Below are 270,443 nucleotides of genomic sequence, written 5' to 3'. Positions count from 1 at the left end.
CTTTGTACAGGCTGTACAGTGTAAAGTCAATGACTGCTTTGACTATATTATGCCATTCTTAATAGATGGCTAGTAGATGAAACCAAATGGAAATTTTAAAAATCCCATATAGAACAGTATTTTGTCACAGCTCAAGAGAACTTATCTTGACAACTTGATAGCAAATTCACAAACTTCATAAACATGAAAAAGGAGGATTGTATTTAATTTGTTTGTGTGTAGCTCCTAAAATCGATGACACATTGAAGGCAAAATCCCAATGAGATCTCAATTTAGGACAGAAGCTTACTTTTATTGTTAATTTGGGCTTAACAATGTGCATAATTATTGCTGTGGCAAGGAATGTGAAATGACTTTAAATTAAATGTATTTCTTTGAGAGGAACAAAAAGACTGATCTACAGGCATGGGGAGATTATGCCTAGATTCCTGCATGAGGAGGGGGTTGGATTAAATGGTCTCCAAGGTCTCTCTTTTCTGTGATCTGATTTCTTTCTCCCATTAACATTTTACCATATTCTATCTGACCTTGTTCTTGAGGAGTCCCTGTTTTGAAGGTCTATATTTGAGGGAACACAAGGGCTGCAGCATAAGAAGAAAGTGGGAATGTCTTCCTTTGTGAACAGAGGTCTCTGATTGACCTGACAAATATACCAGGCATAAAAGGTCAAATTGTAGGAATTTACAATAAGGAGAATATATTGGCCTAGCATCAAAGTCGTTTTAAAATTATACAGGGTAAACATTAAAGTTTTCATTCAAGTACTTTATATTTTTCATTTGGATTGTTTTTTGGCCATTACTTTATTTATTTTGCTAATTTTAATTTTTGCTACATTCTGCCTAGAAAATATTTATTCTAAAAGACAATTTATCTTTAAAAATAAACTATGTATTTTCTTTCTTATTCTGCCCTTTTCCCTCCTATGGGTGGGCATCACACATTATGTTAGATTAAAGTGGGTTAGAGATGGATTGTAGTTTCCATCTAAGTATTTCTGTACTATCTTTTCCCCTCGGTATAAATAATCAAATATTATTCTATTCTGAAAATAAGTTTACAGCTTAAGGAGAAAAGGAGACTTAGTATAATGAGCCAAAGTATTCCTTGTGCCATAGCAAATTAAAACATTGCACATACTCAGTCTCATCATTCCAAACAATTTAGAGCCATAGTCTCTTTGGTGTCTTAGGACAATGAATATTAAAGACAGGCAAGCAAGTGGGCAAACCTGAGATTTCAGAGCGACTGGAATCTTAGAAGCATTTTTATCTTGAAAGTGCAAACTTTTCATATCTCAAACAAGAATGTACATAGCAAACCTATTACATTCCTTTGGGAATAGGTGGGGAATTATATAAATGCTCTCTAGTACAGGTTTTTTTTTTTCTGTTTCTCCCCTTAAATTAAACACACAAAAGCTAATAATTTCTCCAATGGTGTTTCATTGTGACAGTCAAACTTAAATGATTGACTTACAAGGGAGAGGTTACTGGGTGTTAACAATCTGCTATGGGGGACAATTAGAATTACTTTCCTACAAAGTTTACTGGGTCTGTATTCTGAGAAACCTCAAAAATGAAGTGGTGTCAATAATGGGAATATTCAGAGTTAACGTGTTTAGAATTATTCAATTTTATTAACTTCACATACCATCTATCCCCATGCAACCCCACACATGTCTGCACATGTGCACCCAACAGGCACATAATCAGTTTTTAAAAATATATAATGCTTTCTTTTGGAACAGGGTCTAAAAGCTCAATTTCACGTTGCTTGCTTTTTCTATGATTGTTTTGCTAATATCACCAGTTTAAAACTTGATACTTTTAACTGTAAAAAAGAAATAGATTACCACAATTATGATACTGTCATACCTCTAGCAAGTGTCACTATATATGAGGAAGTCAGTGGCAGACTCATTTTTCAAAAAGCTATGAATAATAATATATAGATCTTATCCTTTTGATCTAATGTACATTTTTATGCAGCTGTCAATTTCTCTATTTAATCCCTTTATTTCTCTAAATGTTTTTACTCTCTGTTTGAATGCTGGGCACCGTTTGTAACGTATGTACACAATGGTATTTTTTTCTATCGATGTTGACTCTTTTGCACATTTTTTGAAAATGTTTAATTTGTACACTGATTTAATACTCTGACCAACTGTTATGGAGTGTATGCAAAAAATGTATGTGTGCAATGTACTACTGTCTTGAATGTATGAGGTTTTTCTAATTCAGTATAAATGTATGTCAACTTCTGGCTTTATCTTGGTTGAGGAACTCAGGACATTAACGTTGCTTACTAGTTCCCCATTGTAAATCTAATCCAGCAACTTGGTTGCATCTAAGCAGCTTATTCTCTCTCTTTTCCACACATGCACGCATACCCACATGCACACAAATCATTCCATTTGTGAACAGGAATTTTCCAGCTCACTTCATACTGTTGGAATATACCAATCAAATATTGGCAATAGATTGCAACATAATTGGTTTAAAATAGCAGTTAACTGAGTTTTCTCTTTCCTGTCTTTAATGTAAGTCTTTTCACATTCAGTTTTGAGTATTTGACCATTATTTGAGTGGAAAATTGGCCAAATGCCAAATAGTTTCACCTATGTGTGATGAGAGTGCATGCAAACTTTTCAGAAGTATGAAGCAACTAAGGAAACACTGCTTACATGAAACTTCATGCACTCATCAAAGCCTCGGTAAACTTTCTGTTGTGGCAAAGATATCTAACTTTCAAAAATAAGGTATACAAAAATACCTTCAATGTACTGTGTTTTCTCTTTCCAACAGACTCCACAGATTCATTTCTACATTTTTAAATAATTCTTTTTTTAAAGGTACTGCATTTAGTTAGATAAATATATAAAAGCTTTGAAAGATAATTTACTAGATAAATATATTTTCAGCTGGCTGATGTTCAGAAAATATTTTTTTAATTTTTGTTTTTAACCATTCAAAATGTATTTGTATTTCCAGAATTGGACATGAATTGTATATTAAAACACTCTGGCTGGACAATGGTTTGGTTTGTCTTGTAAGGATTGTATCTCTCTTTCTCTCTCTTTTTTTTTTTTAAAAAAAAACCCTGAAAAGTGTTTCCTTGATACAGAGAATAGTAATACTGCTCTGCAAAGCTGAAAGCAATCTTTGAATTTATAGCTGCTTGAAAAAATTGAGACACATAACCAGTCTTAGAAAAGTCAGATGATGTTTTTATTGCCTGTTCCCTTTTGTTACAATGAATGTTATGTCTCCCTCTGGATTTTAAATCTTTCCTTGTTTTCTGGTACTGGGAAAATTAAAGCATATTGAGGGTACTAGCAGAATACCAATGTTTAAATTTAAGTTGACAACCTAGTTTGAAAGAATCTTTGTATTAATGATCAAGACGTACCAACTATAAGGTTGGGAAATAGAGCACTGGGGATCTCAAGAATCAACATAAAACTGGTATTCTTTTTTTTAAAGAGTGTACTAATGGCCTGGTATGGTGTGGTTTATTCCATTGTTCATGCACATTAGGACTTCGTTATAGTGCTTGTACAAAATGTATAATTTTTAATTTTTTTTAAAAAAGTATGTATTTATCCATTATTTTCCTGCTGGTAAATGGCTTTTTGTTTTATTTTGGGGTTTTTATCAAATATAAAGTAAGCCATGCTTTTATTATCTTGTGTTTGACCAAATGACTTTGTTTTATGAAATGTGTATTGCTGGTACACATCTTCGTTCAGAACGATTGTGCATGACAACCTGCAAGAATTAATACAAGAAAGATTTTTTTTCCTTCCATGTTATTTCATTCTGGAAAGGTTATGGTGCAAAGGTATACTGGATGTAACCTTATGAGCTTATGGAATGACTATAGATAATGGCACTTTTAAGTGTTAATAAAACAAATATTTATTTCCAATGTGTGTGTTCTATTTCAAAAAGTATGTGTTGATAATATTTAGAATTTATATAATGCTTTCATATACTGTGTCTACATATTTCAAGAATTTTTATAAGTCTTGCAGATTAGTTTGCCTGCAGGTAAAAATGACAATTCAGAATGGATTATGAACATTAAGTGGATTTTGAATAATATTGTTTCTAAAGTGAGGTCCTATATAAATTGACTTGGCAATAAATTTCACTGATTCCTATTTGCCATACTTGGGTTTTAAATTAGTCTCAATAAATATGCTATACTATTCATTTAATATAGCACTTCTATATAAGGTGGTTTGCTGATATTATTAAAGTAACTATTTATGCAGGTAGTCCTAGACTTACAATTACTGCTTTTACAACCATTTGGAGTTATGAAGGCCTTTGAATGGGTGCTTTACTGTCTAAAATACAACATTATAAAATGTCACAACACACACACGTTCCTGTAGTTACATAACTGCATATCAAGTGCTTAGCTGCTTGAAACATCCTGCAGTCACATGACTGTAAATTGTGACTTTTTTTGCTGGTTTCTAGCAAAAAATGCCCATTCAGAAAAATGGGCTCACCTAACAACTGCATGGTTCAGTTAATGACAGTTGTGAAAAATATTGAAAAAACAGGCCAATCCTCGACTTTATGACTCACAATCGGATTTCTGCTCTCAGCTGTCATAAATTAAGGGTTATCTACCGCACTTCTCTAAGCAACATACAAAAACAGTCTGATATACTTGGCTCTAACTGAAATGGTAGACCACTATTTTAAACTAAATTGCTAATTTCTGCTTTGTGTTAATAAAACGATTTTTATTCCTAGGCTAGCAGTCAATAATTCAAGATAAATGGTAGAGCAGCTTTTGAATTTGGTATTTAAGATGATTTAAAATAGAATTCTTTATTGGCCAAGTGTGATTGGACACACAAGGAATTTGTCTTGGTGCATATGCTCTCAGTGTACATAAAAGAAAAGATACATTCATCAAGAATCATAAGGTACAACACTTAATGATAGTCATAGGGTACAAATAAGCAATCAAATCATATTAGGAAACAGTCAATATAAATTGTAAGGATACCAGCAACAAGGTTACAGTCATACAGTCATAAGTGGGAGGAGATGGGTGAGAGGAACGATGAGACGATTAATAGTAGTGCAGACTTAGTAAATAGTTTGACAGTGTTGAGGGAATTATTTGTTTAGCAGAGTGATGGCGTTCAGGAAAAAACTGTTCTTGTGCCTAGTAGTTCTGGTGCAGTGCTTTATAGCGTCGTTTTGAGGGTAGGAGTTGAATTAGTTTATGTCCATGATATGAGGGGTCTGTAAATATTTTCACAACCATCTTTTTGACTCGTGCAGTATACAGGTCCTCAATGGAAGGCAGGTTGGTAGTAACTTTTTTCTGCAGTTCTAATTATCCTCTGAAGTCTGTGTCTGTCTTGTTGGGTTGCAGAACCAAACCAGACGGTTATAGAGGTGCAGATGACCGACTCAATAATTCCTCTGTAGAACTGGATCAGCAGCTCCTTGGGCAGTTTGAGCTTTCTGAGTTGGCGCAGAAAGAACATTCTTTGTTGTGCTTTTTTGATGACGTTTTTGATGTTAGGTGTCCATTTTAGGTCTTGAGATATGGTAGAACCTAGAAATTTGAAGGGCTCTACTGTTGTCTAGGTGGTAATAAAGTCCACCACCATTTCTACGGTTTTGAGTGTGTTCAGTTCCAGATTGTCCTGGTCGCACCACGAGGCTAGTTGTTCAAGCTCCCGTCTAAAACATATTTCAAATTGTCTCCATATATTTGGGCTTGTGCAGACTTGAAGACTTGCACTCACACAATTCAGTAAGTGTAAATTTAACCTTAGTTTGCTTTGTGTCTCAGTCTTATAGGCAAACCTATCTATTTATGGTTCAGTAAGTTTTGTGAATTCAGGTAAAGCATGCTGTATGAACTTGGGCTGTTCGGTGCCCAAGCAATACTGTGTATCCAATCTTTCTCCATTGTACTGTTGTTACTGTTAAATATATCACTTTGAAGCAAGCAACATCAAGCCAAATAAGCAAGACAGAAGAAACATGGTCTGAAGAATTCCAAGCGTCTTTGGGTAAATTTCATTTTTTTAAAAACTTCATCTGGCAGCTGATGAGTGTAGCCTGGGACAGATCAATCCAAAGACCAGCTGAAGATGAGCTTCCCACTAAGTACCCCCATATTTCAGACACTACCTACTTTTCTGACCTGTTATTTTTGGTGAGGGATTTGGACTAGCAGGCACATTTACAAATTGGAGGTACAGCCAACTTTTAAAGAATTTTTACAGGGTCAAATGTATTCTTGGGACTAAGATTTTGTTTTGGATTAAACCAGATTCTCCTTTAAATTTTTAAAAACAAACATAAAATAGTCTGAGAAATATCCTCAGCCACTAGAGACTTATACACCACAGATCTTATCATATGTGTTCCCTGCTCTGAATTCAGCCTCATTCTCATGATTCTCTTTTAACGTGATTTTTTTTTATTGTGGAAGGTCATTCTCTTTATTGGTGATGGTGGGGGGGCTGGAGGAGAAAGAATAGACCACCTGCCCCAAGTCAACATTGTTAAGAGGAGATATTTCAACTCTTCAGTGAAGAGACCCTAAATTCCTGATCTAAAAATAGCTTGTAGTAGTTTCATAATTGGTATTTGTTCTTCAAGAAGCAAAAAATCTCACCGAGCTGCTGGAGGCAGGAGTTGCTTCTTCTCCCCTCTTCTCCAGTTTCATGGCTCTTAAGTGTTGATTGTGAAAAGGTGAAGGAGCAAAACAAAAACAAAAAACCCCACTCACAACCATTAATTATGGTTGCAGTCCTACATCCATTTCCCACACAGCAATAGATCTCACTTAATTAAAAAAAAAAAAAAAAAGACCTTGCTGGAATGCGTCGACATTGCCAAGATTAAAAACGTTTCTACTGGAAGAAGGTTCCTGCAGACCTGCCCTTGAGGCTGTTGTTCTACAATAATACGGAAGCTATGCGGACACGTCTTCCGTCGTTTGGGGTTTTTCAACCTTCCGTCTTCAGTCCTGCTGACAAGCCCTGAGATCTCCTGGAGGTCTCCCATCCCCGGTTCGCAAAGTTTTTGCTCTGCCTCCTGGGAGGATTTGTTCCGTCAGGTCCACCCGGAGCGAGAAAGCGACCCAATCACTGACTTCTGCAAATTCGTCAGTCTCCTCCTCCTACAGTTCTTCCCCGATGACGTCACAGAGGAGGAGCAATCGGATTCGCTCTCTTCTGCTCCGGAAGCGGTGGGGCTAACCGGGAGACGCTCACGGCGGAGGGGGCTGGGCCTGCGTCGCCGGAGCTCCTTAGAGATGGGCAAGAAAGAGCGAGGTAAGCCGTTGGCGCTTTTGTCGGGAGGCTCCTCGGCTTCGTCTCCCTAGAATTGGAAGCTGCTTTTGCTACTGTCCGGGATGCCAGTCTCGTCTTCGGGACGTTGTTTCTTCGACGGGGAAAGTTCTTCAAGACCTGGGGCCATTGGGTTTCCCTTCCATGCCTTCCTCATGCCCTAAACGCCGGTTCTCTTATGCTTACAAAACGTAACGCCCAGCTGGTAGCTTTGTGGCGGTGATGCCTTTGACCCCAATCACCACGACCTGGTTGGTGATAAATCGGTGCTTCACCTAGTCGCCTTATTTATTCTCTCTTTAAAGCAAGATGTTGTTTTTGCTTGCAAAGTCGTCTCTCCCCCCCCTCCTTTTGCTATAACCAAGAATAAGCTGTTCTGTAAGTCCATTGAAAATTTTCATATGCAGAATGTATATATAGCTCTGTGAATCATGGCAAGCCCTTTAATAAGATTTAAGATGCAGTTATCTCTCGGGATGTTTTTTATTTCCTCTATTTAGAAAAAAAATGTCGGATTAGTAAATCTAACATTGCCTTAATCTAAAGGAAAGCTGGTAATTTGCATAGCTGTCTGCTTTCTCCTTGAATATTGGAAGTGGGAAGAAGACTTGGAACAGCTAAAGCAATCTTTGCCAGCCTGTTTACTTTAAATGATCGCTATATACTCATAGGAACAACGATTTCTGAAACCAGTAAAAAACTGTGCTGACATTCATGGTTCCCTCAAAGTTTTGCATTAAGAAACGGCTCCATTTGTATTATCATGGACTGAAGGGAAAACAGTTGTGGAACTGCATGTGTGTTTAACTACCGTTGGGTTTTCAGATAAGAAGAAATCGAAAAAACGCCACCATGAGGAAGAAGAGGAGGAAGAATATGACCTTACAGGCAAAGAGTCCCAAGAAGCAGTTCCGTCAGCTGCAGGGAAGCAAGTGGAAGATTCTGGGACCAAACTTGATGAATATGGTGCAAAAGACTACAGGAACCAGATGCCACTCAAAGCTGACCATTCCTCCCGCCCATTGTGGGTGGTAAGTTCTTTTAGATGCACTGCTTTTCAAAACAGTTTTGTTCAAAGAAAGGAAACATATAGCTTATTGTTTCCTAGTCTGCTAACTTCTACATGTGAACCTATAAATAGTATCTCCATACCTGTTTGATTCATGTGATGAATGAGACTCTCTGTATTTCACATTATACATATTCATCTATTTTAAAGGAGCTGGAAGGAATATTTGCTGTAAGTTATGTCCTTCTATTATGATAAGGTTTTTGATTTTTTTTGTGATTTGTATGGTGGGGAGAAAGAGGATTAATAACAAAAAGTCACCCATGCAGGCAGAAGGACTAGTTTTGCTCTGTGGATGAATTTTCTAGGACAGTGATGGCTAAACATTTCCGGACCGAGTGCTCAAAGCGGATGCAAACCCCCAAAATGCAATGTGCGTGGGCCTCCTGTGTATGCGCCCCACCCCCGCACATGCATCCTGGCCCTGTGCATGGCCACACACACAGCCCACCTCCCCACGCATCCCCCATATGCGCCCCGTGTATGTGCGCACCCCTGCCATGCATGCATGGCAGAGACCCAAAGAGCAGCTGGCCAGCGGGAGGTGTGCACGCATGCATAGTGGAGCTGAACTGGGGCAACGGCTCGCGTGCCCACAGAGAGGGCACTGTGTTCCACCTCTGGCACGCATACCATAAGTTCACCATCACGTGTCGAGCCCCCCGCTGGGACTCGCCATTCCTGGGGCCTCGGGAACAATTGGAGCGCCCACCTGAATGCCTAGGACAGTGGGGACGGCTCCGCGCAGCAGCCAGCTGGATTCAGCCTCGAACGACACTCAGCCTTGACAAGCCGACGCAGCTTCCTGACTCTTGAGTTGCCGGCACTGTCCTATGACGCTAAGGCTGCGCCAATACCATTGACGGGCGGGGTTGTCAACCTGCTGAACAGCTGGTGTGGGGAGTTGGGATTTGAGTGCCGGATGATAGTTTAGGAACCGGGGAGGAAATAAATAGCGCTGCACAGCAGTTGCGTGCAGTGCTGACTTAAACCCCGTGATCCAGCTTGTTCTGTTCTTCTTGCTGTGCTGCTGCTAAACCTTGATTAAACTATTGCCACTTGACATCGTTTCCTGTTCTTTTTGATGGCCATGGACTGGATGAGAGACAGAGCCAAGATCACAATTCTAGGATGTTACATCAAACTTTTTATTCATTCTTTGGGTAATTTTATGAAAAATATCACTCTCTTCTCCGATTGTTTGGAGATGCACCTTTTGAATGACTTGGTTCAAGAACTTGCAGTCCTTGCCTCCTCAGCCAGCATAACCAATACTGTGAGATGCTGGAAGCTGTAGCTCAATAACATCTAAAAGGCCATGTCCCCTCACCCCTCCACTAAAGCAGAAATACAAATACATTCACAACATTGAATTGATCAGGGTGAAATTCTTTTCCTTGCCTCGTACTTAACAACTTTGGTACATGTAGTTATTTTGGTTATCTTCACAGTTTTTGTCTCTTCTCTAGGCTCCTGATGGCCATGTTTTCTTAGAAGCCTTTTCACCTGTCTACAAGTATGCTCAGGATTTTCTTGTGGCTATTGCTGAGCCAGTTTGCCGACCTACTCACGTCCATGAATATAAACTGACTGCTTATTCCCTCTATGCTGCTGTTAGTGTGGGTTTGCAAACCAGCGATATCACTGAATATCTACAAAAGCTGAGTAAGACTGGTGTGCCCGATGGGATCATTCAGTTCATTAAGGTACACTGTCATTCATTATCTAATTGCACGTTCAGGATATAAAGGGCTAGATGCTAGGAGGGGGAGAATAAAACATCACAAGAGATACTGCATCTTCTCTTGTGGTTGGCTTTGGCACAGAGCTTCATGGCAAGAATTATTTTGGAAATCAAAAGAGAAATATGGCATATACTTTAGTATTTACATTTGATCATTTACTTCATAATTAAGGGAGACAAAAAACGGGTGCAACTAGAGAAAGATAGATATAAATGTCTTGTTTTTTTCATGGTAATAAACCAATGCTCCCACTTGCTGTTATGGAACATGGCCAGGATTTTACAAGGATACAGTGATCATGTTATGAAAGCAAACTTTTGGCCATTTATGACCTCCCTATTATTCCCTTCATCCCTGATAATAACTTCTAGAATGGGCGTCAAACTCGGTTTCATTGAGGGCCACATCAGGGTTGTGTTTGACCTCAGAGGGGGTGGGAAGGCATGGCCAGGTTGGGCATGGCCAGCTCAATGCCACTCGTGTCAGGGTTGCCTGTGGTGGCCTGAGTGCTCTGCCAGCAAAAACGGGTTCCTGAGCTCTGTTTTCGGTTGCAACAGCCTGCAACCCTCTGCCAGCAAAAATGGAGCTTGGGAGGCCTCCCAAGCTCCATTTTTCGCTGGCAGAGGCATCTCAGGCTGGTCCTTCGCTGTTTCCAGGGCAGCCCCATGGGCCAGATCTAAGCACTCCACAGTCTGAATCTAGCCCCAGGGCCTTGAGTTTGACACCCCTGCTCTAGAAGAACACAGTGTGAATCCTGTCCATTGCATAGTAAATGTTCTTTTACTTTGCCAGTAGATGCTAAATTATGGGCACAGGTGGCAAAACCTGCTTTAGAGAATTGTTATGATGAGTTTTGCTAAATCATTCTTTCCAAATTTCTGGGTCTCCAGAAGTATTATAGCACCAATTGTCTCCATCTGGGTGATAGGCATTTTGGTATAATGAATTTAAAGAATGCTAAGTTGGGATAAGTATATGAAATCATGGTCTAAATCAATATTCAGGGCATTTTTTTATGAATTGTAGCCAAACGTTTAGTTTTGATTTTCCTTTCTTCTGGAATAGTTTGCTGAAAGTTTTCTGTTGTCACCTAATTCTATCTGTAATACAAATAGATTTTATGCATCTGTTTCTAATTAATATTATTATTTTGTAGCTATGTACTGTTAGTTATGGAAAGGTGAAGCTGGTCCTGAAGCATAACAGGTAAAGAGTTATTTGCATGATTTTTTTTTTTCTGAGTTAGGAGTATGGCATTTTCAAATGTGTGTCCTGATATTAGTTTTGGCTTTGATACTATTTCAGTTAACAATCTTGGTTTTTCATAAGGTGTTTACTGAATAAAATATGATTGGATCAGAAATATATGCAAATATAACTTGTTAAAGTAAGAGCAACTTTTTGAGGGCCTATGTCTACACAAATAGGAGTAAAATAGAATCAGATATACTGTAGGTCCAAACAAACAAATACATGATGTGGCTGCAGAAAAAACAAAGGAACTAAAACCAAAATGGAACAAACACCCAAATTCAAATAACAGAATAACCAGAGCTAACCAGTGTATGTTCATTCAAATTGTGACTTGTTAACCCAAGATTTGTGGTTTTCTTATGTATCAATGTGGCCATTGCCCCTTTAAGGATTATACTCAGATATAAATTCTTTGTGTTTCTCCAACTGAATAGCACATTACTTGAAGAAAGTGCAAAAACCTACAGGAACACATGTTTCTATAGAGGAAAATGTTTAAATGATAAAAAGTTATAACATTTGTGGAATTAATTATTTTATAATCTCCCCCCCCCCTTTTTTTTTTTTAAATATTTGCTAGGTATTTTGTAGAAAGCACCCACCCTGAAGTCATTCAGCAACTTCTTCAGGACCAAGTTATTAGGGAATGTCGCCTGAGAAATGCAGAGGGGGAAGAAACTGAACTCATAACAGAAACGTTCAAGAGCAAATCTGCAGTATGTTGAGATTATGGTCCATGCCTTTATATAGTGTGGGACCTATTTGCTTTACTCTGTAACCATAGCTGAACAATTATGTCAAATCTTTATAAGAATTCCTTTTCAATATGGTGAATATGCCACATATTTTTGTGTCTGTTGTCACTACTATTAATCCTTAGGGAAGGGTTCTTTATTCTTTAAGTGTTGTTTGCCTATCCCAGTGATAAAACGAGTGTCTTATCTGGCCTTATTTTTCTCTGCTTAATTGAGAAATTATCTATTTTAGATTTCAAAGTCTGGTGAAAATAGCGGGCCATCGACTTCTCAAGGGGCAGATGGTCAGAATAAACCAGATGTTCCTGCTGACTTATTTGAATTTTATGAACAAATGGATAAAGATGAAGAAGAGGAAGAGGAAACTCAAACTGTTTCTTTTGAAGTGAAGCAGGTAAATATATGAATTTACTTATATTTTACTATCCTAATAAAAACATATGGGATATGAACTATTTATAAAATAATAACATCTTATTTTTGATGAGATGAGATGTCAGATGATTTAAATCTTTTTTCCCCAAGAACTTTTGTGTCTCTGTGCCTAGTCTTTTTTTAAATTTGTAGCACTTCAGGCTATAACTAAAACCAGTCTTAGTAGTGCTGCATAACTCCAACATATGTTCGTTAAAAGAATCAATCCCAAACACTCTAGTTTCTGTGGTGATGTGAAAATTGAAGGCTGATCAATGGAATAGAGTGAAAGCATGTTTACATAATTTGTTTCTGTTTAACAAAATAAAGTATATTTATTCCTAATATTATTATGTGGTTTTTGTATGCTGACTCTAAGCAGCTTAGAAAAGACAGTATGGCTAGGCGAGATTCCATGGCAAAGTACGGTAGTTATCCCTGAAGGTGTGTGGATAGCATTGTGGCAGAAATTGGCAGAGTCCTCCAGACAAGGAAAGACTATGAGAATTCCTTCTGTACTCCTCCAACTGCTCTTTGTCAGTAGAAAGCAGGAACTGAGGTTTTTGTGGTCAACTTGTTTGTTGAGCAGCTGGAAGTGAGGGATTTCAATTAGGCTCACAACTGCATTGCAGTCTGTGAAAGGACATAAAGTCCACAAAAGCTTCATTTTGTTAAACACTATTGGATGTAGTCAATTTATAGTTAGTTCTTCTGATCGGCAAGATAGGACAAAACCACTTGGTGAGTCAACATTCTTTCTGAATTAAATAAGGAGGAAAAAACTTTTAAAGGAATTAAATCTCTAGCAAAAAGCTTAACAATGATTGAATGCAAGATAGTTTAAATCAATAAAGGGAGCAGTAAATTTTGAAAGATTTCAGGCAAAAGTGGTTTTCAGATATTGGAACTCAGACAAATGGATTGGGCTTTTGTGCGAATTTTGTTTAATATTAAAGAATGTAGATGGTGGATTTTACAAAAAAAAAAATACTGGTAGCCCTCGACTAATGACCCCTTGCATAGTAAACAGAAGTTCTTCTGACCCAGTTTCAAAATTCTAATTTCCACCCCCACACTCCCTGTGGTCACATGATCACATTTGATCACGTTTGGGGCACTCAACAACCAGTCTGTATTTACAGCTATTTGCAACGTCCCACAGACAGGTGACTGTGATTTACACATTTTTAACAGGAACTGGTGTTTATTTAGTTTCCAGCAACAAATGTCCCATAGCAAACAATGTGTTTGCTTAATGACTATGGCATTTGCTTTATGACTGCCGTCTTTGTCACTCTTGGTGAGAATTTCTGTGTTAAAGGTAAATATTTTATTTGGAATGATGCCTGTGTTTCTGCGATCCCCAACATTTGGGGCTTGACGCCCTGGCTTGGGGGAGCGGAGAACTGGACCATGCGAGCAACAGGAAGCATGCACGCATGTGCACAGCTCCACTCACATGAGTGGCAGGCTGGCACGCACACGCATGTGCCCTGCCTCACTGGCTCACCTCTCACTCGGCCTGGTTCCAAATAGGCCACGGCCTGGTAGTGGGTCACAGCTTGGGGGTTGGGGACCCCTGTTGTGTTTCAGTTAGTACCTGTTTTGGCAATTGATGTGCCATTTAAACAGTGACAAAAGGATATATCTAAACTCTGCCAATTTCTGCTAAAGTCCAGGTTTACCTGATTTGAAATTGTATTTCACAGTTTATTGTTTGGTTTGGATGAAAGAGTAAATGCTGCTGAGAAATAAAATACTTTTAGAGTTAGAAGATGATCCAAGATTTCGATGACATCAATATTTATGATATTATAAAGTCAAGATTTATGTACAGTAGTTTTCAAAAATCATTGTGTTGGACATTCCATATTGAGAATATGAAATAGATACAATCCCAGGCTACAACCTTTTTGGCTTTCAGCACAAGAGACATTCTATAGATGAAAATTAATAGGCAAACACAAATGTTTAAAATATGATATACTGGAATTGTCAAGAGAACATATGAAGGTAGAGGAATATAGCTGTCAGTGGTTTTCTTATTTTCAGCTATGCGAAAGATTTAAAGTAGATAAGAAATTTTTGATGTTGAACATTGTATGTGATTTTTGAAACAGAATTCTGTACAAATGACAAATGTGATTGCCAAAATGTGTAATTACTTACTGAAACTAAAACAAGTCAAAGAATGTATGATAAAGTGGGTTAAAAATTTTGGTTATAATATGCAGATGGGAAATATGTGATTGAAAGAATTGAAATTTATACTGTTATATTGAGTTATAATCTTAAAGATATTTTTTATAAAATACTATTGACATATAACATCAGAAAAATTAGTTAGAATGCATAAAAGCACTTTAAATTTATGTTGGTAATGTGAACAAGAAATGTCATTTTATTATACTTTCGATGGATGTGCAAAAAGGCTTGAAAATTTTGAGTTCAAATGCATATATTAATTAAGAGTATTTTAAAGATGAATGTACAACTAAAACCAAAAGTTTTCTCCTTGGGACTGATGAATAAACAGTTGGAAAAAAGTCATGGAATATTGTTTTTAAATTTGATAACTGCAGCAAGGTTATTGTACAAAAATGGACAGATTTGGCAATATCTATGACGGGAATTGTTGGTGAAGATAATAGAATGATCAAATTGACTTGTTTGGAAATCCCTTATGGACTTTTTGCATAAAAAAGAAAAAAATAAACTTATGATTTATGGTTCTGATGATTAGATAGGATGGAATAGAGAAAGAAGAGAGTCACAATGTAAATAGAGGGAAAGGTAAATTTATAATTGTGTTTAAAATTACTATAAAGAAGATTGGAAACCACTTTATATCTTTTTTCTTTCATATTTTTGTATTATTTTTGCATCTTTTGTTTTCTTTTTCTTTTTTGCTCTACTTTTAGTTTGTATTAATCTTATTCTTATCTTTAAAAATTTCAATAAAATTTACACACACACAAAATACAATGTGGCTGTTACATACATAATTTATAGGTAATTTTAATAGGAAATTAAAGGAAAAAATCCTTGGCTTTTTCTGTGATACTAGTCTCCTTCCTGATTGCTTCTATGTGCTTCCATCAAAACATCACAGAAAATTCATGGTTATCTGCTCCACCAGGACTATTTCTATAGGACTTCAACAGATACTACCTTGCATTGCATCAAGGCACTTCTATGTACTTAAGATGTGAAGTCATAATAATAAAGTGTTTCTTCCCACATAGCCAGTCTAGGAACATTTATTATATGTATAAGCACCGAACATGATAGACACTAGTATGGCAATTCAACCAAATCAACAATTTCAAAATAAGATGATGTAGAACTTTTTATATCAATCTTGCTAGAATACAAAACATAAATATATTTGCTTAAATATTTTGTAAAGCATTGCTTTTCTGACTCATGAAACCTTTTCAGATTATGGGAAATTTTTCTGGGTTTGTGACTGATGATCCATTGCTCTAATGTGTGTATGTTTTAAAAGAGAGTACAAGTGCAACTTGACACCTCAAACTTTATGGAAAAATTTCAGCATTTTCCTATAGCCTTAAATGAATAACAGAATAGAGGAACTGTAAAAGACCCTCCTACCTTTCTGTTTCCGTTTTTAGGAAATGATTGAAGAGCTTCAGAAGCGTTGCATTCATCTGGAGTACCCTCTGCTTGCTGAATATGATTTCAGAAATGATTCTGTAAATCCAGATATTAACATAGATTTGAAACCCACAGCTGTTCTCCGACCATACCAGGAGAAGAGTTTGAGAAAAATGTTTGGGAATGGTCGTGCTAGATCTGGGGTTATCGTCTTGCCTTGTGGTGAGTGCACTCTGCTGAAATTGAATGTTCTTTAAAATTACCTGATTGAGATTAGATTCTGAGAGAATACTGGTAAAAATAACATTTTTTCACAGGATGTCCATATTTATTTCTTCTTCCTGCAGATTACTCATTTCAATATCTCTGAGCATCTCATACAGAATTCTCATCTGATTTCTGTATAGTTTATATATATTTTATAATTAGTTTCAGCAACAGAGGACATGAGTTGCTTTCAGACGACGTTGGTTTCTTTTTTAATAGGGACTAGGATAGAGATTTCAAAGCTCTTTTCGAAGGGACATATCAAGCTCAATATTATATTATTATTTTTCTGGATAGTAATACATTCCATGCAAAGTCTGATAAATTTTTGTTTCATTTACTACAGGTGCTGGCAAGTCGCTTGTAGGCGTAACAGCTGCTTGCACCGTCCGTAAGCGATGCCTAATATTGGGCAATTCTGCTGTCTCAGTAGAGCAATGGAAAGCCCAGTTCAAGATGTGGTCTACCATTGACGATAGCCAAATCTGCCGATTTACTTCTGATGCCAAAGACAAGCCAATTGGCTGTTCTATAGCTATCAGCACGTACTCCATGTTGGGACACACAACAAAGAGGTCATGGGAGGCAGAGAGAGTGATGGAATGGTTGAAGAGCCAAGAATGGGGTCTGATGATCCTTGATGAAGTGCATACCATACCTGGTAAAGCCCCTCTTAATGAGTATTGCTTTTGTCCCAGCCCAGGTTTCATTACTGAATTATAGGAGCCCTGATCATTCTGAAATACGTTGACAATACTGCTTTGTAAAAAGTAGTATATGTTTATAATGATAATATGTAAAATGAAATAACAATAGCATGAATGCTGCAGTTTGATGCACTTTTAAGCATCAAAAATATACCTTTTATTGTACTTATAGCTTAATGATAATTGCTGCAGTTTTTTATTTTTTAGTGGAGCATAAAAAAAAACTCCCAGTATGGTTTAAACCTAGTGCATGGCTTTTGGATTTAGATATTAGCCAATTTAGCAATGATTTGCCCAAATTGATACTACTGTATTTAATTTAATTTCTGTAGATTTAATTTGTGAAATGAGTTGGATGAGAAATACTGTTAAGTTGTTGCTACAAAACTGATCATGTAGATCAGAGGTGTCAAACTCAATTTCATTGAAAGCCGCATCAGGTTTGCATTTGACCGCAGGGTGGCCTGGTGAGCGTGGCCAGCTCGACATCTGTTTTCAATCACGATGGCCTCCTGCAGCCCTCTGCCAGTGTGGGCCCCCTGAGCTCCATTTTCGCTGGCAGAAGCATCTTGGGCCAGTCCTTCGTTGTTTCCAGGGTAGGCCTGTGGGCCAAATCTAAGTACCCAATGGGCCGGATCCAGCCCGTAGGCCTTGAGTTTGACACCCCTGACGTAGATATATGCGTGGAAGTCAACTAAACACATCTAATTTTAACATAAGTTTCTCTAATGGTTCTTCATTTAATATCACTCATGGCACTCATTAACACAGTTCTATATTTTTTAAATACTCCTCAGACAGGATCTCACTTCTTTTTACACAATTCTTTCAGCAAAAATGTTCAGGCGTGTGCTCACTATTGTTCAGGCCCATTGCAAGCTTGGATTAACAGCTACTCTTGTCCGAGAAGATGACAAAATTGTAGACCTGAATTTCCTGATTGGGCCTAAACTCTATGAAGCCAATTGGATGGAATTGCAAAACAGTGGTTATATTGCTAAAGTCCAGTGTGCTGAGGTAAGGAATATTTTGCTCAGTGCTAGCTGTGCTACAGCAACTTCAGCAAATACATTCTGTAGCAGCAATATTTTTCCTTAGCTAACTTACAATTGGGGTATAAAACTCTGGACCATTTGATACTGGAGGTAAAATTTCTATATGTGTCTTGTTTTAGAGATCCTGGCTTGATTTTCCAGTTGCAGCACATTATTCCATAACTTATGCTTTTCCTGAGTCTTCTGTCTGAGGGAAAAATCTTCAACAGGGAAGAGAAACAGCTTCTCTTTAGTCAATTGCTGCTAGGGATAGAATCAGAAGTTGATAATAGTTCTATATTGGTTTTTAAATAATCAGAAATGTTTAATAAGGCTGAAAATATCTGCCCTTGTCTTATCATTTCTGCTAGCATACTTTTTTTTTCCTTTTTATCATATAGTGTAATCTTGTAAACTTTTATCCCTTGTCACATTTCTACTGTAAACTCATTGAGCTATTCTTACTAAAGTCTCTACTTTATTGGATATAATTGTAGGTTTGGTGTCCAATGTCTCCTGAATTCTACAGAGAATATGTAGCTATTAAAACAAAGAAGCGGATATTGCTCTATACCATGAACCCAAACAAATTTAGGGCTTGCCAGTTCCTGATTAAATTCCATGAACGAAGGAATGATAAGATCATAGTCTTTGCTGACAATGTGTTTGCTTTGAAGGAGTATGCTGTTAGATTGGGCAAGTAAGTATTCATGAATTACAGATATTCGTGTGTTTCATAAATGTTAGAAGCAAAAAAAGACTTCTTCCAGGTTTGTGACTTTGCATATTAAATTCTTAAAATCAATAGTACTATTTACTACTTTTTATATATTTATATATATTTGTAATTTGCATGAAATTACAGGAGTTAATTATCAACCAGGGACAAAAAGATTTAAGTTAGAAAGAATTCTTGGCAAGTTACAGTACTTCTTGAGGTTGCTTCAGAAATGATAAAATTTTCTCATTGGTAGAATTGCTCAATAAAAAAATAATGGATGCAAGTTACACAACGCTCTTGCACTTGATTATCAACAATCTATTATCCTACATGTACAGTTATGAGTACATACAAGTACAAAAAAATAATTTTTTGCAAGCAGAGGGATATACAGGGCCTTTGAAGTATTGAGGACTGCATTCCAGAAAAGGGCAATAATTGGACAAATCTATATTTAATTGAATTTGATCTTAAAGCTACATCATTCCTCAGGCCAATTTCCTCTTGTCCCAATAAGTAATGAGAATGAGTAATGAGAATTCTGTAGCTGCTTTTGGAAAGTCTCCAGAGGTTATAACTAAGGGATCCATATACCTCATATGCTTTCCTGATCTTCAAAGTTGTAATGTATAATAACTTGCATTATATATGCAGTATGAATATTTTGCTGTTGGGAAATTTATGAAAAGGTCCCTAAAGCTGTTTTATGATAATGTAATCTAAATTCAATCTAAATTCATAGGACAGTTACATTGTAATTATTTGATAATGGGGACGTTAACTTAAATCACTGCAATATGAATACGGCTTTTAAGAGTATCTTGGTTTTGTTGTTGTGTAAGGGGACAGCAGAGGATGAGATCGTTAGATAGTATCATCAACATAGTAAACAAAAATTTGGGCCCATTGCAGGAGATAGTGGAGGACAGAGCATGCTATTTGTCCATGGGATCACAAAAAGTCAAACACGACTTAGTGACTGAAGAACAAACAAATTATTTTCTGATTGAGAAGAACATTAAATAATATGTTTCCAGTTAGCCATCTGTTTCCTGTGTACAAGAAAAAATATAGTTGACGCAATAATTTGCCATGTGAGGCATCCTTGGTGTTCTCTGACCTTGCTTGTTTTCTTTCAAGACGTTCTATTACCCAAATTAGGTAACATCATGAGTGCTGGTCACAATTTGCCATGTGTTTTTCAGCACTGTAAAGATCAATTCTACATATTCAGTTTAATTAGTTAGCATTTGAAAAACCTATGCAGAAGAGCAAGGTACCTTCACTGCCAGAATAGCTTGCAGAAGCAGTATTTAAATACATTGTTCAAGTCTAGCATCAGAGGCAGAATATAAATTCAAGATAGAAACTTGAAGGAAAATGGTTGCAGTGTGTTTTATGTAGTAATGTGTTTTTTGTTACATTTAAATAGTAGTTGCTGTTGTAGCTTGATCATTTTGGTAGTTAGATTTATTTTCTGTGCTTCCTCCAGTACCAGAGGCAGCATATATATTTCCCCTGTCAGTTTTCTCTTCCAAATTTTTCTGCAACAATCTATGTGAAGTGGGTTGGAATAAAAGAGAATCACCAACCCAAACTCAGTTAATGAACTTTTATCTGTCAGCTAAAATTTGAACCTAAGTCTCCTAAAGTGGCTTTGTAATCCGGAATAATTTTCAAAGCCTTCTTTGAGGATATTTTAAATTATTTCATTAATACTGTAGCATATTTACTTGGTCCTTGAAAGCTTTAGAGAGACCATCAGTTCTCAGCTTATGATTTATTTTCAAGCTTATTTTCATGTATATTAAGTTTTCTTTGTCTTTCTGTCTCTTTCTTTCTTTCTTTCTTTCTTTCTTTCTTTCTTTCTTTCTTTCTCTCTCTCTCTCTCTCTCTCTCTCTCTCTCTCTCTCCCTCCCTCCCCCCCTCTCTCTCTGAGATATTGAGTATATATTTCAAATTTGATGCATGTTCTTATTTTATTTCAGTATGTCATGTGAATTTAGCAGACACCTTAGATTGTATCTTTGAATACTTCCACCATGCTCTGGCAGCATCTGTTTATTTTGCCACAAAACATATGTTGATTGTTAATTTTCACTGTAGCTCTCAGTGAAAATCAGAATAATTTAATTCCAAAGTGCAGTTTAGATGTGATCAGATATAAGTGGAAAGGAGAAAGAAGAACACAGCTGTTAAGTACAAATTCATTGGTTCAGCTGAAGAAAATACCTTTTTTATTTTAACAGCTGCTTCTCTCCTTTCATGTAGGATTAGTAGATATATTCTGCCCACTGATCTGTTGAGTCATGAGGCACACATCAAGCACATAACATTTTACAACTCTCAGGATTTATTTCTGTCACGGGAGGGGTGTCTGACAGAATGAATTTGTCTCCAAATGAGTGGGAACGCAATCTAGTGAACTAAAAATAAACAAGAGAGAAAAATGCTACAAAAAAAGAAAGTTCTTCTATAAAAGTATAGCTTAATTACATAGTGAAAGCATATTGCTGTGATTTTTTTCATCTTCTTAATCATAACATATTTATAATAGATTGTATAATCTACCTGAATCCAGGAAGTAAAATATTATAACTATTTGATCCTTTATATGTATGCATATTGTCTCTTTTAGACCTTATATTTATGGGCCTACAGCACAGGGGGAGAGAATGCAAATTCTGCAGAATTTCAAACACAATCCCAAAATCAATACCATCTTTATCTCCAAGGTAATGCATTTTGCTCTGCTTGATATTGGACTAAATTAGAAAGGTTCAGCACTTATTTTGAATAATCTGTAAATTATTTTTATTTATTTTTTCATATTCATATGTTTTTCATTGTTGGCCACAAGCTAATATGTTTTACTAAGATTTGGTAATTTATGTTAATATGAGAATATAGTTTGTTTCCTAAAGGGCGCTTATGCATTTACAGGTTGGTGATACATCTTTTGATCTGCCAGAAGCCAATGTTCTCATTCAGATTTCATCTCATGGGGGCTCTCGAAGACAGGAGGCTCAGAGGCTGGGTCGAGTCTTAAGAGCCAAAAAAGGTGAATTGAGTCTTGTGTTGCAAGATTCTGTAATTTTAATGGAACACTGAAGCATGAAAGTAATATGTTATTTAGCTGACTAAGCACATGCAATTTGCTATTGTCCTGTTTTGTCACTGTCAGCTCAAGGTTGCAGGTTATGACAAAATTCAAAAGTGATTATAAAAAGTACTTCAATAGGGGGACATCTTTTTCTCTTTCCTGCCTAATCATTCCTCAAACACTTAATATTTTTCGGTTTTTAAAGATACAGTTTAGTAGATCTTAGATTAAAGAGACTTTGGTTATTCTGATTGAACTTTGATGGCAGCCAAAATTCTAATACCACTGTAGTATTATTTTACAATGGGATTAGGGCTTGGAGAAATATTCTTTCATGCCACACTACCCCAAAGGAAACAGAGTGATTGAGGTATTCCATTACCAGCTCAATCAGACAAAGTATAAAGTTAGCAATAATGACATTTGACGTGAGTATGAGGTGTGTTTTTAAGACTAATGCATATAAGCACTTTCTGGCTGAGTGCTAAAGGATTCCCAGATGTTTTAGTGCAAAGTACTCCTTCCTCTAGACCCAAAACTAAGCCTCTGTCAGCAGTTAAATTACAACAAAGGGTAATTGTAAAAAAAATACTAGAACTTATAAAATGCATTTTTTGTATTCCACAAATTTCCAAATTAAGAACATTAAAATTATGTTAGCAAATTGTATTTGATAAATTACATCTTTTCTATTCTTTAAAAATGCTCCCCCCCCCCATTTGACATGTGAGTGTCTGCTTTATATATAAATATCTGGTTTGCTATCTTGGGGGCTTCCTTTTCCATCTAACTTTTTGTAATTTTAAAGCATTCTTTTAATATATATAAAAAAGTGAGATAATGTCTTCTATATCTTTATTTTCAAGGAGGCCTCCAGGATTCAGATGAACACCTAACATTTTCTTAAAAAAAAAAGTTGGAGGGAATGGGAGGCTGAAAAATGCTTTGTTTGAAAGTATGTCCACTTTACTAGAGAAAGGATAGGATTTTCTGCTCAGGGTGAAGACTTGCTCCTCTTCAGAGGGCAAAATTGCTGCAATACATTATGCTATAGGTCATGTGCCAGATCAGCTGGATTTTGCATTAACAGGAAAAAAAAAGCACTTACTAGAAATTTCCTGGAAGAAATCGTGATTTTTCAGCTGAGACAAAAGCTTGGGGTTTTCTTTTGCTAATCTATAAATTTAAATTTGGAAGAATATTGTTATCAGTATACTTAATTATAGGATGCTAGGAAATAACTTTTGTAGACAAGAGAAAACCAACAAAACTTGATTTTTCTTGAAAGTTTTGACATGCTTGATGTGAACTAATCTTCCATTGCTATTTTTTCTTCTTCAGGAATGATTGCAGAGGAATACAATGCCTTTTTTTATTCTTTGGTCTCTCAGGACACTCAAGAAATGGCATATTCTACGAAACGTCAAAGGTTTCTAGTAGATCAAGGCTACAGCTTTAAGGTAATTCTGTTATTTGTAATGTTCAGATATTCAGTGTTGAAACTGTGTTCAAACTTGAGACTGTGGGCAGAGTTTCTGCAGTCTAACCAATGTGCCACTAGATGTCCAATATTTTTATTATGTTGTGGCAGCTGAAAACCAGTCCATTTTAAATTTATTATTTTAAATGAAACAGCTGTTGCATTGTAATTATGTTTCTGCCCCTAGGACAAATTGTATATAGGTAGTCCTCGACTTACAACTGCTTGTTTAGTATGTTCAAAGTTATACCAGCACTGAAAAATGTGACTTATGACTGTTTTTCACAGTTACAACCTTTGTTGCAGCACCATAATCATGTGATCAAAATTCAGATATTTGGCAATTGGTTCATATTTATGACAGCTGCTGTGTCCCAAGGTTATATTTTGTGACCTTCTCACAACAAAGTCAATGGGGAAGGCAGATTTATTTATTTTATTATTTATTTATAACATTTATTGGCCACCCATCTTACCACAGAGTATCTCTGGGTGGCTTATAGTTACATATACTATTAAAACATAAAAAGTTAAAATCAGACATTCAAACCAAGGACACATGGGGAGGGCAGGAGCAGAGTTGGGGGGGGATCTGTTATTACTCAACTACTTCCATTGTGTTGTTCCCCCACTGGGCCCCCAAGCAGACTGGCAGAGCCACATCTTTAGGCCTTTATGTCTTCTTTGCCAGCATGAGTGGTATGGGTCGATCCTAGTGGGGTGAGATGGTCCCTCAAGTAAAATGGACCCATGCCATGAAGGGCTTTAAAAGTGATCATCAACACCTTGATAATAGTCCAACCGTGAAATGACTAGGGACTAAACGATTTCCTGGTCCAGGAAAGACTGCAACTGGTGCACTATAGAAAGTTGTGCAAAGGCTCTCCTAGCCACGACTGCCACCTGTTCCTCGAACAGAAGTTGCAAGTCCAGGAGAATCCCCAAGTTGTGGACTGGGTCTTTCTGGGGCAGTGCCACCCCATCCAGAGTCAAAGATGACAAAATCCTGAATCCTGGAGCCCTGTGTATGCAAAGCCATTCGACCTTACCAGCGTTCAGTGGAAGCCAGATGTTACCCATCCAGGCCTCCACAGCCTCCAGGTACCGTGAGAGGGCGGCCACAGCATCAACTTGGGTCACCAAGAGTGGAAATATAGAGTTGGGTGTCATCAGCACACAGATTCACTTAACAACTGGATTATTAATTTATCAACTGCATTGATTTACTTAACAATTGTAACAAGAAAGGATGTAAAATGGGGCAAAACTCACTTAACAAATGTCTCACTTAACAACAGAAATTTTGGGCTCAACTGTGGTCGTAAGTCGAAAAGTACCTGCATTTATATGCCAAAATTCTTTAGCTGTATTAAGATGCTTGTTCCAAAAGAATTAAGAGATACACTTTATTAGTTTGTCATTTTATGTTATAGTTTTGGAATTGTTTATTTATTTATTGCTTCGATTTATATGCCGCCCTTCTCCGGAGACTCAGGGCGGCTTACAATGGGTTAAGCAATAGCCTTCATACTTTTGTATATACCTGCTTAGTAGGGCTCCCCCCCCCCCCCCAAGCAGTGTTCTTTTTTATACAAAGTCAGCTTATTGCCCCCACAATCCGGGTCCTCATTTTACCTACATCGGAAGGATGGAAGGCTGAGTCAACCTTGAGTTTAGGAGTTTGATCCAAATAAGGAGGTAATACAGAAGGGCTGCATATTTAGATTACACTTAGATTCTTAGTATAAACCAATACTGTGTTTTGGAGTACTCATGCCTCCTTTTTTAGGTGGTAAGATAATTAAATAAAAAAAACTGTGCCTAAACTCCAAAGAGCACTAAGGTTAGTGCATTTTAATGTCTTTGCAACAGCTGTTTTTTAGGGCAAATGAATTAGATGCTAAGGTTATACCCTTGTGGAAAAGTATAAAACACTCTTGTGGTTTCTATTAGGACGCAAGGGCGTCCTATTCATAATTTTGCATCTGGTGGATTACCCAAACAGTTTTATTTTATGCATAGTTAATTATTATCATGCCAAAACCTGGAAGTCTGTACCATCTTTTCAAACTAACAAATATTAAAAGAAAATGTTCTTTTGAACTATAGCTCACTTCATCAGATGCCAAATATTTATTGTCTGTAAAACTAGACATGCTCTGATAAAAATTGTATTATGGTAAAAAATAGAATCTTTGATTATTTTGTATTTCTGCTAAAAATTTGGACCTATAATATAATACACAATCAGTAACATCAACATATTGAACACTTTTTTTCATCATTAGTGTTGCCATTATATAATCTAAAATCATGATGCTCCTTATTAGGTGCTTATTAAAATGTATATTTACTGTGTGAAAACTTTAAATTATAAAACACCTATAGGAAGAAAGAAAGTTTACAGATAAATTTATTGTACTTACGCATGTTAGATGGGCATTTTACAGCTCCTTGAATCATTGATCCATTGGCAAAAGGGGATTTTCCCAGAGTAACTGCCTGATATTACATATGCTGTTCTACGTTTTTCAGAATATGAAGGCAGTATGTGCAAGAAATAATAATATGCATTCCCATAAGGAAATATAAAATGGTCACCGTAGGGGTAAATCTTCCTTTCACACTTAAATGTACTTGCAGAAAGGCCCTTAGGTTGTCCATAAATCCATAAAATCTGGTGACAGAGGATGATGTAGGGAAAGTGGAGTGATGTAGTGTAGTCTTTCATTTTTTTCCTTCATTTTAATGAATGAAATAATGTGACAATAAATCAAGGAAAAAATAACAAAATGATTAGTGTGTTGCAGCATTTGAAAAGCTGATACTATGTGCCATGCCCTAGAAGCATATGCAGTATGAGCTACTTTGCCACTAAAATGTTTCTCAACTTTTAAAATTTCCCAAATAAGACTCAGTATAGGCCCGTGATGGTGAACCTATGGCACACGTGCCAGAGGTGGCACACAGCGACCTCTCTGATGGCACACGAGCCGTTGCCCCAGTTCAGCTCCGCTGCACATGCATGCATGCCTCCTGACAGCCAGCTGGTCTTTGAGTGTCTGCCGCATATGCAGGGGGCGGGCCGCGTGCATGGGTCTGCGTGCATGTGGCGGGGTGCATGCAAGGGGCACGCACTGGGGTGGGGCGCACACGGGGGTCTGCACGCGCATGCATGGGAGTGGAGCGGATGCGAGGGGCGCACAGGCATTACATTTTGGGGGTTCAGGCCCACACACGCACGTTTTGGGCACTTGGTCCAGAAAAGGTTAGCCATCACTGGTATAGGCACTTTGCCCTTGAGACCAAACAATGGTAAAGAAAATAATAGGAATAGGAATAGGAATAGGTAGGAATAGAAATAGAATAATACTATCTCTTCCTGTTTCCAGGTAATTACTAAACTTGCTGGTATGGAAGAGGAAGAACTTATGTTTTCATCCAAAGAAGAGCAGCAGCAGCTCCTCCAAAAAGTTTTACAAGCTTCTGACCTGGATGCTGAGGAAGAGGTGGTTGCAGGAGAATATGGCTCAAAGTCATCTCAGGCAAGTAGTTATTATGTCAAGACCCCAGTCACTTTTATAAGTTGGGTGCCATTTAAATCACACAATTAAGAACATTTTATATAACTGGAAAATGAAATATAGCGTTCCAATAATCTTTTTACAATTTTACATTTATCACTCAAGGGAATGTTTTGGCTTGTAGCCTAGGACTTTTCCCTGTCTGCTACAATGGTATTAATCCCCATGGTCGTTCAGGTTTTCTGACAGTATACCCAACACCACTGTACAGGTGATCCTTGACTTATGACAGCCTTGGAATGGGTGCTTTACAGCCCATGAAGCACTTCTGGACATTATAAAATGTCTCCCCACCCCCAGGTGGTTACATGACTACATTTCAGGTGCTTGGCCTCTGGCTCACATTTACAACTGATTGCTAAGTGCCCTACAATCCTATGAATGCTACTTGCAGCCTTCCCTGCCTGTTTCCCCAGAAAGCCAACAGTGGAAGCCATCAGGGAAGGTTACAAGCAGAGACGATAAAAGGGAACTGAAAGAATTCTAAGGGCTGCAGGAAAGAAGCTAAAATCTTCAGAATTTCAGTTCTATTTCTGCAGCTCACTGAAGGATTTCCCCTCTGCATGGAGGGGACGGAAAATCCTTTGGCAGGCTGCAGGAACATTTGAAAATGAGAGGATTACCTGCCTCAACTCCATGCAGAGCTAAAATCCTTCCACAAGCAGTTCTTTCCCTTGATCTGCTTAACCACCTCACTCAGTGGCTGAGGGTTAGAGTGTTTCTTTTAAAATCCAACTTTTGCTTCTGTAGAGCGTCACAGATAATACCATAGTTTGTAAGATTCTGATCTTTGTAGGTATAGGTACATCACAGAATCTGAATATCTTTTCCAAGAGCTAGTCTATGACATATTTCTTGACTGGTTAGTTCTTTACTATTGATTGAGTCTATATGACAAAAGCTGTCTGCCATTTCAACTTCTTTCGTCAGTTGTTGTACCTGATGGCATTAGTTTGGTTTTCTTAATCTTAGTCCCATTTTTTTTCATTGTGCTCCTTAATTATCACTACTACAGTTTACAGATTCTTGCTTTTTCAGTTATCAGAATGGTGTCATCAGCATAGCACAGCAATAAACATCGTTTCTCCAAATATGTTTGTTTTACACATTGCAATTTATGGAAGGTCTTTCAGTTAATAGGAGAATGTAAAAAGGTACACTTGGAGGACAGCATTGAGTAGAAATGCTGCCAGCCCATAGAAGCTTAAATTCAGCTTAATTTCATTTTTGTAACCTGAATTGTTTCATAATTATTGTAGACCATACAAACATTTTCCCTTGAAGTCTTCCAAAACAACATGGAAAGCAGCATATTAAGAAAAAATGTGTAGAATTCTTTCCCTTTCTTTCAGCCTCTGTTTATCACTAGCCCTTTCTTGCACTGAAGGAACTTTTCCATTTCATTACTTAAATTTTGCTGTCTATACTAATTTGGTTGTTTATGCAAAAGTATTTAGCTGTGAACGGCTGTTTAAATGTAAATACTCAGTGTCACCTGAATTTTTGCATGAAAAAGGCTGTAGTGTTATTTATTTATAAAGGTATAATGTCCTTTAAAATGTCCTTTAAAATGATTCTAAATGTCTTCTTATATGTCTTTTAATTCTTTTTATATGTATTTTAATTTTGGATTGGGAGTAGCCCAGAGTTGGTTGAGTTGGTTGAAAAATGGATGGCTATATAAATGCTTTAAATGAGTAAATAAAATTAATTTTTTATGTTCTTTTCTAGATATCCCGACACTACGGCACAATGAGTTCCATGTCTGGAGCAGATGATACAGTTTACATGGAATATCAATCCTCACGAAGCAAGGCATCTTCAAATAAACATATTCACCCACTTTTTAAACGCTTTAGGAAATAATATAAGGAAAATGCATTATCTCTCTTCCTATAAAAAGAAAAGTTAAAATTTCATATTTCATAATTAAGGAAATAGTAATTTGCTCACAACTGAAGATAATTATTTCAGTATTCTATATTCTTGGAATACTATTAACTTTATTTTTATTTAACAGTTTCAGAATTGTTCAGAATTGTTAAGAATATTTGTGAATGTGTTTTATATTTATATTTTTAGTAAGATCATAAGGGTGCAAATACCTGAAAGCACTGAATAAAAATACTCTATATTAAAAGATTCTCATCTCCCTATCCCTGATTTTATTCTGGTGTCTTAAATTATACTGTATAGTGGTTTAGCCGGGCTGTTGGGGCTGGGATGTGGGAAAAGTATAAAGCTGAGAAAATGTTATTGGAAAGAGTTGTTGGAAGGACTAGGGATGAAAAAAGGGTAGAAATATTTAACCATATGCAGACTTCTGCTAAGGATACTTGACTGTTATTCTTCATCCTTCGGAAAAATTTCAGATAGTTGTACTAGGATTAGGATTCATTTATTCTTACTATTTATGTTCTTATACTGCAGTAATAGATAAAAAATTATGCAATGCACTACATACTATACATGTTGTATAAATTTTAGCATTCCAGCTTACTTTAAACTTCTAAATTCATCACTGCATAACTCCCATGATCTCATATTAAAAATGTGTACTTCCTTTTCTTAATTAGAAAATGCCAAAGGACAAGATGTCATTTTGACATGACTGCTGAGTTCATTTGACATATTCTCCCTAGGTGGTGTTTGATAAATATGTATACAACAGAAGTAATTAAATTGAAAGTTACCCAGCTGTCAGAAAAAGGCACAAAGACAAACATGAAGAATGACTGTCACTATGACTCAAGCTAACATCATCAAGTAAAACAAATTAAATTTTCTTTTCCCTTTTGCTTTAGTGGGAGGCAGCTTGGGATGTGATCAGTCTTAGTAAAGTAAAACCCTATAATAACAATTGCCAATCTTTAAAAAAAAACTTGATAAGTGTTGAGTTCAAAGAGTGAGAAAACAATTACAAAAGTTGCTGTCCAACAATCATTACTCACACATAACTCCTGTTGATTTCAAAGAGTTCTGCCTTAATAGTGATTGAAAGGGTGAGACCTAAACTGAGGGACCATTATGAGATTACAGAGAAAAAGAAACTATATCTTCTGGATTTATCTCTAATACAAATCTATTACAAGTAAAATGACTTCCAGCAATTTATTATGAGCATGGCCATATTGTTAATGTTCTGGTAATTATCTTCAGTATATCTAGATATGTTTCAACAAACAGGTCTGAAAACAGTAATCGCAACGACTAAAATAATTACTGCAATCTGTTTTAGATGAGGCTACCTTTGAAAACTTCAGAATCTGCAGTTGGTACAGAATAGATTCATTTCAGTCATAAATAAAAGTGGGCAGAGCAGTACTGTATATCCTTTTAAGTGGAACTCAAAATTGCTGGTTTGTAACTCTTCAAGTCCTACATATTTTGCTGGTAAATAAATTCAGGATGATCTCCAAATGGTGCTAACTCCTTCCAGTACACATTGTCCTAGGTAAGGAGGCATAGTATGTCCAACATTTATGAGGCGAAGAGAGGAGGCACCTGAAGCAGTCTTTTACCTTGTAATTTGCATCTATCCATCCAGAAAGACCTTGAAAATGGGATTTCTGCAGAACATTTAAAACCTAATGGCTTTAATTATCAACTGGTACAATGGTTCTATAGCTTAACTGATTTGCTGGTTTTGCTGATTCTCTGATAACAAAATAGAATTGTGGATAGTGGCATTGGCTATTCCTCCCATTTTGAAGTCTAGGCCAATTATTTGGTTTTTTTCCTTTGGATATGGGATTGAAATACTTTGGTAACTGCTGTAGATATATATATACAAAACTAGGCATAAGAGTAAAGCCCAATTCTAATGGAGCTAAAATTCTATTGACAATTTTTGGAGGTACTGTAGCTGAATGATTCATCTTTCCTGTTATCCCACATCTAGAATGTAATCTCAGGAAATGAACGTTACTCATCAATTTATGTCACACAGTATTCCAATTTGTCCTGTGTGATTTAATAACTACTTGAAATATCAAAGTGAATATACTCTTGAAATTTGAGCTCAATACATTTCCTGAATTAGAATAAATTTAGAATGAACTTCACTTACGATTAATGCTGAGTAATAAATTAACAAAAAGTCTATAGTTAGTCTTCCACTTACAACCATTTGTTTAGTAATCATTTGAAGTTGCAACAGCATTGAAAAAAAATGACTTAACTGTATTTGCAAGGTATTCTCTTATGAAATCCTTAATGTTTGCAGGATTTTGCAGGATAGAGTCCCTTTATTAGCAAATGGGATTGCAATCAAGCAATAGATCCCATTCGAGGATGATAGCTTTTTACCTTTGGGGTCAAATTGCCCATTTAAAGGAAATTATAATGGAGTCAAGATTAGAATTATATTTCTACATGTCAGAATTCATTCTGAGAATGGAGTGATAATCTTGGCGAGTTTTCTCAGAAATGCATGCAAACAGATTGTGACAGGATAAAACTGTCTTTTCCTTCTTCATAGTTATTTTTTATTTAATCTTTTAAATAGCCAGCTATAATAAAGATTAAAACATGGCATGAACAAAATCAAAATTACATAAAAAATTAGTTGTGTTTCAGAGGACAAGGCACGTTAGCTTCAAGATACAGTATTGTCTATTTAATATGAAACATGAAATATGAAATTACTTAAGCACTGATGAATATCACTGAAAGATGTCTTTGTGTGCCTTTTCTGTAATGCAGTTACACATTAAATAATTTTGAAATGTTCTATTTTAGTATTAACTGACACATAAAAACCAAGTAAACTGCAAAAAATAGACACGTAACTCAATTTCTTTTGCCAAACCAATGTAAAGTAGAAGCCCCAAAATTGGCAATGTAAGATAATGTATTTAAGTATGGCACTTATCCGACCTAAATGAAACAAAATACATCATCGGCTTTTTCTCTTGAAGTCTCAGACCACCCCGCCTTTTTCAGCCTCCGGGGAGGGAGTCTTTAATAATGGCCTGTGTAAACTGATGCTCAGGCAGTGAGTTTGGAGAAGCGCTGCTTGACTAGCAATCAAACAGAGAAGCTCGGTTTAAATGAAAATCAGTTTGTGAGGGCTAGCAAGTTTTGTCTAACTTAAAAGAAAATGTCGTTTCTCTCCAAAGCTTTGAAAATGGATTGCAAACAGGTGATTGAAGCTCAAAGGAACTGTATTTATAGTGTTGTTTTTGGCAATACGTTTCACCAGCTGCCCAAACTTTCAGGCAGCACTTCCTTGGAGATGCAAAATAATGCAGCTGCAGCAAGAGAGGACAAAGAAGAGGAGATGGTGGAAACTTCAGAGGAAGCCAAGGGACTTCTCAAACCCAGCCAGCATCCAAGTCGCCGAAGAGTGAAAAGCCTGAAAGAAATGCCAGGACCCAAGACTTTCTCCAATCTCATGGAATTTTTCTGTAAGGATGGTTTTGCCCGCATTCATGAAATCCAGGTACAATTTAATGAAAAACAATCGTTGAGATTGATTATATTTGCTTTTTGTTGCACAAAGCAATTCTTAAAGCTTAACTTAGTTTTCTCTTTACGCCAATGGAATCTTAATGCTAGTTTTGCTACTAAGAATAAGTATTTCCTACTTTCCATCTATCAGCTATTCTGGGTTTTATATTGTCTGCTTGTGATGAAAGATGGTTTTTTTTTTCATTCTGAAGGAATATTTTAGGTTCTGATTTTATTAACTAAAAACATATACTGCAGTGGAGTGGCATAAATTGTGGTGGAGGATTAGGAGGAGACTGTTAATCCCTATACTTAAACTATCTGCAGCCTTTAAATTGTAGTCAGAGTAACATTAGCATGTTTACATGTGCATATTCCCTTACTTACAGCCGGGCTGCAAAAAAAAGGAGTGGGGAAATGATTCAATGTATGCTTGGATTAGTTTAAAGCTGCTGCACCCATTTCAGTGGGAGTTTGTTCCAAGTAAGATATACGCTTGGATTTTTTTATTTTAGTTGCCTCAAGAGTATTTCTGCACCAAGATATATTTTCCGCTTGAGACTGAACAGAATTGACCAAAATACTCTCCGTTGGTTTTCCAATCTGGTTGCAAGAGCGTCCGGATACAAGTCGCATTGCTGGGCTTTGCCCACAAAGCCAACAGCAACCTATTTCCACAGACTTTTCATCCATTCACCCCCCTCTTTCTCTCAGGGCAAGAGACCATTTTGTCCTTTTAAGCTTATTCTGGCCCCTACCCACGTTCTTCGGTATACCACGCTATTAAAATCTGCTGCTCGTCGTTATACCTGCTTGGACGATTTATATAGAGGGAAAGGGAGAGGGAGAGAGAGAGCAAGCAGCAGCAGCATGAGCTGCCGGCTAAGCAGTTAACAACCCCATTAGCAGAAGGCCGGCATTGTGAAGCCCTCCCATTTTTCAGCCGGCTTGTCTCCCTCCACGGAGCCGCTTCGCGCGCGCCCGCGAGGTTCTAACGGTGCCGAACCCCCAGCAACGGCACATTCCCCTCACGCGGCGCTTCCAAGGCGGGGGGCGGGGGGGAGCGCGCTAGGACCACCAAGCCCCCTACTATCTTTTCCGCTCCTCCTTCCAATTTCCCTTCCTCATATTGTATTCCCTACAATCATACTGTAGTCAATCGCTGGCGTGCGCGCGTGCGTACACGCGCGCTTTCGTAGGGATGGGTCGAATTTCGGGAGAACGGGTTAGGATTCCCCGACCGTCCTCTTTCCCCATTGGCTCCTTGATTACTATTATTTTTTTTCCCACATTTGGCTCTATAGTCCCGCCCTCATTCCATGACAATATGGTTGCCATGGAGCCGCGGGTGTTTTCACTCATCTAGCATTTGCGTACATAGATTCCTCCTCCCCCGCCCCCCCGAATCTTTGTTGTTTTTGACATCCCCATTGCTGGCAATGATAGCCTTAATGTTTCATAACTCTTGCTAAAGATCTCATATTTCTCAACAAGTATAATTATCCCATTTATGCTTTACAGAGGTCTATAAAATAGAGGTTAGCCACTGAGGAAAAAAAAATTGCATTTGATAAACAAGAATGGAATGTAATTAGGTAAAATTGTATAAAACCATTTCTAATTGCATCCTTACATGCCAATAATAATCACCCTTCCAGCAGGGACCATCTTTTGAATACGGGGCTTCTTTGGTGAAGGGAGACACTGGCCACCACATAAGAGAAGTCCAGCTGCATCATGGAGAAAGAAAGGTTGTAAGAAGGCCTAGGCTGGTACATTAATGGCACATGGTGCTGCAAGTAGGACTGGGCAGGGGGCATCTGGCAGCATTGGGTAGCCAAAATAATGGAGATGGTGGGGGAATTTAAGAGGAAGCAGTCCTGTACGATAACAAGGCTTGTGGCTGGGTAGGATCAAGGTAGGAATGGCTTGGATTGGGCTGGGATGTCAACTATTGACTGGTAAAATTTGGTAAATGACAGCAATTTGGGCTGCCAAGGATTGCAATAGCTAAGTGATGTGGTCACATGACATTGGGGACAAAAATTTCAACCTTAGTTAATATTAACTGAGGACGACCTCAGAAACACTACTGTGAGATGGATGGCTCCATAAGTCATAAATATGATTTTACAATGTCTCAATCACCTAGTCTTCCTTTCACTACCCACTGAGGGACTCCTCTCCAAGGAGAGGGGGTCAAAGTATTCTCCAAAGCACCAGAGGGCAGGACAAGAAATCATGGATGGAAACTAATCAAAGAGAGAAGCAACCTGGAATTAAGGAGAAGCTTCCTAACAGTGAGAACAATTAACCAGTGGAACAGCTTGCCTTCAGACATTGTGGGTGCTTCATCATTGGAGTTTTTTAAGATGAGACTGGACAGTCACTTGTCTGAAATGGTATAGGATCTCCTGCTTAGGCAGGGGGCTGGACTAGAAGATCTCCAAGGTCCCTTCCAGCTCTATTCTGTTCTTACTCTTCCAATTTGCTTTCTTTTCAGCTCAAACAAGAGCAGGTATTTTGAGATTGCTGGAGATGCATCTGTGGTCAGCAATTGGGAGTTTATTCATCTCTCATAGATAACTATAGGGATTGTGGATGAGTGAATAATTCACACTAAATGACAAGACAGTACACAAAAGAATCCATTGTTAACCTAGATAGTTTTGCTTCACCATTTTTATGCACATACCTTTCACTCTCATATACCAAATCCTCAAAAGGCAATTGCCCAAGGAGAGAAAATGGCAAAAACTGCAGCTTCAGATGGTAAATATAAACAGTATTTCCAATCAACTTCTGGTCCAGCCTTTTATAACAGTCCTTCTTCTAATTCAGCTGTTGATGTTGATTAAGTCCATTATAGCTAAGTTTTGTTTTCTACTTGATAAACAATTTCTTACTTTGGGTTGATTTCTAGTTCTATCTGTTTTACCTCAGGTTACTATAGGTCTTGCATGTCCATATTATTTAGAGAACTTTGTTCTTTGTTAGCTTTCTTGCTCCAGTTGCTTCCTCCCTCCCTCCAATATTCCCAATATTCTTCCCTCATTGTTAAAGACAGTCCACAATATTATCCATAACAATATCCTTATTCAAGAAGCTGCTTGTGATTCAGTAGGATATCTTGCAACGATAGGTAGAAACTTCTTCAAAGACTACAATAACCAAACATATTGAATCCATTTGTTTAATATGTAGGTGATGATAGTTGAGCACCACACTCAAAGTAACAAAATTTAATCAGATATGAATTGGTCCATATTTTAACTATATTGTCCACATTTCACTTCACATAACTTTGAAAAACTGTTAGCAAGCTGGGTTTTTTTTTTACTACTTAACCATATCCAAAAAATATTTTGAGCAATTGCTAATTGGAAAAGCTACAAAGATGCCAAACCACCTTTCCTCCACTGCATTTAACTGCTCGCAGGAACTAATGGTGAAGGATAGCATGTCAGCATTTTGAGCTACAGTAATTAGATGCTGCAGCAATTGGGATAAAGGCAATAATCAAACAAATCGGCTGTTGAGCTTCAAGTGGGGGAAATTGTCAAATTCAGGAGCTAGAAGGCAAGATGAGACAGTAGTTCCTGGGAAAATAGGCTGGCCAGAGGTCTACAGAGATACAATTCTGCAAAGGAAACAACAGCTTTCCTCTTACGTCTAAAAACTGCAATAGAACAAAAAGAGAAAAAATGACTCAGTTTTTTCAAAACTAGGAAGTGTTATATGATGAAATAGACCAAAGCTATTTTTGAATTAGCAGACAACTCTGCTTGGTTGTATATTTGTGATTTTAAAAGATGCCTAATCAAATGTAACCAATCTTTTCAAATTTGTTAGTACAACTTTACATCTAAATAGAGAAACTGTTGTTCAACTGTTTATTAGAAGCTGCTGAAAGTGGTATTAAGCAAGAACGACTCTGCGCAATAATGTTTAGCTTTTCCCCCCTGAAAAGTCATTTCATAAATTAGTATGCTTAACTTTTAATATAATTCTATTTGTGTACAGTGGATAAAAGAAAAATCTGAACCCTGCACTTAAATGATAGTTTGATATACAAAATGTACTCTGCATTATGACATACGTGAAAGGTAGAGGGAATTTAGTGGTTTCACAATGAAAGTTCTGTTCGTAGTAACCTGACTCCAACATTAAGTTAGGGTGTAACATCTATGACTGGAACTTTGTCGGTTAAAGTGGCACAACATTGCTTCAGAGGAGCTGTATTCTTCATTGATTGGATTATGAAAACATAATGGTTTTCCTTGCTTCTACCCACCCAAGTCTGTATATCTGTGTCCAAAATATTATGTAATGCCAAAAAGGAAAGCTTATGTTTTAAAAAAAACAGTTTCTAAACTAACAGATTCTGCAGCCTGAATAAATTTGAAAGAGTCTGATCTAAGCTGACAGGCTATAAAAAAACCAAAGCTCATATTAAAGTCTTAAAGGGCAGAGCAGGAATGCCCTCTGAAGCTACAGTCTGATTGATCTGCAGATGTCACAATCTTGTTAACTAATTTATCAATATGGCCCAACACTCACAATTTTACAGTCTGGTATTCAATGCCCAGGAAAGTCCACAGATGTTTGTGGTTAATGAAGCAGGCAAAAGACAGTCCTACAAGTATACTGTCAGTTTTTGTGGCGTCCAGCCCAAGATTTGGGGCCAAGAAATACTAGTTTCAAAAAATCATCCCCTCTCAGGCCAATAGAAGGCTATATTATTTATCTCATCAAACCACTAATGGCATCCTCCCACATAATACAGCCTTTTTGCATCTATCAACCTGTTGATTTCAGTAAATAGCCGTGACTCAAACCCTAGTGCCTAGGTCTCATGCAGCATACATGAGACACTTTTTGGATGGCCGCCATTTGAATTATGGTAAAAGGAAATTGGGGACAGTATAACTTTAAAGATAGTCCTCAACTTACAACAATTCATTTAATGACCTTTCAATTTATGATGGTGCTGAAAATAATGATTTATGACCAGTCCTCACACTTAAGACTGTCACAGTGTCCCCATGGTCACATGATAAAAATCTGGCTACTTGGCAACTAGCATGTATTTACAATAGTTGCAGCATCTGGTGTATGTGTGTGTGACATGAGCACCATTTGCAACCTTCTCAGGGAGCAACAAGCAAAGTCAATGTGGGAAGCCAGATTTTCTTAATGATGATGGCAAAAAAGTTCCTAAAATCAGGTGTGTCTCACTTAACTGTATCGCTTAGCAATAGGTTCCAGTCCCAATTGTGGTCATAAATTGAGAGCAACCTGTACAGTAGTTGGATTTGCACACTTCAATAGTTAGTGGTTCAGTGTATTGTGTGAACCTAGCCTGTGAAATTAATTTATATTTAATGTTTTGTGAGTTCCTTTATGGATTTCAAGTTGATATGTATTCCGACATCTCAAAGATTGAGTTTGTTCAGTATAAATTCCTAAGAAATATTGTTCAAATGCTTTGGTGTGTGCTTGGTGTTTTTCATATGGAACATTATATATATATATATATATAGTGTTTGTGTGCGTGCGCACATTGGTTACTGCACGGATTAATCCCTGCAGTTTACTTGGAAAAGTTTTTTTTCTGAAATAGTTTGTCATTACCTCCTTCCAATGGCTGAAAGAGAGTGACAGGTCCAAAGTTACCCAGGCCCAAAGGCTGGTTTTATGCCTAAGGCAGGACCAAACTCATGGTCTGCTGATTTCTGGACTGATGTCATAACCATATAACTGGCTATCTTCATATTTTTGGTTAAGTCTTGATATTTTCCTTGTCTATATGCATTAGTTAATCTTTTTATCTCAAAATGGAAAAAAGGACTGGAGAAGAAGTTATATACCATTACGGCTTCTCTCCTGGTACACTAATGACAGCGATGTACTTAATCAGGAAGAACCTCAGATAACAAATATTTGATATTTAAATTGAGCATAGCTTAATTTAAATTTACCAGTGTCTCCAAAGAGATGTCTCTAGATGGAAGGCTGCAGAAAATCCCATATCATAAATACCTTGGCCACTGTAACGTATTCATGTATTTCACATATTTGCTGTATAAGTAGTCCTCAACTTATTACCATTTGTTCAGTGACCGTTCGAAGTTAGGACAATGCTGGAAAATAGACATGACCCTTAACCATATTTATAGCAATTGCAGTGCCCTCATGATCAAATAAATATAATTACTCTGAAAATTATTGCTGTTATTTTTAATTGCAGTTTGATATCATAATGCACATTAGAATTCAGTGCTGTATGAAAATGTCACTATTGCCAGGAATAATTTATGAGTAATGAGTAATTTATTCTTTTTTTTTTCCTCATAGCAGAAGCATGTACAGGAATATGGAAAAATTTTCAAGTCTCACTTTGGTCCCAAACTAGTTGTGTCCATTGCAGATAAAGACATGGTGGCTCAGGTTCTACGGGAAGAAGGTTGCATGCCACAAAGAGCTGACATGGATTCCTGGCAAGAATATAGAGCTTTACGGGCACGAGCTACAGGACTTATATCGGCGTAAGTGCACTCACATTTTTGGGGGGTGTTGTCAAACAATATTTTAACTTTATATTCTTCTTAAGCCTAGTGATGCAACTGTTCTCAATTAAAGTATTTTATTAAAGAATCTATTTATAATGGGATTATATCCCCAGGGACTGGGTATTTGTAAATACCTATAGGGAATAATTAATCAAAATAAGAATTTTTGATGCAGTGTGGTTTTTCAAAAGAAAGCCAGTCTCTTTATGAGTCATAGTATTATTCTGTTTTCATAGGATAAAATTGTGGCAGCTAAGTATTTTATAGAGTAAGAACCAGAATGTGCTTTAGAAAACGTCAGCAAAATTTTAATGGAACAATAAGTAGTAACACAAAGATTCCAATTCTGTAATTCCAGAAATGGAACATTCAGTTTATTTTGGTTAACCACAGAGTCATTTGTTGTTAGAACTGCAGTTATAGTCTATTCACCCTACAGACATTTAAGACATATTAAAATCAGTAGCATATAAACACAGATAACTTCTAGGATTATTCATAATAAACAGGCAAATTTAGTTAAATTTAAAAGATCAGCATTTCCTATTTTATTATTATTATAAAAAAGAATTCTGGTCAAATTAACTTTCAGTGATTTTAGTCAAAAGAAGACTAAAAGAAAACTAAAAAATGTTCTTCTCTCTCCCCCCACTTCCCCCCTCCCCAAATATGTGAATGGGAAATCGCAGGGATCAGCACAGTTGAAGTGCAATGGATGAGCCTTTCCAAGAAAACCTTAATTACTCTTCCTTACTCTTCTAAAGCTCTGTACTTCTTTTATGATTGATTAAATAGTTTAAAAAACATTTTATTACTTTTATTCTCAATCTACTTTTTATAATTTTCTATTGTGGATTTCAATCCAAACCTTTGACAGTTTTTTCCCATCTGCTACAGTTTTTAGTAACATAGAGTCAATGATACTTCGCACAATGATCAGATGGCAGCTTCCCATTTTCCAAACCAAAAAAGAGCTAGTGATATTGCCCCTTATCTTTCTCTCAGAAAAAAAAAAAAAATGATCAGACCCTGAACTCAGATGAAGATTTTGCAGATTATCTAGTAAGGTAGCATTACTCCCAAGAATATATATGTCATTATCAGCTTCTGGATCAACTTGTGGTTTTGCAGGCTACACGCAGTTTTCAGAAAGATTTATCTGGATATAATACTTCACGAGGATAAGAACATCTAAAAGAAATTATTGAACTGTTTAAAAAAAATGATTCTGGATTGTGTTTAGAAAAGTATTAGAATGGAAAAAACTTGATTTAAAAAAACAAATCCTCTGGCATATGCCTTCCAAATGTCATTTCATTACTAGTATAAGAGGAAGAGATGTGTTTCTTTACCTGACAAAATTCATAACTTTACACACATTCCAATAAAATGACAATAATAAGATTTAACGTTTAACATAAATGTTTAATAAAGCATTTATACATTAGTTTAATAATTTTTGTACAAATATTACCCTCCAGAAACAATTTACAGTATGGTTATATTTCCATTTACTGAAAATTTACTGATTTTGTTTTTGACAGAAAAAAGTGATCTAGATTATCCTTACCTGTTATTTCTTCTAGAGAAGGGGAACAATGGCTAAAAATGAGACGTGTACTAAGACAAAAAATGGTAAAGCCCAGTGATGTTGCAATTTTCTCCAGTGGAATTAATGAAGTTATTTCAGATTTAATTAAGAGAATCCATATTCTTAGAAATGAAGACGAAGATGGGGAAACTGTGACAGATGTTAATAGTCTTTTTTTTAAATATTCAATGGAAGGTAAGAGTCATCATTTTTAAATAAGGAATAACAGCTTAAACCATGTGATTATATCAGTGATTATTACCAATTGAAATCATTGCTACAACAATCAAACAAGAGATGGAATATTCTACAAATCAAGGGTAGGCAATCTAGAGGTTGTTAGAGGTTGTCATTTCCATAAACCCTTGCCAATAGCCATAGTTATGAGAGATTCTAGAGAAAAATAATTAACAGATGGCAGAATCAACGAGTTATCTAACAAATGGCAGTTCAGTATGGGTTGCAAAAAGCTCAAGATGGAGAGACCCAAACCTTTCAAAGAGAATCCACCTTAATAATAAAGTCACTAAGAAAAGAATGTTGGGGATATACAGGTCCTTGACTTACGACTGATCATGCAACAACAATTCAAAGTCATGACAGACTCTGTCCCCCCCAAAAGCTACATACGATTTGGTCGTGTTAAAAGTGCCGCAGTGTCCCTGTGGTTTTCGCCTTTACAACTGACTACAGAGATGTTGCAGCATCCCATCTAACTCTTTGGGTCTGTTTCCCACCCTACTGGGCCCCACATTCTTCTCACTTGCCTTTTGTAGATCTCCAAAACTCTGGAGTTTGGGTTAGGGTAGGAGGACTGGGTCCTGCATTGCTGGTCCACGTGGCGCAATCCTGGAAGTGGCTGTCATTTTCCAAGTAACCACATTGCATTCTGGTCGCTTGGAAAGTGGTGAGCGCCATGCTACACTTCCCTAACCTGAGCTCTGCAGCATACCACAGCCTTTCACAGTGTTCCACAACACTGTGGGAGGCTGTGGCACTCGGGTTAGAGAAGCATAACAAACTGTTATGCCACCATTTTCTGAGCAACTACACTGGAAGTACCAGAACTCACCCTTATCTATTCCTGTTGCATGGTATTGTTTTGTACATTATTTTGCAAAGAAAAACAATACATTCTGCATTATTTTGCCCTTAAAGGAGTTGCAACTGTTTTGTATGAGTGTCGATTGGGGTGCCTGGAAAATCACATTCCCAAGAGTACACTGGAATATATTGAAGCATTGGAGTTGATGTTTAGCAGTTTCAAATCTACTATGTATGCAGGAGCTATTCCCAAGTGGCTTCGTCCAATTATTCCAAAGCCTTGGAGAGAATTCTGTAAATCGTGGGATGGACTCTTTAAATTTAGTAAGTGTTCTTGTTTTTTTAAGATTGAAATTCAATTATCATTTATGTTAGCTAAAGGAAGTCAAAGTGTAACTATACAAGAACCTGAAATACTGCATCTAATTATGAATATTAATTTTCTTAAATTATGTCTAAAATTGAAATTAAAGTAGCTAGATGTTTTGCCCTAATTGTAAACATATTTACTGCAGCAACAATCAAAAGAGCCTTGGTAGTACAGTGGTCTAAACCACCCTTTTATTAAGAACAGCTGCCTGCAATTACTGCAGGTTCGAATCTCACCAGGCTCAAGGTTGAATCAAATTAAAAAAAAAACAAAAAAAACCCCCATATTCTAATCTATGCTGAAAAAAGTCAGAATCTGACTAACAAACATGAACATATTATTATTTGTATAGTTATGATTGTAAAGTTGTTATTTACCATTCTCAGCCTTTCTTGTAATGTAAGTAACCTTTATCCTTGTTTTTTTTTAACAAGCAGAAAATAATTTCCCAATATTTCTCCAGTATTCATTTTTTTTTCTATTCGGACCTCATGCTGTGACCCTCCAAATTCTTTCATGGTTTCTTCTTTCCTGCATACTGATTCTTTTTTTTTTTTTTCGGTGTGTGTTTCAAGTCAGTTGGACAAATTATATTTAGTATTAATGTTTAAATAATCTGAAGTGGCTTTTTTCAATGTCACAGCAAACTCTGTAGAGGGAGTTGAAAATGGAAGCGCAATGCATACTCGAATAGGCAAAACCTTTCTTCATACAGTATTTTAAAACACAGAAGTAAAAAACATCTCTCCTTTTTTGGCCTTCATAGAGTGTGTGGCACTTTTTTTTGAGAGCGGGTGATTGGATTTACTTTAGGTCTTAAGGAACCCTTTACTTTTTAAAATTCCTTTCATGTTTCTTTGCTAATGTTCAGAGTATGGATGTTGCCATATCACATAATGCCTGTTGAAGTGCAATGTTGCAACAATGTCAACGATTAAGTTACTAATATGCTAAAAATGGGAGGAATAAAACTGTTTAATCCACTAAAAATGCAATAATTTAAAATGGCTGGGTAATATAAAAATACAATTAGGCATTTGAAGGAATATACAACATCTGTGCTGAGTAGCTCTCTATTCCAAATTGGGAAATGCTTGCCAAAGAATATTTCTTTTGTTCATGCATAAAGCATGTCATCTTTATACGAAAAGACCTTTTATGGTCAAGTTGACATGGGAAAATAGACATTTGAGTTTTAGGGTTCCAAACTATTTTGGTCTTTAAAGATAAGTTCCAGAATTTTGAATTAAGTTCAGCATCACAGTTAGTCAGCTGGCACAGCTTAGTTTAGATAGAGTGATAATAGTAATCCACATTCTGGTACCTTTAGAATGGATTACTATCATGATATTTTGATTTTAAATAATATCATTGGACTCATTTGCTAGTATCAATTGCATAGTCTTCAACTTCCAACTACAATTGAATCCAAAATTTCTGTTGCTAAGCAAGACAGTATTGAGTTTTGCCCCATTTTATGATATTTCTTGTCAGAATTAAGTGAATCACTGCAGTTGTTAAATTTGTTACATGGTTGTTAAGTGAATCTGGCTTCTCCACTGACTATTAAGTACATGTATAATTTTGCAAGTTCTTGAATCTTATCATAATAGAAAGTATCTCAAAGGTGCTATTCCAAAAAGCAACTGAAATTTCTTGGGTTTTTTTCCTTGAAAATGTTTCACATCTTATCCAATAGACTTTTTCAGTTCTGGATAATTGAGAATCTCCCTAAACAGAAAATAAATTACTTTCCAGCATTGAAGATAGTAAGACATTTAACATTTTTAAAGCAATTGAAGGTAAATATATTTTTTTAAAAACCCTACTTTATAAACAAGCGATAACAGCATAAGACGTTAGTTTTCAAATTTTGATAAACATTCTTTGTTTTTTCTTCTCTTTTAATCATTAAGGTCAAATTCATGTTGACAATAAAATAAATGAAATAAAGTCCCTTTTAGATCAAGGAAAAAAGATAGAAGGTGGATTACTCACAACTCTGCTTAGGAGAAAAGAGCTTACAATAGAAGAAATTTATGCCAATGTGACTGAAATGCTTTTGGCAGGTGTTGACACAGTAAGTTCATTATTTATATCCTATGTTTCTGGATATCCATGCCCAAAGTGTCTTATAAAATACAATAAAATTATTTTAAAAGATATATTTTACCTTTTAATATTAAATTTCTTTTATACTTATGTAAGTGGATAAACTAGGACAGTATTTTACATAGTAAAGTTTGGGTTTTCTATTTTCATTATTTTTGCTTTTTAATGCACACATGAATGGATTGTAATAAATAATTTTCACTGACATGGCACATTTTGGGTAGCTTGTTTCTCTGAAGTTCAAGGTACACACACACACACACACACACACACACACACGTCATATGTATGTAGAAAGAGATCCTTAAAAATTCAACTGTATATGGGAGGTTTCCATGCAAGCCAGGATTTAACAGTAGACTGTTTTTTATCAGAATGTTTCTACTAACAATTATAGGCACAAAAGCATTTTAGTCTATTTTTATTTTAATGAAAGAAAGTTAAAATACAAAGCTCCAAAAAAATATTTTTAAGAAAAAAGAAAAATACAATCCAAACAACTGCATTAAAACTGCATTAAAAAAAGAAACTACACATAAACACATATTATCACCCCTAGCTGAATACTAATTAAAATATATTACAATAATATTAATTTCCCATCCGTTGAGAAATGGGGTGCCCAAATTTTAATCTACTAATTCTATTTGCAAATTATTAATCTGTCATTTATATACTATATTAATGACAAAATAGTTAACAGGAAGAACAATAATAATAATAAAAAGACAACATTAGAGTTTCAAACCCATCCGTTAACAAATTATTGTTATAATCAATTCATGGAAAATTTACCATGGCTTCTTATATATCCCAAATCACCCAAAAGTTAACACTGATTCATCCTGGATGTTTCTTAATACCATCTCTTATCAATTGTTGTCTGGTTAAATATAATGTCCAATCTCCAAAATTGGTCTAACTTCCCAAAAAAATCTAGATGAAATTGTTTTCCAGTTAAATGTAATAAATTCTTCCCCAATTTCTCTTCTATCCTCTTAAGGAATATCAATATTTATCACTTATTTTCTCAGTCAGTTTTCTGCTGCTTTAAAAGATACAGGCTTGGACTTCAGGGAGGCATGTACAATAAATTCTAAGTCTGTAAAATCCATATTTCTTTAGGATGGTGCCAATTTTGAAGGGGTGAAGGATCTGAGAAGAAATATTATTTAGATCACAGTAAATTGTTACATAGTTAGTGCAAAATTGAATTTTTGTGAGAGAATATTGTAAAATGCTGTGAAAAGATGTCTTTTTTTTTCCCTTTCATGAGATGGAAAAAAAATAATTAAAATGCCATTGTAAACTTCATCCTATGAATATGACATGTGTTTTGATAGCTATTAAAAGCATACACAGAACTTGAAATACAAGTCAATATTTGTGGGGCTGAATTAAAACTCAAAACTGAAAGCACTTAATTGTATTATAAACATTAAGAGAAATGGAAATTGGAACAATGAATGGAAGATGGAAGAATGGAAAAAGAGAAATGTCAATAAATAAGGGGGCAAGACAGGGGTGAAATTCAGCAGGTTCTGACAGGTTCTGGAGAACTGGTAGTGGAAATTTTGAGTAGTTCGGAGAACCGGCAAATACCACCTCTGGCTGGCCCCAGAGTGGGATGGGAATGGAGATTTTGCAGTATCCTTCCCCTGGAGTGGGGTGGGAATGGAGATTGTGCAGTATCCTTCCCCTGCCATGCCCACCAAGCCACGCCCACAGAACCAGCAGGGAAAAATTTTGTATTTCACCCCTGGGGCAAGATGTGTTGGGTATGTTCTCTGCCTTGAGTAATTTGTAAAATAATAAAGGTAGGAAACAAACAAGCATGAAGCAAGCAAGCAAGCTAGCTTTCCATAAAGCTGCCCCTTAAGGCTATTCAAAAACTATAGATGGTGTAGAGTTCAGTCATGCAGGTACTTATTGCTATTCCTCAATAGAACAATGTAATACTTCTACTCCAGGATCTGCACTGGCTTCCCATAGGATTTTGTATGCAATTGAAGGTGCTGTTATCATCTATAAAGCCTACATAGCATAGGAGCACATGTTGAGCCTCAGTGGCACAGTGGTTAGAATGCAGTACTGAGGGCTACTTCTGACTGCTGGCTGCCTGCAATTTGGCAGTTCAAATCCCACTAGGCTCAAGGTTGACTCAGCCTTCCATCCTTCCAAGGTTGGTAAAATGAGGATCCAGATTATTGGGGGCAATATGCTGACTCTGTAAACTGCCTAGAGAGGACTGTAAAGCACTGTAAAGCGGTATCTAAGTCTAAGTGCTATTGCTATATTTGTGGACTGGTTTTTCCCATTGTATCTGCCCAATGCTTGTATTAGGGAGGGTACGTTTCAGGTCCTTTACTTCAAATAAAGTCATTTCATGGGTTCTAGGAAGTGAGCTTTCATTGTGGTGGTACTTGCTCTTGATGCCCAACCCTGCAGGCTATTATAAAGCAGATTTGATTCTTTCATGAGGAGCTTGGGACAAGATGAACAGAGTACCCATCTGATGGAATATAAACAAAATTCTGATCTCCAGTTATTTCATTTGTTTTAATTATAATTGCCTGGGGTGGAATATTTTTGTATACAGTTTTTGTACACCTTTTGTACACTTTTGTTCAGTCATATAAATGCTATAAAACAAGCAATTTTAAAAGCTACAATTCTATGCAAAGGGAATTATAGTCTCTGAAAAGCCAACGTCCAAAAGATCGGCAAAACAAACAAAGGCTGTGTTGTCTGATAATTATTTGATACCATGTTTGATATACAGCTTGATTTGTCCAAATGTATATGATTGGTTAAAAATGAAAAATGCTCTTATTTAATGATTAATATCACTCACCCCTTCTTTCCCCACTTCTCTTCTCTTCCCACCCCAATTCCCTCCAAGACTTCATTCACTTTATCCTGGGCAACATATCTTTTAGCAAAGCATCCAGAAGTGCAGGATTCTATCTATAAAGAGATAGTTCATAATTTAGGAAAATATAAAGTTCCTGATGCACACCATATTCCCAACTTGCCAATGACTAGAGCTCTTCTCAAAGAAACCTTAAGGTAAGAGTATAAAAATGTAAGGTGATAATTATAAACGTTCTCATTACAATAGATTGAATCTAGACTGCATGCCTATAAGAAAAGATGTATCGATTAAATATATATATATACATTTTTATTTAAATCAAATTCAATTGATCCCATTGTCATATTTTCGTTGCATTTTTCTTTATTCTTCATATTGGAATAGTTTGTGTTACACTAATAGTTTTTTTTTAAATGATAAATGTGATAAATAATTTATGATTGGACTGCTATTCATACTTTTAATTGTAAATGGAAAACAGCTTAATTTTGGGAGGGGGGTTCTTTTTAATGAATATAGATGTTAATGAGAAATAGACACCAATTCTGATAAATACTACAAACAATTTTACATATTCATGTGTGCAAGTGTTAAACTCAAAGGCCACCAAATACTATATTTCTTTAATATATTCATAATCTTAACTAAATATTATATGCATCAGAATCAAAGTACTAGATCAACAGAGTATCATACTTGCTAAAGTAAAGTAAAGCATTAAAAGACCCTTTCATAGAAGAACTTTGTTCTACTGAGTCCTTCTGAGTCCTTCGGGAGTAGGGCGGTATAGAAATTTGATTAATAAATAAATAAATAAATAAGATTCTGTTAATATGTAGCCTTACAATAAAGTTGAATTAGCTCATCTGGTCAAGTTACTTGTCTGGTTTACCTTGGATTACTGATCACATTGCATTTGTTTGTTTGTTTTACATTTATTGTTACCAGATAGGATGATATGTTTAATGGTTAAACTATGAGCACTAGTTTTAGAAGAATGACATTAAAGCTAAAAATATTCAGACATATCTTTAAAAGCTGTTTCTTACATTTGTTTCAACCAATTTATATTCTGTGAAATCAGGATTTTATTATTTCTTGTTGAATTATTCAACATTTTTAATATTTTATCTCATTCTATTAACAATTATACAATCTGAAACTCTTCACAATTTCTCTAAGATTTTTTGTGATCCTGAATAATGTAATGTATCATCAAAATATTCCGAATAGAATGATACAGACACTAAATATTTAATTGACACTTACTTGTAGATTATTTCCAGTATTACCAGGAAATGGCAGAGTTACACAGAAAGATATGATTGTTGGAGGCTACCTGATACCTAAAGGGGTAAGTAGGGCAATTAATTCTATCAAAAGACTGGGGAAAAATAAGCTGCAGCTTTATTTTGGGTACAGTGGTACCTTGGTATTGATTGTTAATTGGTTTGAGGAGGCGAGCTGAGTATCAAAAACTCTTGAGTACCAGACAGATTTTTCCCATAAGGAATAATATAGTGAATTACAAGGCAGCCAACAATGACAAATTCTAGCTTGGGCATTGATTACCAAAGAAATGATGAGTACCAGGACAAAATTTTTGTGTCAGAATGCGTTGAATACCAAATTCTATGAGTTTAAAAGCAATTGAGTACCAAGGTACCACTGTATATAAAAGTATGAGCTAAGAAATTGTCTCAGATTTGATTCATTTAGTTTTAATATGAGATTATTAATTTAAGAACTGAAAAAAATGTATACCTCTTAACTGCCTATCCTTGAATTATGATTTATTAATAGTATTCTTATGTGAGAACTCTAGAAGAGGAATTTGAATTTTTTTCAGGCTTTTGAACCTGTTAATGGAATTCCTAATCAAGAATCAAAGCTCTAGGAATTTGGCTGAAAAACTATAGAAGAATGTCTGCATATTGAATATAAATTCATTTTACATCAATGAGTTAGAACATAGCATTTTATCTGGATGAGCATATTTTTCTTGTTTCACTTTTCCTAACTGTTTGTTTCCCTGCTCAGTAATGAAAACATCCTGATTCTTGTACTCTGCTGTTCAGGTCTTTTTTCTCCCTTCAAATCCCATAAAGCTTTCCTCAGATTGAACCAGTATGCTACTAGATTTTGGTTTAAATCCTGCTCAGTGATTGGTGGAAAACCTCTCCTGAATTTCAGTAGAATTAAAAATGTACACAGTTCTGTGGAAATACAGTTTCTTGAAAAAATATCAATTCAGCAACTTTCACAACTTATCCTTTGTGGTCAGATACGTTACATCACATTACCTTCACAATAATGGATATGCTGTTGAAATAACCATTGATGACAGTTGAACAATATCTGTCCAGACCCAACAAAGGACTTAAACATTCCTCAAATTATGACACTGAATAATGTGGAAAAAAACAGATCGACCAAGTCAGACCAGGAATAGTGTACCACCATATTAGAGAAAGCAATAAAACACACTCCTTATCTTTTATTCCTAATTCTTTGCCACATGGGTGGACTAGTGGCATTCCTTCATATTATGGAACTGCCATGGGATTTGGGAAACTAAGTTAATAATCAAGATTGCTTTGCAATCTGATTCTGAGTTGCTGGGGAAAGAGTTTCCCACTAATGATAATTCACATTTTATTCCACCTTCAAAATCCAATTCTACCATCAAATCTGCTTTGCCATTTCTGACCAATTGGATTTTGTTTTTTAAAAAATGTTTTCTTCATAGTTGTGCTGATGGAAGAACAAAAAAAAAAAAGAAGTAGACGCTTGGCCATGTGTCTTTTTTGTACTCTCTGATTAATTGGAGTGAATAGTACTCAATACTGACCTTGCTCAAGGAAAGGAAAACTAGGTTATTTGCCAGCAAATGCACAAGTGTAAAAATGCTGCTTATGTTGGGGTAAGCAGCCATATGAAAAGGACCCAAAGTATGTTAATAGTGATTTATAATCCATTGTGGACAGCAACACATTTTGAAAACAGATATTGAATTGCTAATTTGTATTGCTAATTTATTAAATCTAATTAAGGTGGATCTGATGAGATAGACTTTGGTTATAAATTCCCCCTCCCATAAAATACTGAGTAAATTTTAAAATAATGTTTTTATGAGGTTAAAACATACTGGCAGGTTTAAATACTAACTTGATAAATACAATTATTATTCTAATTGTTGCCATAATTACAACCGTGACTATTATAGTAATAGCTTACTCAAGGCTATTGTGATTTTATTCAAAATAATTTTCGAAGCAATATAGAACATGGTAAACATATTTGTCATACTGTTTTGATATTTGTGAAATTATAAAAAAGTACATGCACTTGGGGATTGATATATATATGTTACAATATATTTACTTTATTAGACACAATTGGCACTCTGTCATTATGCTACTTCATATCAGGAAGAGAATTTTGCCTCAGCAAAGGAGTTCCAACCTGAACGCTGGCTAAGGAAAAACAATATGGATAGGGTAGATAATTTTGGATCCATCCCTTTTGGTTATGGTATTCGAAGTTGCATAGGCAAGCGAATTGCTGAATTGGAAATTCATCTTGCACTAATACAGGTAAGCAAGTTATACCTACTAAAGCTGCTTTTGTTGAAAAAAAAAATTAAAATGTTATGGTAAAAGGAAAAACATACAATGAGCAAGCAACTACTTTTTTAAAAAATCCTTTAACTGCTTATATTCCCTGAAAAGCACCACTCCAACCATTTGAATCAGAGCTGAAGATGTTGGACTTCTAGCACCTTCTCTCTGTTTTCCTCCAAGCTAGGTGGAAGAGGCTTATGGGCTGTTTTAAATGGTGACAGGGCTTGCAGATAACAAGGGTGAATAGCCACTCTATTCAGAACTACTGCTAGGTCTCTTTTGGCTTCTTTCCTTCCATTCCTCAAGATTGAGGGAAATGACTTCCCTCTTCCCCCTTCCACTTATTGGTTGTTGTTATCTAGAATAACCTAAGAGCTATTAAACAAACATTCTCCTTGAATCTTCTGAGTCAGGAAGGTTAGGATTTAGTGCTAAAGCCAGAGGAAAAAATACTCTCGACCTTGTCTTCTTAAAGGCTAGGCAGGCATGGTAATTCAGAGGACAACTATTTGAAGTTTTTTCTGCCCTGGTTTCTTTTTACAGTCCAAACACTTCGTGTGGAAAAAGAAAAACTGAGTTTTCTTTGCTACCAACTCCAGAGAATAACTAGGCATTCCAGATGCCCTGTAGATTCCTTAGAAAAACTGGTGCTTTATGTGAAGCTGCTCCTTTTAATTCTATTTGAATTTGAATGAGGATGTGGAGGAAGAATCAACTGCATCACAATTATTATTAGCAATATGGTTAAGAACATTGTAGCTGAAGAGATGACAGGTGCTATCACAGATTAGAAAAGGAAAGAAGGATCTCCTGCATCTTCCATTCACTTTCTTCATAAGTAATGAGATAAAACTATATAAAACGAAGGGCCAGCAGGTCCTTTCGGTAAATCTAGCACAACAAAAGCTACTTTCCTCTCTGAATCCTTGTACTGAAACTGTGCATCAATCTTCTCAGAAGCATGCCAAAAGAATGTGAGTTTCTAGGCAACCTTCCATTAAGTGTCTGAACATCAGGTACTTGATTCTCCCCTATCCAAGAATACAGGTAATGCTTGCTATCCATAGTTTCATTATTCAAGGTTTTACATATCTATGATAAAAAGAGACATGACTTTGGTATATGTGTAATTTATCTGCTACTTAACTGCAGTTTTGGCCTTCGGGTGGGTTTTTTATTATTTGATGTATATAGAAAATGGATAATGGGCTTCCATGCACCTAGAATGTAGTTTGTTAAGGATTAGGGTTAGGCTATCTAAGAGCTGTGGTGGCACAGTGGTTAGAATGCAGTACTGCAGGCTACTTCTGCTGACTGCTGGCTGCCTGCAATTTGGCAGTTCGAGTCTCACCACCTCAAGGTTGACTCAGCCTTCCATTCTTCCAAGGTTGGTAAAAATGAGGACCCAGATTGTTGGGGGCAATATGCTGAGTCTGTAAACCTCTTAGAGAGGGCTGAAAAGCATTGTGAAGCAGTATATAAGTGCTATTCCCATTGCTATTCAGTGTACTAATATTGCCCCTCCTTGCTTGGTCAAAAGAGTGAAAATGGCTTCCTTGTACCAGCTGACCTTTTTTTCCTATTTGCTGAGCTGGCAGTGCCATTTATGGTTCATGCTAGCTTTCCACATGCATGTTTCATGTTATTTAACAATCTCATTGGAGGGGATCTCTTAGTTTTATTGCTGCATCCTGACATGCCCTGCAATCTCTATCATGCCTCTGGATGCTCCCACTGCTTGCAAACTGCTTATGATTCATTTCAGATGTCATGATTGGTTTGTATTAACATTTATGCTCACTATCACGATCAAGAAATCCCTCTACTGAGACTGTGAAAGAAGCCAGCTTGAGCCTCTGTGACACAAGTGGGGCAACTCCTTCAGTTCCCAGCAAATTAAGTCAATGCATAGAAGAAGACAGAGTCAGTTTGATTAAAGCGTCAGGCTAGAAGCAGGAGACTGTAGCTCTAATTCCACCTCAGGTACGAAGCCAGATGGGGGACCCTGTACCAGTCAGTCTGTCTTAGCCCTAGGAAGCTAGCAATGCCATGCCACTTCTGAAAAACCTTGCCAAGAAAACTGCAGGGACTTATCCAGGGAGTTGCTAGGGTTCAAAAACAGACCCAAAGGCACATAAATAGAACCAAAAATAGAAGAAGACAGCAAGCTGCTGTGAGGAAGTCATAGAGCCCTTGAACCTAGGCTGATCCAGTGAGATCTGCTTTGATCAAGGGAGAAAGAAGAAAGAATAAATGTAGATAAATTGCATAGAGCAATTCAATTCAGATTAATTACATCCTAAGGCAGATACAATCTAAATATCTGTATGTATGTGTGTCTGAATAAGAGAAAAACATTAATAATGGAGTCTAAAAATAATTAAGAACAAAGTTACTAAAATAAATCCAAATAAAATACTATTAGAAGAAGTTCCAATCTTAAGTAATGGCACCATGTATCTTACAAATGACAGAACAGAACTATGCAACTTGAGATGTTATTTTTACCTGGAAATGTCTTCAAGGCAGAATATATATATAAGAGTCTGTCTAGTCCTTATGTAGGAAACACTATACTAGCATATGGCCTACAATTTCTATTGAATCATCACCACATGAACATAACCAAAAATGAATAGGATAGGATAGGATATTTTAATAGCCCTTAAAATATCCAAAAAAGGACTGCTGAGGGCATAGTATCCAACCTGGCTAAAGTGAAGGCTAAATGTAATTGTAAAATTTTAAAATAAGACCCTTTGGGGAGCAAATGATAAATAATGGGATGTCACTCCTTACTTAAGCTTGTTTGAAAATCTATATCCAGTTTTATTGCTTAAGGGCAGCTCTAGCATTATCAAAGTCTAATGTGCACAGGATTTCCATAGAAAAGCCCAGCAACTGAATTTATCTAGGACTTTTTAATGCTATGATCATTTAAAGCAATCTCTAAATACTAATGGGGTCAGACCTACAGAGAGTAGAATTAACTATCCAGAAGGTAAGAAAAAGAAGCCATGCTCTGGCATTCATCGAAACTTTACTTGTTTCTCATTGTAAAGTGACATTTTTGACACTATTGGGACTATCATCTATGGGATGAGAAGGGGATGAGTACTATAGACTTTGGAAAGTAATCTGACTCTCAGCATGTTCTCATTTGAGGTTTCATTATCGGTGATTTTATACTGGAATGAAATCTTGCACTACAACAGCAAACAGTTTTTCATGTGCTTTGTCTTGTCCTTCCTAGATGGCACTGTGAGTCAATCTAATACCATAATGCCTTTTTTAAACCCCTTCCTATTCTCCTCTTAGCTCACTGGTCATCATATAGCTCTAGAAGAGTCACTACATTTGTTTCCATCACCCTCTTTCTCAGACAGTTAACTGCACTTTTTTAATTTTTGAAAGTATTCTATATACATTTCTGCATATAGCTTTTTTTTTTAATAATAGATTTTTTCCTTGGTCACTTGGTCTTTGTATAATTAAATAAATACAATGTATAGTATATCTTATAAGATTTTGACTTCTAAAACTATTAACTGTTATTGCTGCCTTTCTGATATTTCATTTTTATTAATCCTGATATTATTCCATTTTTCCTATTAGCTACTTCAGCACTTTGAAATAAAAAGATCTCCAAAAACTAAATCAGTTTTTGCCAAAACTCATGGATTATTGACGCCTGCTGATTCCATCAATGTGAAATTTGCTGACAGGAAATGAAAGCAGTAATGTTAAGAAGATCTCCAGTTTTAGCTTTGATGCAAAGTTCTTGAAGATTCTCTTAGCCATTATAGGATTTTCCTTCTAAGCTTTAGATGCTTTCACAGAAGCATATCTGTTTCCTGAAAAGTATTATACATAACACAAAATGTTATGTAAGTATCAAAATAATCCTTTTATATGCTCAGAATTTTGTTTATCTCTGAGAGATACAGTAAAGGCAACTAATGCATCAATTCACCATCCAGCATTTGGGCTGTGCATGCTTCAAAAATTATTTGGACCTCCCATAAGTACCTCTCTGTTATTCATTAAAGCTTGAAAAAGGAGGGTCTGCTTTAATGAACAGAAGAGGGATGTTGTTAAACTCATACCAATTATTCCTGAACTGTTTATGTAGAGCTCATACACAGCCTTGTTAGAATCCTTAAGCACAATATTCATTGTATTGCTTTCCTAGGAAACTTTACAAGAATCAACACATTTATTTTAGTTGCCTCAAATATATTCAAGTTAGTTACCCATCACTAAATCCTTCTCCTCAGTTTAAAAATCCCCCTGTTAAAATAAGAGTTAATGGTTTATCTATACATGGTTAAATGGTAACCAATTTACATTTTAGAATAGCTTCAGTTATTACATACCTCATGTCAAATCTATGAAACAAGAACATTCCTTTATCCGATGGAATATATAGTATTTATCATTTTTGCGTCTTTTCTTCAGTGTAATCTCAGAAATTTCTTTCTTGACTATGCTTTCTTTCCAAACAATGCTTTCTTTCCAAATATAAAGACATTTTAAAGAAAATTCTGAAATCTAAGCTTGTGCCTATTCAGAGGTCTGATCTTTATTTCCTGAAAAACTTTGGAGATAACATATACAATTTTGTAGAATTAAATCAGTGAGCAATAGAAATGATAAAAGAATCAATTTTTATATTTGTCCATTGACTGAAAATACAAATGTTTTTTTTTAAATTTAGTTTTCTTTTAAAAATAAAAATTGACTTTAGTATCCTTGCATTCTTTTTTTAATTGCTTTCTTTTATGTTACTCTTTGTGGGGACTACTGCCCTCTCTAGGATAGAAAGATAATAACATAGTTTTTGCATATTCAAAAGATAGACACTTTCTAATTGTTTGCACAATTTATATAGCTAGTAATTACCAGAGGGTTGTATTTGAGTGTTCTTATTGTGATAAGACAGACTTCAGCAAGATGATATTTATATAGTAAGTTTCATTAAATTAAACATTTTGTACTAAACCATTTTATGTCTTTTAACAAAACATTTTGCTACCAAAATGGAGCACACCTATTTAATGACACATTGATTACAGTATAGATTTAATAGGTAAAGCTTATTTAGTTCAAAATATTTATATTACTAATTTTGGACACACTTGATACTATTTTATTTGTTATCACTAATCTCAGCTTTGTACTTATTTTTCAAATGTATAAGAATATGCCCAACTTTGTCTTTATATCACTGGTTGGTCTCCAGTGAGACAGAATGGGACAATTGGTGTCCGCCAGATTACCATGCCCACTTCTATGCAGGCCCCTCCAACACAGCCAACCCACCACCAACATTTATGTTTGGCAGGCCCTCTTCTCCTAGTTGAGTCACCGAGGGACACTTCTTACTGGGTGTTTTGCTGCACAAGACACTTAAATGAGCCTCCCAGGGCCAGGCTGGGAGGTAGGAGAGTCCCGTGTAGTGAAATGCCTGGGAAGAATAATCAGCTGGGAGAAGGGGCCGGGGAAGGACTGGCAGTAGACTATTGCTGGAGTGCCAGCAGAGAGTTCACTGAACATAAATGCTGATGGTGGGTTGGCTGCAGTGGGGGCCCATGGAGAAGTGAGCATGGTAATCTGGCCAATGCCAATTGTTTTAGACCCAAGAGAGAGAAGTGCAACAAAAAATTCACTTAGCTTCATTATATAAATTTGCTTTCAGCAGATTCTTTGCTTGAGGGGGAATGAAAGAACAAGTTCTGATCTCAGTTTGGATATCATATGGACCTGAATTTAGGCTTTTGTATTAGCTTTTTAAAGACTGTAATATTTACTGGTAAAATTGTAAATTTACTGGTATTTTGTAAATTAATTCGTATTATGTAAGAGTTTTAGGAGGGCATATGTTAACAATACAATAAAATTAATAATTTTGATAACATTCTATGTGTCCCTTAAATATTATCGCAACAAAAAAATAGGACTGAGTAGTTGTTATATCAGGGTCAACAAATGTCTACAGGTCCATAAAAAAACACGATACCCATATAACTCCTGTCTGTTTCAAGTAATATATTTCCATTTTGTTTCATTGATCATTTCATTATTCAGCATTGTAATTCAATTAACTAATTGATCAATAGCATTTTATAATAGGGTATTGTATTCAGTAGTGGGTTTCAATTTCAGCTGCTACTGGTTCGCTTATGGGTGCGCGCTTGCTCACTCGTGTGATGCATGCGCAGAGACGTCTGGGTGGAGCCTCCAGCCACCGCTGCTACCAGTTCGCCCAATCCGGGGCGAACCGGTAGCAACCCACCACTGATTGTATTCATCCATCTTCAGACATGAAATGTGGCTCAGCCAATCACTTATTCTCCTCCCAACTTACATTATAGGATTGTTATCCTAGTGATACAAGTTGAGGAGGATTAAAGACTCCTCCTCCTGTTCTTGGAGAAAAGGTAAAATTTATTTGTTCAGGAGCAGCTTCCTAGTTGTCCAGTCTCATCATGCTAACTGTGTCAAGGAGCCAAATGATTTGTTAATGTCTCTGCTGTGGTGTATCCAAAACTGAAACAAAGCTGGTCTTTTCAGTTGAAAGGCTACAGCTCTGTAGAACATGTAAGTGGACCATTCTGCCTTTAGTGAGAACTTCATCATCCAACTCCTATTTGTTTTACACGAGGGATTCCGTTTTCGTAGCAGCATTCTCTGTCTTTTGAGTTTTGCAGATAGTGAGACAAATGCCAGCCTAGATCAAGTTTCTTTTGAAGATTTGGGTATTGGAAATGATAGGTCTGTTTTTGAGAGAAACTCCTATACTACAATGGTAAATGTAAGTATATATTTACATTAAATGAAACAGAATATATTCTAATACATCACTGCCTAAATTAAATTCATGAAGAGGTTCTTTAAATAGATAACCCAAATACCACCAGGTGGGGCTATTGTTTATTTTGCTTATTCATCTTCATTCCTAAATTTATTTTGTGTTCAAAGTGGCCTCTCTCTCTCTCTTTGTATGTTTATATATAATGATCTGAATCATTCATATAGTCCTGGCCAGTCACTAGTGCTAAAAACCAGGATTTCTGGTCCTTAGGCATGAAATCTGGTTGGATGACTTTGAGTCATTTACTTTCTCTCAGCCCAACCCACCTTACAGAATGAGTATTGTTGCAAAAATAGATAGGGGCATTATGTGTATCACCTTGAATTGTGCAAAATAAAAGTAATCTAAATAAATAATAATTAATAATAAAAAATAAAATGTAATCTAAATGAAAAAATTGTAAAGTGGATGGATAACAAAAACTAAAGAGAAAATCCAGACACTAATTTTTAAAGCAGTTTCCAGAAGGATGCTGCTTATATAAATAGCTAAAATAGATGGATAAATGGGTAGCTCAGGGACAAAAAAAGACCAGTGAATGTTAGCAGAGCAGCTGGAGCTAATTTTACTCTTTACTGTAATTAGGTGAGTACACGAAAACTTTACTTCAGAGAAAACAATTTGATCAGCTTTAATTTGAAAGAAAATATATCAAGTTAGCTTTTTAAACTGCAATTTAAATATATGGTTCCTCATGTATTCTAAAGCTATGCAGAAAATTAAAATTAAAAAATCAGTTTTTATTGCCTCTGAACCATTTGTGTTATAAAGTCCTATTTTTTTCTCTATTGATAAACTGTACATTCTTTTCCACATTAAAGATCTGCCAGAGTGTTTTTTCCCCCTATTTTCGAAAGAAAAAGAAATTTCTACTTAAGAAAAATGTTTCAGTTGATGCTTTTGCTTATCCTTTCCAACTTAATGGGAACTCTTTTTTGGGGATGGAATGGAATAAACAGTCAACCAAATGTCTTAATATACCTAATTGTTCATTAAATGATCAGATATGATTCTGTTTTTAGAGTTGACTGAATGGGGCGGTTTTTCATAACACAAAGATTTTTTTTTTAAATTTGAAAAAGAGTACTCTCACACACATATTTGATAGAAGCTAAAATACAATGTAGTTATTGAAGAAGTAAAAAAGGCTGTCTATGGTTTCGCAAATATATAATTGCCTTTAGCTAAGTATAATTGTTAGTATCCTTTCTTCTTTTTGTATGTTTACATATATTTGTAGAAAGATTGTTGCATCCCTAGTAACAATGTATCCAAATGGAAATTAAATTTTTCTACCTTGCTTCTGGAGCTTCTGATCAATTGAATAAATCAAGCATGGATCAATATTATTGAATGGAATGAAAGAACTACTTCATTTACATATTTATTGTATGAAAGATTAGTTACTTTAAAAGACTTATCTAATAGCAGGGACTCATTTGTTACTGGAAGAAGGCAATATACATTCCTTGGAGATGACCAGGGAGAGCCTATCTAGTCACAGAATTAGATTTCATATGAAGGATACTGTCTCCAGCTATACATTTTTTCCATCTTCACTCATGTTACTATATATAAATAATTTATTAGATGTGTTCTTTTATTTTTTGAAGGATTTTTTTAGTCTCTGTGAAGTCTCTTGTAAATAACATTGATATTCCCATTTAGATAAGTACAGTATTCTTTAAACGTGTTCTCTGCTACCACACGTGATTCCAAACCAAAGAGAGTATATCAAATTTGCTTGATACTGCTTTTTTGTTTCTCTTCTTATTTCTGTGTACAAAGAGATATTTGCTTTCAATTGCTTCCCTTTACTCCTCCTCACTGTTTGGTCTGATTGTTGGTTGTAATCATGTGAAAGGGTAAACTACAGCACCAACTACACTACAAATGCAGAATCTTACTTTATGCTTTTCATCATACTACTAGAGTTCAGATGCTGAGTTAGAAGAACTCTGAGGAAGATGTAGTCATTGTTATGAGATGGGTGCAGAGGTGGGTTTCAGCAGGTTCTGACCAGTTCTGGAGAACCGGTAGCGGAAATTTTGAGTAGTTTGGAGAACCGGTAGTAAAAATTCTGACTGGCTCCACCCCTATCTATTCTCTGCCTCCCAAATCCCAGCTGATTGGGAGGAAATAGGGAAATGCAGTATCCTTCCCCTGGAGTAGGGAGGGAATGGAGATTTTACAGTATCTTTCCCCTGCCACACCCACCAAGCCACACCCACCAAGCCATGCCACGCCCACCAAGCCACGCCCACAGAACCGGTAGTAAAAAAAATTGAAACCCACCACTGGATGGGTGGCTCTGTAAATTATTTAAATAAATAAAGTTCATAAAAACTTTAGAAGCTTGCTTCCTGGAGCTAGACTGTTAACTAAAGTCTGGATACGAATTTGTATTAAAATTAGTTGTCAGATCCACAAAGGAGTTTTGACCTAACATTAAAATGTATTTTGGGATCTCCCTAAGGATTGTTCTCCATTTAGATATAAAGTATCTGACTAGATTCTTATTGAGTAGCAAGTTAAAAACAAAACCTGCTCTACATAGTTTTTGAAACATGTATATCTCTGTTCACATATTTAGTTGTTTCCAACTCTGATGGACAACAGTTTGCCAGGATTGCCTGTGAACTACTTTGCATTCTTGTAAGGATATCAGTGATAGCATCTTGTCTTATTAGCCAATGATACCTTTATATAATACTTGAAGTATATGCTTGCTTTTAATTATTTATTGGATAATTCATTGTAGGAAAAGATTCGTTACAGATCATCAGATCTCTTGTATAGTTTAAAAGGGGGGATCCTGCATTTTAGAAAAAAATATTGTGGGAAGTTTTTCCATCCTTTGGAGCTAGATATATCTTTCTTAGATGGAAAGATAATGTAAACAGATTTTGGAGGACAGGCTTCCTCAATTCTGCTAATAAAAGCAAACAAGAATCTTTGATTATATGAGTGCTTTAACCTAGTTTATTGCAACCACTGTAGTCAGAATTTAGTTTTTGTAAGTGTGCTTTATACAAGGTTTCTGCAGTGCTTGCTCCCTATAGCAGTTTCTAGATAGTGATTTATCTATTAATATTTATGGCAAGAAAAGAGAGAAGGATGTTGTGATATGCTTTTATCATCATCCGTTGGTTAAACTTCCTGTATGCAATTGCCTTATTCCCACAACGATTCTGTATTCATTTATCTAATAAATCCAATGTTGTACAGTGAGTCTTATTTCTGAATGAAGAAGTTTAGGATGATTGAATTTTAATTTCATGCAGTGCTAAAGTCTGTGTATTTATGAAAGAATCTGAGAGTCGGTAAGTTTTTCACATATTTACACAAAGGAGCAAACTGAAACTTCTGGAGTTCAAACAAAAGAAAAGACCTTTTTATTAGCATTCTGACTTTGAGTAAATAACATCAAAGACAGCCTTAGATAGCGGAACTTCACTGATAGCCTTGGGGGAATCAGAAGAGGAACAGAAGATTAAGCTGGTATTTTAATTTATCTTAGTGAACCACGAAGGGCTTTAGTATCTGGAGAATGATTAGTAGTTGGTAAGATCCAGCTCTTCATGGTGATAATATGCAGCCTTTTTCTTGACCAGTGTTGGTTGTTTTATGTTATACTTTAGGTTATCATTTAAGCCCTGAAGTACAGCTTCTTTACAACGATACTATTTTGAGTGATCTAAACATTAAAGTTGCCACAAGGAAGTCACAGAAAGAGTATTTTATTTTTTTAAATATGATTTCTAAAATTTATTTTACCTTCTTTTGCCAATTACTACGGTAATTTATTCTAAAAATATTTAGGGCATATCTGAAAGGCTCTGGGTTATAGGGCATTAGAAAATAGCAGTAACTTAACACACCAGAGTTAACTCACTAATAAACAGCTTGTTCAGAAGGAGAAAGGAAATGCCAGTTTTGCAGAGATGGCGAAGATTTCAGCATATCTAAAAGATCGCTCACAAGAGACTTATGAATGGGAGTGGAAAATGTGGATAGATTATGTGCAGAACAAATATCAAACTAGGAAGTATCAAATAGCTTTTAACTGAAAGTATTATATAAAGATAGAAATATTTGAATTTTGTGAAGATGAAAAAATATATTGGGGGTGGAGGGGTTCAAGTTTTATAAAAAGGGGATTTTGATTTGGATTATATTCTGTGGAAGTCCGGAGGGGAGGGGTGGGTTAGGGAGGGTTGGGGAGGGTTAGGGAGGTTAGGGAGGTTAGGGAGGGATGGGGGGGGGAAATGGGGAGAAAATGTAATTGTAAAACTTTTCCAATAAAAAAAAAAAAGAAAAAAGAAAAAAAAAAGAAGGAGAAAGGAAATGAGGTTAAAAATTGGTCTGTGCACCTTTACTTCAATCATCTTTTCACACAACTGTTTTTTCCCTGTATTCTGCAGCTGCAATGTTGTATGCTACAATAAGCAGGAAAAGTTAGGCAAAGAAATAATTGGAGCAGAAAGATAGGAATGTTATGGCCGCAGAGACTATTTTTCATTGCCTCTCAACTTTAACACAGCTATCATTCTGCTGGTCTTAACACCCTCAGAAAACACCTGAGTTGTTTTCAGATTTCATCTCAGGATCTTTTTCCAGAGCATCATCATTTGACATCAGGGAGATGCTATATATAATATACAGTACTTGTCCCAAAATTTCTACTCCCATATGTTTAATATGGACAATGCAAAATAGGATTGCAGAAAACATATCTTGTGTCCACAGTTATTATTGTCTCTGGTATTATAGGGGGAAACACGGTCTTTTCAGTTCCAATGAAACTTGCACATGTTTTTCTAAAGATTTCACATCTTTAGGCATCTTCATTTACACCCAGAATTCAGAAAGGTGCTTATTTCTATTTAAAACAAAGCGTGCCTATTTGTTTATAATTTTAAAAATCCTATAAAACGTATGTTTAGACAAAGCATGGGTGTCTATCTTTGCAACTGAATTTTTAGGAAAAGTGGAAACATATTTCTGTAAAACAAGTGAATGATATAGAGATAGCCATCAACTTATTACCATTCATTCAGCAACTTGTCAACCCTGAATGAATAGTGGTTACAACTGGTTCTGAATCCTGGCTGTCCCAGCACCCCTGTGGTCATAAGATCACAATTCGGGTGCTTGGCAATTGGCTTGCACTTAGTCTGGCTGCATCATCCTGTGGTCACATGATTGCTATTTGTCACATGCCCTGAGGATCACAAATTGCTAGGGTGAGTCTCCCTCACCTGCGCACCCTTCCCCAGACCCTCTGCACTCTCTGCACCACACCAGTGACTTGCACACTTCAACATACCATATCCAAGCCTCATTGCGCCCCTCACACATTCCTTCACACCCTCTCTGAGCCTTGCCATTCTTCACACTGACATGTCCCCATGCACCTGGCTGAGCCTTGTGCTATTCCCCTCCTCATTCCCACCCCTGTCCAGCAGCAACCATCTCAAGCCTTGTTGTGCTCATGACATACAGGCCCCTCATGAACTCTCTCCTGCCTGCCAGATTGCAGGGGTGGGTGGGTAACAGCAGATAGGGAAAGGAAAAAGAGTATTCCATTCAGTGATTGCTTAGGCAGCTTCCAGAGCAGAGTAACCCAACAATAAGACCATCACTCGTCACCCGAATCAAAGCATCTTGTATGTGGGTAGATGTGTATGAAGACAACTCCTTAATTATACCATTTGTTCTACCTCAATGTTTTAGGCTGTCAGATGAATTGTGTGCCAGAACTTTTGGATTGCTTTAGTTAAACTGATTTTCCTACAGTAAATAGTAAAGGTGAATTAATTCTTTATGGATCCATTTCAATACCTGATAATCAGCTCACAATCAAACTACTATTTCCAAAACCCAACACCACATAATTCTCTTTCCCATCTTGTGATTAACAAGCCAGAAGAGCTTTCAAGAATCTTCTCAAGAGAAAGAGATAAGTTGATAAGTTAGCTGGAGGATTCTGGCCCAGCTTAAATCTGGAAGGAATCATGAATCAGAAAATTATCAGATTATGGTAAAATTTTTGATTTTACTCTGGATGTTCTTAAGGTTTTGCCTAACAATTTTCATGGCTATTTTTACTACAGATTTCATATTTGTCTTATAACTTTAATTCAAAAAGCAGTTGATGCTGCTCTATAAACTTGGAATGCTATCAGATTTTAGCTTCAGTTTTGACATTCCTGAGGACTAGAAGTCATTATAGGAAGTGATACCTCTTTAAATACTGATTCATTCACAAAAACATTGGCCTGCTTCATACATTTTACTAAACCACAATCTTTCCAACTTGAAGATCAAACAGATAATATTATAATCAAGCAATAGATATAATCCAAGCTAACATCAAAATGGAAATATTGTTTATCTGGTCTCTGATAGGTTTTCATTATTATATACCATATATTGATATAACAGGAAAAGTAATATGATAAATACTGTACATACTAAAATTAAACTGGGGAATTAATTATTCCATGAATTTAGAATATCTGCCTGGCATAGGTTGGTCTGTCAGAAGCAACAATTATATTACACAGAATAGATATACTGTATTGAATATACAGGCAGCCATAGTGTAAAATGCTTGGTACACAATAGAGCTATATCTGGAATATATTTAACAGTATTTTCTCTCTAGTTTGTTTTTTAAATAGCATTGAACAGCCAATTGGCACCCATTATTGATGCATTTTCCTATTATTAATTTGTTACCTTCCTGATATGGCCTGTCAGGAGTGCCAACAATATTTCACAAAAATATTAAATCTTGATGGGCTCGGAAAGGGGAATAGTTTATTCTAAATCCCTGCATTCTCTCTAAGGCCATTGATTGGTGCTATTCCATGTAATCTGCATGTAACCTGCATGCTATGTTAATTATTGGGGAATTTTACATGCAGCAGCCATTTCCATCCACAATTTCCACAGAGCTAAATGATATGGACACAGATAATGGTTGCTGTCTCTTAACCCAGGGCATGTCTGGAAATCCTGCATAACTCTTTCATGAACAACAAATAAACAACAAAAGAAACTGAGTCATTTGGAATCAGAATCTCCTAATCTAATCTTTTACACTTTTGTTAGTATTTCCATTTCCACCTTCCTCATAGCAATCCTGGAATGATCTGTACTATTTGTCATCAAAGTGGATGACTCAAGTTTTGCCAGTTGCTAATTTTCTCTTAATGTGATACATTGCTCAGTTTTGAATTCACATCCTCATACACTAATCACAGAACAACAAATCCCCACAGGATCTAGTTGCCTTGCTTTTAAAAAAACATATTTTTTGTTTTTACTCTATGTTGAAAGATCAACAACATTTCCCCCAATTTCATTTATGATTAGTTATTTAAATTAGGGACATATTGTTGGCCCACTTCACCTCCCAATGGTTCAGTACTTATTTTCCAGAGTTTTCACAAAATAATGTTACCAAACACAGTGTACTTACTGGCCTAATTCAAAGATTGTGCTAAGAACTGAAAATGAGGAATCTAGAGGACACAGGCCAGTATTAATAACTGAACAGATGTTATTCATAAAAGGCAGGAGAACAAGCAAATATTTATTTATTTATTTATTATTTATTTATTTATTTATTTATTTATTTATTTATTTATTTATTTATTTATTTATTATCAAATTTATATACTGCCCTTCTCCCGAAGGACTCAGGGCGGTGTACAGCCAAAGTAAAAAACATAAATACAAACATTAAAATACAGTTAAAAAGATATATATATATATACGTTCGGCCCCATAATTAAAAGAACAATAACAAACCTATTAAAAACATTTAAAAAAGTGTTAAGCCAGCCCGTCATATTAACATGACTTAATATTAAATTAAGTCATGTTAGAAAGTTAACTTGATGACTATTTATTTGTTCCTTTCCCTTCTTTTGGAATATATACACAGACATGTACAGATTTCTAAATTGATTCCTAACCTAAGAAGTTTCCTTACCACTTTTAACAGATCTGAAGGGTATATCTCCCATCTATCTATCTATCTATCTATCTATCTATCTATCTATCTATCTATCTATCTATCTATCTATCTATCTCTCTCTCTCTCTCTCTCTCTCTCTCTCTCTCTCTTTATTTATCTATTTGTATTTTTCATCAAGTATGTATTTTATGACAGATACAAGTGTAAACATAATTATAAATATGTGAAATGGATACGAATAAAAGAAAACATTAGGACAGGGACGGTAGGCATGCTGGTGCGCTTATGCGCACCTTCAATTTGGATATACCTCAAATCAACAATTTACACAAACATTGTACCAAATTACAAAAAACACTAAAAAGAGTCAGGACACAATGTTTCTGTGTGATATCATTGTGGCCTCTGACAGACCAACCTATGCCAGGCAGGTAACTCATTAGTAACAGGAATTTCTTAACAATGAGAGTAAAGAAATAGGCCTTTCATTATGAAGCTTGGTGAATTAATATTTCTCTGTGCTGATGGATCAGCCAGAAATTTTAGTTCTTCACATGCTGTAGTTGCTACTTTTTCACAAAAACAGCTACAGAATGAAAGCATACATAAAATGATGGCATGTCCAAATTTACAAACACTAGTATGAAATACAAATTATACAGTATTGTCATAAGAAAATAAGATTAAAAATCAGATCTAATTATATATCATTATATTTCATTCATTGTCCATATATCACGAAATATCCCAACTGAGTGTAAGCTTTAAAATACTCCATAGTCTCCTGGCCTCCAAACAACAGATTGGTACAAATGTGCATCATTTCGCAGGGCTACCTGTTTCCAACTCTTGGAGATGTATTCCTGCATAATAACATTTGGAAAAAAAGTCTTAAATTATTGCTTAAGTTTGCAATCCTGTATCAACTTTCCTGTCAGCAAGTATTCAGTAATACTCTTTTGATCAGTTGTGTTTAGGAGCATAGAAATATTAGAGAAAGGATATGGATTTTGAGTTTTTGTTGCAGCAAGCTTTGATTTTGTTCTTATTAGACTTGGTGGAAAATTCCAGCCTTTTGGCCTTCAGCCTAAATTGGTTATAGCAAAAATGGATGGGGTAACTGGAAATCTGACTCTTCCCCCTTTAAAATATAAATATAGTATATAATATAAACTTAAACTATCAAGTTATTCCTATAAATATTTGGCCTCTGTTTTATTACATGTCATAGTGTGCAGACAGGATTAACCAACGTTGTTATGGAGACCAGTGTTTTAACTAATACAGTTTCTAGGTGACAGTTGTCGTCTTTTTTTTTTTTTTAATTTGATTTATATGCTGCCCTTCTCCGGAGACTCAGGGCGGCTTACAATGCGTTAAGCAATAGCCTTCATACTTTTGTATATTTATACAAAGTCAGCTTATTGCCCCCACAAACTGGGTCCTCAATTTACCTACCTTAGAAAGGATGGAAGGCTGAGTCAACCTTGAGCCTGGTGAGATTCGAACTTACAGTAATTGCAGACAACTGGTGTTAATCACAATGCTATCAGTCTGCTGAGCCACCAGGCCCTTTTTTAACTCTTCAAGTACCTTGTCTTTGCTGTTTGGGTTTGTGTGTTGTTTTGTGTTGCATGTGGGTGTTGTTTGTATTGACCTGACTAGTTTAGTAATCTTTCATTTTTACTCACTACATTATTTAAAAAAAAGGAAAGGTATAAATTGAAGAAAGCTAAGCAGGGTTGCTTATGATTAGGGTGTGGATCAAGAGGCAAATATTAGAGCTATAGACTACAATGGGAAGTCAAAAATATATTCCAGAAGGCAATGGCAAATCATTTCCTTACTATATTAAGAAAATTGTGCAGATGTGTCCATGAAATCACCATAAGTGGAACATGTTTTGAAGAGTATCTATGGAGATTCTTAATCATCCATGTCATGGTTGTCCCAAATGTGCTTTTCCCAAAGGCAACTGAAATTTCTTGGGTTTTTTTCCTCCTTGAAAGTTCTGAAGAAGCTTTTTGGATGAGAAGCAAAATGTTTTCAAGGAAAAAAAATAAATAACCAAGGAATTCCAGTTGTTTTGAAGAAGACTATTTTTAAATCAGATGTCCTCCAGCTTTTGAGATCTAGAAACTATTAGGCATAGTTTCAGATCATGTGAGAACTAGTGCATAGTGTTGAATGACATTCTCTATGCTGTCAGATATTGTAAAGGTAGTCTTCGACTTAAAACAGTTCATTTAGTGTCTGTTTGAAGTTACAACGGCACTAAAAATAGTGACTTACGATGATTTTTCACACTTACGACTGTTGCAGCATCCCCATGGTCATGTGATTTAGATTTGGATTCTTGACAACTGATTCACATTTATGACGGTTGAAGTGTCCTGGGGTCATGTGATCACCTTTTGCGACCTTCTGACAAGCAAAGTCTATTAGTATCCGTGTTACTAATTTAACAGCTGCAGTGATTCACTTAACAAATGTTGCAAGATCGTAAAATGAGGCAAAACTCGCTTAACAAATTTCTCACTTAGCAACATAAATTTTGGGCTCAATTGTGGTCGTAAGTTGAGGACTACCTATATTTCAGTAGCTGATGCTGAAAACTTTTACTAGAACTTGTCAATTAAAAGCTTTAAAGATGTCCCTGTGTTTGCTGCCATTATCCTTTGACTTCTTCTGTTATTCCCATTTAAAACATTCTTGTGACAGAGTTGCATTTTGTTGCTTAGGTAGCATACGTTTTGACTACATTATCATAACTCTAAGTGGTTGCTAGAAGTTAATATTATTAATTATAATAGATCTGCTATTACAAATCAAGTCCTGTTGTGGTCCGCTGGCAGACTCAGACGATGAGGAGGTTGGGGAGGAACTTGGTCCAGATCTGGAGTCTGGGGAAGGCTCTGATGGATGCTCTTCATTGGACGCAGAGATAGATCCAGGGCTGCCTGACATTTCCCAGCCACTGGAGAGGCAGTTGCCTTTGGAGGCTGATATGATTGAGGAGGAAGAACAGCTGGGGCCTGTTCCAGATGCACATATGTGCAGAGCAGTTAGAAGAGGTGAGCAACAGAGGACAAGGAGTCAACTCGGGAAGCAAAGCAAACATGGATGCTGAATGGCCCCTCCCTGGCTGGGGAATAAATAGAAGGAAAGATGAGTGGTTGTCATAGGAGACAACAGTTCGTATTCCTGAAGATTTTGCTCATTGGGTTTAGTGCCACAAAGACTGCTTGCCAGAACTTAATTTGCAGCTTTTTGACTGGGAACCTTGCAATTATCGCAAGGAACTGATAAAGTCTGTTGCAGTTAACTCTTTGAAGGACTATTGCCTAGACTTTTCAGTGTGTGAATGCAATTAATTCACAAGAGGTAAATAGACAAAAGGGTTTTTCATGACAAGGAGTCTGTTTCTTGCTTCTGCTAAGGCTGGGTCAGAGCAAGTCCAACAAGAAGAGGACTAATACTAATAGGCACTCTGGGTGCAATTCCAAACATCTGGATGTCTAAACATCTGGCTAACTGCAACCAACCATAATAATGAATTTTTGGTTTTCAGTAGGGGGCACTGCCTTATTCAGACTTTGTGTGCAGTCTGGGGGGGGGGTTTCCCTTGGACTCACAGGCTGCTATTTGAAAAGCATGTGGCAGCTGTGGCGGGGGGGAGGTCTGTGACAATTTGCCACGGCCAACTCACCATGACCAATTTTCCACAGCCAACTTGCCATGGTCAACTTGCTGTAGAACAACTCACCAAGGCCATCTCGCTGAGGGCCAACTCGCTGCGGGACAATATCAAAGAAATGATAGAATAGAATAATTAAAGACTGCAAAAGGAGGAACAGAATAAAATGTGAATAGCAAAATAGAATTGTTACATTGTCCCGCAGTGAGTTGGCCATGATGAGTTGGCTGCGACTAGTTGGCCATGGAGAGTTGGCCATGGTAAGTTGGCCAATAAGTTGGCTGTGGCAACTTGTCTCAATTAAGACAATTCCTAGGTTGGGAAGGCCTACTCATGGATACTCATGCCTTACTGTTGTCACTTCCCACTGGACTATTGCAAGGCATTCTAAACAAAGAAACAAATAGTTATTCTTCTTAAATTCTTCTTAAAATATACATTTAAAAGGCCTAATCCATATGCCAATAGGTTTGTGTCAGTAGTCAATCAGATTCTTGGGGGGGGGGGAAATTAAACGCTGTTGGGTCTTGATTCTTCCTCGGGTTGATTTTTTTTTTTTTTTTATCATCCCGTATCAACCATATCCCATTTCCCAGCCCTGCTCAAACCAGGGTGCTCTGTTCCTTTAAGACGCTGCCGTGCCTGTGTTGTACTGTCTCTTTAAAAGGCTGTATCCTCTTGTCCCTAAGCTTTTGAGAAGGACTATGGCCATTTTTTCGGTCCTCGTCTTTCTTCGCTTCCTCTTAATCTGATTAATTCTAACCACCGTCGTACCGATTTAAAAATTAAAAGGACGGCAAGATGGCTGAGATGGGCAAGGGAGTCACGGCAGGGAAAATAGCCAGCAACATGCAGAAGAAACTCACCAGGGCCCAAGAGAAGGTAAGGAAAGGGCAGGCAGGAGAGGTGGGAAAAAATCCGGAAAAAAATAAAACAAAATAACGGGGAAGGCTCTCGGAGACTAATGTGTAAACCGAGCATTTGCGGGGGGCACTTCCTCACCTCCGAGGAAGCGAAAACCAAAAAAAAAAAAAAAAAAAGGGGGTGCTGCTGTTGCAATTGCCGTGATTATGTGGGATACGGGAGAGGGGGCAGAAGGCGGTTGCAACGTAATGCACCAATTCTCCAGCACCTTATGCTTCCTTACGTTGACATTGACAGCTCGGCCACGTTGTCTTATCTTGCCTTCGCCTTCCACCTCGTTACCGCCCCGCCGTCGGCTCTTTTTTTGGGGGGGGGGTATGTGTGTGTGTGTGTTGTACTCGCTTTGTGGTCCTGGTGCAGGAAAGGAAGGAAAGATCCGCGGGTGGAAAGACACTCCCCCCCCCACCGCCCGTACTCGTATTCTCAAAGACCCACCGAGGTTGTGTGGGGGGAGGCACGGACGACTTCGAGACTGGGGATGGTTGGGGAGATTTCGGATTTCTTTCCAAATCAGTCCCGGAGCGATTGCAACTAAAAGCGCCAGATGGGAAGGGCCGGAAGCTGGTAGTCGTTTTTAACACATCTGGAAAGCACCGGGTTGGGGAACCTGAGCTGGATTTTTAGCTCGTTGCGATAGGAGTATTGGTCTTTTTTTTTTCCCGCCCCCCCTTTATTAAATTCTCGGCCGAGGGGCGGAGCAGCGAAGGTTATTATAGGCGCTCGCTTTTCTGCACGCTGCTGTTATGGGTCGAAAGATAATCCCCATCATCCGATTTCTCTCTCTCTCTTTTTTTTTGTAGCCCTGTTTTATCGCTCCGGGGGCGTCGGCAGCGGGGAGGGGGGGGGCGGAGGTTCCAGCCTGCTCCCCCCCTTCACCTTCGCTGGCAAAGCAGCGCTCGGAGTGAGGCAAAAAAATTAGGGTGGCAAAAAAAAAAAAAAAAAACAAACCACAAAAAACCCCTCGCGCGCTGCCGGACTGACGCAGGACGGCGGCTATTTCTGGTCGCTCCGGTCGAAGCCAGAGAATGAACGCGGCTTGGGGTGGAGGAGAGCAAGCCCTCTCCGCTGCCTCGTTTTTGGTTTTTTAAACCTTAAAACTAGTTCGGTGGCCAAACCTCGTCGTGTGATTAATGAACGGAGGTGTGTGTGTGTGGGGGGGGGGGGGGAAGAGTGCTTTTTTGTGACTGGCTGGCCTCCGAGAGGTTACATATGGGGGGGGGGGGCTGACTTGCAAAAGATCACCGATCTTTTCAGGGTTAAAAGAAGGAAAAAAAAAACACACACACACGGATCGGCCGCGGCTCAAATTACGTCAGATGAAACGCGGGCGAGATTTCCCCTTTCCCATCTTCCTTTGGCAGAAGCGAGCTTGTCAGTCTCTTCAAACGCCTCCCCACCCCTACCTCTGCCTTTCCTTCCCTCTCCTTTAAGGTAAAAGAGGCTTCGGCTGCAAATTCTCCCTCCGGAATTTCTCCTGGAAGTGACTCTTTTGAAGCGGCTTCTGCCTTTGGGACCGACTGCCGCCCCCCCCACCCCTCCGGGGGCTCCCTCTGCAGCCTAAACTAAACCGAGTCGGGGTTTCTCACCGCCCCCTTCCTGGCTTGGGAGAAAGGCTCCGTTCCCCTTAGGTGTGAAATCCCAAAGGTGTTTTTTTTTCCAGGAGGCACTTTCTTGGTTTTTTTTTTCCCTTTGAAGACCTTTCGCTTCCCATCCGGGAAGCTTCTTCACTTCTGACAGGACTGAGGGGAATGGAAGGATTTAATATGCCTTGCAGACAGCTGTTCATGAGAAGCGAAACGTCTTCAAAAGCGGGTGGGGGAACCCAAGAAAGTCCAGTTGCCTCCTGAAAAAAAAGCACCTTTGGGACAACCATGACCTGGATGGCTGAGAATCTCCACAGACTTAGGTGTGAAGGTTTTGTCTGTCTGAAGGGGAGAGCAAAGCGTTCGCGCTTTGGCTTTGCCCGTAAAGCCGGCTCTTCTCTTCCCTTCCCTCCGCCCTTTTTTTTACTTTCCCCTTTTGACTTGAGGTGCGAGGTCAGACCGCAAGAACGGGCTTATTGGGATAAAGCGGCTTAGAGCTTACATTGGCCCAAGCGGCCGGGGGGGGGGGGCGAGGGAAAGTGGCCGTGGGAGCCACACCGGACTCGCTCATCTTCTGGCCGTCAAGAGGCTGCTCGCCCAGGTGTGTGTGTGTGTGGGGGGGGAGACGGCAGAAGTGCTATATAGACTGTCGGCTGCTTGCAATTTGACAGATCGAATCTCACCAGGTTGACTCAGCCTTCCATCCTTCCGAGGTGGGTAAAAATGAGGACCCAGATTGTTGACGGCAATATGCTGACTCTGTAAACCGCTTAGAAAGGGCTGTAAAACACTGTCAAACAGTATATAAGTCTAAATGCTATTGCTATAACGTTGGGAAGAGGCTGAGAAACCGTGAGCTGCTGTTTTGATCTGGATTGCTTGTTATCTTTGGTTTGAGTGGCAAGCTGCTTTTCGTTTTCTGCTCCTTCAGAGCTGGCCTGAGGCAGATTTGGAAACTTCACCTGCCAAAACCCCTACCCCAAATCTCCCAGCAGCAGCAACAAGCTCTTAAAACTGCCTTTCTTACACACCCTAGATTGTGTGTCCTCCCCCCCCCAAAAAAAAATCATTTATACCTTACCTTTCAATAAGGGCAGAGTACAGGTAGTCCTCGACTTACAACCGTTTGTTTAGTTACTGTTCAAAGTTACAGCGGCACTGAAAAAAGTGACTTATAGCCAGTTTTCACACTTACGACTGTTGCCGCATCCCCATGGTCACGTGATCAAAATTCAGTATTTATTTATTTATTGGTTCAATTTATAAGCCGCCCTTACTTAGGGCAGCTTACAATGCGTTAAGCAATAGCCTTCATACTTCTGTATATACTTGCTTAGTAGGGCTTTCGCCCCCCCAAGTGGTGTTCTTTTTTATACAAATTCAGCTTATTGCCCCCACAAACCAGGTCCTCATTTTACCTACCTCAAAAGGATGGAAGGCTGAGTCAACCTTCAGCCTGGTGAGATTTGAACTTGCAGTAATTGCAGGCAGCTGGTGCTATTTAACAGCACTTTAGTCTGCTGTACCACCAAGGCTCTTTTATGACCGTTGTGTTGTCCTGGGTTCAGTTTGTGACCTGACAAAGTCAATGGGAAAGCCAGATTCACTTAACAACTGGGTTACTAATTTAACAACTGCAGTGACTCACTTAACAACTGTGGCAAGAAAGGTTGTAAAATGGAGCAAAACTCACTTAATAACTGTTTCGCTTAGCAACAGAAATTTGGGGCTCAGTTGTGGTCGTAAGTTGAGATCTACCTGTATTTCATCACTGGAAACCTCTCAGACCATTAGGATTAATAAATGGGAGCATTGAATTTAATTCACTACCCTGTGTCTCTTCTCTGTATGGTACCAGCTGCTGCTGTATAAGCCTAGGTTTGTGAGATCCAGGTTCAAATGTACCACTATCTACATGGTTCATTGGATGATTTGGGGCGATTTCACTTTTGGACCTCCCCAACTGCTGTGGTGAAGTGATAAACACTAAGCACTAATCCTGGAGTTGTCTTACCCTGTTTTTGTTCCCAGACACTTGACTGTCCTGGCAAAGCCTAACGGACACCATGCAGCTGTCCCTGGAGGGTGATAGTAAAAAGAGGATGTTTTCCTTTTATTTTGGGTGCCCCATCACACTTTCTCCGTCCCTCAGGCACTAGTCCTCTGTTCAATGTGTGACCTTGCAAACCTTCTTGAGGCCTGCTGAGGATGGCCGGTATTTCCTTCCTGGAGTTTTTCTTGTATGGAAAACCTTGGTTTGGGAAGGAGATAATGGAGAATTTCTTAATTTTACTGTGCAATTGTCCAGATGGCCAGGAACTGTTTCCACTCTGGAGAAAGACCTCTGCCAAATTCCTATTCATGATTTCATGCCTCACTTCCACCCTATGACAGCAATGGGAGCAGGACTTTAAACATGAAGACAAAATGTATGTTTGTAGGTGTCTGAGGAGTAGAGGAGTCATGGCACATGCATCATGACTTCACTGTGCAAATGACACAAATTACATATTGCAATGATATAGTGACATGCATGATATTATCATGGTTTGCATTGGACGCTTCTTTGTATATTTGGACGTTTGTGAAGGGGGTGATCTGTAACTGAATTGACTTCAAACAGCTGTCCTTGCAGACAGCTGGCAGTTTCAGGCTCTCCTGTTTGTCTTGCAAAGGAGTTTTGTGATTCCATCCTCAGTGAAGAGTCTGTAGTACAGTGGACTAAACACTGTTATTAACATCTGCTGCTTGCAATTACTGCAAGTTCAAATTTCACCAGGCTCAAGGTTGACTCAGCCTTCCATCCTTTCAAAGGTAGGTGAAATGAGGACCCAGATTGTGGGGGCAATAAGCTGACTTTGTATAAATATACAAAAGTATGAAGGCTATTGCTTAACGCATTGTAAGCTACCCTGAGTCTCTGGAGAAGGGCGGCATATAAATTAAAGAAAAAAAAAAAAGCAGATGGGCTAGTCCAGTGAATGGGAAACTAAATATTAGAGGAAAGGTTATATTAACTTCTTCTTCTTGTCTAAGATGATTAAGCTGAACCATGTTTCTAAATGAGACAGATTTATTTACAGGGGAAGTCTTTGCCTGTTGATGAGTTGCACTATACTGTCCAAAGTTATCTTACCCTTACAAAGTATGGCAACAACTCTATGACAGGTTTCAGGTGGTAGATAAATCACATAAACAAACTATACTGCTCCACTGCTGTTTTGCAGTAAATATTCCTTAATTTGTCTCTTCTACCATGAGAATAGAATTTCTCAGTTTAATTAATGGGTTAAAATATTACTGTCATTTAAGCTTGAATCCAGTATAAGTGTCTTTGAAATGTTGCACCAAATGTTGCCCCAACTCTGGGTGGGCTGCCTCTTCTCATATCCACATAACTCTTCTCTTGCCTGTTTCCTGCAGTCCCCCACAAATATATAGTCATAAACCCTCCATATATTGCTGAAGTATACTTCCCTACATCCTTTACCTTTGGAAATGAGGGTGGGTGGGACTGCTGGGAATTGTAGTTTAACAACAGCCAGAGGGTCATAGGTTGTCTGGTCTTGGTATAAACTATTTCCAGCAATAGAGGGGCGTTGGAAATTACAGTTAAGAAAGCTTATGGCATCTCTTATGGCGCAGTTGTGATCTGGATGGCATGGAATAGATTGAGGTTGAATCCTGGCAAGACAGATTGTTTGTACATCAAAGTTTTCTGTCAGTTCTGGTGTTGCCTCTTGATGGGGGGGGGGGGGAGTCATACTGGTCCTGAAAGGACAGGTTCATGATTTAGTGAGGTAGAGGTGCCCAATTCTGTTTGATGTGCCAATTGCAACCCTACCTGAATATTTTGCAACAGTGATGCATTCTGCCTGCAACAGTGATGAATTCTGCCATCATTGCTCACTTGAACTATTGCAATGCGCTCTGCATGGGGCTGCCTTTGAAGATCACTCATAAGCTTCATTTAGTCAGGAATGAGCCATATTGGTTGCAATGATCACATTACTTTGGTACTTTGGATTCCTCAGTATCTTCCTCTGGCTTCTGGATGAAATCTAAAGTGTTGGTTATTATCTGCAAGGCCCTAGGTGGGCTGGGATGGAGATACTTGTAGGACTGCCATTGGCAGTCAGAACTGGCCAACTTGATTTGTATGTTCTTCGAGATGATTTCCTACTTTGAATGTAGTAGTGGAGCAGAAATAGATAGTTGTTGTTTTTCCGTGATGGTGCCTATTTTATGGAAATCAGGCTTGCTCGCACATTGTCAACTTTCTGAAATTTAATTGAAATTGAAGTGTTTTAGATGCTTTAAGGAGGTTAAAATAATGTCCTTGATCAATTGATTATTGGTAGTTTGGTTATTATTGTGGTTTGAATTGTTTTTATTTTGTCCCATGAATGTTTTAAAATGTAATCAGAACAGTTATTTATGCTTTGCTTGTTGTAAACAAAGAGACTGGTTGACTACTTGCAGTGGATATTAATTTAATAACCAACCAAATAAATAAATATTTCAGAAGAAGACAATAGCAAGCAATTTCCATTCTGTTGTGAAGACATGTGTTCATGTAGTTACTGGGAGTTGTGCTTGACTCAAGAGTATCTTAAAAAGTAAATCTTTAGTTAAAATGTAATCTTATGTCCTCCAGATGTTTTGAACTACATTTACACAGTTTCTGGTCATTGGTCATGCTGGCAGGAGCTGATGAAAGTTGATCCAAAACATCTGTTTAAAACTCTTTACAGATTTATTGAGTCTTATTCTGGGAGTCACCCTTCATGAAATACATTGCAAAATAAGGAAATGATTTTATTATACAAAGATATTGCTGGCTTGCTTTTCAGAAGCCGAAATGCTCACGGATTAATCTGCACCCTGTTTTCTTTGATAAACCTCATGGTCATTTTGACAGAGATCCCTTTGCTTTCTCATGAAGATATTAATTAGGTTTATAGAATATTTAGTGTGAAGACTGGTTTAGTACTAGCTAGTTTCTTCTACATCATAACCTATTGTCTTTTGGTTTTGGTAAACTTTCCACAAAAATAAAGCTAAGGATGTGTTTGTGTATTTTCTCCTTTTCAGCTTTCCATGAATTCAAATACAGGGTTTCAAATTCAGAGTTGTCTACTTAACTAAGGAGTAATTGAGCTTTTACTTTTCTATGTCTCCTTACAGATTAAGATATGGACTTCGGATAGAATAGAATAGAATAACAGAGTTGGAAGGTCTTCTAGTCCAACCCCCTTCTCAGGCAGGCAAATGGTTGTCTTCTTAAAAACTTCCCGTGTTGGAGCATTCCCAACTTCTGGAGGCAAGTTGTTCTATTGATTAATTGTTCTGTCAGGAAATTTCTACTTAGTTATAGGTTGCTTCTCTCCTTGACTAGCTTCCATCCATTGCTTCTTGTCCTCCCTTCAGGTGCTTTAGAGAATAGGTTGAGCTCCTCTTTGTGGCAACCCCTGAGATATCAGAACACTGCTATCATGTCACTCCTAGTCCTTTTTTTCATTAAACTAGACATACCCAGTTCCAGCAACCATTCTTTATGTGCTGGGATATATGTTGGGATCAGGGATGGGTTCTACTTACCTTTACTACCGGTTTGCAACGGGATCGCAACGATGCATACCCTGCCTTTGCAAACTTGCATGTTGATGTCTGATGCTTGTTTTATCACTTGTCCCTGACATGGATGCCAGCTGGTCTTGCAGAGTTCTAGTGCATGTTGTACAGCAGAGAAAGGCAGAATATAACACAAGTGTTTTCTGAATATTCCTTGGCAATTAGCAATGCATAGGAGCAGTATATGACGTTTTGTGTGCTGTTACATCACCTGAGAATGGACTTTGAAAATACAGTGTATATCCCAACAAGTTCAATTCTAGAGAAAATTGAGAGAGGATGAGGAATTTTTGACTATTATCCTTAGAAAGGAACTCCAATTTCCATTTGTGCACAGTTTGAAAACCACAGCTATAAGACAGGGGTGGGTTCTACTTACCTTTACTACCGGTTTGCAATGGGGCCGCATGCACGCACTTTCTTCGCTCGCACGCACGCATGCTTTTCTGCGCATGCACAGAAGCTTCCTGATGACGTCAGGGTTGGTGGGCGGAGCTTCCCACCTATTTTACTACCGGTTCTATAGAACTGGACGGAACCGGGGGCAACCCACCACTGCTATAGGAGCATTTGGGCTTTACGTAACATTGTAAACTTTTCCACTTAACTATGGACTTAATTCTGAAAGATGATTGTATTAAACAGAAATTTGAAATAAATTATAACATGGACTAGAAATGAGAAAATGAAATCATCTAGTGTAGTTCATAGTAACTACGTCAAAATTAATGACAGGTGGTTGAATTTTTTTTAGTTATCTGTGTAACAGATGTAGGAGGTTTCTGCTATATTTATCCAGAAGGCAAATGTTCATTTCTGTAATTCCCAGATGGTCAGTCTGAAGTCTTGTGGGAACTCAAGGCTGCTTGGAATGGCTGCCTGTAATTTGGTGGCAATGAGATATCGGAATGGTGGGAGACGAAATATAAAAAATGATATTTGATATAATAACTTCGATCTCCTGCTCTTGATTTCATGCTTTGGCTCCAGAGAATAAATGAAAGAGCTTGTAAGAGTTGAAGGATTTCCTGGAACAGTGTATGATGGGAGAGAATAGATAGGTTTGTAATAAGAAAAAGGAACCCATGCTTTCCTCAGTTGAGATGTTTGCTAACTCCCAGTTCCTCCTTTCTGGACATTAAGGTCAATCCTGAATTCAGTACTGTTTTTGGTCATTTGTGATCCTCTTGAAAAAGCTAGACATGTGGTATATAGTGGTTGGATGAAGAGTAATAGTTCCATAAAAATGCCTATTATAAATTCTTACAATTCTATCGTACATCAAATCAGACTATTGGCCTTTCTGCTCATATTATCTACACCAGCTTTTCACACCCTTTAGTTATGCCAGACTTTTGAGAATGCTCCACTAGCATGCCATTTGACTAGTAGAATTCCCTGTCAGTACTGCCATCAGCATAAGAAATCAGAGAACTGCAGTTTAATACACATAGAAGGCAGTGGTGGGATTCAAATAATTTAATAACCGGTTCTCTGCCCTAATGGCCGGCTGGGTGGGTGTGGCTATGGTGGGCGTGGCCAAGGGGTGTGACAGGTAGCACTCGGCCTCCTGCACCCCCCTGGGAGCAAAAATGGGCCGTGGGGGGGGGTGCATCTTCCCCCCACATCCTGTTTTGGATGTGGGGGGCCTCCCTGCACTTACTTGGGAGCCAAAACAGGGCATGTGGGGACTCCTGGAAGGGCCGGGGCAGGGCCAGCCGGCAATTTAACAACTGATTTGCCCAAACCAGCTGAATCCTACCACTAATGGAATGCATCAAATTGGGAAGATATATCTGATGTACAAGAGTAATCAGATGCAGCAAAGCTAATTTGGAAATATGACTTTTATATCTGAGCTATCTTTTTCTTTTCTGTCAGTCGTATGATATGTTAAAAAATGGCTCTTAACAATATATCACTTTTAAGTTGGTTTTGTACCACCCAAGGAAATTCTTGACTGGCTTTGAATAGTTTCAAGTTCTATTTCATTATGTTATATTATAGTAAATTTTGTGTCTGCTCAAAATAACTATTGGTGTCCTGGATTAATGTTACCACAAATTAACAGTTTGAGACAGAAGTTTTTTTTCCCTGCCACATAATAGATAGCTTTAGTCCTTATATTGGCATTTCCCTTAGTGTTTCTTTTCTTGTGTTTATCAAAGTTACTGCAACTTTGTTTAGAATTAATGGCCTTTGTACAATAATCTTCCAAGCTTTGGGTTGGGTATGTAAATCCAAATGTATATACACATGCTTTTATTTTTTACTTAATTGCATCAATAGTAAATCAATATTTACTATCGGATTTTAACATTTTAATTCTATTTATTGTTGGGTTCTTTTATTCTGTGAGCCGCCCCAAGTCCCTAGGGAGAAGGGTGTCATATAAATATGACAATAAATAAATAAATATATTTGGTATGGAGTAGTGTTTTTCTAAAATAATGAAATTTGCATGTTGAGCTGTTTTCTTCAGATCCATTTGTGTAAAGAAAATAATAGGTTAAGAATGATCATGTTTCCACCTCTGAATGCTTATTTATGCTGGAATGTGTGGGTTGCACTAATAACCCACATTTTGGAAGACACACTGTTCCCTTTGAATGCATGATGTAACATTTTTTGGATACTATAAAACAGTAACTACAAAATCACTATCTTTGGAAGAGCTGTCTAATAATTATTTCGTTATTCTTATATTTTCACATTATCTTTAAAAGTTGCTAGGAATAAGCAATGAATAAAACCTGTTCCATTTAAAGAAATCATTAAGAGCTTTTTTTAAAAAAAAAAATCAATGATTTTTGTTCCAAATAGTCTTATCTTCTCATTACTTCTCATGATAGTTCTCTTGCACAATTGCCACAACTTCCGTTACACTTTCTCCAGATACTTGCCCTTTTTAAAAAAAAAAATTTTTTTTTGGTGCTATATCAGTGTTTCTCAAGCGTGGCAAGTTGAAAATGTGTGGATGTCAACTCTCAGAATTTCCCAGCCAGCAAACTGGCTCAGAAATTCTGGGAGTTGAAGTCCACGCAGCTGCCAAGCTTGAGATACACTGTACTACATGATTAAGTAGATTTAATTATGCATCTCTGAAAGATTTTGTTCTCTTCAGAGAACTTTAACCATGATAGGATGGGAAGGAGATGGGAATTATCTAGGCCTTTTCAGCCTGGTTTTTTAATGTTATCCATTGTGTCATTCTGTGGAATTCTAGAAAGGTTAATGATTGGCAGGGCCAAACCTGCCTTCAGGCAGAAGTCTATCTCGGGCATTAAGCATTGTCAGTCTCTCCTTTGAAAGAGGTCTGTGTGCCACATGGTCCAGCCTACATTCCCTAGATTAGCCTGATGGCATCCTGTTTGGTTAACACACCATGCCTTTCTCAGTGTGGAAGTTTTGTATAAAATCTAATTGATTACAGGGAGGCCTTCTGCATCTCACTGGGTGAATCATTAGCCTTATTTTTAAAGGAAAAACTGGAGCTTCTGTTATTACCATAATTTATAAAACAAGAAAATGGCCCTTCTGTCTCTCTTAAGAGAAAAACTGAGCCAGAATGCATACCCACCACTGCTTTGATTGTGGCAGAATTAGTGCTACTGCACTGATTTGTATTGCTCTTTGTAAGTCATCAACTCTAACCACTAAATGTATGGAATTAAGAATTTTTACAATTTATGGAACTTGGGTTGAAAATGGTAGTAGAAGAAAAAATGAATGCTGCTTTACAGCTCAGGCCTCTGTAAAATTCAGGAAAGTGTATGGTCATAGCAGAAGCCATTTATCATGCATAGAATATTGCTTTATATAAGAGGAAAATAAAAAATAAATTGGCAGTGGCATGTAGGAATTTTGGATATTCTAAAATAGTCTGTGATATCAATAGAGCAAAGGGAAATGATAGCTCAAGTGGGCTGCTTATTGTGCATAAACAAGAGAAGAGGAATTATTCATCTTATCTCAAATTTTCAAAAATATTCTTCATTAATGGAGCATATGTTTTCTATTTGTTTGCTATATTATATGTAGAATATAATATTTCACTTAATAGTAAAAATGGAGTTGGAAGAATTTACAGAAGAGAATAGCAAGAAAGAAATGTATTTAGTTTAGTTTTGGCAACAGAAACATGTCCTTAATCGGGAAAATGATCCCCTCTAAATATACTGTCTTTGAGATATTTCCATAACTGAACACTTAAGAAAGAAGACAACTTCCAAATTCTGAAATATTTATAATCTATGGATTTAATGCTGTAGATTTCTTTCTAGATGCGATTTGCTACCCTATAATTGCATACTCCCTTTGAAAACCAAGGAACATAAATATTTTAGAAACTGATTTCAAGTTTAATGTGATTTCAGAAAATGTGTTCTGAAGAACATGTAGGTTAGATCTAGGTGGATGCAAATCATTTGCAATCATTATTTTCAAGGACATTTGATTGTACGTACATTAAAATAGAAATAAATGACTATTTCCTCTCAATTTCCCTAGTTCTACTGCAAAATAGATGGAAACTTGGGGTAATTAGAAATGTGTATAGAGTCGGTTTTCACATAGTCAGGGAGAAACAAAATAAGAGCAAGCCTATAGATGAAAAACTGCGAGAAAGCTTGAAACTGGCCCTCCTGCACAAAAGTGGGGAGCAGGCTGTCTGTTAAATACAGTGATAAAGAGAGAGAGGTGCAAAAGTATATTTATTATCATATTTAGATGGCTGCCCATCTCATGAGATTTGGCACCAGGTGGAGTACAAATAGAATATTATTGATTTGATTTGATTTTGGTATTGCCTAATTCAGACTGACCCTAGACTTGCTCTTGAAATACAGAGGTCCCAGGAATTACCATATTTATTCATTTTGTTTGTACCTGGCACAATAGAAGACTCTCAGAAATTGATAGTATATTAAAAAAATCAATGATATTTTTTTTAAAAATGATTAAATTATGAAGTGAAGAGGCACGTTAAGCCCATCCAAGTGGTTTCTAGGAATGCGATCCTGCAAAGACTATGCAAAATAACCCACTTTTTATCAGCTGATTAGCAGTCATAATATGGGAGCCAGCCAATTAAATCTCTGAAGGAATATTCCATGGTGCTGGCACACTCACTTTCTTTCAAGTTGTTGAATTCTAGTTCCATTCTACCTTTGGAGTGACGCTTGATAGGATGGTATGCAAAATAAGCATTTTGAATTCTGTCCAGTTCTGTTACTCAGAACAGTTTCCTGGGATCAGAATTATTTAATTTTAATTATAAGTATTTTGTATTTGAATCTAGTTAATGAATCATTTATGAACTCTAATAAAAAAGTAGCTCCCACAAGTCTGAAGATTGATTACTTTCATGTAGATGAGGGAGATCTGGCATTCTGCATACTGGTCATTCACTTACATCTTATTTTGATAATCCTTTTGAGACTTTTAACCTTTAGTTGCTTGAGGATATTGCAGTCTTTAAACTGAAGTTATGTATCATGTTATTCCTTATGCCTTGAACTTTGTCTCTAAATTAAATTCTCATCAGTGCAGAATTAAGCTTCAGAGTCATTGTATTGAAGCATCAGATGAAATTTCTTAGATGTCTTCTTTATTGTGTCCAGAAAACATAAGTAAATTGTAGGAGATGACCAGGCTGAACCTGATCAAGTGTTTCATCAGTCCCTTTGCACCCACAAGAGATCGAAGTCCAGCCGTTGAAGTCCAGCCAATTTGGCTTTATCACTAGTGGTTCAGATTCTTTTTTAGGAATAGCATGGAATAAACTTGTACTCATCTGAGAACCCTGATTCTTGATTTCTTGTGCCTGACATAAATTTTTATATGTACGTTTGAATATATATATATATATATATATATATATATATATATATATATATACAGTATACACACACATACACACAATACATAGACACAAAAATATTCAAATATATTGTGTATATACATCAATCACACACACATACATACATTGTACTTGCTTTTTCTGTATATTATATTTTGTGTAATTATTTGTCTCCTTTCCTTTTTGTTTCTTATCTTTATATAACTTTGCAGTTATTATTCTGTTCATGTTACAAATATCTAAGCTTTTTTTTAAAGAAAATGCTATTTATATGCAAGTTGTCTCTGCTTGATATTTTCTAATAGTGGAATTGCTACTGGTTTAGCTTTTGATGAAATTAACATTAGAACTCCATCTGAATCACACTTTAGTGTTAAAAATAGTTTTTTTAAAAAAATACTTCAGGAATAGTCAATGTTTTGTTGCTTGTGTTGGCAAACTGCCATTTTGTTTTTAATTGTTAGATTGAATTTTATTGTTTATTGCTATTTTTTAAGATAACTATAGCTATTACAATGGGGTGACATAAGTACACAATTGTTAAATATAAATTTCATTTCGACAGTACATATTCACATTCTTAGAGATAGCAATGCATCTCAAGTATGCTAATTTTATAACTGTAAAAGCCTTACACTTCTGCAGCTTGCAAATATTTAACATGGTAATGATCTGATTGTGATCCCTGTTTATATATTATTTTGGAATTTTATAAGGCCACCCAGGTCTCTAATGACTCTGGGTGGTAACAGTATGTAGAATACAGTTAAAACAACAACAAAATCCCCACCCACGCTCCAGAAGTAAAGCAATCATTAAGAGAGAGACATAGTCCCTACTCTAAACCTATTCTTTCAAACATAGCCAGGCATATTTGGGGAGGAACAGTGTTCCAGAGGGCAAACACTGCAACAGGGAAGGCACACTTCAGGTGGCACTGGCATTTAATGGACGGGACCTGGAGCATGCCAAATCTGCCCGTTAATATAGGCCAGGCAGAAGACAGACAGTTCCTTAAATAACCAGCTCCCGTGCCAGCAAGGGCTTTACAATATAGGCAACCAGCACCCTGAATTGCCCTCAGAAGCCTATTGGTAATCTCTCTATAGCAGGGGTGTCAAACTCAATTTCAATGAAGGCCGCATCAGGGTTGTGTTTGACCTCGGGGTGGTGGTGGTGGTGCGGGGAGGGCATGGCCAGGGTGGGCATGGCCAGCTTAATGTCATTCATGTCAGGGGCACCTGTGGTGGCCTGAGCACTCTGCCAGCGAAAATAGGCTCCCGAGCTATGTTTTCAGCTGCAACAGCCTCCTGCAACCCTCTGCCAGTGAAAACAGAGGTTGGGAGGGCTGCCCGTGGCCCTCCCAAGCTCCGTTTTCGCTGGCAGAGGCACCTCAGGCCAGTCCTTCACTGTTTCCAGGGTGGCCCCACAGGCCAGATTTAAGCACCCCGCAGGCTGGATCTGGCCTGGGCCTTGAGTTTGACACCCCTGCTCTATAGAATACTATTGATGGAAAATGTGAATTTGGGCCTTGGGAAACCTAGATTACAGTATTAGTTTACAATGAACACATCAGATTACAATGGGCGAACAACCTCTCTTTGAATGCCATGGAGGAGTGGATTGCTACTGAGCTCCGAAGAAAATAAAATAAAGAAATCTCTTCATTATGGCATCAGACTAGCAAAACATCATTTCAGAGAGGAAGTGTTGCTAGAAATAATACCATGTGCTTTGATTTATCCTGAGAATAAGGGATTTAAAGGCAGGAAACTATTTTTAAAATCTGTTCTCAGTGCTCATGTCTGAAGATATTAAGCTGAAAATAAGTATTTGGTTAATATTCCTGTGTAACTAATGGACTTTCAAAAAGCCAAACAGGGAACATTTGGATCCCACAAAGGAGGATTCTATTTAATAACAATTCACTTGACAATTCTGAAATAACCTGCTTGTCATCTTGTTTACCACTGTGTTTACCACATTTCTCAAACATAAGGCACATATTTTATATACTGTAGATAATAGATTCATTGTTATGAACATTGCCTCACATAAAGGAACCTCAGTGCAAATCTTCTTTTCTTATATGCAACAAAACATTTAAAAAACCCATTTAAATTTTTAATTAAAGCAATGAGTCCTAGATTGATTATTCTTTCTTAGAAAGAGAAATTAGCTATTAATAAGTTAATATTGTTCAGTTTCCTTTATGACTTATCTAGTATCTGAAGAGCTGTTACGAAACAAAAATCATTTTTTAAATTCCATATATCTTTTATTTGATTGATATTGTCCTGCCTTTATTTTATATTGTTGACAAGTTTAGAGGACTTTTCCTGTTAGAAATGTCGTTCATGTTAATTGCTTGAGTTGGAATTTAGATTTTAATCTGAAAACTTTGTATTTATGCACAGCACATGTATTTATGTATAGTGTGGGCACCCTTAGGCCTTTGACAGAAAATTATACTAGGATGAGCTGGTATAATTGTTGATCTTTGTGCAGCCCCTTATGTGTTTCTTCTAACTTGCTGTGTGAAAGTTGATGGCTGTTTTAGAAATGGGCATGATAACCAAAGGGGTTGATTGGCTCCTTGAATTTTTCGGCTCTCTTTTGTGCATCAACAGACAAAGAACAAACACTCACCAATTATGACATTGCAGCTGGGACAAGGCCAGCTGGTTGCAGAACTTTATGCATCTTCCCTTGGCCCATTCTATGCTCCTCCTCCTCCTCACCCTATTTATAAATTAAAAAGATCAAAAAATTGCAGTCAGGAAGGGAGCTGAATCACAATGAGTACTTTTATTTAGATTAGAATGTCTCTCCTCTTCCTTTCTTTTCTTATATATGGAAGCAACTGGTAACCAGGCATTGCCCGGGTATTTATAGATGTCGAAGCCTTTGTCTGACAGGGAGCCATTGAGAGGAGCCTTTCTTCTCCCTACTCCCATGCCCATCATCCCTGCCCTCTCCCTTCCCCCTCCCATGCCCTCCTCTTTCCCGCCCTGTCTATGATCCTGGCATTTTGCCCCAAATCCATCAGGCGCTTCCCCATTGCTCTACTGGAGGGAGAATGTCAGGGCTGCCTTTCCAGAGGAAGCTGCGAAGGAACTGACATCACAAACAATTGCCACTCTAGGATACTGCACTCACTCTCCTTAACAGCCCAGGTTCTCCCTTCCCCCTCCCATGACATCACAAACAATTGCCGCTCTAGGATGCCGCACTTGCTCTCCTTAACAGCACAGGCATTCCACAGTTATGCTGGAACACTCAGACACAGACATGCACACACACCAGGGGTGCCTTACCCCCACAGTATTTGTTTCCAGATAGTAAGTCATCTGTGTACCAAGTTTGGTTGAAATTGCTTGAGGTGTTCCAGAATTATGCTGGATCATACATATAGCCTTTTTTGTATAGATAGATTAATTAATTAATGAACAGATTTTCTGTGTTCTGGTCAGGAGGGAATGGGCGAGTGAGTTGATCCCATCGTCCCACTGTTTTGCTGTTACAAGGTGGAACTAAATTAAAAGTTAAAGCACTTTTACAGGATTGCAGAACACAGCAGTGCTATTACACAATTTTCAATAGCACAACAGTGCTATTACTCAACTCTGACAAAGCACCAAGAGAGGGTTCCTGTGTCCTGCCCTTTAAAGAAACAGCAGAATGGCAGCAGGCGGTCCTGAGCAGAGGACAGAGAAGAAAGGGTGTGTCTACATCAGTCCGAAGGGTTTAATAAATGCTGTTCAGATCCCACCAGGTCTCTTGGCTTTGCCTCTGAAATAATGGAGGGCAGAACATTATAGCTTTTATGCATCTGTGGCTATCTTTGGTTGATATCAGCCTAAGAGAAAAACATTGTTTTAACCCGAATACATCAAAGGATGTAGGCAACGTCATGAGGACACTGCAGGGAAAAATGCTCCAGTGCCATGTTTGTACTTTGTGTACAAGGAAAGAAAGGCCCTTCACCTGCAGTTTCATATTTAACTGCTAAGATTCATTATAAATTATTACATATCGTGAGATATTCTATTCTACCTTCTATGCATTGCTATAATTGTGGGACAGCCTGCTGCTGAGTACATGAATGTTTCCTATGGAATCTTCAGTGGTGAATATTAGAGTGGAGAATACTCATGCAAAGCTTTTGATAAAGAAGAGGGGTATTACTGCACAACAGTGATCCCGATTCATCCATGAAGTATTTTAAAGGAGAGAATAGAAACTTTTTGACAGTAATAAGACAGTTCTTCAAAGGATTTTGAGATGGTTGAGAAAAGGTTTCCTTGTTCAGGATTTTAAAAAGAATAGACTATCAAATTGAAACATAATGCTGTAAAATGCCCCAATCTAAAAGGGCAACTGTACAAAAACTACTGCAATGGAAATATACACGCAGATGCCAAAGCTAATTTTAAATAAATGCAGAAAGATGAAATTTAAATAATCCAAATGATAAATGAGGAATTAGAAGCATCAACTTTTCTCTATCTACTTTTTCCATTATCTGCATGATTTTATGTGCATCTATTGCATTTTTCCTTTCAGCTAAAACATCCTAATGTCTGTGATTTTTTTTTTTGGTTGCTCTTTCTATATACATGCATACATTCATACACAATTAAAAAAGTTTTTCTACAGAGTACAAACAACACAAAATTTAAATTTCCAACCCCACGTTTTACAGATAGTCCTTGACTTACGACCACAATTAGGACCAGAACTTCTGTCACTAAGTGATGCAATTATATGAGCCCCATCTGATTTTACAACCTTTTTATCAAGGTATTTAAGCAAATCACCATTATGTCATTAAGTGAATCACATGGCCACTAAGCGAACCTGACTTCCCCCATTAACTCTGCTTGTCAGAAGCCAGTTGGGAAGGTCTCAAATGGCAATCACATGACCCCAGGATGCTTCAACCATCATAAATACACACTGGTTGCCAAGTGCCTGAATTTTGATCATGTGGAGATGCTGCAGTGGTTTCAAGTGTGAGGAGGACAGGTTGAAAGTTACTTACAACCATGGTGACCATGGTGACTTCAAATGGTTGCTAAATAAATGATTGTAAATTGAAGGCCAGCTGTAATCCTTTCTATTCCCCCCCCCCCCGCCCATCCCTGTGGATCCTCAGAAAAAAAGCATGTAAAGGGTTTTGGGATGCTTTCTGTCTGTCCAGCTCTCTGTCAGCACAGGAACTCTTTGAAAGCTGAACCGAATGGGACCACGTTGATGTGAGGGAAGAAGCCAGCTAAAGATACCTTTGGTTTGATAAGGACACACTATAGATATATCTGGGACAGTGGTGGAATTCCATTTTTTTTTACTACCGATTCTGTGGGCGTGGCTTGGTGGGCATGGTGTGGCTTGGTGGGCGTGGCTTGGTGGGCATGGTAGGGGAAGGATACTGCAAAATCTCCATTCCCACCCACTCCAGGGGAAGAATACTGCAAAATTTCCATTCCTACCCCACTCTATTAATTCATTCCTACCCCACTCTGTTAATTCAGCCAAATTTATTTAATTCATTTTATTCAATTTTAAATTTTGTATATCTATGTGTTTTATTTCATGGCTGTGCACCGCCCTGAGTCCTTCGGGAGTAGGGCGGTATAGAAATTCAATAAAAACTAAAAAAAACAAACAAAAAAAAAACACTCTGGGGCCAGCCAGAGGTGGTATTTGCTGGTTCTCCAAACTACTCAAAATTTCCGCTACCGGTTCTCCAGAACTTGTCAGAACCTGCTGAATTTCACCCCTGATCTGGGAGCTGTGGAAAAGAGTTCCTGAAAAATTTCCACAATGCATCCCCTACGGGATAGGGGCTTAGAAGACTGTCATCATGCCTGCCTCCTAGTCATGTATCACTGAGCAGCATGTATACTGTCCATGCTGCCCTTCTTAGTGCGTACATAGACATAAACCCATACAAATGCAATGTGACAGGAGAGCAGAAACATATATGCCCATAGGTATTTAAATTTCATTACCCAGAATAAAATATTGGTGCTTCCTATAGCCCCTGCTAATAAATGGACTGGAAAGTATTTCAGAAGCCATGTTCTGCATACTGTCTTGTTTTAAATAGTCATGGTGCACTGACATTTTCACGGAGCTGTTGAACATAACTTCAGGATCTCTTTTCTGATCCCTCATTGCCAGCTCAGTTCCCATTAATGTATATATGTGAAGCTTCCACTTTTGATTGCTGTGTGTTTCCACTTCCTTAGAGCGAACTCTATTTTACAATTTGAGGGCCAAGTTGCTTACTTTGAAAAAAATCTTTTTAGAGTAGTCCAGAATCTCTTTGATTTGACTCCTTGAGAAATATGGTGTCATCAACAAATTTGACTCACTTTGCTGAGGGTGCTCAACTTTAATTCCAGATTGTTTATAAATGAATGAAACACATGAGATCTAACACCCTTGTGGAACCTCCCTTAAGATCACTCACCAGTATTGAGTACAGGTAGTTCTTGGCTTACCGCAGTTCATTTAGTGACTGTTCAAGTTACAACGGCACTGAAAAAAGTGACATGATCGTTTTTCACAGTTACAATCTTTGCAGCATCCCCATGATGGGAATAGCACTTAAATACTGCTTCACAGTGCTTTACAGCCCTCTCTTAAGAGATTTACAGAGTCAGCATATGGCCCCCAACAATTAGGGTCCTCATTTTACTGACCTCAGAAGAATGGAAGGCTGAGTCAACCTTAAGCCTGGTGAGATTCGAACTGCTGAATTGCTGGCAGGCAGCAGAAGTAGCCTGCAGTACTGCATTCTAACCACTGCGCCATCATGGCTCATGTGATCAAAATTCAGATGGTTGGCACCTGGTTCATATTTATGACCGTTGCTGTGTCCCAAGGTCATGTGATCACCTTTTGCGACCTTCTGATAAGCAAAGTCAATGGGGGAAACCAGATTCGCTTAACTAACTTACTAACTTACTAACTTACCAATTGCAGTGATTCACTTAACAAATGAGACAAAAAAAGATTATAAAATGGAGCAAAACTCACTTAACAGATGTCTCACTTTAACAAGAGAAATTTTGGGCTCAATTGTGGTTGTAAGTCGAGGACTACCTGTGTACTCCATTCCATTTCTGCTGCTGTTTTTCAATTCAGTGTGGATTTAGGACCATTATTATTCTACTTCGTCTCTTATTTTCTGTTTCAATCCTGCCTCATTGCACTTGTGGCCATTTCATACTGAAGAATCAAAACAAGATTCTGTGTATGTATAATTTGCAAAGCCCTAAGGGATATAATGGCTGTTTTTCTTCCCCAAGAAGTAGGGATGTGGAGCCTGTGGAAGCTGCACTATTTTTTGCTTGCAATGCTCTTGCTAGGGTTACAGCTAGCTATAGATAGTGTTTCACTAAGCCATCTTAAATGCTACCCAAATGCCAGATACTTACAATGTTGTGGAGTTACAGGGTATGGAATGTGACATTGATGCAAGCTGAATTAAATGATGCTATTCTGGCCCCGAGGGTTAAAACAGCTAATAGGCTAGTTTTCTGAATATCTGTAGAGTTTGGCTCTGAAAACCTTTGAAAGTCTGAATAGAATATATGCTGGGAATAACTTTTTCTTCAAAGTTTGCTATTCTATCTTACTTTATTTTGAATTAATGATGACTTCATATTGATCCTAACTTTCAATCTTCATCCTTCTAAAACTTCATTAGAAATACTGATTACTATTACTTAATAAATATGTACCTTCACAGTCAAGCTTGAGTCCTTCCTCTTTGAAGGAACTTGACATGGATAAAATAAGCAAGCGAAGCTTTCCTCGGAAAGCGAAAGATAGGTGGAAGTAGCAAAAATTTTGTTTAAATCACATTGGAATGGGAGAGTGTCCAAAATTCCTCTCGTCTGCTAAATTTGTCAGTGTTAGGATGGTAATGAAAGATGTCTCACCAGGATGGTCATCATAACCAACAGATACATGGCATATTGTATCTGTGCTGCAAAAGTCTGGATGATTACTAGATGGCAGTGAAGAATTAGAGATAATTATTAATTATTGGCCTTTGGATTTTTGCAACCAAGGCCTGGTAGTCTTAATTAAAATGTCATTTGCTGAAAAAGTTTCAGCAAATCATGTGAAAACACATTTACAGTACAAACACATCTGAATACATTGGACTGATCAGTCTGATCTGTTTAAACACCATATTATAGATTGTCATTTCATTAAGTTCTTGATACATCATCTCAGTCCTTTGCCTTTTGCTTCTATTTTCCTTCCCTTTGTTGTCTTGTCTTCTTTGTAAATATGAGGACAGGGTCTACCTCCTTTTCTTTAAACAAATTTAACACAATTTGGAAGATAGTAACTGTCTTAAAAATTGGATGAAAATATAGAATTAATAATAAGATGCCTGTGGACTAGATGTCCACTGTCCACATTGTTGAAAAGGAAATCCTGAAGGAAAGACCAATTTCTTCTGATTTTTTAAAAATATATATTTTATAAAATTTTAAAAAGTATGATTGATTAGGAGCAAACGTATATGGAGGTAGACCAGTCTAGGAAACCAAAGTCAAGCAGGTGAATAGAACTTTTATTTTAAAGCTATAGTAACAGAATCTTGCAAGTATGAATGGGCTTCCCCCTTTTCTCCCTTTATCTTTGTGAGAAGTAATAGGGTCTTGTCTGAGATGCTTTTCCAAGTTACAGTTCTGCCCTGGACTCAGATTTCTTTTATCTGACCATTGTCTTGGTAGCACTTGTTCCTCAAGGCCATTCCTTCTATCCACTATAGATGGTTGGATAAGGTACTGCCGTTCATTATGCTGTATTAAATAAATACAATATCTAGATGATGGGTGTCAAACTTGTGGCGTCACATTGCCATCTCGTGACATTTTGTGATGTTTTTCCCATTCACGGAGCTAGGGTGGGCATGGCCACCAGTTTGACCCTTGATCTAGATCAAATACTTTGTGGCATTTCATAGATAAGCTAAGCCATGACTCATGATGTACAAGCCACAACATATTAAGGCAAAGTCAAATAGCTAAGTGTGATGTGTAAACTTAGTCATTGTGTTCTGATTGAATGGATGGAAGACTAATCCCATGTGTATATGGGATGTGTACCTGTGTGCTTAATGATAGTTTAAACACATCACAATTTCCCTTATATATATATGACAATTGATGTATTATTTTGGGGCACTTTCTCTGTTCAGGAGAACTAGATGTGGGAATACAATGTGATACTTCTGCATCAGATGAGGTCTGAATGTAGCACAAAGGGAAGCTGGCCTACAATTCTGCTTTTGGGCTAAGGCAGAGGTGGTATTCAGCAGGTTCTGACCAGATCTGGGAGAACCAGTAGCAGAAATTTTGAGTAGTTCTGAGAACCAGTAAATACCACCTCTGACTGGCCCCGCCCAGTGGTGGGATTCAGCCAGTTTGCACCACTTCGGGAGAACCGGTTGTTAACTTTCTGAGCAGTTTGGTGAACTAGTTGTTGGAAGAAATCATTGGGGCAGAGAACTGGTTGTTAAATTATTTGAATCCCACCACTGGCCCCGCCCCCATCTATTCTCTGCCTCCCGAGACCCAGCTGATCGGGAAGAAATGGGGATTTTGCAGTATCCTTCCCCTGGAGTGGGGAGGGAATGGAGATTTTACAGTATCTTTCCCCTGCCACGCCTACCAAGCCACGCCCATCAAGCCAAGCCACGCCCATCAAGCCACACCCACAGAACCAGTAGTAAAGAATTTTGAATCCCACCACTGGGCTAAGGAGTCATGATGTCTCAGTTGCATATCAAAACATAATCAATGCTAAACCAGACTCTTTATTAATTAAATAATCCTTATATGAACTATTGTTCAATTTGGGAAAATATTAACCTAAGCCCTGAGGTGTGTAACTTCTGCCTTCTGAGATGTTGAAGAAGATGCAAGCAAAGAAGGATCAGAAGTCGTCTTTGTCCTGCTGTTAGGAACCTGTCTATGCTCCACAACCTGGGGCACTAAATGTGCCAAGGGCCCGATTTTCTGGCTTTATTGTCAACTGGCCAAATATCTTGCTCCTGTGTATGTTGAATTGCATGTTTTTGCTGCTTACTGGTATTCCTGTTTTTATTGTTTTAAAAATTTTGTTTTTTTAATTTTTTAAAATTGTAATGTATTTTCTGAATTGCAAGCCTCTCAGAATCATTGTCCGAGATGGGGGCCATAGAAATTGATTGATTGAATGAATGAATAAACAAACTTACTTTTCAACTGGAATCTTTCTTCTTAATTTAAATCCCTTGTATGTCTTTTGAACTCTGAAATAATAGAGCTTGACCCTACCTGGATTATAGTTTTGGGAACTCTCCAATAACAGGGCAATCTTCTGTGGGTTGCATACTTTTACTGTTTGGTAGTCTTAACTTCTACATGTCATTTGAAAAATGCTATCATGTCCCCTTTTAATAAAGCATCAATTCTTCATACTCTTTTTTTTAAAAAAGGATATAGTTTTTAATTTTTAATAATTATTGCCTTTTTTCTCAATCTGTTCCATTGCCAAGTCCCATGTAGTTGACAGACCCGAGGGACAAACCAATCAGTTTCAAAATGACATCTCTTATGATAATCTGGGATAAAAATATAATCTTGAAACCTGTAAGAGACAATTCTCATCAAGCTTATATGTTAATTAAGGAACATTTCCTCCCCAGAGTTCTTACTTCTTTGCTTTGTGCTTTTCTGAAGTGCACTTTTTCATTCTCTGCTTTGAGGCTGGATCTCTCATATCCAGTTTCTCTGAAACTTTCTTGATGTGTGGTTCCCAGAACTCAACACAGTACATGAGGAACTGAATTACTTACTGTAACAGCAATAGCAATAGCAGTTAGACTTATATATAGCTTCACAGTGCTTTTTCAGCCCTCTCTAAGCAGTATACAGAGTCAGCATATATTGCCCCCAACAATCTGGGTCCTCATTTTACCAACCTGGGAAAGATGGAAGGCTGAGTCTGGTCAGCCTGGTGAGATTCAAACTGCCAAATTGCAGTCAGCTGGCAGTCAGCAGAACTAGCCTGCAGTACTGCATTCTAACCACTGCACCACCGTGGCTCTTTAAGCACTGACATTTCTTGTAGAACATTTTCCTTTTGTGAACCTGCATTCAGTACCTTATAGTGTGATATGGTATGGTATATAGACATATTTATTTATGTATTAGGTCTTATTTTGCATACTTCCCACCTTCTTTATGGCCTCCTGTAGGACCAGTGTCACAGCAGAATAGTTAGTGAACTGCAGTTTCAATTTTTCTCAGATGTCAGGCTAGTAGGTTGGGATTTAGTTACTTTTAATAGAGAGACATGTCCTACATGTAACTCTGCTCCCATCATCTTCTTAAAGTTTAATTAGAGATTAGGATGCTAGACAGATCTTACGATTCTCTTTCAGGTTTTATTACAGATTGACTGGCGTACACAATGTGTGTGGGAATTTTGAGATCATGGATATGCACCTGCAAAATGACAAAGCCACATTTTGCCAAAAATGTGACCTGTCATCTTTTTAACCTCCCCTCTTGTAAGATGCTTGATACTGAGCCAGCATAGCTTTGCCCTTTTTTTCTGGTCATGTGAGCACATTTCCAAAAAGAGAACTTGGTTCCTGCTGCCTATCATTTTCATTTTTGTTGTTGCTCAGATTATGCAATAGATTGCTACTCTGCCGCATGCCATCTTCCTGTAACTGATTTAAAAGACTCTAACTGCAGTCTTAGCACAGTGTTTTTCAAATTTGGAATGTTAAGATGTGTGGACTTCAGCTCCCAGAGTTCCTCAGCCAGTATGCCGGTTGCAGAATTCTAGGAGCTAAAGTCTACACCCCTTAGTTGCCAAGTTTGAAAAACACTATGCGGGCATTATCCAGTCAGTAATTTAGTACTTGTCACAGCTGTTGGCAGCACCTGACTGATCCAGGCTGATTGCAAAAAGCTAACCTGGTTTGTATTTGACCGTGGGATAAAACCAGCAAACTCAAGGGCTATAGGCTAGACTGGGAAATTGAAAACTTGCTAGGAAAAGGCAATATCCAATAATATGAGTTCTAAGAAGACCATGTGGATTCCCCCACAAAGTTACAAGCAGTTGGGCTCAACTCAGGGAGACTTTTCTTTTTAATAAAAAATATGATCAATGACCGAAAAGGGTAATCCAGAACAGCGTTTTGACATTAAAAAAAAAAATCCCTTATGTTTTAAGTTCAAACTTTAAAGGGAATATTGAGAACGTTACATTAGAAATGAAAAGTGGCCCCCAAACTACCATATGATTACTCCTTTCTAGGTGCACAGGAGTTATAGGGTTATGGGGCTAGTTGGTTGCTCTGGGCAACACCATTTTGGCAGGCCAGATTTCCGTTGCTTTCCAAATGCTGTGTTTTGTGAGCCTTCCTTCCTTCCTTCCTTCCTTCCTTCCTTCCTTCCTTCCTTCCTTCCTTCCTTCCTTCCTTCCTCCCTCCCTCCCTCCCTCCCTCCTTCCTTCCTTCCTTCCTTCCCCTGCTGCTAACAGGCATCTCTGCATAGAGGGTTGAAGTGTGTACGTGTGTTGCCTATCAGTGTATTCAGGATAGATTCAGGCTATATTTGCTGATCATTTGCATCATGATCGGCTTGTTTTATTAAGACCTTACCAGCTAAACATAAGTGTTTGTGGGAACTGCATCAGGCATGCCGCTTGTAAGAGGAGAAGCACAACTTCTCATCTCAATACAGTAGAAGCACCATTTGGCAATTTCAGGAGGAGCTTAGACTGAGTAGAGGAGGAGTCTTATATTATTAGCTGATTTCAGTTCACTTCTGTGCAGCATATTCAGCAACGCAGGATGTTGATGAAAGCAACCCCCCCTTCAGCTAAAAGCTACAGTATTTTCTCTTTAATTCCATCTTCCGGTAAAGGCTGTTCCTCTAATAGCTCAGCTGTGACTCATCCATCGCTGCTTCATTCTGAGAGCATTTGTCTCAGTTCAGGACATGGCAGAAAATACAAAGGAACATGTCAGTGTATAAATTCATTAACTTCAAATTGTGATGGATAGGAAAAGGAAAGAAAGACAGAAGAGTGAGGCCAGGTTCTTTTATTGTACTGAACATTATTCATCTATTTATTATGCATTCGTGAGATTTATATTCCTTTCTTCCTCCAGGAACTCCAGGCAGTTTACAGATGCTCCCTCCTCTATTTTATTTTACATGAACAACTTTAAGAGGTGAGGTGAGCTGAGAGAGAGTGATTTTCCCAAAGTCACCTATAGAGCTTCCATGATTGGGCATGGACTTCAACTGAATCTCCCCAGGGAAGGAATAATTTTGATAATGTGTATGACTATCAAAAGAACCCTTCTCCATTATTAGGGCTTAAAGCAGTGGTGGGCTGCTGCCGGTTCGAACCAATTTGGGCAAACCGGTAGTTCTGACGATCAGCTGGCCCCGGCCACCCGCCATGCCCTATCCTGTCCTATATTTCCTTTTTTCTGGCTCAGCTGATTTGCGCGGCACAGCTGATTTCCATGCCTCCACTATTCTATTTACCAGGGCTGCCTTAGAAGGTAAGCAGCTGAGCTTCAAATTGCTTTTTTGAATGCTGCGCACAAGTGCATTAGGCACACTCATGAAGCCCGTGCGCGCGCGCAAAATGCACGCTCACAGAACCAGTTAAACCAGGTGCAGCCCACCACTGGCTGACAGGTACCTCAGAGGTCTTCTAATCCAATCCCCTACTCAAGGCAGGAGACCCTATATCATCCTGGTCAAATGATTGTTCCAGTTTATTTTTGAAAACTTCCAGTGATGGAGCACCCACAACTGTGGGAGGCAAGCTATTCCATTGATTAATTGTTCACACCGTTTTCAGAAAATTTCTCCTTACTACTAGGTTAGATCTCTTTTTAACAAGCTTGTGCCCATTACTTCTCTTCCTGTCCTCCTGTTTTGGAGAATAAGTCAATCCCCTCTTCTCTATGATAGTCCCTCAAGTTATCCTGTCCCCCCCCAATCCTTCTCTTTGATAGGCTAAGCTCCCTCAACCGTTCATCATATGATTTAGCTTCCAGACCCTTTATCATCTTGTTTGCTCTTCTCTGCACATCTTCTAGGGTCTTGCACCTTTTTTTGCATTGTGGTGACCAGAACTGTACACAGTATTCTATTACATTATGTGCAATCCAACATTACTCAACTGAATCAAAGAATTATGGCTGAATATACAGTCCAAAAAAGAGCTGTTATGTGTTCAAACAGAGATTGTGTGGTTTTAGTTTGTATATTATAAAGTGCAAACTCAAGGACACACGAGCAAAGTTGCCATGAAAACGTAAAGTGGTTTCCTGTTGTATCCCAGCTAGATACAATGTCAGCTCCAGGTTTCTTCACATTTGCTTTTTTCTATTTTTGTTTTCGTCTACAGGAAACTATGACATGATAAATTAATCTACCATGTGATTGGCACAGTAATTCCTGCAGGGTCTGACTCAGTGTGAGAAGTTATAGCTTGGATGCCAACAAATTTTGAGCAAAGAATCTGTAGAGCTTGGTCATTGCAGAGTTACGTCTATTCAACTTCAATGTCTGAAGAATATCACTATAGTCAATTTCCAGCCCTTTGCTTGCTTTTCCTGCCTAATTTTGGTGTTAATACCGTGTTTCCCTGAAAATAAGACCCTATCGTATATTTTTTTGAACCCTGAAATAAGCGCTCGGCCTTATTGCCATGAGCTCAAAAGCCTGAGTGGGGTTATTATCAGGGGATGTCTTAGTTTGGGGGAAACAGGGTAGCAGTAGCATCTTTCTGTGCTGGAAAAGCCTAATAATTAATTACGCTTAAAAAAAGCTCCAAGTTTTCACCAAAAAGCCCTTTGAACTTTCTTGCAATTGGCAAATCAGTGATAAAGGAGTTGAGCTTAAGACTTAAAATATCTAAATATGTATTTGCTTCTAAACATCTGCTTCTTGGGCTCTCCAAATAAGTTAACTTTTTTTCAAGTACTCAAAAAGTTTCAATGAGATCATTAAATCAGCTACAAATAATTATGGGCCTGCAGCTGTCAAAAGGCATTAAGTTTGCTGCCATACGATACTCAACTCATTGTGTAGAAAGACACTTCTATCTTTTCAGATTATTATTTTTTTTTTGAAGACCATTCTCTATGACCCTTAATCAATTGCAGATGCACTATACTTTCTCTATTGGAACTTGGCTGTGTCTTTCTTGAGGCCTGTCTGAGATTTTACAAACTTACAACTGTGGCTAAAACAAACATTCTAGGATAGATCCTTGGCCTAGCTTACAGTTGTGGAAACTACAACTCATCTTTAAAAAAACAAATAGATTTGACTTATTGTGAGCTATTCCCCTACCTATGTTGTTTGAGAGTCCAGAAAAAGCTTAACAGTTCTTAAATAGTTTTGGACCTTGATGTAAAAAAAATAATGTAATACACATTTCCACTACTATATCACAAGCTCATGTAGGATCCTTTTTAGTCACCTAAACACCTAGATGTATTTATCATATTCTTCAAGTCTCACATAGAAGGGCATTCACATTGTCACTTGGCAGATTTAAGTATGTTCCTTGTCAGAATTGTCTTTGTGTAGGTAGGCAATAAAGTTGGATCTATAGCACACATCTTGTTTAACTGCACCTTATATCACACCATATATCATCTTATTGATCTATTAGGAAATCTCCCACCTACAATTAGCAGTTATAGATCAGTTGATGCAACGTCATTACACGGATATGACCATTAGAAACCAGTGTATGTCCAGCTAAAACTGTTTCCCCCCACCCCCGTCCCATCTGTTTTTCAACCATTGACTGCCTCGTTCCAGGTCCTGTCACCAATCTGTATGCAGAATTCCAATACTTTTCATAGCACTTTACTCCTAACCACATTTTCCTCACTTATTGCAGTTTTGTGGTGCTCTAAAGATTGTTACTTGTAATTATTTATTTAAAATTGTTTAAATTCGGATGTTTTTCTTTGTGCATCTCCTTAGTTTCTGGACACATAAGTTAAATTAATTTTGATGTTTGTTTCTTGATTCTGCCCAGTCTGTTCTCATTTTTGGGTGATATTTTTAGTGGTAGGTGGAATTTGGGTATGGGTTCATTACATTCCACATAATACTAGTTATGTTTGTTCAGGTCAGCTTATGTCACTGTTTAAGAAGCATTATTTCTTAATCAACTGCAAATATAAGTGAGTAATTTCTTTCCCACCTTACTGGGTCAATTTGTCTACAGCAATTGTCCCCAACCTGTAGTGGTGTTGGACTTCAACTCCCATCATCTTTTGTTGGTCTGTGAAGGATGGGGTTGGTGTTCTTATGGAAAAATATATACCAGGGCACTTAGCTGGCAGGTAGAGAGGACCATTTCTATTGTGGCATGTAGTGTTAAGTGGACAGACAGCATGTGATGGAGAAGCATGTACCTGAGCTGTGAGATTTTCTCCAACTAGCTTGCTTTTCTATATGTTGGACTATCAATGGCATCTCTAGTCATTAGCCATGTTAGCTTCGAGACGTACAGTTTAAAATAGAAAAGGCATTTTGTCTGACTGATAAAATAGGGACCTGTGAATTACGTGTGTGCATGCATACATGCTTGTATGAGTATATGTGTATATAGATAGATAGATAATGTATATAACAAGAGAAGTAGGAATTAGGGCTTTCTAAAAATGGTTAAAGAGGGTGAGCTTGTCAGCTGGAAAGCTGACAGCCCGAATTCAAGACCTTAGCACCACATGACGGGATGAGCTCCTGTTACTTGCCCCTGCTCCTGCCCACCTAGCAGTTTGAAAGCATGCAAATGTGAGTAGATAAATAGGTACCACTTTGATGGGAAAGTAACAGCGTTCTGTACACCTCAGCATATAGTCATGCTGGCCACATGACTACGGAAGTGTATTCAGGCAACACTAGCTCCCTTGGGTAGGAAATGGAGATGAGTACCATGCGCTAGAGTCAGACACAACTGGACAGGGGAAAGCTTTACCTTTACCTTTAAAACAAACACATGCTGTTATAAATAGATAGATTTTGCAATGCTGCTACCCAGAAACACTGAATGACTAAGCAGTTCTTGTTTCCTAATTTAGCTCCAGCTTCCTAAGTATCTCAAGTTACATTTAAGATGCCTTTTGTTCTTTGCTTTCTTTCACTGTAAAGAAACTAATAGAATGTTAAGTAAAAGAAAGAATACTCTACCTTTTCTTGTTTTTCATTATCACCTAATTTGGAGGATTCAGATATTGAACGTGCTATAGAAACGATATTAAAAACAGGTGTCTGAATTCCTTGGAATAAGCTGAATATTTAAATAGTTATACATTGCAGTCAAAATGAATTGGCTTTCTATATTGGCAGCAGATTTCTAATATTAGAAAATATGGCAAAATTCTTCCTTTTCAGATTGGGAGTCAAGAAAGGAAGTGTTAGGTTTTGGAGTGTTTTACTTTATTCCTTAATTCATTCATCACTTGTTTTATATGAGTAAAATATGAAAAAGACAGTCACATTGTTCATCAAGCTTAAGTATTTGTTATATCTTTGTTATTAAAAAAAAAGTGCTAAATAAGCTTTAGGTGTAAAACACTAAGATTATGGGCATGTCATGGTCCCGTTGGAGCCCGGGTCCGAGAAGGAGATGGAGCCAGGGCCAACAGAAGGGGTGGCCGCAGTCCCTATGGCCCCCGAGGAATGACCTGCAGATGAGGATGAGACAGTCCCGGGCCTTGGAAGGGTAGGCAGGGAGGAAGAGAGGACACAGGCTGACCAAGGAAGGGAGGAGGAGATGGAAAGGACAGACAGCGGAGCAGAGGAGTGGTGGAGCTCTGGAGATGAACAAATGCTTCCCCCGCCTGATCCCTGAGTGTGGAGAATGGAGAAGAGTCAGAGTCAGTGCATGGCAACCTGACTACCCAGGAAGAGGGCACCCCACCCCTCCTCACGAGGGTCACCTGGAGAGTAACATTTAAGGAGATGCTGTGGGGAGGGACTTTTGTCAGGAACAAGTGTTGTATTTCATGACAACACTCTCCAACTCTCCTAGAAGAACTTTGCTCCAGAATCCTTGCTGTCGTTGACTGAGGTTTGATCCTTTGCCTTGATGTCGGTGGAGTTCCACTGCCGGGAAGTTGCATGAAGTGTATGCAGGCACGTGGGTTCGAGCCTTGCTCTTGGACTGTAGGTGTGCCCTGTGGGCAGAGACTTTGGAATGGCTAGATTGTGGGGATTTGAGGGGATGGTGGTTGAATAAAGGCTGACAAGCTTTCACCTAGCACGTGTTGCTTGTGCGCCAACCCTGGGTCATTACAAGGCAAACGTCAACTTCATCTTAGAATCTGGAATCTGAAAGAGTTGAATCGTGGTTGCTAGTAGTAGAGAAACTGTTAAATTGGAGTGACTTTAGATTAGAGAATCAGTCCTACTTCTGTGCCATCTAGCCCTCTGCCTACACTATTCTTAGGAAAATGCTAGACCAATGGACATGTAGTAATGGCTGTTTTTCCTCCTCCCATGTTTGCTTGGGTTCTCCCATTAGATTACTTGGATGAAAGAGATACATGGGCTCCAATGAGGACAGTGCACCGCTAATTCATGGATGTGGCATAGCCCTTGGAGAGTGCCCAATCAGTCCTTTAACCCAGATCTTTTACTGCCCAAAGTCTTTATGCGTTCAGCCCTTTTGCTCTTGGAGATACATTAGTCCTGTAAGTTGCCATCCAGTATGAAGCTTCTGCATGAGTCAGGGCTGCTATAAATACCAAGAACCTGGCCCTTTGCCTTTGCTTGGTGTGTGGCATTCTATCTTGAGTCTTTACAAGCCTAAAATGAAAACAGTAACCTTTAGAGCTGGGCTTGATGCCCCAAATCCAATTCCCAAGAGCCACTTTGGGAGACTTGTGTTCTAGTCCTGCCTTAGACAATGGAAGCCAACTTGATGACTTTAGGTCAGTCATTCCTTCTCAGGCCTAGGAAGATGGCAAAAACTTCTTCTGAAAAGGCAGCCTAGAAAACTGCAGGGTCTTGTCCAAGTAGTTGCCAGGAGTCAAGTGATTCAAAGTCAATAAATAAAATAAATTCCTAATCCTAGCCTAGCAATGAGAATTTAATCATTTAACAACAGTGACATTTGGAATTTACTAATACTGGGTAATCCTCTGCATTTATTGGGAATACTCAGCCAAGTACATTTTTTAAAGAATTTCTCATTCTTAGCTGACAAATCCCAATTATGAATACTGCATTTTGCAAATTTTTATTTGTATATAGTGTAACTATACATTCTTATGGTCCCTACTTTTTGTGTATAACAGTCCAAATCCATTACTGTAACACTAAAAAATCCAACACTCTTAGAATTAATGTGGTGTAGTACTTTGATTTGAAAGGTGTGTCCCACTGATGTTAGAGGTATTTTACTCCTTGCATTGTGGGTTTAGGTTTGTGGAGTTGATTTATAGCCCTTCAAATCCATAAAGTTTTCTTTTCTTAAAGTGTATTTGATACTTGCAGGTTGATGATATGGGGTGTCTTAACATGTCCACATCTAAGAACAACATCTGGGACTGGACATGGGAAGGTTTGCAGATGGTCTTGTAGTTACTGATGATGGCAGGAACTGGGACTGCTGAGAATAGACTCTTGGCTCTAAAGGCAACAGCTGACAATGGTGTCTGATATAGCAGTGCATTTCTGTGGTGCCTTTGACTGACAGAGACACATCTCCACGGTTGTCCTCGCAGTAGTTTAGACCCCGTGACATTTATGCTCAGAACTATTTTCTCCAGCCCAATTTTAGATACTGATAGTGTGTATTTAAGAAATTAACGTTAAGAAATAATAGACTAAGACAAAGGTAAATCTCTAAACTGGTTATTGGAGTCAAAGTAACTCAATACTTAGGATCTACTTTGTAATGCAATATTGACAGCAATATTTTTACTTTTTATAGTCCACTAAACTTTAACTTCTGAATGTAACAAATCTTTTCCCCCGGTCTGTTCTCAATATTATTCTAGGATGTGACTTCCCTGATCTGTGATTTTTTAGCCAGTGAGTAAGTATAATAGCCAATGAGTAAGTATCAAGAGACAGCAAATGGCCCAGTTTTGTTATGGTGATCTAAATATGGAATATTTTTTATACATTACAAGAACTTAGGCGTTCCCTTTTGCTAGAATATACAACACCCTGAAATTGAAAGAATATTGCCTGCAGCCCAAATACTAAAATGTTAGATGCCAAATGGTGCTCAAAAGGAAGTCAACCAGTACTCAAAACGAGTAAATCAAGAGTTTTCTCTTAATGGAAGAAAATTGATAGCTATGCTGGAAATGGGTGGTAGCATTTAAATATCATCATGTTCTTCATAAGAGTTTACCATGTGTGTCATTCAGCTCTTGAGAAATAGTGGTGGCACAGTGGTTAGAATGCAGTACTGCAGGCTACTTCTGCTGACAGCTGATTGCCAGCATTTTGGCAGTTCAAGTCCCACCTGCTCAAGGTTGATTCAGCCTTCCATCCTTTCGAGGTTGGTAAAATGAGGACCTAGATTGTTAGGGGCAATAGGCTGACTCTGTAAACTGCTTAGAGGGAGCTGTAAAAGCACTGTGAAGCGGTATGTAATTCTAAGTGCTATTGCTATTGGTATGTGCTATTGCTATCTATTTGCACATCCTCTTCTGGATGAATATGGGATTTACACCCAGTATTGGATGGTAGCATATACTGGATTCCTACCAAAGAATGCCCAGATATTCAGATGACTTTTAGGTGTAATTTTCTCAGCTGAGAGCTATTCCTGTCTTGAATGATAGTCTGGGAACAGTAGCTGGTAGGAGAGAGGAGAACAGAAATTAGATTTGATTCCCTTGCGTTTCATTGACATTTAAATTTATTGAAATATAACTATTTTGAGTTAATATAAGTCCTGTAGTTATTTTTCTCTTCATGTCACATTCAACATTAAAATTTGATTATAATTTTTGCAGCTATCTGGGGCTCAATTGTGCACCCTTGCTTTAATATACTGTAAGATATCTGGCAGTGAAGAATGAAATGTAACTTTAGCCAAATATTGATGTGGTCAATTGTTCCCTTTCTAAGAAAGAAAGTCTGTAGGATTGGTAGACATGACAGGTATGCATATGGATGATCTCCTCTACGTATTCAGAGGTCTTCTTCAATTAAAAGCGCAACTGAAACATTCTTTGATGTGGAGTTGATAGAACTCTTGATGGAAGTCAGAGAAGCCATTATTCAGCAACCAATGGAAAAAATCTTAGGCCAAGCCTAAGATCCTAAATCCTCCTTTTTATCATTAAAAAAAAAACCCTTTCATCTCTCAAAAAATTGCTGCCATTGAACTATACCTGCATAGGTCTAGATGAATTGTTTTGGTGTAAATTAGTAACTTTTATGTTAAAAATGAGAATGTATAAATATAATGCTAACTTTTTACGTACTATAAGAACCGTGGGAAAGCCTATTGCTGAGGAGAGGAAAACTTTAAAAATAAGTTCGTAAAATCAAAGGTTAGCAGTGAAATCATGTCTGGTCACTGTCTTCAGATCCGATTGCTGTTTCCGAAGTTGTAAATTAAATGAAATAAATTATCAGACAATTATAACTGTTGATCATTTGTTTTATAACCTGATTATTGCATTCAAGGAAGGAACTGTTTCCTTTCATTCAGAGCCTTTTACTTTGCAGGTAATCCTCAATTTACAGCTACAATTGGGACCAGAGTTTCCATTGCTAAGCAAGGCAGTTGTTGAGTTGCTCCTGATTTTATGACCTTCTTTTTGCCGTGGTTGTTAAGCGATTCATCCAGTTAAGTGAGTCACACAATTGTTAAGTGAATCAGGTTTCCCCCATTGGCTTTGCTGATTGGAAGCTGGCTGGAAATAGAATAGAATAGAATAGATTTTTTTATTGGCCAAGTGTGATTGGACACACAAGGCATTTGTCTTGGTGCATACGCTCTCAGTGTACATAAAAGAAAAGATACGTTCTTGGAAAGGTTGTAAATGGAGATTACTTGTTCCCAGGATGTTACAACCATTGTAAATATATGCCAAGCACCTGAGTTTTAATCATGTAACAGTGGGGGTGCTGCGATGGTTTTGTGAGAACCAGTTGTATGTCACTTTTTTTCGGTGCCATTGTAACTTCAGATGGTTGCCAAAGAATGGTTATAAGTCAAACTATCTGTTGTCATTGCTTTGATCATAGGCAACTCTTTTGAGAGGCTGCTAATAGACTATTACAATTCATAAGCAAGAATAAATGGAATTACGGTGCAAATGCTGAATCAGAGGTCACAACTGGTAATATTGAGCAGCTCATCTTGCCGCATAACAAATCTTCACCTCTGACTCATTACTTCTTCTAAATTCTATGTCCTTTATTTATTTTTTCCTTACATAAGAAATTCAAGCATACCTAAAGACATTCTGTGCTGCCAAATGATGTCCATCATTACAAGGTAGCATTTGTTACTTGATGTTAAACTCAGGGGAGGAGAATTCAAGTTCATTTCAGGACAGCCCAATGCTGTATCACCATCTGTTTTGTTATCCTGGGAAATCTACCACCTGGAATTCTTCACCCAATATATGTTTGTTAATACAAATTGGCTCCAGTTCAATTTCAGGTTCTTTGAAATCCTTTAAAGCAGGGATTCCAATGCCCGGTTTGTGGCCCAATGCTGGGCTATGGCCCGTTGGGAACCGGGCCGTGCAAGTGGTGGATGACCACATGTGCAAAAACTGCATTTATGCAAGCGGAATGCGCATGTGCAAAACCATCCCCTCTCTCCCTCCTGCCACTGGTCCACAGAGCCAGAAAGGTTGGGGACCACAGCTTTAAAGCTGGTCTGTTAATCTGAGTTCCCACTTTTAAGTCTCAGATTCTTAGTTTTTATTTTTCCATTTTTAGATCTGGATCAGGGGTGGGTTCTACTTACGTTTACTACCGGTTCACAATGGGATCACGCGTGCACTCACTTAGCTCATGCACGCACCGAGCTTCTGTGCATGCACAGATCATCTATGATGACATCCAGGTGAGTGGGTGGAGCCTGCCCCCAGTTTTACTACCAGTTCGCAAGAACCGGACCGAACCGGGGGCAACCCACCACTGATCTGGATATTTCCTAAACATCCAGAATTCTATAACGTCCTAAAGTACAGCCCAAACACACTCCTGGTAGCTCTGTAAATCTGGAACAGTGGTTTTTTGGCTTATTATCAAGGAGTTGCAGAAGAGAAATATTGACTGCTTCCATACAATAAGCGAGAGACTTGCTTTAAGAAACGGCTGTTATCATGGCTGAATTCAGACATAATAATGAGTCTTGGTTTTAACAAGGAAGATTAAGCCTGAAACCTATTCTCTCTCTCTCTCTCTTTTTTTTGGAAATTTTTATTGATTTAAAAAAATACAAATAAAAAAATAACAAAAAAAATAGCAAAAACTACAACCAAGACAGGAAAAAAATTAACAACACTGGATAAGAAAGGAAGAAAAAGAAAAAAAATTGTATATAATAGGTATACAGTACAGTTAACACTAAACGTACAATGTCTACCCTGTTGATAAATATTATTCAGACAAATCTAATAGATTTCTCCCCTATTCGACGGGTCTATAAATGGTTGTAAATTTCCCCATCTTTACTTACTAAATTACTATTTAAAATCATAATCTCTTAGAAATATTCCAAATAGGAAATTCTATTGTCTATCAATCAAATCAAATTTCTGTTTCACTATATATATAAAAAAAGCTGTTAACTGGTAACCCAAAAAGTTAAACTAAACTTCAAAACCCTCTGTTAACAGTCCATTGTTGTATTTAACATGCAAAAACAAAAGACTTCCAATCTTTTATAAACGTCTCCAAACCATTTTTTGCCATCTTCGCCATCTCTTTGGTCAATTTCAAAATCCATTTGTCAACTGTTAGCATTTCTTTTTCTTTCCAGTATTTGTTTTATTTTCCTATCCTTCTCCTTAATTTTTTTCTGCAAGTAATAATAAGAGCAAAAGCTCTTCCTTATAATTAACAGCAAACTTAGTTTCCTATCTAATTTGAATTTGTCAAGCCATTGCTTGCTAGATCTATGCTTTATTTGTAATCATGACTTCGATGTCAAGTTTCAATTTCATTGGGAATACTGGCTTCTAGATAAATAATGGTTTGAATACACAGTATTTAAACAGACCTAGATACAATAGGTGTGTTTACATGTGCATTACAGACATTATAGCAAATCCTCCTCTCTAGATAGTATCAGAGTTAACTTTGTAGTGGATGACAACAGGTCACATATTTCAAAATAGCAACTACCCAAGTGGTACATGCAGTGGTGGGATTCAGCTGGTTCACACCAGTTTGGGTGAACCGGTTGTTAAATTACCCCCCTCCGGCTATCAAAGTGGATCCTGGCCGCTGCGTTGTGCTACAATGGAGAAACGGGCAACAGAGTGGCCCTTGTGAGGGAATGAGAAGGCCGTTTTCCAGAGTACTGCTCCTGCAGTCCATAGCTGGGTTTCTTCATCATCAGTTCCTTTTGACTGGGTGATCTTTAAGAATATCTCTCTCTTCGACCTGGGGCCACGCCCCCTGCTCCCATAATGCACCAGTCTTTTCACTCAGTCACTGAAGACTGGTGTGTTTTTTTCTCCTCTCTTCGTGATTAACCTTTCTTCTTAGTGTTCTGGCGTTAGGTTTTTTATTTATTTTTATTAGTTATTTTCTTCGGTGAGAGCCTATAGAGGAGAAAGCTGCAGGGATTAGAAACCGGCGCTGGGGCTCCAGTCCGTTTCTTCCCAGGGATCTGACGGCCGTCAGACCGCAGCGGGGGTTTCCGACCCTTCGGGGCGGTCCCCTGCCCTCTATTACAGCCGCCGGGGTGAGTGCAGGCGTTGCGGATCGCCATAGGCACCCCCCACACCTTTCGTTTGTGACCCTGACATCGGCTCTCGTAGGGGCGGCTCCGGAGCCTTGCAAGGTTTGCCCTGCAGGCTCTGATGTGTGCGTGCGACCTCACCTGCTAGAGCGTGGCCTAATTAGCTCAGCCGGCTTGCCTTTCATCTACTGACGGTGCCTTTGTTCGGCAGGAGATCGCGGAGCCTCGCACGTCCCGAACGGCCGGCGGTGAAAGTGCTGGGCAGCCGACCTTTGGGCGGCGCCCTTGGGGCGTGTGGCTGGACTGAGGGCGCTCTCTTGGGTAGATTCGGAGTACTCCAAGCTCGCCCTGTTTTTTCGCCGCTGCTGGCCCTTGTGTGTCGGAGCGCTGCGGGCGCCATTTTGTGTCCATCCTCGTGGCGTCGGCCATTTTGCCTCGATTCTCCGGCTAGTCGTTCCAATTGCCATTAGTGCTGGATGTTCCTTTCTCCCTTGTGGGAGTTTTTTTGAGCACACCTAGCCTCTTGATTGCCTCACTGCTATCCCTGTGTGCTGGGATCAGAGGCTGACCTTACCTGGTTATAAGCCCAGTCAGTTTTGGGCTCCTAAGTTTCTCTCCACCACGCTTCATTGTTGTCTGCTGCCCCCCCCTTCATACGAGGCGGCCTGTGACTTTTGTATATAGTTCTCATTGTTGTTACATATAAAAAAAAAAAAAAAAGATACAAAGTCCTTTGCAGTTATACTGTTTTTCCCCAGTTATGGCGGATTCCTATTTGTCCTCTGACTCAGAGCGGGAGCCCAGTCCACCCAGGGCCCCGTCCAAGCACAAGTCAAAGTCACGAGGATGGTCTGCTTCCGCTTCTGCTGAGTCTCACCAGCATAGACTCTCATCAGCGGCTGAGAAAGACGCGCAGCGCCGGCATAGGGCACTTGAGAAGCAATATGATAGGGCCAGGCTGGCCTCTGCTTCCGTTTTCGCATCCAGCCAACAGCTACCTCCTCAAAGTCACTCGTCTTTGGCCCCTGAAGCTGCTCCTGACCTGGATACAGCGCTCGCCCCGGATCGTGACGTCTCCGCTTCTCAGGTCTCGCCTGGGATGTTTTGCGGCCTATCCAAAAGGACCTCTATGTCCTTGCCAGATGTTTCGGCTGTAGGCCTTGCTGGACCTCTTGCCCAATCTTCACGTCGGGCTGAGGCGACGTTTACCCCCACTGCTGCCGGACTTCGGGGTCCAGACGGGCAGATGCTGACTCCCCAAGTGGACCTCCAGGCAGCGTTGTCCAACGCTCTCTCCTCCATTTTGGCTGCCGGTCTTCAACAGTCTGTCCTTCAGCAACCTCTTCCACCTCCGTCCTATACTTCTCCCTCGGCTGCTCCTGGTCGTTCCAAGTCTCCATCCCGGATGGCTCACATCTCCTCTGAGGACTCTGAGCAGGAGGAGGTGCTTCCTGAGGAATTGGAATTCTCGGAGGATGAGGGCCTGGCTCCGGACACCCCTGCCTTTTCCGGTTTGTTTCGGCCCTCGCTGTTCAAATCACTGCTGCATAAAGCTAAACAGATCACTAATATGGGTGTCCCGTCTGCTGAACCTTCTACTTCTTCAGCGCCTCATGAGGCCTTGTTTTCCTCATCCAAGCCGGGGAAGGATTTTATCCCTTGCCCTCAACTTTTTGCTGATGTTCTACAGTCCCCCTGGTCTCAACCGGGCTCTCTGATGGGTCCTACCAGCCTGGACAAAAAGCTATATTGTGGGGCTCCAGAATTGGACTCCTTGTTATCCTTGCCTGTGGTTGACCCTCCGATTGCAAGCCTTTCCTCTTCTTCGCTCTTGTCTTCGGACGCTTTGGACGTTCTTAAATCAGAGGACAGAAAGACTGAACTCTCCTTTTGTAAGGAGCATCAATCTCTTGCTTGGACCATTAGGACGGCGACCGCTACGTCGTTCTTTAATAGAGCTACATTGCTTTGGTTGAGGCAACTTCAAGAGAAATTACCGCCGGAAGACACACGTCTTCATCAAGATATAAATAAAATTGTGGCTGCAACCGAATATTCGGCGGATGCCTCGTTAAACTCCGTGAAGTTTGCCTCGAGGGCCTTGGCCTCATCTGTTACATCTCGCAGATTGTTTTGGCTCCGAAATTGGAGAGCTGATGCCAAAGCAAAGTGGAAGTTGGCGGCGGCCCCTTTCAAGGCCCCGAACCTCTTTGGTCCTGCCCTGGATCCTGTCTTGGTCGAGGACAAGGATAAAAGAAAAGTGATGCCCATGTCTTCGTACCGCAGACCGGAGAGGCGCTACGCACCCTATTCTCAGCGTCAGCCCTTTCGGGCCTCGTCGGGGTCCGGGGGCCCCTACTCACAGCGCAATGTTTTTCCTGGGACCGACCGATATTCGGACAGACAGCGTTTTAGGGACAGGTCCAGAGCCAGTAATTCCAGGCGCCCCTACCGTGGAGCCGGCTTCCGCCAGTCCCGTCGAGGCAAATGACTACAGTCTCCAGGACCCCATTGGCGGGTGGCTTCAACTTTTCAGCCACCAATGGGAATGCTCAACCAAGGATGCCTGGATTCTTCGGACGGTATCTCAGGGCCTTGCCATCGAATTTCTGGGACGCCCCCCGGCTCGCTACGTCCGCTGTCCGACCCACCTGTCCCCCGACAAGGCGGAAAGCATTCGCAATCTGATTCGGCTCATTCATTCCAAGCGGACTGTTCCTCTGCTACAGCTATCCCAGTTATTAGGGAAAATGGTCTCGTGCTTCTCGATAGTCCCATGGGCGCGCAGACACACGAGGCCGTTGCAGTGGTTCCTGCTACCCTTTCAACGTACGGGTCGCAGCGATTCTCTCCACAAGGTCTCTCTTCCCCCTCAAATTTCCATGTCCCTCAACTGGTGGACGGGTCCCAACCTTCTTCTCGGCTCACATTTCCTGCTCCTGTACGCCTTTCCTCCACTTCCGTTGATTCCTCAAGTCATTCGAAAGTTGTTGGAAGAACGTGCGGAACTTCTGCTGGTGGCTCCCAATTGGCCTCGTCGGCCGTGGTATGCCGACCTGGTGGCTCTGTCCATACTTCCCCCGTGGGAGATTCCACCGAGCCGTCTCTCTCTACGCCAAGGAGCAGTGTTCCACCCAGATCCAGAATGGCTCCAATTGGCCGTTTGGCGTTTGAGCGGGTCATCCTGCGCAAGGACCGTCTACCCGACTCTGTCATAACCACTATACAGGCGTCTCGCAGACCTTCGACATCACGCATATACGAGGCCTCGTGGCGGGCTTTCTGCGCCTGGTGTGCGGATAATTTGGTGGACCCTACTTCGGCTCAGGTCGTTGACATCCTCTGCTTCTTACAATCTGGCCTGGACAAGGGCTTGTCGCCGTCTACCCTTCGTCGTCAGACTGCTGCCTTGTCCACTGTCGTTCGCTGTCCACCTTACTCATCTCTGTCTCAGCACCCCCAACTCAGAGAATTCTTACATGGGGCTGTGAATTTATGTCCACCTCCAGTTCGTCGGTATCCGACTTGGGACCTCTCCCTGGTCCTTCAGGCGCTTATGGGCCCCCCTTTCGAACCGTTGGGCTCTGTGTCTCTCAAGTACTTGTCCTATAAGGTCGCCTTCCTCTTAGCGATCACATCGGCCAGACGGATATCCGAACTGTCAGCTCTGTCAATCCGGAACGACTTGTGTATTTTCCACGCTAATACTGTTGTCCTTCGCCTGGACCCGGCTTTTTTGCCGAAAGTGAATTCATATTTTCATCGCGCTCAGGAATTGATTCTTCCGGATTTCTGTCCGTCGCCCAAACACCAACGCGAGAGGGATTGGCACACTCTGGATGTGCGCAGGGCCCTCCGGCGTTATATTCGCAGAACTGAGTCGTTCCGGAAAACTGAGGCCCTTTTGATTTCTTTTCATCCAAGATCCTTGGGCCAGAAAATATCTCCATCGACCGTGGGCAGGTGGATCAAGGCGTGCATCTCTACGGCTTATGAACGCCAGGCCAGGCAGGTTCCAGCTGGGATTTTGCCTCACTCTACTCGTAGTGCGGCTACGTCAGCTGCCTGGGCCACTCAGGCATCTGTTTCTGACATCTGCCGGGCTGCCACCTGGTCCTCGGTGACACCTTTTATCAGACACTATAGGGTGGATTCATTTGCCTCGGCTGAGGCTTCCTTTGGCCGTCGTGTCCTGCAGAGTGTTCTAGTAACGCAGGACTCCGGGGGCCTTTAGTTTCCCACCCTTGTTTTTTTCTGAGCTTGGGTATATCCCAGCTATGGACTGCAGGAGCAGTACTCTGGAAAACGAACATTGTCTTACCTGAATGTTCCTTTTCGGAGTACTGCGACTGCAGTCCATCCCCTCCCTTGTTTTTTTGTCTTCTTTATATTAATGGACTGCTGGTCTCTGAGCAGGTCTGATCTTGTTGCTGTTGCCGGCCCGTTGGCCTTCTTGGACTATTTTGGTGGTCGCGCCTTCGTTCAAAGACTGGTGCATTATGGGAGCAGGGGGCGTGGCCCCAGGTCGAAGAGAGAGATATTCTTAAAGATCACCCAGTCAAAAGGAACTGATGATGAAGAAACCCAGCTATGGACTGCAGTCGCAGTACTCCGAAAAGGAACATTCAGGTAAGACAATGTTCGTTTCTCCTTTTTCTTCTCCCTGCTCCTCCTCCTTCCTTTGTGCCAGCCGCTCTGTTGGCCATTTCTCCATTGCAGCACAGTGCCCAGGATCTACTTTGATAGCGGGTGGGTGGGTGGGTAATTTAACAACCGGTTCGCCCAGAGTCATTGGCCATCACAGGAGGCTCATCCCGTATGTGTGGTGAAGCTGGAGGACAGGGATGGGCCACACCTCTCACGATAACCAACCTGACCCTGGGCGAACCGGCTGTTAAATTATTTGAATCCTACCACTGAGTACATGGTGTCATAAACAAGAGATGGAGTCCTTGAATATAGGGTGGGCAAAGTCCAATGTTTTTGTCTCTATTTATAAAAGTATGCCTAGAGATTGGAGAGTATCTCCATTCTGTGGTCATTCATATCTGTTTCTGGAAGTTGAGTGCTGTCTGGGTTTGGACAAAATGCTGAACTGCAGCATCTAAAATGGGCTGTGCTTTGGACTGTGTTTAAGGTTCTCCACAGAGATCTGGATTCAGATTCTGGACTACATATTTTCATGCTTCATTTTTAGGAATAGAAAGAATGCAAGTCTACTTCAAAAAGTTCTCAGATCAGCCAGTGAATCTTCAATCTGTAGTATCCCTCCTGAACTGCCAATAGTATTGACACCATGTGGAGAACTTCATATTTTTGCTTTAAAGTTGAAGTCAGACCACTACACGTCTTTAATATTTTCAACTGTCCAAGAAATTAGACCGTAACAACTTTCTGTTACTCTTTATCGATTCCTCCCCCCCATTTCTACACATGCACAATTTATTGTAAAATGTTTGATATTTATATTTCTTAAGATTCCTACTCCCAAACGGGAATGGATCTCCTTCATGCCTTCCCAGCCATCTTCAGCTTTCACAAACGTAAATACTTCTTTCTCACTTCTTTCTCTAGCATGCCTTTAAAACAACAACAGCTGCAATGAATGCAGCCAATGAAGAAATGTCTCAACAGGGCTTCTATTGAGCTGCAGTGGCAAAAGCTTTTCATTGTGCATTTCTGCAGCCCAGCTGGCAATGACAGCTCCTGTCCTCCTGCATGTCATATATTCCGCATCTGTCACCGCTCTTTGAATCCAGAACTGAGCAAATAAGGCTCCATATCCAAGCTTGGTAATTGGGCACTTTCCCAAGGTTGACAAAAATAAAACTTGCTGAGCTTTAAATCGATTCTGTGTTATCCGAGAACCTGAAGCATTTATAGAGAGCAGAAGTGAGTGTAACTGGATCTGCTAAAACGAGGCAGGAAAGAAAAAAAAAAGCTATTGCTGGGCATTTCCTATATTTCTCAGAGAAAACCCAGTATTGAAAATATTGATCCAGAGCTAAATGCGTCTGCCAAGCTGATTCACAAAATGAATGCAAGGTTATTTAAGTTTTGACTGGAATGCTGTAATAGTAGGAAATACAGCTAATGTGACTAAGGAGTCTCTCTGTGCTGGAAAACCCTTAACACTCTTGGGATAATTCAAGCTGTTTTCGCAAAAAGTCTTTCCTATCATTTCAATACTGATTTCATGCACATTTAATGAACTCTGTACAGGTAATTCTCGACTTACAATTTTTCATTTAGTGACTGTTCAAAATTACTGAAAAAAGTGACTGATGATCATTTTTTTTAACTCAACCATTGCAGAGCCCCATAGTCATGTGATCAAAATTTGGATGCTTGGCAACTGGCTCATATAATGATTGCAGTGTCCCAGGATCGTGTGATCAATCTTTGCAAGAGTCTAACGAGCAAAATCAATGTGGGAGCCAGATTCAGTTTATACCCATATCACTAACTTAACAACAGTGGCAAGAAAGGTCATAAAATGGGGCAAGACTCACTTAACAATTGTTTTGCTTAGCAATAAAAAAATTGGGTTCAACTGTGGTCGTACATTGAGGACTACCTTATTCCCAGTGTTGGGTGGGGATGGGGATGGGGATGAAGTCTTGCAAAATCTATGCACTTGGAAGTGAAAATAAGTGGGTATGAAATCTTTGTTGTCTGCGGGCAAATGGTAAGCAAAATTAAGAAAATAAAAAAAAGTTCTGGAATTATTCAAAATTAGGGATCAGATGACGATGGCACTGGAGAGGGCATTTTTAGAATATTATTTCCCATTGTCACACTTTGACTCACACACTCTTCATGCTTGCAGGCAGCAATCTTATGAGTAAGTCAGATGAATCTGAAAGGGGATTGTGTTTCGGGTTTTTTTAATGTAAGGTTGCTGCACAAGTTAGACAACATTTGTGTGACTAATGAAAGTTAGTCTGGGCAGCTGCCCTATCTTCACCAACTTCAACTTTCTCTCACAACCCCACAGTTGTTGTGATTTGATACAGTTTAGTGTCTGCGTATTAGAGCAATGCATGCTTCAAAAAGGATTCAGAAGTGTGTTAGATCTTGTGCAAGCATAGCATCTCTCTGCTACTCATTCAATGATTTTTCAGGCTTCTGGATAAGCCTGGAAATAGATAGGGCCTCCATAAAAGTCTCATGAGTTGGGCATATAAGTCTCCAAGCTACATGGCATTCTGAGATCATGTTTCAGACTGGAAAGAATATCAGTAAAGCTCTTAAACCCATTCTACTTTGTTCTGCTGAGACAGGTGTTTGGCTTCCTTGATAGTTTTTGTCTTGTTTTTTTGCATTTGGGGTGCTTGACAATGAACGCGTGGAATAATTTAGATGAAGGCCACTTGCATATTAACTGTGCAAGAAAACAGAATAAGAAGCATTAGAATCCTCCGGTAATATTCTTCTGCCCATTCCCTCCATAGTTAAACTTTATAAATAGATGCAATGTGAACAGCCTTGGTAACCGAGGCTTCCCCAAGAGACTGACATTGGTTCAGAGAAATGTCAATGCCTAATTTAGAAAGCCAATTGGACATAGGAATGAAGGCTTAAATAGTCTCCCCCCACCATTACTTTTGATGACGCTGGAGCCTATACCCAGAGGTGAAAAAAACCCAAGCCATTTTAATTGTGTACTCTTCAGTCCGGCTATCACAAGAAAATCTGCTTGAAGCGGCCATAAACAAGGAAAAAAACCAATCACTAATGAAAGAATGCGTGTCACTAAAGCTGAGAGTCCTCTTTTTAAGAAAGGCTAGTTTGGAATAAAAAGTAATGTTGAATTCTGGTTGTTGGTTCTGCATTGGAAAAAGTCATGTATTCACAGAAGGAGTACATGCTAACCAAATCAAGGTTCCAGTTTTTTACCTTGAGGGGAAACTTGGTCAAGGAAGTTGTTAAAATGACTTTGGTTTTATTTTAATTATCTTCTTGCTTAGAGATAATGCAATGTCATTTTCCTGATGACACATTTGTCCCAGAAGCACAACAAATTAAATGGTCCCTCCATCCTTCTGACAAAGACTCGAGTAGGCTAGGGTACTATGAGTAGTTGATATGTCTGTCAGGGGTGGGTTCTACTTACCTTTACTACTGGTTCACAACAGGATTGCGTGCGCGTGCTTGCTTCGCTCGTGTGCCTTGCTTCCGCATGCGTAGATCGCCAATGACAACATCCAGGGCAGTGGGCAGGGCCTCCTGCCGGTTTTACTACTGGTTCTTGCAAACCGGTCCGAACCGGGGGGAACCCATCACTGATGTCTGTGTATCTGTACAGAAAGCTGTTTTGGAATGGTCAGGCAACATTTATTTTACTGTAGAATTTCAGCATTCAGTTCTTTAATACAGCCATTCATAAGCCTTACGTGCTCTCGCTTGTACTTCTGGAATTGTATATTTTTGTGATCATCCTGCCAATGCAACTAGGGGTCCATCTCAACACTTTGAATATGCAAAGCTGATGAGTCCAGTGTGCATTTTTGGGTCAAACCTTACTTTTTAGTTCTACATAATTGGAAGCTCTTTACATCTCTCGACAATGAATGAATAGATACCAGGTTAAGCACAAGTCTTGGCCCAGACATTTGCTGCTTTTAAAAATGTGAGATGAGGAGCTTTTGCAGTGGTTCATTTTTCTACTGGAATCTGAAGCATTTTATTTCACTATGCCATTATCTTTCTCCTGCCTCTAATTAGCTAACTAAAGCAAGTCTGACATAACCCAGTCCTACTGAAAAGAGATCAAACTTTGACAGTATTGCTCTCTTCACCCTGGCACCCTACTTAAGCTAGTGAACAGGAGTCCTTCCTTTGAGAAAGAGTTATCTAGATTTTTTTCTTTAAATTTGATTAATTAGCTTTATTTAGAGGAAGACAGAGAAAGGGAGGCTCAGCTTTACTGTGTGAGTAAGCCTGAAGTAAAGGGCTTGCTCTTAGACTAGTCCTTCATAACATAATATATGTTACTATTTTTGCTTATATAATATATGTGTTAGACATTTTGTTTTAAAAAATGAGACACAATGCATCACGTGTGTCATTCCAAGAAGAGGTCAACGTTGCCTGGCAACAAGGCAGACCAGAAATATTAAACAAAAGAAAGTGTTCAATGCGTGATGAATTCCTCAATATTTGGAGCTTGCTTTTAAAGCTGGTTTTCAAAATTGAGGTTCTTAAATTGGAGCAACACAATGTTTTATGCTGGTTTAGTACAAATGTCATCAGATGTTTGTTTGTTTGTTAAGGTAAGGAGATGGTTATGCTGCCCTTTCCATATTCCTGCTATCTGCCATGTAAGAAGTGCAAGAGGAATAGTTCAAGGCTTTAATGAGGTGAAATTCTTGAAGATATCTAACTGAAACATGGGGAAAAAAAATCTATGTGCTGTAAAGCACTTACCATCCCTGCTCTTTTCTTCCTGAAAATGTCTGTCATCCCTATTATTGCCATCTCTCATCTTCCACAAAATGAAGGGGTAATAAGTGTTTTAGTACTTTTTCATTATAGTCTCTGGACTATTCAGTTGGATTTTTAACCAAACTTCGAATCAGCTTTAATCAGATATCAAAAGTGCAAGTTGAGTTGAATCATTTCAAGTCTTCAGTTTAAATCAAATTAAGATTGATTTGCACGGGGCAGAGGCCACATTTTGAGAAAAAAAATGGATGGTCAATTAGTGTTTGTTAATTAAAATTATTGTCAAATTTCCGACTGACAAACCCAACCAAAGCAAGCATGGCTGAGACGATCCAGTCTCTTAATGCAAAACTTTATTGAGTGCATCATTTTGGCAAAGATGAGGACAAAACCACATCTAACCATTTCCTGCACAAACCCATATAGTTAAAGTTCAGGTTCTTCCTCCCCCTTATTAGACCAGGTCACATTGTCCAATGGAGTCTCCTGGTATTGTTGTGAGAAAGTCTTTTGGCTCTGGTAAACACCTGCTGAAATGTTCTTGGTTCTCACAGCTGGCATCTTGATGTCTGGAACCTAAGTTCTATCTACCCCTTCCCTTCCGCCATAGTTCATTGGCAAGCTGAGAAGCGATAATATTTGCAACAGCAAGAGCGCCTTTTGAAGCTTTACAGTTATTGCATAATCCACCTGATTTATAAAACAAACTGATTTCTATCTGCAAACGTATTTGATCACACACTCCTATATCTGCACATCTATGTGCACATAGACATTGCCTTCCTTCCGTCTCCAACATATAGAGCAAAAAAAAGGAACAAGGTAGGGGAATGAAAAGTAAATGAATTGGGCAAGAGAGAGAAAAGAAAGGAATAAATAAAATAGAGAAGCCAACAAGTTGTAGTTGGATAGGGAGAAGGAAAGCAAAGCAAAAGAAAGAAAAACCATTTGTTGGAAGCTCAACAACTGATTGAGCTGGACTTGGCAAACCTAATCGTACACATTACTTATATATTACTAACTCTGTCTTAAATCCCACTGGGTAAACTGGCTGTTACTCCCAGTCCCAAAGCACACTTAGGACTTCTAGTTCTGTGTAGTCTCCATGAAATCCCATAACTATCTACTCCAGAGGTGGGTTTCAGCAGGTTCTGACCAGTTCGGGAGAACCGGTAGCAGAAATTTTGAGTAGTTCAGAGAACCGGTAGTAAAAATTCTGTCTGGCCCCGCCCCCATCTATTCTCTGTCTCCCAAGTCCCAGCTGATTGGGAAGAAATGGGGATTTTGCAATAACCTTCCCCTGGAGTGGGGTGGAAATGGAGATTTTACAGTATTCTTCCCCTGCCATGCCCACCAAGCCACACTCACCAAGCCATGCCACGCCCACCAAGCCACACCCACAGAACCGGTAGTAAAAATTTTTGAAACCCACCACTGATCTACTCCTGTTTAATGGGCAAGTGCAATGAGAGAATGCTAGCCTACTCTCATCTACTCCCATCCTGGTTGCCCCTTCCTTCCTAGTGCTAATGATTTAGGAGAAAACCCTGCCCTTTTCTTTTGTTAAATAAGTTACTCGTTTTAACTTGACTGAACATCAGTATGGCATATCAGTTCACAATCTATTGATTTTGTTCCCTTAGTCTAGTTCACAGATTGTAGTAGTGAATTTCAAGTGTCGTGGATAATCTTAGAAGGATCAGTGCTCTGGATGAAAGAGCCTGGCTCTGGGGAAGTCTTATCCAAAATAATACAGTGGCAAAAATAATCCAGCATATTGAAGAACTGAAATTCTATTTTAATCATAGCTGTAAAATTATTTAAAACTCATTCAAAGATGTTTCACATGTCACTTTAATTGTACACTGGAGATATGGCAAGTCCCTCTATCCAAGAAAGCAAGATTTTCACAAAATACTTGTTAAATTACACTACAGAATCTTGAAACTTGGATACTTGTGTGTTTTGTCCCTTTTTAAAATCACTGATTGCATTCAAATAGTCCTCCTTGATACTTTTAATCTTTGTAATGTCTTTTGATTTAGGCAGAAACTGAGACACAAACAGTTCTTGTTCTACAGTCTTCTTCAAACATCCATTTTTATTCCTGGGCTCAGAGGATTTCACTATATTTTATTTGAAGGGAAAGAATGCCTGGACAATTGTCCAGCTTGCAAGCACCATAAATGCAAGTGATTAGCTGCTGTGCAAAACAACAAAAAAAAAAAACAACAAAAAAAAAACCCCCAACAATGTCAACAACAAAACAAAAATCCAAAACAGTACTTAGAGGGGCTTTGGCCTGATCCAGACAGTGTGTTGTCATGTTATTGGGGTCAGTTTCCAGCCTATGTGTTATTGCTGTAATTAAAACTGTTGACCTTCAACAGGTCTGTGGTAAAATAAAGATACAAGGAGGGCTTCACTAAATTACATGCAACCACATCAAAACTTTATCTCTCTGCTGCATATATATGATGGGGTGGATGGCTTGGTGATTAAAGATGCTGAGTTTGTCAGCTGCAGAGCTGACATTTTGGGTTTGAGACCTGAGTGCCATGTGACAGGGTAAGCTCCTGTTACTTACCTCAGCTCCTGCCCACCTAGCAGTTTGAAAGCATGCAAATGCCAGTAGATTAATAGACACCATTTTGGTGGGAAGGTAACAGCATTCTTTTTTAAAAAAAGTTTTTTTATTAATAATTCAAATTTAAAAACAGTGGACATGGTTTGACATCTCTGGTTTCTAACATTTCTGTCTAATTCCAATTAATAAGTAATATGTTCCTTAATCTATAAACAAATCTACATATATTTTACATCCTTACATGTCAAGCATACTACATAATCCCTCCTAAGCAACTACATCCATATCCAATAAACCTATATCTCATTCACAAGTTCAATAAACATTGACATATACATTTTTAGACATTCACTACACCTTCTTCTTGGCGTTCTTCCTCTTGTCTAACCATTCATAAAATTTAGTCCAGATTTTGTAATATGTTGATTCACTTTTATTTTTGAGTTCCAAAGTGAGTCTGTCCATTTTTGCACAATTGAAGATTTTACATAACACTTCTTCCTCTGAAGGTGCTTCTTTACTCTTCCATTTCTGAGCAAATGCTATTCTTGCAGCTGTTAATATATGTAATATTAGGTAGGTTACATTTTTATTATATTTACCATCTGTCATTCCCAATAAGAAAAATTCTGGTTTGACTTCTATTTTAACCGTTAAAATCTCTTCTGGACAGCTCTTTATTTGATGCCAAAAACTTTTTGCTTTTGAGCACTCCCACCACATATGGTAATAGGACCCTGGGATCATCTCACATTTCCAACATCTTGAAGAATATTTTTTGCTAATTTTTGTCAATCTTGGGGGTGGGAAGTGCCAGAAGGTAACAGCATTCTGTGCGCCTTTGGCTTATAGCCACGTTAGCCACATGACCATGGAAATTATCTTCGGACGATGCTGACTCCCTCGGCCAAGAAACAGAGATGAGCACCCTGCTCTAGAGTCGGACACAATTGACAGGGAAACCTTTACCTTTCTACGTATGTGTGATCTTCTCCTTTTCCTTCTTTCATGCAGCAAATTCCTTTATCCCTTCCCCCTCAAGCCAATACTGAAAGTTACGCTGATTGTCTTTTTCAACATAATCTTTGCGTAGGCAGATCTGCTTCATTAATACCTGCAATTAATCTGACACTGCAACCCAAGTAAAGTCTTAGATTTTTGTCTGATCTCATAGGTTATGCATGATGGCGTTACACTGGGACACTAGGAGAGGGCAAACCCACGTTGCTGAGGAATATTAATATTTGACACCATTTGTACTCCTTCAGGGAATGGGTGTTATCCTGTGAGCTCACTGATAATTAATGGGAAATGAGCATATTACTGCATATTTCTGTTCCCAGCTGTTGTGTCAGCTAAAACTCTCATGCTGAGTCCCTGTCTGAGTTCAGTTTTTGATTTAAATACACATGTGTGAGAGAGATGGTTGGCTGAACTATTCAATTCTGCTCTGAGTTGAGTCCCATTCCAGTTCCTGAAGGCTGGGAGCTGCCTGTTGTTAACAGCTAGCAGCATCTTTCTGCTTTGATGCATCCACATGTTTTCTGTTTTAGTCTTCTTGGAACTGTAAGACTTTGTCTTTATAAATTGTGCAGCTGCTGTGTTTTATGCCTTTTCAGAATCAGTCTCTTCTAGAGATTTTAAATTTTAGGAGAAAATCCTGCGTAGAATTTTCACATTAAAAATATAGACTTGGTGATCACTGGGGTTTTCTTAATGCTATAATGTGAATAGGGGTAGGGGTATGTAGTGTGACTAGGGGTATATTATGTGCAAGGTGTTTGATGTTATCAGAGATGGAAGGGCATCTGAAAAGCATATTTTCTTTTGCTGTCTACTTTTTAAGCACTTTCATGGAAGCCATTTTGAATGTCTACTATGTCTTCTTCTTGTGCCATACCCGTCATCGGACGTTGGCGATCATGTTAGAATATCTACTGCTTGACAGAAATCTTTTCAATACATATGAATTATATACCGTGTTTCCCTGAAAATAGGACCCTCTTTTATATTTTTTTGAACCCTGAAATAAGCGCTTGGCCTTACTGCCATGCGCTCAAAAGCCCGATTGGGCTTATTATCAGGGGATGTCTTATTTTGGGGGAAACAGGGTAGATATCTTGCATGCAGTCAGATCTAATGCAATTACTACCAATATATATTCTGATCTATATCATTAATCATAACAGTTTCCTTCTAGGATTCAGGTAAAATAGCATCACAAAACCTGATATAAAATAAATACTAGCTCAAATTTGCAGATAAATACAAATGTTTATCTATTTTGTGTTCTCTATTTTTTTCTTCTCATTGCTTCTCCAAGTATAGTACCTCAGGCTAGTTTACATAATTTTTGATTTACTTATTAATCTCAGTCTCTTTCACCATCTCCTTTTCAAAGATCCTGAGAGATATATTTGACTGAGGCAGAGATTAAAGGAACTTCCTCAAAGCCTCCCAGTGCAATGCTGTGGAAGAATGATTTAAATCTAGGTCTCTACAAATTCTTGAAATTGTATTTGCTTAAGTATTTTAACCTGATTTTTTTTTGAGTTTATAGGACAGTGATGGCTAACCTTTTTGCCATCGCGTGCCAAAAGCGGGGGGAGTGCAGGGGTGCCACGGGTGCATGTGCCCACACCCATAATTCAGTGCACCCTGCCCCACCGTGCATGTGCGTGCGACCCCCCGCGCTCTCCCTGCTATTGGCACGCGATGGCACAGTGGGATTGGAAGGCCCGTTTTTTCGCCCTCCCCAGGCTCCAGAGCCTTTCTAGGAGCCTGGGGAGGGCAAAAACAGCCTTCCCCAACCCCACCAGAGGCCCTCTGGAGGCTGAAAACAGCCCATTTCCTGATTTCCAGTGGGCCCGGAAGACCCAAAAATCAGCTGGCCTGCATGTGAATGTGTGCTGGAGCTGAGCTAGGGCAATGCTCACGTGCCCACAGATATGGCTCCGTGTGTCACCTGTGGCACGCGTGCCATAGGTTCGCCATCACGGTTATAGGATAAGCCGATATGTGGTTGTTTTCTATAAGGACATACCAAATATATATGATTAACTCTGGACCAAGTAAAACACATTGAACATGTTTTACTTGGTCTAGACTCTAGAGTTTAATGCATTTAATGGATTTTTTTTTCAAAATGAAAATAGCCACAGGGTGCTATTCCTCACAGGCAGTGAGGAAAGGGGGAATATAGTTAATTATTAGAATCATAGTAAGCATGGAAGGAAACTTTAATCTTTTCAGAAATTTGTTCCTTCCAGGCTATTTTTTGGCAACAGGAAGAAGCTGCTATTGGTATCAAAAAGAACTTTTCCCAGTGGTAATTGTGATTTTGCAAGAACAGGTTTTTTGGGGAGACAACAGGAAAGGAAGAAAAACATAGCTTGAATGAGCTTGCTGCAATTCAGTCAGTGGCTGATCTGTGCTTCAGATTCAGTCCCAAAAAGTGCTTCAGAGGACATGGGAAGCAATGTTCTGTAGCTTTTTAAAGCAACCACTTCTTTTTGTGAGAATCACATGGCAGCTGAAGAGAGTAACTATGCAGTCTCAGGAAATGATGCTACAGCTTCAAGTGGACAGTTACAGATAGATGGTACATTTGTGCTGCCATCGGCTTTGAAAAACCTTTTCTGAATTTTAACAAGGGTGTTATATATCCGTAATAATTATATTTGATTTTTTAGAAGTACAGTCATTTTACCACAATTTGGCACTCTTGACTATAATTAATTCCTAGTAGTATGTGCTTTCAAGGCACTGATACTTCAGATCAGTGGTGGGTTTCAAAAAATTTTCCTACTAGTTCTGGGGTGTGGCTTGGTGGGTGTGGCGTGGCTTGGTGGGTGTGGCTTGGTGGGCATGGCAGGGGAAGGATACTGTAAAATCTCCATTCCAACCCCAATCCAGGGGAAGGTTACTGCAAAAATCTCCATTTCCTCCCAATCAGCTGGGACTTGGGAAGCAGAGAATAGATGGCGACAGGGCCAGTCAGAATTTTTACTACTGGTTCTCCGAATTACTCAAAATTTCCACTACCAGTTCTCCAGAACTGGTCAGAACCTCCTGAAACCCACCTCTGCTGCAGATGTGTATTGTTATTGTGTGGTTTGTGAATCCAACTGAAGTTTATAATAAACAGTGCTTAAACAAATGATCTGAACTTGGAAGTTTTCAACTGGTGTCTTCTTGCATTTTGTATGTATACTATTTTTATAGGGGAAACTTTTCAGATATTACAACATAGTCACAATATTTACTTGGGTTAAATAAACTTTTACCTATTTTGAAAAATAATCATTTTACAAAGCCAATACATATTTTGCTAAAAGAATAATCAGGATGAGGATAATATCCAGAATCCCCAGAACCATACAACTACCAATATTAAATGCTCATTAAAAACATTGGTTTTTTTTTTTTAAAATGATATTCTACATCTCTGTCTTCTGATGGGAAAAAGTCCAACTGGGCATGACTTTGCATTTCTTGAAATTTGAATATTAAACCAGATTATTCAAAAGATCCTTGCTGAATATTTACATGTATTAATCCACTGAATGTGGAAAAAAGAGTACAGAAGCAAACTGTTGATACAGGTTGAGTCTATTTTTTTCTATGATTATAATACATAAACTTGACATTCTGAGAACCTTTTTATTTTGCTTTACTTAATTAACTGTTGTAATGAAATCAAATGGTAGTTTCATTTTATTTACCTTATAAAAAAGAATGTGTAGATATCTAGCTTAACTGATCCAAATTTGTGAGTTTCTAAAAGGATAATAAAGGTTGGTACAATCTGCTGGCTAAGGTTTGGCATATGGTTGAAATTATTTTCTATGAGTAAGAGTTGCTGCCTGGTCTATTTTTTATGATTTCAAGAAGGCAAAAGCTAGGTAGGGTCATACCTCTTTAGTTTTGGGATGGGAGACTATCAGGACATCTCAGGTTTACAGGCAAATTCATGAAATCAAAAACACATCCCGGAAGATTGCAGGGGCAAACCCATCAGAAATCATCACTAAGATAACAGCCTGTGTCTGCTACATATACTCTGCAACCTTCCAAAGGCAGAGAACAATAAAGAGAATAACACTGAAAACAAGTAAATTGGCACTGCAGTTACTATGCTTTTTAATTCACTGTGGTTTAAGAAGAGGTTAAACATCGAGTAGAAAGAAATGCAAGTAAGAGAAACATTTGCTTTGAAAAGTGTTAAAGTTACAATTTAGGACAGAGATTGCACTCTTTGTGCTTATGCTAGGAAATCTGGCAAAGTAACGACAAAGGAGAAGTCAATTGGGATCATATGACAAGCTCAGGAAAGACTGACAAACAGTAACAGAATCCCAGGGCATAGAAAAAGGTTTCTGAAGAGGGTGATGCTGAACTAGCCACCCACTCAGTCATTAAATACCAGCCTTAAGTAGTACTCTTGTGCACACGGATAAAATGAAACTCTGAAAATCAGGATTACAAAGTCAGCTGCCTGCACATATGTGCGTAGGATCAAATTCAAAATTGTAGTGTAAATTGATTAGGAATTTTGATTTGTCTCTAATTATGCAGTCTTTCAACAATCAATCTGTAGTAGAGTAGGAAGTAGGAATTTCTTAACAGAAATGAGAGCTTGTAGGAACTGGTTTATTCCTTGACCCCTTCCATCCTCTCTGGGAATTATCAGTGCTAGGCTAAATGAGTACACTTCTATATCCACTATTTTTTTTTAACCATTTCCCTAAGTACTCTTCTTCTATCTCCATGGCAGTTTCTCAGGCCCCATAGCTTTACTCCTTATTCTAATATTTTGGAGAAACATATTTTCTAAAGAAGTTTCCAAACGAAGAGCAAAGAAATGAGCAAATTCTTTACTCTTCTATGCATGAGAACGGAAGAAATCAGTAACACGGTCTGTAACTTGCAATAATTTATGTGCAGAAAAACATTCTATAGTTTATTGCTTATGAATACACATGTACACTGGGGGCACAATGGCTCAGTGGTTAAAGACACTGAGCTTGTTAACTGGAAAGCTGACAGCCCAGATTCGAGACCTGAGTGCTTTACGATGGGGTGAGTTCACATCCTTGCCCCAGCTCCTGCCCACCAAAAGCGTGCAAATGCAAGTAGATAAATAGGTACCACTTTGATGGAAAGATAACAGCATTCCGTGCAGAAGTAGGTTTCAGCAGGTTCTGATAAGTTCTGGAGAACCAGTAGCGGAAATTTTGAGTAGTTCGGAGAACCGGTAGTAAAAATTCTGACTGGTCCCACTCCCATCTATTCTCTGCCTCCCAAATCCCAGCTGATCGGGAGGAAATGGGGATTTTGCAGTAACCTTCCCCTGGAGTGGGGAGGGAATGGAGATTTTATAGTATCCTTCCCCGGTAGTAAAAAATTTTGAAACCTACCACTGGTTCCGTGTGCTTTGGCGTATAGTTATGCTGGCCACCTGACAACAGAAATGTCTTCGGAAAATACTGGCTCACTTGGCTAAGAAATGGAGATGAGTACTGCTCCCTAGAGTCAGACACAACTAGGCTGGGGTATACTTTTTCCATAGTAGCATACAAATAGTTTGATGGCATAGCTGTGCAGGAACTCACTGTCTGTGGACTGTTTTGAGTTTTTGCTTGTTAAACACTCTCTCTCTCTCTCTCCCCCCCTCCCCCTCCCTCTCCCTCTCCCTCCCTCTCTCTCTCTTTCTCTCTCTCTCACACACAATTAAATTAATTAAAATAAACTTGGCAAATGGTCATACCTGGTCTTTGTTATAGCTGGTTATTGCATCAACATGTATTGGTTTTTGGAGTGCATACAAAATAGATTACATGTTCACTTAAAAAAAATACATAATGTCTAAAGCCGTCATCAGTGTATGAAGGGGAAGGGGCAGGCAATTAAAGTCAACAACAGACACTGTGGCTAGTATTGCTTGTGTCTGTGCAGTCATTCAAGACAGCCAGGCAGCCAGCCCTGAGTTAGCTTTTGTAGGCCACCCGCCATGGCAGCAGCACACTTGACTCCATACAAAGAGCTCTAATAGGAAATGGCTGATAAATGAAGTGTCTTGATTAAATTTTACTTTGCCTCAAATGGTGTGTGAACTGCATTGTTAAAAAGGGTCTCTCAATGCTAAGAGAGGCCTGGCTGATTGCCATGGTTATTCTGGTCCTTCCTGATGACAGAATCACGTCCCTATGACAGGAGTCTCCGGAGGCTATTTCTAATCCTAGACAGAAGTGTATTCAATTCTCATAAATCCAAGAGTGATAACTCTGTGCTCTGCATATGAACTTAATCCTTCTGTATTTCACAAAAGAACCATTTTGTAGGGAAGATGCCCTAATGTTTTTGCAGGGGGATCAGAATTGCACTGCACAGGGTTGCTTTCCTATTCTTTTGACTTTTCAGTGCCATGCCTCTCTAATTAAATTTCAGCAAATTAATTTAATTAAAAACCTGCAGCCCACACAGTTTCCCCTTTATGTTATAGAAAGCAGAGCTGAAGAAAAACTGATTGCTTTCCAGATGTTGCTAAATTACAGTTTCCAGCAGTCTTCATTATCAGTCAGCAGGCTGGCTCCTGAAAGTAACTTCTGAAAGGCCACATGTTCCCCCTCCTGTCATGGAATGTAGATGGATAAAATGGGTAGGTTCTGCCCCAATGGTCTCATTAGCCATTTCTTCTTTTTATTTTAGCAGAAAATGAAGTTGGTTAAGAAAAATGCTAAGCTTCTTTCTACATGTGATAAAGCAAAAAAATTTTTTGGAGCATGATTCATATTTTCATACAGAAAATTCTGAAAATTAAGATAAAGATGAAACCATAAATTTTCTTTTTGAGCCTAATGGAAAAAGACTTGAAGAAAAAAATTGGAACACTATATATGTTGACAGCAGAAAGATTATTATACGCACAAAAATGGAAGGACGGATGGCTGCAGAAACTGATGGAGTTGGCTGAAATGGCAAAATTGACTATTTTGATTACAGAAAAGAATATAAGTACTTTTGTTTCCACATGGGGACTGCTTCTGAACTTTGTGCTTGAAGTGGAAAAGAGTGAAACTTTGATTTTGGGTTTTACCGATTAGATTAATAGATCTTTATAGAAATGGCTAGTTTATATTATTATGAAAAAACAAAAAGTTGTGGTTTGATGTTAATACCTTATTTGACTGTAATAGAGTCGGAAGTCAATGCTTCTTTTTCTTTTTCCCAACTCTTCCTCACTTTTCTTCCCACCTTTTCTCCCCACTGCTTTCCTATTTACTTTCATATTTTGTATCTTTATTTTATCTTATAACTCAATAACAATGTTAAATTGTGAAGAAAAATGCTAAGCTCTCAGTTGAGTTTTGCACCAATCGTTTTGAAAGGATAAGCTCAGATATACGCTGAAGAGTTCTCGCTCAACCTGTGATGCTACCTTATGATGAACTGGTCCTTTGGATCATCTTCCCCTCATTTTTATGTTGGGATGACTCTCCATCCTGGTCAAAATCTTGAACTGGCTTTGGCATTTATCATAGTTGGAGCATCTGCTCTACAACGGAGTGGACTGTACTTAACCTAAACTGGGCTTCTTCCTACTCCCCATTCCTACTTTTTCTGTTATTTTTGTTTAAAATAAACAAAAAATATTGGGTTTTTTTGTGTGGTTGTGTGGTTGTAAACATTCACTTCTTCCTTGTTTTCATGTGCTTTTATAGGTCCTCCAGAAACTTGGCAAAGCGGATGAAACAAAAGATGAGCAATTTGAACAGTGTGTGCAAAATTTTAACAAACAGCTGGTAAGTGAGTTTTAAGGATTCATTCACTGATTGTTGTACACCACCCAGAATCACTTACAATGAGATGGGTGGCCATATAAATTTTATAAATATATAAATGAATAAAATTTGTTCATTTATTCTTTTAATTTATGATCTGTCTCTTTCCTTCCCTGATCTTAATTGGTACCAAACCAATGCCAGATTGTCAGGAATGGATTTGGGGTACAGTACTTCAATTCCAGCATGGTATAAAAGTTTCAAGGATTATTTGTCAAAATTTAGAGACATTGATTGATTGTTGTAACTATTCTTCCCTCCCTGTGAATAGCACACAGTATTTTAAAAATGCAGATAGCCTTCTTTTTAAAACCTCTGTGTCTTTGATGACTTACTTAATCTGCAACAGAACAGATAATTATCTTTCTTTCCCAGTTCTTGTTAGAATATAACATATGTTGCCATACAAATATAATTGAGCATTTTCTGCTCTATAATTGCAAAAATGCATCATCCAAACGTAAAATTACATTGTTATGAGAGGAAAAAAAAATAACAAAAGGTCAAACAAATTAGCCTTCTCCCAAAAGATGTGCATGGAACAGACTATATCCCATTCAACCGAACGTGTAGAAAACTTGGAGATTAAAAAAATGCAAGTAGAACAATGAACAAAAATATTGTCTTATATTGTTATAATGTCTTTGTTTACTTGGGTTCTCTTTTTTAATTTATTTATTATATAATTTAACACATTTTAGAACATATGTGGAATGTGTTTCAGGTCATATTTATGCAGAAATATTGAATAATTAAAAGTAATTAAGTAATTACTAAATTAAGCAGTTAAAGCCATACACTTTTAAGCACCACTGTAACTATTAAATTGTTTTAAAAGGAGTAGTAAATGAACTATCAGGGACTGCAAAATGCAAAGCCCATGGTCAGATGCCATATCCCCAAACACTAGTTGGTTCTGTGTGTGTGCAGAAAAGAGGTTTGGCTATTTTGAGCAAAAATCTTGCTGGTTAGGTCACCTTCTTGCTTAGTTATAAATAACACATACATTAATTTCACTGAGTATGTGATATAATTTTTGAAATCATGTGTTTTTAGCTTACATTAATGCAATAAGTAGTTTCCCTTATACTGAAATGTCAAGCCATATTTAGGAATCCATCTTGCTGCTTTTTTGTATTATAAGCATAAAGTAGACATGTTCTTCAGTACCGTATGAGCAAGTGTTTCCATTAAAATAAGTTTAAGCATGAATTTGTAGGAGATGACCAGGCTGAGCCCGAGGGAGGAGTCAAACATGTCATCCATCATGAGTCCCTGCGCTCCCACAAGATATCTAAGTCCTTGAATTCCTTTCTATTTTTAACTCTTGCTAATTTCCCTTGACCATTAGTAGTTCAGATTCTTATAGAGATCTTAAGCTTGCAATAAATCTCTATACACATTTGAACTGCCTGAATCTTCTGATTTCCCTGGTGCTTGACAAAATTCACAATACAGTGTAAGCATGGCAGAGTGGGAAAATAATGTGATTTTATGACTTTTCTTGCCACTGTTGTTACGTGAATAATTGCAGTTGTTAAGTTAGTGACATGGTTGTTAAATGAAACTGGCTTCTCCATTGAATTTGCTTGTCAAAAGCTCACAAAAGCTGTTCATATGACTCCAGTCCTGTTGTGGCCCATCAGTGGCCTGTGCAGCTAGTAGCTGATTCCGACAGCAAGGAGGCTGGTGTGGTACTGCGCCAGCAGCCTGTTCAGCTGGCACTCGAGTCGGACAATGAGGCTGGAGAAGATGTGGTGCCAGAGGCGGGATTCAGCCAGGGCCTTCAGAACCTCCAGAAGCTCCAGAACCTCCCTTAAGTGAAGAGGACGAAGAGGAGGAGCCTCTTTTTGATGCACAGGCACGCAGAGCTACCAAAAGGCAGGAGTGGTTCCTCAGGAGGAGGTCTCCTTGACAGTAAGGTTTGGGGCTAATTGGCCACTCCCTTAGCCTATTTAAGGAAGTATGACGACTGAGGCAATTTTCAGGGAACAACTTAATTCACTCTCCTTTGTGTCTGGATCTTAGTTCTTTTATCAGTGTCCTGCAAATTGCTTCTGGACTTTCTGCCAATCCTAGTAAGATTACGATTATTTATTCTTTGGATTCTTATAGGCTGTTAAGAAAGTTAATTAACAGCCTTTGTTTGAAAAAGACTGATTTAATTTAGTAAAGTAAGGTTTGTACAGACTTTGTGTGTGCTGCGTTCTTTGGGGTCTGTAGCTGGGACAGAACAAGTCCACCTGCACCCATCATAAATATGAACCAGTTGTCAGGCATCTGAATTTTGATCATGTGACCATGGAGATGCTGCAACAGTCGTAAGTGTGAAAAACAGCCATAAGTCACTTTTTTTCAGTGTCATTGGAACTTTGAACAGATACTAAATGAACTGTTGTAAATCGAGGATTACCTGTAATAAAGAAACCAAAAGTTGGTGTGAGTGTTTTGGCCCATATTTTAAATTCTAAATGTTCTGCATTTTCAAATCAACAGAAAGTTGGTCATAGCTTTTCTGGCCTTGAGATTGGGTAATGCTTGCTTAGAGTTTACAAAACTCTTCTGCCTTGCCTGAGATTCAAATTCCCATCTTGCAAGTATCAGCCTCAACCCTTACATTGCATAATTTTAGACCCTAAATTGAAAGGTTTTTCAGAAAACAACTCTTGAGGGCTTTTATTTATTTATTTATCAAATTTTAAAGAGTCACATGTGTTTTTGTAAAGGAGTACACAATCTCCCCTCTCCTCATCATGGCATTCGGTGTTTTATAAATGGTTTCTACTTGATTAATGTTAGCACTTGGATTGGCATCATGGATTTCCATTGCATCTTGAACATTTCCCATGGATCCCTCTCCATGGATTTAAATAAAAACATCTTAAAAATAAAATAAATGAAAACTTACAAGTTTACCGGCTAATATAAGGTCAAATGATGCTAAAAGCTTATATGATCTTTTAGGGAAAAAAAAAAAAAAACCATTGCAATTTCTTTAAAAGTCAGTGTTCTTGGTTGGATTCTCATGAGAATTCAGCATTCTTGTTCAGGATCATTTGAGATCAGGGTAAAATTGCTGAAATCTCACAGGATATCACAAGAACACCCCCCCCCCGGGAAAAATATTTGATGCCAGAAAAACAAAGTTTACCCTTATATAAGAATAAAACCCAAAGGGGAATATTGATTAAATACAAAAAGAACGCCTCTTAAAAAAAAAAAAGGCTTTGTAACTACAATCATACAAAGCTTACAAAATCATACAAATACAATAATACCAAACAGAGCTGGTTTGCTAATCAATTACATGAATTGTGACAAACATAATTTTCCTAAGGAAGAACATTAGATATTTTAAAAGTAAACATAACACGACCATCTGGAAATTTATATTGTCTAACTGGTTGCCCCAAATAGAAGGAAGGATGAAGTGGTGACCAACACCTGTCACTGCAGCTGTGGTGTTCCTTTTTTTATTACTAGCTAGTCACTGCTACTCTCTGGGTAGACATGTGGCACCTTCTGGCTATAAGGCTTTTAGTTTTGTCGAGACTACCTACTTCACTGTTCATTATCCTGCCTGCTTTGGGGTTATATTTGGGTCGGAGAAACCACATTTATGCTAGCTACAGGAAATATAAGTACTAAAGGAAGTTGATCTTATGAAGCCAGAGACCTTTCTCTATTTAAACTGGAGTCGAGGAAGGGTAGAAATGGCATCTATTGAAGAATGGGCCGATTGTTTGCTGTGTTGCTGGGAAGACAAACAGACAGCTGTCTTTGCTTTGCCCTGAGCTAAGACCCTGTTTTTGTACAGTCAAGTGGGCACGAGGTCTGCTGTGAAATGGAAGGGATATAAAATTAGCTCTCTCGCTCATGCATTACACTGTCAACTTTTTCTTATTCCTGAATGGGAAGGGAATCTTGTTCTAAATACCTTGTATGTCCATTCAGAGATCTATGGGCATGCTTCCTTTCATCCTGCAAATGGCACGAGATGTACCTCCCTGTTAGCTTAGAGGCTGACCTTGATACGCGTCATGTAAACCAAACATGGGTTGACTTTTTTGGCAGAGGCTAGGACATTCCAGTAATCTGAGGTACCTCTGCAGTTTGACGAACAGCACAACTGGAGCTAAGCAGAAGAAGACTTTCTCCTTCACTTGATCTGTCCTTTGCATAGTTCTTCAGAACAGCTTCTGCTTTTTTTTTTTTTTTTTTAACTAGGATAGATTAAAATATAAGAAAATAAGCACAAACCCAGCTAGGAGCATTCTCCTATTCACTCATGCTATCATTTAAAAGGAAAAACAGCCTCCCCCCCCAACTATCAAAGCAATTACAGTGTTTCAGTGTTTGCATTGTAAAACAGCTCTCAGATGGACATTATGAACAGGAATGAATACATGTTTAAAACAAAACAAAAAGGGACATTTATTCATTCAAAATAGTAGCATTATTTTAGGGAATAGAAATATACATGAAGTCTATGGAATGCTTTAAATGTTCAAAACATAGCATATGAATATGCTTGGAAGGGGATCTTACTGTGTTGGCTAAGAGTTGCCTTGCTCACTGCACTTGCTGATTTAATCAGCAGATTCCCCACTCCCCCCCCCCCATTATTCCTTCAACAAATAGTTACATTTGGAACTGCTTAACTTCTTCAGTTGTAGTGGGAGTCGTTCTTGGTCGATTGACAGAGAACAGTTACGCTGTAGTCTCATAAATTCCCACTTCTGGAAATTGCTGTCTGGGAAAATATTCATGTTAAGAATATTTCCCAATAAATTAGTTTCCCATATCTAGGAACTGCAATTAAGCACAGAGCCTTCTGCCCCAGACTGTGTCTATTTTGGCAAAGGAGAGGAAAAGAAAGAAGCAAATGCTGTGAATGATCTTGCAAAGCACTTTAACAATAGTTACTGTAGATTAACGTATATAATCTAATGTATGTTCTTGCTTTGATGAGAATAACTTGTTTGTTCTCTCTGACAGTGTATTCTTTCTAGTCACTATAATTTATCTCCCATCTGTTTTATGGCATCCACCGAAGTTCTTTTAGGTATACAGAATTAATGAGCCTCAAAATCAGTGAGAATCTCAAAAAAGCAAATTGTGAGCTGGACCTGAAGTGTTCATCTGCCATATCTCTAAATAGCAAATGAAGTGTTGGTATTAAATACATCACCTTATCTTTCCTGTTCCTTTCTGTTCTGTTAATAGCATTAAACATTTGATGAGGCTCAAGACTTCATGGATGCATAATGACAGAAAGATAGTCTTTTCTGTATTCTTATGTGCCTGAGTGTCAGAGAGAAACCCAGCTGTTTCTGATCGGTCACGCTAAGCTGTCTATTCCCCATATACTCCTAAATTTGAAGAATAAGCTTAACCTGGGGAGGGAATAGAGATTTTGCAGTATCCTTCCCCTGCCACACCAAGCCCACCAAGCCACACCATGCCACGCCCACCATGCTACACCCACAGAACCGGTAGTAAAAAAATTGGATTTCACCACTGATCTATACCCATGATTAGTAGCATATGTACATAGACACTTCCTTTGTTCTTTGTCAGTCTAGTTTGCATGATAACTTCCTGTGGTAATGAATTTCATATTTTATATGCTACTTTAACAAAGTGCTTCATTTTATTTTTCTGTATGTCCCATCATACAGCTTCATTAAGTGACCTTGGATTTTAGTACTATGTGGGAAGGAAAAAAAATCTGTTCCAGTCACTTTCTCTATAATAGGCAAAATTCTGTGTCTCTCTCATATGATCCCTTTTACTTAGCTATAATGCTATTTCTTATCTCGTTATAGCATTAGAGCTGATGCATTAGCCTTAGCCAGTAAAAGTGCTTCATGTTACAGTGGATACTTGTCCTAACAAAGATAGAACTAGAATACTTCCTATCTATGAGCTTTTAAGGGTACCATAATGATGCCAAAACAAATTAAACATCACTCAGCTTGATCATCCATTTGAGTTCTGTTTCTTGGTGTGCAATTAGTGTGTAACCAGAGTCCGCTGCTTTTTCAGCACTACCACTGGCATATCGTTATAGTGTTGATGGCCTCCATGATTCTGTTCTGTCCTCAACCCCACGCACACACACCAACAGACGTTCAGGAGTTAAAGACCAAACCAGCCGGCAAAATCCTTTTCCTTATGATAACGGAACTTGGCAACAACCTAGTGACTGCCTGCCAAGAGTTTATTATTTACAAAGGGGAGAGATAACTTCTCCCCACTTCTGATACATCAAAGGAAAGCAGCTCAATAATTACAATCAAGTCCAGAGATAATCCCGTCAAGACTTAAAGCAAAAGTCCAGCAATGCAGAATGGCGTGGAAGCTTTCAGCTTTGTTCGTCACAAGGTTTGACTGGCCACCACGCTCCCTTTTATATCCTGTGGGGTATGGTCCAGTGACTAGCCTAATCTCGGGCACACCCTTTCTTCTGTTGCGCACGCTTATCTCTGCGATGCTGGCATGGGTCCAGCCAAGACTCATTAGCCTCATCACTGTCCATCTGTGGCTGCGTGGACATGCTTGGCCCTGGCCCTATCTCTTGCCCTTCGGCGGACACCGAAGGCATTGCCAGAGAGGAGGGTCCTGGAGAGGGAGGCCTTGCCAACCCCTCCCCTTCACTCTCGGAGTCCTCTCCTGACGATGACACAGGCTCCGGTAACGGAGCCACAACAGATTCTCAGCATTAACTTTGGCTGGGATGCTTCTTCAAAACACGCAGAAGTGAAGGAAAGAGACACATTTTAGAGTTCAGCAGCTTTAAAACTGAAAATATTTCAACATGGCTCCAGTCGGGAGTACGGTGACTCGTGGTTAGGACACTTGATTGGAGGTTAGCAAGCCTGCGTTCGAGGCCCAAATGCTTCTGTGGGGCAGGGTGAGCTTTCGTCCTTTGCTCCAGCTCCTGCTGGGGACATGATAGGAAGCCCCAACAGGGCAATCCTTACAAGCCAGAAGCTCCTCAATGCTTCTGACATGAGTGCAAACATTTTTTAAAAAAAAATTTAAAAGATGGCTCCAGTCAATGTGCAACTGCTAAATTATACTTTTCAATTTTTATAACAAATATATTTGCATAAGCAAATCAAGTTATACATAATACAAATTTTAAACAACTAAAATTCAAATTGGCCTCAGAGTTAAGTACTGTGTTTATTTCATTCTTTTGCCAAGTATTTATTTCCCTATCCCCAGACAATTAAAGGAGAGTCTATTATTATTCCCCCCCCCCATTGCTTCAACATTTCTGGAACTGTTACATTCCTAATACATTATTTTGGGAGCTTGTATTGGCACCTATGGTGATTATGTGGAAGAATCTGTTTCTGTTCAATTTTCTGTTGACATTATGGTCTTGTTGGCATAAAGAGCAGCACAGCCTTTAGTATACCCCCGTCTCTCTCCTTCTGGAGACCTCGAATACAGAAAGAATTTGTAATTGATAGTTTCCAAAGCTAAGCTAAAGTTTGTAAACAGATTATCCCACTCATTTTATAAGGGTTTTCAGTACAATGAATGCAGAGTCAACATTAGCAACAGAATTGGTGCATATCTGAACATTTCAGAAACATATACATTTAAGCCTTGGATAATTGGAACCCTATTATGATTTTTTTATTTTAAAAACACAAGATTAAGTACGAAGACATAAACACTTTTAGTGTTTAGAGTAAGAGCAAGGAGGAAACATGTATTTGCCTGGTACCTCCTGAAACAGATGTTGTATAAGCTTCCTCTCTTTAAACTCCCCCTTTATGAAGATAAAAGGAAAGGGGAAGTGCAATCTTTTGTACAAGCAGATGCTAGATAGATTTTTCTTTTTCCAGCTGCCCGTGTCCTTCCTTTTGAAAAGTCACAGCTGTTCCCATGGCCATAGAGCATTCCATCAAGCTTTTGTTGATGTTAGGTGGGAAGTATTCGACCATTTCTTTTCTTTTGTACTGTCTTTGAAGATGCACACTGAGGATTATATTATCCCATATGCAGAGGATTTGCAGAATTGGAATTATGCTGGAGATATTGGTTGGGGACTTTGAGTATTTAAATGTTAAAATGGAGGATCGGGCCAGAAATGACTTACATCCCTGTTGCAATTAAGAGGTTCTTCCTTGGCTGTCAACCCTTGATGGAGACCATGTTTCAAGCCAGTGAGAGTGCAATTTTTAAAAGCCTTGCTCTCAAGAAGAAAAATACTTTGCTGACCTGATGTATGGAGATAGGAAACCTGGAGATTCCTGCTTTATTCCAGCTGCAAACAGCTGTAAAAATTAGGTTGCCCAACTCCAACATTGGCCATTAGATTGGAACAAATTCATCATTCAAAATGAAAAGTTTTCTTTAGTAATATTGATGTGACTGTTCTCTATGTACTGTAAATCTGAGGTTGACCGTATATGTAGATAAAAGCAATATGGAATTATATAAACGACTGAAAATCATTTAATTGATTAAATTAAAAGTTTTAAAAAACAAAAACAATAGTTAATTGGAAGCCTAAAGGAAATTAATATGGCTTTCCAGAGATAAATGTTCTACAAAGAAGACATCATATCTAAAAAGACAAATTTCTGCTAATTTGGGGAGTTGTCTCTACAGCTAATCTTAGAAACTAGATGGGTTCATTTTAAGAGAAAAGCAATATTCTAGCCTTTCTTTTTAAAGATTTTAAAGATGAACAACAACACTGGAAATTTGTATCAAAACAAACTATTGTGACCTGTTATTATAATAGCTTACTCACTAATTCTGTTCACTTTTTTTTTCTTTAGTCAGAAGGATCCAAGCTACAGAAGGATCTCCGGACCTACCTGACTTCAGTTAAAGGTAATACTTCGAATAATAGTCCTACTGCTTTTGCATAATCTTCAGTGAAGTAAATTTCAGAAGCCACTATTAAGGCTTATCTTACTTGGTTTTGTTTGTTACTGCTGGATAGTACTATCTGCATTACTTTAAAAAGTTATAATTATGGAACTAAGTAATGGTTGGAGTATAGTGGAGGTCAAGAAAAATTTGGAGCAGGGCAAATGTTGTTTATTTGTAGTATAATCTAGAAACATTTCCTAAGGATGTGCTACAGATAGATTCTACTCATATTTTATAAATGCTTCAAGCTATGTATTGTCTCATAAATTAGGATATTAAGAGGATAATAAAGGGTGGGGGAGATGCTCTCATGGCTCTTGGCATACTATTAGGTCCCATGATGGTAAAAAAAAAAAAGATGTCCACCAGGCTTGAAAGCTTGGAGTTATTCATTTGCTTAATAACAATTAGGTTATACTTTTCAGTTTCCAAGAAGCAGGAGAGAAAAGCAATCATAATGCAAATCTCCTCTTTCTGATGGGATCCTGTCCCCTCCTTTTAATTTTCTTCTTATTACCTTAAAAAAGCTCCACAAAACTTAGCTCAGACTAATTCCTATTTTAATCTTTCAGTATAATGTTGAAGAACAAATAACTCTTTATCTATCTATCTATCTATCTATCTATCTATCTATCTATCTATCTATCTAATCTATCTATCATCTATCATCTATCATCTATCATCTATCATCTATCTATATCTATCTATCTATCATCTATCATTTATCTATCTATCTATCTATCTATCTATCTATCTATCTATCTATCTATCTATCTATCTATCTATCTATCATCTCAGCCAAATATTTGAAACTCTTTCTTAAATTATACTAGGGTCAGAAATGAGAAATTAGCAATTTAAAAAAGGAACTTGATTTCACTCATTTATTAAAGAAATAAATTAAAGAAACAAGGGAATTGATGTGTGTGACCAAGTTTTTTTTGTTCATCTATTTTTTTTTCTTGTTGGAAAACAAATATGATGAATATTATCAAGTCCTTTTATATGTGAGCAAGGCGTTTGCTTGGGTTTTTCTTAGGGGGCGGGATGGATAATTATTTGGGTACTATTATGTCATTCTTTTCTATTTCAAAGCAATGCATGAAGCCTCCAAGAGACTTACAGAGTGTTTGCAAGAAGTATATGAACCCGACTGGCCAGGAAGGGATGACACTAACAAAATAGCAGAGGTGAGGTTTGGATTTCTCATGCATGAGCATGAGCATGCGATCTCAAATTTATGGAGACGGCACATGGTTTTTTTTTTTTTTAAAAAAATAGTTTTTATTGAATATAAATATTAAAAAAGACATACGTAACATATACACAACAAACATTTATACAACATATACACAAAAAGAATATAATTTCTTCTTAAGCATTTTTTCAGAGTGATGTTCTACAATTCTACTTATAATATATATATTATAAGTATAATATATATTACCGATTGATACATATATATGTAATAAAAATATTATTAGATTACAGAAAGGTGGAGACGGCACATGTTGAATGGATTTGGGTGATATGTAATATTGCTGAACCACAGTGCAGTGTTACACAAATAGATGTGCTTATATCTTAGATTTGCGTATTCTGCCACAAGGAAAAGAAGAGAAGCCATCACTTCCTCTTGATGACTTATCAATTGGTTTACTAAGTGTTAATTTATTGAAAGATGCCATGGTCATAGGCCATGATTTAATCCTGCTTTGTTTTAATGAACCGTGGTTTGAATTAATTACGGCTTGTCTTTGTTGTGTCGAGTAAACTTTGGGGTTAGAAGATGGTGTTTCCAATCTCCTCCTTGTCCCTGTTGTAGCAAAGGAGGAATGAGGGAGTATTCAACCAAAAATCCTGAGCTGGCTGTCTCACTATGCTTATCTATTGTTTTACATCATGCACAAATTGTGCCAGTGTGTTCTATGATACAACGATATCCTTTTCCCGATACCAAAAATTCCATACAAGAACAAGAAACCAATAACATATCTCTTACATTCACAGGCGGACAGTATGAAACCAGATGGGGGGAACCATACTGATCCCAAGTGTCTGCAAATAATGTTTTCCAATTTAACGTGGACACTAGGCACTTGCTGATATTGTAGCTGCTTAGAAAAAAGCAAAAGTGAATTTTTATCTCATAAAATGCTGTTCTGACTCAGCCTTCATAAGCAATGAGAAACTGCTTACTCATGAGTAACACAAACCCTTTTTTAAATTTAAGTCAGGGCAGGAAGAGTCTTTGTTCACATTGGATAAACAAAACCAAAATGAAAGTCTTTTCCCCTTCTAAAAACAGGGCAAGAACAATCTCTGTTCACATCGGCTGAGGCAAATGCATTCCCTATTATTTTCCAGAAGGGAGATTCCTTTGGGAACTCAAATACAGAGTGTTAGTCTTGACAAAGAGACTGGTTCTGGCAAAGGAATCTGATGTGATTGATGTACACTGGAAAACAAACGGTTGTCTGCGACAACCAGCCACTCCCAAACCCCTACTATTTATTTCCCAGCCAGGGTGGGGCTGGCTAGCATCTATGTCTTCTTTTTCCTTAGAGCCGGCTTATTGCTTTCTATTGCTCTCCTTTCCTTTCCACCCTACACATGCACGCATCTGGGATGGGCCCCATCTGTTCCCCTCACTCAGCTTAGGCCCCAAAGACAGCTGCCTCTCCACCTGGGGGAGGATGGAAGGCCCCGGCTCTGCATCTGCCTCTAATCCTGCTTTCTCATCAGAGCCTTCCAAAGGCTCCGAAGCCAGCCCAGGTTCCCCACTCAACCTCCTCCTCCTATGACTGTGCTGCTAGCTCTGCTGGCAGCTGATGGGCCACAACAAATCCAAACTACTGTAGAGATAGGAAAAAAAGGCACAGGAATATTTGTCATATAGCAAATATTCCAAGTAAATCTTTTGTTCATGGCGGGTTGAAATTCAACAGTTAGAGCTTTCCTTGTTGTATAAAACAAGGGTCTCCAACCCCCAGTACTGGTCCGTGGCCTGCTAGGAACTGAGCCACAGAGCTGGTAATGAGCGACAGGCAAGTGAATGAAATGGAAACCATTCCCCCTGCCCTGGTCCATGGAAAAATTGTCTTCCACGATTCCAGTCCCTGGTTCCAAAAAAATTGGGGGCCGCTGGTGTAGAAGATGCACAAAACTAGTATCTTTGTCCAACTCTTTTAAATAATTGTAGCTATTATAATTGTCTAGAAAACAAAAACACGACAGTTTTAGGAATAGATTCTAATGGTGTTACACATATGCATATTAAAAATTGCTGAGCACATTGTAAGCCGCCCTGAGTCTTCGGAGAAGGGCGGCATATAAATCAAATTAAAAAAAAAAAAAAGGAAGCTTTAAATAATAATTTGCCTTATGAATTCACTTAACCAGTACTAGGGATGAAATGTATCTCACTGTTATTGTACTTTTGATCACATAGTTGAACTTGACCTGCATAATGCACAGATAACCCAACTCTTCCCATATTACTCCTATTCTGTTCCAGAACAATGAGCTGCTTTGGACAGACTTCCATCAGAAACTGGTAGATCAGGCACTGCTGACTATGGACACCTATCTTGGCCAGTTCCCAGACATAAAGGTATGGGTCTCATAAAATTGTGGTCTACCTTACATTCCTTTTGGAAGGTGAATGCCACATTAGATACCCCCTTCTTACATGCTCATCTTCGTGAGCATGGGAGAGGATTTTTAAGTAAAATATTGTTGCATTTGTGTATGCCTTCTTATTCCTTTTTAAAAGGCCTTTTATAACTAATATTCATTCCAAAATGTGCAATCCAGAATTAAGTATTTATAATAGTATTTGAGTTGGTGGCTGCGGCACTGAGCAGACTCTGGCCAGCTAACTGTTGGAGGCCTCCGTCCATTCATAGTACTCACTGATTTAGTTCTGGCACCCTTGTCCATTGATAGGGTGTCAGCTGATTGTTGGAAATATGCTCTGGCTGATGAAGGGAGGCTGCATAGTCCACTGGGAGGATTTCCATTGACCAGCGGTGGTCTCTAGACCCGCACTTCCAAAACCAGTAATATAAGGAATTCTATACTCTCTGCAAGGTAGAAGATATTTGTTTTGGGAAAAATGTATATATGAATTGGTGCATTAGGCTCACAGGCACCCATCCTGTTCTTCAGCCTCTTTGTAATAAACATACCTGATATATAGAATTTCACAAAGTTCTTCATATTCTCTAAATGTGACTTATAGATTGACTTATAATGATAATATAATTTATATTCCGCATTTGACTACCACCCAAAAATTTATAAAGTGAGCAAAAATACATTCATGATAAATACATTCAAATGATAAAATAGAAAGCTGACAGTAGTTAAACTCTCAATAGAGCTGAAGTAGAAATATGTAAAAAAAATACCACCAGGATTATTGAAGTCCTATATTTATCTCTATGTGATTGCTAAGAGTCATCAGTGACATAATCAATTAATCATTCAATAGTCATCTGAATGGTGAAACTTATATGTTGTAGTATCAATACAATACCAATATTGTATCAATAACAATGTTTTTGTTCTAGGTGAGATAGAGTAATTGAAGTAGCGTGATTTATTTGATTTGAAATATAAAACTTAATAAAACCATACAATGTATGCCACATCAGAAACCATTGTTCAATATGATGAAAAAACCCTTCTTTGTTCTGAATGGATCATAAGTTCTGTTGCGCTGCATACTCTTAACATGCACAAATATTTTATTTTCTATATTTCCTTGTTTTCATTTTTTTAGTCATTATTTCTGAAAACTGAAGCTGTGGAAAACTGGATCTAGTTTTTTATTGTCTCGTGACCTTAAGCTAATGAAAAATTAACATGGCATCTATATTAGTCTTTCTTTCCTGTTTCGTTTCTCAAAGCTCCCAAAGCAAAAATGCATCAGCAACAACAAGGTGTTCTTTAAGTGCTATTTTACTACTGTCACTCTAGGAAGAATACACAATATTCAGAGTGTGCAAAAAGGTCATTCTGTAGCAAAAGAACTGAAGATGCATACATAGAATATGTTATGTGTGCATTATAATAATTTAAGTGATTCCATTTCTTTCAGTTTTTTTTAAAGAAATGACATAGAATGACATAGAAAGGAATTTTGAAAAGCACACAGACATCTATGTTTCAAGCTGAAATACTTTAGAAGAGAGACATACTTGAGTAAAAATATTGAGGGAGTAGGATTAGTGTTTTGCTAAGGGGGAAATGGGAAAGATGTAAGGTGAAGTTGTACAGTATAAAGTCACCATATCTCACTTCAGCCTCTCTCAGAAGATAGATTTAGGGAAGTTGATTACAAGACAGTTTGCTTGTTGATTGCATAATTGGCAGAATGCATACACATTGGTCTGTGAAAATTGTTACTTCATGGCTCTGGTGTTCTTCTCACATCTCCTTTCAGTCTCGCATTGCTAAACGGGGAAGGAAACTTGTAGACTATGACAGTGCCAGGCATCATTATGAATCTCTTCAAACTGCAAAGAAGAAAGATGAGGCTAAAATTGCCAAGGTAAAAAAGCCCTTGTAAGAGGTGGAATGTCTGTTTGTTCTAAATCAAGTTATTTAGGTATTTGTACCACTGTATGTTTGTATGTATTTACATAACAACCCACTTTTTGTTGTTAGAAGTAAAAAAAATCCACCAAAGTATCCAAACTTCAGAATTTCTGACAAACTTGATTTTATCTTATGAATAAAAACAATGTAAAAACTATTACATACAGCTGAAATGGAAAATCAGTAGAGTGTGTCAATGCTAAAAGGAAAATAAAAACTAAATGAAGAAACAAGAAGTCTTATAACTAGGGGATGAAAAACTCAATGTGTAGAAAGTGTTCTTTCTATTGGTATTCCTTTACTCCTGCATTAATGAAACATTTAGGGATTTTTGGCTAATCTAGACTTTTCTAATTTGACTGCTTATGTCATGGGGCAAAATGATTTTGCTAGGACAAATTGTCCAGGCTTTTTCTGGTGAGAGGCATCTGCCTTTTTGAATGGAGGTAAATGCACTGTGTTTCTATCTATGGCCATTGCAGAGACTGCTGATGACACAAGTTAAGGATATCACCAGGAGTGATTTTGTGAAATTCAGATTAAACATTTTCTCAATCAAGCTTCTCTCTGTGACTATTGTTCCTTGTGCTCTGAAAAATCCAATCATATCACTAATGATATGAGGGGGGATATTCTTCAATTCTGCATAGTCCTCAGTTCATTTTAAATGACCTGCTCTAAGATCTTATGGATGTTTTAAATAAGTGCCATTGTGTTTAATGCAAATTATTCCCACCTTAGACTTAGACAGTTGTCACCTTCCGATGTTTAAATCAAATGCTACAAAATATAAATAATCTGCATGGCTGTTATAATGAAGTTGTCTTTTAATCTTGGCTCCTTTTGAAGTTGCTAATGACCTATGGAGAGAGACTAAGGTTGGACTGTATTGCTTTCTAAATGACTAACAATTTCTTCTCTGTTGCTCTCTGCAGCTGGAGTGTGTATAAGCTGTGCTCGCTCTGGAGTTCATTGATCATTATGTGGAGCATTAATTACTGCTATATTTGGCATGTCATATAGGATACATCCTTGACTTATCACTTAATACTGACTTCTTCTGTTTTTTTATTTTTGTTGTTGTTGTTGGGATGGTTGCTTCATCCTGACCTTTATTATTTGATTTTTATTTATTTTTATTTTGAAAAAGTAATTCTCAAAAGGTGTCTGTTTTCTTCTTGTCTTTGTCCTGGATATGCTCTTGCCCAGCCTGTCTCGTTGCTTGAGAAAGCCGCGCCTCAGTGGTGCCAAGGGAAGCTACAAGCGCATCTCGTAGCTCAGACTAACCTGCTGCGGAATCAGGTGATAGTCCAGCCTGCCTTGCTGTCTAACCCTGCATGTGCTATTTCTGGCTGAAGCTCTCTTCTGTGCTTATTCCTCAGGCAGCGTTCACTCTAACCTCTCCTGGAAGGTTTCTTTTCTCTGGGAGGAATATTGACTTAAAATTCAGACTTCTTGAGGCCAAAAAACATGTTTGAAAAGGCAATGTAGTTTCTCTGATTTTGTATTCCCCTGGATCAGGAGTGTCAAACTGGCTGCCTGCGGGCCAGATGGGTCACGCACAGGCCACGCCCACTCCCAGCTCTGCAAATGGGAAAAACATCGTGAAACATCACATGATGGCAACATGATGCTGCAAGTTTGACCCCCGTGCCCTAGATTAATACATGGTACCATGTCCTCATCAGCAATTAAATGTAGGGGTGTCCAGTGAGATGATAGGATAGAAGGTGGGGAAGTGGCTCCAGTAGTCACTGTTTTATTTGTGTGTCTTTATTGTGTGGCAACTGGTATTGCTTAATTGGAAGTAGTGTTCACCTAGGAGTTTCTAATTGCTCAATCATAATCCAACGTTTCTGGATTCCGAGCTCTATGGATGACAAGGAGGAGATGCAAGTATATATCTACATATTATACAATAGCCTTTTCTTGTTATTATAGATCCGGGGTGTCAAACTCAAGGCTAGCGGGCCAATTCCGGCCCATGGAGTGTTTAGATCTGATCTGTAGGATGGCCCGGAAGCAACAAAGGACCGGCCCGCGGTGCCTTTGCCAGCAAAAACGGAGCTCGGAGGGCGGGAGCGTGTGTGGGGCTCCAGAGCTCCATTTTCACTGGCAGAGGACTGCAGGAGGTCGTTGCAGCCGAAAATGGGGCCCTCTCCATTTTCGCTGGCAGAGGGCTAGCAAAACAAACTAAAAACAAAACAAAAGGAGAAATGTTTCTTCCCCTTTTGCATTTGAAAATGCAAGGAAAGGAGAGAAAAAGAGAAAGAGGAAAGACAAAGAAAAAAAAGGAAAGATGGAAAGAGAGCAAAGAAGGAAAAAATAAGAAAAGAGGAGAAGGAAGAAGAAATGAGAATGAAGAGAAAAGAAAAAAGAAAAGGAAAGAAGGAAGGAAGGAAGGAAGGAAGGAAGGAAGGAAGGAAGGAAGGAAGGAAGGAAATTATAATGAGAATGAGTGAAGGTCTCAGGGAAGTCCTGCCTTAGCACTGGGCCACCATAGGTGCCCCCGACATGAGTGACGTCAAGCTGGCCATGCCCACATGGTCACGCCTACCCCCAGCCCTCCGAGGTCAAACACAACCCTGATGTGGCCCTCAATGAAATCGAGTTTGACACCCCTGTTATAGATTCTTTTTCTGATACTCAGTCCTTATAAAAGGTTTTGTAGCCAGGCTTATTATTTCCATCAACTCAGCAATGCTTAAAGTCCTTCACTCTCACCCAAATTTCAGACTTGTAGACCATAGTTCTTGGTCAACAGTTACTCTTCTCTTTCATTAACACTCAGCCATTAAATCCCAGGATCTGTTTCTGGGAAATGGATACTGTTGTTCTATTCTCACGTTTCTTTCCCTTCATCACTCTCTGTGTAATAAGCAAGGAGAAGAGGATCTGCAGCTGCAGCTGCCAAAAAAGCCAACACAGTCCTAGGCTGTATTAACAGAGGGATAGCATCAAGATCACGTGAAGTGTTAATACCACTTTATAATGCCTTGGTAAGACCGCACTTGGAATACGGCATTAGTCGCCCTGATGTAAAAAAGATTTTGAGACTCTAGAAAGAGTACAGAGAAGAGCCAGAAAGATGATTAGGGGACTGGAAGCTAAAATGTATAAAGAATGGTTGCTGGAAGGACTAGGGGTGACATGATAGCAGTGTTCCAATATCTTAGGGGTTGCCACAAAGAGGGAGTCAATCTATTCTACAAAGCACCTGAAGGCAGAACAAGAAGCAATGGATGGAAACTAATCAAGGAGAGAAGCAATCTAGAACTAAGGAGAAATTTCTCGACAGTTAGAATAATTAATCAGTGGAACAACTTGCCTCCAAAAGTTGTGAATGCTCCAACACTGGAAATTTTAAAGAAGAGATTGGACAACAATTTGTCTGAAATGGTATAGGGTAGAGGTGTCAAACTGGTGGCCCGTGGGCCAGATGCGTCACGTGCAGGCCACGCCCACGCAGCTCCGCAAGTGGGAAAAATGTTGCAAAAGTCACGTGACGGCAACGTAAGGCAGCAAGTTTGACACCTCTGGTATAGGGTTACCTGTCTGAAATGGTATAGGAGGTTGGACTAGAAGACCTCCCAAGGTACCTTCCAACTCTGTTATTCTGTTGTTTTAAAGTTCCCTGTATCAGTTTCCTTTTGGTTTTCAGCTTCTGTTTGTACATATTATTTTATAGCTTAACTTTTTATAAAATCCAGATGTTTTCTAAATGAATGTATAACAAGCTTTAAGTCTGTAATTTTTAAGTCTTGTTCTGCTTTATGATTAGAAATGTCTCTGGACAATGTAGCCTTTCCTCTAAAATCATTTGAAGAATAAAGTGCCAGTAAATAAAATCCTGCCAAGAACTTTGAACATCCAAAAGCCTTATGGGAAACAAAGTGGTAATAAGTGAATAAGAGTTATCAGATGTCTGTTTTCCATGAGAAACAGAAATAAAGACCAGGGTAGTATATTGTGTTTTAACAAAGGACACACTTTGCAAGTGTGTCCATTAAATGAAACAAAGATCTAAAAAAAAAGAGAGACAGCAAATACTGGAGGACGATAGCTTATTGTTTTTAACTAAAGAAACCAATTTTCTTTTTTGTGACTTCTCTGAGCTGATCAGTGAATTAGTTTAATTAACTGCTGGATACTTTAAACCCAGCTCCTCAAATTCCAGATGGTTTGGATTACTATCAGTCCTGACCGACCATTGGTTATATTAATTTCGACTGATGAGAATTTTGGGTGGTCTGTATCTGGATTGAAACAGGTCTTTAGTCCAGATGTGTGTTCCAGCATTTCTTTGGGGAAAGAGTAGGCCAAAACCCAAACATCATCAGTGGTAGCTAAGGGGAGGTAGGAAAAATATGTCACTGGGAATATTGGGGAACAGTGGATGAATTGGTTAGATTTGCAGCAACCAAGAAAATTGTTGTTATTGGTGGTGATTAAAGGAAGGTAGAAAAAAGAACATGGTAGAAGGATTAGATGGACCACTTGAATGTGCTGTGCTTGAAACCAATAAACTTCAAATATAGCATAGCCAAGTGGCTTCCTATCTTCCAATCTCCACAGCATTTTCCCTCTACTCCCCCTTAACCACTCCTAAAGTCCACCTGGAATGGTTCATCAGAACTTCCAAATTTCAGGTTCAAAACATTGAAAACACACATGTGGTTTGTGTACATTCTAGAATGAGTCTCCTTTGGTAAGTGAGCTAACTTTTAATTCCTTGTTTCTTGCCATAATCTCTATCAAAGATAGGCAATAAATAACATGGAGGTAGATTTACATTTTTCTATCAGAAAGATGAGGGGAGGTGTCTCAAGAGGGTAGAAATAAATGATCACTCTAGCTGTGTTCTCTTTTGGAATATATTCCGGAAGGTTGATGAGTTAAATTGCTTCAGACAGCAAATTCCTGCCTTCCTACAACCCCATTGAAATGCTAACTAAAAGCATACAGATGCTTTCTTTGTAAAATTGGCCCAGATTCAACTATGTATAAAGAAACTCTTTTTCTTTATGTTCATGACTCAGATGGGCAGCTGTTTCATCTTGCTGAGTTTTAGAATTCTTCAGTGGGAGGAAAATAAGTCACATTGAAATCTAATATTTCCAAAAAAAAAATCAAATTAAAAAATATAAATCTGCAGAGGTTGGCACCTGAAATTTGAACGAATCCAGATGACATAGACAAGTAGTTTATATGTTAGCAAATGGTGCAGAGGTGACATAATGCTAAAACACTGACTAATAGGATTAATATCTTAAAAGATTAAAAAATTGCTTGGATATAAAAAGTCTGGAAAAAGCAGATCATTAAGATTGCTTGTTCTATAGAAACTTCACCCGCAAAGTATTGATTAATTTTGGAATTATATTTGATAAATTAAAAAAAGGCAAATTGAAAGAACTATTGTGATCCAATCAGTGGTGAAATCCAATTTTTTTTACTACCGGTTCTGTGGGCATGGTTTGGTCGGCATGGCTTGGTGGGCGTGGCAGAGGAAGGATACTGCAAAATCTCCATTCCTACCCCACTCCAGGGAAGGATACTGCAAAATCTCCATTCCCACCTCACTCCAGGGGAAGGATACTGCAAAATCCTCATTCCCTCCCCACTCTTGGGGGAAGGATTTTGCAAAATCTCCATTCCCACCCCACTGTGGGGCCAGCCAGAGGTGGTATTTGCCTGTTCTCTGAACTACTCAAAATTTCCACTACTGGTTCTCCAGAACCTGTCAGAACCTGCTGGATTTCATCCCTGGATCCAATGAATATGCTTGTTCCTGGAATTAGAATGCTTGCTTGCTTGCATATTTATTTATTGTAAGATTTATATATCACTTCAGTCCAAACAGTTTTAAGCAATACATATCAGAGCAACAATAACACTTTATAAGTACAAATATCCATAAAGATGACACAATGGCGCAGTGGTTAGAATGCAGTACTGCAGGCTAATTCTGCTGACTGCCAGCTGCCTGCAATTTAGCAGTTCAAATCTCACCAGGCCCAAGGTTGACTCAACCTTCAATCCTTTCGAGGTCAATAAAATAAGGACCCAGATTGTTGGGGTCAATATGCTGACTTTGTAAACTGCTTAGAGAGGGCTGTAAAGCACTGTGAAGCGGTATATAAGTCTAAATGCTATTGCTGCTATCATATAGAAGCAATGATATAAAAGCATAACCAATTTTTCAGAAATATCTTGAAGGGTTTCCTGTTAATTGGTCAAACTCCATTTCTGCCATTTCCTATAAAATTTCTCAGCTGTTGTAAAAACAGAATTGTAGAGAGTTGCCACGAGATTTATGTAGCAAGTTAGAATTTGTGCATGATATTCTTGGTGAGATTGATTTTTCATTCCTTTTTTGCCTGTTCAGTTTTGTATTATATTGCTTTGTATAGCAAAGCATATCTCAATATTTTTATATTTTATATTATTTTCACTAATTTGCCTTAAGATAAAGAGACAAATAATTGTCGTAATAACTACTTTATTGAGTGCTGCCAAGGAGACTCCCATGGGGAACCATAGTATTGCAATTGGGTTTTAGAGCCTCTTATTGTTTCATTATAGAGTGAACGTTGCCTTGGGTTTTTCTGTCTCACAATATTGGAATATTTCAATGTAGATATCAACCTTTTAGTTCCTAGAGCATGAATAATTCTGTCTGCTGAAAATGGAAAAGTAGACTAGCTCAGTATTAAGATTCCAAGTAATAATGTTCTATACAGTTTGTATACTGCAAACCCCTAACATTGCTATTTCTGTTCGTTGCTTATTTCAGGCATTCATCAATATCAAATCATGTGACACCCTGCCCCCATTCTTAGAAAACCCCCAATCAGGCACCAAGCTAATTTTATAGAATATATTTTAGCATATATCTTCACTAAGAAAATATATTTCTCCTTTAACCAAAGAATCTGACTTGTGTTGCTCATATTAGCACTTTATAAGAATGATTGAAGTCTTCTTAGAGTTTTTTTTTTTCAAGGACAGAGGCCTATATATACTTTTAGCATTCCTGCCATTGACTGGCATATAAGCAATTTCCTTTTTCTTCTTGCTACTGAATTGGTAAGAATCCAGCTTCACTATTTATCTATATTATGCTAGACCATGTATGATATAAAATGAAACTTGTATTTACTGGTTAAATATTCTATTTCACCAATCTATAGATACATATCTCTCCACTGCTTGCACTTTGTTGGGCTCTTTAAAACTTCGTGCTAGTGCTAATCATCTGGGGAGTATCAAACATTTGTATTAGTTTTACTCTGAACTGAATGCTGCATAATTGCATTTCCATAGTATTCCAGAAGTCTGTGTATATGTAATAATCCTTAGTGGTATGCAGACCACGATTTCCAACATTCTTGACAATGTGTTCTGAGAATGAACTAGACTAGAGTAAGAGGTAGCTTCTGTCAAACCCCCCGTACGTTGTTTCACCCAAAAGGAAAAGATAACGCGAATGCCAGTTCCTGTGTGCATGAAGTCTTTAATCCAATCAGGCCACAACGGTAGCGGTAGGTGACATCAGTGCGCTGTGCACAAAGACGGCGTTGGGAGCGGCTGCCTCCCAACGCCTTTTAAACATTCGTGCCGTCAAAGTACACGCCCTTCCGGGTCGGGCGGCCACAGCGCATGCGCCATGGCACCGCAGGAGCGGAGTGCGTTAGAGTATCAGCCCTATCCCGGCCGCAGGGGTGACCGACCGCCTGAGTGCCTGAAGCCAACACCCCCCTTCACCACCGTGATTGTGCATCGCCGCCCAAGCCCCCCCCAGTCGTGCCGCTGATTAGCTAGCGAGCCCGGCTGCGAGTCCAGGAGATGAGGTCAGGATCGCTGCTACCCGACGAGGTGTCGAGGGCTCTCGACAGCTACCTTTTGTAGATACAGCTTTTGTAACTCTCCATATTAGCCACATAAACCATTTCCATTCCTGCAGCCCATACTGGATTTCTCACCTTTGATGGGGACAGACAGATGGCAAGTAGAGGGCAATGTAGGACATCTTTATCAGTTGGAGGTGCAAGTGGACTTTAACTGGTATTCTAATGAGGCCAAGATTAGTTTATCTTTGTACAAAGTAGACATCAGTTTTTCTTTATAGTGACCAAAGCTTAGTTGTCAGAACCTTCTCCCTCAGTCCTCAATGGGAAAGAGAGAGACTTGTGGGATCTTGATCAGCTTTGTCAAACCTTGAAAGGTAAGAATACTGGGCTCCTGGAAAAGATTGGGATATTGTTACCACCTCCATTTGTCTGCATTAACAACCTGCTTAGTTTGCTAGCCCATATTCTAGTAAATGTTTTCCACTATGCTACATAGTGACCAATATGTAAACTCTCTCCTGAATGGTTGCATATGGGTTTCTTGATACCCCACAGGCTGAAGAAGAATTAGTAAAAGCCCAGAAAGTATTTGAAGAGATGAACATTGATCTTCAGGAAGAACTGCCTTCACTATGGAATAGGTGAGCACCGAAAAAAATGCTCTTTATTTTATCTATATATTTCTGGAAAGAAGCTGAGGGTCAGTGGAGAAATTTACAAGATTTTGATTGGTTTTTGCTCCAATGAAGCTCAACCAAAGTATTCTGTCCATGCTGTTTTTTTTTTTTTTTTTTTTTTTGCTAAATCACATATTCCCTCCTGCGAGAGGAGTTGAGGATATGAAAGCTGATTAGCAAATGGAGTAAAGTTGAAGGACAAACATCTGCCTATATCTCTATTGACTTGTACTGTTTTATTTTCTAGTCGTGTTGGTTTCTATGTCAACACATTCCAGAGTATTGCTGGCTTAGAAGAGAATTTTCATAAGGAAATGGGCAAGGTAAAGTTGCAAGGCATTCTTCTTCCTATTGGTATCACACATAGTTCTCCATCCTATCTTTTTTTATTAGAAGACAATTGTGTTAGCTGATGATGCTCAAGGATGCTGACACAGTTCTTAGAGTCTTTTTAACTATTGAGGTACCTCTTCTGAAAACAGACTGGGGCATATTTTGAAGGCATCAGTAGCAATTTTGTAGAACAGGGGTGCCAAATTCAATCCCGTCGTGAGTGGTATCAGGAGTTTGTTTGCCCTTGGTGGACCAAGGTGGGTGTGGCCTAGTCATCATAGTCAACTGGGTGGCCAGGGCAGCACAGGCCAGTCCCTCGCCATCTCCTGGTCGGCCCCGTGGGACAACTTTGGGCTATTGTGGGCTGGATCCAGCCCGTGGCCCACATGTTTGACACCCCTGTTGTAGAATATAAACAGTTCCAAGTTTGGATAGTGCCTAAAACTGCCTTGATATATTATGTATGGTTCCTTAAGTTCTATTCGTGAAAAATATGAGAAGAAAAAAAAAGATCATTATATGAGGCCCTACTTCCTCATTTTTCTATAGATCTATTTTTCTGTAGGTTCAGATGACTTCTGTCCATCAATTTATATTAAAATTTGAAAGGCTGGAGCCATTGCTCTTATATGTGTGAAAGATTATCAATGATTAAACTCCATGGCTAATGGTATATATACTGCTAATATATACAGTATTTAACTAATGAATGCTCAGTTGCTTTTCAAAAATTGCTTGCCAGTGAAACATGTCCTGAATTTCTCCAGCAACTGTGCCATATTTTACTTTAATATCATGGATAAAGAATTTACACCTTCAGAGTAGCATAAATGATCTTTCTCTTCCCTTGTACAAATAACTTGACAAGGAATCAGGAAGACCACAGTTTAAAAGAGGAAATGTAAAAGAAGGAAATTATATCCATCCGTTTGCATAAACCTGCAACTTAATCCTCTTTGCTTAGAATTTAAAATCCTGTACCAGGCAATAGAAAAAGCAGGTTGGAACATGTCAATATTGAAAGGAGAATATATAAGGGCTGTCAAATGACTTGATACAAATTGACAAAAAAGTATGTTAAGAGGAAAGTGATAAAGTTGTTGAAAGATTCTGCCAATCTTCCAACAAGGAGTTCAGATTTGTATATATAAACTTTCAAGGTAGATATTGCCTGGTTCCATGCTTTTGTGTCCAAAAAGGGTCCTAAAAACTAGACACTCTGAGGAGGGAAATTGTGTAGCTTCTATTTTGCTCGTATTTCTAAGCTATTATATATCTCTATAAATATTATGTACTGTGAGCCACAAAGAAGATTTAATAGTATGGGTGGCAATGTACGGTAAGCTTAGTGAAATTAGTGAAATTGCCAATTTACAGGGGTATTTGATCCACTGATACGATTGGATGAATGTCGTAGTCAGACATTCTGAACTGAAGGCTCAGTTCAACTGAAGGCTGAAGTGAAGTTTCACATTGTTTACATTGATCAGACAGTGTCGGTATACTTTCCCATAGCTTATGGGAGCAATCTGAATATAAAAGTGCTAGAACCAGGCCACACTAACATTACACTTATCAAATATGTTCTACTAACAGCGCAACAGTTTATGAGCTAAAACCCTGACCAGTCTGTTTCTCTGGGATAATCCTGTTTCTTCCATTTTTTTCTCCGGGGAAAAGTAATGCTAAAAAATAATCTGCATTTCTTTAGAGTCAGATTTGCCCATGGACCTGCTGCAGTGGCTGGTGTGGGCTGCAAGCCTAGATAAACTCCTTCCCGCAGACCATTTCCACTAGTTTGGCCTGATTTCTTATTTAGTGACAGACTAAGTTGCATAGCAACCTAGGCGGACAATGGGATGGGAAGAGAGAGAAGGAAGATGGCATTAAGTCCCAATGAGAAACAAAAGAGTCTGTATTGATGGAAGAGCCTGGAGCAGTACAAATATGTGAGCCAGAAGAAAAAATGAAGAAACATGAACTGAATGTATTATTATGGTGTGTGCATATGTCACAGATTTTGCTCATATGGCATCTGTTTCAAAAGATATCCTTAGCGCTGTCAGTGAGGTAATATAAATAAGTAGCAGTATCCTTCCCTTAGCAAAATAACCCTCTTTTGGGATCCTGAGTATACCGACATATTTCTAATAGGCTCTTTGTTACACTGACCAGTAATTACTTTTCTTATTTTGAACTTTTGTTTATTTATTGTCTCAGTTAAACCAAAACCTGAATGATGTCCTTGTGACTCTAGAGAAAGAACATGCAACAAGCACCTATCCTGTTAAAGCTCAGCCAAGGTTAGTATGCATAAACCAATGCATAGTTTTATATATAATGTATAGTATAGAATGTAAAAAAATCTTCTTTCCTTGTTAAAAGCTGAGCAGCAGCACCACATCTGTCTATCTTATTTTCTAGCTAGTGTCTTCTGACCATTATATTTTTTCCTTCTCCTTCCATTCTGGTATCCCAGCAAATATTTCCTCAGTGCTTTTCATGGTTAAATGTGCCATTTCCCTTTCAGCACCAGAACAAACCTAGACCAAAAAGTACATTAAAATGACTGAGGGTATATGTGTTTGTGTGTATATAATACTTTTACATAAACACATCTTTTAAAAATATACCTATTGGAATGGCAGGAAAAAGGAAGAAGTGTTGGAAAAGAGTAGGAACCCCTGTATTTTCTGTTTATTTATGAGTGAACCTTTCAGGCTTCAGCTATGATATATTTATCTGTAGATGGGTCTTCAGAAATTTAGCAGCTGATGTTTTTATGGAGATACAATGATGGGAAAAATACATTTCAGTTGGGCTAAAGTATAATTGGCTAGAATTGATTCTGTTATATTGTAGTGTTCTTGGCACAATATTCTGGTTTCCATATCTTTGTGTACATCAGCGTAAGTATGTCTAATAGAACTAATCACATATTCTTTTCCCATTTATCCTTGTCTCCATTTCTCTTCCTTCCTCTGTTGTTTTCCTCTGTCAATTTTTAGATTGTAAGCTCCTCGGGGCAGGGACTTGTTATCTTGTACTGTGTAAAATGCCATGCACATTGATGGTGCTATATAAATAATAATAAATAATAATAAACCATATTCTCAGCTCTGGGGCTAAAGGCTGGCCCTTTGAGCTCCTTGACTCTGTTACTTATGATTTATATTCTTAAGGATCACAGCGCCATATCAGATACCCTTTATCACAATTCCATAAAAAGAGATTAGATTTACCCAACAATAAATGTATCTACAATGTCGACCGTAAGGCTGAATATATTAGTAAATCAAGACAGTGCAATTCTGGCATTCAGTAATACACAGTGGCTACATTTAGATGATCTTGAATGTTGCAGGATTCAATCTGGGTCAGTAACTGGGACCAGAGTGTGTGCTATTCTGTGTGTGGAATATATATGGTCACTGTTGTATGCAGCTTTTTAGATGCTGATTAGGGTGTGTTGATGACTGGCTTTTAAGTCATTGCCCGTGCTGCCCAGCCCTGGCCTTCTAAGTACTTGATAGGCTGGTGGTAAATCAGCACTCCTGTTCACTGATGAGGGGGCCTGTTTCCCAGGCTTCAATCACTTCAATCACTTCCCTGTTTTTGTGCCTGCTTGTTCAACAATCTTAGTAGCTATAAAGTTGAATGTGTGTCCTTGTTCATTGCAGTGTGAGGCTACCAATGAGTTCAGGTCTCCTCATTTAACTGCTCAAATCAATGAGTTCAAGGAGTTCAATTTTGCAGCTACTAAGATTGTTGGATGAGCGGGCACAAAAATAGCCAGGTTTGAAGATTGAAGCCTGGGAAACAGGCTATGTGTCAATCAACAGGAGTGCTGATTTACCACCAGCTTATCAAGTATTTAGAAGGCGAGGGCTGGGCAGCACAAGCAAATGAAAGCCCACAATTTAAAAGCTAGGCACTCCAATCAGCATCTAAAAAGCTACATGCAACAGACACCATATAAATACCACACAGAGAACAGCACACACTGTGCTAGAGAACTTGAAGATGTGCTCCAACATGAGTCTGAAAGCTTGGAAGACAAAACCTCTGGTCCCAGTGACTGACCCAGATTGGATCCTGCAACATTATCCTGGGACACGTATATTTGCCTTCATTTGTGATCATGAGTGTGTTTATCTGAACTGAAAAACAGACCTATACAAACACACAAATAATAATAATACTCTAAAAGATGGATCACAACATTTTTTAGTTTTGCTATAAAAGTGGGGATGTTTTTGAACTGCTTTAGGAAATTCAAGCAAAGTTGGTGAAAGTTCTTTGATTTCCCCACCACTACATACAAACATGTTGCATGGTCATTATTGATGCATTTAGTATTTACTAATGAATTTGCTATTAAATTCATTAGGTTTTTTTGAACAATACTGTGAAATTCTTTGTGAAGGTATTCACTACCGTTATATGTTTAAGCTAATTCCAAGTAGAGGCAGGGATAGGAAAAGAACATAACATCTGCCAATTTTTTTTCATATATTTTACACACACACACACACACACACACACACACACACACACAGAGAGAGAGAGAGAGAGAGAGAGAGAGAGAGACAGAATATTTTCCTCAACCTTCAGCTCACACAGTTAAGAGGAAAGTAATCCTCACTTTTTGGTTTCTGACTTTTATCCAAAGATGTGAATGATGAAGCAGTTTAGGAACTCAGACTCCCAGCTGCTCTGAATCTGGGGTTTGCTGTGTTTGCATTAATGAGATGCAATGTGCCAAGCCATCATTAGGAAAAGGATTATTGCGTACTTCTTTTGGAAAGCAATCTGAAGTTATCTTGCTTCCTTATTTTTGCAAAACTACTCCTACACACAGTAGAACAAAGGGAAGATGAATCTGGAAAATGAATTGATATCAAAAAATCTAGCCATTCCTATGTTCTTGGCGATGAGTGGAACTCTAGGTTTTTCAAAAAGAATGAAAGAGTATTGCAAACCCTTTATAAACCATGTTCACTCAATAAAATAGATCTGTAATAAAATCAGATTTATTATATATTTGTTCAATCTCTGAACAAACGAAGAATGAAGATAGAGCGAGAGAGGCTGAACAAATATATAATAAATCCCCAAATATATTATGTAGCAATAAGCAGAGAAAGAAGAACTTAGATGTGGTCTGTTTAGGATGAAGATTTGTACTTTAAACACTAAACTTGGAGAAAACCACATTATAGTTAGTGGGGTTGCTTTTTGAGTAAATATGCATTTGTTTTCTTAATGCATAGAGACTATGACAAGAATAATTTGATTTCTTTAAATGAAGTTTAGTTTATTCCTTCTACTTGGATTGATGTAATTTTAATACAGTGATTATTTCACTGCTATAGATTCCTTTCTGGAATCTATATTCCAGAATTTATATTCTGGCGGTATATAAATTGAAAATAAATAAATAAATAAATAAAATAAATAAATAATTCATCTGAAAGGAGTTATATACTATACTTGAAACAATTATTTGTTTTGTTTTTTTCTATGAAGTCTGGCTAAATAGCATTGGTTTAGGCATAACTGAAGCAAAAAATAAGGTTTCAGGGGGAAAAAAGCAAGATTAAAATCAAAGTGGAAACTAGGAACTATTGTTATATTTAGAAGCCAAAAGAATTTCATAACATAACTTATCTGTGTACTTTGGAAATAGAGATGGAAAAAATAACTTGTACATCAGTGAGAGTGTAGAAAGGACCCATCATAACATAAGTATTATGGGATAGCATAAGGATCCCAAAAGATTTGGCATCTGTTTTCACCTGATATCATTCGAAGTACAACAATAGTTCAAACAATTTATGATTTTTCAGGACACATTTATGATATTTTTCAGGACACATTTAAAGACCGTCACCCATTCTGTGCCATAATTTAATGTCAAATTAGTGTCTGGTTGGATAGTCATTAAGAAAATATGTAAACTGACCAAATCCATGTCGCTATGGGGCTTTAGAGACTACATTAGTGCTGCAATTTCCAATTGCATTGGAAAGTGATTTCCATGTTGCTAATGTTTAAAGATCAGTTTTCATAAAAAAAGACACTTTTCAAGGTTCACTGTGTCCATTGATCTTGTGATAAATAAGGAAACATCAGTTGCCAAAGCACAGCCCTCTTCTATAACTATTGCATATTTCTCAGCCCTGTTCCACATCCACATTTCTTTTCCAGTACGGCTTTGAGGTAATCTGAGGATGAGTGGTGACATCTATCCTTCTCTTCCTCTTCCATTCACTGGGCACTGACATAGTACTTAATGGGTATATATTTTTTTAATTGAAAATGTCCAGTGTGGGTACCTTTTACTATACTAAGATGACACACTGGGCCATCTTATAGTTCCTCTATGAACGAATATCTTCTCAGTAATTGCATTAGCTCATGCACGGAATCTTCACCTTTCTTTCTCATTGGTTGAGCCGTGTTGTAATGGAGATCACTTACGTGTGCCGTCCTCAACAGAAAGAAAACTAAACTCTTCTCCAGGCTGAGGAAAAAGATGAGCAGGTACCAGAATGGCAAAAGTGGTCTGATTTGGATGACAAAAGCAAAGGCCAGGCTGCATTCTAACAGCATAGTGCATTGATAGCTTGATAACGTAGAGGGTTTTTCCCGTTTTTTTCCTCTGCATGATTTAAACCCCTTTCTCTTAGAATTGTTTGAGATTGCCTTTGTGTGTCTCTGAATAATCCAAATATTTTATTGTTTGTTTTAATTCAATTCCCCCCCCCCAATACATTTTCAGTGGAAGATCATCTGTGGCATTTATGATGACAGTTTTTATGCTTCCTAATACATTTCTCAAAGATAACTGTAATTACTGTGTGCTCTGTACCTAAGAGATAAGTGCTAATTAGGGAACCAGATAACTTAAAACTGTTTGGTCTAATACAGGGGTGTTAAACTCACGTCTTCATGGTGGTGTCACGTGACGTGTTGGGACTTTTTTCTCCTTCGCTAAACCAGGCGTAGGTGTGGCCAACGCGTGACGCATCTGGCCCATGGACTGGGAGTTTGACAGGCCTGCTCTAGTGGATTATGGTATTGGATCCTCCCACATGAAAAAAGGGCATTGTTTTTCCTTTAAAGAGCCGCAGTGGTGCAGTGGTTAGAATGCAGTATTGCAGGCTAATTCTGCTGACTGCTGGCTGCCAGCAGTTTGGCAGTTCGAGTCTCACCAGCTCAAGGTTGACTCAGCCTTCCATCTTCCGAAGGTCAGTAAAATGAGGATCCAGATTGCTGGGGGCAATATGCTGACTCTGTAAACCACTTAGAATGGGCTGTAAAGCACTGTGAAGTGGTATATAAGTCTAAGTGCTATTGCTATTTAATATTTCAAACTGAAGTGGGCCTATATTTTACACATAATGTGCACAACTAGTAGGACTACCAAGTTAGATTTGAACTAAGGCTTCTTAGCTTAAGGACACTAAGGGTACTACTTCACTAGAAATCTGTGTACAATTTGTTTTTAATTTCTGCTTGATATTTGTAAAGTTTATGTAATCCCTTTGCAAGAGCTTAAGTTAATATGTTGCAGCAATGGATATAACAGTGCTGAATGATGATAGGCATTTGCAGATAGAGCAACTATGAATAAAATTTCAGCATTTATTTGAAGAATAGGCAAGTTCATATATTGATAAATAGATTTTTGTTCCTTGTTTCAGAAAAATGTTATGTAGCCAGACAATTTGGTCCTATTTCCTCATGCCTTCCACAATAAAAGTGGTGAATTATAATAGTGCTCCTGTTCTTTATTCGTATTCTGTTGGCTGGCCTCCAAAAATATTCAAATTTTGAAGCTGGTTGCCAAGTTATTATGGTATGATCAATGTTTCTTTTTAAACATATTTGCAATTAGTCCATGAGGGAAGAGAAGGAGGAAAATGAGCTCTTCATTCCATTCAGATTCTGAGTATGGAGCCCTTATGACTTTGGTTGTTCCTTTGTGAAAGTCAGCTGGAAAAGTAACTTCTCCTTTTTCTTTGCTTTTTTTGTGATGTGGTCATAAATCATGATATCTATCCTGAAGAGATGAGTTATCAGTTGTATGGAGGAAAAAAAAACCTCCCTAGAAAGGACATGCATTTCAATAGAGAGAAAAAGCTAAATCACTATTTGGAGTACATGGTGTTTTATGACAAACTATTGTAATAAGTGTTTTCTATACTAACTAGCTTGCTGAATAAATATGCATGATGGCTGCTATGACTAAATGATACAAAATGTGTGTAAAAAAAAGAGTTCTCAATTGTTTTCTTTCTACCAGCTGTCTGTCTTTTGATAAGATTTGGAGACACAATAAGACGCAGAAGATAGACATGGTTGAGATATGATTTGGTAGTTCATCTTTGATTACTTACACCTTCATCTTCTGCATGAATCTCCAGCAGTGAATGAGTTGTAGTTAGAACCTCTTAGAACCAAGAATATTTACATAAGCATAAGTCCGAATGAATTTAGGAGAATCTATTTCCCAATGCAAATTAGCAATAGAAATGATACGAGAGTTTAAAAAAATTCTATTGCTATATATCAGGAGTTTTGATATTTTTGTTTTAAATCTAATATTTGAATATTTAATTGACAAACGTAGTGTGTAAAGCAAGTTTTCATATTTGGGGGGTTTAGGTCCATTTTTCAGCCTTTTCCTTTGCGTTGTTTAAATAAGAAATCGGTTGTCTCATCCCTCTAAACCACATGGTTAGCAGGTTTAATTTCAAAGTACTCATTGTATAACAGAGAACACTGCAGGATCACACACACACAGAAAATTCCTTAGGAGACTAAAATTTCTATACTTCTTTGGAGCTCAAAGGTCTGCTTATTTTTAATGTATAATGAAAATCATCTTATTTAAATCTTAGAGAATATCTAAGAGCTAAACTATATGGTAGACAAACTTTGGCACTGCATGTATTGCAATTTAGATTAGAGCATGGAGGGAAATAGAGATGTTGATTTAAAAAAGCAAAAGCAAAATTCTTTCCCCCCCCCTCTATGTTACAATTCATACAGTACCCTTCTCCTTTCTGTTGTTTGGTGTGGGATGGAAAATCTCTTTGGTAGCTTCCTTTGACACATACTCTCAATTATTATTAAGAGTTGGATTTCTGTTAGAATTACACTTGATGTCCCTCTGTCCATCAATTGTTGTTGTTTACTGCTTAAAATATATCTATGCATACATGCCTAATCAAGGTACATGTAAGGCAGTGTTTCTCAACCTTGGAAGCTTGAAGATGGGTGGACTTCAACTCCCAGAATCCCCCAGCCAGCAGCGCTGGCTGGGGGATTCTGGGAGTTGAAGTCCACCCATCTTCAAGCTACCAAGGTTGAAAAACACTGATGTAAGGCATCACATAATTTGCTCCTAAGAGTTTCCATCGCTAGCACTGCTTAGCCCTTAAACTAGCTTATATGTCGTATGTTTTGGGAGTTAGGTTTTTGGCAGTGCTTCAACTTTACATTGTTTTTCTCTTCTTTTGATATGAGGCACACATGCACCTTACTACAAATTAAAGTTATATCAGTAGAGCTATCCCAAACAATGCAAGTGAAAGAAGCATTTTAGTCTATTCCAAGACATACAAAAAAAAAAAAAAAAAAAAACCTACTCAAGATGTCAGTTCTGAGAACTGAGGAGTGCTTTCTCTTTTCTTCTTTTTTTTCTTACAGTGACAGCACAAAAGCAAACAAAACTCCTTCATCTCCTCCACCTGACGGTACTCCCATCACCAGCCCTGAAATCAAGGTCATCAACCATGAACCAGAGCCACTCACTCTGGATGCTCCTGGAGGAGGCATCCCCAAGTCTCCTTCTCAGGTAGTGAGAGCTGCTGTTGCGTTTTCCTTGGGAATTTACACATTTCTACTACATGTTTCCATATTTTTGTTACAGCGGACAGTTTGACTTCATCTGTAGATCAATTACTTTTTTTCCCCAGTTCAGGTTCTTTAATAGTTTTAGGCAAACTGTGTTATTTCTCTTTCTCTCTAAAGCTGCCATTTCTTAATCCAGTGTTCTACTTGGAAACAAGCTAGTTTGTATTATGTAATTAATGTAATGCATAATTATTCATAAGAGCAAGAAAAGACCTGGCTAAATAAGATGCCTTGGCATGTGTAACCTCTGAGTAAGGTAGTCAATTGCAATACCAATGGGATAATAGAATGGAAATATTTTGGGTGAAGCTTTCTGAACCATTGTCAGAGACATTGATAATAAACTGGAGGTTACTCCTAGACTCTGAAGGATACTCTGAAGAGGTTTCCCAATAGGATTGTTACATAGTCTTCACTTTGCAAATTGTTTAATGGCCTTCTTAAAGGAAAAGCAATACCAACTGCATTCTCTGTTTGGAAATGACATCAAACATACATGATTTCTCATGCAAATGATGACAATATGTGCTTGCAAGCCTCATCACTTGCATTATGACATCATGATATTTAGGTCTTCATTTGACTCTCTACTTGCCCTCCTCTGTAGATGCCCATGTATACTTGTATCGTTTTATTAAAAAATGAACATTTTATTTTTTTGCTAAATATCTATCAGTGTAAATCTGTCAGTAAAAAAGGGACGTGGTGGCTCAGTGGGTAAGATGCTGAGCTTGTCGATTGAAAGGTCGGCAGTTCAGTAGTTCGAATCCCTAGTGGCACATAATGGAGTGAGCTCCCATTACTTGTCCCAGATTTTGCCAACCTAGCAGTTCGAAAGCATGTAAAAAATGCAGGTAGAAAAATAGGGACCACCTTTGGTGGGAAGGTAACAGCGCTCAGTGCGCCTTTGGTTTTAGTCATGCTGGCCACATGACCACGGAGACGTCTTTGGACAGTGCTGGCTCTTCAGCTTTGAAATGGAGATGAACACCACCCCCTAGAGTCGCGAACGACTAGCACATATATGCGAGGGGAACATTTACCTTTTATCTGTCAGTGTGACTTTAATCTGACTTTATCCAACTTTACTTTGGCTTCACAAAAGTAGCTTTATTCTAGTATTTCAGCACCAAGCAATCTTTTGAGAACTAACAGCTGGTTAAAATCTAATTATAATTAGAGATAAGTTGGATAAATGACTGTTTGGATCAACAGTCCAAATTTCCCACTCCATCTATGAATAGGGCAGTGGAAATGTGCTGTTTTTGTGTATTTGCCAGCAGATAAATATTTTGGAATTTAATTATAGTTATATGAAATAAATTATGAATTCCTAGAATGTTAGAATAGTGGCGGATCTAGGTTAATTATCTATAAGAAGACATTATAATGCAATCACTATTCCTAGGTGACCATATATATCTTTAATTTCCAAATTGATTGTAGAAACACCCCAGCCTGCCTTGACATTTGGTCATTTTTAAAAATGCGGTTGCCCTGTTTTTATAAAACCATTAATCAAACTTGCAAACGGGAATACATATATCAATCCTATTGGGGAAACCTCTCTGGTCAGTGAAGAGCAGTGTTCTTGGGAAAAGGAAAAAGCCAAGATCTTGTCTTGGACGTACTCTGGGTTCAAAATGAATCTTTAGATGTTAAAACTCAGGAATGATGTAAAATCTAATTATAATTAGAGATAAGTTGAATAAATGACTGTTTGGGTCACTTTCCCACAAATTTCCCACTCCAGCTATGAATAGGGCAGTGGAAATGTGCTGTTTTTGTGTATTTGACTCCCAGTTGGACTGAAACAATAGTCATTTGGACAAGAAATTAGCCCCCATGTTCATGCTATTAATTTGCTAATAAGAACAGGAACACTCTGGGGGCCTAGCTGCTGTCTAGCAGCAATTTTAGTTCATAAAAGTTCATCATAACAAGTACATTTTACTTGAGATACATTTTGCAGAATGTTTTGTTTCAGTAAAATAAAATTGATAGAATACCATAGGGTCTGCCACTCTGTGAGCAGTTTTCATTTAGATAAACTTGCTGAGAAAATGGTGGTAGAATACAGTAAGCATAGCATACATGTTTATATGTCTGCAGTGTTTTCATCTTTCTCTGATTTCTAAGCCAAGTTCTAACCAATCTTGAAAACTTCTTTGATTGCTTTTGAAATATTTCTTTACTTTCTTTTTTCTTTTTTAAACGAACAATGTTGCTACCGCATTGTCTTACTGGAGTTTTAAATAAGTTTCTTGGTTAAACTTGAATTGAAATCACTTTCATAGTTTAGAACATTTTTTGTGATCATTAATGTAATAAGCTACCCAATTTGTAAATGAGTTATCTGAGTTTTAATATGATGTATTGAAAGCGTATCTAGACATACACAAACATCACTTGATAACTAGATTCCTACTTTGGTGTTTTTTTAAATGAGCAAACATTTCAGAGCCATCCTCTGAGGTGCAAGGTTATCTTACTTAGGCAAATGTTAATCTCTTGGGGAGATATGCTATTGATTCCAAATTTATTATAAGAGCAGCAATCTCTGTTGCTTGCCTTTCTTTTTCTAAATAATTGTGGGATTCTAACTTTTTGGAAAGGCTTACTCAACTCATTGCAGCTTATTTCTATTCCTCCTTCCCATCCGGGTAAAAATAGAAAAGCAGGCTGTAATAGTTGTGAGCCCATTGCAATAAACAGCACCTTGTCTTCTAAAATAGAGTAAAGTGATGAGAAGGAAAGATCGTTGTGGGGGAGACACCAGAATGTATAAACTGTAGATCTCCTCAGATTAATGGCATTAAGGCCAGAAGACTGCTTAGTGTTCTACAATTTGAGCTGGGCTTGTATATGTTGTAGAATTTTGCTATTTATTATGCTGAGAAATTATTTTCAGATCTTTCCAAGAATTTGGAGAGAGCTAATAATAAAGTTTTATCATGTTTCATAAATTGTAGAAAATGATGAGGTATGTAGTTTGACATATTTTTATTGTTTTTTTAACCATAGAAAATATCCATTAACAACAAAAATCAGATTCATTACAGTAAATATCTAGTGTATTCTATTCAACCCAACAATGCAGAATACTAATTCGTAAGGGAGAATGGATAATTCAGCCAATCTATTTCTATCCTTCCCTATCAATGTTGTAGGCTCTTCCACCTTCAGTAACTCTGTGTTGTACATATTCACTTTATTCTCAATTTTGACATAGATTAAGCAAGCTTTTGAAACACCACGGCATCCTGCAAATTCTGAATAGAAGTAAGAGTAAGAGTAGCATAGGCACCATCAACAAGGTTTCTGTCATACAATCTTCAGCTGTTACTAAAATCACAGTTCTTTCCAGTCATCTTCCACCCCACCTCCCAAAAGAAAGAATAGTTAAGAAGGATTCTTACTCTGAGGAGAAAGGATTACTCACATCCTCTCAAAAGGAGAAAAGATATGTGGTGCACAGTGCCCTCAGCTGGCCTTTCTCTTTCAATGCATAATGAAGCTTGTTATCACTCACGGTGCTCAACAACTGGTGAAATCAAAAGGCCTTAAATCCTGTAAGAGGATTAATTTCACTTTCTTCATAATTGTTGTATGATTAAAACATCAACAAATCATGTTTTCCCTTAGAAAACACAATAAGGGTGCTTCTAATTGACACTCTTAGCATAGTGGTGCGATTTGTACCTGAAGTAAATTTCTAAATTCAATGTTAGGAGGGGGAAAAAATGAAACTTGGTATAAGTTTTTAAAGGAATACTTGAAAATTTGAGAGGCATTGACAGAATGCTTTCCCTCCTGTGAATAGCATAAAGCATTGAAGATAGTTTCCTCTTTAAAACATCTCTGTACTTGTATGAAATATTTAATTTGGAACAAAAAAATTATCTTTCTCTTCCAGTTCTTCTTGCTGGAATACAGTATCTGTCACCATAAAAGAATAAAACTGAGCAATTACTGCTCTGTCATTATAAGGATGCATTATTCAAATATAAAATAACATTGCTGGAAGAGAAAAAAAAATGCAAAAGCTCAAACAAATTAATCTTCTCCCAAAAGGCTGGTATGGTGTAGACTATGTCCCATTCAGTGGGATATGTACAAACCTTGCACTTTAGAAAAATTGCAAGAACTTTTAATAGTACCAAAACTCTGAGGATAAAAGGTAACAAATAACGTAATAAGAGAGCAGCTTGATGTGAAAAGCCAAAATCCAAATTAATATGGCAGAGAAGTATAACTTTTCAACTCTAAGAACACTCTAAAATGCTATGAAAACCACTTGTAGGATATATATCTATATACAGGATCTATATATCTATTCTCTCATGTTACAAGTCTTCTCTCCAACTCAACAGAGCAGCCCTGGATTAACCATTAAGCAAAGTAACTACATGCTTAAGACCCCAAGGGAAGGGGGGCACCACAGAGTCTCTCCCTCTCTTGTATCATGCTCTTAACTCGTTCCCGGCCAACCAGGAGTCAATTTTTTTTGTAATTATCCATATTCTTCATTTTTTTTCCTTTAATTTGCATTGTTAAAAAAACATTTTTGACATGGTGAATGACTAAAGTATTAAAGTTTTTTTTTGAAGGTGTTGTGATTTTATCACATTTATTTCCTTCCCATGCCTTTCAGGGAAGGGCAGTATTTTGGGGATTAATTGGTTTTAATCCTGTCCTGCCACAAACTGATCATAAAATGTGAATTTCAAAAGGATAATCTTTTTACTGAGTCAGTTATTTATACTGCCAAATCTATTATGTAGATCTAGAAGAAATGCTAAACATGATACTTAGTATGTTTTCACCATCCCATTGATGCTAATTAATGTGAAATTGCTTTAATTTAATTTTTATGTAGGGACTTTATAGACTCTTATATTCATTTCCACTTTTTGTAAAGTAGTTCAAGTGCCTGCTGTAAAGAAAAGCATGCAGCTGTTTTCAGAAAAGGTAACAAAACAGCTGCAACAGACAATGAGAGTCCGTGAATGCCCCCAGAAGACAAATACAATGTAGAATCACATCCATGCATGTAAGTTTCAGATAAGCATGGAAAGATTGCAAGTGATGAACTGGAAAATGAAAAAACAGATATAATACTACATTATAAAATAATTCCATAAAAGAAGAAACTGATATGATCTCTAAGCTAGGGAATTTAAAATCCTTGTTAACAGCTGTTTGCTTAGCAGCGGAACCAACTATAAATGTTGTGACAATGGCAATATAAATATCCAAGAATCCGCTGATGAAGTGCCATTTCATTACAATGAATTTAAACTGATTTAAACAAAGAATAATAAAACTGCAGTATCTACCCAGGATGCTCAAAATGAAAACACTTGAAATGCAAACATTGGCAGTAAATGGCAGGGAATAAAGCTTACACAGATAATAAAGTTCTTATGGGATCAGATACCAATTTCTGTAAAAAAAATCCTCTCACTCTACATTAAATAGGTCATATCCTAAAATGGTCACCTGCAAACCAGGGGTGAAATTCAGCAGATTCTGACAGGTTCTGGAGAACCAGTAGCGGAAATTTTGAGCAGTTCAGAGATCCGGCAAATACCACCTCTGTTTAGCCCCAGAGTGGGGTGGGAATGGCGATTTTACAGTATCCTTCCTCTGCCATGCCCACCAAGCCACACCATGCCTACCAAGCCACGCCCACAGAACCAGTAGCAAAAAAAAAAATAGATTTCACCACTGCTGCAAACTATGAATTGCCAGGTCATGAAAAGGAAGTACTGACCTAAATATAAATTTAGCAGAGGATGTGACCCTATATCAATAGAAAACAAGACTACTTTTTTGCAATGAACATTTCTGGTCTTGTGAAACATTGCTGACTGATGTTTCAAGACCTTCCTCTTAGGACCTTGATTTGTAACTCTGGCATCATGTTGTTGCAGATGAATCGAATAAAAGAAGAATGAGAGTGACAGAGTTTCAATATACAAAACTCAATGAGATCAGAGATCAAGTTAGGAATGGATTAGTCATTTTTATTGCCAACTAGTTCCAAACTATATATACTATTGTATCTTCTTGCAATTCTTTATCCCTATCGCAGAAATAAACACGAAGGGATAAACATTAATTAATGTTTGTTTTCTCACTGTGATTGCTAACTCAAGTAAATAATTTATGGAATCACAACTACCACCCACTTAGGAAAAAAGATCCTTTATGGGATTCAGCCATGCTGCGCTAAAAATAAAAGGACTAATTATGGTAAGTGACATTTGACACAGATGAAGCTCCACATGAATTTATTTTCATTGAATAGTGTAGTAGAAGAGGACCAGGAAGGAGAGTATACCGGATGAAATTCAAGCAGACCCAGTCCCATGATATAATGGCAATGTGTACCTTTCTATGGGACATGAAATTCTTTGGGATAGTTCTTCCCTGAAATTGCAATAGAAAGAGATAGGCCAATGATTTGTAGTGCAAAAGACATAATCATTAGAGAAGAATGCACAGTTGAAGTTTGAAGGTTTGTTTAAGACTTGAAAGAGAATTTCAGACAAGGGAAATTGTCTCATATGAAATGCAGAGAAGCTTAAGCACCGAAGGTAACTCCTTTAAGGTTTCCAAGTCCCAAAACAGTGTCAAAATGCTGCAAGGTTCACAGATTCTATTTTTGGAAACAGCAGAAGACCTGAAACACTTGAGACAAAATTCCTTAAAGCAAATTTCCACAGTTCATGCTGTGCTGTAAATGAATTGTTGCATTTGGAATCTGGATATTTGAGACAATGGGAGGATTTGAAATCAACTAAGCTATGGAGCACCATGGGTTTTCTAGAGGGGGGGGAGGGAGGGAGTGGGAGAGGGAGAGAAATACGATGGAATATCTAGCATTAAAAGGACATGAGTTCTGATCCTTCCTGACTTACAGTAGATGATGTCTTAATAAGAGAACCTTTACTCCCACAACATATTTGACAAATATCACTACTGACAGGCATTGGAGTACTTTCCCCATGGCCAAACTTGTACATTGCTCTCCATATTATTGGAGGGAAAATACCATAAATCCCAAGAGTTTTAGCCACAGAGTGAATTTAGCTACAGAGATGAAAGGAAATAGAAATGGCAAATTAATTATTTATTTATAACATTTAATAAACATTTACTTACATCTGCAAAATGAGGGCTTCAGACTTAACCTCTCCTTCTGCCAACGCTGACTGGAACTGACCCTGGAGTAAATAGGGGATCCATTGTAACACAATACCTCCTACCCCTAATCCCTTAAATTGGCCCAGAAGGATAACATCATGATGGTATTGAAGGTCAGAGAGATCAAGGAAGGCCAGGATGGATACACCACATATTACCTTGTTATTCATTTTATAAAGGACTTCAAAAAGATTTATACAATCCTTGCTAGATAACTCAGGTAGGGTTAGAAATAGAATTGGGTGATCTGATTCCATATCAGATCTAAGGAAGTCATGAAATTTTGCTCAATCAGCACTGGTTCTTGAAAAATTCTGAAAAACAATCTATCATTTATTTCTGGAGGTTATTATTTATCTTTCACATCATTGTTTTTTCTTTTCTGCACAAAGGTGTTTTTACTTTTAAGGTTGTTCTTCGATCATTAATAAAATCAAATAAATGAAAACAAAAAGAGAATGCAGTCAAATTTAGAACAAGCTCGCCAAAAAGCAAGTGTACAAAGTGTGTGAATTGTCCCTTGGCCTTTCCCATGACCTAGCACATACCAGTTATAGAAATTTGTCAATGATTAGTAGCTTATTCTTACAAAACCTCTATTTAGGCATATTTAGCGAGGGCAGAGTAGATTTGATCTTTGACTGAGAAACATTGTTAGAACAATCAAATTATTTTGAAAATCAACTTACTGCTCTGACGTTCTACCTAGATTCATCCCAACGAATTTAAGACTGTGAAGAGATCTGAGAAAGAATGTTATAGTACAGAAGAGAAAATCAATATGTAATAAATCCTATTGGTGTGATGCTGTGTACCTGAGGATATCAAAAATTAAAATCCTTGATGTAAATATGTTAGGAGAACAGGGATTCTCAGACCAGCTTAATTTCTTTTACTGCTATGTGTGATATCACGATTCCAAAATAATCAGATCTCATTTCAATTAATTAACATTGAGTAATGTTTAAACTACCCCATTGGCAACATTATTATCACATTATTATAATAACGATTGAGTTTTACATTATTGGGAGTCTTCTGCACTGGAATCAGTCAAAGCTGGTTAGAAACCCTTTTCTCTATGGAAATAGATATTTCTGCACAAGTAGGCCTGCTAGGCTTCCCTGGCTTTGTAGAACATAAAAAAATAGTAATATGCAATTTCCTACCTTGTTGTTCCAGAAAGTTGCACAGACTCTAAATATGTTTGCATGTCCTATCTTATGCACATTAATTATGTTACGCTTCTCTTCTGCAGAAGGGAAAGATGCCCACGACTGAAGTGTAACTAATGATGCAAAGCTTTTTGGAAGAGTGTGATTGTTTCCTCTTATTGCCATGTGTTTTTGTTCTGACCCTCTTTGTATGTAATACGAGCGTGCAATTGTTTTTTACTTTGCTAACCTGGTTCCCTGTCTCTGGTTTTTTGGGTGTCGCTGTTTGTGCCGTGGCCATGTGTTCACTTGCATGCAGTTGAGGAAAGGCCCTCCTGTGCCACCACCTCCAAAACTCACTCCATCCAAGGAGATGAAGCAGGAGAACATCATCAACCTGTTTGATGACAATTTTGTCCCAGAGATCAGTGTGACAACCCCCTCACAGGTTAGCTTCTCCTTCTTTCCTGCCCTCTCTTGCCCTCTCTTCTATTGTTCCCCCTCCACTTTTTCCCTCTTTTCCTTACTAGAGGTGTCAAGCCAAGAAAACTGTTCAGAGGGTCAGCAATCAAAGAGGTTTGAATTGGGCCAAAGGTATAGTGAATTGGAACCCCTAAACATTGGTGGATTCTTAAGTGGAAACAGAACAAAAAAGAAAGTGCATTATAAACAGAGCACCTGCTTTCTTCCGTAGTGTCCTTCACCAGGATTTCCAAACTAAATATGAGAAGGGTGGGTGGGTGGAGCTAGTGGAATGCAAAAGGCATAGAAAACAAGACAACAGTTTTTTAAACCATGCTCACATCAAATGATCCCAGTACTTGGAACTGCTTTTTAAACAGAAATTTCCACACAATGGGTTGGAACTCCCAGGCAGCTGTGGACAACCCAAGCGCATTTCCTCTTTTTAATCTGACATGGCTTGCCCAGACAAAGTCAGAGCACCGTCAAAACTCAGTCTGGACTTTGCTCCTTGTTTTGTCTGCATGAATTTGCAGTGGACTGTTGCAAGATGGCAGTGGTTGATTAATTAAAATACAATTATTAAAAGTGGTATATTTATTTTTTTTCCCCAATGGAAATCATTATTTTTCTTTATGGTGAGCTTTGGTTCATAATGTTTGACAGTCCCTGAGACCAATGAAGTTCTTGACATTTCAGTCTCCTCTAGCCAAAAGAATAGTGTGAATAGTGTGAATTGGCGCTCCAAACGTGGGGTTCCCACCTGTTTGATTTCCTTTAAAAGGCAGTGGCCCTGAGATCATTTTGTGCTGCTATTTTTCTTAGCTAATATATGGGCAGGACTGTGCCTTTTTAAAGGCTTGTGCAAGAGTAACCTGAAGTTTTATTGTGTTTTTAAGAGCCTTCCTTGTTTATTCAGATCGAACATGGGTTGACTAGTTCTTCTTGGCAATTATTTACATGTTAAATGTCCTTTCCCCCGATGGTTTTAGAAGCTTTGGGATTATACTGAGAGACGTCATTCCCTTGCCCAATGATTTTGCATTTAATTATTTTTACAAATTGCTAGCATTCACCAGCCCATCAGAATCTCATGACCGCCCCCCCCCCAAGCTAATCTCTAAAAGCAAATTTGCTAAGGGACTTACCTGATCAATAGGTGAATCTCTTTTTGATGACACAACTTTAGATACTATGATGAGATTAAAAAAGCAGCCTGACCAGTTTTCTGGCCTCATTCTCACAACTTTTATCATCATCATCATCATCTTCATCACCATCATTGTGATAAATGCTCTTTTTTTAAAAAAAGAAATTCATGAAAAGCAATCAATGGCACCTCTAGAATGTATGTTTCCTGACTCCATTCTTCCTTCCCTACCTCAGCACGGTGGCCTGCGGCTTTTACCTCTTCCTCCTGTTCGGCGACTGAAACTTTGCGTGAAAGGCCTGAATTTGGGAGAAAAGGCAAGTGTAGGCCTCAGGTTGTCAATGTGATGGGACACCCCACAGAGGCAGATGGACACTGCATGTAGTGTTCAATAGTTTGGTGGATCAGAATTTCCTTTTCACTTTGGGATAGAAAATGAGATACAAAATGACTGTTAACAAGTTTTCAATCTCTTTTTTTGTAAAGCTTTAGTTCTCAGTTAGTATTAGACAAAGAGTAATATGGAATCATTCTGACATGTGCTAACACTGGCAGCGAGCCTCAAGATAAGTATCAGAGACCTTTCAGACTCAAGAAAGGGGAAAAAAATGACCAGTTCATTCATGTGAACATACTTAACATTTGTGTTTCTCTCTACAGACTGAAGTGTTACACTTGGGATATTGGTTTATTATCTCAATAAAATTTAGGCGTTGCAGATGCTTACAATATTCTTTTCTCTATCTAAAAACTTTCTGAACTGCTATAAGAATAGAAGTTGGCAAAAGTTTTAGATATTGGTGTTTTTTTTTCCTTGTCGTCCAAATAGCTTTTGAAGTTATGGGGATATAGAGTGGGGAAAAGACATGAGGAAAAAAACAAGACATCTTTTGGGTTGCTATTTTTCCTAAAGTATATGCTGATGTACAAAGATTCTAGCCCTTAAAAACTCCCATATATGGTTGGAGTAAGCATGTCACATCGAGTGTAGTTCTCAGTGACAGACAGAAGACAAATTTATGTCTGGGTATTAAACACACAAGCAAGCGTTGCTATTTTAATTTGAGAATAAAAAATAGACAATTTGAACTTTATGGGATTTTTTTTTTTTTGACAGAATTGCTTCCATTCAGGAATTTTGCAAAACTTGTCTATGCTTTAATGTTTGAGAAAGCCGTAGGCCACTGATCAGTCTTTCCATCCTTGTCTGCTCCTATCCTTTCCCTGTAGCATGCCTCAAGCATTTTTTATGCCATGTTTTGTATTGTATGTATTTGTGTAAAAACCCTTGCATAAACAGAACATTCTGACTGAGACAGGTTCAGAGTATAGGAACTTGAGCTGGAGAGTATCTTTAGAAAACAACTTGAATTTTTAGTGGATAAGGGATGGGGAGCGATAGGTATATGGACAATTTCTATTTTTAGCGGGGTCAATTATTTAGGAAGATAGAGAAAATTGTCAAGGAGGAGGAAGACTCTTCAACATCTGGTACAAGTAACAGGTAAGAATCCAGCAGGCTATGACCTCATTTTAAAATTTTATTTCATATACATGAATTGGACTTTATTTCCAAAGAAACTGTTGTGAGGACCATTAAGTGGAAAATGCAGATTAACTATGAATGTTTAATGCTTATATTGTGGAGGTGAAGGAACAGGAAACATCTCAGTTGAATGGATTTCAGTGGGTTTTCTTCTTCTTATAAAGAAAGTAAAAATGAAGAATTTATAGTAATATGCTATATAATAATCTAGAAATATATATTACTAGATTGCTTTGGTTGAAAAATTCCAGATATCCATTAACTGATATATTTACGTTTTTGGTAGATATTTGGTATTGACAATTATTTTGTATTACCTAGTAGAAATTAGGAAATGATTTAGTTTTCTTGAATTACATTAAGCAATATTATGAAAATGTTGTTTAATAGTATCACTTGGCAAGATTATATGATCTGCTTGTTAATAAGAGGATGCTGGTATTTCTGTTTTGCTTGGATGCAATATATCCTAAATTTTTATGGTATTTCTGTAATTTATTATTATTGCAAAATAAGAGCCCAGGAAGCAAACTGTCTTAATATGATAGAATAGTAGAGGAATCACTCAGATACAGATACAGAATAGCAGATTTGGAAGGGACCTTGGAAGTCTTCTAGTCCAACCCCCTGCTCAAGCAGGAAGCCCTATACCCGTAATGGCGAACCTATGGCAGCGTGCCAGAGGTGGAACGCAGAGCCCTCTCTGCTGGCACGTGCGCCGTTGCCCCAGGTCAGATCTCCATGGTGTTTCTTTCGTGAGCTTCTGTTTCCCTGCAAACGACAAAAAGATCTTACCTCTTGCCACACTGCTGGTGTTAGGATGCCTCGCTTCCTGCCAGCCAGCTGGTTTTCGGATCTCTGCTGTGCATGCACGCATGTCCATGCATGTTGGTGTGTGCACATGTCGGCATGTGCGCATATTGGCGCATGCACATGTCGGCGCGTGCACAGGTTTATGCGCATGCACACACCTTTCAGTTTGGGCATGCGCACGCATGCAGTTTGGCCACTTGGTGTCTAAAAGGTTTGCCAATACTGCTCTATACCATTTCAGACAAGTAAGTTACCAGATTTTTAAGAAAGAAAAAGATGGTGGTACAGAAACATTGTGAGATTAAATTAGAGGTTTTCCCCGAAAGTGCTATCCAATCATTTTTTTAAGATAACCAGAAATGTGGTATCAATACAACAGGTGTGCTGGAGATTATAGGTCCACCATACGGCTTGAAGCAGTGACGCCTGAGAGAGTCAAAGAATCCTTGTTTGGATGTATGGAACTTGAAATTGATCTAACAGGCAGCCTGGGACAGTGGCATAACAAATGCAGTGCCTGAGCTTTGTAAAATGTTAATACTTGAATTTCATGATCTACTATTTGCAGAAGTGTTAAGCACATTATAGCCAACCAACATATATGAATATATATTTAATACATAACCTTTTGCACCTTCAGTTTGCAGATAACATCTTCCGCATACCATCCATCTTTTTCAACTGTCTAAAAATATTGATTTTTTTTTCCTTTAATGCTGCCAAGTTTGATGCCCCTGGGTCTTTCCAGGAGGGAGCCAGCCTATTGGATCTGGATTTTGATCCCATTAAACCAGATAACAACCTTGTAGGGAAGTCACCCACACCTGCTACTCAGGTTGGTTTACCCGTTGTCATTCCTTCACTCCATGACCAGGCGGTAAAGACTTTATGAGTTCTTATGGGGCGAATTGTATGGTGTGACAGATGAACTCTTGGTGATTAAAACGCATACTTGAGTCTTGCATATATCTTGTTGATCAGCAGTAATATTTGGTGTTTATTTAATGTATTTAAGAGCATCTATTATTTCTTAGAATATTCCTATCTTGTATTACAGATAGTGCAAAGGGCTGGAGAGGGGAATAATGGTTTGTCTTTAGCCAAGTTGCAATATTACAGATTTGGTTAAGTCTGAAATAGTAATCAGCCATATCATAGAGTTATTAGTTAGATGCCATTGAGTTAGATGCTCATGATGATTGCATAGGCAAACACTCTTCATCTTGTACCGTATTTAGTTGTAACTCGGATTTCTTTGATCCCACCCATCCATCCATCTTATCTTCCTTTTGAGTACTGAAATATTTAAAGAACTGAAATTGATTGGTCATGGCCCAATAGGTCAATGTCTACTGACCACATAGAATCATTATCTCCTAACTTGGTCCGTCAAGTCTTAACTACTGAAATGGACTATCCAAAACTATAAACCACATTACTTAGTTTCAATGTATGACATTACTAAACATTTTGTGGCTATTTGGTATGTTTGCACTTTTTATGTTGTTTGAAATAATAAAGACTTAATACTTTTTTCCCCATTGCTTTTTGCTATGCTTAGTCTTTCTCTTGGGATTTATGGGAGGTAAGATTTCTATTAATACAACTTTCACTGCAAAATTATAATGTAACACTTGGTGTTTGTAAATGCTACTTAGCACCATTATTATGCAAAGACCATTATGTGTATCTTGAGCCTCTATTCTCATTGACGGTAACAATCTAGTTGCTTAGTTAGATACTCCCACAGTAGAAATGTCTGGCAAATTTAGAAGTATAAGGAACAGCATTATTTTGTCATTTTCATATTTTAGATAGAAAATATCTTCCTAGTGTGAGCAATGGCTGGTCAAAATTTCCTTTTGAAAACATGGCAGAGGTGTAGAGGAAGCCTTAGAGTTTTCAGATGTCATTTCTTCTCCCACATTCCCATTTTGGCCATTTTGATCTCAGATATTCCAGCTGTTGCTTTGGAAGTTGTCAAGGATGATAGAAAATGGAATTTTTGAAGAGATCTCCCTTGTGTTCTGGAGAAAGTTCAATGCATCCCATGGTACTCTAGGCATAGAATTACTTTTTAAAAGGAAATATGTTTTATAAGTATATATATATATATATATATATATATATATATATATATATATATATGTGTGTGTGTGTGTGTGTGTGTGTGTACTATATATACACACACACATATACACACACATACACACATACATGTATACACTTACACACACACACAAAAAAAATATACTGGAAGATCGTTGAGTTTTGGCCCTGCCTTAGGCACAAAGCCAGTTCTGTGGTCTTGGGCCACAAACTTTCTCTCAGTCTTAGGATGGTTTGCCATGATTTGCCATTGCCTCCTTCCTAAGGCTGAGAGAAAGTTTGTGGCCCAAGACCACAGAGCTGGTTTTGTGCCTAAGGCAGGGCCAGAACTCATGGTCTCCCAGTTTCTAACCAGATGCCTTAATGACTATACCAAACTGTCTCTCCAATGATAAAATGCCTTTGGTAGTATAGTTTTCTTTGTTGGTTTAGGTTGCATGTGATAATGTCTCAACAGCTCTAGTTTCATATCATGGTACTCTGTAGTATCTATCACTGTTTCTAAGTTTGTATTGAAATGAAGTTGACAATGGTATCATGTCAAGTGCTATCAAATCATTAATCTTGTTAATATATTCGGGCATTTTAGAATCAGTGCTTATCAGCTATTAATAATTTACTTCTCTATGCTCCTGTATTTTTAAAACCTTGTTCTGATTTCCTCTCATTTATAATGTTTAGTTCTAGCTATTGTTTTCTGATGTAATGATAAAGGGATCATCAGGTTATGTAGGTTTAATAGCTTTAAATTAACAAGGGGATTGCAATTATTATTGGACAAGTGATTGCTGTGTATATCTCACTTAATTTCAACTTGTGTTTTTATTATGCTATTTGGATTGTGACTTATTAGTTACTAATAGTTTTCCTCCATTAAATATCAGTATCAGTGAAACCCTAGGTCCATTTTAAATTGCACACGATTCTGAACCATCTTCAATAGGAATGTAAAATTGTCACTCTTTAAACTGTATTTTACTAATGGGTTTTCCATGCTTTCTCCTCCTAGAAAAAATGATATTTATGTTGAGTAGACAATGAGTTAGAAATGGAGATATCAATCCCAGACATTGCAGGGAAGTTATTTCAGAATCTGTCCTTCAGATTTATTTAGGATAAAATAACAATTTACACTAACATCCAGGAAATCACTGGAAATCTGATTTTCTTTATGGTGGATGTGCAGACTACAGTGTTTCTTTATTCAAATTTAATTCTTTATATTCCAACAAGATTTTGATTTTAAGGAGAAAGGACAACTAGAGATAAAAGGCAAGCATCCTTTTAAAATAGAATCAGCAATATAATGAGAGTCCACATAAAATGACAGAAATGCTTAGAGAAGAGAATATTTGCAGTTTTCAACCAAGCACATAGAGCACCAAGGACCCCAGAGAAATACCGAAATTCTTATTTAAGGAAGTTTGGAGTTGATTGGGGAAGAAGGTGCTGCTTTTTTCCCAACTGCTAAGCCAATATTGTGAAATAGCCTCCCTGGGGAGACTGGATTATCTTCCTCTCTGTTGGTTTTCTGCAAGTTTTTAAAGAACTAGCTTTTTTTTTTGAGAGTGTGCCCAAATTTGAGTTGTTATTGTCATCTGTTATTCTCTTATTCTCTTTCTATTTTTGTAGAGTTGTTGTATTTTTAATTTTTATATGGGGTTTATTTTGCATTATATTTTTTACGTGAGCCACTGAGTCATTTTTTGTTGTGGTGACATACAAATGTGTTTAATAAATCAATTAAATATAGCACTGCTATATTATTAACTTTGCATACCTTCCCCAATCTCTCTCCCCACCCTTCAAAATAATTTCACACTTTTGCTACAGGATTGGTTGCATACGTAATATAGCACTGCCTTTCCCCTATTAATTATCCAATTAAATATAAAGCAATTGACTCTTAACAGCCTAACATATCTCATTACTCTGGAACATTTTCACTGTCTGTCTTCTCACAGTATTTTTCATTATTGTATCTTCTCGTAGCCATTACTTTCTCTTCCTACTGCCCAATTTCTGTTTCTCTCTTTTCCTTAAATTTTATATATCTGCCTGGGGGAAAAAATCCCTTCAGCAGATGCAATTTATGAATTTGTTTCATAAAACAAATTCATAAAACAAATTTATGAATTTGTTTCCTGCTGATAATTTTAGCAATAGTGCATTTGTGGTAGATTGGCCAATCAGCCTACTCAGATTATCAGCCAGCTAAGGTTAAACTAACAAATGTTCAGAAATTTCTTTCTTGATTGCTGTGTTCCATACTAGGCATTATCTGGTTGCTGGTTTTCTTTGGTCTTCTTTATTTAGCACACGTCATTTCCAACAAAATTAGAATTTAATTCCTATTATATCAATAGGGCGGGATCTACTCAGGGGTGGGCTTCAAAATTTTTAGCAAGGGGTTCTCTGCCTGGTTGCTGGGTGTGCGTGGCCATGTTGGGCATGGCCTAGTCGGCCTCCTGCACCACAGCGAGAGGGGCGTTTTTGCCATCCCCAAGCTCCAGAGGCTTTCTTCGAGCCTCCGGGAGGGTGAAAATGGCCTCCCCAGGCTCTGGAGGCCAGAAGCAAAAGATAGTTACTAAAACATGTCCCCCAAATTCACCAGAACTCAACTCAGGCTCAAGGAAGACTTTTTATTTTAAGTTTGCATGGGCATTCATTTCATTTACTATCTACTAAGAAAAGAAAATCCAAAATCTATAGTTGAGTGATAATAATTTCTTTAATTTGGGATTTTAGAATTCCCCTCCCCCCACGGCTATAACACAACCTGGTGTTATACCTTGTACTACCGTGTTTTCCCGAAAATAAGACAATGTCTTATGTTTTTTTGAACCCCAAAATAAGCGCTTGGCCTTATTTTCGGGAAAGTCTTATTATTTTGGGGTGCATGGAGCAAGATGGGGCTCTTCTTGCCGTCTTACCTAATTTCCAGCTCTGCATTTAAATATTTTTGGGGAGGGCTTATTTTCGGGGGGAGGCTTATTTTAGCACATGCGCTCAACAGCCTTATTATCAGGGGATGTCTTATTTATGGGGAAACAGGGTAATATATAGCATAGTATTTAATTTGGTATAGTAAGGTAATCTATACTAATGTACATTATAGAGTATCTCAGGGTTCTGATTTCAGAAATTATATTTCTTTTTAGAAATGTTCAAGCTTTTCAATATATTAATAATGTATGTTTTGTTTGGAGGTTGGAAGGTTGTTTGAGAAAAAAACATTATTAAATGAAGGAGATTATTCATAGTGTAGAATAGATTTTTTTTTTCTCATAACACTAAAGTTGTGACTCAAGATTCTGGATCATCACCCAGCACCAACAAAAGCAACATTACTTTCTGCAACAAAAATACTACTTTTTAATTAATGGCTTTAAAAAAGAGATGGAACAAATTTGTGGAGGCTGTCTTAATCAGCTTCTCATGATGTTAGTTTGAAAATTACAGCTGAGGACAGGTTTGTTGGATACAGGTAGTCCTTGACTTACGACATGTCATTTAATGATGGTTCAGAGTTATGGCAATCTTGGACAAAGTGACTGATGACTTGTACTTGCCCTCACAACCATCACACCACCCACACAGTCACGTGATCACAGTTTGGCAGCTGGCTCACATTTATGACCGGTAGCAGCATCCTGTGTTCATGTGATTTCCAGCAAAAAAACATTGGGGAAGCTGGATTCAGATAACAATCATGATGATTTGCTTAACAGCTGCTTTTAAAAAGGAGCAGGGTCACTGAGCCACAGTGGCGCAGTGGTTAGAGTGCAGTACTGCAGGCTACTTCTGCTGACTGCCGGCTGCCGGCTGCCTGCAATTTGGCAGTTCAAATCTCACCGGGCTCAAGTCAACCTTGAGCCTGGTGAGATTTGAACTGCTAAATAAAATGAGGACCCAGATTGTTGGGGGCAATATGTTGACTCTGTAAATCATTTAGAGAGGGCTGTAAAGCATGGTAAAGCAGTATATAAGTCTAAGGGCTATTGCTATTGCTATTGTTGAAAGAAAGCTTATTGCCAAATTAGAATTAATCATAATTCCTTTTTAGTTCTCCAGTCTCTTTGTCAGCCACATTTAAATCTTTTATTTAAGAGAATTAGAACAGATATGGTAGGTTTCACTTGAATAGAAGCAATAATGATGATGGGGAAAAAAAACATTTTGATAATCTGACATTTTGCAATTATATGGACATCAGAAAATCCTGGACATGCTCTTGATTTATATGTTGAAGAGAAGCCTAGTTGTGGAAAGATGTAGAGGTGATTACCAAGAATATTTTTAGATGGGAAGGTGTACAACTTTGCTTCCCTTGAGTAATGTTGAAGCAATCTTAATTGGGTAGCTTTCATACGAATAGTCAAATCATGCTTCTGTTTTTTACAAGAAGAGAAACACTACAGCCAGGAACTGAAAAGATTCCTTTAAATCTCACGTATAGAAATATCAGAGGACAGACGAGCTTGACCCAGACAAGACAACTGTAAGAATGTAATAAAAAGCTAACATTCTAGCCTAAAACTATTTGCTTCTCATGAAGGTGATGCAACATCGGCTTGCCAATACAGTACACAAATTGAGAGTCTATTGATCCCAAACAACTTGCAGCATGGACATGACTATTCATCTAAGAAATCAACCCAGTTCAGCTTTGACCTTCAGAAACCGATAGTTCAAACCAGCCCTAAAAACAGAGCAGGTCATGGCAATTCTCTGCAAAGGCATGGGATTGGTTAGGCACTTTGAGATCCAGAAGTTTAACTGCTTTTGTGTTGCAGCCTACAGAAGCCACTCCTGCTGAGGCTGAGGGAGCTGGCAAAGGAGGAACAGCTGGAGCTGAAGCAGCTGCTAAACCCGAAACTGATTCAGGATCTGCCTCAGTAAGACCCTAGGCAAGGGAGAGGGAGGAGGGGTCTCATTCTCCCCTAACTGTTATTCATATTTAATATGAGCAGATGTGAACCCATTGAAGATAAAATGTTTAGCTTTTCTGAGCCGTTGGTTGAATCCCTAATTGGAGACTCTGTTGATTTGGACCATAGAACAAAGCCCATTATTCATCCATAGATGGTTGTCTCTTTGATGCAAACAGCTAAACCTGCAGCTATATTCCTGCAGCATTTGCAATTCATCTGAATTGGGAAGAATATATCTGCTTCAGTCCCAGTTAATCATCTTGGAACTTTTATGTGTGCCCAATCTGGACCTACATTTTTTTTTAAAAAAAACAACAACAACCCTTTTTCTTTTTCTTTTTTTTATTAAAAAGTTTTAACAAGTATTACAACAATTTTTCCCATCCCTCTTCCCCCCCTTCCCTCCTATTTGAATCTATTTCTACCAATGCATTATACAACCTTTTTATATGCATTTGACTTTGATCTCTAATCTGTTTTACCAGGTTCTCCTCATTTTGCGAAATACCAATTTTCTGATCTTCTCTCCATCTAGCTTGCAACTGTACATATTGAAACCATATTTGAATTATCCTTTCTTCTCTTAGTTGATTCAAAGATTTTAATTGTAGTATACCTCTTTCCTTGTTAAGAAGCTCTTTATATGTAATCACATCTTGTTTTTGCTCTACACTTACATTCTCTATCGCGTGTCTGGGTATTGCCTACATTGGTAACTTCTCGTTTAATTTATACTTATACTTTTTCCAGACACGCAATAAAGCATTCCTTAATATGTGACTTTTAAAAGTCTTATCCACTTTCTTATCATATAATAAATAAGCATGCCACCCGTAAACCAAATCATATCCCTCAATATTCAATATTCTTTCTTCTATTGAGTTCATCCAATCACTCATTGCTGATAGGGCAGCTGCCTCATAATATAATCTTAAATTGGGCATTTTGAGACCTCCTCTTTCACGTATATCCTGCATTATTTTTTGTTTTATTCTCGGTCTCTTCCCTGCCCAGACAAAATTATTAATACCCTTTTGCCATATCTTCAAATTCTCATCTTTTTTAAGTATTGGTATCATTTGAAAAAGAAACAAAAACTTAGGCAAAACATTCATTTTTACAGCTGCTATTCTTCCTAACAGGATAATTGTAATTTTTCCCAGTTTTCCATCTCTCTCTGTATTTTTTGCCACAACGGATCATAATTATGCTTAAATCATTTCGCATTTGATGTCATAATGTAGACCGCTAAATACTTAACTTTTTTTACAATTTCAAATCCTGTTGTCTTTCTAATTCATCTTTTTGATTTATAGTAATATTTTTAGTTATTATCTTCGTTTTCCCTGCATTTATTTTAAATCCAGATACTTGTCCATATTGATTAATTATGTCCATTAAACCTACAACCGACTGTAATGGTTGGGTTAAAGTAACAACCAAGTTGTCTGCAAATGCTCGTAATCTGTAGTCATACTGCCTAATTTTAATTCCATTTATTTTGTCCAACCCACGTATCTTACTTAACAAAAATTCCAAGGTCAAGATAAACAATAATGGAGACAAAGGACATCCTTGTCTTGTTCCTTTTTCTATATTAAAAGTATCTGTTAAACTACCATTAATTATTATTTGCGCTGTTTGTTTCTGATATATTGCCTTAATAGATTGTGTAAAATATTCTCCAAACTGCATCTTTTCTATTATTTTCAATAAGAATTGCCAATTCAATCGATCAAATGCTTTCTCTGCATCAAGAAATATCAGCACCGCAGGGATTTGATTGTTCTTCCCCAAATACTCCAATAGGTTAACAACTTGCCTTACATTACTCTTCATTTGTTTACCATTTATAAAACCAGTTTGATCATTATGAATCATTTGTTGCATGACTGTCATTAACCTATTTGCTAGTATTTTAGCAAAAATCTTGTAATCTGTATTTAAAAGTGATATAGGCCTATAATTTTTTGGCTGGGTGTGGTCTTGCTCCTCCTTTGGAATCAGAGAGATATAAGCTGTCCTCCAGGATGGGGGTACATCTCCTCCAGATTGTATGTTAGTAAATAATTCTTTGAGTGGTCCCACCATTTCTAACTGCAAGTGTTCATAATAAGCAGCTGTCAAACCATCCGTCCCAGGAGCTTTACCCACTTTCAACTGCTTAATTGCAAACTTCTCCTCGGAAGTTATTGGTTGATTTAAACCCTCCCTTTGCTCTTTTGTAATTGTAGGAATATTCTCTTTCTGTAAGTATCTATCTATACCTATACTTTGAATTTTATCACTAGCATACAACCTCGTATAAAATTCTAAAAATGCTTTTTTAATCATATTTTGCTGATAAACCGCTTTACCTTTATATTCTATTTTCTCTATGGTCCTTGACTTTTGTTTTTTCCTTAACAAATATGCTAACCATCTCCCTGGTTTATTAGCATTGCAAAAAGTATTATGTTTAGCATATTGCAAATTAGTTACGACCTGATCTGCCATTAACATATTAAATTGCCCTCGCAATAAGTTAATTGCCTCTTTTATTTTCTTGTCTGCTGGGTTCAATATCAAAGCTTGTTCTTTTTTTTAAATTTCCTCTTCTAAGTCCTTCCTTTTTTTTCCTGTTTACGTCTATGTTTATTAGTCAAATATATCAAAATACCTCTCATATATGCTTTACTTGCATCCCAAACCATTTCCATAGATGTACCCTTATGCATATTTATAATGAAAAATTCTTTCATAAATTTTTTACATTCTTTTACATTTTCCTCATATCTAAACAGATTTTCATTTAACCTCCAAGACCTCTTAGATCCCATTCCATACTCTAATTCCATCCAAACTGGACTATGATCCGTTAAAACTCTTGGGCAGATATTCGTCTTCTTCACCCTAGAAAAAAGATCATTTGTAATTAATATAAAATCAATCCTAGAGAAAGATTGATGTCTATCAGAAAAAAAGGTAAAGTCTTTTTCTTCGGGGTTCCTCTCTCGCCAGATATCTCTCAGCTCCATATCATCCATCATTTCAAAAAACGATTTTGGCAATCTGGCATCCGTTGAAATATTCTGCAAGAGACCCTTCTTATCTTTTTTAGTGTCCAAAACTCCATTCCAATCACCCAGTAAGATACATGATTTATAATCCCATTGTAGTAACTTGGAATGTAAAAGCTTATAAATTTTTTCCTGCTGTTGGTTCGGTGCATAAACTCCAATTAAAAGAATTTTTTCTCCGTTTATTAAAAGTTCAATTGCTATAAATCTTCCTTGATCATCTGCTTCAATTAATTTGGCAATTAAGTCTTTTTTTAGGTATATAACTATACCATTCTTCTTCTCGGGAGCAGATGCAACAAAATGTATACCTAACCTTGCATTTATTAAATATTTTTGATCTGTCATTCTAATGTGAGTCTCTTGTAGACAGATTATATCGTTTTTAAACTGTTTCAAATAATGAAATATTTTTCTCCTCTTTTGTGGTGAATTTAGGCCATTAACATTCTAGGTCAAAAATCTAGTTGCCATTCTTGGGCCCCTGAAGCTTTTGGAGCATCTGCTGGAAGTCTCCATGCAGTTTACTTTTTGGCCTTGCTCCTCCCACTGCTTCTGTTTTTGTAGTTTCTTGAATCATCTGGAGTTGCTGCACTCTTAATTCTTCTTGACGCTTGGCTGCCTCTTGGGTCTGTCTTTGATCCTTAGGTTCTTCTATTTTTTTGAATATCTCCAAAGCCTAAGCAGTAGTCGAAAGTTGTATTGCGCGAGCTGCACTGGCTCCCAGTGGTCTTCCGGGTGCGATTCAAGGTGTTAGTTACCACCTTTAAAGCACTCCATGGCATAGGACCCGGGTACCTCCGAGACCGTCTCCTGCCACCAATAGCCTCCCACCGACCAGTCCGTTCCCACAGGGAGGGTCTCCTCAGGGTGCCGTCAACCAAGTTATGTCGACTGTCGGCGCCCAGGGGGAGGGCCTTCTCTGTGGGAGCCCCATCCCTGTGGAACGAACTGCCCCCGGAAATTCGTAAGATCTCCGACCTCCGGGCATTTCGCTGCGCACTGAAGACCCTATTATTCCGCCAGGCCGGACTAACAACACAATAGCTTTTAAATTGGGATATTTAAATTTATTGGGGTTTTAAATCTGAGCCACTTTATTTAATTATTTTAAATTTTATATTGTTGTTTTGTTTGTGTTTTTAAACAGGCTGTACACCGCCCTGAGTCCTTCGGGAGAAGGGCGGTATAGAAATAAAATTATTATTATTATTATTATTATTATTATTATTATTATTAAGTCTTCTTGAGTAATCAAAGCTCCCCCATGAGCCTGTGCCAACAATTCTTCCTTGTCCCCCTTTCTTGCCCCCTTTTCTGCTTCCGTCTTCCTTTTAGCTTCTGGGGACTATGGGAGTCCAGCCTTTAGTACATTGGTGTAGAAATCTCTTGCCTTCCACACTGAGTTAAGACGATCTCTTTCTCCTGAATAATTCCAATACAGATGGAACCTCCCATCTGTACTGTATCTGACGGTTTCTCATTTCTTCCACCAGAAAGCCATTATCTCTTCTGGCTCTCAACATTTTGGGGGGAATTTCTTTCAGTATTAAAATCTCCTGCCCATGCACTTGAAGTTTATTCTTAAAAGTGACTTGTAGGATTTCATTGTGTATTTTCCTTGTTGTAAAATAAACTACAATGTCTCTTGGTAGATGTTTCTGTCTGGCAACCCATGAATTGACCCGGTAAATTTTGTCAATTTGCCATTCAAGATTTGCTTTTTGGTCTCCCATTATCTGTGCAAATGCTTCTGAAAAAATCTCTCTCAAATTCTCTTGCTTATTTTCTTTGAGGCCTCTTATTCTCAAAGCAAATTCCATAGCTCTATATTGTATCATTATCACATCGGCCTCTGCTCTTTCCATCTTATTCTGGACCTCCCCCTTTTTCATTGCTGAGGCTAACTTTCATTTGTTCAGCATGTCTAGTTACAATTTGATACCCTTTCAAAATCACAAACAGCTGTTACTGCTGGGAATGAGAATGATTCCGAGGACACAGAAGTTGGATAGATCTGTGGTAAACACTAAAACTGATTTTAGATTTTTTTTTTAAAAAGGGAGAAAATTGACCAGAATTTCTGCCTATTACTACAAACCTAAATGTCTTGTAATAACAGAATCTGTTATTTACTCCATTAATCTTTACGCACACCAATTTCCCTCTACAATTTATTGCCCTCTGTGGTCTCCTTTCCATCTTTTCATAAGTCATTATATTTACCTCAGCCACCCCTCATACCTAAATCCTAACTTCCACAAAATACTGACACCTAATGAATATTTCAATAAAGGATTCATTTTTTCAAAAATGGTTACAGAGTGGGTTTGCTCTATGTTCTTTTCTCAATTGGGCCTAACTTTGGTGCCTTTAACCCTGTTTTATTTCCTTCAGAGTTCTCTGCCAACTGTAGTTGTGGATACTGTCCCTGCCACAGTTAATGGGACCGATGAGAATACAGTTGTCTCTGAAAGGTCTGACATGCCACCAGGGTTTCTCTTCAAGGTAAGTTTCTATGGTGAAGATGCACCTGAATATTCATCCTAGACATGCAGCCATTTCATTCTATGGGTTTTGAATAACTGAAGCTGTAAGATGGAAAATTGACTCAGCCCTTTATGAGAACTCAGCGCACAATTTTAAATGAGTTTAGTTTGGATACAGGAAACTCACCAGTGTCACATGTAATGCTGATAAATTATTGTCTGTTGAAAGAAGAAAGAAAGTAAATAGAGTAGACTAGTTTGGATAGAATCTGTTACTGAATTTCTAAAATCTAATATTTATTTTATTTTATATGTATACACACACACACACACACACACACACACACACACACACACCAGTGGTGGGTTGCTCCTGGTTTGGACCAGTTCTATAGAACCAGTAGTAAAACTGGAGGGAGGCTCCACCCACCCACCCTAACGTGATCAAAACGCTTCTGCGCATGCGCAGAAGAGTTCGTGTGCGCGAGCGAAGCGAGCACATGTGTGCGGCCCTGTTGCGAACCGGTAGTAAAAGTAAGTAGAACCCACCCCTGACACACACATATATAACAATAAAATAAAATAAGTATTAGATTTTAGAAATTCAATAACAGATTCTATCCAAAATAGTCTGTATGTGTGTATGTGTATATATTTAAATTTATATGCCGCCTCACTGTCAAGTGACTTGGGGTGGCTTACTAAGACTCTTACTAAGACTATTGGTATCTTATTTACTTACTTCTTTTACAAAGAAACAATACAAAAACTATCCCAAAATAACTGCAAAAAATAATTGAAGCAATGAAACTATAAAATCATAATCTGCAGGACAGCACCAATTCATTTCCCTAAAAGTACAATCATCATGTATCCTAGACCTTTCCTGAATACTAAACAGATTAAGGAGAAATGGAACAGCAGACAGATTGCAGTGTAGTTAGTATGTAAGGGTTCAGCTGCACTAGATATGTATAGATATGAAACAAGATCTCCCCCTTAATTCTTAACTGTGGAATCATTATTTTTGTGCAGGTACAAGCTATGCATGATTACGCAGCTACTGATAATGATGAATTGCAGCTGAAAGCTGGAGATGTGGTCTTGGTGACTCCATTTGAAAATCCAGAGGAGCAGGTATGGTGATAATGCAGTAGGTTTGTCTCATAACTAACATGGTTTTTGAAGCCCTGCATTGATCCAGTTTCAAGAAGATTTCAGATCAAATCTGCATTCTGCAATGAAGCATGCTATGTGACCTTCAGTAAATCAAACCTTTCAGTTTAACCTCTTGATAGACATGATAATGAATCAATCTCTACTTCTTCAGATAGTAGGCTATTTCTTTAAAATGACATTTTCCTATGTAGAAGCAAATATTGCATGAGAAGGATGTTTTTTAACAGAGATCTACGGTATAAGGAGATGAATCTTGATTATTGAATTTCCTAATCCTATCCAATATCCAACTAAGGAGGTTATCCTTGTTAAGTGTTACTTTTTAAATTATAATATATATAAATATTAGTCTGTAATATTAGGTTTATCTAATTAGATCAGAAAAAAGGCAATCAGAATACTACAGCGGAGAGTCTCATTGCCCTTGCAACCAGCAACATATTTTTTAAGTATTAAAAAAAGGACCTCTTAATTACGGTATCTCAAGGTAATTTAATTTACCTGTAAAAAAAGTAAATTAATGTACCCGCTATTGTACTCTCTGCTGTTTTCTTATTTCATATTTGCTTTTCATCCCTCTCTCTGCCCTACAAATGTCTAAAAATTGTGATGGTGGCTATCAGTGCAATATTTTTCTCTTGGTCTTATTCATGCTCTTTTTGAATGCCAGTAGATGGCACTGTGTTCTTATAGGTCTTTATTGCATTCATTCATTTTTGTAAAGAGAGTGAAGTAGAAATAGAAATGTTTCTTAGCCAATGATACTTTTTGTTTGCATGCTTTTTCCTATAGTCTCATTGTAAACATTACTGTTGCATCAAACATTACAAAGGATGCCTCATCTGTAGAAGGCTTCCTCTAGATTTGGAACCTTTCCTCCAGTTCTCTGAGTAAGCTATACATATAGGGTCACTTCCATTTGCTTGCATTCTGTAGGAGAAAAGCAGGCTGAGCTGGAAAGTGGGGTTAAATGTGTCATCAGTTTGGAATCATTGCGTTGCCACAAGAAACCTAAGTCCACCCCCCCCACACACAAATTCTGTTGACCCATATCAAGCGCCAATTTAATTTTGACCATTAGTTGACTAGATTCTTTTATTAGAGGTAGCTCTTCTGTGAACTCTTCTTTACCCAAATGCTTGCTAGACAGCATTGCTGCCCCCTGCCTCCCAGCAGTCGGAAGTTGCAGTATTCTCCCAAAACCATGGAGGCAAAGTCAGGAACACTATGGAGAGAGGCAATGGGTTTTGATGGTAGGAATATCAACCTTAGGGAATACCTTGATGAGGTCAATACTCCCACTAGAGCCAAAAAGTGGGGCGGAGCGGGGGGGGGGGGAGAATTGGCTGCTGGGGAAGGTTGTTTTTTCTCCAGCAACCAAAGGAGAAATGTTCTTGGAGGCACAGAACTCTATGGCTAGATGGAAGGAGGCAGTCCTGCAGCTGGCCAGTTGGTCATCAACCCATTTCAGCCTTCTCTTTCGTTCATTGATGAACTGATGCATAGAAAAGGTCTCTACTGTTTTTCCAGTTTGCCACTGGATCCGTTCTCAACCCACTTAAGTTGCTGGTTGGCTCTGAGATGGAGGCTCCCATATAAGGACATATACACAATAACTGGCAGGTCAGAGCCTGTGTAGATAGGTTCTGAGAAAAAGGCAACTTCAGGGAAAGATAAATACATATAAAATCATACATGGCATGGGAAAAGGAAAGGAAATTTCCTTCACAGTTTTCAAAACACTAGGACCAAGAATCAAACTACTGGAAAGGGATTTGGGACAGACCAAAGAAACCACTGCTCCATACAAGGCATAATTAGCTTGTAGAATTCATTGCCATGAGATATTGTGATTTTCATCTTGAAGACTCAGTATTGGAATAGCCTGCCTCCAAATCCCAGTTGCAGGAACAACTGTGGGAAAAGAATATGTCTGTATTGCACTTCCTGCTTGCAAGCACCCTGGAAGGATGAGAAGGAACACAAGGGTTGTTCACAAGTGCTGTGATTAATGATAATAATTTTATCACCAATGCATAACTTTATCATTTGATTTAAAATTCAGTTTCAGTGAACTTAGAGACAAATAATGCCTGGTTTTTGTTGTACCAACATTTTCTCTTTTTCTTCTGTCTCTTGCCAGGATGAAGGATGGCTGATGGGTGTGAAAGAATCTGATTGGCTTCAGCATAAAGCATTTGACCAATGCCGGGGAGTTTTCCCAGAGAATTTCACTGAACGGGTGCAGTGAGGTCTTGCAGCTCCTTAGATAGCTTCTCTTCAGCAAGAAAGCAAGAGGTGTTTTTCTCTCCCTCCTCCTGAGGAAGATCTAAAAAAAAAATTGAAAGAATGTTTTTTTTTTTTAAAAAAAAGGAGCTTAAAGGTTGGATTCTTCACAGAAAACAATGTTTTTAGAAATCCACTGAATCAAAGTATTATCAAAGATAGAGATAATAAAGAAAGACAGGTTGGGAAAAATCCTTTTTTCTGTTTGAGTTAAATAAGGTCAATCCAGAAGGTTGTCATTGAGTGGTGGAGCAATGTTGTGTGAAATAGGATGTGCTCAGCATCGTAAGCTGTGAATACTGGCAGTCCTGTTCTCCTGAAACTACACAATAAAGTTTTATCTTGTGGGAAGGCACGGTCAACCTGTTTTGTGACTGAACTTGTTTCTGTGGCACCCCCTGCAAAGTATACCATCACGTTGCCCCAGGTTCGATGGCTGTCCTGTGTTTTGTGTGTGTGTGTTTGTGTTCTCCTTTTGAAAAAAAAAAAAAATCTAACCAAAGTTCATACATTTAAAACACTTGTCATTACTTATTAGAAAGAAAGTAAGCCTGGTCCTTGACAGGTATGGTTTAAGAATGACCTGCGTTTTTTTATCCTGTAGGAAACATTCATATGGAGGGAAAGTATAAATATAGCTTTTTACTACTATTGTTTTCATAATATTGTATTGAAATTGAGGGTTGGTGATGGCTGCAGATTCTGTGCTGTCTGATAGGAAGAGGTGATGAAGAAGAGAGATACATATAATTAACACCAATGTAGCTGATCCTGGCATAATGGTAAATGAGGTGATGGAATGACTGCTTCATTTGTATAACTTCTAGCTATGTTCGCATTGCTCTGAGTCCTGAACAATTATTCTCGGTGTCTTTGCTCTTCCGATGTATTTATCTTGTATTTAAAAACTATAATGGGTGAAATTGTAGGGCAGGGTTGTTAAACACAAGGCCCACGGGCTAGATCTGGCCTACGGTGTGGTTGGTTAGATCTGGCCCGCAGGGCCACCTGGAAACAGCAAAGGACCGGCCCACGGCACCTTGGCTTGGCCCAGGCTGGCCAGGCACTGATCTACAATTTGATGATGGTCATCCGAGCTGGAATGCTGTCAGCCTTAGATTTTCAGGCTGTCCTGGAGGCAGCGAGGGGCCAACCCCGCCCCACCCCATAGGCGCACACAGAGGAGGCGGTGAGCACGTGAGGCCTGGCATCCCTGGTGACTGTCTTGCCCCGCAGCCTGACTGCATTCTGAGTGCTTCCCTTTCACCCAGGATGCCAGCCTCTGTGCGCTCGCCACCTCCTGTGCGCATGCTCAGGGGGTGGGGCCAAGCACCCTAGATAGCTGTCACCAAGTTGTACATCAGTGCCGCAGCTGCCACCAGGGCCTTCATGGCCCATTTGCCAGCCCGGCCTCGCAGCACAGGAGCGCTTCCCTTTTACCTGGACTGCCCCTGCATGGGAAAGCCACAACTGCCAGTGGCATGGCCTCCAGTATGACCTTCCTGAGGACAAAGGAAGGATGGAGATGGGAATGAGAAGGAGGGAAGCAGGGAAGGAAGGAGGAGGGAGGGAAGGAGAAGGAAGGAAGGAAGGAAGGAAGGAAGGAAGGAAGGAAGGAAGGAAGGAAGGAGAGAGAGATTATGAGTGGGAGAGAGGATCTGAGGGAAGTCTTGCCTTAGCACTTGGCCACCAGCAGCCCTGCTGCCCTTTTATAATCCTCTCCTCTCCTGGTGGTCTCCCATCCTATCACTGTGGATGCTTTGGTTACAAAGCCAGGTCTCCTCACAAGGAGACAGAATGGGCCTCCCTCTGACCAACACTCTTTGCCCTCCCACACCCAACATGAGCAACCTGGCCAAGGAGAGCAAGCATAGCAGAGCAGCCTTGAGGAAGAGGTAAGCGCAGCTGGGTGCCCCCTCGGGGAAGTGGGGCTGAGCTATGGGGCCCCAGTGCCCTGGGAGCTCGAGGGCTGGGCCCTTGCCCACTGCTGCCCAGGGCTCTAGCAGCCCACACTGTCGTACAAGGGTTCTCCGCATGGCCTGAAAGGGATGGCGAAGCTCCTCTGGTGGACAAGGCTTTGGAGATTGCTCTGGTCTTGTCTTTCTCCATTGGAGACAATGGATCCCCTCAGCCCTAGCCAGGCCACCACAGCCGCCCCAGATATGAGCCACATCGAGTTGGCCATGCCCACCACAGCCATGCCCACCCAGTCAGCTATGCCCACCTGGCACCCTGAGGTCAACCTTGATGTGGCCCTCGATGAATTTGAGTTTGACACCCCTGTTCTAGGACAATCATCACTCAGCTGTAAAAACCCAGACAATCACTAAGTGGTTGCAATTAGAGGTTGCAACCACTTAGTGAATTAGAGGTTTTTTTAAAAAAATGTTGTAGATACCATATAGTGATTGTCTAGAGTTTATCTAGCCCAGATATCATAGCCTCACTCTTAAACCACTGCATTGTAAAATGCAAGTTTGGAAATAATACTCCTTTATGCATTTCAAATTGTCTTAAAAAAAATATCAGAAGCAACCAAGTGAGAAAATCAGTGAGGCTTCTTGCTTTGCTTCCCATTATTAATTTTTCCTTTATAATATTGACTTGCAGAGAAGAGCTGGATCTTTTCTAGGATGCATTATGAATTTATGAAGATCAGGGAAGGAAACTTATCCAAGCTTCTTTTTTGTAGGTACTGAAACCCTCAAGATTGAACTGAAAATTCACTGGGATTTTCCCAGCCATAGCAGTATGATTTTCCACAAATCTTTTTGTAGAAAAATCAAACATTAATGCACCTATAAATTACTTGAATGATAGCTACAGCAATGGTCAATGACTGTAAGAGCAAATATTCATTCTATGCTGTTCATTTGTTTTCTTTTCCTTTTTTCAATTCAATTTTTTTTTTGCTCTGGTTTCAAAGGTTTTTTCTACTACCATTTCTTGCATTGGAATGCATAGAAAATTCTTAACATTTGACAATCTCATAAAATGTAAGGTAGCTTTAGAAAAGCAGGTTAAGCCAATTTTCACTATTGGGAAAAATCAGCCTAGGTTTCTAATGGTCTGTAGAATCACATGTTGTATGTGAGTGTAAGAAAATACAACATCTCTTGATGATAGATTAACAGGTGATTTTTCTTCTTATATTCAGCAACAGACAGATCCTGGTTCAAATAATGCACCACAGATGTAAAGCACTATCCAGAGCCATGGCACAGTCAAAAGTATGTCCATACAACCAGGAGAAGTGTGTGTTATTGTATTGTTGCACACACACAATTAAAGCCATTTCATTTGCCATTGCAGAATAACTTTCATAACAAGGTTTTCAACACTCCTTATCTGACCCAGTGGAATTTCTAATTTCTTTTTGTTTTAGGTTAGCCTTAAAACATTCTAGGAATTGGGGTTCCATTATTTAAATTCCACTGTCATTTCTTAGAACTACTCCTCCGCAAAATTGCTATTTACTCCATGATAGATACCAGTGAGTACTGCATGTAACTTTGCATCATTTGTAACTTGCCATTAAAGCTATTTTTATGCATTTATAGACAAATTTGTATTCCTAAATAAAGCATCTGGTGTGGTTTTAAAGGAATATCAACTAAAGATATGTTCATGCAATAAAGAAGGTATCTCTGGAATATCTATTTTTTATATATATAAAAAAATAAATCCTGTGAAATTTGAGGGAAAAAATTATCAGAAACTATCTTCTAGTACATAGAACATTTAGTGGAAGTCATTTTCTCTGTTTTGATATTTATTTTGCAGACGAATGCTAGGAAGAAATGTGGCAACCTTTCTTTCTTTTAAGGAAAAATAACTATCTAGTACTGTATTATGTTCTTATTGATTCTGTATCTGATGCTGTGATATAGCTCCTGGCCCTTAAAATAATGATTGATAAGCTTGTAGTTCTGAGGTTTCATTCATTTTTTCCCCAGTTGCTGTGGATCTATTTCAGTTTGCTGCTGAAGAAATCTGTTCAATGAAAAGGGAATAAATTCAATGGAAATAAAAAAAAAAAAACCCAACAACAATCCAACATAGCCTGCATCTTCTACAAGGGTGTTACAGAATACTTGGCAATGCAAATATCATTTTCTAAAGGAATGTGCTTATATCACAGTCTTGCCAATTAACTGGCTAGATCTGTTGATTAAAATCTTCAATTTACCAAAAAAAAAAAAAAAATAGATTGGTTAGCAATTACCTTTTAACATGAGTGCTTATTAAACTGAATGACAAGACTTGTATTCTCTGAATGAAAGCTATGCTAAGATGATGTATACCATAGCTCATTTGTAGTTTAAAAACAAAATGTACTTCCTGCTATAGAAATATTGGATTGAATTCAGTAGAAATCTTCTCTGGATAAAAAGTTGCCTTTTGATATTTGTTGTCTCCTACCCTAATTCTCTATGTCCATGGAAAATCTGCTGTAAGACGATAGGGTAAAATTCTTCATTTGAGTATATTTTGGATTGAGGATATATCTGATAGTAGAACAGAATATCTTGTTCCAATCCATTGTTTGCAATTAAAAATTAATTAACTTGGGTTATAGCCCTAGAGTGCATAGATCTGGATATACGATGATGAAAAAAATATTTGATCAGTTTAATGTTTATTGTTGATATGCTTGCTTAAATTTGGCAGAGTGTTTACAACATAATTATTGAAAAGTAAGTGTACGTACAGGATTGTAATTTTAGCACATTCTTCCAGCTATAGTGGGTCAGTTTGTAAGAAGCCAATAAATCATTAGATTTTTAAATAGCATATTATATCTCCCTGAAAAACAAAGGGTATGGTTTATTTAGGCTTGGTTTGATTCATTGTGATTCAATCCCCAAGTTTCAAAGTACAAACAACTCTTACAAAAATATCATTATAGATTTCATATGGGAAGCATCTCAAAAAATAAGATTTGCTTTCTTTTTCTGCGTAGGTTACATTGCCAAATTACATACAGAAAGATTTGCAGCTGCTAGCTAAGCAAAATCTTAACTTCAGAAATCAAATAATTTGGACTTGAACTGAAAGTTCAATTGAACTAAATATGGAATACCAGGTATTCTATTAAGAAAGGCATTGAGATTGGTCATGCAGAAATTCTAAGTTTAAAGTTGCATTTTCTGGCTCAACTAACTTAGTGCCGGCTCCTTGGTGAAGTTCAGTGTACTGATTTCAATATAAAATTATGTTACAGCTGTATAAAGGCACCTCCATGGAGAATCCATCAAATATAATACATTGTGTGAGAAGTTTGGACTGTACAGATTACAAACATGCACTAAGTTTTAAATACTTCCAGAAAGACAAACTTTGTACTGGTAAAAAGTTACTTTAAAAAACTTGCCAAAGAACTAATGGTAGACTAATGGATCTCTATGTTAATATATAGCCAAGAATTTGGTACTAGTTCTTGGTATTTATAAGTCTAAGAAGAGGATTATATCAGGTATGACCAATTTCCATATTTATATAAGTTCTTATCATCTGCTCCGGATGTGCAGTATTATAATCAAAAACCCACTGTGGGATTCACCACCTGTCACAAAACTTTGATAGACTGAATAAAGTCTAAGAAAGTTTTGGTCTTTGAAATTCTAAAAAATATCCAATGTTGAACATCATAGCACATCATATGTCACATTCTTTCTGGATGCTTGGAAGAGGTGAAGCTCAATTTTCCTAGGTATTTAAGGAAAAAGTAATTTATGAAGTTATCAAATATTAGATAGATTTCCCACAAAGAAGGTTAAAATCAGTTAAAAACTCAGTGAAAACTGAGTTCAAACAGTTCACAACCAAACAGAACCTAGTAAATTGTTCTAAGGAGTAACTATAATCTAATGAATATCTGATCAATGAGATTTGGTGCTGTGGTGGCACAGTGGTTAGAATGCAGTGGTGCAGGCTACTTCCGCTGACTGCTGACTGCCAGCAGTTCGGCATTTCGAATCTCATTGACTCAAGGTTGACTCAGCCTTCCATCCTTCCAAGGTGGGTAAAATGGGGACCCAGATGGTTGGGGAAAATATGCTGACTCTGTAAACCGCTTAGAAATGGTTGTAAAGCACTGTGAAGTGGTATATAAGTCTAAGTGCTATTGTAATTTGCTGGCCAGCAAGTTTCATTCTACCTCCTGTCCTTCAGTCTAAATGATTTTTCCCCTCTTTTGTCTTATTGACTGCTAACATTTAGCATGTAACAGTTAAATCTTTCCTGTTCTCATTTTTTTCTTGATACATCCATCCTCCCAAGTTTGTTAATCAAGTAAATTAGCATTATTAGAGAGGGAAAAAACTTACATGTAAAAAAATAAGAACACTTTGATATCTACTGTCTATTAAATCCTTTTGCTTGGAGACACAGCCGGTTCTTACTCTAATGTATTCCTCGTGGATCCAATAGTTCTCTAACTCCATTTGACTCTATTTGACCCTGTAACTTGCTATCACATGACATTGGGATGATATTTCTTTTTGTCTTACCAAAACAAACAAACAAATAAACAAAAAGATCCTGGTGTATTGAGAACTGTAATTGTCACTTTGCTGACATATTTCATACATTTATTTATCCCTAATATTCAAAAATCAAAAATATATAATTTTATGTCATCCTTGTATATTGTTCTTTTTTCTTTTTTAAAAAAAATCAAATGTCGAAAAATATGTGTTTTTATCCTAAAGTCATATCTTTCTAGCCTGGGCCTAAACTATGCATGTGTTTATAAACCATGATGGGACACTTTGAAATGGCTTTGGAAGGAAACCACCAATCAGTGAACATAGCAACTTTTGTAGGACTTTTGAGAGACACAACTCACCATCCTTGCTGGTGATCCACCATTCCAAGTAAACTACAGGGGCTGTCTTTAAACCCCATCCCCCACCCCCTCACGAGAATAGTAACGTAAACATGAGGTTACTGGCATATGAGGCATGGAAGCCAAATCTCTCCCCTCTAGATAAGAGATGAATGGAACTCAGGGGTGAAATCCAGCAGGTTCTCACAGGTTCTGGAGAACCAGTAGCAGAAATTTTGAGTAGTTCGAAGAACCAGCAAATGCCACCTCTGGCTGGCCCCAGAGTGGGGTAAGAATGGAGATTTTGCAATATCTTTCCCCCAGGAGTGGGAAGGGAATGGGGATTTTGCAGTATCCTTCCCCTGCCACGCCCACCAAGCCACACCCACAGAACTGGCAGTAAAAAAATTTAGATTTCACCACTGATGGAACTGTTTTGCCAGTGAACATTTATAAAAAGGCTTATGTGCCATGAATATTATAGAATTATTTAGCATTAATCCTGGATCCGGAGGATACCTCTTCCCCCCACCCAAACTGCAAACCTAATCATTCAGAGGGAGTCCAATTCCATTGAGAATACACTTATCAATTAAATTGTGGAATCCAGCCAGTTTCTTTTATTTTCAGTTTATTCTTCTGTATCTTGTTCATTATATCCTGGAAAAACTCTGAAGCTTTGGAGACATCTCAGAAGAAAAAAGTGTGGCTGAGTATTATTATCCAAATTTGCAAAGGATTCTTCCTAGGATTTTCATTTAAATATCAAATGACATTAACCCCTCAAATTCCTCCCTGCCATGGACTTAAGTAGAAGTATCCAAATACCACTTTCTGGTAGCCACCAGAGGGCAACTCTAATTCCCTGCTCTCCAAAAGTAAAAGCAGATGTATTATCAGAATGGTTCTTCCCCAAGCTGCTCAAGGCCACCTCTGTCCCAGATTCATGTATGAACTTAATCAGGAAAAACTGAGATGATTCATTTCATGTAGGCCCTCCTGGAATTAGAATGTCACTTAATTTCTCTTGATGATTATTATTGGATGCTGATCAATAGTTATCATAGTATTCCATTGATCAAGAGAATATCCTATTCCATTTTTGTAACAGCTCTACTATTTTTATTCATTTTTTTCTCTTGTTCCACTGGAATCTTTACACTTCCTTAGTTAACAATCTTCTTAAATTTGGTCCATAAGTCAATTATTGGTAGAAGCAATACCCCCCCCCCCAAAGTTAGCTGTTTAGACGCATAGATAATTTAAGATGTAAGTATACTCGTTTCTTGGCTTTGAAAGGTTATTTTCATTCAGAAAGCCAAGAAATTTAAGTTTAGTCTGTTTCAGATTTCAGTTTAAGTTTCTTTGGTAATTCTGTTTAAAAACTGTTAACACTGGCTCCAGTGATTTAAGTTTATATAAATTTGTTATTTTAAGCTCCTTTTCATTTTAATATACAGATATAAGAATGTCCTCACAGCCCTCTGCTTACCTTCTGAGGTGAATTAATCAGGAAGGCTTACTCATCATTGATTCTAAACAAAATGTCATTGTGATCTATTTTCTTTTTAAAGAGGCAGAAAGGCAGCTGACTCCACTGGCTGTATAGTTAACACGCCAGATTTAACCTGCAGCTTAGTTTTGAATACTGCGACTTTGGAGATAATATTCACAAAATGTATAAAGCTAATATCAAGATGTGGATTGCAAGGATCAACACTGGAATGAAATTCTACAGAAAGAGGAGCAATTGTTAGAGAATTAAGTAGCTTGAGTGAATTCATCCCACCAATACATTTATTTCACACCTCAGCATATAACAAACCAGAGATCTTTCCAGTCCAGGTATCTGTATTTTCTTCAGTAAGACAAAATGTGGCATCTCTTTGTCTGTTTGTGTGCACAAGTGTGTATACTTTCTCCCCAGGAATTAGTCAGAGTTAAGAGCATATGTGTTGTCTCTGTGTGAGCACATGGGCCCTAAATAACTGATAGGGTGATAAATATTGTGCTGCATTTCTGCTTATGTATGTGTTTCTTCATATCCCTATGTTGTGTCTGTGTGTGCTTGACATGCTCCAATCTTATCACCCTAAAAGAGCCAGGGTGGCCCAGTGCTTAGAATGCAGTATTGCAGACTAATTCTGCCAAATGCCAGCAGTTCGATCCTGACCATCTTAAGGTTGACTCAGCCTTCCATCCTTCCAAGGTTGGTAAAATGAGGACCCAAATTGTTGCGAGCAATATGCTGACTTTGTAAACTGATTAGAGAGGGCTATAAAGCACTGTGAAGCGGTATATAAGTCTAAGTGCTATTGCTATTGCTAAAAGGTGAGAGAGGCTTAGAATGGAGGACTTGATAGCATTCCATGGTGCTATCTACCTGCCTTTCTTACACTGAAATGTTTTTTTTTTCCTTCATAACTCTACCCCAGATCTGGATTGCTTTCATTATTTTGTCAGATTCTCAGCCCACACCAAATTTGGTCCCATTGCTTCTGGACAGACAACCAACCAGCCAATCTCAATCCCCTTTACACAATTTCTTTTCAACAGATCTGCTGACAGGAAATGCCACATGTTATTGCTTTAAACCCCAATGCACCATCTCCCTAGAATATAGCAAATGAGTTTCTGATCTAGTTGATAGGTTTGCAATTTTGTTGTAGACTTCAAAGTTTAAAGTATTCTACATGCAAGAAAAGATACAAAAGAGAAGCTAATATTGGTCTAATCAAAATGTTCACACCATTTCCAATGTTTCATTGCTGATGCCTTCTCTATATTGAATGTCCTTGGCAACAGTAACAGAAGGGCACTCAGTGGGGCTATAAATTAATGATGCTGCAGATATGGGTCTGGCAGCTTCACCTCAGGTAGTTGAAATCAAATGCACAGCAGCTTCTGCCGAAGCAGTGTCTCCTCTTCTTCATTAGTAATCTGAATGAAACTAAGTGAGATCGGCAATCAGTTTGTCCTGGGTCTTGTACTGTCTGTTCAATTTGCAAAGCTATAAATAACTCCAGTGGAAAGACAATTTAGCAAGCATCCAGGATGAATTAGCTTACCGCTGACTGCTAAAGATCAAGCTCCTTCCTTGGATTATTTTTTTGCTGATGAGGGCCTACAACACCCTGGTTGGGTCATGAATCAAACCAGTTTGCGAAATGCAAGAGTATATTAGGTTACACACTGCTACTTCCACTACACCTGATAATCTGCTGAAATTCTTCCTTTCTTCATAGTTACTGTACATGAGCCACCAAGCTAGAGATACCGCATTAGGAAAGATAACTTTGTCATCCTACATTGTCTTTGAAATAGTAGGTCTGACAAAAAGAAAGTGTATTTTCTGGACACTGGAAACAAATCTCCAGAGTGACCAGAAGGCAAAATACAAGTGATTACACTTGTGATAGTTGCACAAAAGAAGACATTTTAGTAAATGCGACTTAACAAGCACATCAATGTATTTTTACGCTGCTTAAAAATAAGAGAAATGTAGTGGCTCCTCACATCCAGTCATTCTAATCTCTACATATACCAGAAACTCCTGTCAATTCTGGATAGTTTTAATTTCTATATCAGTACTGGTCATAGACATGTGCATATCTGACATTCTTATATTATAATTAAGAATAGAAATATATTTCTGAAAAAGACCATCCGGGTTTTATAATGGAGTAGGGGAGGGGAGAGGTTATCTTATCCATCGTCAATATATTAATACAGTAGCATGTTGAGACACAGGTTGCCATATTAAAACTTGGCCACCATGTTCCATACTTGCTTGCATCGCCCCATTTTCCATAAATCTTGGTTGGAACTCCCTTAATACAGAAAGGTCATGGATTGAAAGGAACGAAAGGAGATTGGGGGTAAAGGCTCTCTTCTCATATTACAATTCTCTGCTTCAAGTGAAAAGGAACGAACGTTGACGTACCTGAACGTTCCTTTTCGGAACGCTGCGACTCCAATCCATAGTACGGGATCTTCTTCCTTCCTGTTACTAGGGAACTGAGTGCAGATCTCTTCCAACGTTTCTTTTGGCCACGCCCACTCTGCCCCTCCTACACCAGTCTTTCTCACGAAGGCGCAGGAACTGCAAAATCTGAAATAATGTAACATAAACATAGGAAAATAGAATTCATACCAGGGACAGGAAGCCCAACTGGGCGGGCATGGATTGGAGTCGCAGCGTTCCGAAAAGGAACGTTCAGGTACGTCAACGTTCGTTTTCCATAACGCTGCTCCTCCAATCCATAGTACGGGATGTACCCAAGCTCACAAATTCCGGGCGGGAGGCTTACTGCTCCCTGATTCCGGTGCTGAAACTACTTGTTGTAAAACTCGTCGTCCAAACGAAGCATCAGCAGATGCAAAAGAATCAATTTTATAATGAGTAATAAACGAAAAGGGCGATGACCAAGTGGCAGCTCTACAAATATCCAAAATAGATGCTTGAGTTGCCCATGCAGCCGTGGTTGCCGCACTACGTGTTGAATGTGCATAAATTCCACCTGGTAAAGGTTTAGCTGCTTTGTCATATGCTATGGATATACAAGCTTTGATCCATCTTCCGACTGTAGCCGTGGACACTCTCTTTCCCATTGTCGATGGATGGAATGATACAAACAAAGCCTCAGACAATCTAAATGACTCCGTTCTCTTAATGTAACGTCTCAGGGTACGTCTCACATCCAACGTGTGCCAATTTTGTTCACGGCTATTTCTTGGATTGGGACAAAAATTCGGGAGTATGATCTCCTGTGTTCGATGAAATGTAGAATTGATTTTAGGTATAAACGTAGGATCTAGTCTCATGACTACCCTGTCCTGATAAAAAATACATAAATCTTTATGAATTGATAAAGCCGCCAGCTCGGAAATGCGCCTTGCAGATGTTATGGCAATCAAGAAGGTAAGTTTAAAAGAAAGGAACTTTATAGGAATAGAACTCAGCGGTTCAAATGGTGGAACAGTGAGCGCCTGGAGTACAAATGGTAAGTTCCAAGATGGGTATCTATGAACTACAGGAGGAGACCTGTTAGTTGCTCCTCGTAAAAAGCTGCGAATCCTGGGATTTTGAGACAAAGATCTGTGTGGTTCACAATTAATTACCGTAGACAATGCAGCTACTTGTCTACGTAACGTTGTTGGTTTAAGACCCTTGGACAAACCTTCCAACAAAAACTCCAACACATCAGGTATATCAGGCGATGTAGTGTCCACATGGTGAATCACACACCAGTTTGCAAAAGCTTTCCATGAAGCTTGGTAAATGCGCTTCGTCGATGGACGTCTTGCTGATTGTATAATTTCAATTGCCTTATCAGAAATTCTATCCTTCTTCAGCAGGACCCTCTCAAGTGCCAGACGGTCAACTTGAGCCATTGAGGGTCTGGATGTTCGATAACCCCCTGGCTGAGAGAGACCTGCTGAAGCGGAATGGTCCACGGAGGAGACACAGATAGGCCTACTAAATCTGCGTACCATGGTCTTCTTGGCCACAGAGGTGCCACTAATAGAATTTCTGCTCGTTCTCTGATCATTTTGCGAATTACTTGAGGAATCAACGGAAGTGGCGGAAAGGCATAAAGTAGCCCGGGAGGCCACTGACATCTTAAGGCATTGATTCCTTCCGCTCCTTTGCATTGGTATCTCGTATAGTAACGAAGGAGATGCGCATTCTGTGGCGTTGCAAACAAATCCACCAGAGGCTGGCCGAACCTCTGAACTATATCCTGGAAATTGTTTGGATGAAGACGCCACTCTGCTGGGTCCAGCTGTTTCCGACTGAGCCAGTCTGCTTGCACATTCGTTATTCCGGAAATATGTTCTGCTCTTAGAGATGTCGTGTGTCTCTCTGCCCATGCCAATAGACGTTCTGCTTCGATCATAAGGGGTTGGGAATGAGTACCCCCCTCCCGATTGATATGAGCTTTGGTAGTTATATTGTCCGTTCTTATCAATACATGTTGACCCTCCAGCAAGGGGCAAAAGTGTCGTAATGCAAGACGAACTGCTTTTAGCTCCAGCCAGTTTATGCTTCTTGTTGCTTCTATAGGAGACCATCGACCTTGTACCACTTGATCCAGCAGATGGGCTCCCCATCCTACTAGACTGGCATCCGATGTTATCACAAGACGGTTTACTTCGAGAAACACACAACCTTTTCGAAGTGCCGGAGAAGCCCACCACTTGAGAGACAATCTCACTTGATGTGGTAGTAGAATCTGAGACTGTGACGTGCTGCGTCCCGACTTTTGGAATGGGAGCAGAAACCACTGTAGTGGTCTCATGTGTCTCCGAGCCCACGGAACTATGGCAATACACGACACCATCTTTCCTAACAACTGGGAAAGTTGAAGAAGAGGAACTTTCCGTTGGGATTGTATTTGTATGACTAATGTTTTGATGTTTTGTGCCCTGTCCGGTGATAAAAACACCTGACCTAATTCCGTATCTATCACCGCTCCTAAATGTAGAAGTCTTGTCGTGGGGACTAGATGGCTCTTTTTGTAATTTATAGTAAACCCGTGGTTCTGAAACACCTTGATCACTTGGTCCATGTCTTTTTTGGCTTGAATTGTCGATGATGAAAGAACTAGAACGTCGTCCAAGTAGCATAAGAGACGAATTGGGATGGAACGAAGCTTCGCTGCTACAACTGCTACTAGCTTGGTAAACGTTCTGGGCGCTGAGGAAAGCCCGAATGGCATCGCGCAGTACTGGTAATGATGTGAATTGTACTCGAACCTCAGATATCTGCGATGCGCCGGATGTATCGGAATGTGAAGATATGCCTCCCGAAGGTCTACAGATTGAAGTAGATCGTGCTGTCTGATGCATGTCAGAATTGAGCTTAGGGAGTGCATCTTGAATCTTCGATATAAAATTGACTTGTTCAGATGTTTTAAATTCAAGATAGCCCTGTGTCCCCCCGATGTTTTGGTCACCAGAAACAGGGTGGAGTAGAAACCTGTCATTTTCTGATGTTCGGGGACCCGTTCTATTGCTCTTATTGTCAACAGATGCTCTATTTCCTGGTCCATCAATTGACGATGATGATGCAGTGGTGATATCTGACAGCGTACAAACCGACTGGGAGGCATGTCCATAAATTCCAAACAAAGTCCGTGGCGCACTGTTCGTCTGATCCACTCCTCGGAAGTGGACAATTCCCATTGGTGGTAAAATTTTTGAAGGTGCCCACCAATGGCATCTGGGGCGTTCGAGTCATTTGCCCCTTTTTGTGGATCGGAAACCTCCACCTCTAAACGGTCTTTTGACAGAGGATTGATTGCGTTGACGGTCTCTAAACCCTTGTCTGTCAGGACCCCTGTCAGAAGGCGGGAAATATGATCTTTGGTTATAGGACCCACTGGGCCCGGAGCTGGTCCGAAATGGCTGCCTCTGGTTATATGGTACATACCGGCGTTCCGGTCTGCGATAAGATGATGGTAAAATTTTTCTCTTTTCCTTGTCTTCAACTAACAGAGGTTCAAGTGCCTTTCCAAAAAGAGAAGGAGCTTTGAAAGCAGATGAAGCCAACTTCCACTTGGCCTTTGTATCGGCTTTCCAATTCCTTAACCAGAAGAGCCTGCGATTGGTTACTGTTGATGCCAAAGCCCTAGATGCGAACTTCGCTGCATTTAGCGAAGCGTCCGCAGAATACTCGGTTGCAGCCACCAACTTATTGATGTCTTGATGGACGCGTTTCTCAGCATCAGGTAATCGTTCTTGTAATTGACGAAGCCATATTAATGAAGCCCTATTGAAAAGTGAAGTAGCAGTTGCTGCTTTAATTGCCCAGGCAGCCGCCTGATGTGCCTTCCTGAATCCTAACTCGAATTTCTTATCTTCAGATTTCAGGCCATCCAATGCATCTGTTGTGACAGAAGAGGTTGATGAAAGGTTTGCTACTGGTTCATCCACAGATGGTAAGGCTAAAAGATCTTCCATCTCTGATTCTGCACAGTAAAGCTTTTTATCCAATCCACTTGGAGCTGTTAACGATCCAGGTTGTCCAAAAGCACTTTGAATTACATCTGCAAATAATGGTGGGCATGGGATAGCATCTTTTTCAGGTTTAGACACCTGAAATAAGGCGTCATGCGTCGCTGAAGACTGTTTGGACGTATCTTGTGCTTTGGGTGTCATGCCAAATTGCGTAGTTACTTTTGCTTTATGCAGAAGTGACTTAAAAACAGAAGGTCTAAATAGACCGGTGAAGACTGGTTTCTCCGGTGGCAGATCTTCATCCTCAGAAAATTCAATATCTTCTGGACAATCTGCTACCTGGTCAGATTCATCTGAAGACACATATTGAACCTGCTCTTTGGCAGTTTGATTGATAGATGTAGAAGAATGCAACTTCGATCTTTGGTTAAGTGCTTGTATTTGAGAATTGCCAGCGCCATGCTGCAATCCAGCAGAAATAATTTTTGCCAAAGCATCTGACAAAAGATATTGAAAGTCCACCTGGCTCGCAGATTCATCCTGGCGAAGCCCGGCTGCAGTCGGGGTAAATGTAGCCGAAGGCTCACCTCTGGTCTGCAAGAGTTGGTCTGGTTGTGGTGCCAAAGACACACCAGAAGGGCCATAATCCTGGTTAGCATCAGATTCAGCTTCAGCTGACTGAGGGTTACCAGAATCTTTTTGTAATTGCAGAGAAGCAGAAGTAGAAGGACCTGGTTCAGTAGAAGGTACAGAACTAGATGCTGGCTTTTTTTCACGTCTAGCCCTTTCAAATTGTTTCTCTAGTGCTTTGTGGCGCCTCATTTCTTCCTTATTGTGGGAAGACTTAGAGGTTGTGTCACTTGATTTGTGTCTTTTTGACCTAGTCTGCTTCTTTGATTGCACAGGCATAAGAGTTACCTCTTGCTCTGATTCAGAAGAAAGATTATAGTCATCCATCCTGAAATGATGGTACTTAGACAACTATTTTAAATAATATAAGATTCCAGAGGCTTAAAAATTCAGGACTGCTGGCCAAACAATCAGGTCAGAATTGCCTATGAAGCACTCTCAGCAGAAAAATATTCTTTACGCAATCCAGGTCTGTGGCTAGGCCAATTATAAAGGCTTTAAAAGCCGCCTCCAATCTCCTGAATAATCACCCTCAATAAGCCCCTCAGTTCAACTACGGTTGAATTACATCAAGGGCATTCAAAATGGCGGCCGCCCTGATTTTTGCTGTTAAAATGACGGCCGCGGCTGTATTTAATGTCCAGGTATACCGCCCGTTACCTTTGAAGTCTCTCAGGAGCTATATTTAAAAGCCGGAGCGCATCCAAAATGGCGGCCACCCACACAACTCAAAATGGCGGCCGCGGCAACGACGATCCTCCACGAGCGCTAAATTTAAATTTATTTCAACCGGCTGTGCTGGAGGCAATGCCTGGACGTCAGAGTATGCCTTTAATCATAGGCATTGACTCCGGAGCCGCAGAAAAAGCGGAGCTGAGGCGATCGTGACTTTGCTAGCTCACCAGTCAGTCAACGATACGCCCGCGGCTAGATTAACACGGATCTGCCCAGCTGGGACAGAATCCGGCTTGCTAACAGTTAACAGAAGGAGCGGAGCGACCTGGCGCCCCAGAGACGCTACCGTCCCTCTGTAGCAGTCCAAATCCCTCGTAGCAGCTCCTTCTAACAATTATCAAAACAAAAATAATAAACTAAAATAAAAGAGATCTAATGAAAGCTGTTAAACTGCAGAGCTAGAAAAAATAGAAGTTCCCTCAGTAACTGAGTGAGAAAGACTGGCGTAGGAGGGGCAGAGTGGGCGTGGCCAAAAGAAACGTTGGAAGAGATCTGCACTCAGTTCCCTAGTAACAGGAAGGAAGAAGATCCCGTACTATGGATTGGAGGAGCAGCGTTATGGAAAATATCAACAATCTCTTTTGCTAAATATTTTAAGTAGTCTAGATGCACATAGGTTACTAAACACTTGTGAGCAATTGTGGCCTTTCAACTGTACTTACTTCAGTAAATACAAATGTTGCTGTTGGATGGGCTGCATTTTTATGTGGAAAAACTTCATTTCTTGATATTCTTAACGTAAGGGCACTTTTCAATTTCCCCCCAAATATTTTGAAGTTGGCTGTGTAATCATAATCTTTCCTAGCAACTATGGAATGCTGAGAAGAGGCGGAGAGCATCAGGAGCCAATCGGAGCTTCTCCTGCCAATCAGTAGGAAAATACAAAACCTGCCATTCAATGAGGACTGGGTCTTGAGCTACGAAAACTCCCAGAGTAATCCAAGTATCCTTTCATAGTTTCCACTTAGAAACAGGGAACATAAATTGCTCTCCTGCTCCCTCCACCACCTCCATTTTTGGTACATGCTGTGTGCGTTGATCAATTTTTTCAAACAATCTCAGGTGTTCAAAAGAAAGCTGTCTGACTATCAAAACATCATTCTTCCTGCATATAAATTGACAGTGAAAGCTGCAATGAACATAAAACATAGTCATTTTGCAGCTGCTATGCTTTTCCCAACAGCTGCCACTATGGACATGAGGTTGTCTCTATGTAGGTGCCAGGTGAGAGAAAAACGACTCTCTGGATGCAGAGCTTGGGAGACAAAAGTCCAGTGCACGTTGCTTTTGTAAGGCAGAAAATGAACTGGATATTTTTTAACAAAAATTTTGAAACTAGTTAGAAGGATTGTCACTGGATTTGCTAATAGGTTTGCTTATGAAATCTAATATATCTGATGGGAAAACAACTCATCTCCATGTTCCCCTGAGCTCCAGTGTTGCAAATTGCTAGAAAAAAAAAATTCAGCTTGGCTTGCATGTTAGGATGACAGATCGAGGTGCATAGTATCCATGAAAGAATAGCATCAAAACTGTGGTGTGGAAATGAACACAATTCCAATCAAATCAAGAACTTTCAAATGGTTAATTAGCTTTTTCAATGGGATTTCAGCCTCTTAGAAATAGGCACATACAGATAAGGAATTATAAATGCATATATCTTTGAGTGCCTTGAAACAATATCAGTGATTATTCAGCAGACTGAACTAGACTAGTCAAATACATTTTAACCTGATTTTTTTTTTGAACAGCTAATGATTCATAAATATCTCATAGGAAGTTTGCATAAAACCTATTTAACCATAGGTAAGAATGATTTGCAAATTCGAATTGTTTTAAATTGGGCCAGTTATGTAATTCTTTTAATAATTTTAAATTTTGTATTGGCATGTGTTTTAGTTCTGGCTGTGCACCGGCCTGAGTCCACTAGGAGAAGGGTGATATACAAATTGAACAAAATAAATAAATAAAATAAATAAATAAATATCCAGTGTGGGTTCCTTCTTTTAATGCTGGAGTCTTTGGAAAGCGAGGTATACAACAGTTCTCCAGAGGTGTGTAGGAATTCCAATTGTGTGGGAGATACGAATAAATTCTGTTTAATTTATGCACTCCATTTCTATTCTAGGAAGCCCTCATGTATACGGCATAAAATTCATGCACCAAAAGCACCACTGCACCTTTGTTGACTTGGAAAGCTAAATACCTGAACTCTCAGTCCAGAGACATCCAGGTACCTAAGAGGTTCAAGGAAACATAGACTGAATGGCCTTTAAATCTAGGCAGGCTTAGCCTTATTATCAGGCAGAGAGTGGGACAGTAAGCGTTTGAAAATAAAACACTGCTCTGGTTATGTAAAACTCCTGACTTGAGCACTTAAACAATTTCTGAGAGGAAAGTATCTTGTGGATGAGAAGAATAGTGTGATGGGTGCACTGAAGCATTTTTGAGGATGAAATCAAAGACTAAAAACTAAAAATATAATTGGGTTATATATGAAGGTTCTCAAAGGGCTGCAGTTTCTGGCACTCTTGGTCAGCCATTGACAATATACAGGTAGTCCTTGATTACTTGTATATTGAGCTCATTGCTAAGCAAGAAAGTTGTTAAGTTAGCTTTGTCCCATTTTACGACCTTTCTTGCCACAGTTTAAGTGAATAATTGTAGTTAGCTTAGTTACCGTTGTTAAGTGAATCTGGCTTCCCCATTAACTTAGTCTGTCAGAAGGCCACAAATAGAGGTCACATGACCCCGGGACACTGCAACTGTCAAAAATACATGCCGGTTGACAAGTATCCAAATTTTGATCACGTGACCATGGGGTGTTGCAACAGTTGTAAGTGTGAAAAACAGTCATAAGTCACTTTTTTCAGTACCGTTGTAATTTCAAATGGTCACTAAACGAATGGTTCTAAGTCGAGGGTTACTTATGTTTTCCCCTCACCCTTTGATGTCTCCACCAGATGCAAGACCAATATACTCAGCAAACTGAGGTATCTCTCAGATGCCCAAATTTAAGGCATCTATGGAGCCCATCTACTACCTGCTTCCATAGAGATCTCCAGCACTGGTGGCACAAAGACTGTCTCAGCCTAACTGGAATGGCAGGCTGGAATATATATGTCTTCTCTCTCTGATAGAGATGGCAAAACCTTTAGTGACAGCCCACAATAAGGAGTCTTAATGAATGATTTGGTTGAGCCACCCAGCTGACTTCTTCTTCTGAGGTATATTCAAAGAGCAAACCTTTTATTCCAGAGCCCTTGACTTCCTGACATCTGCAAGTTTTCTTGTACTCTTGTAGCCACTTCCAAGTGTGTTGTAAGAAGAAAATAGAGATGCCTTGTTGTCCTTGAAATATGTAAAAAACTGAGTTTTTCCAATTCTCCCATATCTCAAAGAAACAGACATTTTCTACTTGTTATCATCACTGCAGTTTAAAGATTTCTTTTTCCAGAGACATAAATTATTTCCAACTAATGACTCTTTTTATTAACAGCTTTGCTCTGCATACTGGAAAAAAATACAAGACAAGTTGCTAATTAAATGTTTATTGTTAAGATCTTTATATATGGTACATTATAAGCCATTCCATCCATTAAATAAACTATTTAGCCCCATAAACTTGCACTACTGTCTGTTATTAGGTTAATCAGCATTCATATCTAGCCACACCGTATTTCCATCTAATTGCCCCAACTCAAACTTGTTTCACATTTTTATTTAATTAAATCCAGCCCCCCATCAGAATTGAATTAATTGAGATTAAATTGGAGGATATGATTGTGCCCTGTTAAATCCATCGGCAAAGTATTCAAGTCCTCACTTTAAAGCAATAGTTGTTACTGTGCCTTTGCTATGCATAAGAGTAATCTGTAGTCACAGGACACAATACTGAAATATTAAATGCAAATAAAGTTGAATGCTATTTTAAATTTTTGGGGGTGGGAGACATATTAGAATGAATGAATGAATGAATGAATGAATGAATGAATGAATGAATGAATGTTTTTCTGGGTTGTATTCAGAATGCACAAATGAGATTCAAAAGTGGTGCATTTAAAAGGGATCTCAAGAAACGGAAGCAATTGAGCTTCCTTATATTGGCTATGTAGCAAAAATTTCATTCTGATTTATTTCTCCTAACTGAAGGAAATTATAATCTTAAAGTACCAATTCTACGAGTTGCTGGACAATAGTTACTCTAGGCGGCGGCGGGGGTGGGGGATCAGTGCTACCATGAACTCTTCCATGGTAATATATGCAGTGACATTAACAAAGAAAATGACTTGGTATTACCACACTGCATACATCTCTATGACATTATTAGCAAAATAGATAGAGGGAAATAGCAGATCAATCAAGAGCTCAGAACTCTCTTATCTTCATTCTAAAAGTTATTATAATGGAACCATTCCGAGTTTCTAGGTGGCTGCATAGATTCTGTGACATATTTAATCACAAATAACATTTCAGCCTAGCATGCTATGTGACTCTAGGCCTTGTGGTTAATTTATAATTTGGTGTGTCATGGAAATGTGGCTGTATTGGGTAAACCATGGTTGAATTAATTATAGGCATGTTGTAGAATATAGTGGAGGTGCCTGCAAATTGTTGTTTATATTATTGGAAATTCTGTCCATTCTAATGGCATTAATTTACTCTGCTTGCTATCTTGACATTAATATTGGATTTAGAGGGTATACCATAATACTCTGACTTATTTTTAAAGCTCCAGGCTTTTCAGCAGAACATGTAAACAATATTTGCAAGATTTCCTCTATGAGGTATTGTTGTACATGGCAGCATTTATAATAAACTAGAAATAAATTATATCATCACTGCAACTCATAGATAGAAGTATTTTTGCTCATATCTTAGCACAAAATCCAGAACAAGGATGGTTCACAGAAAATTACCTTTCAACACTTTAAAGCACTTCACACAAAGAAGGCTGGATCCAGAAAGACAACATACAAAAACTACTTTTCACATTGTGTTACAGTATGGCCTATTTAACCATTCTCTGGGAATAAATTGCAATTGGTTTCATACACACAACTGGCTATGACATAAATCATTATTTACAAACCAAATTGCTGGGTTCCTATATAACATCAAAATGAGAATTACAGAAACCACATGATGACTCAGTGTAAAATATGATCCAAGGCCCAGAATATTTAATGGCTGGAATAAATGCCATTAATTTTCATGGGGTCTGTTCTATCTGGTGAAATCTAGCTCCAACTCATATGATTAATCCTACAGTCATATATACTTGGGATCCTAGATTGCATTGAGGGTGGATCCAGAGAGTTAACTAAGGACATCTAACGGGTTTTTGATTAACTTGAGACTGGAACACTGGACTTTCTTATATAGGTCTCAGTGTTATTTTTATGATCTTGTCAAAACCTGGATCAAATGAAGATTAGCCCAAGATTCATGCTATTGATTCTTACCAAAACCTTGTAATTATTGAAGAGGTACAAGTGGCTACTTTTCTGTTTGTGCTCCTCTAAGAAAATGGCTTCTTTCATATTGCCAGGGTCAAGCAGCTAATGCACAGGCTCCTCTTATGAACTTTAAATGGGGGAGTCAGCCTCCAGGTTCAGAATAAAGTCAAGCTATAATACAATTAGTAGTGCAAAACTATTTTGCCCTCCTCTGAGCAGCGATCTGAAGAGCATCTTTCTATTCCTGCATTTATTGCACACTTCATTTATCACAAATAAAAGTGATGCCAAAGAGAAGAGGGTCTTGTTGCTTGAGGAGAATGGAAGACCCCCCCCCCCTCTTTCCTGGCTCATATTGTTGTGTGTGGAGACTGGAGTCATGCTTTTATGGTGGATTTTTCATGAAAAGTGAGTATGACAGTGACCATGTTGTGAGTTAGAGGTAAAAGAAAACCATGCTGCCAAAGAATAGGATGTCATCAAAGTTGACACCAGCCAGAGCACAGAACAACTGAAAGGAGTAGTGCAAAATTGGAAGATGTGGAAAGACCTGGCCCACAGAATTGCCAAGAGTTGGAATAACTGAATGGATAGCTTTGTCAAATCATGCTGTAGTGGGGAATAGGAGAGTACTGGAAGTAAAAATCAATATAAAATGTTCTATCGTTGTTGTGGCCTGCCAGTGGCCTGCGCGGCTTGTGGCTGATCCCGACAATGAGGAGGCTGATGTGGTGTCGCGCCAGCAGCCTGTGCAGCCGGCGCTCGCGTCGGACAGCGAGGAGGCTGAAGAGGATATGGTGCCAGAGGCAGAGACTCAGCCAGGGCCTTCAGAACCTCCAGAGGCTTCTTCAAGTGGAGAGAGTGAAGTGGAGGAGCCTCTCCTCAATGCTCGAGCACGTAGGGCTGCCAAAAGACAGGAGTGGCTACTCAGGAGGAGGAGGTCTCCTTGAGAGTAAGGCTTGGGGCTAATTGGCCACTCCCTTAGCCTATTTAAGTCACACACAGTTAGCAACTGTTGCTGGAAACAACGTTTAATTATTACGCAGGGCATTTTGGAGAGTGAGTTTCTTATCACATCTTGGTTTCTGGGCTGATTGCCAACCTTTGTCGGGCTTTGTTTATTCTTTGTACTTTATAGCAAGCTGATAAGGACATTTGCACCGAGAGCCTGCATTTTGAAAGGGGTCTGTTTGTAATAAACGGAGTTTTTGAAGCTTGGTGTGTGTCACACTCCTTGGGATCTAGAGCTGGGACAGAACAATCGTTGGCATCTAGCACCAGCAAGACTGGCTAAAATATACCCGAACCTAAGTCCCAAATGCTGGAAATGCAATTATCATCAAGGTACCTTCTTTCATGCCTGGTGGACATGCCCCGAAGCGAAGAAGTATTGGACCAAAATACAACACTGGTTACAAGACCTAACAAACTGCAAAATTGAGTTGATTCTGGATACATTTCTCCTGCATATACTAAAAACCAAATATGCCAAAGAAATAAGATACTTGTTTTTACATATACTTACTGCAACAAAAATCGCATTCGCGCAATATTGGAAAGAACACAACTTACCACCAGAGGGACTGATTATTCAAAAAGTATTTGAATGTGCCGAAATGAATAAATTAACTTTAGAATTAAGAGAAAAAGACAATTCAGAATACTACGCGGTGTGGGAAAAATAGTATAGGTGGATAGATAACAGAAACAAAAATAGGTAATATTTATACAGAAGTTGAAGAGGTATTTATATGTATATGTATATAATGTGGTGGTTATATGAACTGTTAATCCAATTTCTATAATTAATGACACTGTCTGTTTGAACATGCATTAGAATTTTGGAAAAGAAAAAATTACAATAATTTTTTTTTTAAAAAAAGAGTACTGGAATAAAGGTCAAGTTATTTATGATAGGCAGTTGACTGATGTCCAAACCCAAAAGATCAGATAGATGTAGTTTGGTTTTTGTCTTAGCTTTGGAACTGAAGAATGAAAAGCTACAGTTACAGGACACATACATAACTCCTGGGTACAGAATCATATGTAGATCCCAGCTGCTAGTTTGCAGTCTCAAAACATTCTACGCTGTGTTACTGGAAGTTAACAGCAGAACCACCACACAAGTGCAATTTCATGTTGTTCTTGTTTTTCATTTAAAACATGAAAAATAGATGTATTAAACAAAGTCTCAGAGTCCCCAGGAATTTGCTGTTTGCATCAGAATGACTAAAGCAGCATTGTGGCATTGCATTTTGTACCTCACAATGCATGTACAAAAGGAGTAGGGCTTGCATTGTGTTGGACTTGAGAGGTAGTCCAAACAATAAGCACGACCAGGAGTATTAGCTGTGTCTTTATTGTAAAATTATATTAAAAGAATGTTGAAATTCTGAAAGAACCCTCCCATCTCTCATTTTTACTCTTCCCAAAACTTGAGAAGGTCCCTTCTGAGACACTTTAGCTACCCCTTCTCCTTTGGACTCAATTGTTATTAATCAAATTATTGTCTAGGCTGTGGTTCTTCCTTCTGTCTCCCAAGGTCATTCCAACATACCATTACACATTGTGATGTTGCAATATTGCTTGCATCATTCTGCCTCCCCTCGCCCTGTCAAAGCATCATCAAAATGAATTAACCAAAAAAAAAAAAAAAAAGAGCATTTAATACTATTGCAACTTTTTTAAGTTTTGGAAAATCAAATATCTACTGTGGATATGAGAGCCAAAATAAATTTATACATATTTGAAATTCAACCAAATTATATAATTTAAATATTTAAGATATTGCTTGTCAAATTCTGGTGTAAGATAAATAGTTGTATTTGAATACCATATAAATTGGATGGATGGACGGACAGACAGACAGACAGACAAATAGATAGATAGATAGATAGATATATAGATACATAGGTGATAGAAAGATAGATAGACAATAGATAGAGGATAGAAAGAAAGGAAGACAGACAGACAGACAGACAGACAGACAGATAGATAGATAGATATAGAAAGAAAGATGATAACAGATAGATAGATATAGATAGATAGATATAGAGATAGATAGAGATAGATGATAGATAGATAGACAGATAGATAGATAGATAGATAGATAGGTGATAGAAAGATAGATAGACAATAGATAGAGGATAGAAAGAAAGGAAGACAGACAGACAGACAGACAGACAGACAGATAGATAGATAGACAGATAGATATAGAAAGAAAGATGATAACAGAAAGATAGGGATAGATAGATAGATAGATAGATAGATAGATATAGAGATAGATAGAGATAGATGATAGATAGATACATAGGTGATAGAAAGATAGAAAATAGAGGATAAAAAGAAAGGAAGACAGACAGACAGACAGATAGATAGATAGATAGATATAGAAAGAAAGATGATAGATAGATAGATAGATAGATAGATATAGATAGATAGATAGATAGATAGATAGATATAGAGATAGATAGAGATAGATGATAGATAGATAGATAGATAGATAGATAGATAGATAGATAGATAGATAGATAGATGAATAGATGGATAGATTTCCCCTGATTCTGAATCTTGCCATCCTTCCTCCTTTTAGTCTAGTTAAATGGGGAACATTTATCTGAAACATTCTACTTTCAAATTTTGATGACTCCGTGAGTCTGACTTAAGCTTTTAAAGACTTTTAATTTAAATTTGCAAGGCTTTAATATTGCTGGTTAAGTTTGTAATGACTTTGTTGTTTCCTTCTCCATTGAACTTTCTACCTCTTTATCAAGTGTAGATCTCCTGCTAGGAGCCAATTAATTCTATCAAAAAATTTGTGCATCTATTAAAAGAATCGTCCTCTGTCTTCCTGCAAGTGCATAGCTGGCATTAATTATAATAGACTGTTTATATATTTAAGGGATGAAGATGGGAAGAAAAGACACCTATTTATATTTGAATAAAATTTGGCTCAGGCTTGAAAACTATAATGCTGGAATAAATCACTGCAATTACTGATGATGTTATTAACTGTGGGCATGTTCTGAAGATATAACCAATTTTAATCTAGGGATATTTAACATCTAATTACTTTAGAATATTTAAGAAAAATACCGAATATATTTTTTTCTGCCTTCCTTTGTGGAACATATGAATAGCATAGTGCAATAGGATGATGAAAAAAAGATAGTAGCTCAGCTATTATCCCTAATTGCAGCTGATCTGGGATCTAGTACTAGAAAAGAGTCCTTGTCCTGACTCACCAATGATGGCAGTTGATGAAATGCCATAAAATTCAAGCATTTCAGCAAAAGAGCTTTGGTAAAGATGTCTCCATAATCCATGTTCCTGTTGCTTTTCTTGTTTTCATTTAGAAATTAATCTGTTCATTAGAACAGATAAACAGATGACTAGTCTTTATTTCAGTGGTCTAATTCTGAAATGGTTTGTAATACTATTTAGATGCCTTCAAGTTAGGGAAACTCAACACTGGAAAGAGGCTTTGAGTTGTCTTCCGGGGGCAATAACATCATCTTCTTTATTTACTACAGAACAAGATGGTAGTGTAATATCTTATTTTAAACAAATAACGACATGACTGTTGAGTTTAAAGGTAAGAAAGATTGTCAGAAGCATTGCAGCATCAGTTAACTACAATTAGAATAGCTAACATAGAAACTAGTAGTTTACAATTAGATGATCGGCAAACAACTTTTGACTTTAATATGAATGATGAATCCTTATCTCCTACAGCAGTGACAAAGAAACATGCAAGGCATATAGGAGAGGACAAATGGTTTTCTATGAAGCACATAAGAAAAAAAGAGAAAGGAATTATAAGAAGAAAAATAATGTAGGGAGGTTAAGCTTCTACTATATCTATTATACTCATTTCCTCCATATTTTTTCAAGGAATTGCAAATTGGAAAATACATTAAATAAATTGCTTTCTGCTAAGGCAGGCTTTGCATTAACACATCTACTGCAGAACAACCAAATAACGTTTTGTCATATTGATGAAAGCAGCAAAAGCTTGGAATTTTATCTCAGTGGTTCAGGATGATCATAATATGGATGTAGCAATACTTGAAGACATGCATTTACAATTTGAAGGAGTTTACTGAAAGCCAATATAACATCAAGACAGCATAGCAATTTGATGGGAAATGAATTATGGAAAAAGAATCAATTTTTTGTTTGTTGTTGAATCTTCTGTGCTGGACAATCAGCAAGGCAGTTTATTTTCTGAGCTACTGTATTTGGGTGAGAGAAATTAAACATGTTGTTCAGTGTGAGAAGTGGTGAAATGTCAGCCTGATAGTTTTCCTGTAAAACGAAATGAAGCACCAACAGATATATTGTTTCCTAAATATTTTCAGTTTAATTTGTATTTGAATCTGGTATTCTTATCTGCTTCTCTTATATCACTGTAACTCTCACTAATTACACTGAAGTAAGAGAGCATACATCAGTGAGTATTAATGATAAACTTATGTGAGATTCTTGCTAACCAGTTCTGAAAGATATTAGCAAGTGTAGTATATTCTGATCCTGTAGGATTTGTGCAACATAGACAAGGAGTTAACAGTAGGAGATTATTGATATATCCTGGCAAGATTTTATTTAACTTAAACTAAGTTAAATACTTTGAGATCAAGTCAATCATTGTTTGTCATGTTGAGATACTGAGATACTTCACCATGCTGAAAAGGCAATGCTAGCCATCTCACTGGAATTTATGGTTCCAATGGAGGTGTCAGATAGAAATATTGATTGGATGACAATAATGGAGACTGGGTTTATTTCATAAGATATACCTGCAGATAAAAAATTCCAACTCAACTTGTACTATAAAAGGTAATGTTACAGTAAATGTATATCCACCAAACACAGATAAATACTTTATCTTTTATATAGACCTTTCTTTTACATATATACAAAACATATGCAGAAATTGTCCTAAAGGTGCTTTTCAAGATTTTCTTGTTTTTCTTTGAAGATGTTTCACTTCTCATTCTTGGATGAGAAGCAAAACGTCTTCAAAGAAAAACATGAAAGTTCAGTTGCCTCTTGAAAAAGCATATCTGGGACAACTGTGAACCTGGATGACAGAATCTCCATAGACATATGCAGAAACTGCCTTAACATCTTGGGAACTGCTTTTGGTCCTATCATCTCCAGCTTTAGGTAGTGATATCACACTAATTGAAAGCTGAACTTGTGATGGCCTCCAATTTTCAAGTAAATCTCTAGTACAACATTGGTAGCTTTTTAAATTCTTTAGGGGAATCAGATTATTTGCAGGTCTCCTTTTGTTAGTTTCCTCCCTGTTTTCTATGTGGTATTCAGTTGTTTTTGATCTATCATCAGTCCAAAGCTATATATCTTTGTGAGGAAGTGAAGCTGGGATTTCTGTCTACTCTTGGAAAAAGCAGCTGCATCCAGGCAGAAATGCTTCCAACCTCCACTTTCCTTAGGTGAAGTTCATGCTTTCTTTCAATGGGTCCTAAATGTTTACAGTCTCCCAAACACGAGAGATAAGCTTTTTCATTCATTTAGTTCATGCCTTTACTCACAGTTCACTCACAAGCATCCATGCTAGCATTCCAGTTTCCTGATTAATTGAAATATACCCTGGTATTTTATACCCTGGCATTTTCAGGAATGTGATGCCCAGAAGCAGCCTCACTCACTCAAATCCTTCACCTAAGCAAACACTAAGACAGTGCATGTATATGTATGGGGGTATGTGTAGGAGAACAGGAGAAATGCAGATGGTGAGCAGATTAGGAAGCTATTAGAGGCTGGTAAGAGAATTATCAGACAAATGACAGGACCACAAGCTATGATAATCAGCATATCCTGGTGGGATTCTTGTCTGAAGCTTGGCTTGGGGGCTCAGCTGGAGTCCTCCAAAACAAGACTGCTTAAGATCAGAGCTTGGATCTTGGCTCAGATCTTGGCAGCAATCAGAGAAAAGGAGCAACCACACTGAGGCGACATCTCATCCCAACTAATTGAAGAACTTTTGGAAGAAGGCAAAAATTGTATGCCACTTTACAAACTTTGAATCTTTAAACAACTGAGTTTTAATGATGTATTTAAGTGTCTACATCAAATTGCAGGGTCTGGGAGAAAGGACTTAACCCAAAACAACAGGCTATTGTTGGGGAAGATGTGTGACATAATAAAGCATTGTTTATAGTTATCTGCTACTTTGTGGTATGTCTACTCCCTGGAAAGAAAGGACTTGTACTTCTTTGTCTACTGAGGAAGTCCCCAAATTTTCAAGATAGGTGAGGAGAAAAAAAATGCATCTACTTGTGCTATGTACTTGTGCTATCTATTGACTTTCTCAACCAGGTCTTCAAGGCTATACTGTATAATTCATAATGTTTATGGTGATAAGGAGTTGTTTAAGGAGTAAAATACCTTAAGGTGGCACTGTTGCTTCATAACTAGGACAATGTAGAGTTACATTTTATTCATCTCTGAGTGCTAAGCATCAGAGATTTTATACTGAGTATAGCTCTAAATTAACAGTGTAATGGGACTATAGGACACCATGAGCAGCACAGAGACAGAATGACAACAAAGTGCAATGCAAATTCTCAAGCTAAGGTCCAACCTGGCTTCATATTGGCTTTGCAACTAAGACATTATTAGTTAGGTTCATTGAGTCAGATTTAATTCCTGGGGACTATGTGGGTGAATCATTGCCATATTGATTTGTCCTTTGACTCAAAGCTCTGCCAATGATCTTCTCGAAATAACTTTTATCTTGCTCTCTCACAATTAAACAATTATCCATTGTTTTTTTCTTACTTTCCTTTTTTTCAAACTTGCAAAACATAATTCTTTTTTTCCAGTCCATAATCTACTCAAATTAAAACATGGCATAAGTGTCCCCCTGTCAATCATCCCTGCAAGAGAGCAATCAATCTTTATTTGGTCCTGGACTGATACATTTATTTTGTACGTCCTGGTATTTTTAGTTTCACTCTCCAAATGCATAATTTAAATGTGGTATCTTTTTTCACTCATTCTTCCTCATTGTTTAAATTCCACAGTTATAGATTATAACTGGTAAGCTTTAAATCGAGAAATGCAGGCCTGGCTCTAGAGATAAAATTCTGGCTAAGATGAAGTTTGCGTCTACTTTAAAGATTTCATGCCTTTTTCTATTTTAGATGGCAAGATAATTGTTAATTGATTTCCTGGGAAATATGGTGAATCAGAATTCTGATGCCTGGAACTAAACTTGTGCTCCAAGTTGGCTGTGATGGGAACACATAAACCCATAAACTTCCCATAAACAGATAGAAAGTTTCTCTTCATTTAAAAATAACATCCAACCCAGGGGTGAAATCTAATTTTTTTTGCTACCGGTTCTGTAGGTATGGCTTAATTAGTGGGCGGGGCTTGGTGGTAAGGTGACTGGGAGGGCGTGGCTTGTTGGTCAGGTGGGCGTGGCCAAGTCAATGTCACTTCTTTGCCCTTTTTTAACCTACAAAACACAACACAACACAACTGGCTCACCCACAATATAAAAGCAGCTGTGCTAGACCCAAAATGGCCCCTGCAACAAGCAGGAACCTCACACAGCCACAAAAAGCCCAAAAAACCAAGTTTCACACTTTACACACACACAACACAACATAACACAACTGGCTCACCCACAGTGTAAAAGCAGCTGTGCTAGACCCAAAATGGCCCCTGCAACAAGCAGGAACCTCACACAGCCACAAAAAGCCCAAAAAACCAAGTTTCACACTTTACACACACACAACACAACATAACACAACTGGCTCACCCACAGTGTAAAAGCAGCTGTGCTAGACCCAAAATGGCCCCTGCAACAAGCAGGAACCTCACACAGCCACAAAAAGCCCAAAAAACCAAGTTTCACACTTTACACACACACAACACAACATAACACAACTGGCTCACCCACAGTGTAAAAGCAGCTGTGCTAGACCCAAAATGGCCCCTGCAACAAGCAGGAACCTCACACAGCCACAAAAAGCCCAAAAAACCAAGTTTCACACTTTACACACACACAACACAACATAACACAACTGGCTCACCCACAGTGTAAAAGCAGCTGTGCTAGACCCAAAATGGCCCCTGCAACAAGCAGGAACCTCACACAGCCACAAAAAGCCCAAAAAACCAACTTTCACACTTTACACACACAAAATTCCACATACAGCTTTGTGAGATTTTGTGTGTTTGTGTAGTCAGAGTGAAACACTACAGAAACACACTAAATCTCAGAAAGCTGCACAAATATTATTTTATTTTAATTTAATTTACTTTTTACTGTATATAAAAGCAGCTAAATTTAAAACTTCCTAAACTTTAAATGGCTAGGTCTAAAAAAAGAACAACTAAAAAAAACCCCAATTAACTATTTTTTTAAAGCTCCCAAAGGGGAAAAAAACTTACCCAATAGAACAGGGGTCTCCAACCTTGGCAACTTTAAGACTTGTAGACTTCAACTCCCAGAATTCCTCAGCCAGCTTTGCTTTGCTGGCTGAGGAATTCTGGGAGTTGAAGTCCACAACTCCCTGCCTGCTTGATTGCAGGCAGGGAGATTCAGTTGCTTGCTGATGCAATGGATTGCAGGGATTACAGCAAGGCGTTGCAACCAGCAGCTAAGGTAAACAAACTGAAGGGGGGAGGGGGAGGGATTTTTGCTACTGATTAGCAGGCAACTCAGCTTGCCTGCTGAGCTTGGATCATCAGAGCCATTTAAAAGAAAAAAAAATTTCTTTTACATGGCTCTGGCGATCCAAGCTGAGTTGCCTGATTATCAGGCAACTCAGCTGGGATCGTCAGAGCTTGGCTCGTTAGAGCCATTTAAAAGAAAAAAAAAGGCTCTGATGATCACATGGCTCAGCTGGGCATGGGGGGCGGGGGCAGGGATTTTTGCTACCAGTTCTCCGAACTGTCCACGGCCATTGCTACCTACTCGCCTGAGCCGGCCCGAATCGGGAGCATTTCACCCCTGATCCAACCTCTATAACTATCTAATTTGGCTCTGCAACCCAACAGGACAGACACAGACTTCAGAGGATAATTAGAACTGCAGAAAAAACAATTGCTACCAACCTGCCTTCCATTGAGGACCTGTATACTGCATGAGTCAAAAAGATGGCTGAGAAAATATTTACAGACCCCTCACATCCTGGACATAAAACTGTTTCAACTCCTACCCTCAAAATGACGCTATAGAGCACTGCACACCAGAACAACTAGATACAAGAACAGTTTTTCTCCGAACGCCATCACTCTGCTAAACAAATAATTCCCTCAACACTGTCAAACTATTTACTAAGTCTGCACTACTATTAATCTTTTCATCGTTCCTTCCACTTCTGACTGTAGGACTGTAATTTTGTTGCTTGTATCCTGACGATTTATATTGATATTGTTTCCTGATTGCTCCCTGAATGATATGGCTATCATTAAGTGTTATACCTTATGGTTCTTGATGAATGTATCTTTTCTTTTATGTACACTGAGAGCATATACACCATAACAAATTCCTTGTGTGTCCAATCACACTTGGCCAATAAAAAATTTTATTCTACTCTTTCTATTAAAAAAAAATAATATTGTGAAAGTGTTGATTTATTTATTGACTTACTAAAGAAAGACACAATAATATATTTTAAAGCGTGCAAAATTTTCCAGATCCTGAGATGGATGTATATTTCCCAGCAAAGTTCCATAGCATTACTAGCTTCTGCTTGGAATCAACTTTTTCTTGCAGATATTGCATTTTATTTCAAAAGAACACAGGAAAGTTACTTTTAGAATGATCAATTGTGTTGGAAAAATCAAACAAACATGGCATCCCACACATTTGTATATATTAGAAAACATAACTGAGAAATAGAACACTTCCTCATTGTATACTTAGATTTCAGCAAGACATTTGACAAAGTAGACCATAAACTATTCTTGGTAAACTAGAAAAATGTGGGATAGACAGCAGCACCACCAGATAGATTTGTAACTGGCTGACAAACCATATTCAACTAGTAGTCCTTTATGGTACTATACCTACATGGAGAGAAGTAAGCAATGGGGTACCATAAGGTTCTGTCTTAGGCCCAGTACTATTCAATATCTTCATAAATTACTTAGATGAAGGAATAGAATGGGAACTATCAAATTTTCAGATGACACTAAACTGGCAGGAATAACCAACACCTCAGAAGACAAGCTCAGGATCCAAAAAGATTTTGACAGACTTGAATAATGGGCCCACAATTTCACCAAAGAGAACAATTTCATCCAACAACATGAAATTTAATGTGGAGAAAATCATGATTTTACACCTAGGCAGGAAAAACCAAAGGTACAAGTACAGATTAGGCAAAACCTGGATCAAAAACAGTAACAGTGAGAGGGACCTTGGAGTCTTAATGGACGATTACTTAAACATGAGTCAGCAGTGTATGGCAACAGCCAAAAAAGCTAATACAATCCTTGGTTGTATAAACAGAGGCATATAATCAAAATTACATGAAGTATTAGTACTTTTGTATAAAGTCTTAGTATGACCATACCTGGAATACTGCATCCAGTTTTGGTCACCACATTACAAAAAAAAGATGTTGAGACTTTGGAAAAAGTGCAAAGAAGAGCAACTAAGATGATTACGGGCTTGGAGACAAAAACACATGAAGAACAGTTGCAGGAATTGGGTATGGCCAGTCTAGAGAAAAGAAGGACTAGAGGTGACATGATAGCATTATCCCAGTATTTGAGAGGCTGCCAGAAAGAAGAGGAAGACAACTTATTTTCCAAAGCACCAGAAGGCAAGATAAGGAACAATGGTTGGAAACTAATCAAGGAGAGAAGCAACCTGGAATTAAGGAGAAACTTTCTAACAGTGAGGACAATTAACCAGTGGAACAGCTTGCCATCAGAAGTTGCAGGTGCTTCATCACTGGAGGTTTTTTAAGAAAAGACTGGACAGCCACCTGTCTGAAATGGTATAGGGTCTCCTGCTTGAGCAGGGGATTGGACTGGAAGACCTCCAAGGTCCCTTCCAGTTCTATTCTGGTTGATTGAAAACTTAACCGAGAAATAGAACACTTCCTCATTGTAGTGTTTTGGACTTTGTTATTGTCTAATTAAATATATCTTTGATTTTGTACTGTTACTGAACTATTTTGGGTTGTCTGTATATGTTGCAGTTTTTGTAGACTCACTGGATCTGGTTTGTCTAGAAGCTGAATGATTTGTTAAGGCAAATAAGGTAATTAGTGAAAAAAATTATTGTGTGTTATGACTGGCAATGTATATGATGTACTGAGAAGCTTATTTGCTCTTCCCTTCCAACTCCTTTACAATTCAGCTTTTCAGAACTATAAAAATAATGCAGCCATGTTTGGCATCAAAATGATTGCAGAATACAGGTGAAACTCGAAACATTAGAATATTGTGCAAAAGTTCATTTATTTCAGTAATGCAACTTAAAAGTGAAACTAATATATGAGATAGACTCATTACAAGCAAAGCGAGATAGTTCAAGCCTTAATTTGTCATAATTTTGATGATTATGGCTTACAGCTCATGAAAACCTCAAATTCACAATCTCAGAAAATTAGAATATTGTGAAAAGGTTCAATATTCTAGGCTCAAAGTGTCCCACTCTAATCAGCTAAGTAAGCCATAACACCTGCAAAGGGTTCCTGAGCCTTGAAACGGTTTCTCAGTCTGGTTCAGTAGGAATCACAATCATGGGAAAGACTGCTGACCTGACAGTTGTGCAGAAAACCATCATTGACACCCTCCATAAGGAGGGAAAGCCTCAAAAGGTAATTGCAAAAGAAGTTGGATGTTCCCAAAGTGCTGTATCAAAGCACATTAATAGAAAGTTATGTGGAAAGGAAAAGTGTGGAAGAAAAAGGTGCACAAGCAGCAGGGATGACCGCAGCCTGAAGACGATTGTCAGGAAAAGCCCATTCAAAAGTGTTGGGGACTTTCACAAGGAGTGGACTGAGGCTGGAGTCAGTGCATCAAAAGCCACCACACACAGATGGATCCTGGACATGGGCTTCAAATGTCGTATTCCTCTTGTCAAGCTGCTCCTGAACAGCAAACAACTTCAGAAGCATCTTACCGGGCCTAAAGAAAAAAAGAACTGGTCTGTTGCTCAGTGGTCCAAAGTCCTCTTTTCTGATAAGAGCAACTTTTGCATCTCATTTGGAAACCAAGGACCCAGAGTCTGGAGGAAGAATGGAGAGATGCTTGAAGTCCAGTGTGAAGTTTCCACAATCTGTGTTGATTTGGGGAGGCATGTTATCTGCTGGTGTTGATCCACTGTCCTTCATTAAGTCCAGGGTCAATGCAGCCATCTACCAGGAGATTTTGGAGCACTTCATGCTTCCTTCCACAGACAAGCTTTATGGGGATGCTGACTTCATTTTACAGCAGGACTTGGCACCAGCCCACACTGCCAAAGGTACCAAAACCTGGTTCAATGACCATGGGATTACTGTGCTTGATTGGCCAGCAAACTCGCCTGACCTGAACCCCATAGAGAATCTATGGGGCATTGCCAAGAGAAAGATGAGAGACATGAGACCGAACAATGCAGAAGAGCTGAAGGCCGCTATTGAAGCATCCCGGTCATCCATAACACCTCAGCAGTGCCACAGGCTGATAGCATCCATGCCACACCGCACTGAGGCAGTAATTGATGCAAAAGGGGCCCAAACCAAATACTGAGTACATATGCATGTGTATACGTTTCAGAGGACCGATATTGTTCTATGTACAATCCTTGTTTTATTGATTTCATGTAATATTCTAATTTTCTGAGATTGTGAATTTGGGGTTTTCATGAGCTGTAAGCCATAATCATCAAAATTATGACAAATCAAGGCTTGAATTATCTCACTTTGCATGTAATGAGTCTATCTCATATATTCGTTTCACGTTTTAAGTTGCATTACTGAAATAAATGAACTTTTGCATGATATTCTAATTTTTCGAGTTTCACCTGTATTTCAGGGTCCATAACAGAAGCTAGAAAGAGGCTGCAGCAACATAAGTAACTGAACTTAAAAAGCTCTCTGAACATTACAAAAGAATGCACCGAGAAATTGGCTATTTTATTGACTTCTGAAAGAAAACATTTTTCTCTTCAGTCTCTTAACATGGACAGATTTAACATTTATAAGAACTTTTGAAAATGCTCGCTCCATGGAAACTGCTGCTGGAAATACTATAGATCTGCTGTCAAGACTGAAAGCAAATGTGAATAAGCCTGCAGTAACATGTAAACAGAGAATAATAAGTCAAAATGAACTGTGCTATCATTGTGGCAGAGGTCCACATGTTCCAGCTCAATGCAGATTTGACAAAAAAAAAAAAATCTGCAGAAATTGCAATAAAGGGATGGATACCTGTTCGGAAAGCCTGTCACAAAGAAAAAGCTAACCATTTGCTAAAATAACCATGCCACTGCCATGCATCAGGCCTGTACATAAAAGGAAAAAGCCCAGACTGATACATAAAAAATAATTACGGGCCACAAAGGTAAAGCTGGTGTGCTGATCAGCTGTTCAGTGATTGGTGATATAGAGGGAAAAGAGAATGGCCTTCGGGGAGAACAGAAAGATCTACTACCAAGATAATGGCCAGATAAAAGAGGAATGAGTCTAGCACAGGACTGTAATGTAAGTAAGCATCTCAGATATGGAATGGAATGGATGGAAATCAAGGAGAGAACCAACCTAGAACTAAGGAAAAATTTCCTGACAGTTAGAACAATATCAGTGGAATGACTTGCTTCCAGAAGTTGTGGGTGCTTCAACAGTAGAGGTTTTTAAGAAGAGATGGACAACCATTTGTCTGAAATGGTATAGGTTTAGGCTTGAGCTGGGGTTGGACTAGAAGACCTCCAAGATCCTTTCCAACTCTGTTATTCTATTATTCTGACATGCCCCTCCCTAGTACACATGAAGTTAAAGAGAGGGAGGAAGCATGTTTAGGTTTGCAAGATTCTGTTAGTGTAATTTTAGCGGGGGTGGGGAAGGAGTATTAGCCTACATGGCATTGGTTTCCTAGTTTGTCTACCTTAGAAGGCTGAAATGGAGCTGGCGATGATTTGAAGCCTAGAGATGTCGGAGGCATTGAGCTGTGTGACTGCCCCAAATTAATGTAAAAGTCCATCCAGTCACTATACCAGGTTGCCAGCTGACCCGGAAACCTGTGCTGTTGTCACTGCAGTTTCTGGCTTCTGAAATAAAGAAACCTCCTTTCCAAGCAGCTTGCTTTCCCATCTTCTCATTTTGTCCATCATGTCAACTTCCCAATTGGAGAGAGTGAACTTTTTCCTTCCAACATAACTCTTTGCAGATTCACAGGAGTGAGTTCAAGCAATTTCCATGAACCAGGCAGCAGAAAAACATTTCCTCACTCCTCTAATACATTTTGTTTGATTCTTAGAAAAAAAACACAACACTCAAATAGGATCTTTTCTTATATCTCCCCTCTGTGCAACCTACCTAGCTATAAAGACTTTTTAAAAAAAGCCAAGGAAGAGAAAAAACAAGCAATTGTCACTCATTCATTGAACACTGGGCAGCTTAGACTTTCTCTGTCTCAGGGAAAAAACCACTTCTGCAGGCTTGTATTTGTAGATAGCGTTTTTAAAAAGATACCGTGTCAGTTAAACAGTTCACCTATTTTCTTGAGATGTAAACTTGGATTATTCTGTTCAGCTACTGTGAATATGAAATGCAGGCAGAAAACATGCTAGTGAATTAAATAGATTTAATAGAGATGATACTGGGGATTGTACCCTAAATTTTCTTTAGCAAATTGCATTTTTTTAAATATATCTGCAAAGGATTTTTTCCCTCTGTCTTTTAATATTCTGCACAAACATTTTATCGGCCAGGTAGACTCTCCTCTCCTTCCTCCCCAAATTAATTTCCCTGTCTACTTGCAAATACCAATGCAAGAAATATAGGGAAAATAATAAAGCTGCACAGAATTTATTTGTTTAATGGCAATGAACATCCCGATTTGAAAGGAGGTTGGCTATTGGCACCACAAAGACCAGACTGTAATATGGTATGACTCTGTCAACCACACAATGAGATAAATGCTCCTCAGGGAGAGGTTTTACAATCCAGCCTATTATCTTAATAGCCTTGTCGTTCAATATTAAAGATATAAGTTCCAGAGTATGGATGTATTGGTTTTGAGGGGGTCTTTGGTTTGAGTCATTCAAATAGCAGATCTTCAAAGTGACTGGGGACTATTAAAGTGTCATAACTAGTTGTGACACTAGCATCTCCAATTAGTTGATGAAGCTCTACGTCTATGTTATATACTTGTGGTCTTTATCTGTTCATACTGTTGTGTTTCAATATATGTATAGAGAATTATGCTATGGTTTGCTATATGTACCATCATGTAGGTAAATATGTATTTTACACCAGTGGTCACCAACAGGTGGTCTGTGGACCACTGGTGGTTTGCGAGAAAAGTTTGGTGGTCTGCAGAAAAAATATTTGCATTTTTTTATATTGCACTAAATCAGGGGTCCTCAAACAACGGCCCCTGGGGGATACATGCAATGAATGTTTGTGTTGCTGCAGAGAGTCTCCCCCTTCGGGATCTTCTCGTGTGGGTTGGAGGGGGGCAGAAATTCTGACTTGGGGTCTGCTTCAGCCTCCTGGTGTGGGGCTTTGGGCGAAGGCTGGAGGGAAGTACCACTAGTGGCAAAGAGCTGGAAGGCCTTGTTCCAGTGGGACTGTATCATGGCCTGGAACTGGCTGACCATCTCAGCCCGCTGAGCCTCCAGGTGCCGGTACCTGGCCTTGCACTCCTGTAGATCTTCCCTCTGCTTGGAAAGCCTATGCTCGTAGTCCTCAGTGAGGTGCTTCTGCTGAGCCTCCTTTGAACTGAGCCAGCTGTTTTGCCAACTCTTTCTCATAGTGGCTGCTTAGCTCCAACAACTGCTTCCTGTTGGGGCTCTAAGGAGCCCGGGCAGGCAGGCGAGGAGTGGCTGGCAGGGGAGGGGTGAGTAGAGGCTGGTGAGGCACCCCTCAATGTGAGTGACATCAATTTGGCCATTGATTTGGCCACACCCACCTGGTCACATGATCACCTAGCCTTGCCCATCCTGCTGGTCATTAAGCAGATCATATTAGTGGTCCGTGGGATTTAAAATTATGAATTTAGTGGTTCCTGAGATCCGAAAGGTTGGGGACCACTGTTCTACACTATATTATATTATACTATACTCATACTACGCTATGCTAATAAACTAACAGGCCAATATAAAAGTGTGAAACAAATAATACAAACATAAAAACAAGTGCTCTGGACTGATATTCATGGCATGATTAAAGATGAAGCAATTTTGAAATGCAAAAAGCAAAAGGATGAACAATAACTGTCTGCTGACACATTGAAAATAGCCAAAGAAAGGTAGAAAATTTGCCCCAATTGAATACTTAGTACTGAAAAAGAGCAAGGGAAGACAAGATGTTGAATCTAATAAATCATTTAATCATAAATTACATTGCTTTGTTCCTTTAGATAAAACTCTTTGACAAAAAGACAAAGAATTACATCTGAATAAGCAATGCATAGAAACAGAAGATAAGTGAATGGGAAGGAAAGAGATTTCTCTAGGATAATTACAGGAATGAGCATGATATAACCAAAGAAGGCAAACATTTGTTGGAAAAAGAAGAAATGGTGCAAACATGTGGAAAAACTGAACAAAACGGATCTCCTAGCTGATGATATATGATCTGATCATGGGACCTTGAAAATATTGTTAAGAACAATATTCATCAACTTCTGGAGTTAAAATGCAAGCAGAACTATTTAAACTCTTGCAAGATGAAACAATTAAAGCAATACATGCTGTTTGTAAGCAGGAATGAAAAACATAGCAGTTGCTACCAAATGGACCAAAAAGTAAATCTATACTTACTTTTTACCTGTGAAGAATAGTTTGGCTTCTGTAAAAATCAAAATCTCTGTATAACCTGTACACTTTTATGAAATCATCAGTATTTCTAATGCAATATTTTCAAAAGCATTGTCTTCATAAGCATCACAATCATGTAATGTAAGACCTTTTTTCATATAAAGAATCAAGGAACTTAGATCTTAGGGAACAGTATTTTAGAGCATGGAGAGAATGACACCATTGCTATTATGCAAAAGAGGAGATAAAACCTTGGTATAATGTGATAATGTCCACCAACAAAAAGAGATTTCATAAAACTATTTGAATCCTTCAGCATTAGACCAGATGTGTTGCTAAGCAAGGGAGAATTCAGAATAATTAACAATCAGCTTGTTAAAAAGGCCAGTGGAGTGTAAACATGTGTTGATTTTGGAAGACTAAGCAAACTATCTGCTCAAAATAGCTACAATATCTTCTGCCTAGCCTGGCAATTGCTTTAGATTAAATGCATTGAGCAATTTTTAAAATATATATACACATATACACATACATAGATACATACACACACACAGTATATATGATTAGAATTTGAGGAATAGGGAGGAGAGTTTCATTTGCTGCATATTCTGAATGATTTTTGGATCTAGAAGCATCTACATGTGTTGGGAAGATTTACTTATAAAGTTTGCTAGTATTATCTATTTATCTTCTGTTTTGTTGCAGAAGAGCAAGGAATGTATTTGCAAAATCCAATCTATCGGTTAGTAGAGAAATCAGCAGTTCTATCTTTGCTAAGCTGATATTTATTCACAGTATTTCCATCCAGCTACAGAAGGAAGGTGGGAGGGAAGGAGGAGTGATCTACATCTATCTATCTATCTATCTATCTATCTATCTATCTATCTATCTATCTATCTATCTATCTATCATCTATCTATCATCTACTGTGTTTCCCCGAAAATAAGACCCTGTTTTATATTTTTTTGAACCCTGAAATAAGTGCTTGGCCTTATTGCTATGTGCTCAAAAACTCGATTGGGCTTATTATCAGGGGATGTCTTATTTTGGGGGAAACAGGGTATCTATCTATCTATCTATCTATCTATCTATCTATCTATCTATCTATCTATCTCTGTGGATTAGGAATCTATTTTATTTTAATTAGTATATTATACAGAATCCCAAGATATTATATTTCCTGGCCTCTTAAGAGTTCTTTTATAACCTTAGAGAAAGTTCAATTTTTGCACTGTCTAATATATCAGCATAAAGGTCAAGTATATCAATAATGTATTTGAATTTCTGAAATTTATTTGCACTAAGTTGCCCAATTGTAATGGAATCATTATGCTGGAGGAAGCTGTTGGGGATAACTCAACACAGGAAATTCAGAGCTACAACATCTGTGACATGTCTGGACAACTTCTGCTTAAAGATATTGAGTGAATGTTGCCCATCCACCCCGGGTTAATTGGTTCCACTATCAATCCATTCTTGATATAAAGATCACATCTCCTATAGATGGAAAAAGTGTTGCTACACAATCACATTCACATTCTTTGAAAAATGGAAAGGGTCTGCACCCACATTTGGACAGGCCTTTATAAGAAATGTTTAGAAATTTTGTCCTATATTTAATGATGTTATGAAAAACAATGCTACTTACAAAATTGATATGAAAATGAGGAGGAAGGTATGTGTGATATATTCACCACTTTTAGTTATTTGTAAAAATAATAAAGATGGAATACAAATAGATAAGTTTATAATAAATATTAGATTAAAGATAGTTTATGTACAGAGGATTAGCAGCTTCCCAAAAAGGCCATTGTGTAGGAAAAGGAAAAAGAGTACGTAACTATATTTTTATATGGATGATTCTATCATGCAGTTTTCTGAAATGCTCAGATAACTGACATTATGTTCTCAGAGGCCTCCTTTGCAGATTGTTCACACAAAGGGAATAACAAATAAGATTCAAGATTCAACACATTGATGAAAATACAACTACTGTACTTTTCGGAGTGTAAAATGCACTCCCCCCCCCAAAGTGGGTGAAAATTGTGGTACGTTTTATACACTGAATGTTGCTGAAGCCATGCCCACCCTCTGGCCCCCACCCTTTGGCCATTTTTGGCCTCTGCACGCCCCATTTTAGATCTGTTCCAGGCTGCGGGGATGCCACAGCACATGCACTGTTCCAGGCGGTGGGGATCGACAGCAGTGGGGGTGATCCCTGCCACCTGGAACTGGCTGAAAATGTGATGCACTGAGGCCAAAAATGGGGCATGTGGAGGCTGAAAATGCAACGCGTGGAGGCCAAAAATGTGACCCGCAGAGGTGGCAATCGCACCGATGCACTGTGGCGATCCCCGCAACCTTAAACAGGTCTAAAATGGAGTGTGTGAAGACCAAAAACGTGATGTGCAGAGGCAAAAAATGCAATGCACGGAGGCAGCAATGGGCTCTGGTGATCCCCACAGCCTGGAACATCTGATTGGCAGTATTCTGGGAAGCCGCTCCAACCGTCAATTAGTTGTTTGTGCTAAATCAGGCTGCGATAACATGCTGAAGCTGACCAGGCTGCTTGCTGTTTGCTGCAAGGACACTAACCAGATGAATACCGATGGATGCTGGTAGGCAGAGGCAGATTTTTTTTCTTGTTTCCTCCCCAAAAACCAATGTGCATCTTATACTCCAGAGCGTCTTATACTGCAAAAAATACGGTAATCGGACAAGTAGGAAGATAGACTCCAGTATTAATCATCTTCTTTGAGGCTAAAACAATTGAAGAATGATTACAGGAATTGGGTATGTCTAGTCTAATGAAAAAAAAGGATTAGTGGGACAGCACTGTTCCAATATTTGAGAGACTCCTACAAAGATGAGAGGGTTAAACTATTTTCTAAAGCACCAAAAGGCAAGACAAGAAACAATGATTGTAAATTAACCAAGGAGAGAAGCAACCTAGAACTAAGGAGAAATTTCCTAATGTTGAGGGAAATTAACCAATGGAATAGCTTGCCTTCAGTTGTGGGTGCTCCATCACTGAAGGTTTTCCAAGTGATATAGAGTCTCCTGCTCGAACAATGGGGGTGGACTGGAAGATCTCCGAGGTCCTTTCCAACTCTATTATTCTATGTTTTATACCATGCCTTTTTACTGACCCTATGGACAGTTTACAATTTAAAATTATGGATTGCACAATCTAAATATCAACATGCTATACAAATAGTATGGAAACTAACACAATCAGCTTCTATAACTGTTACATAATATAGATAATGGTTATAAAATCAATAGATGGAACAGTCCGCACAGCAAATAATTCTAAGAGGAACTTGATTCTGGCCAGGTTGAATGGTCACTAAATGAACTGTTGTAAGTTGAGGACTACCTGTATATTTTCTGATCTACAAACATAGCCTAATATGTCAGTTCTGAATAAATTCCCCAAATAAACTATTAGCCTCACCTTATCACAGTTTGCTTGTTCTTATGAGTGGTAAGAGTATATTTTCATATTGACTTTCCCCCTAAAAAAACTCTAAATGTTTGTTCACCTGTGGTCAAAAGTACTACAAGCTATCTACATAAGAAGCTTATTATTTTATTCTTCTGTCTACTCTAGTTCTCTTTTCTGTTAATTACCAAATTCCCTAACCAACATTGAATATTCTCAAGAGTTGGTAAGGAAGTTCTTGGTGCAAGGACAAAAATCTTTCAGGCTTATGCAATAAAATGAGCTGGTATCTGCAAGGATAGTAAGCTATTTTTTAAATCTATTATTAAATTTATACATCACCCGTCTCACTATCAAATGACTTTGGGCAGCTTACAGTGCCATAAATCACAGTGTAAAATAATTAAAAGATTAAAAACATTAAAACATTGGGCATTGAGAGTTAGAACATGAAAATTAACAAAGCAGATAAAAAGTTATCTAAAAGAAGGTCAAGAAAGCCATAATAACTTAAAAAAAAATAGGACAAAATAATCATATTTTAATAGCCATTCCATATTTCCAAAATGCACACAGAATAATCACTGAACTATTTAAGGAGTCCCAAGTACATGTAGTCCTCGACTTACAACAGTTCATTTAGTGACCTTTTGAAGTTACAATGGCATTGAAAAAAGGGACTTAGGACCATTTTTCACACTTATGACCATTGCAGCATCCCCGCAATGTTCAAAATTCAGATGCTTGGCAACAGGCGTCTATTTATGATGGCTACAGTGTCCTGGGGTCATGTGATCCCCTTTTGCGGCAATCTGACAAGCAAAGCCAAGGGGGAAGCCAGATTCACTTAACAACCATGTGACTAGCTTAACAACGGCAGGGATTGCTTAACAACGGTGTCAAGAAAGGTTGTAAAATGGGGAAAAACTCACTTAACAACTGTCTCACTTAATGATAGAAATTTTGGGCTCAGTTGTGGTTGTAAGTTGAGGACAACTTGTACAATGCTACTTAGCAAATGCTTTTTCTTCGTTTTGATCATTTCTGTTGGTTCGTTCTGCACTTACTTAATGGTAGCAAATAGCAATAGTTGGTCTAACAGCCCTTCAGCTGAGTTTAGGAGTCATTTTCACTTCCAGGACTGCTGCAGAGCAACATTATCTAGGTTTATGAATTTCATATAATTGTATGATGAAACTTTCCTCGAAGCAAAGCCAAGACATGGTTTATGGTCTTCGCTTACTGACTGAATGAATGTTGCATTTCAAAGAGGGAAAAAATGCATTACTGCTTGTGCTTCCCAGCAGTCCTTTCCTAATAGAAACTTACAATATCTTAGTTTCAGAAACGTTCTACATCTCACATCTGGACCTACTCTATTTAAGATTATAATTATTTACAAGAGTTTTGAACATGTTTCAAATCTTTCCGCGAGACCCTGAAAGAGTGGAGAAGAGTAAACATAATTTAAGTACTTAAAAAGGGGAAGAGATAGTACCCAAGAGATTACAAACCAATTAAGATACATACTGAGGAAGTACTAAAACAGACTGTGAAGCAAAACATTTAGAAACATTAGAAAAGATTGTTATCATTACTAGGAACCAACCAGTGGTGATATTCAGCCGGTTCTATCTGGTTAGGGCGAATCGGTAGCGGCCGCTGTGGGAGGCTTTGCCCACCCACCAGGACGTCATCACGTCCCGTTTTTGACGCTCTGCGCATGTGTGAAAGGCTCTGCGTACTCACATTTGTGAACCGGTAGCGAAGGTAAGTGAATATTTACTTAGTTTTCTCCAGAAAAGTTGTATTGAATCAACTTGATTTGTAATGCAAAACTTCTTTGGCAGAGGAGAGCGACTGGGATAAGAAGGAATCTGGAACCCAAGTCCTATGAAGAATGGTTAAAAGAACTGGGCATGTTTATAGGTAGTCCTCAATTTATGACTACAATTCGGACCAGAATTTCTGTTGCTGAGCAAGGCGGTTAAATGAGTGAGCCCCGATTTTACAACCTTTTTTTTGTCATGGCTTTTAAATGAATCACTGCAGTTGTTAAGTGAATCATGTGGTCATTAAATGAATCCAGATTCCCCCATTGATTTTGCTTGGTGGAAGGTCCCAAATGGCAATCACTTGACCCTGGGACATTGCAACCATCAGAAATATGTGTCGGTTGTCAAGCACTCAAATTTTGATCCTATGACCCTAGGGATGGCGAGGCAGTCATAAGTGCAAGGACTGGTTGTAAGTCCCTTTTTTCAGCACCATTGTAACTTTGAATGGTTGCTAAAGAAACAGTTGTAAGTTGAGGACTACCTATAGTTGCAAAAGAGAAGACTGAGGGAACGTGGAGATTTACAAATATTTCAAAGGTTGGAATATGCAAGGTAGATCTATTATCTGTTGATAGAACAAAACAAAACCAATTAGTTGTGATTAAAAAGAGAGTCAGGTTGACAATTAGGAGGGATTTCCTGTTAACAATACTCTCTTCTGCTGGAAGTTTACAAATGGAGATAAATGACCACCTATCCAGAATGGTTTAATGGGCTCATGTAACAAATTGGAGTTTGAACTTCTTATCATTTTACGGTGAGTAAACTTAACCTTAAACCCAATTTCTAAGGCATTTTCTTCACTCTTAAAATGTATTAAATTATGAGGAAAAAGGGAAAAATGACTTTCCATGGAGCTACTTGGTGACAATGACTCTGGGGACATGGAGGATAGTCCACCATGAGCAGACGCTGAGTAAGCTCCGCCTTTTCTTTTTTCTTCTTTTTGTGAATTCTCCATCTTGAGTAGGTTCTGAGATGATTTTGCCTAGCTTCTTGCCTCTTCTGTCCATTTTCATTTAGAAAATAGTGACTTCATACTCATTGGAAGTATAACTTACATATTAAGTTAAGTTAGGTAAGTGGATTTTTATCAGGTTATTTTTTAAAAAAATTACAAATACTGTAGATTTTATTATTATTCCTTTGGAAAACTTGAAATGGAGTAAAAGTTGTAAACCATGTAGTGATCTGCCATAATTTTGGATCCAGATTTTGGTAAGAGAAAAAATCCCCAGGGCCCTGCCTTGCCTTTCCTTTCCTTTCCTTTCCTTTCCTTTCCTTTCCTTTCCTTTCCTTTCCTTTCCTTTCCTTTCCTTTCCTTTCCTTTCCTTTCCTTTCCTTTCCTTTCCTCTCCTCTCCTGCACTCTCTTCCCCTCCCCTTTCCTCCCCTCCCCTCCTCTCTCCTCCCCTGCACTCTCCACTTCTCCCCTTCCCTTCCCTCCCCTCCTCTCCCCTCCCCTGCACTCTCCTCCCCTCCCCTCCCCTTTCCTTCCCTCCCCTCCCCTCCCCTCCCCTCCCCTGCACTCTCCTCTCCTCCCCTGCACTCTCCACTTCTCCACTTCTCCCCTTCCCTCCCCTCCTCTCCCCTCCCCTGCACTTCCCTCCCCTCCCCTCCCCTCTCCTCTCCTTCCCTGCACTTCCCTCCCCTCTCCTCCCCTGCACTCCCCTCCCCTCCCCTCTCCTCTCCTTTCTTCTACTCTCAGGTTAATATAGTTAAGTGACCGAACAAATCCTGCTGGAACTAGGATTTAAAGACTTTCCCCAAGGCTGGTGAATGAAACAATTGTTGAGAGATAGATAAAGGATTAAATCATATTGTATTTTGTTTCTGCAGATTTTGGCATGAAATTCTCACTGAAGGGTCTTTCTTTTCCCCAAGAGTTTTTGTTAAATATAAATATTGTAAAATGAATTAATCATATACAATACCTCAAAATGAGGGCAAATTGGAACTCCAGTACTACCAGAATTTACAGTCCTCTGAAACTACAGAACAGATTTTATTTCTGTTTTCCTTGATTTACAGTCCACTCTTTTCAATGCACTTGTTGGCTATCTCAGCAGCTTTTCTTTTCATGCATTACTGCATTCTTGGGTAGTTTCTCCTCGTTTAAATGGGGCAGCGTCCCTAATCATCCATTGGAATTTGATTTAGCACTCTAAATTTATATTGACTAAGCAACATTTTACTAATGCAGCGATAAATTTCATGTACTGAATAAGTATTTTGAAAGTGTTTCCCAACACTTGAAAGTGAAAGGTTATTGAAGTGAAATATTTGAGCAAACATTCATGATGGGTGGTGGCATCCAGCTAATCTTGGTTGATCACTAGGAGTTCATGCACACACTTGTTTCTGTCCTTTTTTCCCCACTACCATGTCCATTATTTTTTAGGAGGCTGTTTTCCCCCCCAAGTCAGCCAAAGTCTCTAGGACAGGCCTGTCCAACTGGCAGCCTGTGGGCCAGATATACAGATATGGCCTGCGATTCAATCGGGTTTGACACCCCTGCTCTAGTGAAATGATCCTCCTTGCAATAGTTGGTTGAATGAGGAATGTTCTTGCTTTTGTGGCGGGGAGTTGGTGGAGTGCTCTCTATGAGAACCCTACTCCCTTCTAGCACCAAAGAAGTTATTTAGCTGGGTAATGAGCTCAGAGATCACCAAGGACTCCATAATCCTAAAAAAGCTAAGCAGGTGCAGGTTAGGGTTCGTTTTTGGGTGCAATGCTACCAGAAAATCTCAAGGGGGCAGGCTAGGTTGACAAAATCAAAAGACAATTATGACAAAGGACTTTTTTTTTTTGATACCAAGAAAAAAAATATGGTTCAAAATAAGGAAGCCTTTACATTATTTAAAAAAATAAATAAATTGACAGCATATCCCCATTTAAAGCTTAAACTGCTCTTATCCTGCAGTCATGTTCAATCAACTCTAAGCTAGTATGTGAAAATCTTGGGTGCATTGAGACAGTTTAGCAATATCTTGTAAGGTATTCAGTCTGGACTTCAGGCTACCATGCCATCCCATTGGACAATTGTTTTTCTGTTGGATCCTCTTCACTTCTTTTTTCTAGGATAGGGGTGTCAAGCTTGATTTCATTGGGGACTGCATCAGGGTTATGTCTGAACTTGGAGAGCCAGGATGGGCGTGGCCAGGATGGGTGTGGCCAGTTCAATGTCACTCATGTCGGCGCCTTTGGTGGCCCGAGTGCTCTGCCAGCGAAAACAGGCTCCTGAATTCCGTTTTGGCTGCGACAGCCTACTGCAACCCTCTGCCAGTGAAAACGGAGCTTGGGAGTTCCCCCCCATGGTCCTTATGAGCTCCGTTTTCAGCTGTGATGCCCTCCTGCAACCCTCTGCCAGCAAAAACTGAGCTTGGGAGGGACACACACAACCCTCCCGAGCTCCATTTTCACTGGCAGAGGCACTGCGGGCTGGTCCTTCATTGTTTCCAGGGTGGCCCTGCAGGCCAGATCTAGACACTCCATCGGCCAGATCAGGCCCCCGGGCCTTGAGTTTGATACCCCTGTTCTAGGAGAACAATAACCAGTCAGTTTCCTACTTGTGGCTAGAACATATATTGAATATATATACACATACATACATGCATACATACATACATACATACATACATACATACATACATACAGATGTATAGGTTCATGAGTGTACATGTTTCTTTTTTATGTTTCTTTCCTAGGGTTTTTGGGGGTGTTTTTTTGTGGACCCTTTGAGTTATTGTTGAGTCCTGATGTCTGCCTGGATAAGTCCCTGTAGTTATTTTGGCAAGGTTTTCATAAGATATTTGCCATTTTCTCCTTCTTTGGGCTGAGAGAAAGGCTGGCTTTGTACCTAAAATGGGACTAGAACTCACGGTCTTCCAGTGACTAGTGTGGTGCCTTGACCTCTACACCAAAGTGGCTCTCAGTTTCTAGGTTTAGTTCTTTCCTAAGCATGGAAATCAATGACTTTGGGCCATTGTCTCTTAGCCCTGAACTGAAAAATGTCTATCTGCCCACTTACGATCCACAACCTTTAATGAAGAGACCTTCATCCTGCAATGGATTGTCTGGGGCCAATAATAATAGTAATATACAAACACTCACAGACACAACATCACATTGAATCTATACTTATAAAGATAAAGCATCAAAATGCATGTATAATGGAATCACTTATTTATCTACAGGTTTTCAATGCTGCTTCAGATAGGTCCAACCCAGAGCAGCTTATATAGCAGAACATTACAGCAGGCCAAAGGCTATAGCAAGGAAGCCATCCATGTATTTCCCCCTTTTTCAATTGTACATGTTTAGTAGGACTAAAGATGAGTAGGCTCATCTGGGTTCAGTGTTTTGCTTAAACAAATGTTTAACTATACTTAAACATAATTAAATCTAGATGCAAAAGATACAAAATTCAAGCCACATGCTTTCCTAAACAGTCTTAAAAATTTAAGGCAAAAATACTCTGAAAACACTTACCATTAATTTTAATAGGTGCAAGGAATAGGAAGTGTGTGTACATGTGTGCTTAAGTATGTGTGTTTAAACATTAAATTACATGAAAAGTTTGTATTGCTTGCCATTTTCTTCTAAACACTTCCTTCCTAAACATGATCTTTGAATAATTCTGCGTAGTAATATTTGTTTTCTCTGAAACAAATATTAATAGAATAATGTTAATATTTGTAGGTCAGGATTGAACGGTGAAGTCCTTGGTGCCCTCTAAGCTTGGTTGTTTCCTTACAGATATTTTGTTGCCCTACTAGGTAATATCATCAGTATTAGTGAGTGTGGGGTATGCTCTCTGTTTCTATATACTCTGTTTATAAATACCTCTGTTATATATAGTAGCTTGCCCTGCCCTTCCTCCGTGAGGACAGGCTCAGGAGCCGGAGTCACAACACTGTGTTGATCCTGGTGTGGTTTTGAGGGAAGGAGCACTTTAAATCTTATAATATTACAGTTACTTTGTGAATTGGAATAGATAGTCAAGACTGAATGATATACCTTTTCTGAATGTGTAGATCATTGGTAAGAGGCAAGCCAACCTGTAGACAATGGATTGCAAATGGATTGCGTGGAATCCAGTTCAATTAACTTACTGAATTGTGACTTGTATATCATTGCTTTCAGTTCCATGTCTGCAAATTGTGGAGTACAGTGGCTTTCTTCCCAAGTTGGCTGTGAAAGAAAACACAATAAAAACTTACAAAGCAGTTAACCAACTTTCCAAGCCATCAAATAAATAATGGCTAATAGCAGCATCTTTACTAGTACAAAGGAGTATTCCATCTCAGCCCATATTAGAGTCTCTGACAGTTACCAATACCATAAAAATTGCCTGAAATAGACCGCTAATGTCTTCAGTATGAGAATCATTTGCAGTGACGCAGTTCAGAATTCAGTAGCACAAGTCTGACCTCTTCAATTATTTATTTCAATTTGAAAGCGTCTTGTTCAATATTGTTAGAACTTAATGCTACCAATTTCAGAGTTTGATTTATATCATAGTGCAGAGAATATCCGTTCTAGGTTGTCCAATATTCTGCCCTTACAATTTTCTCCATAGCAGAACTCGGGCACTGTATTTTCTAATAACATCCTTAATTGATAATTTGAAAATAGCTGCTTCTTACATTTATCTTTACCAAGTGTGATTATAGCTTCCAAAAGAAAAATAGAAATGAACTTTTATTTATGCCTTCAGCATTTACTTAGTAATTTAGTCTAGATATGATGCTAAATCATAGCTTGAAACTAAATAACAAGGACCCATCTCATTGGACTTGATCTGACCAAAGGCCAATTCTCTAAAAAGTTGATTCAGAGCACGTTGTGGGAACTGTTGGGACCAAACTGTAGCAACAAAATAGTGAAAAACTGGAATAAGATAGAGGAGGTGGCAGTATATTTGAATCAGGGGTGGGTTCTAAATTTTTTTACTATCGGTTCTGTGGGGGTGGCTTATTTTGTGGGCATGGCTTGGTGGGGGAGTAATGTGACTGGGTGGGCATGGCCAACTTTTTTAAAAAAACTTTTAAAAGCATTTTTTCTACAACCTTAAGAGGTTGCAGAAAAAAATGCTTTTAGAAGCCTTTGGCGATCAAGCATCTCAGCTGGGATCACCAGAGGCTTTTAAAGGCATTTCTTCCCCTACAGCTTCTTTGGCGAAAGAGATTGCAGAAAAAAATGCTTTTAGAAGCCTCTGGCGATCAGGCAACTCAGCTGGGATCGCCAGAGGCTTTTAAAGGCATTTTTTCCTACAGCCTCTTCGGCCGAAGAGATTGCAGAAAAAAATGCTTTTAGAAGCCTCTGGCGATCAGGCAACTCAGCTGGGATCGCCAGAGACTTTTAAAGGCATTTTTTTCCTACAGCCTCTTCGGCCGAAGAGGTTGCAGAAAAAAATGCTTTTAGAAGCCTCTGGCAAACAGGCAACTCAGCTGGGATCGCCAGAGGCTTTTAAAAGCAATTTTTTTTCTACACCCTCTTTGTCCGAAGAGGTTGTAGAAAAAATGCTTTTAAAAGCATCTGACGATCCCAGGTGAGCCGTGCAATTGTCAGAGACTTTTTTTTTTTACTTTTAAAAGCATTTTTTCAGCCGAAGAGGTTGTAGAAAAAATGCTTTTAAAAGTTTTTTTTTAAAAAAAGCCTCTGATGAGGTGGAAGGGTTAAGCGAGGAGCGACCGGGCCGGGGACTGGTTCGGGGGCATGGCCAGCCAATGTTATTACCGGTTCTCCGAACTACTACACATTTTTACTATCGGTTCTTGTGAACCAGTGCAAACCAGGAGCAACTCACCACTGATTTGAATACTATAACAGAAGTCAAATGTGGCATAGTTTGAAGTCTGGGTCCAAAAGCATTTGAGAATGAATCAACAGCTTTTGCCACTTGAGAGATTTTTTTTCCCACCGACTCTTGCAGCAGTGTTCAGATTAATAAAAGTGATGAGATGTATTGATCTTAAAAGGGTTTTTTTAAAAAAAAGTTAAATGCCTATTTATTTAAAGTACCGTACTTTTTGGAGTATAAGATGCACTCCTCCCCCAAAAGTGGGTGAAAATTGTGGTGCGTCTTATACACCGATTGTTGCCAAAGCCCTGCCCACCAACCAGCCCTCACCCTTTTGGCCTCGACATGTCGCATTTTCGGCCTCCGCACACCCCGTTTTTGGCTTCTGCACATCACATTTTCAGCTGGTGCCAGGTGGGCTGCTACAAAGGGGCGGTGGCGGTGAATGGGGCATGGTGAATGTGCTGCGGCAGCGCCGAATGGACCAGATGAATGCCAGATGGATGCTGGGAGGCAAAGGCAGATTTTTTTTGTGTATTTTTCTCCCCCAAAAAGGTAGGTGCATTTTATAGTCTGGAGCATCTTATACTCCAAAAAATACAGTATATCTCTATACTTCATAACTGGAAGACGTCATGACATGAAATAGAGATAATCCATTTCAGTCTACCAAAAGAAAAAATCCTTCTCTCCTATTCAGCTAGGGCTCTCAAACTTTCCTTTTAAACAGCATCTCTCTCCTCCAACTTTCCATTCTGATCTCAATGGTAAATCACATTTTTCTTTTAGAGCAATGCTTAATACATGTCACGTGCATTAAACTATGGAGCACTGGCTCCTCAGTCTTAAATGATAACCCAAGGAAATTTGTGGGTCTCTTTTCAGAGACTTAAGGGAAAAGGCAGTTCATGAATTTAATTCTGCTAGTAAAAATGTAAGAGAAGGCTGCTTCCAGTACAGAATTCACGTTGTCATTTGCCTCCTGCTTTTGTAAGAACTGTGTTCTTCCAAATTTTCTTTGAGATAACATGCACAGCACTTGATTCCTTTAGGTAGTTTCCAAAGCAATTATTGTTTGACAGGAAGCCACATAATAGTGTTAATTGCTATGAGCTGTGGGAATATGCTGTGCTACAAACCAAGAAAAATCAAAGTGATTAATCCATGAAAAGAATTAGACTGCCAGTCACTCAGTTTTGCTAAGAAGAAAAGAAAATTCCTACAGAAAAACACAAGGTTTCAATAGGTATGGAGTTCATCCAGAATTGTGCAAATGCTACGGAGTATGGGCGGTATAGTAATTTCTAACTTTAAAAAAAAAATCAGTTCATGTTCTGTTCAAGATTAAGGCTGTATATCAATGGAAAATAGACATTTTTGTCTTCTTCCCCATTCAATCTACATTTTTTTTTCAAGAGCAACATGGCAGTGTTCATGTAATCAGTGTTAATATAAAACTAACTGTTTGTTATCAATCCTTTTAACAGGAACATTGTAGCTGCATTCCAGAATCTAGTGAATCTCTTAAAATCATAGACTGCAATGGCTTCTCTTCATGCGATTCATTAATATATACTGCTCAAAAAAATAAAGGGAACACAAGCAGAAGACATCCGAGATCTGAATGAATGAAATAGCCTTATTAAATATTTTGTTCTTTACATACAGCAGTTTATACACTGCTCAAACAACTAAAGGGAACACAAAACTATTGTATGTAACGAACAAAGTATTTAATAAGGCTATTTCATTCATTCAGATCTCGGATGTCTTCTGCTTATGTTCCCTTTATTTTTTTGAGCAGTATATTCTATTTATATCTTGTCTTTTGTATAAAAGTTTAAGTTGGCATACATAGCATTTCCTCCCCCTGATATTGCATAATAGCAATATCACTTATCAATAACATTAGCACTTTACAATATACCGCTTTACAATGCTTTACAGCCCTCTCTAAGCAGTTTACAAAGTCAGTATATTGCCCCCAACAATCTGATACTCTTATATATTTAATACATATATACATACCTATACACTATACATTGTTTTACTTTGTGGCTGTCATCTTTTCTCCTTTTACATGTTTTCCATCTTCTACACTCTTATTTCAGTAACTATATACCTGACAATCTTAACAGAATAACAGAGCTGGAAGAGACCTTGGAAGTCTCAAGGTCTTCCTGCTCAACCAGGAAACCCTATACGATTTCTGACAAATGATTGTCCAATCTCTTCTCAAAAAACCTCCAGTGTTGGAGCGCCCACAACTTCTGGAGGCAAGTCGTTCCACTGGTTAATTGTTCTCACTGATAGGAAATTTCTCTTAGGTTCTAGGTTTGATCTCTCTTTGATTGGTTTCTATCAATTGCACCTTGTCTTGTCTTCAAGACAAGTGGTTTGGAGAAATCCTATTGTCACAGGGCAACTATTATCAAGTACCTCAATATTCTGCTTTTTTATTTTTTTGTGCCTTCGTGTCAGTGTTGACTCTTCACAAGTTCCTGAACAAATCCTGCAGTTTTCTTGGCAAGATTTTAGAAGTGGTTTATCATTGCCTCCTCCTTCCTAGGGTTGAGAGGGAGTAAGTGTCTCAGGTCTTGTGCCTCTGACAGGACTAGAGTTTATATTCTGCTGGTTCCTAGTTGTTGTCCTAATCACTACATATAATTGGCTTTCAAATTCTGCTGTTTAATATATAATGGTTTGATTAAGGAAAAAAAAATATTTCAGCCTGAAAGAAGCAAGTAAAAATTCTGTCACTTAGAAGTCAAGTCTGGAATTGAAGACTATATACCAACAAGTTCATGCATTCTCTCTGGCTTGCCTGTTATTCTCCAGATTTAACTTTTTCAATTATTCTCCCCTTCTTTAGCTATTATTAAAACTGTAATTATGTTTTTATCAGCAGCTCTAGCAGGGGTATTCACCTGCCTGCTTAAAGTAGGATAAAGTTAGTCAGACTAATAATACCCAAACCCACTGGAGATGGGATTTTTGTTGTTTATTTTTCAGGGATTAAACTCAAGATTAAGTTTATAAATAATCAGGCAGCCCAGCAGTCTGGATTCTCTGATCCAACATCACAGAACATCTATTGGAATTCCTTCCCTTTCTATGATTACCTTCACCAACCACCAACTCACTCAATGTTATTCAGGTCAGACCAATATCACTCCATTGCTAATTTCTTCCTGGCAAATTCATCAGTTTGCTTGGCTCTGCCTCTCTCTCTGCCCATTACTGCCTCTCTCTACCCATTACTGCCTCAACCAGATTTTAAGTCCCAGCATTTCCTTAAATGAATGTACTTTACAAGTCTATACTATTAATCTGGATGGATGAATTTCAATCTCAAGTGGTTAAATCAGCCTTTTAAATGCAACCATCTATACAATCCCTTGGATGGCTACTTCAGCAATTCACAACAAAGCAATCCTTAATGTGTGCTTGATTTCTAAATCTCTTGAAGGATTAAAGCAAAAAAATTGGGAGATTACTTAGTGCTCTAAGTTAAGGCTCCTTCCAAGTGTAAAGACTGCACATCTAACAAAGCATACCGAAGCGTAGGTAATGTGCTCGGTAGCAGAGCCCAAAATGAGATTTTTAAAAAGCAATATATAACTGTGGGGGTTTCCTTTGGACAAGGCCCTCCCAATGGTGATTGGATCGGATGAAAAGCAAGTGGTTTGCTTCCCCAGGCATAAGAACAAAGATTGGATTCAAGATGAAAAGCTTGGTGAACCAAAAGAGTACTGATGGAAGATAAAAGATATACTTAAGTAATCATAGTTTAATGCCTTATTGCTAGTATGCTACCTTTTTCATCAGGAGGAAATGGACCATATAAAGCATACTGTTCTCCTTCCTAAATTTCATATTTATTTAAAAGGCTTTATAGTTGTGAAAGCCCAGCTATTTTTGATGACAGGTTAGCAGAATAGTAATGATAAAGAAGAAGAAAAAAAAAGTCAGGAAAATTAAGCCTAATCGCTTCAGCAAAATAGGAAAAATAATGTCTTCCAGGATTTTGGAGATAAATGATTTATGATGTCCATTTAAAAATATAAATCGGTTTGGGACATTTTCTAGTCAGATACAAGCAGCAGTAAGTCTCTATTGATTTCAGTGACAAAGTTAAGTACCTGGGTTAAATCTTGCCTATTAAAATTAATAGAATGTAGGAGAGCTTAATGATAATGTTTTTCTACACCTGGAAAATATAAATGTTGGGATAGTGTGAGTTTTTAAATAGAGGTTTTAAAAATAAGAAATCTTAATTCTGCAAACTATTATTGCAGGATCATCTTTTTTTCCTGATATCCTAATAATGAATCTGAGGTAGGGGGGGGGAAATGGTGGGTGGGAGGGAGGGTGTATAAAACAGAGTGCTGTTTTTCAAGCCTGAAGGGTATCTTTTTACTTCTAGGAATTATTGTGGTGAGACTTCCCAAACTCCTAGCACTAATCTGTTAGAGGGCTTTTCCTCTAGTTGAAATAATCTCCAATACCCCCAAGGGTCACCTAAATCCAAGTAAAGAATAATGGAATATCAGAAGGTAAAAAAGAAGCATATGGGAAAAACTGTTGGTGAGGAATAGATTAAACAACTGCTATTGCAGCTATTTTCCAGTAAATTCCATGCCTCTTTTATCTCTTAAAAGAAACCACTGTCATGAAAATGTTATATGTATTCATATGGTTTGTTGCAAGAGCACGCCATAAGGCCTACACCGGCCTACTCCAAAGACACAAATTTTTATGAAGAAAGCACACAGGAACAACTCTTAATCTCAGGCACGTGAATATCACAATTACATTAATCTACTAATGAGAAAATTGATTAATGACAATATTAGCTGCTAATCTAGTGCAACAGGCTGTTGATGTTATTCACAAATGGAGGACAGAAAGCAGGACTATCTGGAAAAGCAGAAGAAGTTGATGATCACAATTTATTACTGGTGGAAAGAGTGGAAACTGAACTTCTACAATGTTTGGAGGTTTTTCTCCCTCTCACACCATTACACCGTGATACTCATCTGTCTGGAATCCACACTGCATATCAGACATAAATACAATCGAGAGAGTCCAGAGATATTTTATGAGAAGAGTCCTCCATTCCTCTAACCGCAGTAAAATACCTTATGCTACCAGACTCCAAATTTTGGGCTTAGACAACCTAGAACTATGCCGACTTCAGTCTGACCTAAGCATAGTACATAAAATTATCTGCCACAATGTCTTTCCTGTCAATGACTATTTCAGCTTCAACCACAACAATACATAAGCAAATAATAGATACAAACTCAAGGTAAACTGTTCCAAACTTGATTGCAGAAAATATGACTTCAGTAACAGAGTGGTCAATGCCTGGAATGCACTACCTGACTCTGTAGTTTCTTCCCCAAACCCCCAAAACTTTAACCTTAAACTGTCTACTGTTGACCTCACCCCATTCCTAAGAGGTCTGTAAGGAGCGTGCATAAATGCATCAGCGTGCTTACCTTCCTGTCCTAATATTCCTTTTTTACTTACTCTTTTCATGTATTCAAATTATGTTTATACTTTTTACCTGTAATCTTATATATGCTTGACAAATAAATAAACTTAAACTTAATTAATAGCTAGACTCTGCCTCCAGGTGTTTTTTTTTTCAAATTCTACTTTTGGTTCATTGGAAGGAGAGAAACTTATAGGACATTTGGCTTTGTATTTCATCACCAATTCTTTGAAACAGAGCTAAATCTTCTTTCCTTCTTAACTTAATTAAGCATCACTGCACGGACTTAAGTGATGTCTCATGGCCCAACTTAGGCAATTTATTTGATTCCACTGATGTACACTGTGAATTGTTAGCATATTTGTTTGGAAACAAGTCCCACTGGGTTTAATAGGGCTCACTCCCAAAAAATATACAGAGAATGACATACTAAGCGTGAATTCCTCTCCTCCACAAAGGACAATTGCAGCTCAGGGGAACAGCAAGAGAAATTATTAAGACGTTTTACTTAAATATATTAGAACATTCGTATCCCATTTTTAGAACAATCACTCTCACCAAAACTGGCTAACAGTAAAATGGTTGTAAGTCAAGTGAGATTTTCTATCCATGTATTTCTTCTGGTTAATTCTTGAAATATGCTATATAACAGATACAGGGCATACTTGTTTAACAGTGATAATTGGGACCAGCAGCTCCATTGCTACCATAGTTGACGTGGTCATAAAGCTTGACATCACATGAGTGTACCAATTTAGGATGGCAGTTGTAGCAGTCCCAGTTGCCATTATTAGGCAAATCTCATGTACTTGCAGTGCTTCACAGTCATTTGATTATCATTTGTGACCTCCTTCTGGCTTCCACATTGACTATGCTTGTCCAAAGTCAGGATTGAAGCTAGTTTCTGGGGAACCTTGATTCCTGGGCAAGCAGTGCTAGAGAAAGTGTGCTTCTGGAGTCCTGATCAGTTGTGGGTTGCCCCTGGTTTGCACCGGTTCTATAGAACCAGTAATAAAACCGGCGGGAGGCTCCGCCCACTGACCCTGATGTCATCAAAACACTTCTGTGCATGTACATGTCCCCGTTGCGAACCAGTAGTAAAAGTAAGTAGAACCCATCCCTGGTCCTGATACATGACTTTGTTTAATCAAATGTTTAAGCTTTTACATATTCTTCAAGGCAGCTCATGTAGAGTGCATTTCAGTAGTCAAACCATGAGGTAATCAGGGCATGAATGACTGACTATCTGAAAGACACCTCAATCTGGGTCGGTGCATGCTGCAGGTAAGTAATGGAGACTTCTCTCTTTTGATTTGATGGAGTGGCCTGCCATTCACAGACATAAAGATGAGCAGATTACACCTGTGCTAACTAGTTTGATCCATTGTACCAGTCCCTCTTCAGAACCAGAGTCTCACAGAGACACTTGAGAGGCTATTCAGACAGATACAGAAGAGGACATGATGGACAAGGCTGAACTGAACTATTCCCTTAATAAGAACAAATGCTTGCTATTATGTGGTAGAAAGTATGTATTCCTTTTTCTTCCTTTAGAAACCTGCTTGGTAATAGGCTATAAATTATATACAACCCCAGAAGAAATGGCAAGGCATTAGTGTTTCTAGTGTGATCCATCATTGTCATACTGAAGGGATTTGTTAAAAAAAAATCCTACAGTGATATTGACAGCTACAAAAGCTTCTCATTCTTCTTCCATTATTTCTCATGTTTATTACCAATAAATAGCCTATCCTATTTTGTCCAAGCGTGCCAAATTCAATTTTCCAATCAACCCACCCCTTCTTCCTCTCTCTCTCTAAGTTTCAAATAATGCATACTTTTCAAACTATTACCATCATAGCTGCACAAGGAAACTAGTGATTGCATAAAGGCAATCCTTGGGTTACAAAAGAGAACGTTTCCTAATTCTGTCTTTAAACTGAATTTGCAGGTAAGCCAGAACAGTTATTTAGCATCAGTTAGTTAGATATTTGTCTTAATATATAGCATATATTTTACCTTTCTATGCATATAAAACACTTAAGAGACATTTCAAAACACACAAAAATACCTTGAACATATTAATCCAATACATAAATGCCTTACAACTGGAACATTCAAGTTCTGGCAATCAAGGACAGAACTGGAAAAAAAATATATCATCAAATGATTCAAAGTGCAGATTGTGCAAAAAAGCGGAAGAAACAGTATATCATATACTAAACTGTGAGAGAAAAACAGTTGCTGTGCCTATTAATGGCCGTTGGCTTAGACAATTAAATAAGCCAATCAGAGAGCAGTTCCTGGCTTTGAATCTCCTGGGCTTTTCTATGCCCTCCCCTAACTGCCATTGTGACAGTATAAAAGGAGATGTTTGTCAGCAGACTTTTTAGGCTCTTCGGGATCAGAGGCAGAGCTGAAGTCACTAAAGCCTCTTCCTTTTGAGGAAGAAAAGCCCGAACCCCAATTGCATAGACCAATTGTACCAGAGAGCTGACAGGACACTTAAGAAAGAGAATGACATCTAATATTCTTTTTGAATAGACCTTCTTTTATTTTATGTAAATAAAAACAGTTTAGTGTAAACTGCTCGTGAGGCTCATTTGTTCTAGTAGATTGTAAAAGAGATAAGGTTACGGTCCATCGAGGCCCCCTCCATCACATAAACGTATACAAGAAGATTGCATATACTGATTATAAACAACAACATAACACAGTTACCAAAATGATTCACTGGAACATCTGTCAAAAAATTATCTGTAAAAATTAAAAATAATGAAAAAAGAAAGAGAGAATCTGTGTGTATGTGTATAGCAATAGCATTTATTTATTTATTTATTTATTTATTTATTTATTTATTTATTTATTTATTTATTTATTTATTTATTTATTTAATTTTTATACCTCCCTTCTCCCGAAGGACTCAGAGTGGTGAACAGCCAGGATTAAAATACATACAATATGAAAATTAAAATAATTTAAAAAATAATTAAATCAATTTGGCTTCCCCAATTTAAAACCCCTTACTCATAAAATTAACTGATTAAAAATTTTAAGCCAGCCTGGCTTGCTGAAATAGAAAGTCTTCAGCGCTTCAGAAAGTACGGAGGTCCGGGATCAGTCGTATCCCTGGGGGTAGCTCGTTCCAGAGGGCGGGTGCCCCCACAGAGAAGGCTCTCCCCCTGGGGGTCGCCAGTCAACATTGCTTGACCGACGGCACCCTGAGGAGACCCTTTCTGTGGGAGTGTATTGGCCGGTGGGAGGTTATCAGTGGCACTTAGACTTATATACCACTTTACAGTGCTTCACAGCCCTCTGTAAGCGGTTTATAGAGTCAGCATATTGCCCCAACAATTTGGGTCTTCATTTTATCCACCTTGGAAGGATGGAAGGCTGAGTCAACCTTGAACCTGGTGAAATTTGAACTGCCAAATTGCAGTCAGCCGGCAGTCAGCAGAAGTAGCCTGCAGTACTGCACTCTAATCACTGCGCCACTGTGGCTCATAGATATAGTTGTAGATATTAAAGAATAGGCTAATGTTATTGCTTGGGGACAACACATCCAGGGATTTCAAGCTCTACCCTTTCTTTGTGTTTTGCTTCTTAAATCTAAGAGCACTTTGCCATATCATTAAGGTATCTCTTCCATTATTTGGAAGGCAAATGCAAAGGATTGGGTTACAGTTGTCATTTTTGAAGATTGGTTCTTGTACCATTTATCTCTGCTGTTGAATGTTATTGCTTGGCCAAGAATATCCCTTTCAAGATTCTCCTTGTGCTCCAAAGATGGAAAGCAGAGAAAGGGGAAGTAATTAAAAAAATCTTAGATTGTGCAGAAATGAACAGATTAACTTTGATGATTAAAGAGAGAGAGGATATGGACTATTACAAGTTATGGGGGAAATTTTATGATTGGTTAAAAAAGAGATATAGATAAAGATTGTGATAATTATGTAAATAAGGAGAATGTTATATTAAATGTATTGTAATTTGGGGGAAATATCGCAACAGAGAAATGGAAACTATCAAGGAGAAATGAAGATAGGAGGAGTAATAAAAAGAAGAAATCATGGAAGAAACACTGAGAAGACACATGGAAGGATTGATGTATTATGTGTTTGTTTGTTTTAAAAAATATAAAAAAAACTTTTATAAAAAAAAAAGATTCTCCTTGTGCTTGAAGTCTTTGAGCTTTTTCTTGCAATAAAGTAAGACTAATAGACATATTACACTGATTTTGATAGTCTAATCAGATAATCAATAGCCTTTCCATTTCAGTGATTAAACTTCTGTATTCTTAGTAATAATTATAGACTTCATCAGGGCAGAATTTTTCACTTAGATTTTATCCTTTAATATTGTTCCAATTGTTGACTGACTGTAGCCTAACATTTTTCCAATGACTGATGGCATTTTAACCTCTTTCTGATCATTTTATTATTTTATCATTATTTTAAATTATGAATGTTTTTCTTTTCTTCGATGCATCAACAGCACTTGCATTGGATTTATACTTTGGAGACATGATTATAAGGTTAAATAAAAGAAAATTTAAATCAACTACATACACACCTAATACAGTGATAGGACAATGATATAGTTGGGCAGTGTGATCCATCTTAAAATAGCAGAGAGCATTCTCCTTCCTTAAGCTGACGAACTGTTGAAGCCACACTATGTTTTCATGAGCATCACAAAAAACAGTGTATGTGTTAGTTATTACAAATATTGTATTTAACTCATTTTTAAAAATATAACGGGCTTTACGACAATATTTTTGTAAGTATGAGTTTTCTGTAAGTTGAATGTTGATAAGCGTGTATTTAAAAACTGCATTTTACATGCTTTGTAGAATTTATACTTATGTCAATATGCTTGATAAGTAGATGCAAGTAATTATTAGAGTAATTGATAAACAAAGGAACAAAAATAATTATTTGAAGGTAATATTGGCCTGAATTATAAAGTAAAAAATAATAAAATCCATTTCTACATTGGGCCAAAACTAATTTTAAAAATCAACCCCCAAATATTGATTTCTACATACCTCATGACTGATGCCTATATGCATTTGACATTCATATTTATGATGGCTGCAGTGTCCCAGGATGATATGTCCATCTTTGACATTTAATTTTTTTTTCTGTGTCAGCTGGGATAAACTTAGGGAAAAGTGTTTTATTTTCAAACATAGATGTCCATATGGTGGGAGAGAAGGGAACAGATAATGAAATATGTATGTTGATGTCATCTTACAAATACCATGATCTATGTTCTTGTCTCATACAACAGGATGCCAGTCAGGGGTGGGTTATAAATTTTTTTACTACCTATTCTCTGGGCGTGGCTTATTTTGTGGGCATGGATTATTTTGTGCATGGCTTGATGGTCATGTGACAATTATTTAGGATTTAGCAGAGGTACTGGTCTACCAGGCTGTACCAATCTACCCATTTATTTTTGCAGGCACTGATCTACTCATGTATTTTTGCAGGCAGTGGTCTACTCATGTATTTTTGCAGGCACTGATCTACTCATGTATTTTTGCAGGCAACGGTCTACTCATTTGTTTTCTTTTGACACTGATCAGCTGTAGGGCGGGACTTTGAAACCCTGCGGCAAGAGTTTAAACAGGTTTTTTCCCTCTAGCCATCAGTTGGGGCTCAGGAGGCAGCAATAGATTGGGGGTGGGGCCAAATATAAGGTAAGAATAAGGCGGGAGGGGGTGGGGGGGGGGCGGGGGGCAGAACCGGTTCGGTGATGTCATATCGTCACTGCTACCAGCTCGGTGGAACCGGGAGGACCCCACCACTGATGCCAGTACACAATCACATTTTACAAGATAACATTACAGTATGTTATCATTCTCTTATCCTTACAGTTTGATGTTGTTGACTAACTGATCCCCAAATTGAATATACAGGTGGTCCTTGACTTACAACCATTTGTTTAGTGTCCGTTCTAAGTTACAACAGCACTGGGGGAAAAAAGTGACTTATGACAATTTTTCACACTTACGTCTGTTTCAGCATCCCTGTGGTCATGTGATCAAAATTCAAATGTTTGGCAATTGGTTCATATTTATGATGGTTGCAGTGTCCCAGGGTGATGTGACCATCTTTTGCGACCTTCTAACAAGCAAAGTCAATGGACAAGCTAGATTCACTCAACAACTGTGTTACTAGCAATAGCACTTAGCAGTAGCCTTAGATTTATATACCACTTCACTGTGTTCTATATCCCACTCTAAGAGGTTTACGGAGTCAGCATATTGCCCCCAACAATCTGGGTCCTCATTTTACCCTTCTTGGAAATACAGAAGGCTGAGTCAACCTTGAGCCAGTGAGGATCAAACTCCTGGCTGTAGGCAGAGTTACCCTGCAATACTGCATTGAAACCACTGCTCCTAACTTAGCAATTGCAGTGATTCACTTATGGTGAAGAAAAGATTGAGAACCACTGGACTAGAAGATCTGCAAGGTTGCTTCCAATTCTGTTATTCTGTACTTTGCTGAGCCCTTAAGCTACCAATCAACACTTGTGCTTCCACCTATCAGCCAGCATGAGCCTTCTTTTCCTAAAATGGGGCAAAACTCATTTAACAAGTCTTCGGAGAAAGGCGGCATACAAGTTGAACAAATAAATAAATAAATAAATAAATAAACAAATGTCTTGCTTAGCAACAGAAATTCTGGGCTCAATTGGTGTCATAAGTCGAGGACTACCTGTAGTTTCTTTTTAAATCATTCTTCAGACTGTTTTTCTGATGGTTGATAAACTATGCTCATTGAGTACTGTAGTCTATCAACCTCTGTGTGGTTCTGGGGTAGGAAATAAATCTCCCTATTTGTCCTTATGTTGTATTAGATTCAGCACATGAAATGTCATCATAAGCAATACATTTATTAGTGTTTGGGAACTGTGTTGTTATGCAGTGCTTTTTGAAGAAATAGCTGAACACAGCAAGCTAACTGACAACTGAAAAATTGCCCAGGGAAATAATATCTGCAGTGAATATAATAAAAATAGAGGTGGTAAAATGCTGTAATGATTGGATGTCAAAAATTGGCTCTTTGCAATCAAATCAATTTATTAGTGTACAAAGAGGTAGAAATCAGTGTAAATCAAATGCAAACAATGGCAGGATAAATTTGTCAATAAAGCTCCAGACAAATCATACATTTCATTCTTTTGATGTCAAAGCAAAACAGAATTGCTTCCATTTGTTCAGTTTTTTCAACCGATAGCACTGTGTATTCCCGATTATGCAATTAATGGAGAAATGGTTGAGCATATTTCTGAAAGCTTAAAATAGGCATTTAAATTTTTACACTGTTTTCCATAGGAGTTTGGATAACGTGCAGACAGTCCCATTGCGAACTGGTAGTAAAGGTAAGTAGAACCCACCCCTGACACAAACCCTTCATTTCATCATCTCAATGCAGTCCAAACTTCAACCAAACCTGGGAGCTCAGACAAGCATCTAGGATTTGAAGTTCCTCTTTTGCCTATAGAGCCAGCTATGACCCCTACATGACCCCCTAGGAATCGTGCAACAGCCAATAGAATACATTTTCTTGCACAGGAGCAGGAAGCTCAGATACAGAGCCCAAAGAAGGTATAACCCCCCCCCCAACTCCATTTTGGCAACTGTTCTGTTATCCAGGCATTTGGCTCCACTGGGAACAGTCAGATAAACTCTAGCAAACAGGTTTTCATGCAGATTATATTTATTTCGGGTATCCTCATTACAATCATGGTGAGTCAAGGTGAGGTTCATCCAAGTATTTCATAATCTATCCCATTTCCTAGTGTAAAATGACGGTAGTTGTTAGGAAATGGCTATTGCCTAACTGGTTGGGTTGGCAATATATATAAACCATCAATGCATGTTTGCAGTCAAAATGTATTGTATAGCTTTAAGTCTGTAATGCTGTATTGCATCATACTGTATTCTGATTGGCTAGCTCTGTAGCCACTGTACTTAAGAGGAAGCTTGAATCATGGCTTATTGTTCTTATTACATTATTATTGCTACCTCTGCTCCTCTCTGCCTGTTCTCTCTGCATGATCACTGCTTGATCATTGCTACTTGTTGTTTTCTACTGTTTTACTGATTGTTTTACTGCTGTAATTGTTTGCAACTCTAAAAACAACTGTTTTATTGCATATGACTACAACAACTGGTAAGAAGACTTTGTTCTTGGAATATCCGTGGATTGATATTTTAACTATCTTTATATGTGTATGACCTGGATTGTTTATTGGACTTTGCTTTACTTTTTCCTAAAAGTAAAAGAATATCACGACTCAGTGTGTCTGTATTGACAGTGCTTATTCACAATCACTCTCAGCCATTTCTCATGTGCACACCCTTGCTATTCAAGGGTTACTCTGCGCATATTCCTCTACAGTAGTTCTGTTCCCCTGTTCAGAAAGCATGCTCCTCTCTTTTGTGGTAGTTCAAAATGGCTGGGTCTTTGTTCTGCACCCAGGCAGAGAGCCTCAGTGGCCAATCAGACACACAGATGTGGTCACATGTCATGGACTACATTTCCCATAATGCAATCTCTCTCTACATCTCCCACAATGCAATCTCTTAAGGAGGCAGCTCTTAATTCTTAAGATATAATTCACTATCTGAAACAGCACAGCAACTGCACCAGAACCACAAACTCTGGTGGTTCTGTTCATCAATAAATGGACCCTCTTGCCAATCAGCCTCCAGTCTCTATTTTGCCTCCAGTGCCTTTCTCCCAGCTTGGAACTAGACCTGGACATTTCTTCCATCACAGCAATACTGAAACCAGGAGAAATGCTTAATCATGCAAGAGAGATGGCAAGCTATATAAATTCAATATATAAATACAATGCATATGAAGAAAGACAGGCAGGATATGTTATAGTTTCAACTATCTCTGAAAAAAAAAACACATGTTGGATGGACTGGTATACAAAACATCCTGGACAAAGAAGAACCATACAATATCCATTTCTATTATTCCTCTGCTAATCTTTTAATCTTTGAGACATAATTCAAAGAACATGCGGTAGTATAGGTACTCTTCCAGAAGAGAACTGAGTGCCACATAACTTCTATCCAAAAGGAAATCCCTCTGAAAATGTATATGGAGAAAACTCATAAATGGAATGTCATAGCAACCACAGGAAAACATTTATTTTTAAAATGTTAGCTTTATTCCAAAAACACACTTTAAGTGAGGCCCATCTCCCCAAATCTATTGCTATTTCTAATAGAAGTATGTATAAATCCAATGGAATCATTGGAAATGTATTTGCTGTCATAAATATATTTCTCTTTTTTTAGATTCTTTGCTATGCTGCATGCTGCCTAGATTTGGCAATGAAGGTAGCTAATAAATTGATTAAACAAACGAACAAATAAATAAATAGCAGTTAATAAATTGCAGCCGATAGTGTAGCAGATTAAAACATGTTCTAATTAAGGTAAAATAAAAGTTGGGAGCAAAATAACTACGTATATTTTATCATTCTATAAAAAACAGTCAGGATCTGCTGCTTTATCATTCTTTATTCTATCAATAATATACTTAATTTCTTCATTGTGGATAGATTCTGAATGTACTGTTGCTTATTTTGCTGACACAGTAAGCTCAGTGCAGAGAAAGACAAAGGTAAAAGAAAGAGAGAGAAATGCATATTCCCTTAAGCTACAGTAACTCTCTACAAAGTCATTTTTTTTGTAAAACTAGTCTTGTAGTCTTTTTTTTTTTTGAGACTACAGTCTGGGAAGGGGAATGGGGGGTGGGGGAAGCCAGAAAGCTACTACCTTTTCAACAAAAACAACAACCACTGACTTATACCAGGATCAATTGGAATAATTGTGTGATCTCCCAAGTGTAAATGATCCACGCTTCATTAATTTCCACGTCAGTCAGAGGAAATTAACTGCCCTAATCGCATTAGAGATTTACCAATACAACCTAAGCAAAGCCTTGCCGCTGTGGCCTGAAGCTATTCCATTTTACTGGACAGCTTAGTTATTACTGGGCTGCCCATTCAATTAAGATTTCTTTTTTATTAACCACTTTTTAACATTACATTCAACAGCCCCTTTGCACAGTTTAATGTCCTGCTTAACAAGCATGATAAAATTCTCATTAGCCTCTATTATAGGTTTTTGTGGAATCGGCTTGCTTTGCTAAAGCACTAGTATAATCTAATTAACCTTACTGGTGATATTGTTTCTGTCTCGCACTTGTTCAGTCCCCTGCTCACTGCCACTAATTTTCTTGATGTTGATTAGGCCTCATGTGGCAAGCAAATCCAAGGAACACAAAGTGATTTATCCTTAAAAAAATATCCAAACGTTAATGAGACCTCAACAAATTTACTGGGAGAAGGAGGTCTTGCAGAGGTCACGCCTTATAGCCAACTTCCAGCAAAGCATGAGATGAGGTTATAATAACAGCAGGATGCATGCAATTTTATATGGACAATTCACCAAGCCAAGGTGAACAAGGACATCCACTAACAAAGGGCACCCTGTAAAAACAAAGCAAGGAAAGATCATTAGGAAGAGATTTCATATTAAACCGAAGAGCAATTTGTGTAGTTTTGAAACTGAAAATACCCAAGGGCCATCCTTGAAAGAAAATTCTCCTCTGAGTTGAACTTGACTCCTGGTTCCTTTGGGAACATATCTGTGTAGTTTTCTTGCTGTTACAGAATAAGTTTTTCATCACTGTCTTCCAAGTTATTGTGTTTTTTTCCCCACTTCCAAATGTAGCCTACAACCCCAGAATTCCCTAGTGGTCTTACATCTAAATGCTGTCAGGTCTCACCCAGTTTAGTTTTCGAGACCACAGTTAGCATTTACATTTTATTTTCTTGCAGGATTCATGAGCAGTAGTAGGAGCACTCTTTGGCTCGTAGAAGAAAGGGATTGGAAGAAGGGACTTTAACTTATTTAAGTCACTCCTCAAGCTAAACAATATAGTGACATGTTAGCTTCAGGTTTAAGATGGTTGGGCTTAACAAGCCATGATTACCGTGTTTCCCCGAAAATAAGACCCTGTCCTATATTTTTTTGAACCCTGAAATAAGTGCTTGGCCTTATTGCCATGCACTCAAAAGCCTGATTGGGCTTATTATCTGGGGATGTCTTATTTTAGGGGAAACAGGGTATAAAAGTAAACTTTGGGTGAATGTGATGTACAAATCACCTGAGCTTTGTAGGGTAGTTAGAATGATACTTGTATTGCAAACTAAATTTCTATCTGGTTCAATGGTAGAGTTTCACTGTGTATATGTAATGATTTTAGTGGTGAACAGAAAACAAGATGGCTAAATATGATCACTGGTTGATACATTGCTATTGGAGTGATGGGATCAGCACATGCTTGCTCTTTTATAAAGTCAAAAATGCTACTGGATTGTATCTGTACTGTTGCTGTAAAATTCTAACCATCATCAGTGATGCCATTATATGTTGCAGTCTGCTAACATCTGAAGATGCTGCTCAATTAATCTGTTATGGCATCTTCTGATAGATCTATCCTCCATTTTTGTTTGTTTATTTATTGCTTGCATGCTTCCTCAACCCTACAGTTCTAAGCACCTGGGATAATTCATTTCAATTCCATGAATGACAGAGAAAATAAGAAAAATAAAAATCTAGACCAAGTCAATATGTCAGTCAGTATGCAATATACTATGCCCCAAGCAGTAATCTATACATGAGAAAACAAGAGTAGGAATGACCTGCCTTCATCCATTCCATTTAATTGCCAAGTCTTTTTTAAAGGCTTAGGTGCTAATTTATGACACAGAATGTCTACTTACTCATTAATTTTAAACCTCTTCTCCCACTCCCTCTTCCTCATCCTATTAGAGGTTGGCAATTCTCAGTGTTATTGGTTCTTTTGATGTTACTATCCAAAACAAGGATTTTATATTTTTGCAGATTTTTCAGCCATGACAGGCATACTTTTCTAGCATTTAGTTTCCCCTGAACTCCTTGTATACTTAAATGAAAGAGCTGATATTTCTCACTGTTTATCATATACATCTTTTGTATTCCATTATTGTTTTCTTGAGGGTATATTTGCTCATTGGTTGCAGAATTGTCTCATTTGCTTCCTGTTAAACCTATACTATTTTAAGTAATTTTCTGTAAATCCAGAAGGTTTCTGTTGTCCCATTCGTCAATTGGCCATACTTCTGCTCCATATAAAAGAACAGCATGGTGTACAGTTTGTCAATGAATTTCCAATCTTACAATACAAAATCAAGAAAATGTATTTATTGCTGGAAATCTTCTCAAAAATGCTTATTTCCATGCTATGATTCATCTATAATTTAATATAAACTCCAGGTATTTATATTTAAGCATTCTCTCACAAAGATAAAATTGTGTATATCACTGGTACAAGAAAAACAAAGCAAAAGAATACAAAGAATACAAATGAAGTTGTCCAACAAATGAAAAACATCAAAACATTTATTTCGTTCTGAGTTCAAGACCTACATGCAATCATCATAAAACACTAAAAGAATTTAAAAGCTAGATGAAAAAGATCTCTCTTAACACCTTTTTTTTCAAACACATTGTAACTTTAGAATGAGTATATGCACTTAAAAAAAAGAAAGAAAATAAACTGAATCTGCTTTCAAAAGGCAAAATTCTCTACAGGTTCAAAAATCAAATAAAAAAAGAAATAGCTACGAAGTGCTGTGAGGTGAAAAACACATAGTTTATTTTAAGCCCACTTTTCAGGGAGCACCTCTTCATCAAATAAAAACAATTTAAAAACCAAATAAAAGTTAAGAAAATATCTTAAAGGTTATTCTCTCAGATGGCACCCTGTAGTTTCCTAGCTCAGCTGTAATCAAAGGATGTGCTCTTAGAAATCAAATTGCAATAGAGATGCACAAAGACGAAGTCATAAGCTTCAAGTAAAGAATTGTGCCAAGTCTCCCTTGACAAGAGAATGGCAGAAACAGCAAAAGGACTGAACCCTAACCTTAATATGCCAATCATATGCCAGATGTATGCCACACATGTACAATTTGCTACATTAGTTCCAGTTATTCTTGCTAGACAAGCCATTTGCAACCTCGCCAGTTCTCCATTTTAGGCAGAAGAATCAGGAAAAAGGTATGTGAAGATTTTGGAGTCCAAATGTGTCTCACTGGAAGACATCTGATTTCAAATAAACACCCTCCAGTCAATGAAGACTTCAAGGATAGCTCCCTTGACCATTGGATGACCAGCTGGCTACAGAAAATTGAAGTTTTGCCATTTAAAATACATTCACTTCCCAAACAAGGGAACAGCCATGGAGGTATCACTCTAAGTTTCAGCTCGCTTTGCCTGACACCTGCCTTATGCATTCTAATTAACCTTTGCCCATTTTTATCAATACCCCACCATTTTTATTTTTTTCTCCCTTATTGTGTGCAACAATAGACCAGACCCTACTAACTCCTTTTACCATTGGGAAATAAGCAGTGACTTTTTATAGAAAAGCATGATTAGGTAACTTGGGGTGTGCATGTTTGTTTACATGAAGGAATCTCAAACCTGTCACAGGCTGCGATGCACCTTCAAAGGAAAAGGGAGAAGGGCAATTCAGCAGACAGCTAGAAAGAGAGCTTTGATTGATTGATTACAACATAGCTTGAATAACTTAGCAGCCACAACTGAAATAGAAGGGACCGAGCCAAGGCTATGGGGCAATGTCAACTCAGAATGAGAGGAAGTGGGAGGATGGAGGTGGGAGGACGATGTTAGGGTCTGTTAGAAAGGAAATTGATAAGGAAGAAAAGAAGTCTCATGCTGCCTGATAGGTGGAAGCACAAGTATTGATCGGTAGCTGAAGGGCTCAGCAAAGTACAGAACAACAGAATTGGAAGCGACCTTGGAGATCTTTCAGCCTTCACGGACCCCCTGTGATGACATCGTTGTCCCCCAGGGGTTCACAGACTACAGGTTGAGAACTAGTCCAAACCTCTGCTCAAGCAGGAGACCCTATACCACTTCATACAAATGTCTATCAAAACTCTTCTTAAAAACTTTGAGTGATGGAGCACTCACAACTTCAGAAGATAAGCTGTTTTGCTAATTAAGTGTTTTCATTGTCAGAAATTTCTCCTTAATTCTAGTTTGGATCTTCTTGATTAGTTTCCATTCATTGCAGATTGTTCTTCCAAATTTCCAAGAAGCCTGGCTTTTGGGCTGTTGGAATCCCAGAGGAGAAGAAAGCTTATAAATTCTCATTGTCCAACTTTCTTGTACATCAGTAAATACCAGCTGTGTAATGCACGCAAAGCTGAAAGGTCCCATTTTATAAAGGACATGGAATATAAAGAAGAAAATTAAGTAGGTGCTTCTTTGTTTTCCTCATCAATATAAGGGGATACCCTTAGGGGAATGAAAAAAGTCATAAAAAGTCAGTGCCTTTCTGTCATTTTTGAAGCTATTACGAATGTTCTTCTATTATGGAATTTATCTTTGTAAAATTGCCTTATTATAGAAAGACAAACTAGAAAAACAGCTGCTGATACCCAGATCTCTGTTGACCCTATTTGAATTTCAACTGGAAAGATGCTTCATGTCATAAAAGTAGGCCCACAGTTAGAGGGAAGTCACCTACACTAACTTCCTTTTCTTTGGACCCATGAAAATGCTTTATAGTTGTCCTTTTTACATAATATGACTTATCATGCCTATGGGTACAAGCCTGTTTGTCTGCAGTGGGGTATGTAATCCTCATTCACAACATTCACAACAATTGCACAGAATTAACTTTGAGCAGTAACTATACTACTCTGGATAATATGTTATATAATGCTCTAGGCAAGTGTTTGTCAATCTTGGCAACATTTGTGTTGACTTTAACGTTTCGATGCTTGCTGACGGGGAACTGTGGGAATTGAAGTCCATACAGTTTCCAAAATTGAGAAACATGGGTCTTGGCAATCTTAAGAATCAAAATTTCAAAAGGAAATTAAAAAAAATCAAAAGGAGCGCTGTTCTCTGTTCTCATGTCAACTTTCTAAACTATACTAAGACTCCCTTCAGAGGATGACACTGTAGATTCTGTAATGGCTTCACTGTTTATAGTGACTCCCTTATTATGTGCCAGACAAATTATGTTTTAAAAATGGTATTTATTAAAAATGTATTCAAGCAGTGAAACAAGATAAGATTAAGATAACACATGGAAAAAGTGTGTGATCTTTTTCAAGACTTGTTTTAATCTTTGGAGTTTGTAGTTTATTATGTTCATTTTATGCTAATACTACCCTAAGATTGATACATGTGATGAAATGTGCTCCATAAATGTGGAAGGAAGGAAGGAAGGAAGGAAGGAAGGAAGGAAGGAAGGAAGGAAGGAAGGAAGAAAGGAAGGAAGAAAGGAAGGAAGGAAGGAAGGAAATGTTGGTGCTTGATCATCATGAATTATTTGGACCAGGACACATGGAAATGCACATAACAAGTTGACCGATACTCAATGTCAGTCTCTCATGTTTTCTTTCCTTCCAAACTGATTTTTTGTTATTAATTATATTACCTCACATTAAACCTGCCACAGATCAAGACAATTATTTTGACTTCTATGGAGTTAAGCCATTGGTGGGATTACTTTTAAGTGATGACTTTGACTCTCAACGGGAAATGAGATGTTTGATCCTTTCTTTGATAAGCATGAAAAAGCTCCAGGATTAAACAAGAGAAAAGCACAATGCTGCCACCAAATCTAACTGTAAATTCAGAATTGTTCTTATTCACTCAAAGAATAACTACAGGTAAGAAAAATAATTGTGTGATATAGGTTAAAACGGGAAGCGTGATATTAGGCTGCAACAGCCAAAGTATAGTTTTGAAATCAGGGGAAGTGCAATTCTCTTTTTACCAGTAGTCCTATGTCCTATTCTGGACTACACACGTTCAGAAATCTTTAGAGAATTTGGGAAAGGTACAAAGGATGTAGATAAGCAGGAGACTTGGAACTAAGTTATATGGCACGTGAAGAGTCAGAAAGGTCTGAATATATTTAGCCTTTAGAAAATTGAATGGGGGGGGGGAGAGAGACTATTTTAGCTCTTTTCAGCAATGTTAAGGGATCCAGATCTGTTCTAGAACAGGGTCTAGGACCATGATGGCGAACCTATGGCATGGGTGCCACAGGTGGCACACGGAGCCATATCAGTGAGCACGCGAGCATTGCTGTAACTCCAGCACGCATGCGTGTGCTGGCCAGTAGATTTTTGGGCCTTCCGGTCCCGCTGGAAGTTGGGAAATGGGCTGTTTCCAGGCTCCGGAGGGCCTCTGGAGTGGGTGGGATAGGCCGTTTTCGCCCTCCCCAGGCTCCTAGAAAGCCTCTGGAGCTTGGGGAGGGTGAAAAACAGGCCTATCAGGTGCACCGTGCCATCACGTGTTAAAAGCGGGGGGAAGGTGTGCGCACATGCATGAGGTGCATTGAATTATGGGTGTGGGCATGCACGTGGGTGACCTCCCCGTGCTCCAACTGCTTTTGGCACGTGATGACACAAAGGTTAGCCATCACTGGTCTAGGACAATTCACCATGGCCAACCTGCCATGGTACAGGAGTTACACTACTATCAAAGAAATGGTGGAATAGAATCATTAAATAAAGGATGCAAAAGGAGGGAGAAAATGAAATGTAATGACAAAAAATTAAAATATTTTTTAAAAAATTATTTTACATAATTAAATTGAATTGTTGAATTGTCTCGCGGTGAATTGACCCATGGCACGTTGGGCACAGCAAGTTCTCCCATTCCATCTTGAACATCTCCAATACAGGATAATTAACAGAGTTACTGACGGTGAGATGGACAACTATTTCTTTTCTAACTGACCTAGTTGGGATAGCTGACAATACAGTTGATTAATAAAATAAATAAATAATGGGTATGAAATGTGACAGAATGTTTTAATTGCAGTACTTCAAAAAAAAAAAAAAACCCCGCTAAGAACTGTAATCTTTAACGTAGACAAGATTTTACTTCCAAAGTTTATGTAAATTGAAAATAAGAAAAAATAGATTAGGGTTGTGTATATTTTATAAATAGGGGCAGCTGAGATCCAATGCAGAATAGTGGTAAAATGCAGGAACTGAACTGGGAATGAAAGCCAGCCTTCCCTACACAGTTGTAGATTGATGTATGCTACTTTGAATTTTCAGATAAAAACATATATATATATATATATATATATATATATATATATATATATATATATATATATATATGTGTGTGTGTGTGTGTGTGTGTGTGTGTGTGTGTGTGTGTGTGTGTGTGTATGTATGTATATGTATATGTATATGTATATGTATATGTATATGTATATGTATATGTATATGTATATATGTATACTGTGTTTCCCCGAAAATATTTTTTTGAACCCTGAAATAAGTGTTTGGCCTTATTGCCATATGCTCAAAAGCCCGATTGGGCTTATTATCAGGGGATGTCTTATTTTGGGGGAAACAGGGCAGGGGTAGGTTCTACTTATCTTTACTACCGGTTCGCAACAGGATCACTCGTGTGCGCTGTGCTCGCCCGCGTGCCTTGATTCTTCACATGCTTCTGATGATGTCAGGGTCAGTGGGCGGAGCCTTCTGCCAGTTTTACTACCAGTTCTATAGAACCGGTCTGAACCAGAGGCAACCCATCACTGAAACAAAGTATATGTATATGTATGTATGTATGTGTATATGTGTATATCATATATGATATGATATTTAAAAAGAATATATATATATACACACACACACACACACACACACAAGTACACATACACACATACGCACACACACATAAACATATACGTATGTGTACGTATATGTATATGTGTACGTGTACACGTACATGTACATGTATATGTTTTTCTCCGAAAATTCCAATGAGCAGCCATCATGGAAGAGCCAGAAGTTATGATTGCAGGTATTCATAGTGAATCATAAACTAGTTGACCTTGTCTTCCTGAAGCAATTACTGATGTAGAGCCAAGTGCACCTGAGCAAAAATGCCATGACAAGATTTGACAAAACCCTAAGCCTGGCTAGGTGGCTCAGTGGCTAAGACGCTGAGTTTGTCGATCAGAAAGGTCGGCACTTTTTATTTACCACCTGTTATTCCGCTTATTCCTGCTGTGACCTCCACATCGCATTTCATCCCCCAAGTTTGTTTGTTTGCGAGGTTAAAATATTGTCCAATCAGCCAACTCTGGGTGGCGTGCAATTTCTGAATATATAATAGGGATGAAAACAATACAAATAAATAAATAGGATAAATAAATACATGCAAAAATAGATCACTCGTTATATTATGAAAACAGGAGAAATATTCAGAAGAATAAAACGAATTCTTCTTAAAAGGGATAATTATAGCAAATCAGCCACCAAAGCTGATGGAACAGCTGCATTTCACTAATTTTCTGAAGGTCAGGAAGGAGAGGGTTGCTCATATATAAGGGAAGATATTACATGAGTGGGAGGGGGGCCCCAGCAAATTGAAAAGGCATGCTTCTGTAACCATGGCAGTGAACATATTGCAGTGGCAGTGGACGTATTAAAAACTTGTCATACTATATCTTATTGGATAGGCAAATGTAACTGGGAGAAGGTCGTCCTGTAGACAATAATCTGAACCATGTAAGACTTTAAAGGGGACAACTAGCACTCTGAATTGTGCCTGGAAGTCAAATGGTGGTTGATCTTCACCTTGAGATCTTGGTTGTTAAGATGTACATGAAACATATACAAACACTTCTAGGTTTTTTGGCCAAGTTTAAGCATAGTATTTGTTCATGAGAGAAGACAACTTCTGAACAGAAGGCATTTGCATACTAGAATTGGCAAGGGAAGCAGTGGTGGGTTTTAGCAGGTTCTGACCAGTTTTGGAGAACTGGTAGCAGAAATTTTGAGTAGTTCAGAGAACCAGTAGTAAAAATTCCCGCCAAAATGGGGATTTTGCAGTAACCTTCCCCTGGAGTGGGGTGGGAATGGAGATTTTACAGTATCCTTCCCCTGCCACGCCCACCAAGCCATGCCACACCCACCAAGCCATGCCACACCCACAGAACTGGTAGTAAATTTTTTTGAAACCCACCACTGAAGGGAAGGGTTAATAGTCTCCTGGTTCAAAGTTCAGCAGTTCTTTCTTTCCCTTTTCGCATCTAGCTTGGTCCTTCTCCATGAAATTTAGTGAGCCACAGTGATTCAATCTCCCTATAGTTTTGTTTGAAACTGAATGAGATGATCCCATGGTCACTACTGTGAGAACAGACAACACATCAATGGGAATAGTTAATGAGAGGAATCTCATATTTTTTTAGTCTTTGACCCCAACCCAAAATATAGGAGCCAGATAGGACTTTGAAGACAACCAATTCCATTTATTTCATTTGTGAAGCATTGTAGCTTACTGGTAGAATATCTACAGTACTTTGTACAGAGAAGGACCCTCCATCAATGACTAGCCTATTCAAAGGATCCATAGGGCAGCAGATGTGGCCAGGCCTCCAACTGATCTCCCTGGGAAGGAGATTCAAGTCAGTATAAACAACGGTTTGCTCTGATAATGTGAAGCAATTCTCACATTATTATTTTGAGTGCTTTAAGGTTTGCAAATAATCCTTGTTGTTCTTTGTGCTATTTTGCCAGTGTACACCATGTGACAAATGTTTTGTAGCTATAGTTAGATAGGGTAACAGTTGTTCAAACTTTTTTTTTTAAAAAAGATGGATAATCCATGGCCTGAAGGGGCTTGCAGGACAGAATGAGATATTTTGGTCGACACCAGGGCATGTCAACTCGGGAACAAGCCAACAGAAGATCTGGAGTGTTGCATTTCCCCATATTTCAGAATGTGTGTGTGGATGTGGGGGAGGGGATTAATTCTTCAGCTATATCTCTTGATGGTGGCTTCCCTCTGGGACTTCTCATTTATTCTGTGCTGAGTCGAAAACATACATCATCTGTGCTATGGAAAGTGGGAAGAAGAGAACTGTGTCTGTCATCTGCATCCCAGCAGCTCCTCACACAGTCAGCACCTGCTATGTGACGTTGATGTATTGAGACTCGGAGACTGTTGTTAACAGAATTCGTGTGAAATAAAACTAAGTGTTTTATCACCTCTCAGGGCCATCTGGAAAACCTCTTGATGCATTTTCTAGTCTCATCATCACCAGTTAAGTTATGCATCACTGCCAAACACTAAATGTAGAAGAAGAATGGTAGGGAGGAATTAAACATGACACAGTGGACTTGTTGTTAAAGTTCATCTTCAAAGGGCACTTTTTTTTTTTTGTGCAAATTTTGGAAATAAAATTGCAATCAAGTTCCCCCATCCATACTATCATGAACCATGAGAACTTACAACCACTGAGATAATGTATTAAAGGGGCAGAATGCCTAGAACAATGGTATTAAATAATGCTTACTTTTTTCTGCAGGTGGTAGCATCTAACCACTCTTGGCTGAGCATGGAAAGCAAGCCAGATTAAACCTGGTTAGAAAGATAGATTTTAACATTCCAGGGCTCTTGCATAGCCTGGACATTTGGAAAAGCTCTCCAGAAGTTAGAGGGAAACAATTATGATACTGTTAAGAAAATGGCCTGGATGCATTCATCAGAGGACAAGCTCAATCTACTGGGTACTGAAATGATCTGGAATCCATCTGATTAAGTGATTATGCTTGAGGTAGTGCTGAATTTTGATATCTAACCTGAGAGTTATAATTATCCACCAGAAAGACCACAGATTCCTCACTCTTGCTATAGAAGAGCACCAGAAGTACATGTAACAGAACAGAACAAAATCAAAACAAGAAAGTTTACTTCATTGGGTTGACAGGTTCTCTTATAAAACCCTGTTTGTGAAAATAATTGCTTTAAAATGAATCTGAAATCCATGGACACAGAAAGCAAGGTGGCAGTGAATATGTTCGCATCTGAGCAATAATTGGATGGTTAACTAGTAACCTTTGAAAGTTTTCTTAACTATTGTAGGAATTCAATAATACCTTGTTTTCCTACTTCAGACAGGTGCAAAAAGAGAATTAATTGCAGATTGAGGACAAACTGCAGGTTGATAGAAACACACCATGTTCTCTATGCCCTGATTAGCTTCTCCTAGCTACCTTTCTGAACGGGAGATGGTTTGTGATTGGGAGGAGAGCAGCAGAGCCCCATGCTTTTCAAACGGCTGCTTTATCTACAGCATTATTATCCAAGTGCTGGAGAGCTCTCCAGAGTGAAGGGATGGGCAAAGCCGTCAATCAATAGCAGAGATTCCCTTGGGTGAGCAACTAAGGGGGTAATTTTCTAGTCACCGCTGTTCTAATTGCATGATAGAGTCAGAGCTTTTGTTGGGCATTCTTTAGGAATGGGTGATGGGCTGGGCTGAGCAATGCACTATAATAGTTCTACAACTTTAAAACGGAAAGAAAGATTTTATTGCATAACTGTTATTTTAAAAAACCAATGGCAAGAGCCAGTTAAAACCCGGTTCAGACATTTGTCACTTTAAGAAAATAACTTTTTAGGAAAGTTATGACTGCATTATGCTACATTATGACATAAGGGGATTTGTTTAGGTTAGGAGATCAAATCCCAAATTACATGGAAATACTCTTCCAGTTTGACAGTAACATATTTGTTTTTATTTATTTTTTTGCAAGTGTTTAAGAGTACAAATTCTCTCTGGGAAAAGATTTCATCATTTATGGATAGAACTGATTTATTTTCCATGGATCTTTCCCCACTGGCACCAGTCCAGGGTGCAAACCATACCCTGGCTGAATCTTCTTTTCCATAACATTGCCTTCATCTCACCCCCAGTCTATGAGTCAGATAGACTTAAGTCAGCCTCAGTTGTGCCAGTGACAAATTAATATTTCCCCATTTATTAAGACACAATTCAAAAATAGGTCCAAATTATATAAAATCTGTAAGGCTTTCTCTTTTACCTTGATGAGAAGTCATGACACTGGTGGTGATTAGAAAAGAGGGAGGAAAGGTATTTTAGAAGAGACAACAAAGAAATATCATGTTAATTTGTGATAGCTATGGGATACTTCAGTTCCAGAGAATCTTGAAAGATATGGACCTATTTCAGTTGAGTTTCAGGCCAGAATTAGGTATAGAGACAATATTGGTCATGTTTATTGATGACCTGTGGCACAGCCTGCATGGTGTGTCCATCCTGGTGCTCCTTGCATTCTCTCTCTCTCCCCCTCCCTCTCTCCCTCCCCCCTCTCTCACAAGAAACATGTAGCCACACACACATATATGAATTGGCCTAATCTCCTCCCTCTTTTAATACATAAATTTTAAATCTGTTCTTAAATTATTGGGGTGTTTTAATTTGTCTGGGCCAAAAAATGATTTAATTCGATTTTAACTGGTTTT

The 270,443-nt window shown here is 38.3% G+C and overlaps 3 protein-coding genes across 8 annotated transcripts; all 3 read left to right on the top strand.

The window, feature by feature from the left end:
* The first annotated feature begins 7,270 nt into the window (after nucleotides 1-7,270).
* On the top strand, nucleotides 7,271-29,048 carry ERCC3 (ERCC excision repair 3, TFIIH core complex helicase subunit). Of its 2 annotated transcripts, none has more exons than XM_070957107.1 (15): nucleotides 7,271-7,327; nucleotides 8,168-8,373; nucleotides 9,881-10,117; nucleotides 11,313-11,362; nucleotides 11,991-12,126; nucleotides 12,398-12,559; nucleotides 16,215-16,419; nucleotides 16,811-17,125; nucleotides 18,004-18,188; nucleotides 18,703-18,905; nucleotides 21,565-21,661; nucleotides 21,870-21,987; nucleotides 23,371-23,489; nucleotides 26,902-27,054; nucleotides 28,825-29,048. In XM_070957107.1, the coding sequence occupies exons 1-15, from the start codon at nucleotides 7,309-7,311 to the stop codon at nucleotides 28,957-28,959; spliced, it is 2,340 nt and encodes a 779-aa protein (XP_070813208.1). In that variant the 5' UTR covers nucleotides 7,271-7,308; the 3' UTR covers nucleotides 28,960-29,048. The 2 variants fall into 2 exon arrangements, with proteins under 2 accessions (XP_070813208.1, XP_070813209.1); XM_070957108.1 differs by lacking the exon at nucleotides 7,271-7,327 and adding an exon at nucleotides 7,629-7,720.
* Nucleotides 29,049-32,194: 3,146 nt separating this feature from the next.
* On the top strand, nucleotides 32,195-54,463 carry CYP27C1 (cytochrome P450 family 27 subfamily C member 1). Its single transcript, XM_070957106.1, has 9 exons — nucleotides 32,195-32,536; nucleotides 38,902-39,092; nucleotides 40,703-40,902; nucleotides 41,866-42,075; nucleotides 44,038-44,201; nucleotides 47,136-47,302; nucleotides 48,384-48,462; nucleotides 50,501-50,704; nucleotides 54,347-54,463. Exons 1-9 carry the CDS (start codon nucleotides 32,195-32,197, stop codon nucleotides 54,461-54,463), a joined length of 1,674 nt encoding a protein of 557 aa, XP_070813207.1.
* Nucleotides 54,464-69,975: 15,512 nt separating this feature from the next.
* Nucleotides 69,976-194,465, top strand: BIN1 (bridging integrator 1). 5 transcript variants are annotated; one of them, XM_070951832.1, is made up of 17 exons: nucleotides 69,976-70,174; nucleotides 129,041-129,121; nucleotides 137,968-138,022; nucleotides 139,160-139,254; nucleotides 141,582-141,677; nucleotides 143,514-143,621; nucleotides 152,077-152,162; nucleotides 152,446-152,521; nucleotides 154,752-154,834; nucleotides 159,033-159,077; nucleotides 162,252-162,399; nucleotides 171,144-171,272; nucleotides 172,673-172,753; nucleotides 181,701-181,802; nucleotides 187,295-187,405; nucleotides 188,422-188,523; nucleotides 190,709-194,464. In XM_070951832.1, the coding sequence occupies exons 1-17, from the start codon at nucleotides 70,094-70,096 to the stop codon at nucleotides 190,814-190,816; spliced, it is 1,587 nt and encodes a 528-aa protein (XP_070807933.1). In that variant the 5' UTR covers nucleotides 69,976-70,093; the 3' UTR covers nucleotides 190,817-194,464. The 5 variants fall into 5 exon arrangements, with proteins under 5 accessions (XP_070807933.1, XP_070808014.1, XP_070808093.1 ...); XM_070951913.1 differs by lacking the exon at nucleotides 159,033-159,077 and having other exon boundaries at nucleotides 190,709-194,465; XM_070951992.1 differs by lacking the exon at nucleotides 172,673-172,753.
* Nucleotides 194,466-270,443: the final 75,978 nt, after the last annotated feature.

The sequence above is a fragment of the Pituophis catenifer genome, unplaced genomic scaffold, assembly GCF_029215685.1.
Source record: "Pituophis catenifer annectens isolate HBS135680 unplaced genomic scaffold, rPitCat1.0.hap2 SCAF_1, whole genome shotgun sequence".
NCBI classification, from domain to species: domain Eukaryota; kingdom Metazoa; phylum Chordata; class Lepidosauria; order Squamata; family Colubridae; genus Pituophis; species Pituophis catenifer.
This window is presented reverse-complemented; position numbering and strand designations above follow the sequence as displayed.

Coding starts and splice junctions, on each gene's coding strand:
- ERCC3 (XM_070957107.1), top strand. Junction 8,374..9,880: donor CCTCCCGCCCATTGTGGGTG/GTAAGTTCTTTT, acceptor TCTCTTCTCTAG/GCTCCTGATGGCCATGTTTT. Junction 12,127..12,397: donor CGTTCAAGAGCAAATCTGCA/GTATGTTGAGAT, acceptor TATCTATTTTAG/ATTTCAAAGTCTGGTGAAAA.
- CYP27C1 (XM_070957106.1), top strand. CDS start 32,195: ATGTCGTTTCTCTCCAAAGCTTTGAAAATGGATTGCAAACAGGTGATT. Junction 32,537..38,901: donor CCCGCATTCATGAAATCCAG/GTACAATTTAAT, acceptor TTTTCCTCATAG/CAGAAGCATGTACAGGAATA. Junction 47,303..48,383: donor CTTCTCAAAGAAACCTTAAG/GTAAGAGTATAA, acceptor ACTTACTTGTAG/ATTATTTCCAGTATTACCAG.
- BIN1 (XM_070951832.1), top strand. CDS start 70,094: ATGGCTGAGATGGGCAAGGGAGTCACGGCAGGGAAAATAGCCAGCAAC. Junction 171,273..172,672: donor GTGTGACAACCCCCTCACAG/GTTAGCTTCTCC, acceptor TCCCTACCTCAG/CACGGTGGCCTGCGGCTTTT. Junction 181,803..187,294: donor CTGATTCAGGATCTGCCTCA/GTAAGACCCTAG, acceptor TATTTCCTTCAG/AGTTCTCTGCCAACTGTAGT.